This window comes from Aotus nancymaae, unplaced genomic scaffold (genome assembly GCF_030222135.1).
Source record: "Aotus nancymaae isolate 86718 unplaced genomic scaffold, 86718_ANA_hifiasm-v0.15.2.pri h1tg000076l, whole genome shotgun sequence".
In the NCBI taxonomy this organism is placed as follows: Eukaryota; Metazoa; Chordata; class Mammalia; order Primates; family Aotidae; genus Aotus; species Aotus nancymaae.
The window spans coordinates 17,833,311-18,098,115 of NW_026988491.1; the positions used below are offsets into that span (position 1 = coordinate 17,833,311).

General features: G+C 53.2%; 5 protein-coding genes, 1 long non-coding RNA gene and 2 other non-coding genes across 15 annotated transcripts; 2 read left to right on the forward strand and 6 right to left on the reverse strand.

The window, feature by feature from the left end:
• Positions 1–5,962: 5,962 nt before the first annotated feature.
• Positions 5,963–6,103, reverse strand: LOC135271346 (U4 spliceosomal RNA). The gene has a single exon (XR_010339449.1). It is a non-coding gene; the product is annotated as a U4 spliceosomal RNA (small nuclear RNA).
• Positions 6,104–23,574: 17,471 nt separating this feature from the next.
• On the reverse strand, positions 23,575–41,694 carry LOC135271274 (uncharacterized). Of its 2 annotated transcripts, none has more exons than XR_010339400.1 (3): positions 41,191–41,694; positions 29,220–29,292; positions 23,575–25,420 (listed from the first exon to the last, which is right to left on the reverse strand). It is a non-coding gene; the product is annotated as an uncharacterized LOC135271274 (long non-coding RNA). The 2 variants fall into 2 exon arrangements; XR_010339399.1 differs by having other exon boundaries at positions 23,580–24,795; positions 25,382–29,292; positions 41,191–41,687.
• A 275-nt stretch (positions 41,695–41,969) lies between these two features.
• LOC135271272 (NADH dehydrogenase [ubiquinone] 1 alpha subcomplex subunit 6) lies at positions 41,970–48,251 on the forward strand. The gene is made up of 3 exons (XM_064368181.1): positions 41,970–42,171; positions 46,336–46,451; positions 47,149–48,251. Exons 1-3 carry the CDS (start codon positions 42,033–42,035, stop codon positions 47,278–47,280), a joined length of 387 nt encoding a protein of 128 aa, XP_064224251.1. The 5' UTR covers positions 41,970–42,032; the 3' UTR covers positions 47,281–48,251.
• Positions 48,252–50,576: 2,325 nt separating this feature from the next.
• On the reverse strand, positions 50,577–54,321 carry LOC135271273 (essential MCU regulator, mitochondrial). The gene is made up of 3 exons (XM_064368182.1): positions 54,119–54,321; positions 51,932–52,072; positions 50,577–50,827 (listed from the first exon to the last, which is right to left on the reverse strand). Exons 1-2 carry the CDS (start codon positions 54,302–54,304, stop codon positions 51,935–51,937), a joined length of 324 nt encoding a protein of 107 aa, XP_064224252.1. The 5' UTR covers positions 54,305–54,321; the 3' UTR covers positions 50,577–50,827; positions 51,932–51,934.
• Positions 54,322–54,634: 313 nt separating this feature from the next.
• LOC105715224 (PH domain containing endocytic trafficking adaptor 2) lies at positions 54,635–67,072 on the reverse strand. Of its 3 annotated transcripts, none has more exons than XM_064368186.1 (3): positions 66,989–67,072; positions 58,811–58,892; positions 54,635–57,188 (listed from the first exon to the last, which is right to left on the reverse strand). In XM_064368186.1, the coding sequence occupies exons 1-3, from the start codon at positions 66,989–66,991 to the stop codon at positions 56,395–56,397; spliced, it is 879 nt and encodes a 292-aa protein (XP_064224256.1). In that variant the 5' UTR covers positions 66,992–67,072; the 3' UTR covers positions 54,635–56,394. The 3 variants fall into 3 exon arrangements, with proteins under 3 accessions (XP_064224256.1, XP_064224257.1, XP_021524331.1); XM_064368187.1 differs by lacking the exon at positions 66,989–67,072 and adding an exon at positions 62,197–62,337; XM_021668656.2 differs by lacking the exon at positions 66,989–67,072 and adding an exon at positions 60,414–60,491.
• Positions 58,301–58,404, forward strand: LOC135271333 (small nucleolar RNA U13). Its single transcript, XR_010339438.1, has one exon. It is a non-coding gene; the product is annotated as a small nucleolar RNA U13 (small nucleolar RNA).
• Positions 67,073–67,144: 72 nt separating the features above from the next.
• TTLL12 (tubulin tyrosine ligase like 12) lies at positions 67,145–87,321 on the reverse strand. 4 transcript variants are annotated; one of them, XM_064368185.1, is made up of 15 exons: positions 87,145–87,321; positions 83,410–83,579; positions 80,931–81,129; positions 80,045–80,204; positions 79,822–79,955; positions 76,788–76,864; positions 75,033–75,149; positions 74,729–74,923; positions 74,263–74,374; positions 72,947–73,098; positions 72,385–72,466; positions 70,105–70,173; positions 69,376–69,514; positions 68,742–68,808; positions 67,145–67,233 (listed from the first exon to the last, which is right to left on the reverse strand). In XM_064368185.1, the coding sequence occupies exons 1-15, from the start codon at positions 87,319–87,321 to the stop codon at positions 67,200–67,202; spliced, it is 1,884 nt and encodes a 627-aa protein (XP_064224255.1). In that variant the 3' UTR covers positions 67,145–67,199. The 4 variants fall into 4 exon arrangements, 3 of the variants coding, with proteins under 3 accessions (XP_064224255.1, XP_064224253.1, XP_064224254.1); XM_064368183.1 differs by lacking the exon at positions 67,145–67,233 and adding an exon at positions 67,271–68,186; XM_064368184.1 differs by lacking the exon at positions 67,145–67,233 and having other exon boundaries at positions 68,392–68,808.
• Positions 87,322–97,057: 9,736 nt separating this feature from the next.
• SCUBE1 (signal peptide, CUB domain and EGF like domain containing 1) lies at positions 97,058–240,073 on the reverse strand. 2 transcript variants are annotated; one of them, XM_021668663.2, is made up of 23 exons: positions 239,986–240,073; positions 236,360–236,491; positions 216,891–217,019; positions 189,097–189,231; positions 161,066–161,191; positions 156,610–156,726; positions 153,917–154,006; positions 138,054–138,170; positions 132,146–132,268; positions 129,085–129,201; positions 127,443–127,565; positions 122,424–122,543; positions 121,970–122,074; positions 120,188–120,304; positions 119,457–119,594; positions 117,257–117,460; positions 113,021–113,182; positions 111,919–112,086; positions 110,451–110,612; positions 109,575–109,772; positions 107,688–107,840; positions 106,846–106,925; positions 97,058–103,053 (listed from the first exon to the last, which is right to left on the reverse strand). In XM_021668663.2, the coding sequence occupies exons 1-23, from the start codon at positions 240,071–240,073 to the stop codon at positions 102,901–102,903; spliced, it is 3,057 nt and encodes a 1,018-aa protein (XP_021524338.2). In that variant the 3' UTR covers positions 97,058–102,900. The 2 variants fall into 2 exon arrangements, with proteins under 2 accessions (XP_021524338.2, XP_021524339.2); XM_021668664.2 differs by lacking the exon at positions 153,917–154,006.
• Positions 240,074–264,805: the final 24,732 nt, after the last annotated feature.

Sequence of the window (264,805 nt, forward strand, 5' to 3'; positions counted from 1 at the left end):
GCACTTTGGGAGGCTGAGGCAGGTGGATCACAAGGTGAGGAGTTCAAGACCAGCCTGGCCAAGATGGTGAAACCCCGTCTCTACTAAAAATACAAAAATTAGCCAGGCGTGGTGGCACACGCCTGCAATCCCAACTACTTGGGAGGCTGAGGGAGAGAATCACTTGAACTCGGGAGGCAGAGGTTTCAGTGAGCCGAGATAGCACCTTTGCACTCTAGCCTGGGCAACAAAGTGAGACTCTGTCTCAAAAAAACAAATACAACAAACAAAAAAAACCCCACAAAAATTAGCTGGGCACAGTGGTGGGCACCTGTGACCAGCTACTAGGGAGGTTGAGGCAGGAGAATTACTTGAACCCAGGAGGTGGAGGTTGCAGTGCTTGAACCCAGGAGGCAGAGGTTTCAGTGAGCCGAGACCACGCCATTGCACTCCAGCCTGGGCAGCAAGAATGAAACTCTGTCTCAAAAAAAAAAAAAATATATATATATATATAAAAGGAGGAGACTTTCAGGTTAAGACGCATAGAGAGAGTACTGCCTCTGGAAGCCCATAAATCCACAACAAAGAGACATTTATAGATATAAATCCACAAGGACAGGAAGAACCGGAAAGCGGACCCCCAGCAGCAGAATCTCTGGAAGCTGGAAAGCAGATAGGCTGGTATTACCTGATTGAGCTGATCTCAGACCGCTAAATCTCTCCCAGGACTGGGGAAGGCTGTGAGCCAATCCTTATACATACAACAGAATCCTGAAAAACAAGAACTGGCAGCAGCAGCTGCTGCTTCTAGATCTAAGGGTGAAAGGAGGCTAAAACAAAGAGGATTATTTGGAGGTGCCTTTGAAAAACAGATCTTTAGGTCCCTCCTGCTCCCTAGCCACTAGGTGATGTCCCTTCCCAGCTTTGGGACCCATCTGGGGTTTCACTGGAAAGGGACAAAGGATCTCTGGACTGGGCGTGGTGGCATGTGCCTGTAATCCCAGCTACTCTGGAGGCTGAGGCAGGAGAATCACTTGAACCCAGGAGGCAGAGGTTGCAGTGAGCTGAGATCATGCCATTGCACTCCAGCCTGGGCAACAAGAGTGAAACCCTCTTTAAAAAAAAAAAAAAAAAAAATATTGGCTGGGCTCAGGGGCTCACGCCTGTAATCCCAGCACTTTGGGAGGCTGAGGCAGGTGGATCACAAGGTCAGGTGTTCAAGACCAGCCCGGCCAAATTGTTGAAAACCCATCTTTACTAAAAATACAAAATATTAGCTGGGCATGGTGGCATGTGCCTGTAATCCCAGCTACTTGGGAGGCTGAGGCAGAGAATCGCTTGAACTCAGGAGGCAGAGGCTGTAGTGAGCTGAGATTGTGCCACTGCAGTCCAGCCTGGTGACAAAGTGAGATCCCGTCTCAAAAAAAAAAAAAGAAAGAAAGAAAATTATTGGCCACAGTGGCTCATACCTGTAATCCCAGGGATTTGGGAGGCCGACACAGGAGGAACACTTGAGGCCAGGAGGTCAAGAGCAGCCAGGGCAACATAGTCAGACTGTTTCCTTTTTTCTTCACCAAAAGCAGATGCTTGAAGGACCATGTTTCTACAAAAGGAAAAAAATATATAGCTGGGTATTGTGGCTCGTGCCTGTAGTTCCATTTACGTGGGAGGCTATGTCGAGAGAATTGCTTGAGCCATGACTGAATTACTGCACTCCAGCCTGGGTGACAGAGGGAGAACTTGTCTAAAAAAAAAAAAAAAAAAAAAAAAAGTCGCCAAGAAAAGGAAGCTACATACATGGATGTAGCTAGAGGCCCTTATCCTAAGCAAATTAATGCAGAAACAAAAAATCAAACGCCACATGTTCTCACTTATCAGTGAGAGCTAAACATCGATAGGCATGGACATAAAGATGAGAACAATGGGTCGGGCGTGGTGGCTCACGCCCGTAATCCCAGCTACTTGGAAGGCTGAGGCAGGAGAATTGCTTGAACCCAGGAGGTGGAGGTTGCGGTGAGCCCAGATGGAGCCACTGCACTCCAGCTTGGGCAACAAGAGCAAAACTACATCTCAAAAAAAAAAAAAAAAAAAAAAAAAAGATGAGAACAATGGACACTGGGAACTACCAGAGGTGGGAGGGAGGGAGTAAGGCAAGGGCTGAAAAACTGCCATTACTGCTATGCTCACTCTCTGGGTGACAGAATCAATTGTGTCCCAAACCTCAGCATCACACAGTATACCCATGTAACAAACCTGCACATGTACCCCCTGAATCTAAAATAAAAGGTGATAATGGAAAAAAAAAAAAAAGACAGCCAGGCACAGTGACTCACACCTGTAATCCCAGCACTTTGGGAGGCCAAGGTGGGCAGATCACTTGAGGTCAGGAGTTCAAGACCAGCCTGACCAACATGGAGAAACCCTGTCTCTACTAAAATTACAAAAATTAGCCAGGCGTGGTGGTGGGTGCCTGTAATCCCAGCTATTCAGGAGGCTGAGGCAGAAGAATTGCTTGAACCTGGGAGGCAGAGGTTGTAGTGAGCTGAGATCACGCCACTGCACTCCAGCCTGGGCAACAGAGCAAGATTCCTTCTCAAAAAAAAAAAAAAAAAAAAATGGCTGTACACGGTGGTTTACACCTGTAATCCCAGCACTTTGAGAGGCCCAGGTGAGAAGATCATGAGGTCAGGAGTTCAAGACCAGCCTGGCCAAGATGGTGGAACCGTCTCTATTAAAAATACAAAAATTAGCCAGATGTGGTGGCACACACCTGTAGTCCCAGCTACTTGGGAGGCTGAGGCAGAAGAATCGTTTGAACTGGGGAGACAGAGGTTGTAGTGAGCCGAGGTCGCACTACTGCACACTCCAGCCTGGGTGACAGACTGAGACTCCATCTCAAAAAAAAAAAAAAGAGAGAAAAAGAAAAGAAAAGTAAAGGAAGTTAGAAAACCAGCCCTAGAGGCCCTCCATTCTGAGTAATAGGAGTTCCAGAAAGAGAAGTGATTGTTGCATAACACAAATTTGGAAAGAAAGAGAAGTGAGAAAATAGAGGGAAGGAAATCAAAGAAATAATCCAACTTCTGAAAAGTAAAGAATGAGCTTTCAGAGAGAAAGGGTCTTCTTTTTTTTTTTTTTTTTTGAGATGGAGCTTCACTCTTGTTGCCCAGGCTGGAGTGCAATGGCACCACAATCTTGGCTCAGTGCAACCTCTGCCTCCAAGGTTCAACCGATTCTCTTGCCTCAGCCTCCCGAGTAGCTGGGATTATAGGCATGCGCCACCACACCCGTCTAATTTGCCAGAAAGGGCCTCTTGAGCGCTGGCGCTCTGGAGGAAGTCAGGCTCACATAATCAGCTGGGTGTGTTGGCGCTCACCCGTAATCCCAGCTACTCGGGAGGCTGAGGCAGAAGAATTGCTCGAGCCTGGGAGGCAAAGGTTGCAGTCAGTCAGGATCATACCACTGCACTCCCACCTGGGTTACAGAGTGAGACTCTGTCTCAAGAAAGAGAAATTAGGCCCACATAGAGGAATATCAGTGTGAAATTTCAGAACTCTGGTGCCCAAAATCTTAAAAATCTTCCAGGAAGAACAAAACTGATTACATATAAAGGATACACAGTGTGGCCGAAGCAGGAGGATTGCTTGAGCCCAGGAGTTGAAACAGGTCTGAGCAACACAGCGCCACCCCGTGTCTACAAAAAAAATAAAATATAAGTATAAACACAGGCCGGGCACGGTGGCTCACACCTGTAATCCCAGCACTTTGGGAGGCTGAGGTGGGTGAATCACGAGGTTAAGAGTTCAAGATCAAGGCCGGGCGCGGTGGCTCACGCCTGTAATCCCAGCACTTTGGGAGGCCGAGGCGGGTGGATCACGAGGTCAAGAGATCGAGACCATCCTGGTCAACATGGTGAAACTGCGTCTCTACGAGAAATACAAAAAATTAGCTGGACATGGTGGCGTGTGCCTGTAATCCCAGCTACTCAGGAGGCTGAGGCAGGAGAATTGCCTGAACCCAGGAGGCGGAGGTTGCGGTGAGCCGAGATCGCGCCATTGCACTCCAGCCTGGGTAACAAGAGCAAAACTCCGTCTCAAAAAAAAAAAAAAAAGAGTTCAAGATCAGCCTGACCAACGTGGTGAAACCCCATCTTTATTTAAAAAAATACAAAAATTAGCCAGGCATGGTAGTGCACGCCTGTAATCCCAGCTATTCAGGAGGCTGAGGCAGGAGAATTGCTTAAACCCGGCAGGCAGAGGTTGCAGTGAGCAGACATTGCACCACTGCATTCCAGTCTGGGTGACAGAGCAAGACTCCATCTCAAAAAAAAAAAAATTAGGCCATGGCTGCACATGCCTATAGTCCCAGCTACTAGGGGGCTGAGGTAGGAGAATTGCTTGAACTCAGGCTGCAGTGAGCCGTGATTGTGTCACTATACTACAACCTGGGAGACAGAATGAAACCCTGTCTCAAAAAAAAAAAAAAAAAAAAAAAAAAAAGCCTGGACATGGTGGCTCATGCCTGTAATCCCAGCACTTCAGGAGGCCAAGACGGGCAGATCATCTGAGGTCAGGAGTTCAAGACCAGCTTGGCCAACATGGTGAAACCCTGTCTCTACTAAAAGTACAAAAGTTAGCCAGGAGTGGTGGCGCATGCCTGTAGTCCCAGCTACTTGGGAGGCTGAGGCAGGAGAACTGCTTGAACCTGGGAGGCAGAGGTTGCAGTGAGCTGAGATCAAGCCACTGCACTCCAGCCTGGGTGACAGTGCAAGACTCCATCTCAAAAACTTAAAAAAAGAAAAAAAAAAGGCCAGGCGTGGTGGCTCACGCCTGTAATCCAAGCACTTTGGAGGCCAAGGCGAGCGGATCACCTGAGGTCGGGAGTTCAAGACCAGCCTGACCAACATGGTGAAACCCCGTCTTTAAAAAAAAAAAAAGAAAAGAAAAAAAAAGGGACAGAGGTAGGACTGGGAACAGTCAGCTTGACTTCAGCTTGGCGGGGCCTCTAGTGTCAGGCTAAATCTTCGATTGGATTTCAAGGCCATGGGAGCCACAGCGTGTCCTGAGCAGAGGAGAGGTGTGGAGCAGCAGGAAGGGACAAGACGGGAACTGGGGGCCAGCTGGAGGCCAGCTGGGGACCAACTAGGGGCTGTGGGTGCTGCCCAGGGAAAAGACAAAGCCCCAGGCTCAGATGGGGTCCATAGGGATGGAGAAATAATGGAGAGGCTGCCAGTACAGCAGGACAGGGCGCCTTTACCCGGATCCAGGCCTGCAGCATGAATCCCTGTGGGGGAGGGGGGTACCTCCCTCTGACCTGCAGTGTTCTCATCTGTGAATGGGGAGTGAACTTCATCGGGGCAGAGGCCTTGTGTGTTTCTCTCAGCTCCTCCCTTTGGCCTTGGAATGCAGCTGGTATTTGGGGACAGAAAACCCTGCCCCCCAGGGTTCCCCCATGGGCCTGGAGTCCTGTGGGCAGGAGGAGCAAGGCTGGGAGGAAGCCACTTGGCCTGCTCCCCAGGGGGCTTCTAGGGAAGGAGAGTTTGCTGCTCCAGCCACACCTGTGGCAGCTCCTTACCGGAAGCCAGGAGGGCTGGCTGCTTTCACCTCCCAGGGGGAGGCGTGGCCAGGCCCTCCTTTGGGAGCAGCAGGTGCAGTGTGTAGGGCCATAATCATCTAGGGCACATGAAATGTTTTCATTTCTTTTAAATCAGAGGAAATTAAACATATGGGAAAAGGCATAAGAAAATTTTTAAATGTTATGAAATTTAATAAAAAATGAGAAGCACACACACACAAAAAAAGGAATTTTTGTTTTCTGAGACAGAGTCTCGCTCTTGTTGCCCTGGAGTGCAGTGGCATGATCTCAGTCCTCTGCAACCGCTGCCTCCCGGATTCAAGTGATTCTCCTGCCTTAGTCTCCCTAGTAGCTGGGATTACAGGTGCCCACCACCATGCCTAGCTGATTTTTGTATTTTTTTAAAATTCGGTCTCCGTAGAGACTGTTGAAAATTGCCAATGCCGACTATATTTCAAGTCATCAAGGCGGGGTGTTGGGAAAAGTTTACAATTAGCAATAATTGCGCCTTGGATAAACCTCATTGGCTACAATACTGCCACTGCGCAAAGCTGATTTTTGTATTTTTAGTAGAGACGGAGTTTCACCAATTTGACCAGGCTGGTCTCGAACTCCTGACCTCAGGTGATCCACCCACCTCAGCCTCCCAAAGTGCTGGGATTGCAGGCGTGAGCCACTGCACCCTGCTAAAAAGGAATTTTAAAAAAGAAAAAAAAAAAACAGAAAACAAAAAAAAGAAAGATAAAAAGAAACCCAGAAGAAAAAGATTAATAGAACTGAGCCTGGGTTATCCTTGTCTTTAGGCCAACACATTGAAAAATAGAATGTATATGTTTGTTTTTTAATGGAGGAAGAGGCCCACAAAGGCAAAAACGCCAGGTCCTGGGAAAGCCATACTGCAGCCTGGTGTTCACCAAGGAGGCTCCTGGCCTCTGGGGAGAAGTAGCCTCATTTCTCCCTGGCCCCTGCATGATCAGTTTGGGCCAATGTGGCTGGTGCAGGCTGAGGGGTGCTGCCAGGGCGAGTTGGCCAGAGCGGGCAGGGACAGCCTTGAGCTGCAGCAAGACAGCCACAGTGCTAAGGGTCTGCGACTGGAAATGCCCTGCATGGGAGCAGACCTGGGCAGTCGGAGGCTACCTCTGGGCTGTGATGATGGCAGCCTCCCCTCACTGAGCACCGAGCATCTGAGGGGTGTCCTGCCTTCATCACCGCGTTGCAGCCTCATCAGTGCCACGACTTTGTGCCCATTTTACAGATGAGGAGATGGAGGCCCAGAGAGCCAGCCAGAAAGTGGCCGGGCCAGGACTAAGACTGCAGCGCGCTGCCTCCCGTGTCCTGGGTCAACACCTCTAAGAACTGGGGTGCTCCGGAAATGGGGCCAGGGCTGCTGGGCAGGAGAACGCTCAGGGTCTTGCCCTCAGGAGAGTTAATTGCTCACTCGGAGATAGGTCTTGTTGCCGCATCTTAGAGATGGGAAAAGTGAGGCTAGAAGAGATGAGAAGCAACCTGCTGGCGGACACACAGCAACGTTTTAGGTGCTGGCTCTGGCCCGGGCGGCGGTCCCCGGTCACCGTGGGGACCAGAAGGAGCCGAGAGACTCGCTCGCGGCCCGGGGGAGGCAGAAGCGCGTCCCACGGGAGAAGTGGCTTTCAGTGAGCTCCCGGTCCCGCGGGGAAACAAGTGTGCTCAGGGCCCCGCTGCCAGGCGGGGCGGGGCGGGGCGGAGGCCTGGCGGCGAAGCGGGGCCTGATGGGCAGTGGCTGTGAGGGGCGGAGCCTTGAGGCTCTGGAAGGTGGGGCCTGGCGGCTGGGGGCGGGGCCTGACGGCTGGGGGGCGTTCCTGGCGGCTGTGAGGGGCGGGACCTGGAGGCTGGGGGGCGGGCCTGGCGGCTGGTAGGGGAGGGCCTGGTGGCGGGGAGGGCCTGGTGGCGGGGAGGGGCGGGGCGGGGCGGGGCGGAGTGGAGTGGGGCGGGCCCCGGGACAGCGGCCTGGCTAACTTCTGCCCGGCAGTGCCCTTCCCGGAGCGTGCCCTCATCTGGGGTATGGGTGGAGGATAGGATTACAAATGTGTCATGCCAGGTTAAATCATATGCCTGAGTAAGGTAGCGGAATTCTTTGGTGTAAGCAGTAGGATTGGTGGAGAAAGATCCTAGGCGTTTCTCAATGGCTGACAGATCAGAGAGGGAGACGGGAACGTGCACTCGGACAATACCCTCTGCTCCGGCCACCTCGCGAAGGGGGCAAAGGAGGGAGGCTTTGTCGCTAGGAGCGCTGCGTGAGCGGATGTGTGCACTAACGGGAGAGGCTAGGTTGGAATTAGGAGATGGAGGACGGGGGGGATTGTTGCACCTTCATTATCACCCTTATCATTACTACTGTCATTACTGCAACCTTTATCATCACTACCTTCAGCATTATCACCATTACCATAACCTTCATTATGATCACTACTACTTTCACCATCATCACTATCGCCTCCATCATCACCTATGACATACTACCGCTACCTTCATCAGCATTACTACTTTCATTACTACCACCGTTATTAACAGTCATCTTTATCTCGAGGGGCTGAGTCAGTTAGTTAAGGTGGCCTTATTCGGTAGGTCCATTGGGGAGGCGACGTGCCTCGAGGGTGGCTGAATCTGTAACTACTGCATAGGCCGCTTTTTGTCGTCCCTCAGCTGTCACTATTGAACTCCCATTTACAAAAAGGCAAGGTCTGGGCTAGAGAGAGAAAGGTTAGAGGCCCTCCTGAGGTGTAACAAATGCATCCATTAGCTTAGGACAGGAATGGGCGGGGGAGGGGGAATGGGATGGAAGAGGAAACAAAGTAGCCAAGTTGAGTAGAGAAGTGAGAGGAAAGCTGACTGAAGGATTTTTAAAGAGAAAGTAAGACTCAAGAGTGTAGAGGAATGGTAAAGAAGGCATTTTTTTTCTTTTCTTTATGGAAAGCCCTAGTTTGGGTAGGTCTTGGGCTAGGCATCTTAATGATGACTTGGGGTCTAAGCGGGACTTCCGGTTCCCCATAGTTGGCTTTTGTGGGGCAGTCGAAGGTGAGGAAGGGATAGGAACAGTACTACACCCAACACGGGCAGAAGAGTTCCTTTCCCGGAGGAGGTGGCTGAGAAAACCTACAGGCTATAATGATTATAACAAGGAAGAAAATAAAAAGAGACAGGGCTAGGGCTATCTGCCACATGGCAAAATTAGAGGTTACAATAAAGACAGTACCACATACAAGACTGACAGACAAAGAGTGGGTGCCCCCCAAACGGGAGACCAGTCTGATGCCTTCCCGGCCACGTTCCCGTGGAACGGCGGGTTGAGGCCCACACAAGCCCCGTAGCTGTCAGGCCATGGGACTACACATAAACTCACTCACTCACTCACTCACTCACTCGCACCGGAATTAGGAAGAAAGGGAGAAAAATAGAGTTAAAGTAGAAAGCGGGAGAAAGTAGTTAAAAATAGAAAGCTGCCGCCATCTTAAGGGTGCGGTCCAGCCGCAATCTTAGGTGGAAGAGAAAGCTAAGAGTGTGAAGCGGCCGCCATCTTAAGGGCGTGGTACGGCCACCATTTTGAGAGGGAGAAAGAGAGAAAGCTAAGAGAGAGACAGAAAAAGAAAGAAGCCGAAAATACAGTTTTTTTTTTTTTTTTAAATAAACGGGAGCCTTTTATGCCAAGTGGGCTAATTTAAAACAACAAATTTAGTATGAGCCGGGGGTAATGGGGCTTCTGAATACCCACACCTTAATTGCTGCTGCGGGGGTGGTCGGCAGAGCGGCTAAGCGTCCCAGGCCATGCTTAACGAGCACTGACAACGAGAGGGTTCAGGAAAGTGGGGATGTCTCCCTCCAAATCCTGACCCTGACCTTGAGCTCCCCAGTCCAGCGTTGAGTGGAGGAATCAGTTTCCCCCAGGAGGGGTCTTACAACTCCTCCCGGGTATCGGCACCACTTGTAAGCTTTGTTCTTGGGTTCTTGCCACGTTTGAAATAAAGAAACTGAGGCCAGCCCGAAGATAATCCAATGCGAAGGAATTTATTCAGGCTCCCGGGTGAGGTTCTGTGGTCCAGACAGGAGGGGCCGGAGAAGTCACACGGACTCCTCTCAGGCACGGGGTTTTATAGGGAGTGGAGGTGTTTGATTGGCTGTGCCCAAGGTGAGTGGGAAAAAATGGAGGGGAGTGGGACCCGGATGGAACAAAATGGAGGGGAGTGGGGCCCAGATAGGACAAAATAGTAGGCAGGGAGAGGGGCCCAGAGAGGACAAAGTAGTAGGCAGGAAGACAAAATGGCAGGCACAGGGTGGGGCCTGCAGAAGACAAAATGACAGGCACAGAATGGGGCCTGCAGAAGACAAAATGGTAGGTAGGGAGTGGGGCCTGGATGGGACAAAATGGTATCAGGTAGGTTCTGATGGGGCTTTTTTCCCAGACTCCCGGAGAGGGGGAGGGGGCGTTTCTGAGCCCCCGGAGAGGGGGAGGGGGTGTGTCCGAGCTCCCGGAGAGGGGAAGGGGTGTGTCTGAGCCCCCGGAGAGGCAACCGGCCCTGCTCTGTCACCAGCCCCATTGAGATGTCATAAGAGCCCAGCTGCCCAGTGCCCCACCCGGACACAGACTAGTGGGTGACTCAGGACTACCCTCTCCATTTCTGACCATTGTATTGGTCTGTGCACAACTTTCCTAACATGGGAAATGTACTAAGTGTATTTTGTTCCTGGGTACGCCGCAGGCTCCAGCAGCAGTGGCAACTGCAAGGGTCACCTCCAGTCCACACAAACTCTTCAGCCGGCCAGGTTCACCCCGCAGTTCCTGCACGTCTGCCTGCCCCACCATGGTCACCTAATGTCCACGAAGACTCTTCAACTCACCAGGTTCACCCCGCAGTTCCTGCGCGTGCGCCTGCCCCGGGAGGGCTAAACTCTCATCGCTTCACCTTGTCCCCCGAGCCGGGTCTTCGACTTTGCATAGTAGTCAGCTGCAAGATCTTGAGCTCCAGCAACCAACAGTGGGACCCTCCTCCCCGGGTCTGGAGGCCCCCATTGAGAAAGAAACCTGTGCTGCCTCCACACAACTTTGCAGGCAGCAGAAACACCGTGGGGAAAGCGCCGGGCCAGACCCCAAAGGCGGAGGTGGGGGCGGCGGAAGAAGAGCTGGAAGCGATGGAAGTGGATGATGAGGTAGAGACGCAGGGGCAGGAGGAGGAGAAAGGGGGCCCCTGTAGCAGTGGGGGAGCAGCATCTATCTCGAGGCCCCTGGAGACTCAGGGAAACCTCGCTTCCGTCGACTGCAGTCCCAGGGCCTTAAAGGGAAATGTCCATAGCAGGAGCCTGACAGAAATGAACAGGGCTGACAAGGCCCAGGTGCCTGTGAGTTTCCACTCCAAGGGCCATGGAGTGCCCAGCGCACACAGCCCTGCAGGAGGCGTCCTTCCCTTTGGGAAGCCTGACCCAGTGTGGGGATCACTCCAGTGTAGAGACCCCTAAGTGTCTCCGCCATCATGGAGTTTGAGCCCAGACACGTTTTTCCCCCCTGGAAGCAGTTGAGCTGAGGGAAAGAAGGAACTGAAAGGAGTTTGATATTGCAAAAGTCTATTTCTGGTTCACTGACCTAATATTATGGCTGGGTGAAGGCTGTGTGGTTTTATTAGACATTGTGTTTCTTGAAGTTTTTGTACTGGGCTAGTTTTATCACTTTGTTTGCCAAGTATTCACTGAAGCCTGTGATTATTCTCGTGCCATTTGAAATTGTTGTCCTCAAGATTTATCGCTTGCTTTGACAGTTGTAAAATGTTATCTTATTCCTGTAAGTAGAAAAGGTCATCTGTTTGTTTTATGATGTTTTGGATCAATCTTTATGTACTAGGTGCTGAGGAAAGACCACCTCCGCAGTTCCTCGGATTCCCCCATGGAATGGGAGGACACCCAGCCCAAGGATGCTGCAGCCCTTGCAGTAAGCAGCTGTTCCCTACCCACAGCTGGCAGCCAAAGTCTCCGACTGGTCCCTCCCCAGGAATGGAGGTGGGGGAGAGCTGAGGGGCCCCTACCCGCTAAACGTCCCCGCCGATCCCCGGAAGGATTCGGAGTCACCACAGGCAGACGTACAAGACCAACATCCAGGAGACTCAAAAAGCGGCATGGGAGAATAAAGATGTGATCAACTGCAGTGCCAGCCAGCCTGCCCCGATCTCTCCCCACCCTGCCCCAATGACTCCCCACCCTGCCCCAATGTCTCCCCACCCTGCCCCACACCACCTAATCACCCTGACCTCAAAAAGCGGTGGGATTCCAGGCATGAGTCAGCATGCCAGGCTAATTCATGTGTAATCTCACATGCATTCAACACAAGCACTGTAATTTGAGGTGCCAATCACCAGAGAAATTTGATTGGAAATGTGTATGGCTACAACTTTGATTTGGACATTTCTCTCCAACTAGTGTGAATAAAAATGTGCTTTTGATTGCATTGATTCCTCTGATTAGAGTACTACAAATTATGCCAAACTCATCCTAAATTTCTTGTTCAGTTTCCTTTACACGGTGAGGTCTGGATTACCCTGATTTCCTTAATTTACAAATTCAACTTGTATTTCAACTAGCTAGCATGGATGCCTTGCCCTCCTCCTATGCAACGGATATATTCTGGAATCAACATTAAACTGCATAGCAAGTTCGCATTCTCTGAGTTTTCTTTCTTTTTTTTTTTTTTTTGGTGTTTTGAGATGGAGTTTCACTCTGTCTAGAGTTTTCCTTTACATAGTGTTTTTACTTGACTAAACACAAAAATAAAATTTGTTTCCATAGTTCAAAATCCAGTGCATAAGATTAATTAATATGTAGAAATTGGACAGAAAAATTTGAAAGATATGACCCTTTTTTTCTGTTTTCAACTTGAGCAAGGTTTCTAAAGGATAGGGTCTAATTTATTAACAGTGTAAGTGAATAAAATTGGTTGAATAGTTTTATTGGAATTAAAAGGATAATAGGAGAGTCTTTCACCTCTAACTACTTGGCTGATAGATCTCTTATTTACGGTGCAGATAGTTAAAACCAGGGGCAATCGACATGCTTTGCATGCACGGTTTAGTAAAGGAATATTTAGTAGCTTCCCTTTATCATTCTTTTCCCACATCTGTAGAGTTTATGGATCCTGGACCACTGCAGGCTTTAGCCTTCTGCAGGGAATTGATCTGATAAGATTCAGCGCTGCTAATGTCTGAATTCTTACACAGAAAGAAAAAAACTCAAATCCCTTTTTATTTTTCAGGATACCTCTTTTATTTTCTCTGTAGAATCAAAATAATATTCGTTTCTCCAGGGAGAGAGAGTGACAGAAAATTGATAACATATTCTGTAAATAGCTGAAAAAGGAGCGGGGCGAGCCCCGGGACAGCGGCCTGGCTAACTTCTGCCCGGCAGTGCCCTTCCCAGAGCGTGCCCTCGCCGCCGGTGAGTGAGGACGGGACCCAGAGTGGGCAGCGGGAAGTGGGGCCCGCACGGGTGCGACTCCGACAGCGCCGCGGGACAGAGGGAAACTGAGGCCGGAGCCGTGGACCGGATATACGAGGGGGCGGCCCGGGGCAGCACTTGGGACTCGGTTACCGGGTCAGGGGCGGGAGCGGCGGGCAGCCGAGTCCGGGCCGCAGCCGGGGTTCCCGCGCCGGCGGCCTCCAGTCCGGGGCTCGGGAGGGGAAACTTGGACAACCCCGCCCCGTCCCGCTCCTGGCAGCGCGGCTTCTCCTGCAGGAAGCGCGGTCCCAGGACTGGCAGATGCTCCCTTTCCCGCCCATTCCGCACATAGGCAATGCCACGCGGAGCTCCCTTGAGGGTCTCAGAATGTCTGGGAGACCTCGGGCTCCTGATTCCCCGAGACATCCCGTTTCATAGAGGAGGAGAATAGCTCAGATCGGGGAAGTTTTTGTTTGCCCACGGCCGGTTAGATGGCCCCTGTCCCTGGATTCCCAGTGCGGGGCCGAGGTGCGCTGCAGCTTGGACTGAGCTTCCTGTGAGCCGAGCAGCCTCTAGGACCTGTCTGTTCCCCTTGGCCCTTGCAAAGAAACGGGAGCCCAGGTGGGAGAAGCGGGCACTTCCTGATGTGAACACGCTGCTCGTGGGGGCAGCTTCCAGAGGCCATGGCCTGGCGTGGGCTTGGAGCCCCTCTGGCCAACCTGCCATGGCCTGGCCATACCCGATACCAGCCATGTGCCCTGGGCTGGATGGCAGGAGAGACAGGACTTGAGGCTGTCCCAGCATGAGCTCAGGCAGGGCGAGGACATCAAGGGTGGTGGTGTACAGGAAGCAACCGCTCAGCTCGCCTGGCACACAGCAGGCCCTGCCCCTAAAGGCCTGCTGCCAGAACATGGGCGAGGCCCGGCGTTTGTGGAGTCAATGGGGCCTGGGACAGGGCAGCGTGAGGCAGGTTTCCACTGGCGGTGAAAGGGGCCGTGTAACAAGGGCAGGAGAGCCAGTCTCAGCCCAGCAGGGGCAGGCGGCCCCTGAGTCTCCACCTGACTGCTGGCAGCCCCACGGGGAGGCTCTTCGGGAATCCTGGGCCCCCAGGGGAGTGCTGGAAACTGGGGGAAACTGAGGTTTACAAAAGCAAAGGCCATACATGCAGGGGCCAGCACAGGCAGACGACACGGAGGCTGCCACACAGGGCTCACCCATGCAGCCAGGTCTTCTGCAAGCACCAAGGACTTTTTGTGGGAGAGGCTTCCAGTCCCCGCACACAGGAACCCTGCAGCACAGCTCCCACGGGAAGCATGCTGGGGCTGTGGCACAGGGTGAGCTGTCCCTACCCTCCAGGACACGGGGCTGACCATAATCCTCCCAGAGCCCTGCTGGATCAGGAGGCACTGAACACACAACCCACAGGTGCCTGATGGGCAAAGCAGACCCCAGCTCTGTTCCCCTTTTAAAGTGAAAGGGACGGCCAATGTTCCAGTTCTCAGGCTGGGAGCAAGTTCAGGAGTATTTATCTTATTGTGCTTGTATTAGGTTTGTTGGTTGGCCCATCCTAAGTAAGTGGATGAGCATGTGATGCAGGGCAGAGCCAGGCCTTCGGGGTGACCCTGGGCAAGTGAAGCAAGGCGTGCTGCACACAGATAGGGATGGGGTGAGGACGGAGAGCTTGTTGGGGCCTGGCAATTGTGGAGATTCAGGGGGACGAGGGCCTGGAAGCAGAAAGGCTCAGAAGCAGGTGGGGCTGAAATGAACACTCAGTCTCCAAATCCAAGACCCTGGATCCCTGGCCCCCACTAAACATGGCTGGCAGTGGGGTATGTGGCTGTAGGCCCCACAGAGACCGGGAGCTCCCAAGGCAGCCACTGCATCTAACGCACCTGCTCCTGGGCCTGAGTGTCACAGAACTCACTTCACTGAACTTGAAGGGGAAGGTGAACCTGAGCACGCACGGGTGGAGGTGCTGGGCTGCCCATACTCGGGGCGGCTTGCTACTGCCCACTCACAGCTGGAGGAGGACGCGGGAGACGCTCTGCAGAAGAGACCAGACCCCTGCCCAAAGAGCTGTGCATGGACACAGGGGCCCAGCAAGTTTCTCGAAGGTTCCACAAAACCTTTGGCAGAGGGGCCTGCAGGCCTGTCCTAGGGATAGCCACTCTTGGTCCCTGGGGGCAGGAAGCCTGGGGTAAAGTCTCAGCTCTGCCCTAACTACCCTGTGGCCTCGGCAGGGCCAGGCCTGCTCCGAGTCTCGGGTCCTCAGGTGTTCTGGGGCCCATCCTAGATTCCAATTCAGCAGGACCAGGGAAGGGCTGTGACCAGGGAGGAGGAAGGCTGACCTGTACCCTTAACCTGGAGGGTAACCTTGAGGAAAACTGGAACTCCTCATCCCCTGTAGTAGGCCCACTGTGGCAATGAGGCGGCTGGGAGGTGCTCCCAGGCCGCAGTCCACCCAGACTCCACAGCAAAGCCCTGTGTTGCCATGGACACTACTCTGAAGCCCTGATGGACACACTGCTGGCCACATGTGCTCACCACAAAGCTGTCCTGAGGAAGATGTCCAGTAGTGGTGAAGGGCCCAGGAGCGTCTGCAGTTACTGCGTCTCCCACCTTTCACCAAGTGAAGGTCGTGGTGACATCCCTGGCCAGGCTCCTACCTGTTGGGGTCAGCCGCCTGGAGCCCGCTCTCCCTGGTCACGATGACCTTGTAGCACAGCTCGCTCCCGGGGTTGGGCTGCCTCCTCTTCCTCCTCTTCCGCTTCCTCCACTTGCATGATCCCAAACACTTCCCTAGCATCGAAAACCTGGGGGCCAGAGCTCGGGTCAGCAGGGCTGCGGGCAGGAGACCCCACCCCTAATGCCTTCACCACTGGCTGGGACTTCTGCTCCAGAAAGCCACCCAACGTGCCACACCCAGGCCTCAAGGACAAACATGTCTCCTTCAGAAGAGTGGGACCTGTTTAATGCAACTGCACAGTCTTACGGGAGGGGAGATTGATGCTCCTAGAGAAGTCAGGGTCAGAACAGGGACCTGATGTACCCACCATCGCCTGAGCTGTCATCCAGAGCCCTTTGTCCCACGGGACACTGTGCATGGAGATGGGACTATGAGGACTCACTGGAGGTATCTCTAGTCCATCCCCCTCGAATTACAGGGAAAGAGAGGCCCCAAAGATAAGAGAGGGTGGCTCCAGTCACACTGGAGGTCAATGGGAGTCAGGATCTTGGTGACCAGGGGGGACACCCTATTTTCCCCCTCCCCACAAGAACCCTTCAACACTAGGATAGCTGAGGCAACTCACAGAGAAGCCTCCTCCAACCCGGCCCCACCAAATCAAGGCCAACAGGAAGCGAAGGTCCAGGTCAAGGCAGGACAGGGAGATAAGGGTCTTGGTCCTGCCTGTGTGGCTAGTCAGGCAGGCAAATGACCTCTTCTGGTGTGTGTGGACCACAGGGGTCCCTGGCCCAGCCACGCTTTCGTACTGTCTGCCACGAGCCGGCACGGGGGGCTTCTGGGCAGCTTCTGGAGCCAGGCCGTGTGGGTTCAAATCTTGGTTTCACCACTTCCTAGACAAGTGACCTTGAAAAAGTTATTAACTATCCCTTGCGTGTTTCCTAATCCACACAATGGGAATAACAGAACCTCCCTCTGAGGGTTCCTGGGAGAATTAGATGACTCATACCCAGAGCTCAGAGTGGGGCTCGGCCACAACAAATGCTCTGTAAGCACGTGGTGCCGTTGTTACGCTTCTGAGACTCAGTTTCTTCAGGACAGATGGAATGAAATCAACAGCGTGCATGAAGTCCTGGCACACAGCAGAGGCTCAACAGAGACCAGTTTCTCCCTAAGACCTAGTTCCCACTGGATTAAAAACAGCAGTTGAAAAGGCTGGGTGTGGTGGCTCACGCCTGTAATCCCAGCACTTTGGGAGGCTGAGGCAGGAGGATCATGAGGTCAGGAGTTTGAGGCCAGTCTGATCAACATGGTGAAACCCCGTCTCTACTAAAAATACAAAAATTAGCTGGGCGTGGTGGCGGGCGCCTGTAATCCCAGCTACTCAGGAGGCTGAGGCAGGAGAATAGCTTGAACATGGGAGGTGGAGTTTGCATTGAGCCGAGATCATGCCACTGCACTCAAAAACAAAAACGGCAGTTGGAAACTAACTCCTCAGGCACAGGCGGCTCTTGTGCACTGGGCAGGACCTGCCCTGTGGTGGCATGAGGATGACACTCGTGGTCTTGCCCAGGGAGCTGAGTAAGGTCTAGGCCACCTGAAGAGTATCAGGTAAATTGCTCTGGGGCCTGGAGGGCCTGGGAAGACTTCATGGATGAGGAACCATCATCAGAGGCCAACTTCGAAGGGGAAGATTTAAACATGAGGCTGTGTGGTGAGGATGGAAAGGAACTCCAGGCAGAGGGAGGAGCGAGAGCGAAGGCTGGAGGCAGATAGCCCAGGGTGGAGCAAACCAGGGGTCACATGCACCCGTGACAAGGGGCATGCGGTTCTCCTTTGTCCTCAAGGTGGGTCTGGGGAGGCTATTGCTTTCTGCAGTTTAGGACTGGGGAGAGGCTAAGACCTTAGGCTTCCACTCCAGTACTCCAAATCCCCAGGGGACAGTGTGAGGCTGAGGACAGAGAGCCTGCCTGAAGCCTGGCTTGGCTTCACCCCAGCTGTGAAGTCCCTGAGTTATTTCCCTTAACCTATCGTAATTGACTACCTTTTGGGCTGCGCTTTGCATGCCCGCCAGGAGGCACTGTAGCATCTGGTCTCGGCGGCGGCAGCCATCCCAACCGTCCTGATAATCCCAGTTAGGGTCGGCCTCGGGGACTGCTGCCGCGCCTACTGGCATCTGGTTGTTAGTCAGATGTACCTGATTAGTGTGTTCCCGGGCTGCTGTAAAAATCCGGTCACGCTCATCTGGGGTATGGGTGGAGGATAGGATTACAAATGTGTCATGCCAGGTTAAATCATATGCCTGAGTAAGGTAGCGGAATTCTTTGGTGTAAGCAGTAGGATTGGTGGAGAAAGATCCTAGGCGTTTCTCAATGGCTGACAGATCAGAGAGGGAGAAGGGAACGTGCACTCGGACAATACCCTCTGCTCCGGCCACCTCGCGAAGGGGGCAAAGGAGGGAGGCTTTTTCGCTAGGAGCGCTGCGTGAGCGGATGTGTGCACTAACGGGAGAGGCTAGGTTGGAATTAGGAGATGGAGGACAGGGGGGGATTGTTGCACCTTCATTATCACCCTTATCATTACTACTGTCATTACTGCAACCTTTATCATCACTACCTTCAGCATTATCACCATTACCATAACCTTCATTATGATCACTACTACTTTCACCATCATCACTATCGCCTCCATCATCACCTACGACATACTACCGCTACCTTCATCATCATTACTACTTTCATTACTACCACCGTTATTAACAGTCATCTTTATCTCGAGGGCCTGAGTCGGTTAGTTAAGGTGGCCTTATTCGGTAGGTCCATTGGGGAGGCGACGTGCCTCGAGGGTGGCTGAATCTGTAACTACTGCATAGGCCGCTTTTTGTCGTCCCTCAGCTGTCACTATTGAACTCCCATTTACAAAAAGGCAAGGTCTGGGCTAGAGAGAGAAAGGTTAGAGGCCCTCCTGAGGTGTAACAAATGCATCCATTAGCTTAGGACAGGAATGGGCGGGGGAGGGGGAATGGGATGGAAGAGGAAACAAAGTAGCCAAGTTGAGTAGAGAAGTGAGAGGAAAGCTGACTGAAGGATTTTTAAAGAGAAAGTAAGACTCAAGAGTGTAGAGGAATGGTAAAGAAGGCATTTTTTTTCTTTTCTTTATGGAAAGCCCTAGTTTGGGTAGGTCTTGGGCTAGGCATCTTAATGATGACTTGGGGTCTAAGCGGGACTTCCGGTTCCCCATAGTTGGCTTTTGTGGGGCAGTCGAAGGTGAGGAAGGGATAGGAACAGTACTACACCCAACACGGGCAGAAGAGTTCCTTTCCCGGAGGAGGTGGCTGAGAAAACCTACAGGCTATAATGATTATAACAAGGAAGAAAATAAAAAGAGACAGGGCTAGGGCTATCTGCCACATGGCAAAATTAGAGGTTACAATAAAGACAGTACCACATACAAGACTGACAGACAAAGAGTGGGTGCCCCCCAAACGGGAGACCAGTCTGATGCCTTCCCGGCCACGTTCCCGTGGAACGGCGGGTTGAGGCCCACACAAGCCCCGTAGCTGTCAGGCCATGGGACTACACATAAACTCACTCACTCACTCACTCACTCACTCGCACCGGAATTAGGAAGAAAGGGAGAAAAATAGAGTTAAAGTAGAAAGCGGGAGAAAGTAGTTAAAAATAGAAAGCTGCCGCCATCTTAAGGGTGCGGTCCAGCCGCAATCTTAGGTGGAAGAGAAAGCTAAGAGTGTGAAGCGGCCGCCATCTTAAGGGCGTGGTACGGCCACCATTTTGAGAGGGAGAAAGAGAGAAAGCTAAGAGAGAGACAGAAAAAGAAAGAAGCCGAAAATACAGTTTTTTTTTTTTTTTAAATAAACGGGAGCCTTTTATGCCAAGTGGGCTAATTTAAAACAACAAATTTAGTATGAGCCGGGGGTAATGGGGCTTCTGAATACCCACACCTTAATTGCTGCTGCGGGGGTGGTCGGCAGAGCGGCTAAGCGTCCCAGGCCATGCTTAACGAGCACTGACAACGAGAGGGTTCAGGAAAGTGGGGATGTCTCCCTCCAAATCCTGACCCTGACCTTGAGCTCCCCGGTCCAGCGTTGAGTGGAGGAATCAGTTTCCCCCAGGAGGGGTCTTACAACTCCTCCCGGGTATCGGCACCACTTGTAAGCTTTGTTCTTGGGTTCTTGCCACGTTTGAAATAAAGAAACTGAGGCCAGCCCGAAGATAATCCAATGCGAAGGAATTTATTCAGGCTCCCGGGTGAGGTTCTGTGGTCCAGACAGGAGGGGCCGGAGAAGTCACACAGACTCCTCTCAGGCACGGGGTTTTATAGGGAGTGGAGGTGTTTGATTGGCTGTGCCCAAGGTGAGTGGGAAAAAATGGAGGGGAGTGGGACCCGGATGGAACAAAATGGAGGGGAGTGGGGCCCAGATAGGACAAAATAGTAGGCAGGGAGAGGGGCCCAGAGAGGACAAAGTAGTAGGCAGGAAGACAAAATGGCAGGCACAGGGTGGGGCCTGCAGAAGACAAAATGACAGGCACAGAGTGGGGCCTGCAGAAGACAAAATGGTAGGTAGGGAGTGGGGCCTGGATGGGACAAAATGGTATCAGGTAGGTTCTGATGGGGCTTTTTTCCCAGACTCCCGGAGAGGGGGAGGGGGCGTTTCTGAGCCCCCGGAGAGGGGGAGGGGGTGTGTCCGAGCTCCCGGAGAGGGGAAGGGGTGTGTCTGAGCCCCCGGAGAGGCAACCGGCCCTGCTCTGTCACCAGCCCCATTGAGATGTCATAAGAGCCCAGCTGCCCAGTGCCCCACCCGGACACAGACTAGTGGGTGACTCAGGACTACCCTCTCCATTTCTGACCATTGTATTGGTCTGTGCACAACTTTCCTAACATGGGAAATGTACTAAGTGTATTTTGTTCCTGGGTACGCCGCAGGCTCCAGCAGCAGTGGCAACTGCAAGGGTCACCTCCAGTCCACACAAACTCTTCAGCCGGCCAGGTTCACCCCGCAGTTCCTGCACGTCTGCCTGCCCCACCATGGTCACCTAATGTCCACGAAGACTCTTCAACTCACCAGGTTCACCCCGCAGTTCCTGCGCGTGCGCCTGCCCCGGGAGGGCTAAACTCTCATCGCTTCACCTTGTCCCCCGAGCCGGGTCTTCGACTTTGCATAGTAGTCAGCTGCAAGATCTTGAGCTCCAGCAACCAACAGTGGGATCCTCCTCCCCGGGTCTGGAGGCCCCCATTGAGAAAGAAACCTGTGCTGCCTCCACACAACTTTGCAGGCAGCAGAAACACCGTGGGGAAAGCGCCGGGCCAGACCCCAAAGGCGGAGGTGGGGGTGGCGGAAGAAGAGCTGGAAGCGATGGAAGTGGATGATGAGGTAGAGACGCAGGGGCAGGAGGAGGAGAAAGGGGGCCCCTGTAGCAGTGGGGGAGCAGCATCTATCTCGAGGCCCCTGGAGACTCAGGGAAACCTCGCTTCCGTCGACTGCAGTCCCAGGGCCTTAAAGGGAAATGTCCATAGCAGGAGCCTGACAGAAATGAACAGGGCTGACAAGGCCCAGGTGCCTGTGAGTTTCCACTCCAAGGGCCATGGAGTGCCCAGCGCACACAGCCCTGCAGGAGGCGTCCTTCCCTTTGGGAAGCCTGACCCAGTGTGGGGATCACTCCAGTGTAGAGACCCCTAAGTGTCTCCGCCATCATGGAGTTTGAGCCCAGACACGTTTTTCCCCCCTGGAAGCAGTTGAGCTGAGGGAAAGAAGGAACTGAAAGGAGTTTGATATTGCAAAAGTCTATTTCTGGTTCACTGACCTAATATTATGGCTGGGTGAAGGCTGTGTGGTTTTATTAGACATTGTGTTTCTTGAAGTTTTTGTACTGGGCTAGTTTTATCACTTTGTTTGCCAAGTATTCACTGAAGCCTGTGATTATTCTCGTGCCATTTGAAATTGTTGTCCTCAAGATTTATCGCTTGCTTTGACAGTTGTAAAATGTTATCTTATTCCTGTAAGTAGAAAAGGTCATCTGTTTGTTTTATGATGTTTTGGATCAATCTTTATGTACTAGGTGCTGGGGAAAGACCACCTCCGCAGTTCCTCGGATTCCCCCATGGAATGGGAGGACACCCAGCCCAAGGATGCTGCAGCCCTTGCAGTAAGCAGCTGTTCCCTACCCACAGCTGGCAGCCAAAGTCTCCGACTGGTCCCTCCCCAGGAATGGAGGTGGGGGAGAGCTGAGGGGCCCCTACCCGCTAAACGTCCCCGCCGATCCCCGGAAGGATTCGGAGTCACCACAGGCAGACGTACAAGACCAACATCCAGGAGACTCAAAAAGCGGCATGGGAGAATAAAGATGTGATCAACTGCAGTGCCAGCCAGCCTGCCCCGATCTCTCCCCACCCTGCCCCAATGACTCCCCACCCTGCCCCAATGTCTCCCCACCCTGCCCCACACCACCTAATCACCCTGACCTCAAAAAGCGGTGGGATTCCAGGCATGAGTCAGCATGCCAGGCTAATTCATGTGTAATCTCACATGCATTCAACACAAGCACTGTAATTTGAGGTGCCAATCACCAGAGAAATTTGATTGGAAATGTGTATGGCTACAACTTTGATTTGGACATTTCTCTCCAACTAGTGTGAATAAAAATGTGCTTTTGATTGCATTGATTCCTCTGATTAGAGTACTACAAATTATGCCAAACTCATCCTAAATTTCTTGTTCAGTTTCCTTTACACGGTGAGGTCTGGATTACCCTGATTTCCTTAATTTACAAATTCAACTTGTATTTCAACTAGCTAGCATGGATGCCTTGCCCTCCTCCTATGCAACGGATATATTCTGGAATCAACATTAAACTGCATAGCAAGTTCGCATTCTCTGAGTTTTCTTTCTTTCTTTTTTTTTTTTTGGTGTTTTGAGATGGAGTTTCACTCTGTCTAGAGTTTTCCTTTACATAGTGTTTTTACTTGACTAAACACAAAAATAAAATTTGTTTCCATAGTTCAAAATCCAGTGCATAAGAGATTAATTAATATGTAGAAATTGGAGAGAAAAATTTGAAAGATATGACCCTTTTTTTCTGTTTTCAACTTGAGCAAGGTTTCTAAAGGATAGGGTCTAATTTATTAACAGTGTAAGTGAATAAAATTGGTTGAATAGTTTTATTGGAATTAAAAGGATAATAGGAGAGTCTTTCACCTCTAACTACTTGGCTGATAGATCTCTTATTTACGGTGCAGATAGTTAAAACCAGGGGCAATCGACATGCTTTGCATGCACGGTTTAGTAAAGGAATATTTAGTAGCTTCCCTTTATCATTCTTTTCCCACATCTGTAGAGTTTACGGATCCTGGACCACTGCAGGCTTTAGCCTTCTGCAGGGAATTGATCTGATAAGATTCAGCGCTGCTAATGTCTGAATTCTTACACAGAAAGAAAAAAACTCAAATCCCTTTTTATTTTTCAGGATACCTCTTTTATTTTCTCTGTAGAATCAAAATAATATTCGTTTCTCCAGGGAGAGAGAGTGACAGAAAATTGATAACATATTCTGTGAATAGCTGAAAAAGGAGCGGGGCGAGCCCCGGGACAGCGGCCTGGCTAACTTCTGCCCGGCAGTGCCCTTCCCAGAGCGTGCCCTCGCCGCCGGTGAGTGAGGACGGGACCCAGAGTGGGCAGCGGGAAGTGGGGCCCGCACGGGTGCGACTCCGACAGCGCCGCAGGACAGAGGGAAACTGAGGCCGGAGCCGTGGACCGGATATACGAGGGGGCGGCCCGGGGCAGCACTTGGGACTCGGTTACCGGGTCAGGGGCGGGAGCGGCGGGCAGCCGAGTCCAGGCCGCAGCCGGGGTTCCCGCGCCGGCGGCCTCCAGTCGGGGGCTCGGGAGGGGAAACTTGGACAACCCCGCCCCGTCCCGCTCCTGGCAGCGCGGCTTCTCCTGCAGGAAGCGCGGTCCCAGGACTGGCAGATGCTCCCTTTCCCGCCCATTCTGCACATAGGCAATCCCACGCGGAGCTCCCTTGAGGGTCTCAGAATGTCTGGGAGACCTCGGGCTCCTGATTCCCCGAGACATCCCGTTTCATAGAGGAGGAGAATAGCTCAGATCGGGGAAGTTTTTGTTTGCCCACGGCCGGTTAGATGCCCCCTGTCCCTGGATTCCCAGTGCGGGGCCGAGGTGCGCTGCAGCTTGGACTGAGCTTCCTGTGAGCCGAGCAGCCTCTAGGACCTGTCTGTTCCCCTTGGCCCTTGCAAAGAAACGGGAGCCCAGGTGGGAGAAGCGGGCACTTCCTGATGTGAACACGCTGCTCGTGGGGGCAGCTTCCAGAGGCCATGGCCTGGCGTGGGCTTGGAGCCCCTCTGGCCAACCTGCCATGGCCTGGCCATACCCGATACCAGCCATGTGCCCTGGGCTGGATGGCAGGAGAGACAGGACTTGAGGCTGTCCCAGCATGAGCTCAGGCAGGGCGAGGACATCAAGGGTGGTGGTGTACAGGAAGCAACCGCTCAGCTCGCCTGGCACACAGCAGGCCCTGCCCCTAAAGGCCTGCTGCCAGAACATGGGCGAGGCCCGGCGTTTGTGGAGTCAATGGGGCCTGGGACAGGGCAGCGTGAGGCAGGTTTCCACTGGCGGTGAAAGGGGCCGTGTAACAAGGGCAGGAGAGCCAGTCTCAGCCCAGCAGGGGCAGGCGGCCCCTGAGTCTCCACCTGACTGCTGGCAGCCCCACGGGGAGGCTCTTCGGGCATTCAGAGTTGGAAGAGCTCTTTTCCCTGTATCCCTCTCCAAAGCCCTTCTTACTCTGTAGTGATAGGTCCCACAACCCAGATTAAAGATAATATTCTGGCCAGGTGCGGTGGCACATGCCTGTAATCCCAGCACTTTGGGAGGCCAAGGCAGACCTCGAGATCACGAAGTCAAGAGAGCCAGACCATCCTGGCCACCGTGGTAAAACCCCATCTCTACTAAAACTAAAAAAAATAGCTGGGCGTGGTGGTGCACAGCTGTAGTCTCAGGTATTTGGGAGGCTGAGGCAGGAGAATCGCTTGAACCCAAGAGACGCATGTTGTAGTGAGCTGAGATCACGCCACTGCACTCCAGCCTGGTGACAGAGCAAGACTCCATCTCAAAAAAAAAAAGAAAAAAAAAGACAATATCCCGTGACCCTTTCTCCTCTTCTGGGGCACCTCCCTTGGGACAAACAGGGCATCTTGGCACTGCCATGATAGTGGCTTCCTGTCTGTACACATGCACATGTACACACACACACATATACACACACACATGCATACACATACACACACAGACACAGACGTGCACATGCACACATAGACACACAGGCACAGGAAGGCATACGCACACACACACAGATGCAAACACACACATGCACACACCCAGACATGCACATGTACAGAGACACACACGTACAGAGACACAATACACACAGACATATACACATGCACACACACGCAGACATGCACACACACAGGCCCTCTGCCAGAACAGGCCCTCCCCCTTGAACTCCTGCTGCCCCAACACTTGCTCTTTCATCCTGACCCCAAGCCAGGGAGACACTACACCAGTCAGGAAAGGGGTAGAGAGCCCTATTCTCCCTTCCTCTTAGGCCCAAGTGGAGGTCCCCCTCCTTGTCATTCAGGGCATGGTAACAGGCCCCACAGAAACTTTACCTCGCTTTCTGGCAGCATAGACCAAATGCCATTTTCAGTCTAGGAAGAAAAAATGGACAACAGTCAATGCATCCTTGCTCTGTGACTGGCAGGGATGGCAACAGGCCCAAGGCCGTTGGGGCAATGGCAAGAACCGCCATCCCCAGAGCATGGCCTGCTGGTGACAGCAGGAGGAGCTTGGTGACACAAGGAGCTTGGAAAATGCTCAGGAACTTCTCCCAAGACCATTGTGCCCCCAAACAAATGCTGGTTTCAATGTCCTCAGAGCTGGAGAAGTAAGTCCCAGTGAAACAAGATGAAAAAAAGGGGTGAGACAGGATTCAGGAAAAAGGCATCACTTTATTGATCATTTGGTGAAAATGTCCACAGGTTTAGGTGGCTAATTATTACAGTGAATAATAATGGTTAAAAACTACCAACACTTTGTTTTCTGGTTTAGGCAGCATTTAAAAAATAACTCTGGGGAACTGGGGGAGACTTTCTAGCCTCCTCAAAATACCTTCTCTGCCTGAAACTCCACCATGAGTGTCAAAATCCCACCAAGACTAACATCCATTGTAAAGTCCAGGTCTCTCATGTGAGAGGGGCCCCTGCTTGCAGCCTGGCAGTCTCTGTTTCCCATTCTCCACAGGAACCATTTTAAATTCTCTTTTTTTTTTGAGAGAGGGTCTCACTCTGTCATGCAGGCTGGAGTGCAATGGCCTGATCTCAGTTCACTGAAACCTCTGCCTCCTAGATTCAAGTGATTCTCGTGCCTCAGCTTCCCAAGTACCTGGGACTACAGGCATGCACACCACCACACCCAGCCAGTTTTTGTATTTTCAGTAGAGACAGGGTTTCACTATGTTGGCCAGGCTGAACTTGAACTCCTGACCTCAGGTGATCCACCCGCTTCGGCCTCCCAAAGTGCTGGGATTACAGGCGTGAGCCACCATGCCCAGGACTATTTTTTTTTTTTTTTTTTTTTTTTTTTGAGATAGGGTCTTGCTATGTCACTCAGGCTAGAGTGGAGTGGTGTGATCACTGCTCACTGCAGCCTCAACATCCCACACTCAAGTGATCTTCCTACCTCAGTTTCCTGAATAGCTGGGACCACAGGCACACACCACCATGCCCAGCTAGTTTTTTATTTTTATTTTTTTAGAGACAGAGTCTCACTATGTTGCCCAGGCTGGTCTTGAACTCCTGGGCTCTACCGATCTTCCTGCGTTGGCTTCCTGAAGCGTTGGGATTAAAGGAGTGGGACACAGTGCCCAGCTCTTAGATTCTCTCTTTAACCTCTAACTCCACCTCTGTCTTCCTCATTTTCAGCAGAGAACACAGGCACCATCAGATGGGCATTTCGACTTTATGCCACCAAACCCATCCATTCACTGGCTTCTCCTAGGCCTATGACAGGAAGCCACGGGCCAGGGCGTGCCTTGGCCAGGGAAGGAGGGGAGGAGGGGAGGAGGCTGCCCTCGCCTCTTTGAGGCTAGCCCTGCTCCTGTACCCGATTTCATCTGGTCTTCTCACCTGGACATTTGGGGATCTCCTGTCTCACCTCAATATTCTGCTTTTCTTCTGGCTCCTTCCATCAGCATCTAAACACATTGCTGATCTCTTCCATTGAAAAGAAAAAAGCCAGCTGGGTGCAGTGGCTCACATCTGTAATCCCAGCACTTTGGGAGGACAACGCGGGCAGATCACCTGAGGTCAGGAGTTCAAGACCAGCCTGACCAACATGGAGAAACCCTGTCTCTACTAAAAATACAAAAGTATCCGGGCGTGGTGGTGCATGCCTGTAATCCCAGCTACTCAGGAGGCTGAGGGAGGAGAATCGCTTGAACCTGGGAGGTGGAGTTTGCAGTGAGCCGAGATCACGCCACTGCACTCCAAGGGCAATAAGAGCAAAACTTCATCTCAAAAAAAAAAGAAAAAAGAAAAAAGCCTTGCTCCCTTGAAGCCGTATTCTTTCTCCAGTTACTGTCCTAACTGACCCCTACACTTAACACCAGTCTCCTCGAGAGTGGCGTCAGCAGGGGGTGTGTTTCCTGCTTTCTACCTCTCCCGCACTCCACAACCCACTGCAACCTGTTTCTGTCCCCATAAGCCTCTGAAACCCCTCTCACTGAGGTCACCAATCCACTCCTAGTCACCAAACCCAGCTGACCTTTTCTTTAACAACCTCACCTTCCCTCCTGGCTGCTTGACCTCTCATGCTCTGGTTTACCTACTACCTCCCACTCCTCTCTTTCTCTTTCATGCTCTGGTTTTCCTCCTACCTGTCCCTGTCTTCTGTCTGTCTGCTTCTCTCCCCCTCTCATTCTCTGTCTCCCTCTACCTAAATCTCAATGTCAGTGTTGCTCCATGTCCTGCTGCTGACAACAGAGACTGAACTTTCACCTCAGATGCTCTCACTTCTAGGCCTTTGCACATGCTGTTCTCTACCTAGAATGTGCTTCTCCATGGCTTTCAGGAAGGCTTCCCCGACTACCTGAGTTCACGTGAGGTAGCCCTCTTCAGTGCTCTTAGGGTACTGTACCGTCTCCTGACTGAGAGACCACTTTAGGCCCACCCACTGTCAAACCCCCAGTAGCTGCCCTCATGCATGGGACACAGCAAGAGCTCAGTAACCAAATGAATGAATGATTACATGACTGTGGCTCATCCTAGCACTTCAAGACCTGATCAGAGTTGAAAAGTTGCTGTACCTGACTCAGAACCCTGCTAGCAATATATTTAATAGTAAGCTTTGTTAGTTATCTATAACTCGGTGTGAGTGAAGTTATCAGGTTTTTTTCTGGGAGGAGGTTTAGAGGAGGAAAGGAGAGGAATGAGTCCTAAAGGAGAGGAGAGAAGCAGAAGGGCATGCCAAATAGGAAAGGATGCAGAAAAGGTAGGCTTGGGGTAAAAAAATATTCATCTGCTTGGGTGGTTTACTGAGTGCAGCCTTTTAGGCCTGCTTACCAAAGAGGCCAACCTTGATGAAGCTAGTGATTTGCAGATAATCCTTTTACCATATCAGTGTCAGGTAGCTTATCCACCTCCTCTTGGGCTCTAGGACCAAACCCGAGAAGAGCACTGGAGCCCAGCTAAGTCTGGGAGTCCAGTGCACAGGCCCCCCCACTTTGCAGGGAGAATGGTGTCTATGTGTGACATCATGTCTTAGGGGGCTTTATGATGGGACAACCTCTTCAACCTTGGCCAGAACAGCTTGTCAAATGCCTCAGGGTGGCTTTAAATCCCCAGTAGTGAGAGGCAGCCCCTTTGTACATATCTGGTTGGTTCAATGCAGCACAAACAGTGCTAACTGAGCAGCCACAATGTGCCAAGCTCTGTGTGAAGTCCCATAGAGACACAAAGACACAAAGGTGTGTAAGACTCAGTCTTTTTTTTTTTTTTTTGAGACAGAGTCTTGATCTGTTGCGCAGGCTGGAGTACAGTGGCACTCCAGGCAACGTCTGCCTCACAGGTTCAAGAGATTCTCGTGCCTCAGCCTCCCGAGTAGCTGGGGTTATAAGTACGTATTACCATGCCTAATTTTTTGTATTTTCAGTAGAGACAGGGTCTCATCATGTTGGCCAGGCTGGTCTTAAACTCCTAGCCTCAAGTGATCCACCCACCTCGGCCTCCCAGAGTATTGAGATTACAGGAGTAAGCCACTGCACCCAGCCAAAACTCAATCTTATTGCGTAACACAGTAAGCATATTTTCTAAATCAAAAACCAGAACACAGCCTAACAACTGAATGTCATCCATTCATTCATTCACTCGTTCAACCAGTGTCTGCTGAGCTTCCATTTTAGACCAAGCATTATGCTGAGAGGATCAAAGGTTAACAAAACATAGAGCTTACCCTTGAGGAGCTTGAAGACTTCAAACAGACATCTTATGGTTCAAGACAGTAACTTCTACCTTCCTCCAAATTTCTGTAAATGTAACAATAATAATTACAAATCTATGGGTGGTTGAAACTGAGGGATGGATGCCTCAGTCTCACATACACATAAAACATTCGCCAAGATAGGCCAGATTCTGGACCACAAAACAAATCTCAATAGATTTTAAATTTATTTCAAGTATGTCCTTCAACTACTGTGGCATTAAAAATTAGAAATCATAGTTGGGTGTGGTGGCACGTGCCTGTAATCCCAGCTACTCAGGAGGCCGAGGCAGGAGAATTGCTTGAACCCAGGAGGCGGAGGTTGCAGTGAGCCGAGATCGCGCCACTGCACTCCAGCCTGGGCAACAAGAGCAAAACTCCATCTTTTAAATAAATAAATAAATAAATAAATAAATAAATAAATAAATAAAAGAAAAAAAATTAGAAATCAGTAACAGAAAGATTCCTGGAAAGGAGTCTGAACTCAGACTTGCCTAACCCTGCCCCCACCTGATGGTATTTCTCTACCGGTCCTGGTAACTGATCCAAAAGCCATAAACTCTTGGGAGCTTTATGGTCATCACCTGAGAAACCTGAATACTTATCCTGGCCAACTCAGGGCAAGCTTATATCCCCCTTCTCGGATTGCAGCTGGTGCTCTCTTGAAAGCACCACCTCGGCTGGGCATGGTGGCCCACGCCTGTAATCCAAGCACTTTGGAGGCCAAGGCGGGCGGATCACCTGAGGTCAGGAGTTCAAGACCAGCCTGACCAACATGGTGAAACCCCGTCTTCATAAAAAAAAGAAAGCACCACCTCCTGGCTGGAGGTCAACCAAGTCAGGGAATTATAGCAACTCACTACAGAATAACCCTGCTCCAAGGAAGAAGAATACAACAGCTAATTCCACTGCCTGCAACACCCTGGCTAACCAGCGGTCCTGAGTCTGTCCACGTGACAACTTCACTGCTAGCACAACCAGCATTTGAGAAAGCCAGCACACTAAACAAAACTACAAGCAAGGACCCTCACACTCACAGTCTACTTTACTCCCCTCCCAACTCCACCAGAGCAGGTGAAGATGGATCACATCACAGGACTCTTTGCAGACATTCCCCAGCACCAGCCTGGAACCTGGTAGCCCCACTGAGTGGCTGGACCCAGAAGAGCAATGGCAATCACTGCAGTCTGGCTCCCCGGAAGTTCCATTCCTAGGGGAAGGGGGAGCCCATCACATGAAGGAATCACTCTGTGGGACAAAAGAATCTGAACAGCAGCCCTTGAGTTCCAGATTTTTCCCCTGAAATAGTCTACACAAATGAGAAGAAATAAGAAAAGTAATTTGTAATATGATAAAACAAGGTTCTATAACACCCCCAAAAGACCATACTAGCTCCCAGCAATAAATCCAAATCAAGAAGAAATCTCTGAATTGCCAGATAAAAAATTCAGAAGGTAGATTATTAAACTACTCAAGGAGATACCAGAGAAAGGTGAAAACTAACATAAAGAAATTTAAAAATTAATACAGGCTTTGGATTTGTCAGGCGAGGTGGCTCACACCTGTAAACCCAGCACTTTGGAAGTCTGAGGTGGGAAGATCACTTAAGGTCAAGAGTTTGAGACCAGCATGGTCAACAAAGTGAAACCCCATCTCTACTAAAAATACAAAAATTAGCCAGGCACGGTGGTATGCGCCTGTAATCCCAGCTACTCGGGAGGCTGAGGCAGGAGGACTGCTTGAACCCAGGAAGCAGAAATTGCAGTGAGCTGAGATTGCACCACTGCACTCTAGTCTGGGCGACAAAGTGAGACCCTGTCTCAAAAAAACCAAAAAACAAAAAGCTAGAAACAACAACAAAAAATACAGGCTATGGATGAAAAATTATCCAGAGAAATAGATATTATAAAGAAAAAACAATCAATTTCTGGAAATGGAAGACACACTTAGAGAAATACAAAATGCACTGGAAAGTGTCAACAATTGACTACAACAAGTAGAAGAAAGAACTTCAGAGCCTGAAGACAAAGCATTTAAAGTAACTCAACCAGACAAAGACAAATTAAAAAAATGAACAAAGCCTCCAAGAAATTTGGGGTTATGTTAAACAGCCAAACCTAAAAACAACTGGTGTTCCTGAGGAAGAAGACAAACCTAAACGTTTTGAAAGCTTATTTGAGGAAATAATCAAGGCAAAGTTCCTTGGCCTTGCCAGAGATTTAGACATCCAAATACATGAAGCTCAAAGAACACCTAAAAAATTCATTGCAAAAAGATCACAAGTCAGGCACACAAAGGCACACAGTCATCAGGTTATCTAAAGTCAAGATGAAGCGAAGGATCTTAAGAGGGATGAAGCAAAAGCATCAGGGAACCTATAAAGGAAAACCTATCAGATTAACAGCAGATTTCCCAGCAGAAATCCTATAAGCCAGAAGGGATTGGGGTCCAATCTTTAGCCTCCTCAAACAAAATGATTGCCAACCAAGAATTTTGTATCCAGCAAAAAAAAGCTTCATAAATGAAGGAGAGATAAAGTCTTTTTCAGACAAACAAATGCTGAGAGAATCTGTCACTACCAAGCCAGAACTACAAGGAATGCCAAAAAGAGTTCTAAATCTTGAAACAAAAATAGAATCTCCTTTAAGTATATATCTCACAAGGCCTATAAAACAATAACACAATTTTTAAAAAGCCAAGGTATTCAGGCAACAACTATCACCATGAATAAAACAGTATCTCACATCTCAATACTAACATTGAATGTAAATGGCCTAAATGCTCCACTTAAAAGATACAGAATGGCAGAATGGACAAAATTCACCAACCAAGTATCTGCTGTCTTCAAGAGACTCGCCAAATGCATAACAACTCATATAAACTTAAGGTAAAGGGGTAGAAAAAGATATTCCATGCAAATAGAAACCAAAGTGAGCAAGAGTAGCTATTCTTATGTCACCCAAACAGACTTTAAAGCAATAACAGTTAAAAAAGAAAAAAAGGGCCAGGCACGGTGGCTCATGCCTGTAATCCCAGCACTTTGGGAGGCTGAGGCGGGCAGATCATGAGATCAAGAGATCAAGACCATCCTGGCCAACATGGTGAAACCGCATCTCTCCTAAAACACAAAAAAATTAGCAGGGTGTGGTGGTGCACACCTGCAGTCTCAGCTATTCAGAAGGCTAAGGCAGGAGAATTGCTTGAACCCAGGAGGTGGAGATTGCAGTAAGCTGAGATTGCGCCACTGCGCTACAGCCTGGGCGACAGTGCCAGACTCCGTCTAAAAAATAATAATAATAATACAAAAAGGGACATTATATAATGATAAAAAAAATTAGTCCAACAGGAAAATATCACAATTCCAAATACATATGCACCTTAACACTGAAGTTCTCAGTATATAAAACAATTATTACCAGACGTAAGAAATGAGATAGATGGACCTCATAAACACAGATCCAAGTATTAACAAAATCTTATCACATTGAAAATAATATGTAAATATATACAACATTATCAATGGCATTTACTTCGAGGAATGCAAGGTTGGTTCAAATTTAAAAACCAATAAATGAAATTTACCACGTTAACAGACTGAAGAAAAACTACATGATTATCTCAACAAATGCATAAAATATATTTCACAAAATCAACATCTGTTCCTGAAAGGAAAAAAAATTTCCAGCAAACTAGGAGTTCATGGAAACATTTTCAGTCTGCTAAAGGCATCTACAAAAAACCTATAGCTAGCAACGTATACTCAATAGTAAAATATTAAATGCTTTGCTCCTAAGTTCAGGAATGTCTTAAATTTATTTATTTATTATTACTATTATTTTTGAGACAGAGTTGCACTCTTGTCACTCAGGCTGGAGTACAATGGTGCAATCTCAGCTCACTGCAACCTCCGCCTCACAGGTTCAAGACATTCTCCTACCTACGTCCTAAGTAGCTAAGATTACAGGTGTCCGCCACCATACCTGGCTAATTTTTATATTTTTAGTAGAGACTGGGTTTCACCATGTTGGCCAGGCTGGTCTCAAAGTCCTGACCTCAGGTGATCTGCCCACCTTGGCCTCCCAAAGTGTTGGCATTACAGGTGTGAGCCACCACACCAAGCCAGAAATGTCTTAAGGCAAAAAATGTCTGCCCTCAATCACTTATTTTTTATTTTTATCCTTTGAGATGGAGTCTTTTTTTTTTTTTTTTTTTTTTGGAAGCAGAAAGAAAGGGAAAGAAGGAGGGAGGGAGGGCAGAAGGGAAGGAGGGAAGGAAAGATGGACAGATGGACAAAACAGTAAATACAGCCTCAGGGACCTGTGACACTATTAATAAAAGATCAGAGTGGGGTGTGATAGCTCATGCCTGTAATCCCAGCATTTTGGGAGGCAGAAGGAGGAGGATTTCTCGAGCCCAGGAGTTTGAGACCAGCCTGGACAACATAGTGAGATGCCATCTCTACAAAAAAATACAAAAATTAACTGAGTGTGGTGATGCACAGCTGTGGTCCCAGCTACTCTGGGAGCTGAGGTGAGAGTGACACTTGAGCCCAGAAGGTCTAGGTTGCAGTGGGCCATGATTGTGCCACTCTATTCCAGCCTGGGTAACAGAGCAAGACCCTGTCTCAAATAAACAAACAAACAAATGAACAAATCATCAAAGAAAACTTTCCTATTTGGCAAAATGTATAAAACAATAGATTCTGGCCGGGTGCGGTGGCTAATGCTTGTAATCCCAGCACTTCAGGAGGCCGAGGCGGGCAGATCATGAAGTCAAGAGATTGAGACCATCCTGGCCAACATGGTGAAACCTGTCTCTACTAAAAACACAAAAATTAGCTGGGCGTGGTGGTGCATGCCTGTAGTCCCAGCTACTTGGGAGGCTGAGACAGGAGAATCGCTTAAACCTGGGAGACAGAGGTTGCAGTGAGCCGATATCCTGCCACTGTGCTCCAGCCTGGGTGACAGAGTAAGAGTCTGTCTCAAAAAAATAAAATAAATAAAAATAAAGAGGCTTAGAGAATTCCAATCAGGTCAAACCTGAAGTTCATACCAAGACACATTATAGTCAGACTTATGAAAACAAAAAGTTTTTTTGAAAACAGCCAGAAGAAAACAATGTTACTTACATAGAAAAAAAAAAATGTGAATGACAGCTGATTTCTCATCAGAGACAATAGAAGCCAGAAAGAAGTGACACAACATTTTTCAAGTGTTTAAAAGAACTATGAACCCAGAATCCCATATCCAATGAAAATGTCCTTCAAGAATGCTGGGGGAAATTGGAAAATTCTCAAAGGAAGGAAAACTAAGAGAATCTGTCATCAACTAATATGCCCTTTTTTTTTTTTTTTTTTTAATAAAGGTGCTGATGCATTCAATGGAGGGAAAATGGCTTTTTAACAAATGGTTCTGGAGTAATCAGATATTCATAAGCAAGAAAATGAACCTTGAACTAACTCTCACATTATACACAAAAATTATGAGCCAGTGCGGTGGCTCATGCCTATAATTCCAGCACTTTGAGAGGTTATGGCGGGCAAATCACTTGAGGTCAGGAGTTCCAGACTGGCCTGGCCAACATGGTGAAACCCCGTCTCCAACAAAAATACAAAAATTAGCTGGGTGTGATGGTGTGCACCTATAATTTTGGCTACTTGGGAGGATGAGGCACTAGAATTGCTTGAACTTGGGAGGCAGAGGTTGTAGTGAGTCAAGATTACACCACTGCACTCCAGCCTGGGTGAGGGAGTGAGACTCTGTCTCCCCACCCCGCCAAAAAAAAAAAAAGACCATGAACTTAAATGTAAATTATCAACCATGAAGGAGAAAATCGTCTAGACTGAGAGCTACACAAAGCATTGTTAGTCTTGACACCAAAAGCACAATCCATGACAGGAAAAATTTTAAAAAATGGATTTCATCAAAACTAAGCACTTTTGCTCTGTGAAAAGACCCTGTCCAGAGGATGAAAAGGCATAGAGTGGGAGAAAATATTTGCAAACTACTTATCTAACAAAGGATCTAGAATATATAAGGAACTCCCAAAACTCAAAAGTAAACAATCTAAATAAACAATGTGCAAAAGACATAAAAAAGCACTTCACTAAAGAGAATACACAGATTGGAAATAAACTTATGAAAGAATGTTCAATATAACTAGCCATTAAGGAAATGCAAACTCAAACTCCAATGGGAGATCCCTCTACATTACCCAAATGGCTAAAGGTAAAAAGTTGTTACACCAAATGCAGAAGAGGATGTGGAGAAACCGGATCACTCATAAACTGCCAATGAGAATGTAAAATGATACAGTTATTCTGAAAAACAATTTGGCAGTTCCTTTTTTTCTTCCCCCCTCACCTGCCCCCAAGATGGAGTCTTGCTCTGTCACCCCAGGCTGGAGTGCAGTGGTAGGATCTCAGCGCACTGCAACCTCCGCCTCCTGGGTTCAAGCAATTCTCCTGCCTCAGCTTCCCAAATAACCAGGATTACAGGCACACGCCAGCATGCCTGGCTAATTTTTGTATTTTTAGTACAGACAAGGTTTCACCATGTTGGCCAGGCTGGTCTTGAACTCCTGACCTCATGATCTGCCCACCTTGGACTCTCAAAATGATAGAATTATAGGCGGGAGCCACTGCACCCGGCCTAATTTGGCAGTATCTTAAATAACTAAATATACAATAACCATATGACCCATTGCACTCTTGGGGAATTATACAGAGAAATGAAGACTTTATGTTGACACAAAAGCCATACACAAATGTTTACAGTAGTTTGATATGTAATAGCCAAAAACCAAAACAACCCATGTGTTCTTCAAGGGGTGAATGGTTCAACAACCTGTAATGCATCCATACCATGGACTACTACTCAGATATAAAAAGGAATAAGTATTTATACATGTAACAAGCTTGATGAATCTCAAGAAACTGATATTGAGGGGAAAAAAAAAAAGCCTAGCCAAAAGGTCATATGGTGTATGATTTCATTTATATCATATTCTTGAAATGTTAAAATTATAGAAATGGCAGAGCAAGGTGGCTCACGCCTGTAATCTCAACACTTTGGGAGGCCGAGGTGGGAGGATTGGTTAATTTACCCAGGAGTTCAAGACCTGCCTAGGCAACATGGTGAGACCCAGTCTCTACAAAATAATACAAAAAAAATTAGCTGGACATGGTGGTCCCTATAGTCCCAGCTACTTGGGAGTCCCTATAGCCTTTAGTCCCAGCTACTTGGGAGGCTGAGGTGGAAGGATCTCAAGGGGAGGCTGCTGTGAGCCAAGATCGTGTCACTGCACTCCAGCCTGGGCCACAGAACAAGACGCCTCCCAAATGGCTTTACTGTGATATAATTTACATGCCGTAAAATATGTCATTCACCCATTTTAAGTGTACAACTCAATGAATTTTCGTATATTTTAAAAGTTGTATGCTATCACCACAAACTAATTTTTAAAAATTCCCATCAGCCTTAAAAGAAACATTGAGGCCGGGCACGTGGCTCACACTTGTAATCCCAGCACTTTAGGAGGCTGAGACAGTCGAATCACCTGAGGTCAGGAGTTTGAAACCATTCCGGCCAACATAGCGAAACCCTGTCTCTACTAAAAATACAAAAATTAGCCAGGCATGATGGTGCATGCCTGTAATCCCAGCTACTTGGGAGGCTGAGGCATGAGAATCACTTGAACCCAGGAGGCAGAGGTTGCAGTGAGCCAAGATTGCACGACTGCACTCTAGCCTGGGCGACAGAGTGAGACTCCTTTGTCTCCACCATCCCCCCAAAAAAGGAAACCTTGTGCCTTTCACATTCACTCCCCATTTTCACTCTCGGCATCTGATAACCATTCATCTACCTCTGTCACTACAGATTTTTCTTTTCTGGAATCCTTTACAAAAACAGAATACTACAATATGTGCTATCTGTGTTTAGCTTTTTTCATTTAGTGTTTTTCAGGGTTCATCATTGATGAAGAGTATCCATTATATGGAGACACCACATGTATTAGGCCCTTCTTGCACTGCTATAAATACCTGAGGCTGGGTGATTCACAAAGAAAAGAGGTTTAGGCAGGGTGCGGTGGCTCATGCCTGTAATCCTAGCACTTTGGGAGGCTGAGGTGGGTGGATCACTGGAGGTCAGGTGTTCGAGATCAGCCTGACCAACATGGTGAAACCCCATCTCTACTAAAAATACAAAAATTAGCCAGGTGTAGTGGTGGGCGCCTGTAATCCCAGCTACTCGGGAGGCTGAGACAGGAGAATCACTTAAACCCGGGAGGTGGAGGTTGTAGTGAGCCAAGATCATGCCATTGCACTCCAGCCTGGGCAATAGAGCAAGACTTAAAAAAATAAAAATAAAAAATAAAAAAAGAGGTTTAATTGGCTCAGAGTTCGGCAGGCTGTGCAAGCATGGCTCCAGCATCCGCTCCTGGTGAGGTCCTCAGGAAGCTTCCAATCACAGCAGAAGAAAAGGGGGAGCAGGGATGTCACATGGTGACAGCAGGAGCGAGAAAGTAAGGGGGTAGATGCCACACACCTTTGAACAACCAGACTGCACATGAACTCACTCATCACCAAGGGGGTGGTGCTAAGCCATTCATGAGGGATCTGCCTCCATGACCCAATCACCTCCCACCAGGCTTCAACTCTAACACCAGGGATGAAATTTCGACATGAGATTGTGGAGGGGACAAATATCCAAACTGTATCACCATATTTTGTTGTGTTTTATTTTTATTTTTTGTCACGCAGATTGGAGTACAGTGCTAGGATCATAGTTTATGGCAGCCCTGAACTGCTGGCTTCAAGCAATCCTCCTACTTCAGCCTCCTGAGTAGCTGGAACTACACGGACACATATCATCATGCTCAGCTATTTTAAACAAATTGTTGTAGAGATGCGGCCTATGTTGCTCAGGCTGTTCTCAAACTCCTGGCCTCAAGCAATCCTGAGATTACAGGAATGAGCCAGCATGCCTGGCTGATAGACCACATTCTGTTTATCTACTTATCAACTGATAGCCATTTGGGTGTTTTTAGTTTTTGGCTATTGTAAATAATGCTGCTATGAACATCTGCATACAAGTCTTTGTGTGGACAAAAATTTCTTTGGGGTAGATACCTAGGAGTGGAATTGTTGGATCATATAGTAAGTCTACCTTTAATTTTTTTTTTAATAGAGTCTCACTATTTTGCCCAGTCTGGTCTCAAACTCCTAACCTCAAGCACTGCTTCTGCCTCAGCCTCCTACAGGTGTGTACCACCACTCCTGGCTACATTTAACTGTTTAAGAAATTGCCAGACACCATTTTACATTCCCACCAGCAAAGCATGAAAGTTCTAATTTCTCTACATCCTTGCCAACACTAACTTGTGTCTATTTTTTTTTTGAAATGGAGTCTCACTCTGTCGCCCAGACTGGAGTGCAGTGGCGTGATCTCAACTCATGGCAACCTCTGCCTCCCAAGTCAAGCAATCCTCCTGCCTCAGCCTCCCCAGTAACTGGGCATGTACCACCATGCCCAGGTGTGAGCCACCATGCCTGGCTGTGTGTGTCTTTCTTATTCTAGCCATTCTTCTGGGTGAAAAATGGTATCTCATTATGGCTTTGATTTGTATTTCCCTAATGACTCATGATGCTGAATGTCTTTTCATGTACTTATCAGTCATTTGTGTATCCTCTTTGGAAAAATTCAAATACTTAGCCCATTAAAATAAAAATTTCATCTTTAAGAGCAGTTTTGGGTTCACAGCAAAACTCAACAGAAAATACAAAGTTCCCCTATCCCACACACACTCATAGCCTCCCCCATCGTCAACATCAGGCACCAGAAGTTACATTTGTTACAAGCAATGAAGCTACATCACACACCATTATACCCCATAGCCCACAGTTTACATTAGGTTTTACTCCTGGTGCCATACATCCTGCTGGATTTGACAAATGTGTAATAACATGTATCCACCACTCATCCAGTGTAATTTCACTACCTGAAAAATTCTCTGTGCATTTCTCCCCACTCCCAGCCCCTGACAACCAAAGATATTTTTACTGTCTCCATAGTTTTGCCTTTTCCAGAATGTAATATAGTTGGAATCAGACAGTATGTAGCTTTTTCAGATTGGCTTCTTTCACTTAGTAATGCATTTAAAGTTTCTCCACGCCTTTTCATGGCTTAACAGCACATTTCTTTCTAGTGCTGAATACAGTGCATGTCTGGATATGCCAGTTTATCCATTCACCTGCTGTAGGACATCTTGGTTGCTTTCAAGCTTTGGCAATTACAAATAAAGCTGCTATAAACATCCATGTGCAGGTTTCTGTGTGGACATAAGTTTTCAGCTCATTTGGGTAAACACTAAGGCATGCAATGGCTGGATCTTATCATAGGAGTATGTTTAGTTTTGTAAGAAAGCCAAATTGTCTTCCAAAGTTGCTGTACCATTTTGCATTCCCACCAGTGAAAAGAGTTCCCATTGCTTCACATCCTCACCAGCATTTGGTGTTGTCACCCTTGCCCATTTTTTAATTTGGCTATTTGTCTTTTTATTATTGAGCTGTAAGAGTTTTATATCTCCTAGATACAAGTCTCGTATGGAATATGTGATTTGCAAAAATTGTCTCCCAGTTTGTGAGTTTAGAGGTCTTTTCTACTATTTCCTTTTTCTTTTTTTTTTGAGACAGGGTCTCACTCTGTCGCCCAGACTGGAGTGCAGTGGTGCAGTTTCAGCTCACTGCAACCTCCACCTCCCAGGCTCAAGTGATTCTCCCGCCTCAGCCTCCCAAGTAGGTGGGATTACAGGTGCCTGCCACCACGCCAATTTTTGTATCTTTAGTAGAGATGAGGTTTCACCATGTTGGCCACACTGGACTGGAACTCCTGAGCTCAGGTGATCCACCCGCCTTGGCCTCCCAAAATGCTGGGATTACAGGTGTGAACCACTGCATCCCATTTTTTTTTCCCCAGTGAAAAAGAATGTTAAACAGAATTAATTTATTAGGATAGTGGGTACTTCTGAAGGAGGCAGGCGCATAGAGGGGTTAGAATCACACAGATAGATATCATGGTATAGGTGGTGTGAGAGTCAGAAAACCGACTTTTAGTCTTTTTGTGCCTCAGTTTTCTCATCTATAAAATGGGTATATCGGCTGGGGGCAGTGGCTCACGCCTGTAATCCCAGCCCTTTGGTAGGCTGAGGCGGGCATATCACTTGAGGTCACCCTTTTCTACTAAAATACAAACTACCTCTACTAGAGGTCACCTGTCTTTACTAAAATACAAAAATTAGCGGGGCATGGTGGTGCGCACCTGTAATCCCAGCGATTCGGGAGGCTGAGGCAGGAAAATCGCTTGAACCTGGGAGGCGGAGGTTGCAGTGAGCCGAGATGGCGCCATTGCGCTCCAGCCTGGGCAACAGAGCAAGACTGTCTCAAAAAAAAAAAAGGATCAACACTTATCTCACTGGTTGTTGGGAGGCTTAGACAAGTTAATGTACCTAAAGAACTAGAGAACACTGGCTACTAAGGACACTTTATGTAAACCTTTACTGTTACAGCTTCTTAAGTTGGTACTGAGGTTCCATTTTACCATTATGCTTTTAAATTTACATGTTACGTGCTTTCTTTTGTATAGCTCACTTGAATATACATACATTTTAGAAGATAATAAGGAACTAAAAAGTACATCTGGTTTTTTAACCCTTCAAAATGGGAAAGTTTGGACTAGATGCAGGGTAAGCTCAGCCCTGGCCCCTGGCCCCTTCCCCAATACTCACAGGCTCCTGTCAATTGCACCTTCAGAAAAAAACCGAGACTCTTAGGCAGGAGTCGGGGTGGGGGGGTTGGGGTTGCAGTTGGGGGGATCTGTCCAGTGACCTGGACTCTGGGCCACCTCAGTTTCCTCACTTGTCAAACGGGGACGCTGACGGTACCTACCTGACCTATGAGAGCGGAGAACACGAAGGTATCTTGCCCACGGTCTGCCCTGTGGTTAGCTGTCCTTTTTTCCTTTACACTTCTAGGCTCCTCTTGATGTTTACATAACGTCAGCGGGAAAACGCCAGCGAAGAAAACCCAGAACCGACACTCTAAGGTTCATTCCAGCTTCCGAACTCTGGACTGGTTTTCAGCGATCCAGGGCTCGGGATGCGAATGTCCCTGCCTACGATGGGGCTGCCGTTACAGCCTTCCTCCCGGGGCTCTGGAGACGCGCCAGAGCTTTGACGCCTCTTCTGCGCTAAGGAAGAGTTGGTTTACAAAAAAGTAAGTATATCCTGGCCCTGGAGAAAGCCTCCAGGCGACAGGGCCAGCGCCACCGCAGCCCAGGCGCCATTATCTGCCTCAGCCGCCACCTCAGGTGCCCGCCTCGAGGAGGTTCTTCGAGGCCTGGGCGCCCACGGACGCTACCAGGACGCGCTGTGGGAAGCTGGACACCCGGACGCCGAGAGAAGCCCCGCAGCCGCTCCGCTCACCCAGCGCCAGCGCCAGCGCCAGCGGCACACCCAGCAACCACCTTGCGGCGGCGCCGGCACGTCAGAGCAACAGGTGGGCGGCCCAACGGCCAAGCGGCGCTTCAGTAGATGCGCATGCGCAGCCCCACCACTCGCCCACCTAAGAGAGAGGCTTCCTAGCCAATCGGAGAGCCTTAGAGTCATCCTCCCGCCCACCCAGCATAGAGGCGGGGCGTCTCTCCTTAGCCAAAGAGAAGAGACTTTCGCCCCCGGGCCGCACGCGCTGCTCGCGAAGGGGTGGAGTTGTGGAGTGGATGTTTTGGCAAGATGGCGGGGATCGGCATCCGCCGAGCTGCGACTACCGCCAGCACCTCTGTGAAGCCCATTTTCAGTCGGGACGTGAACGAGGCCAAGCGAAGAGTGCGCGAGCTCTACCGCGCCTGGTATCGGGAGGTGCCACACACTGGTGAGAGGTAGCGGCGCACGTGGGGATCCGGAGGCCGCCGCTCAAGGTCGTAGCCACCCGGGCCAGGATTTCTCACGGGCCGAACTGAGGAGAAGCGACTGCGGGTGCTTTAGGGGAAGAGGGTCACCCGAGCCTACCTTGGGACGGACCTAGCATCCGTACGGCGCCTTCGGAGCTTTGGTTTCTTTTGTCCCCCGTAGATGTTACCGAGCCGCTGGGCGGGAGGACGAGGACTGTTACTGACAGTTATTTTGTAGGTGAGGCAGCGGAGGCACGGAGAGGCGAAGTGGTGTGCCCTGGGCCCAGACCGAGCCACTGGTGTACCTGGAACCCAAAGTCTAGAGTTGCAGAGTATGATTACAGATGCCCGTTAGATTTTTTTGTTTTTGGAAGTGAGTCTCACTCTGTCGCCGAGGCTGGAGCGCAGTGGCACGATCTCGGCTCACTGCAGCCTCCACCTCCTGAGTTCAAGAGATTATCCTGCCTCAACCTCTCGAGTATCTGGGACTACAGGCGTGCGCCAGCACACCGGGCTGATTTTTGTATTTTTAGTAGAGAAGGGGTTTCATCGTGTTGGCCAGGCTGGTCTCGAACTCCTGACCTCAGGTGATCTGCCCGCCTTGGCCTCCGAAAGTGCTGGGATTACAGACCTGAGCCACCTTACCCGTCACCGTTAGGTTTTATAAGCAAAGTGGCCATAGGATCTCAGCGGTCATCCATTTCCCACTCCCCTCACAGAAAAATGAACTGAACACAGAAGGGAGGTGACTTTCGCAAGAGTCCCTTTTCCAGTCCTTCCAGCCGAAATGGCCTCACTTCCCTCCAGTTTCCCAAACCTTGCTCCCAAACTCTACCTGCCTCTAGTATTCCTTGAATTCTTCCTCCTCCCTCCTGCTGGCCTGCTCCCTGCTAACCCCTCCCTCAGGTGGCAGAACCAGCCTGTTAGTCTGAAGCATTTGTGTATAGGCTCCCAGAGTGCAAAGGGTGTTTTCCTACCTCGGTATCCTTCTCAGTGCTGCCCACTGTACTGGATGAAAGAAGGGTTGGGGAAAATTCCGTCTGAACTGTCAAGGGCAGTACAAATGTCAAGGACTGTCAGTATTTTGTTATTTTCTTTATTTGATTTGATGATTGTTGTTGTTGTTGTTGTTGTTCGTTTGTTTTTGGAGACCAAGTCTTGCTCTTGTCCAGACTGGAGTGCAGTGGCATGATCTTGGCTCACTGCAACCTCCGCCTTCCGGGTTCATGCAATTCTCCTGCCTCAGACTCCCGAGTAGCTTGAGACTACAGGCGCTCGCCACAACGGCCAGCTAATTTTTTTTTTTTTTTAAGATGGGGTTTCACCATGATGGCCAGGCTGGTCTTGAACTCCTGACCTCAGGTGATCCACCCACCTCGGCCTCCTAAAGTGCTAGGATTACAGACGTGAGCCACCGCGCCCGGCCCTAATTTTTTTTTTTCTTTTTTTTGTAGAGACGGAGTTTCGCCATGTTGGCCAGGATGGTCTCAATCTCTAGACCTTGTGATCCGCCCGCCTCTGCCTCCCAAAATGCTGGGATTACTGGCGTGAGCCACCGTGCCCAGCCGACTTGATGTGTTTTATTTATTTTGAGTCTTGCTCTGCTGCCCAGGCTGGAGTCTAGTGGCCCGATTTCTGCTCACTGCAACGTCCGCCTCCTGGGTTCAAGCAGCTCTCCTGCCAAAGCCTCTGTAGGTGAGACTACAGGTGTGCACCACCATGTCCAGCTAATTTTTGTATTTTTAGTAGAGACAGGGTTTCACCGTGTTGGGCCCCAGGCATGAGCCACTGCACCCGGCCTGACTTGGTGTGTTTTCACATGGCTTGTCATGCTAGTCTGAGAAAGAGGTGTTTTGGAGTGAGCTGGAGCATGGTGGCACTCCTCAGAGCCATCAAGTCCCTGTGTGTGTGTGTGAAAAGCCGTAGAATGTGGTGGTTAGGAGCATGGATTTTTCTCCAGGTGCTGCCCTCAAAAACCAGATGTGTGACCATGGGTCGGTTATTTAATCTGTTCCTCAGTTTCCTCATCTTTAAAATGGGAATAATAGTGCCCTCTTCAGAAAGTTACTGTATTAAGTTAAAATATCTAGAGTGCTGGCCGGCATGGTGGCTCACATCTGTAATCCCAGCGCTTTGGGAGGCCAAGGCGGGCAGATCACAAGGTCAGGAGTTCAAGACTAGCCTGACCAACATGGTGAAACCTGCCTCTACTAAAAATACAAAAAATTAGCTGGGCGTGGTGGCATGCGCCTGTAATCCCAGCTACTCAGGAGGTTGAGGCAGGAGAATCGCTTGAACCTGGGAGACAGAGGTTGCAGAGCTGAGTCTGTGCCACTGCATGCCAGCCTGGGCAAAGAGTGAGACTCAGTCTCAAAAAAAAAAAAAAAAAATATATATATATATATATATATTTATATAGCGAGAGCACGCTTAGAACAGGGCTTGGTGCATATTTAACTCTCATTAAATGTTAGCTGCGGCCATTGTTTTTGTTGTTATTTTTGTTATTTATAGGGATTACAGATGTGCACCAACACTCCCGGCTAATTTTGGTATTTTCAGTAGAGACAGGGTTTCACCACGTTCGCCAGGCTAGTCTTGAACTCCTAACCTCAGGTAATCCACTCACCTCGGCCTCCCAAAGTGCTAGGATTACAGGTGTGAGCCACCTCACCCAGCCTAAAACCTAATTTTCAAAAGACATCCTTACGCCTCATCCGAAGTTCCAGGTCACTGCGTCTTTGCCATTATTTTAGCAGCTTAATCAGGGGTTGTTGAATATTATGATTTTATGGTTATTGTCCTAGCTGGCTGTCTCTCCAGTCAGAATGTAACACCTAGACAAGTGGAGCTACATCATAAACTTTGCTTCCACCAAGTAACCTACGATGGTATTAACTGCTTGTTGGATTGAAGCCTCCCTGACCTGTGTAACCCCCTAGCAGTTCTCCCTCAACGCAAAGTTTGTATAGTAATTAATAGCCTAGGCCACATCATTTTGCATTATCAATTTCAATCCTGTTTTCTTTTGTTCCATATAAAAATAATGCTACTACAAAAATTAGCTGGGTGTGGTGGCGCGCACCTATAGTCCCAGCTACTCGGGAGGCTGAGGCAGGAGAATCGCTTGAACCTGGGAGGCAGAGATTGCCGTGAGCAGGGATGGAGCCACTGCACTCCAGCCTGATGACAGAGCAAGACTCCGTCTCACTAAAAGAAACCTAATGTCTATTGAGAGCTTATGCCATGTTAGGCACTATTGTGAGCATTTTGCATTATCTTATGAAATCTCCATCAGAGTTCTATGTGCTGTTATTGTCTTCATTTCATTGATAAATACACTCAGCCAAGCACAGTGGCTCACGCATGTAATCCTAGCAACTTGCTGGGGGGCTGAGAGACAGGAGCATCACGGGAGCCCAGGAGTTCAAGGCTGAAGGGAGCTCTGATCATACCACTGCATTCCAGCCTTGGCAACAGAGCAAGACCCTGTCTCTAAAAAAAAATTAAAAAAAAAAATACACTCAGGCACAAGAAAGTTAACTTACAGAGGATCATACAGCTAACAGAGTTGGGATTTGAACCCAGGTTGTTCAAACTCTTGAACAATGCTTTACTGCCTCTTCAAATTCAGTGGTCTTTTTCCCCAAACAAAATAGAAAGTTCCTTGAGAGCAAATGCCATGAATCACAAGTCACCTAGCCTAGGGTCAGGCTAATTTTTAGTGAAGGAATGGTGGGTGACCTGTATGTGTTCAATGAATATCCTTTGACTCTAGGCTTTTTTTTTTTTTTTTGAGACGGAGTTTCACTCTTATTACCCAGGCTGGAGTGCAATGGCACGATCTCGGCTCACCGCAACCTCCGCCTCTCGGGTTCAGGCAATTCTCCTGCCTCAGCCTCCTGAGTAGCTGGGATTACAGGCACGCACCACCATGCCCAGCTAATTTTTTGTATTTTTAGTAGAGATGGGGTTTCACCATGTTGACCAGGATGGTCTCGATCTCTTGACCTCGTGATCCGCCCACCTCGGCCTCCCAAAGTGCTGGGATTACAGGTGTGAGCCACCGCGCCTGGCCGACTCTAGGTTTTAAAAACATGTTTTAACCGTACAATTTCTACCCTGAATCATGTTTTTCTCTCTAGTGCACCAATTCCAGCTGGACATCACTGTGAAACAGGGACGAGATAAAGTCAGAGAAATGTTTATGAAGAATGCCCACGTCACAGACCCCAGAGTGGTTGATCTTCTGGTCATTAAGGTAACTGACCCTCCCTGACCAATTTAAAAGATCAGCCAGCTTGTCCGCAAAACTAGTCTTTCCAAATGAACTCGTCTCCAAGTTTAGAAAGCAGTTACTGGTTCAGCAGTGATTATTGCTGTGTTTCAGAGAAATAGTTGAATTTGGAGATTATCACCTGGTTAAATAGATAAGATTGATCAAGGGAACATCCACTGGGGCTTGCATTTTATAACCAAAAAAAGACATAGGGAGGAAAGTTTGAACTCTTCTTGAACCTTATCCCTGGAAGTTACCACTTCCTCTGGATGCCAGCTTACAGCTAGAGGAGGTAGTTGGCTGGTTATACGTCCTGTATAAATTGGGTCAAATCCTGGGGCTGATTCTGTCTCCCTGGCCAGTCACATTAGCATCAATGGGAGCTTCAGCATGAACCAGTCGGTAACAGAAGAAATGATAAGCAGAAGCATAAGTTAAGCCAGTCAGGTTAGGTAGTCATGGGATTCTCCTCTTGGTACCAGTTAACCACAGAGTTAAAGAATCTTTGAAAGGTCTCAGAAAGAATTTAGCCTAACCACCTCATTGTCCAGACAGAGTAGTTACTTGCCCAAGGTCACTCAGCAAGTCCGTGCTGAACAGAGAATAGAATCCTGGCCTTCAGTGTCATATGCCTTCAACTTGACGACTTTGACTGATGACCTCTTTCCTCACTCTTCAGGGAAAGATGGAACTGGAAGAAACGATTAACGTATGGAAGCAGCGGACACATATCATGCGGTTCTTCCATGAAACAGAAGAGCCAAGGCCAAAGGATTTCTTATCCAAGTTCTATGTTGGCCATGACCCATGAAGTCACGTAGTGGAAAGGTGCATGTTCATATTATTTTAGAGAACAAATAAACTCACTATACGATGGTCACTTCGTGATAGACTGCCATTGATGAGCCAATTTTCTTTTTTTTTTTTTTTTTTTTTGAGACGGAGTTTCGCTCTTGTTACCCAGGCTGGAGTGCAATGGCGCGATCTCGGCTCACCGCAACCTCCGCCTCCTGGGTTCAGGCAATTCTCCTGCCTCAGCCTCCTGAGTAGCTGGGATTACAGGCACGCGCCACCATGCCCAGCTAATTTTTGTATTTTTAGTAGAGACGGGGTTTCACCATGTTGACCAGGATGGTCTTGATCTCTTGACCTCGTGATCCACCCGCCTCGGCCTCCAAAAGTGCTGGGATTACAGGCTTGAGCCACCGCGCCCGGCCTGATGAGCCAATTTTCTGCAGCCTCTTGTTGCCTGAACAAGTGGGGCCTTGGTATACACACCACCTGTTCTTTCCCTTTTCTTGAAATGTGGTGTTTGCTGTAAATTGGATTGAATTCTTTTTCTCAGAGCATTGCATGTCAGTAAACAGGAAGGAAGGAGGCCATCTGTTCAAAAACTGTCACACTGGGTGTAAGGCTGGATGACTTGTTAATGTAGTTGTTTCTACAGCCCCTGTGATTAGATACCTTAGTGTCAGGCCACAGATGATCCCAAATTAGCCAGCTCTTGCTGTCAGAGAGGGATGAGAGCAGCACTAACAGGTGCAAAACTAGAGCTGACAAGATGGGCTAGTTTTCCCTGGGTTCTGAAGAAAATGGATGTGCAAAGGCCTGGCTCCACTACTTGTAACAAGCTCCAGCCGTCAAAATGAACTTAACTTCCCACTCAGGCACCCTGCTAGGTGCACAACTGTTCAATATACATAGAGAACAGAAATATTCCTACTGTCTTTATAAACTCTGGGGTACCTCTTAGTGGCAGGAGAATAAACAACATCAACCCTGGTTCAAGAACTGAACTCTGTTTGTTTGGATGATGGTCTTCTCTCGTCCTTCCCAGGGCAATCCAGATGATGGAGAAGGGGGTTTGGTATCTATAGGTGTGATCACTGAGGATTCCCATACTTTTTTTTTTTTTTTGGTAGAGATGGGGTCTTTCCATTGCCCAGGCATTTTTTTTTTTTTTTAGACCCAAAAACTTTACATACATATATATATTTTTTCTTTTTTTTTAAAGAGATGAGTTTCTCCACGTTAGCCAGGCTGGTCTCGAACTCCTGACCTCAGGTGATCTGCCCACCTCGGCCTCCCAAAGTGCTGGGATTACAGATGTGAGCCACCGCACCCGGCCTTTTTTCTTTTTTTTGAGACAGAGGTTCACTCTTGTTGCCCAGACTGGAGTACAGTGGTGCAATCTTGGCTCACTGTACCCTCCACCTCCCAGTTCAAGCAATTCTCCCTGCCTCAGCCTCCCAAGTAGCTGGAATTACAGGAGTGTACAACCATGTCCAGCTAGTTTTATATTTTTACTAAAGTTGGGGGGTTTCACTGTGTTGGCCAGGCTAGTCTTGATCTCTTGACCTTAAGTGATCCACCTGCCTTGGACTCCCAAAGTGCTGGCATGAGCCACCGTACTCACACTGGTCTTGAACTCCTAGACCTCAAGTGATCCTCCTGCCTCAGCCTCCCAAAGTGTTGAGATTACAGGCATCGGCCATTGTACATGGTTCCAAAACTTATGGCATTAGGGATCCCTTTATAATCTTTTTACCTAAGCAACCTGAGGGGAAAAAAAAAAGTGTTTTTGTGTTCTCTCACTGAACAACAATAATCATAAGACTCCTGTGATTAGGCCAGGGCAGCGGCTCACACCTGAAATCCCAGCACTTTGAGAGGCTGAGGCAGGCAGATCACCTGAGGTCAGGAGTTCAAGACCAGCCTGACCAACACAGAGAAACCCTGTCTCTACTAAAAATACAAAATTAGTTGGGTGTGGAGGTGCACGCCTGTAATCCCAGCTATTTGGGAGGCAGAGGTTTCGGTGAGCCGAGATTGCACCGTTGCACTCCAGCCTGGGCAACAAAAGTGAAATGCTATCTCAAAAAAAAAAAAAAAAAGACTTCTGTGGTCAAACATGAGGGTTTCTCCCCACACTAAGCAAGTAGTTGTCCAGCAGACACCAGCTGGCTGTCCTCCAATTCACTTCCAACACTATCTACCTAGAGATAGCATCAGATCCCACAGGTTGGGGGCTCAGCCCCACAAGACTGCTTCCCCTTTCTTTAGACAACATTCTCAAGTCCAAGCCTTCAGAACTTCTGACCAGCTTCAAGTTGAGGTTCCCATGACCCCCTTTTTAATTTGCTAGAGCAGCTCGTAGAACTCAGGGAAACACTTAGGTAAGTTTATTGGTTTATTATAAAGGATATCACAAAAGATACAGACGAAGAGACGCATAGGGTGAAGTATGGAGGAAGGAGCATGGAGCTTCCACGTCCTCTCCAGGCATGCCACTGATAAATCAAGTGTTCTGCTCTCCAGAAGCTCTCTGAACCTATCTTTTCGGACCTTTTATAGAGACCTCATTGGATAGGCATGATGGAAGCATAAACAACGGCAGAGAAGTGGGATTGGCAAAAGAGGCATGATCTAATACAGAGCAGGGAAGTCCAACAAGGCCTGTCCACATTTCTTCCTCCCAGGTGTGGGGCAGAATCCCTTCTGAAATGGGGGTCTCATGACCTAAACTCAGACAGGGTAGGTCAGAGAATTCTTTTTATGGCCAACTAGAAGACAGAAAGGCAAAGGAAGTTTATATAAACTAAAAGTTATACTTTTAGTTTCTAGGCCTGCCTTGGGGAGAAAAAGCAGCAGGTGAAGGGAGGTCAGAAGGTCCAAGAAAGAACTGCTGTTTTCTGAGGCCTGAAGTGCCCAACGTTGTAACAAAAGCCTATAACAAGGGCTTTGGGAGATGGTTATAAGCCAGGAAACAGATGAAAACCTACATATATCCTAATATCACAGAACCCAAGTTTTGAATCATTCTAGTCATATAAGTAAGTAGTTGTATGATAACAAGCAAAGCTCTCATGACTGGCACTGAACACAGAATGGCTTGAGGCTTTAGTAGCCCATTAGCTTTCTTAAGGGAAAACGGAGTTTCTACTGGGCTTTTGTAAACAATGAAAATAGTTCCTGGGCCTCCAGAATAGTTCACCAGGCTTCACTGAAACCTGGATAACCTAGGCCTATGTTTCTCTCATAAATAAACGACAGCAGAGAGAACCGCACCAACTAGAGCCTACACATATTGAGAAACTGCAGCCATCATTCAGTCACACACAGCTGGCATTTATTATGTTTATTCATAATGTGATTGCTTGTTAGTCCAGTGCTTAGTGGACAGCACATCTCAGGGAGCCTTCCAGAGCCTGGGGATCTGGGATACAGTCATGGACTACAGAGGCAGCTTCACCAGACTGGGAGGTTGAGGGCTTTCCCTGAGTCCTGCTGATAGGGAAGGCAGAGAGGCTGAAAGCATCACCATTTCTTCAGTTAGTGCTTTCTGCTTTCTGTAATTCCTGGAAGAAAGGAAAGCAGCAATGAACTGGGCAACAGAGCAGTCTTACATCCACACACTGAAAGAATTCCACAAAGTGCTTCTATCAAACATGGCAGGAGAAGGGGAGCTTTGAGCACATTTGATTATTTATGCATATGTTAAATGGGCATTCACCACGGGCCAGGCACTGGGGGCCCAAAAGTATAAAACACATCCCCTGCCAGCAGAAAGCTCAGAGTGGAGTAAAATTTTGGTTTGTGTGTGTTTAGACACACAATACTGAGTGTTTGAAGAGGTACTGGTTGCTCAGAGGAAGGAGCAGTCACTTTCAAATGAAAGGAAGACTTCAAAGACACTGAAGGATGGGTAGAATTAAGACCCAAAGAGCCTCTGGGAAAGAGCTTTCCATGTGGGAGGTACAATGAGCCAATATTTGGGGTTGGGTATGAGTGTGCAAACTCAAGAAATGGTGAATACTGGGGATCGGTGAGTGGCTGGAAATATGGAAGATGAGACTGGAATAAGAGGCATGACCAAATCATGGCAAGCCTTGAATGCCAGGTAAGGAGTCAGGAGTGTCCTCATCTCTGACAGTGATGCCATGCAGCACATATTAGAGCACAGGAAGTCAACACAGGAAGCTGAATGGGAAGGACTGGGACTGCTAGGGGAGGAGTCTGTGAGCAACGCATGAACCAGGCTGTGGTGCCCACGGACAGGATATAGCAGTGAGAGCTTGGTAACGAAAGCTGATGGGGAAGGACTTGCAGTTTCTACATTTCCATATGGAGCTGCTGAAATGATGCTGCTGGTGGTATATGTGTAAGGCATATTAAATTGTCGAGAAAATGGGTGGGTTGATTGAATGAGGATACATCAAGGGCAACTGAAAAGGCTGGCTGGGATCCCAACCTAGTTGGAAGAGACCCCAGTGAATGCGTAAGTCAGTAAGTTACCCTCATCCAATAAAGGGAAAAAGCAAAATAAAAACATTAGCCACCAAGTGAGTCAATTCATTAAAGCTTCTGCCCCCAATGTCCAAATGCTGCTACCAGGCCAAACTGCATCACAGACAGATGCTCCACCCAGCTTCCTGGTCCATCTAGAGTAAAGCAAGTCTTACTTGTTAGTCGTCATCATCATCATCCTCTGGAACAAAAATGTCATGTTCCTCAAGTAGAGCAGCAAAGTTCTTGCTAATTAGCGTCCCGATATAGAGAAAGGGGATCACGATGGAAAACACACGGAGAAGGCCGAAGGACATCTGCAGAGGGTCAGAGTGGCAGCTGTGAGCTCCAGAGCCGCCTCTGGCAAGACCAAAGAAGACCTGGCCCTCTCATGGGCATTCCCTCCTGTGGAACTAGACCCATCATAAGCAACTTGATTTTAAAATCTTTGGAAAAATTCAGGGCAAGAAAAGGAATTAGAAAAGGAGAGGGTCAGGCGAGGTGTCTCAGGCCTGTAATCCTAGCACTTTGGGAGGCCGAAGTGGGTGGATCACCTAAGGTCAGGAGCTTGAGAACAGCCTGGACAATATGGAGAAACCCCATCTCTACTAAAAATACAAAAAGATTAGCTCAGCGTGGTGGCGCATGCCTGTAATCCCAGCTATTTGGGAGGCTGAGGCAGGAGAATTGCTTGAACCTGGGAGGCAGAGGTTGCAGTGAGGCAAGATTGTACCATTGCACTCCAGCCTAAGCAACAGAGTGAGACTCTGTCTAAAGAAAAAGAAAAAAAAAAAGGAGATAAGGTGACTGTCATGGCCATCAAAGTGGATGAAAAGTCCACTGGAAAGAAAAGTCTAAGGCACCCTAGACATCTAAAGGTAGGATAGAACCTGCTAATAATTACTTTAAATCTCTACAGGCAGACAGGTGCGCCAGTACTAGGTGGGCTAGCCTATGGTGAGCTCTACTTGAAGACATGAAATACACAAAAACCTATGACAGAAAGATGTACATTTTAGGAAGGCTGGGCACGGGGGCTCACGCCTGTAATCCCAGCACTTTGGGAGGCCAGGGGGCGGGGGGCAGATCACCTGAGGTCAGGAGTTCAAGACCAGCCTGACATGAAGAAACCCCAAATACAAAATTAGCTGGGCGTGGTGGCGTATGCCTGTAAACCCAGCTACTCGGGAGGCTGAGGCAGGAGAATTGCTTGAATCTGGGAGGCAGAGGTTGCGGTTAGCCGAGATTGCACCATCGCACTATAGTCTGGGTAACCAGAGTGAAACTCTGTTTTTTTTTGTTTTTTTTTTTTTAAAAGATGTATAGTGAAGGGATATTCTATACAGTTCATTAAGTAACAGGTTCCCTGATGCCTGAGAAATTTGATTTAAGCACATTAAATTTTAGAAACTAATGTGTGTGAAAGGGGGCATGTATTTACACTAAAAGACTATTTAGATAGATTGGGAGAGTGTCAGTAAAATCTGAGCAACATTTCCTCTTGTATTCCTGGAGTTTAAAAAAATGTCACTGTGCCTTCTGATAAGGCAGCTCTTTCCCAACGTGGACCTTGCAGTCAATTGTGTGAGTTAGCATAGGTTAGACTAGCTATAAGAGAATTTGTTTTTTAACTCCCATACCACACAGCCCTGCAGTCATAAAACAAACTTTTGTTTGCTATAAGGGACTGTTTCCGTTTTCCCTAGAAAAACTCAAGGGCATGTGATAGCGTTCAGTGGTGGAAAAAGATAGGACCTGGCCGGGACAGTATCAGCAAGAAACCAGGACGCTGCGGCCTCAGGGCAAGCCTTAGATATTGGCTTCACAGCTCCAGCCTGATTCTTCATTTGGAAAAACCGTGATTATAATAATTCCCTGCACATCTATCAGGACTGTACATCACATGAATTAAACACTAGGTGACAACTCATAAAAAGATAAGGGCCGTCCCACGTACCCCTTGTTTACAGAGTCCTTTCACAATTCATATTTCATCCCATAAACTAGGAGACAGGCAAGGCAGAGATTACAGGACTAAACTAGATTACAGGGAGGGCAGAGATTACAGGATTTAGATTACAGTCTAAGCTAGATGCACAGGGCCGAGTCTTCTGACTCCAGAGGAGCAGCGCGCCGTACCTCTCAGGATAAGCTAATGTAAAAGGTCATCTTCCTCAGCGTTTGCCCCCATCTTCTGTCTACCTACCATTTTCTACCCACCTGTCAAAATAAGCAACTCATTAGCGCATTTCTTTTTGGATCGTTATGATTGGCCTTGGCTCCAGTCAATCAGCGCCGCCTGCACGCATTCCCCACAATGATTGGCCTCAGCCCCTTCGCCCCGTCTCCAGGAAGACACTCACTTTGACTGGTTTGGGCAAAATGGCGCCGCTGCGGGTAACGATGACTGACCTCGACGGTACCAGGCTCCGGCTTGGGTCGCTCCGTGCCGCGGCGACATCGCCACCTTTCCTCAAGCTAGGCCCGCTCCGGAAAACCCCAGACCTGACGGCTGCCAAAGCTAGCCAGCGAGCCGCTCCAGACGCCATCCCGCAGCTCCGCCCCTCGCCCGGGCACCCGGACCCCACCCCCCGGCCCCGGTGCCGCCCTCGGAAAGAATGCCGCTCGAAGCCTCGCGAGACTTTGAGGAGCACACGAGAAGCCCACTCAACCCGCGTAGTGCCGGCGCCTCCTGGGGCGGCCAGAGGGAGGTGTTTGTCACCGGCCTACGTGGTGACGTTACGAGCGCGGCGCGGCCGCCCCAGCTGCGTCTGTTCGCGTCCTGCTGGGCGGGGCCGCAGTCCAGGTTCCCGCACCTGGGACCGCCCGGCCGCCAGAGCAGGCCTCAGCGGCTGTGGAAAGAAACCTAGGGAGCCGAATGAGTAATAATGAAAAAGCTTTACTAGTGTTTTAACTGCGTACCAAGCACTGTAGCAATAAGAAAGAAAGGCCCGTGCTATCTGTGTATAAAACAAAGTGCAGTGGCTGCGGGGCTCCCAGGCAGGGCTGGGGAACAGGCCGGGCGCCCACCCTGGGTGCATCTCAGGCTCCTGGGGGTAAGAGGCTGTGAGCCTCCGCCTAAGGCCTAGTTGGGTGCCGGTCGGTCCTGCCCAAGGCCCCATTGAGGGTAGCGGAGGCTAGGAAGGGCAGGTTTTGTGTGTGGGGGAGGGGGTGTCTCCTCTGGGGCTCTGCGTCTTGCGCCCAGCCTCTGCCATCGCACCCCTAAGGCATCAGTCTGGTCAGGCTCTGGTGACCTAGCGCTTTGCTTCCCAGAACAATAGAAAAAACACTTTTGGGCCAGTGCGGTGGCTTATGCCTATAATCCTAGCACTTTGGAAAGCCGAAATGGGTGGATCACCTGAGGTCAGGAGTTCGAGACTAGCCTGGCCAACAAGGCGAAATCCCCGTCCCTACTAAAAATACAAAAATCAGCCAGGCGTGGTGGTGGGTGCTTGTAATCCCAGCTACTCGGGAGGCTGAGACAGGAGAATCGCTTGAACCCGGGAGGCGGAGGTTGCGTTGAACCGAGATCGTCCCCACTGCACTCCAACCTGGGCGGCAGAACGAAACTGTCTCCAAAAAAAAGAAAAAGCAAAAACAGGCTGGATGCTGGGAATAGTAGCAAGGAGGGGTCCTGGCAAGTACACACTAGGTGACAAACAGGTCTATCAGAGTTCCCAGGTGGTTTCTTGAGCAGCTTCACTTGCAAGAACACTTTTACCGGAGCCCAGCCAGGAGAGAGATTTTAGCACAGGAAACTGGGAATCCCGTGTCCAAGCTCCTGGAATGGCCAGGACTGAGAGCCGGAGCAACCAACTTTCCCCAGGAACCACACTGCCTCCCCATCTCTTCTTTAACCCCTCACTTGGCAGCTCCAGGAGTTGGCTGCTGAGGACCGAGTAGGGCCACTGAGGACAGAGTACAGGAGGGCATTTTGCTAACACAAAAAGCTACTAGCCCTTCCTGGGGCAAGGTCCAGCACCATCTGTTAACAGAGCAGCCAGAGAGGAAGGATGGGGCCCCAAATTCTTAGCAGAACAAATCTCTCTTCACTGGCCAAAGACTCGCTGCCTCAAAGGGCCCTACCCAAATTGCTGAGTGAGGATTCCATCCCCAATCTTCCCACCCTTCTCAGGAAGAGCCGAGTCCCAGAAACTCCTATGACATGGTAAATCCACTTTCTCTGACAATGTCAGAGTCTCAAGCCAATACTGCAGCCAACCTTGGATTTAAATGCACAAGAGACTCCCCAGGTTGGAATTTACGGCTCTAGAGTCTGGCGTGTAGGTCAAAGGTAGGGCAAGCCTGTGACACTCTCAGGTGACATTGCCCACTTCCTCCATTTCATTAATATCCCCTGGGAGGGGGCAGTCAGGCCAGTGCAGTCAGGAGTTTGGGCCGGGCACAGTGGCAGCTGATCAAGCCCCTTTCCTCTCTGGGCCTCAGAAAATAAAAAGGATGGAAGGAATGGTCCCTCAGTCCCTTCCAGACACATGGGTGGATCTGGAACCTGGAGAATGCCTAAATACCAGGAAAGAGAGAACCCATGTCACCTCCCAAAATGCAACCTTGGAAATGGGTAAACATTTAACTCCTGAAAAAGAACTGGCCCTGGTTTCCTGAATCACAGTGCCCAGGCTTAGGGCTTATCCTGTTCCTCGCATTCTGGCTGGCTCCCCTGGGCCCTCTGCCGCCAACGCTGCTGCAGCTTCATGATCTCCTGGCCATACCAGTCATGCAGGGTAGAGAAATCGGAGGTCTCAGGGGACACGGGACTCTGCCCCCTGCCTAGGAGGAGGCTGGCAGGGCTCTGTAGCTCCCGCTCAGCCAACCCCAGTCCTGCAGACCTGCTGCCCGCTTCTTCAACCAAGCCCACAGGGCTGCAGTCCTTGGAGAGGGGGTGGCCATTCTCCAGGACCACAGACCGGTTGTTACGAGCCTGGGGCTTACAGCGGCTGGCAGCGGGCTTCCAGGATGAGTGGTGTTGCAAAGCCAGGCTCTGTCGTGCATCCTGCAACTGGCTCTCCAACTCTCGTACCACCAGGCGCATGTAGCCAAAGCTTGCCCGGGACAGTGCCTTCACCCAGGCCTCCTGGGCCACCGGCCCTTCTGCAGCAAGCAGGTGTGGGTGCACTCCGGGGGCATCAAAGCAGATGGCAAAGGCAAACTCCTCAGGCACGGGAGCCTCAGCCAGTTCTACTGTGCAGCCTTCCAACACCACCAGGCTCAGCGGGGCCCGGCCCTTGCGACTCTCAAAGGAAAACAGCAGGTTGCCCTTGAGGACAAACCAGCATCTTCGGCCAGTGCCACTGGGGGTTGGTGGGGTCCCTGGGCTCCCCCAGGTGCGCAGGAAGCCCATGTGGTCTGCTGGGGAGTCGCTGAGTGCATAGTGAGCCACACTCCTCTCGTTCAGCTTCATGGCTCCCACGGGAACTGTGGGGTGAGAGAAGTGGCAGTGGATCAGAGAGGAAGGTGGCTCTGTGCCACCCTGGGGAAAAGCACTGGCTCTGGAGGTGACCTGGGCCCCAGCCCTGGGGCTCCTACTCACTTGCTGTGTCCCTAAGACCCCTAATGTATCCTGAGAAGTAGGCTCATCTTTACTTCCTTTTCTCTCAAAGGGTTGTTGTGAGGATCATGCAAAAAAAATCTCAATAGCAGACTTGGAGAAAATAATAAGACTGGATCAGACAGGAGTCATGGCAGGACCTGGGCAAGCCTTTCTAAAATCCAGAGAAACAGGCCCCAGCTGAGCTGAAATGGATCACAGACCCATGGAAACCATTGTGCTTAAACTATTCCCTAATCTGGGGTCCTCTCCAACTCTGAGGCCAAACCTCCAGGGTTTCCATGACCCTCCTGGGCCTGTATTGGCCTCTTATTTGCATATAGCAGTTGAATCTTATTGGCCTAAAAGCAGAAGCTGAGGCACAAAATGTAACTTTCAAGAGTTTACTTGAGCCAAAGTGAGGACAACTGCCCAGAACAAACATAAGTTGCTGTGGGGTGTGCTGCGTTGGGCCTTTCTTACAAGCAGCTTCTTATAGGCAGAGGGAGGCAAGGATGACAGAGTTATTTGGCAGGAATTCTCCTTGGTTTACAGAAATAACATTGATTGACTGGGTGTGGTGGCTCACACCTGTAATCCCAGTACTTTGAGTGGCTGAGGCAGGTGGATCACCTGAGCTCAGGAGTTCAAGACCAGCCAGGCCAACATGGTGAAACCCCATCTCTACTAAAAATACAAAAACTAGCTGGGCGTGGTGGTGGGCACCTAGCTACTCGGGAGGCTGAGGCAGGAGAATCGCTTGTTCCCAGGAGGTGGAGGTTGCAGTGAGTCAAGATTGCGCCATTGCACTCCAGCCTGGGTGACAAGAGCAAAACTATGTCTAAAAATAAGAAGAAGAAAGAAAAAGAAATAACATTGATCAGTGATTGGCTATACATTGTTGAACTATAGGGTGTCCAGTGTACGGCATTTTATGGCTACTTGGTATCTTGGTATCACTCTAGAGCCATATAGCAAGTGGCTTCAAGAGGTAATTCTTGACCTTTTGTAGTTCATGAGCGTGATGATTGGGTGTTCATGTGCATGTGTGAGATGTGCTGCCTTCGAACCTTGTTACCATGTGGGCACATTACTGGTCGGACATTAAAAAAAAAAAAGAAAAGAAAAAATGAAAAGAGATGATTCTTTAGCTCTAGGGAGGACTAAGACTTGACAGCCGTTTCATTTCAATATGTCTGGGCCCGATTATTTAAAGGGGCTCTAATTCCACAGATAAAACATTATTTTTCTCTCCCAATCTGCAGTCTTCAGGGACAGATGGGAACCTATTCTGTAAACAAGAGTGTGGCACAAACCCAGGGTACAGCTGAGAAGAGCTAACCACAACCACTGAGTGTGGGTGCCCCCAGGATCAATGAAGGGCACTTAGTCCAACTGTCCGTACTCATGGAAAACCAAAGTCCAGCAGTGAGGGGATCTTGCCCAAGATTACATGGCCAATGGGACACAGAGCTTGGTCTCCCAAATCCCTCACACTGTACTCACTTACCAGCAGGGCTCCGTGGGGGAGGGCAGAGACCTCTTGTCTGGCCACAGAGCTCAGCCCTTGGAACACCTGGTTCGCAGGGAGCCTGCAAAACAATTTTCAAGCCCAGTCAGCTCATCCCAAAGAACGAGAACACCTACTCCGCCTTCGAGGCCTAATGAAACCAAGGCCTCCACCAGGAAGCCTTCCCTGAGCCCTGAGAATCCCCTACCCATCCACCCAGCCGGGAACCCCTAAGCAACTTAAAGGGCTGGGTCCCTTTTGTCTTGTCCTTTACTCTTCAGACCTCAGCTCCTCGCCCGAGTCCAGGTCAGAGCTCCATGTGCCCTCATGGTTCCTAGCTTTTCCCTTCTAGTACTTGCCACTCAATTTCTTTGTGGCTTTAACTGAAGTCACCTAATCTGGGAGGCCTCCCATGATCACCATATCTAAGGTGGCCCTGACCACCAAGGTGGCTTGACCTAAGGTCACCCCCTCCATTTCTGGTTTGTTTCCTTCATCCCACAATGATGTCATTTGTGTTAAAGCACTGCTCCCAGCCGCAGAATGCGTAGGGTGGGGCTCGGCTAAGTTCCCAGGAGAACCCCAATATCCAGCACTGTACAGGGCTCAGAGTGGCCCTTGGGAGGGATCTGTTGAATTAATGGGAAGACATCAGCAGACAAAACAAAGTCTCCCGCCCTCCTGAAGCCTACATTCCCACGGAGGAAACACTGTAGGCACACAAAATTAATACTAATAAATTAATGAGACAATGGCCGGGCATGGTGGTTCACGCCTGTAATCTCGGCACTTTGGGAGGCTGAGGCAGGCGGATCAAGAGGTCAGGAGATCGAGACCATTCTGGCTAAGACGGTAAAACCCCGTCTTTACTAAAAATACAAACAATTAGCCGGGCATGGTGGTGTGTGCCTGTAATCTCAGCTACTCTGGAGGCTGAAGCAGGAGAATCGCTTGAAACCCAGAGGCGGAGGTTGCAGTGAGCCGAGATTACGCTACTGCACTCCAGCCTGGAAGACAGAGCAAGACTCTATCTCAAAAAGAAAAAAATTAATGAAATAATAATCAGTGAAATAAGAGACAGCATAAGGACTGGTAATGCTAAGGGTTATGGAGGAAAACCAGCCAGGCTCCGGGATGGGGAGACAGGCCACTCCAGTAGGGGTGGCCCAGGAAGTGGGAGGAGGAGGAGGTCACAGATGTTTGCCAGAGGAGTGGCCTCACTGGTGGTCCTGGGCCCAGCACTGGGGCACATGGAGCGGGTGGGCAGCCCGTGGGGCCATGCCCCTTCTGCTCCCCGCGCCTGGGTAAGGGCGCTCCCTCCTCTCCACCAGTAGGGGGGCCAGACCCGCCCGCACACCCGGCCTCCCGCCCGCCTCTGCGTCTTCCTGGATTCTTTAGTTGGAGGAGAGGCGGGATGGGGACGCGGGACCGCCGGGCCAGTGGCCACTGCGGGGAGCCCCGACCCGACTGTCACCCTGAAACAGGGGTCACCTCAGTCAGGATCTCCCCGGCTGCGCCTCGGTTTCCGTGTCCTTGCGTCGGGGCCGTTCCCGCCACATCCCCGGGACCACCTCCTCCCGGAGCCCGCCGGGCCCACTCTCACCTCCCACTGCCGATTGCACCGAAGCCCAGGAGAGCGATTCTGGCTTCAGACCCCCGCGCCTCCGCCTGGGTCGCAAACGTGGCCGCGGAATCTGGGAGTTCCCGCCCTTCCCCGCCCAGTAATCACCAGGCCCAGGATCTGCGAGGTCGCCTAGGGATTCGCGAGGGCGGGAAACTGAGGCCCGAGAGGGTCACAGAGCTGGGTGGTGCGAGCGGCCTCGAACCCGGAGGACCCCCTCAGACGGTCCGCCGGCCTCGGATCCAGCCCACCGTCCGGAAAACTCAGTCTTCCCCTCTGGTCCCCCTCTTCCCCCTCTCCCTGGCCAGCCCACTTCCCCGGCAGATCCAAACTGGGATGGTCTCGCTCTGGGCACGTCCTAAGGGCGGGCTTCTACACAGCCCTTGAGGCGCGGAAAAGCTTTCCTGGCCACCCACCGGGCCACTGGGTCGGCTGATTTCTGCCTCTGGGAATTACCCATTTCTACTTCCCTAGCCTGAAACCCGCCGGCAGCCCCCAGGCTCTGCCCTAGTGGGTCCAGGAGGAGGCCTGCGGTGAAGGTCACAGGAATACACAACCAAACCCAAGGGACTGGAACTTCTGGAAGTCCCTGGAAGCCTGAGGTGTGCTCAAACATCTGCCCATGAACTTGGCTCCCACCTCAGAGCCTTTGCCCTTGCAGTTCCTGAAGCCTAGAATGCTCTCCCTTCCCACCCCGAGCTGCAGCTCCGCTCCTCAGGACCCCTTCCCGTCAGGCATTTGAGTCTCAGCTCAGAGGTCCCCTTCGGGACCATTGTAAAGCAGCCTGGCCTGCAGTCTTTCCCATCCGTGGGATGTTGTTTTTATCAGAGCACTCACCGCTGGACTAAACGTTCCTACGCTCATGCTTTTATTTTCCTGTTCATTGTCTGTCTCCCCTACTAAATTTTATTTAATAAATATTATAAATCATAATAAATGTATTAGAAGGTAATAAAGTGGCATGGAAACAGAGCAGGGTAAGGGAGACGGGAAATTGTGGGAATTGGGAGGTTGCAATTACAGATGGAGTGGTCAGGGTAGTAGGCCTCACTGAGAGAGCAACACTGGACACATGCTTGAAGGAAATGAGGGAGCCAGCCATGCCAATACGGGGGGATCATTCCAGGCAGAGGAAACAGCACGGTGGCCCTGAGGCCTGTTGTGTTTGAGGACCTGCAAGAAGGTCAGTGAGGCTCGGAGGGTGGGAGGGGGTGGGCAGTAGGAGGTGGGGTGGAAGGGGTGGGTGGTAAGGTCTCACCGCCATGAATGGCAGGGTCATCTCTGTGGCTGCACATACACCCCAGATGAGTTCCCAGAAGAAATGATCAACCCCTGCGGCACCTAACTAACCTGAGACCTTCTATTGTTTCTTATTCCGGCCTCAGTTGACAAGGCCTTGGATTTTGTAACTGACCTTGGCCAACCTGGTGACTCCACACCCTGCGACCCTCTCCCAGCTTGCAAACCTACAACCCACTCCCAGCTTGCAAAAAAACGCCCTAAACTTACTTCTGCAACTTTCCATTGTTTACCCCAAACCTATAAAACCAACTTCTATACCTCTGCTCTTTGCTGACGCCCTTATCTGCCTCAGCCCACCTGCACCCAGGTGAATTAACAGCCATGTTGCTCACACAAAGCCTGTTTGGGGGTCTCTTCATTTAGAGCTCCCGTTTTAACATTTGGTGCTGAAAACCCGGGACAGGGGTACTCCTGTGGGGAGACCAACCCCCTGTCCCCGCTCTCCCTCTGTGAAGAGACCCACCTGAGACCTCAACACATCGGACCAGCCCAGCCCAGCCCAGCGGCTTGCGCCTTGCGTGCGGAACAGCTCTCTCGCCACCTTCAGATCAGGTAAGCAGTCTCTCTCTCCCCCTCTTTCTCTCTCTTTTCCTTTAAATCTTTCTCCTTCTAGTAGAGACAGAGACACTCTTTAGCCAGGTGCGGTGGCTCACGCCTGTAATCCCAGCACTTTGGGAGGCCAAGGCGGGTGGATCACGAGGTCAAGAGATCGAGACCATCCTGGTCAACATGGTGAAACCTCGCCTCTACTAAAAATACAAAAAATTAGCTGGGCATGATGGTGCATGCCTGTAATCCCAGCTACTCAGGAGGCTGAGGCAGGAGAATTGCCTGAACCCAGGAGGCAGAGGTTGCGGTGAGCCGAGATCGCGCCATTGCACTCCAGCCTGGGTAACAAGAGTGAAACTTCCGTGTAGAGCCGGAGGAGACAAGTCTCTCCCTCTTGCTCAAAAACTCCCATGCTGGTCACGGACTTGGGAAGAGAAGACTCTTCCCTTGGTGTCTGGTCAGTTGCGGGTCTGCCTTCCTTGATCACTCACCCACGTTACAGCCCAGGAATCAGTCAGGGATGCCTACTGAAAACACTAGTAGCTGCTCACTCCTTCTAATGTCTACTCTCCTCCTTTCATTAAAACTTACCTCCTTCACTGTGAACAGCTCTCAGCCCTCTATTCCTCAATCCTCACCTCTAGCCTGCATCCTAAAACACCTAAAACTTCTTCAATTGTTGCCCAATCTGAAACCTAAACATCTCTGTAGCATGGCCTGGCCTCAATCCAAATGACCAGAAAAAGGCACTTTTGATTTTTCTATTCTGTGAGATATGGACCGTTTTTTTTTTTTAAGGCTAGTCAAGTGAAGCAGTGGGAGTAGAGAAGGAACACAGAAATCTGGAACTGGTTGTAATCAATTATTAGAAACTGGACAATTTTTGTCAACAAATGGGCAAATGCTCTAAGATGTCAGACATCCAGGCATTTTTTTTACACTCTAATTCCTCCCAAATCTCTACTCCTTCTCTCCCTCCCGTCGGCCCCGCCTGCCTCTGCCAGTGACCCAGAATCCTCCTTGTCCATCAACCCTTCCTACCTTTCTTCTCCCCGCCTGTCTGAACCAAACCCCAATCCAGGCCCAACCCTACCCCCAGCCTTCCTCCTCTTCCTCTGCCCACAACCCACCTCCTTATCCCCCTCCTGTCACCTCCCCACCTCACATGGGGCCCAGCTTACAGTTTAGTCCTGTGGCTACCTCCTCCGCCCCTGCCCAACAATTACCCGTTCAAGAGGTGGCTGGAGCTGAAGGCACTTTCCTTTCTTTTTATCCAACCTTTCCCAAATCAGTCAACATCAGATCCTCCAATACTTAACCCAGTCCTGTAATCTCACCTGGAGTGACTTGAAATGTCATCCTTACTTCCACTCTCACCCCTGAAGAATGCTTAATATGCATTTTATCACCCAATAAGCCCCTGACATTAAAAAAGCTACAGAAATTAAAATCTGGCCCTCAAACCCCACAACAGGAATTAATCAATCTCACCTTCAAGGCGTTCAATAACAGGGAAGGGGCTGCCCGGAGGCAGCGCATCTCGGAACTTAATCACGTTGGGGCCACCCACCCCACCCTGCCTTCTTTGCAAGGACCTGTCTTCTTGGCCCCCATGGCTGTTGTGCGAACTGATGGCAAGGCCTCCAGGCCTCTCAAAACTCCCCGAGCCTGCTCAGTTAGGCCAGCACTCCTTTCCCCATTCTTTCCTAATCATCCCCACTTGTCCAGTTCCCCTGTTAGGCTGAGACATCCCAGCAAAATTGTCTGCCTCCTTAACTATTCCTGGGCTACAGCCACACCTCATTGCCACCCTCCTCCCTGAACCCATACCTCCCTCAATAGCTCCCCTTATGTCCCCCTACCTTAATCTTAGGGTGTGGGACACCACCTCCCCATCCAGTGCTACAAGTCACTCGCCCTCACCACCCACTTAAAACCTAACCACCCTTAGCCCACCCAGCGCCAGTACCCCATCCCACAACAGGCTTTAAAAGGCCTAAAGCCTGTTATAACCTGTCTATTGCAACATGGCCTTTAATTCCTACAAACTCTCCTTACAATTCTCCTATCCTAGCTGTCCAAAAACCAGACAAATTCTACAGACTAGTCCAAGACCACCGCCTCATTAATCAGACTGTACTTCCCATCCACCTGGTTGTACCAACCCCTATACCCTCCTATCTTCCATACCCGCTTCCACAACTCACTGTTCTGTTCTTGACCTCAAAAATGCTTTTTTTCTAAACACCAAATTTCTTCCCTGTCTCTTATAATCCTTCACCAGTATACACATGCTCTCCCTGCCAACCGTATCCAGTTAATTTCCCAAACCCCAACCCCATCCACTGAACAACAGCTTCCCTCCTTCCTAGGCGTTGGAGGATACTTTTGCCTCTGGACACCAGGTTTTGCCCCTCTAACCAAAGCACTTTATTAACTTACAAAAGGAAACCTATCTGACCCCACAGACCAAAAATCCTTCCCCCATTCTTCCTTCCATTCTTTAAAAAATGCCTTACTCCCCAACTCCTCTCAACCATTCTCTCTACGCAGCAGAAATAAAATGCTGTGCCGTCAGGATTCTTACCCAGGAGCCAGGCCCATGGCCCGCAGCTTTTTTATCCAAACAACTTAACGTCACAGTCCTGGGCTGGCCCTCATTCCTTTTTTTTTTTTTAGACGGAGTTTCGCTCTTGTTACCCAGGCTGGAGTGCAATGGCGCGATCTTGGCTCACCGCAACCTCCGCCTCCTGGGTTCAGGCAACTCTCCTGCCTCAGCCTCCTGAGTACCTGGGATTACAGGCACGCGCCACCATGCCCAGCTAATTTTTTTGTATTTTTAGTAGAGACGGGTTTCACCATGTTGACCAGGATGGTCTCGATCTCTTGACCTCATGATCCACCCGCCTCGGCCTCCCAAAGTGCTGGGATTACAGGTGTGAGCCACTGCGCCCGGCCCATATTCCTTTTATTAACTTACTTCTGAGGTTCTCCAAAATGCTCAGAGTTGAATTCCTCCAAGCTATGTGCAGACATCACTGCAAGCCGTGGATGACAGAGAGGTCCTTGTTATTAAGAAATTTACAGGCCAGGCTGTCTCCTGTGCCAGCATGCTGGTGAGCGTGCACCATCCCCGCAGGGCACAGGGGTGTCCTTCGAAGTGGCAAGGGACACCTGAGTATGTGCCAGACACTTAGGGATCAAAGAAAGTGCAACCTAGCCCCAGACTTCTGGGGTCTTTCCAGTGAGGCATGCATGTGACTGTTTCTCATCTCCACAACTTGTGGGGTTATTCATCTGTAGCAAATGTCCCACATAGCTCCTGCTGGCCACAAAACATGTACTGCCACAAAAACGCCCTGGAAAAACGGGCGAGGAGAACTCATTTAGCATTTCGTCTGCCGGCTTCCTGTTAACAGCCTGGCGATGTTTCCCCTGCTCGTAACAGCATTTCCACACCACACACTTTTTTTTTTTTTTTTTGAGATGGAGCCTTGGTCTCTTGCCCAGCCTGGAGTGCAGTGGCACAATCTTGGCTCACTGCAATCTCTGCCTCCCGGGTTCAAGCAATTCCCCTACCTCAGCCTCCGAAGTAGCTGGGACTATAGGTGCCTGCCACTGTGCCTGACTAATTTTCGTATAGAAGAGACTGGGTTTCATCGTATTTTCATCACATTGGCCAGGCTGGTCTCAAACTCCTGACCTTGTGATCTGCCAGCCTTGTCTTCACAAAGTGCTGGGATTACAGGTGTAAGCCACCCTGCCCAGCCTATTTCCCTCTTTTCTAAGATGCTATCGTCCAGTAGGGACTTAAGGCTTTGATGTTTCTGCATGGGTTTATTACTTTTTGAGACAGAGTCTAGCTCTGTTGCCCAGGCTGGGGTGCAATGGCACGCTCAGCTCACTGTAACCTCTGCCTCCTGGGTTCAAGTGATTCTCCTGCCTCAGCCCCCCGAGTAGCTGGGATTACAGGCATGCAATACCTTGCCTGGCTAATTTTTGCATTTTTAATAATGGGATTTCAACATGTTGGCCAGCCTGGTCTAGAACTCCTGACCTCAAGTGATACAACCGCCTCAGCCTCCCATAGTGCTGGGATTATAGGCATGAGCCACTGTGCCTGGTCAATTCTGGCTTTGGATGGATTCCTAACGCAGTGACTAGGGTGCGGATGAGTACCAGGAAGAAGCATTTAGTGGGATACACATCTCCACAGCAACTGCCTCAGCATGTGGAACTGGCTGCTATCCTGGCTCTTGGAGTCCCTGGCTGTCGGCCTTCCTTGGGGGTGTCCATTTGCAGTGAGCAGAGGTACAAGGACATGTGGGGACAGAGAACAGGCATCTGCAATCATGGAAAGCCTGGACCATGTGGTCCTGATTCTGGGGGCTGTCCCAGTGCCTCCCTGGGCTGGCCTATCTCCTGGGCAGCGGGTTTTAAGTGAGCTGGGAACCAGTGAGAGCACCGGCCACTGCGCTTCAAGACAAGAGTCTATGTGGGCATCAGTCCTGAGGCCTCCCCTCAAAGGGAGGCTCCGGGGAGAAGCAGTGCGGTCCATGCAGCCTGCCTCGGGGCCACTCTGCCTTCTGCATCTTAATCTCCCCGGTCACCATGTGGTGCTGCTGCCACCCCCGATGGCATCCATGCGTCTGCCCAGCAGTGGCCCACAGAGCCCTCCAGACGCCCCAGCAGCCAGGGTTTCTTACCATCCTCCTACAGGATGAGGAGGCAGGTGCGGGAAGGCTGTTATCTTCAGGGCCGCCAGGGCTCCGGGGCCACACGGGGATCCAGGCTCCCAGCCAGCTCGGAACTGGAACCAGCGTAGGGAATCACACTGGGGTGGAGGCCTGCTGTCTAAGGGCCATCTTCTTTCTTCTCCCACTTTCTCAAGGTGACTTCTTGGTCTTTTGGGGCTTTTCAGTGACAATAGGGGTGACAGGCCATGCTGAGCCTGTGGCTCCAGGATCCAAAGAGCAAGGAGGGCAGGAGAGAGAGAAGATGGCCTTTATTGCAGCACAAACCAAGTGAGGGGACAGCATGTCAGCAGCTCTCCAGGAGCCACCAAGGGCAATGGGCCCACCCTGCCCCTGCAACAGGCCCCCCAGGGGCTAGAGCGTGGCTCCCCCCAGGAAGGGCAAGGCATGCTTGTAAACAGGGGCCCAGACAACATGGGGAGGGCACCATCATCAGGTGCATCTTTGCTACAAGAAAGGTTGTTCTTAATTTCAAAGAGGAGACACCGCCATGCCTAGCCCCACCCTCCTGTGTACTGGAAGGTTCTGGAAGCAGCTCCCATCTGCCTGGGGAGTTAGGCCCACCCACTGCCCGTGAGCTGGGCCCAGGCACACTGTAGCCAAAAAAAAAATGTTGGCAGCTGACTCCAACTTTCAGAAACACAATTAGAAAAGAACTGGAATTTTACATTTTTCTCCCATAGATTAAAAAATAAGAAAAAGCCAATATTTTGACTGTAGATCCTGGTAGGTGGCATCTGGTAGGTGCATCTGACTTAAACCCGAAGGTCTCCTTGGAATCCTTTTCAGCCGCACGCTCTGCCGTCCGCCATCAGCCCCAGCCCCAGGCCCCCATTGCCGGAGGATCCTGGCCCATCTCAGACGAGGGCGGGACCCTGAGGAGTGGCCCAGCGAGCAGGGCAATCCTTGGGAAAACAGGGACTGACTTCCCCATCGGGGTCTGTGACCCTCAGCAAATGGGAAAGGAAACGGTAGCAGAAGATGGCGACTCCTGCTGGGACCTCAGCGGGAAGTTTGCTGGTGAAGGTTCTGGGTGAGCTGGATGGGGACAAGGCGGGCCTGCCGGGCGGTGGTCTCAGGCTGTTCCTGGGCACTTGTCACATAGAGCCCTGTGGGTGCAGTGTGGGGCCCACACCGTCCCAGGAGCATCCTGATGCATAAGAGCAGAGACCCTGGAAGTGAAATTCGCCTGCCCTATGTGACACAGGGCTCCCAAATGCTTCCCTGTGGAACCCTGCTCCCAAGGACACCTTGTCTCGCTCCACGGAACCCTTCCCCCAGCACCCCCGGAAACGCAGCTGGGAACAAACTCTCCATGCCAGGAACGAAGGCCTTGGCTAAGCCAGAGACTCATTACTGCACGGATGGTGCTGAGGGGTGATGACAGGGCCTGGGGCAGTGCTCAGCCCTGGGGACACCATCCTGTCCTGCTTTGACCCACAGGTGGGAGGAGGACGCTGTGCTCCCAGACTCTGAGGCCGGGAGCGGGGCTCAGGAGGACAGAGGCCTGGGGCTGAGGCTGTGCCCAGGGCCGGTGTGGGGAGGGGCGTGGGGGCCTTTGCAGAAGCAGCTCCGAGAACTGAGGTTGGAATCCTGCCCCAAGCACAGGACAGCGAGTGTCTAGACAAGGCAGGTGACGTGGCAGCCACCGGGCTGGTCCAGAAACAAGGTGCTGAAGACGTCGTTGAAGAAGGTGGGGTGGTACCTGCAGGCTCGTTCGCAGTCAGGGTTGAAGTTCACCTCCAGGATCTGCGGCTGCATCACCCGCTTTCCTGACAACAAAGAGCGCGGCAGAGTGTGAAGGCTCGTCGGCCTCCGCTCCTGCAAGGGCAGGGGCCTGGGGACCCAGCAAAGGCTGGGGAGGCCGAGGACCTGAGCTCTGATTCCCAGGGGATGGGCAGGGCAGAGCTGGGCCCGGAACTGGGGAACTGGGGTCTTTAGGAGACGTCTGCTTCTCTAGGAAAGGCCGGGGCTGCCTCCAGCCCTAAGATGAGAGTCTGTCCCTTTAAGCTTGGATATTCAGTTTAGGAAAAAAAAAAAAAGAGCGGGGACAGCCAGGGGTCTGTGGGTTGGGATGATCAGGGTGCCTTTCCCGAGGGTCCCCTGTCCCGTGAGCTCACCCTGACACAGAGGCCCAACCCGCGGCCCTTCCCCTCTGCACTCTGCAGCAGGTACTTCCCTTCCCTGTGGGCCGAGCCACAGCTTTCCCCAACCCTGATTTCTGGCCTGTTCAAGCCAGAAGACAGCCTGGGGCCGGCCCCTGCCTTCTCCAGGTACACGGCTGGCTGGCGGAGGGGGTGCCTGGCGGTTTGGATCAGGAGATGGGGAGCCCCTCTTACCATCTGGATGGCTGTCCCACTTCAGCATGAGGTCGACGGCATACATGGCCCGGGATGAGGGGTAGTCGCAGAGGCCCAGGGGCGGTGGCTTGGCACAGGCCACCTGGAACAGCTCCGTGAAGGCCCGAAAGATCTCAGCCTGGGGATGGAGGAGGCTGAGTTATGAGGCCTGCTCAGAGCAGCCTCTCAACAGAGGGGGTTTGCTGCCCCTGCCTGAGGCCCAGACCCCACATGGCCCAAGTCGCCCCTTCCCATAGCTTCCTGTCTGTAGACCTCATCAAGGCCACCTCCACCCAACACCTGCACTCTCACTTCTGGCACCCACCTTCCGAAAATCTGCCCGTCTCCTGCCTCAGACCCCCGTTGCTCCCCACTACCCCAAGGAGCTCAACACAGCACCCAGAATGCCGCTGTCGGAAGTGCGGGCCCAGCCCACACCCCAAACACCTGGGATTCGGGGGCAGGCAGTGCTACCACCCTCTGGCTGTCCCAGGGGTGCCCCACATGCCCCTCCAGGTCACTCTCTCCCTCTCAGGAGCACCCACAAAGACCCAGGGTAGACAGGAAGGGAACCCACGCTGTCTCACCAGCCTCTGGAGAAGGATCAACTGTAGGGGACAAAGGCCCCTCCCAGCCCATGCCAGCTGAGAAGGAGGGAGGCAGCTCCTGCAGACCCCCAGCCTGGGACCCACCCGACCGGCCTGAGGTGGTGTGCAGGACAGGACTTACCTGGACGTCTGTCCAGGGAAATTCTGGGTATTGCTTCTCAAACTCGGGGATGAAGTCTTCACAGTGCACCTGCAACAGACACAGGGCCTATCACGCTCTGCCCAGGCCTCCACTGGGCCCGGAGCGGGAAGGCTGCCACTGCCAGGACCAGGAACTTCTGACACTGGGTGGGGGTTCCAGGAGCAAGCAGCCAGCCCCAGTCCCTCAGCATACTAACAGGAGGCAGGAGATGGAGTCTAGCTCTGGGTCTTACTGTGTGACTCTGGACAAATGGATTAACTTCTCTGAGCCTGTTTCCTCCTCTGTGAAATGGAAAAATGTGCCCTGCCTAGTAAACTGACTTTGCCAGGCTGCTTCGAGGCTCACACAAGACACAGAATGTCCAGGGCTCCAGAAACTGCAGGCCCTGGGGTGGTACCCACCCTCACACTCAGCTTGGTATGGCACAGAGGAGGCAGAGCTCAGACCCCGACACAGGCAGGGCCCACCTGTTCCCTGGCTCAGCGCCGGCTCAGAGTGCTCGAGGGATGCATGATTTTACCCAAAACACACCCGAGGAAGGTGGCATTGGCTCAGGTTTCTCCCAGAAAAGGACAAGCCAGGACAGGTCCCTAAGGAAGCCTGCCATCCACGCTGTGCTGGACACATGTCCCCAGGCACAGGGCTCCAGGAGAGGACTCTCGGGATGACCCCCACAGTACGGCTGGCTCTAAGTCACCCTCGAGACCCTGAGGGTGACTTCCAACCACGTCTCAGGGCCCTGCTGGGGGCTCTGGGTCCTAGTGAGAAGGCTTCAACACAGGTAAGGACAAGGGGGACAGAAGCAACAGGACCACCCGGCCCCTGTGAGGAGTGTGCGCTGGTGCTACAGCCACCACGGCACGGCAGGGCCCTTTCTCCAAGTCCTCTTAGAGGACTCCTCGGACACGGGCACGGCCCGGCGGTGCCTCCACGCGTGTTCCTGCGTCATGGTTTATCGTTAGCGAAGACCTCGGATCACAGACTGCAGCCATGCTCAGCAACAACCCTGAAACTCAAAACACGCCACTCAGCCAACAAAGCAAGCTGCAGAAGGATCTGTTCCAAAAGATGATATTTATATAAAAACCCAAGTAGGGCTGGGCCCGTGGTTCACGCCTGTAATCCCAGCACTTTGGGAGGCAGAGGCAGGCAGATTACTTGCATCCAGGAGTTTGAGATAAGCCTGCGTAACATGGCGAAACCTTGTCTCTACAAAAATACAAAAAAATTAGCTAGGCGTGGAGGTGTGTGGCTGTAGTTCCAGCCACTCAGGGGCCTGAGGCAGGAGGATCGCTTGAGCCCAGGAGACTGAGATGGTAGTGAACTGAGATCACACCTCTGCATTCCAGCCTGGGTGACAGAGTGAGATCCTGCCTCTCAAAACAAAACGAGACACAAAACCTAAATAAGCAAAACAGCAGCTTGAATGGTCAGGGACATACTCATGCTGAAAAGAATCAACACGGGGCTGGGAATGACAGCCTTCAGGAGCAGGGGAAGGCTGGTGCTGGGTGCAGGAGGAGTCCACGCGCCTGCGGGCTGGTGACAGGCAGGGTGGGGTAGGTGTTTTATGTATCTGAAACACTCATAACCTGCCAGCTCAGAGAGGACTTCCAGGACTTCCTTCCTTCCTTCCTGTACCCAGAGCTGGCCTCTCGCTTCTGTGCAGGCTGTGTCTACCTGGCCCAGGTGCTCTGGCTGGCCAGCTCTAGTTTCTCGAAGGGCCTTTGTCCAGATGCCCCTGAGCTCCAGGCGCTCAGATGTTGCAGCTGCCATTCACTGAGTGCTGGCCGCACGGGGCAGTGCTCAGCACTGTGCATCAGGGAAGACAGGAGGCCCTGGACCCAGGCAGGGTCACGGGCCAGCAGGTAGCCAGACCAGGTGGGACCTCCCGGCATGAATCTCTGCTTTTCCGCCTGCCCTGGCTGCTTTTCCGGTTGAAGCAGCGGTAAGGAGTAAGCCCAGCTGGGAACCCATTGTCTCAGCCTGCTGCTGGACCCACCAGCACCTGCATCCGTGTCATCGCAAACACAGCGAGTGCCCCTCTGCGCCGTGGGGAGGCCTACCTGAGACAACACAGAACCCAGCCTGGCTCATCATGGCAGTGCTAACAATCGCCTTCCATAGCAGGAACTCAGGAGGCAGCTCCTGGGACAGGGCCAGGAGGCCAGTCCTCCCAGGAGGCAGTGTAGGCGTGGCAGGGTCTGGGTCTGCACTGGCCTCCACGTGCATCTGCTCTACGGCTTCCTCAGGCCCTACCTGCTTCAGCACCACATCCGGGTTGTAGTTCATGACCGTGAAGTGCTTCTCGTAGTCATCCAGGTCGTTGAGTGCAAAGGCCCTGGAAGACAAGCACGCGGACACATGTATGGGTTCTTGAGCTGGCCTCGTCCTTGCGAGGGAGGCACTGTCCACTCAGCCTTCCCAGCTAGGGGCTCAGGGCTTGGGGCAGGAGCCTCTTCCCTCGTCTGTGGAGGTCGGGGAGGCCCCTGGCCCCACCGAGCTGGGGTGGAGGTGAGTGAGATGCTGTGAAGTCTCTGCAGGTCCATAAAAACGGCACCTGGTTCTCACACTGGTGCCCATTTCACGAAGAATGTTCACATCCACCATTGCGGGCAATGCCAGGACTCTGAGGGGGGTAGGGCAAGTCACCACCAACGACCACCAAGGCAGACGGGTTCCGAGGGCCACTCACTGGGTAAGTGACGGAGGACGAGTGTCATCAACACCTTCTGATTCAAAAAAGGGCCCATCGCCCACCCACTACCTCCACCCAGTCCCTCAGCTCCCCGACCCTGGCCCCGGCCAGCCCTCCACTCACCGGTTGGAGAACCGCAGCCAGAACACATCATACACGAACAGCCGCAGGGGCCTCACCGAGCGCAGCAGCACAATGTAGCGGATGTCGAACTTGACCTTTCCCACGTCTTCTCGAAGGAACAACACGGGACTTTCGATGTACTTGGACACAACCTGGAGGACACAGGTGCAAGCTCAGCCCTCGCCTCCCCTCCCCTGGGCCAGGACAGAGCCCCTTGGGGCTCCCGAGCACACAAAGCCATGAGGGGCACAGACGTGGCTGCACGTTACTCCTCCTTTTGCCTTTTCAAACCTGCCTAGGTTGCCGCAAAGTCTGTTTTTTTGTTTTGTTTTGTTTTGTTTTGTTTTTGAGACAGAGTTTGGCTCTGTTGTCCAGGCTGGAGTGCAGCGGCACGATCTCTGCTCACTGCAAACTCCATCTCTTGGGTTCAAGCGATTCTCTTGCCTCAGGCTCCTGAGTAGCTGGGATTATGGGAGCCCACCACCCCCACCCAGCTAATTTCTGTATTTTTAGTAGAGACAGGGTTTCTCCATGTTGGCCAGGCTGGTTTCAAACTCCTGATCTCAGCTGATCTGCCTGCCTCAGCCTCCCAAAGTGTTGGGATTACAGGTGTGAGCTGCCGTACCTGCAGCAAAGTCTTTACATTCATTTTTAATGGAAATGGAATATAAATTCTCACCCATCCACCCTCATCCCATGGCCTGAACTCTGCATGACAATTGTCCTTGTGATGCAGTTCCCACAGCCTCTGACCATGTACACCCCAAGTGGATCTTGTGTCTTGCAGCCCCAATACTGCCTCTGGATGTCCCCTCACTACGACTCTTTACCACGGCTTGAGAGGCTCCCTGTCCAGGCTTGGCTACCTCACCCTGCTGGGCAGCCATACCCGGCACACTAGGTGCTAGGGTCTCTGAGATCAGAAGCACCCAGGACAGTTCTTTTTTTAAAGACAAGGTCTTGCTCTGTTGCCCAGGGTGGAGTGCAGGGGCACGATCATAGCTCACCGTAGCCTCAACTTACTGGGCTCAAGTGATCTTCCTGTCTTAGCCTCCCGAATAGCTGGGACTACAGGTGCGTGCCAACATGCCTGGCTCATTCAGTTTTATTTCCTTGTAGAAACAAGGCCTCCGTGTGTTGCCCAGGTTGGTTTCAAACCTCTGGACTCAAGTGATCCTCCTCAGCTCCCCAAAGTGCTGAGATTACAAGTGTGAGCCACCCTGCCTAGCCTGGACCTATCTGTGAGGACCATGGCACTTGGCCCCCTTCGTCCCATCTCTCACTGTCCAGCCAGGGCCCTGGGCTGCGGGACCCACCTTGGGAGTGCTCTCTCGGTGCCGGATGATGCTGTGCAGGTTCTTGGTGACGTGGGTGTCCAGGCTGCGTGCCAGGTTCCAGGGCTTGCAGATCCAGTGGTTGTCCTCACCCCTGGGGAGCAGAAGGACTGTCTGGGTGGTGCCTGGGGCCTGTGTTCAGAGATGGTGCCTCCCCAGGACCCAGTGGCAGAAGAGGGCAGCCCACATCTCTTCGGGAGCTGAGGGCATGCCAGAGAGGAGCTGTCAGAGGCCAGGGCTTGGGAAATGAGGAGAGGTTTGCCAGAGCCCAGGGGGCTGTGCTGCAGTGGAGAGCTCCTGCAGTCCACGAGGCTGGCTGTGACGTTCGGTGCCCACGGCTTGGCTCCTGCACCACAGTTTCCACAGTGGGTGCTCATGGAGGAGCAGGCAGACACGTGGGCCGGGGGAAAGGGCCATGGAGCGCGCCCACGCCGTGTTTGAGGCTTACCCCCTTTCCCGCTGCTGGAAGTAGCTGACAAACTGGGGCAGCTCCGTGCGCAGGTTGAAGGTCCGGGGCAGCCAGGGTGGGCCCTCGGGGCCGCCCGCCCGGCGCGCGATGGAGGCCAGGCAGTCCTTGACGGTCAGCAGGTTCTCACAGGGGAACTGGTTCAGCAGCACGCCCGGCCTCTCCTGGCTGAGTTTCCTGCAGGGCGGAGGGAGGTGCACCAGCTTAAGGGGAGGCCGAGACTCGGAGGCCGGCAATGCCTACAGGCCCTGACTGGGAGAGCCCCTGCGGGCGAGAGTGCCCTCACCTGTAGTCCTTGAAGTGTGAGAAGTTGAAGAGGATGTCGGCGTCTGCCTCGCTCGGGGTGACGGTGAAGCGCGGGTGGGTGAGGCTGCTGACCACCTGTTGCATGTCCGTGTAGACCCTGCGGGGAGAGCCTGAGCTGGGTGACCGCGGCCCTCACGCGTCTAAGCGGGACTGGATGGAGCACCAGCCCTGGCTCGGGGACTCCCCTCCCTGTTCTGAAGCTAATGAGACTGAGGTGAGTCCTGGGCTCGAGTCACGATGTTGGACAGCCGGGTTCAGACCCTACTCCCTCCAGCGTGCCGAGGGAGGGGGGCAGTCCGTACCCTTTCGACACCTGGCTCCCCATCTGCAGGGCTGGACCACGCAGGCTACCTCACATTTGTCGTTAAAATTAAATGGCATAATTTGGGTGTTTATTATGTGCTAGTTCTTTCACCTCACGTGGAAAAAAAAGAGGATGAGGCTGGGGCCACCAATCTCACACGGACACACCAAGGGCCTTGGTGAGGCCTCTGCCCCGGAGTAGGTGGAGGGACTCAGGCCCGTCAGGTCCCCACCAGATTCACGTCTCAGCAAGAGTCCCTGGGCTGCCCGGCTGGGGCAGAGGCCAGCAGGGAGGAAAGCCCCTGGGCCTGGTAGAGAGGGCAGAGTGAACAGCCTGCCTGTTTCCATCTGGGTCAGATTTGGGCAGCCAAGGGAAGTGTCTGGGAGCTTCGGGGAGGGGCTCCTGGGAAGGCTGGGGCGGAACCTGCTCTGTATCTCTGCGTCCTCACCTGACTGCTTCCGCGAGGGGTCCAGCCTGAACCTGGGGGCCTGGCCTTCCTTAACTCAGCAGCCACACCTGCAGACTCCTGGGAGGGGCCCTCCTGGCAGCCCAGATGCCTGTTCTAGGTGCCCAGCATGTTCACGGCCAGCAAAGGCTCCCTCCTGGCATGCATGGGTCTGGCTGTGTGTCAGTTTCCAGGAATGAATGAGCACAACCGGGTAACTGGAGCAGCCCCATGACATGCAGAGTTGGTAACGTGACCCCATGGTACCCAGAGGACAAGGGTGGGATGGGACCAGCGGTGGCCAATGCTCCTACCCAGGGGGCCTTTCACCCACTGCCAGCATTTTCTATTTTTAACTTTCAAGGGTGATTTTTTAAAAAGGAGTCTCGCTCTGTCGCCCAGGCTGGAGTGCAGTGGCCTGATCTCCCCTCACTGCATTCTCTGCCTCCCAGATTTCAAGCGATTCTTCCGCCTCAGCCTCCTGAGTAGCTGGGATTACAGGCGCCCACCACTATAATCTTTTTGTATTTTTAGTAGAGATAGGGTTTCATCGTGTTGGCCAAGCTGATGTTGACCTCTGACCTCAAGTGATCCATCCACCTTGGTCTCCTAAAGTGCTGGGATTATGGGCATGAGGCACTGCGCTTGGCCTCATGGGTGAGGCAGGAGAATGGCTTGAAAGCCGGGAGGCAGAGGTTGCAGTGAGCCAAGAACATGCCACTGCACTCCAGCCTGGGTGACAGAGGGAGACTCCATCTCAAAAAAAAAAAAAAAAAAAAAATCTCCAGGAAGCCCTGATCACTCCTGCACTTCCTGCAGCATTTCCTCTGGATCCTAAGAGCTCCACTCCCTGCACTCATCCCTGCTGTACCCAGACAGGACGCAGCTGACTTACTGGGTGCCCATGTTCTGGGGCTGTGGGAACCACGAAGCCTGGGAGGCAGTGACTGAGGACAAGTCCCAGCCAAGCAAAGGGGGCTACGTACTTGAAGACGTGGTCATCGGGGTACACCACTTGGCTGATGGCAAGTGGTAGCTTCTCCTTGTTTTCCTTCAGAATGGCCTAGAAGGAAACACACCAGAGGCAGAGATGAGCTTAAGGAAGGGAGGGACAGGCCAGCGCCGTGGCTCATGCCTGTAATACCAGTACTTTGGGAGGGTAAGGCAGGTGGATTACATGATATCAGGAGTTTAAGACCAGCCTGGCCAACATGGTGAAACCCTGTCTCTACTAAGAATACAAAATTTAGCCAGGTGTGGTGGCATATGCCCATAATCCCAGCTACTTGGGAGGCTGAGGCAGGAAAATCGCTTGAACCCGGGATGCAGAGGTTGCAGTGAGCTGAGATCACACCACTGTACCCTAACCTGGGTGACAGAGTGAGACTCCATCTCCAAGAAAAAAGGAAGAGAGGGAGGGGACACAAGTCTCCCTGCCCAGTGCCAAGTTCTATGGCCTCACAGGCCATCGAATGGCTGCTCCTCACTCCCAATACCCCAAAACCTCTAACCACCCCTTCACCCCGGGATTCTGGGGCTCCAGAGCCCTGAGGTGCTGAACAGTCCTAGTTTGGTGTCAAAAGAACAAGGTAAACATTGCTGCACATCTTCTCAATGCTACCTGGAAATCACTGGGGGTGAGAGGGTGCCAAAACCCTCCTGGGAGGAGCCACTTGGTTCTAGGAGCCCTGAGACCTGTCCTGAGCTTCAGCAGTGTGATAATTTAACACATGCCCATGTGTCTGCACATGGTGGCTGAAGCCAGTAATCCCTGCACTTTGGGAAGCTGAGGTGGAGGACTGCCTGAGCCAAGGAATGTAGGACCAGCCTGGGCAACATAGTGAGATCCCCTACAGAAAAATTAAATAATTAGCAGGGCTTGGTGGCGGTTGCCTAGAATCCCAGCTAATCAGGAGGCTGAGGCAGGATTGCCTGAGCCCAGGAATTAGAGGCAGCAGTTAGCTATGATCGTGCCACTGCACTCTAGCTTGGGATAAAGCAAGACCACATCTCTTTAAAACAATTTAAAAGAAAATGATTAAGACATGCCCTCAAACTTTGACACTCTCTTCCAAAGGCAGAGCGGCATCCATCTCTGAGGGTGGGATGGACCTAAGGAATTGCTTCTAATTAGCAGGAAAAAGGTGGAAGAAACAGGGTTGCTTCTGTGAGGAGGCCATGAAGCCTGAGGCTTTCTCTTTGCTCTTTCCCTGGGATCAGCTGCTCTGAGAGAAATCAGGTACCACGTCCTGGGGACACCTGAGCACCCCTATGGAGAGGCCCACAAGGCAGGGAGCCCAGGCCTCCAACCAACAGCCAGCACCCACACAGCAGGCACGCACGCATGCCATGTGGAAGCAGGTCTGCAGCCTGACAGGCAGCCTGTGTGTCTCGAGGGAAACTTGAGGCCAGAGGAACCCCGCTGAGCCAGTCCTGAACTCCTGCCCCACAGAAATCATGTGAGATAATAAATGTTTGCTGTTTTAACGTGCTAAGTTTTGGAGTTACTTGTTACCCAGCCACAGCTAATGGACATAGGCAACCCCGGGCCCAGACCACAGACCCGACTGTGAAGGGTCAAATGGGAAAAAACAGGGATGCCTGGTCTTTTATCTCCTCTTTCTGGTCAACATAGAAGTTCCCAAGGAAAAACATGAACTCCAGTTCATGTCCCATTAACAAAGAACCCCAAGACCAGGAAGTCTTTCTCCCTCCAGCTGCGTTCACAAAGGCATTTGCTTTGTCAGGTAAATGTGTACTAAGCATCTTCCTGGTGCAGGGGCTCCAGGAGGCTCATAAAGAGCCTTTGAACCAATAAGACTGACCTCCTTGTTTTTGGCAAGGTTGGTTCAATCACCACTGACTTAGACTGAAAGTGCCAGGAGGCCCCCCAACAGCCCACCCCTGCAGTTGGCAGTGCCCACACAAACACACCACACTCTGCACACCCACTCTCATGTGAGTCAACTCGTCTAACCCTTCCCGCAATGCTCTGAGGCACTTTGCGCCTGGTGTGCAAGAAAGGCAACTTCAGTCCCTGTGGGACAAGCCTGCAGCCTCAGCCCACAAGCTACCAGGTACCCCTGGTTCTGGACTCCAGCTCTTCCACCCTTGGCAAGTGACTTAACCTCTCTGTGTCTCAATTTCCTCATCCTCAGTAAAATGAAGATAAAAACAGAACTGTAAACTTGTAAGGAACAGTAGTACACGCCCATGAAGTACCAAGCACAGGCTCCCTTGCGGGCTGGTCCAAGCCTATGGAAGCAGCAGCAGATCAGAGGACAGGGGAAGGAGGAGACAGGGGTCAGAGGTCAGGAACCCCCTACCCAACCCTGCCTGGTTCTGGAGGTGGCTATATTCCTCTTCCTCCCCCAGCACTGGGGGCTTGCCAACCCTGGCTCCCTAACCTGCCAGCCTCCTCGTACGGGGCCCGGATGAGCTCCAACCTCCAGCCAGGCACTTCTGAGTGGGCCAGATGAGTCCCACGGGGCCCTGACCGAGACTAAAAGCACCTTTGTTATCAATAACAGTGACCAAGACAGTAACTTGCAGGCCTGCTGAGAAAGGCATGTGATGTATGAACACTGGGTGTTCCTGTGCCTTTGTGAGATACGGACAGGGGGCCGAGCAGGGTTCACAGCCAAGACCAACTGCACAGCCCCCCTCCTTCCTGAGGGAGCAGCATGGACCCTCTGAGGACAGAGGCTTGTAAGCACTCTTTGGGCCAATAAGACTGACCTCCTTGTTTTGGGCATAGTTGGTTCAATCACCACCGACTTAGACCAGCACCATCCTCACCAGGCATCTTGTGATCTGGAGCCCCAGCTGTGCAGCCACGGGCAGCTTGTGTTCACTCTCTGAGCCCTTCGTCTCTCAGAGGCTCCCAAAACTCTCTACGCCTCCCACAGTAACTGGCTCAGGGCCTAGCACCTGGCTGGTGTTTGATAACATTTGGTGTCTGGACAGAGAACATTCTGGAAGCTACCAGGCAGACACACTGGGGGTGGAGGAGGGCTGCACCTGGTAGTGCTCGGCGGGCGGCTCTGGCGTGCAGGAGCTGAGGTCCAGCATGTCGGCGGGGGCCCAGGGCAGCAGCATGCACTTCCGCATCAGGGGATCTGTCTCTCCGTAGGCAAAGTCCCGGGTCACCTCCTCTGTGCCAAGACACGTGTGCCCATCAGAGTGGGATGACAGGACACCGGGCCGAGGCCTGTCCTCCAGGGCGGGAGGGCGTTGGACTTACCGCCAGTGTCTAGGTCCCTCAGGGGCCACAGCAGTGTGTAGGCCACCTGCTGGGGCATGTAGAAGAAGGGGGCCGTGGCAAAGCTGGGCACGTCCGCGTGCTGGATCCTCGAGCCGAACTCGTCCATGATGTACCACACCGGCATCTTCTCCTCGGCTGTCTGCAGACAGAGCACACATGGCACCCCTCGCCCACCTGCCCACCATGGGAACTCCCTTCTGGAACCCAGACGTCGACTACCCATCAGCCCACAGCCATCTCTCTGATCTTCAGAAAGGCCCTCTCACATGTACCCCAGGCCCTTTAGCTAAGCTAGGGGCTCTGGGACAGCAGCCCTGCCTTTGCAGACCAGACCCAGGCCTGGATAATGTAGGGTGACAACTCATGGTAAAAGGGCATTTGGAAACAAGGCACGCAGCTCAGTACCCGTAGGGGTGTGTCTGGGTTTGTGGGCATGGAGGGAGGGGGCGTACTCTTTGAGCTCAGGGAAGGCTCCCTGGAGGAGGTGACAAAATCATGAGAAACAAGTATCTTTTCCCAAACTAAGAGTGGTAAGGGGCTGGAGCATGGGGTGAGTCCGGAGAGGCCAGCAGCGGTGGGTGAGGAACAGTCGAGGGCTTTTAGGAGAGTGACGGGATCAGAGCAGCCAGGACAGAGGTGGCTGAGTCATCTGGGCCCTTTTAGTTTAGGAGTCAGAGGGCCGTGTCCTGTGAGCTCGGAGGTCAGCTGGACCCGAGTCCCCAGCACAGTGTGCTCCCTAGGAAGCCACAGGAGAAAGTGAGTGGCTTGTTCTGGCCGGCCCTCCACCCACCCTGATGGCGCAGGGCAGCAGAGGTCTGTGTCCATGCCCGTCCTCCCTGTGCCTGGGGCCCAGCTACTCACTCACCCCATGGGCCAGCTGGTAGGTCTGGTTGAACTTCCACATCTCCTCAAGCACCAGGCCCACAGCCTCCGCGCTGGGCAGCTCGCCGTGGAACTCGACGCCCATCAGGTTGGCCATGCGGTGCAGCAGCCCAGGCACCTGCAGCAGCTGCTGGTGTGCGTGCTCCACACGACACGTCCAGGCGTGGTCGATGAGGAAGATGCTGCGGGCACAGGCCACCCGTGAGGCTGCCGGGCGTACACAGTGCAAAGGGAGGCGGGGAGAGGAAGAGGCCCAGGGCTGTGCTGGCACCAGGACTGGAGCATCCTGAGATTTGGTCTACCAGGTGCTGTAGTTATGCCCAGTTTTAGACTCCAGGGGGCCTGGGTCAGGGGCTGGCGCTGCTGCTCACTCCCTGTGTGATCCTGAGCAAGCACCTCCGCCTCTTCAAGTTTCTCAAGCAGGGTAGCACGGGTCTCTACTGCCTGTCACCAGGCTGTCACAGCAGCAGATGAGACCAAATATGTGGTACACCTACCGTCCACTAAGCACTCGTAATAAACACGCCAGTGGTCACTAGTGTGAAGTCCTCAACTGGACCCTGGACCACTGTGGACCAGGCCTATGCTGCCCATCTTTTTTTTTTTTTTTTTTTTTAAAGACAGTCTCACTCTGTCGCCTAGGCTGGAGTGCAATGATGCGATCTTGGCTCACAGCAACCTACGCCTTCCAGGTTCAAGTGATTCTCCCACTTTAGCCTCCCGAGTAGCTGGGATTACAGGCACCCACCACCACGCCTGGCTTATTTTGTATTTCAGTAGAGATGGGGTTTCTTCAGGTTGGCCAGGCTGGTCTTGAACTCCTGACCTCAGGTGATCCACCCGCCTTGGCCTCCCAAAGTGCTGGGATTACTGGCATGAGCCACCACGCCTGACTATGCTGCCCATCCTGCTGCCTGCAGGCCTGGCACAGTGCAGCTGCTCAACAAAAGCAAAGGCCATACATGCAGGGGCCAGCACAGGCAGACGACACGGAGGCTGCCACACAGGGCTCACCCATGCAGCCAGGTCTTCTGCAAGCACCAAGGACGTTTTGTGGGAGAGGCTTCCAGTCCCCGCACACAGGAACCCTGCAGCACAGCTCCCACGGGAAGCATGCTGGGGCTGTGGCACAGGGTGAGCTGTCCCTACCCTCCAGGACACGGGGCTGACCATAATCCTCCCAGAGCCCTGCTGGATCAGGAGGCACTGAACACACAACCCACAGGTGCCTGATGGGCAAAGCAGACCCCAGCTCTGTTCCCCTTTTAAAGTGAAAGGGACGGCCAATGTTCCAGTTCTCAGGCTGGGAGCAAGTTCAGGAGTATTTATCTTATTGTGCTTGTATTAGGTTTGTTGGTTGGCCCATCCTAAGTGGATGAGCATGTGATGCAGGGCAGAGCCAGGCCTTCGGGGTGACCCTGGGCAAGTGAAGCAAGGCGTGCTGCACACAGATAGGGATGGGGTGAGGACGGAGAGCTTGTTGGGGCCTGGCAATTGTGGAGATTCAGAGGGACGAGGGCCTGGAAGCAGAAAGGCTCAGAAGCAGGTGGGGCTGAAATGAACACTCAGCCTCCAAATCCAAGACCCTGGATCCCTGGCCCCCACTAAACATGGCTGGCAGTGGGGTATGTGGCTGCAGGCCCCACAGAGACTGGGAGCTCCCAGGGCAGCCACTGCATCTAACGCACCTGCTCCTGGGCCTGAGTGTCACAGAACTCACTTCACTGAACTTGAAGGGGAAGGTGAACCTGAGCACACACGGGTGGAGGTGCTGGGCTGCCCATATTCGGGGCGGCTTGCTACTGCCCACTCACAGCTGGAGGAGGACGCGGGAGAAGCTCTGCAGAAGAGACCAGACCCCTGCCCAAAGAGCTGTGCATGGACACAGGGGCCCAGCAAGTTTCTCGAAGGTTCCACAAAACCTTTGGCAGAGGGGCCTGCAGGCCTGTCCTAGGGATAGCCACTCTTGGTCCCTAGGGGCAGAAAGCCTGAGGTACAGTCTCAGCTCTGCCCTAACTACCCTGTGGCCTCGGCAAGGCCAGGCCTGCTCCGAGTCTCAGGTCCTCAGGTGTTCTGGGGCCCATCCTAGATTCCAATTCAGCAGGACCAGGGAAAGGCCGTGACCGGAGAGGAGGAAAGCTGACCTGTACCCTTAACCTGGAGGGTAACCTCGAGGAAAACTGGAACTCCTCATCCCCTGTAGTAGGACCACTGTGGCAATGAGGCGGCTGGGAGGTGCTCCCAGGCCGCAGTCCACCCAGACTCCACAGCAAAGCCCTGTGTTGCCATGGACACTACTCTGAAGCCCTGATGGACACACTGCTGGCCACATGTGCTCACCACAAAGCTGTCCTGAGGAAGATGTCCAGTGGTGGTGAAGGGCCCAGGAGCGTCTGCAGTTACTGCGTCTCCCACCTTTCACCAAGTGAAGGTCGTGGTGACATCCCTGGCCAGGCTCCTACCTGTTGGGGTCAGCCGCCTGGAGCCCGCTCTCCCTGGTCACGATGACCTTGTAGCACAGCTCGCTCCCGGGGTTGGGCTGCCTCCTCCGCACCTCCTGGGCTGCCTCCTCTTCCTCCTCTTCCGCTTCCTCCACTTGCATGATCCCAAACACTTCCCCAGCATCGAAAACCTGGGGGCCAGAGCTCGGGTCAGCAGGGCTGCGGGCAGGAGACCCCACCCCTAATGCCTTCACCACTGGCTGGGACTTCTGCTCCAGAAAGCCACCCAACGTGCCACACCCAGGCCTCAAGGACAAACATGTCTCCTTCAGAAGAGTGGGACCTGTTTAATGCAACTGCACAGTCTTACGGGAGGGGAGATTGATGCTCCTAGAGAAGTCAGGGTCAGAACAGGGACCTGATGTACCCACCATCGCCTGAGCTGTCATCCAGAGCCCTTTGTCCCACGGGACACTGTGCATGGAGATGGGACCGTGAGGACTCACTGGAGGTATCTCTAGTCCATCCCCCTCGAATTACAGGGAAAGAGAGGCCCCAAAGATAAGAGAGGGTGGCTCCAGTCACACTGGAGGTCAATGGGAGTCAGGATCTTGGTGACCAGGGGGGACACCCTATTTTCCCCCTCCCCACAAGAACCCTTCAACACTAGGATAGCTGAGGCAACTCACAGAGAAGCCTCCTCCAACCTGGCCCCACCAAATCAAGGTCAACAGGAAGCGAAGGCCCAGGTGAAGGCAGGACAGGGAGATAAGGGCCTTGGTCCTGCCTGTGTGGCTAGTCAGGCAGTCAAATGACCTCTTCTGGTGTGTGTGGACCACAGGGGTCCCTGGCCCAGCCACACTTTCGTACTGTCTGCCACGAGCCGGCACGGGGGGCTTCTGGGCAGCTTCTGGAGCCAGGCCGTGTGGGTTCAAATCTTGGTTTCACCACTTCCTAGACAAGTGACCTTGAAAAAGTTATTAACTATCCCTTTCGTGTTTCCTAATCCACACAATGGGAATAACAGAACCTCCCTCTGAGGGTTCCTGGGAGAATTAGATGACTCATACCCAGAGCTCAGAGTGGGGCTCGGCCACAACAAATGCTCTGTAAGCACGTGGTGCCGTTGTTACGCTTCTGAGACTCAGTTTCTTCACTTGCAAGAGGGGGTGTCATCCACCCTTCAGGACAGATGGAATGAAATCAACAGCATGCATGAAGTCCTGGCACACAGCGGAGGCTCAAGAGATACCAGTTTCTCCCTAAAACCTAGTTCCCACTGGATTAAAAACAGCAGTTGAAAAGGCTGGGTGTGGTGGCTCACACCTGTAATCCCAGCACTTTGGGAGGCTGAGGCAGGAGGATCATGAGGTCAGGAGTCTGAGGCCAGTCTGATCAACATGGTGAAACCCCGTCTCTACTAAAAATACAAAAATTAGCTGGGCGTGGTGGCGGGCGCCTGTAATCCCAGCTACTCAGGAGGCTGAGGCAGGAGAATAGCTTGAACATGGGAGGTGGAGTTTGCATTAAGCCGAGATCATGCCACTGCACTCAAAAACAAAAACGGCAGTTGGAAACTAACTCCTCAGGCACAGGCGGCTTTTGTGCACTGGGCAGGACCTGCCCTGTGGTGGCATGAGGATGACACTCGTGGTCTTGCCCAGGGAGCTGACGGCTGAGTAAGGTCTAGGCCACCTGAAGAGTATCAGGTAAATTGCTCTGGGGCCTGGAGGGCCTGGGAAGACTTCATGGATGAGGAACCATCATCAGAGGCCAACTTCGAAGGGGAAGATTTAAACATGAGGCTGTGTGGTGAGGATGGAAAGGAACTCCAGGCAGAGGGAGGAGCAAGAGCGAAGGCTGGAGGCAGATAGCCCAGGGTGGAGCAAACCAGGGGTCACATGGAAAACAAGGCACCCGTGACAAGGGGCATCCGGTTCTCCTTTGTCCTCAAGGTGGGTCTGGGGAGGCTATTGCTTTCTGCAGTTTAGGACTGGGGAGAGGCTAAGACCTTAGGCTTCCACTCCAGTACTCCAAATCCCCAGGGGACAGTGTGAGGCTGAGGACAGAGAGCCTGCCTGAAGCCTGGCTTGGCTTCACCCCCGCTGTGAAATGGGGGTAACCACAACCCCTTCATGGCAGGACTGGAAGAGCTCCCCAGGAGATAAGGGGAGTGGTTTTGCAACTGGGAAGCTTGTGCAGACAGAAGAATAGACACTTTAAAAACACCTCTTTTAGTTTCCACATCCTTTCCAGGGCAGCCGACCTAAGGCGAGGCAGGAGGGCTAATGGCGAGGGGTGGAAGGGCCCATGGCGCTGGCAGGTGGTCCTGCTGCTGCTCGGTCTCCCCCACACCTGGGCCAACAACAGCAGGTGGCTTCACTCAGGAAGAGCTCCAAGTTTGTGTCTGGTAAAGCAGTGACTCAGCTCTGCCCTTAATGGCTAGGGAGGGTCACGGAAAAACACTGGCTGCCCCTTAGTAGGGCAACAGCAGGCAGGGTGGCCTGGGCAGGGGGACGTGACGAGGTGGCGACCACCCTGTGTGCCAGGCGTATTTCTCATGCCACCTCCCATCCCTCCAATACTGTGGGAGTCAGGTGCTGTCTCACCGTCCCCTTCCTGGAGAATAGGACTCTCAGATGGGCAAGACTGGGCAAAGGAGGGTGTGCTGCCATGGAGGCTGGCTGGGCAGGAGCTGGTCATTCTCACTGTGCTCCTTCCACGCAGCACATGGGAACCCTTTTGCCCTCATGAACAAACTAGGGTCCCTTCCACCCAGCGCAGGCTTGGGACCAGAGCGGTCCTCAGAAAGCATGGCAGAAGTGAAGGGCAGAGGAAACTGTCACACTGTAGTGTGAGGAGGTGACACTGCACGTTTCCAGTAGGAAGGTTCCTGGTCCAACTAGGGTTACACAGAGAGAAACTGGCTCAGAGACCGAGGGGTCTGCCCAGGAGCCAGGCTCACGGACTTCTAGTTCCCGGCCCGGGTCCGTTTTTGGCTCTGGGGTTCCACTTCATCACCTGTGCCACTTGGCTCATCTCAGTCAGGGAGGTGGCACCTGGAGGAGATGCCTGGTCCCAGCTAAAGACGCCCCCCGCCAGCCAGCCCGGGAAGGTGCTGTGGCTTCAGCCCCTGGGCACGCAATCAAAATCCAGGGCTCACCCCCAGCCAGGACAGTAAGAAACGCTTTGGAGTGGAGCAGGCAGGTGAGCAGGATGGGCCATCCTCACAAAAAAGGAGAGAACCTAGATGCTCCTAAACCTTTTCCATTTTTCTTTAGAGTTTTCCACCTCCCACAGTCTGTTTTCTTTAATCTGCAAGATGAGGGGAACCCGAGGCTCGAATCAAATTCACAGGGTTCCCGGCGCCCCTTTGAGGCAGCGGCTGAAAGAATCCCTCTGAAGGGACTCTGGGAGCCGCAGTGTTCTCATCTGTAAAGTGGGGGTGATGAATCTGACTCCCAGCAGGGCTTTGTAAGGCTCGGGTGTGTGGAGGAGCTCAGGTTTCCACCGCAGCCTTGGGCCGGCCTCGGGCCCGGGCAGGTCAGGGCCGCAGGTATCCCAGTCTCCTGCTGTCACTCCTCGGCCCCCAACTCCACGCCGCTCCAGAACTGTCCAGGACGCGGTCGGGGTGGTTCAGCGAGGCTCCCGCCGCCCGGGAGCGCCCTTTCTTGCCCCGCGCCGCGGGCTCCCGCCGCGCTCCCACCCCGGCCGCCGCACGTGCCCGCCGCCCTTCCCCGCCGCCCTTCCCCGCACCTCGTGCTCCAGCTTGTGCAGGAGAGGGCCCCAGTAACGCTCGGGGACCCCCGAAGCGCGCAGCGCTGCGCCGTGCAGCGCCGCGAACTCGGCCAGGGACCGCGCACCCTCCTCCGGCGTCGGGCCCGGGCTGCTGCGCTCCGCAGGCGGGCGTTCGGGGCCCCGCTCGGCCTCCATGGCGCTTGCACCCGCGCCGACACCAGTGTAGCCGCCCGCCGCCGGCCCTGCCCTCACGCCTCGGCCCGCCCGCCAGCGCCGGCGCCCCGCCCTCCTCCTGGCCTTCGCCCGCCACGAGCCGGTTCCTTGCGGCCCCAGAGCAGGCACTGCGCGTCCGCGGGGCGAGTGCGTGAGCGCGCGGGTTTGAGGGGCGGGGCGCGCGCCTACGGCCGCGCCCGTGGTTTCGAGCTGCCACCTTGTACGCACGCGCGCGTGATGGGAGCGGAACTTTCCTCTCTCAGCCCGCGGCCACCCCGGGGAATGCCGGGAGGGCGGGGCACCTGTGTCCGGCTCTGTCAGGACCGGAAAGAGGCCCTACTGACGGCCCGGAAGGGGCCCTGGGGCCGGAACCCGGTGGGGCGGTGCTGCAGTGCCTGCATGGGGCACACATTGACGCTCGCAGGCCCCCCGCCCGGGGGGAGGAAGGAACTCTTGATTCCTGTGAGTGCTTCACCAGATTTGGATGCTGCAGAATCGTGGCCCTTCTCAATTCCTTATTTTTGGATTTGGAATGTGCGCCACCATGCCTAGCTAATTTTTGTATTTTTAGTGGAGATGGGGTTTCACCATGTTGATCAGGCTGGTCTTGAACTCCTGATCTCAGCTGATCCACCCTCTTTGGCCTCCCAGAGTGCTGGGATTACAGGAGTGAGGCACTGCACTGGCCTATTTTTTGAGATGGAGCCTCGTCTCGCTCTGTGGCTCAGACTGGAAGACAGTGGCACAATCTCAGTTTACAGCAACCTCCCCCTCCAGGGTTCAAGTGATCCTCCTGCTTCAGCTTCCCATCCCAAGTAGCTGAGATTACAGGCATGCATCGGCATACCCGGCTAATTTTTGGATTTTTAGTAGAGACAGAATTGCCCCATGTTGTCCAGGCTCGAACTCCTGGGCTCAAGTGATCCGCCCACCTCAGTCTCCCAAAGTGCTGGGATTACAGGCGTGAGCCACCTCGCCCAGCCAGAAAAACGTGTTATTAATACTGTCACACTGAAGTACTTTTCTGAAGAAAAAGTAATTTGATCTAAGTAAGTGAAGAGTCATGATTCACAGGGTGATATGTAAATCCACTTCTGCAGATCCACATTTTGATTTCAGGTGTAGTCTTAAAATAATTACTAAGTTTTGATAGATGTGATGCTTCTGAATCACATCTATCTTGTGTCATCTTGTTTGAGGTTGGTGATTTATCTTCGACCTCCATGATGGAAGGTAAAGGTTGCCATTTTATGGAAGTTTCCCGTTCATAATCAACTTAGAGAAATTGAAATCCAGAACTTAATTTATAATTAAATATGGGTTTCTGGGATGTTTTTGTTTTAGTTTATTGCTCCTGAAAAGGTTTATTGCACAGTAGGAATAAAATACTAAATATTAATATGTAAACTAGACTTATACCACATAGAAGGGGACAAAACCACTCCAGCAAAAGTGTTCAGCCTTCTTCACACAATGTAGAGCAGAACCACTGCCTCCATTTCCCACACTTCGTTTACACCTGACCTGTAATTTCCCTAAGGTTACATGTATCTTGCAGGACAAAGAACTCAGGTCGTAGGTGGGCAGGGGCAGCAGGATCTCACTGTGAATATTCAGTAAATAACAGTATTATATTGCAATTAGGTAAGAAATATCTTCTTCATAGACTGGATCATTGCAAAAATCCCTGGATCATGGTGAGATGTATAGTGAAAGTTGATCCTAAGAATTGGGTCATTCGGCCAGGCTCCATGGCTCATGTCTGTAATCCCAGTTCTTTGGGAGGCCGAGGTGGGTGGGTCACAAGAGCAGGAGTTTGAGACCAGCCTGACCAACATGGTGAATCCTTGTCTCTACTAAAAATATATATATTGAATCAGAGTTTTCCTCTGTAACCCAGGCTAGAGTTCAGTGGTGCAATCATAGCTCACTGCAGCCTTGAATGCCTAGGTTCAAGTGATCCTCCTGCCTCAGGCTCTCAAGAAGCTGGGAGGTGCACTAGGTGTGTACCACTACACCCAGCTAATTAAAAATTTCTTTTTGTGGAGTTGGGGTCTTGCTTTGTTGCCCAGACTGGTCTCAAACTCAAGTGATCCTCCTGTCTCAGCCTCCGAAAGTGCTGGAATTATAGGTGTGAGTCAGTGTGCCCCATGCCCAGCATTGTGATGCTATTTTACTTTATTTATTTATCTATTTATTTATTGGGATGGAATCTTGCCCTGTTGACCAGGTTGGAGTGCAGTGGTGTGATCTTGCCTCACTTCAGCCTTCACATCCCGGGCTCAAGCGATTCTCCTGCCTCAGCCTCCCAAGTAGCTATGACTACAGGTGTGCACCATCACACCTGGCTAATTTTTGTATTTTTAGTAGAGACAGATTTTCACCATGTTGACCAGGCTGGTCTTGAACTCCTGACCTCAAGCAATCCATCTGCCTCGGCCTCCCATATACCCCGGCCTGGCTATATTATTTCTCATGCATTATAGTCATGACTATATAGATAATATATGTCAGAATTATTTTATTATGAGCAACCATACAAAGTGAAACCTATTGTCTTTGACCCTTGATGAAAGAGCTAATTCTGTAAAATATTTAAAGAGGTTTATTCTGGGCCAAGACGAGTGACCATGGCCCGGAGTACAGTCTCAAGAGGCCCTGAGGGCCGGGCGTGGCGGCTCATGCCTGTAATCCAAACACTTTGGAGGCCAAGCTGTGCAGATCACCTGAGGTCGGGAGTTCAAGACCAGTCTGACCAACACGGTGAAACCCTGTCTTTAAAAATAAATAAATAAATAAATAAATAATAAAAAATAAAAAGAGGCCCTGAGAAAGTGTGCCTGAAGTGGTCGGGTTATCGTTTGGTTTTATACATTTTAGGGAGACAGGTGTCACGAGCAAAGATATAAGTCAATACCTGGAAGGTGTATGTTGCTTCAGTCTAAAAAGGTGGGATATCTTGGGGAGGGGCTTCAGGTCACAGGTGGATTCAGAGATTTCTTTTTTTTTTTTTTTTTAATAAGATGGGGGTTTCACCATGATGGCCAGGCTGGTCTTGAACTCCTGACCTCAGGTGATCCACCCACCTTGGCCTCCCAAAGTGCTAGGAGTACAGGCATGAGCCACTGCGCCCGGCCGGATTCAGAGATTTCTTGATTGGCAATTGGCTGACAGAGTTAAACTCTGTCTAAACACTTAAGTCGTCAGTAGAAAGAATGCTTAAGATAAAAGGGTTGTGGAAGCCAAGGTTGTTGTTATGTAGATGAAATTTCTTAGTTGGCAGCCCTCAGAGAGCATGCGATGTGATACTAGAGTCAGGTTGAAATTTGGTGTCTTATTGCCACAAGGAGTCTGTTTTGTCAGTCTTAATGGAGCAGGAAAAGCTGAGAAACAAACCTTTTGAACACTGAACTGGGAAGGAAGGGGTGATTTGTTCGGCCAGGAGCAAGGAGGCGTAGCTGCCCAATAGCCAGACTTGAGCTCACAGAGAAAGTCCCTGCCCTTTAAAGGCTTACAACTCTAGAATTTACATGTGAAAGGGTCTTGGGCCATGGAGTGGGCATGGGGTACAGTGACTTAGGTGGGGTTTTTTTTTTTGAAATGAAGTTTCATTCTTGTTGCCCAGGCTGGAGTGCAATGGCACCATGTCGGCTCACCGCAATCTCTGCCTCCCGGGTTCAAGCAGTTCTACTGCCTCAGCCTCCAGAGTAGCTGGGATTACAGGCATGTGCCACCATGCCCGGCTAATTTTGTATTTTTAGTAGAGATGGGTTTCTCCGTGTTGGTCAGGCTGCTCCCGATTTCAGGTGATCTGCCTACTCTGCCCTCCCAAAGTGCTAGGATTACAGGTGTGAGCCACTGCACCTGGCCTAGTTTATTCTTTAAACAAGACCATGGTTATAAAATACACTCCCAATTTTTTTTTTTTTTTTTTTAAATAAAAACGGGGTTTCACCATGATGCTCAGGCTGGTCTTGAACTCCCGACCTCAGGTGATCCGCCCGCCTTGGCCTCCAAAGTGCTTGGATTACAGGAGTGAGCCACCACACCCGGCCAACACTCCCAATAAAGTATGCATTTCTCATTGGTATCTTGAGGCTAAAAAACAAGTCCATTCAGGACTCAAAGATTGCCTTCCTACAAAACACTGTGTCAAAGCTAGCTGAAATTTTTCCTCTCTGGAGCCTCCCCACTCCTCACAATTCCTCCTCTTTATCCTCTAAATGGCTATTCTGGAATACTGACTGTTTAAGTTAAAAACACTTGAAAACCAGCAGATACAAAATGAAAATCATTATGAACTTCATGCTGTTTCTTAAAAGCAAAAGATGAAATTCCCTTGGAAAGACTTCCTCCCTCTACTAAAAGAAATGGCAACATTCTTTTCTTCAAAGACAAAAAATTGAGTCCAAGAGAATACTGTACAGACTGGTTAGACTCACTCATCTGTTTTGGGCTGCCTCACATAACGCAGTCATGTTTTCACAACTAACTATTCCTTTTTTTTTTTTTTTTTTGAGATGGAGTTTCACTGTTGTTACCCAAACTGGAGTGCAATGGCACGACCTCGGCTCACCGCAACCTCCGCCTCCTAGGTTCAAGCAATTCTCCTGCCTCAGCCTCCCGAGTACCTGAGACTACAGGTGCCACACCACCATGCCTGTAAGGTCTGTTCTCGCCGAGAGTAAGATGAAGAAACTGAGGCCAGCACGAAAATAATCCAATGCAAAAGGTTTTATTCAGGCTCCCCTGTGATGTTCTGCGATCCTACAGGATGGGCCAGAGAAGTCGCGCGAACTCCTCTCAGACGTGGGGTTTTACAGGGAGTGGAGGCGTTTGATTGGTTGTGCCCAAGGTGAGTGGGACAAAATGGCGGGGAGTGGGGCCCGAATGGAACAAAATGGCAGGGAGTGGGGCCCAGATAGGACAAAATGGTAGGTAGGGAGTGGGGCCCAGATAGGACAAAATGGTAGGCAGGGAGTGGGGCCCAGATAGGACAAAATGGTAGGTAGGAAGACAAAATGGCAGGCAGGGAGTGGGGCCTGGATTGGACAAAATGCTATCAGGTAGGTTCTGGCGGGGAGCGGGGTGGGTGGGTGTGTGCGAGCTCCCGGCAAGGGAAGGAGGTGTGTCCGAGCTCTCCGTGAGGGAGGGGGGAGCGTCTGAGCTCCCGGAGAGGGAAGGGGGTGTGTCCGAGGTCTCCGCAACGCAACCAGCCTTACAATGCCCAGCTAATTTTTGTATTTTTAGTAGAGACAGGGTTTCACCTTGTTGACCAGGATGGTCTCAATCTCTTGACCTCGTGATCCACCCGCCTCCCAAAGTGCTGGGATTATAGGTGTGAGCCACCGCACCCGGCCTCACAACTAACTATTCTTTATCCAACCCAGTATATTGGTAACTGATTTAAACTGTGTTATCCAAAAGTTGGTTCACAACCTTTATAAGGTTGCCTATTTTAAAAATTCTTAAAGTTTAATCTTGTTCCATTTTGTCAGAAAAATAATTTGGATCAACCGTTTTTTATAAACTGGTAAATATATATATATATATATATATTTTGAGATGGTGTCTTGCTGTGTTGGCCAGGCTGGAGTGCAGTGGTGCAATCTTGACTCACTGCAACCTCTGCCACCCAGCTTCAAGCAGTTATCCTGCCTCAGCCTCCCAGGTAGCTGGGACTATAGGTGTGTGCCACCATCTCTGGCTATTTTTTGTAGTTTTAGTAAAGACGGGGTTTTGCCATGTTGGGAAGGCTGGTCATGAACTCCTGGCCTCAAGTGATCCACCAGTGTCAATCTCCCAAAGTGCTGGGATTATAGGCGTGAGCCACTGCGCCTGGCCCGTGGCTAAGTTTTTAAGTTTTATTTTTATTTTATTTTTTTTGAGTTGGAGTTTCGTTCTTGTTGCCCAGGCTGGAGTGCAATGGCGTGATCTCAGCTCACTGAAACCTCTGCCTCCCGGGTTCAAGCAATTCTGCCTCAGCCTCCCGAGTAGCTGGGATTACAGGTGTGCACCGCCACACCCAGCTAATTTTGTGTTTTTAGTAGAGATGGGGTTTCTCCATGTTGGTCAGGCTGGTCCCGAACTTCTGACCTCAGGTAATCTGCCCACCTTGGCCTCCCAAAGTGCTGGGATTACACACATAAACTACTGTGCCTGGCCTTTAAGTTTTATTTTTAATAGAGATAAGGTCTCCTTATGTTGTCCCAGCTGGTCTCAAATTATTGACCTCAAGTGGTCCTCCTGCCTTTGTCTCCCACAATATTAGGATTACAAGCATGAGTGTTGGCCCTGGCCAAGGGTTCTAGTTTCTTGCTAGCATATGTTATTCTCTGACTGTTTAATTATAATTCTCCTAGTGGTTGTGAAGTGGTGTCTTATGGTTTTCATTTGCATTTCCCTAATGATTAATCATGTTGATCATCTTTTCATGTGCTTTTGGCCAGTTCCATATCTTTTTAGGAGATATGTTTATTCGTATTCTTTGTCCTTTTTTATCAAGATGGAATCTTGCTTTATCACCCAGGCTGGAGTGCAGTGGCATGATCTCAGCTCAATACAACCTCTGCCTCCAGGGTTCAAAGGATTCCCCTGCCCCAGCCTCCCCAGTAGCTGGGATTACAGGTGCCTGCCACCATACCTGGCTAATTTTTGTATTTTTAGTAGAGATAGGGTTTCACTACGTTGGCCAGGCTGGTCTTGAACTCCTGACCTCAAGTGATCTGCTGGCCTTGGCCTCCCAGAGTGCTGGGATTACAGATGTGAGCCACCGTGCCTGGCCCCTTTGTCCATTCTTTGTTGTTGATGTAAAGACAGGGTCTTGCTTTGTTGCCCAGGCTGGTCTTGAACTCCTGGCATCAAGTGATCCTCTTACCTTGGCCTCCCGAAGTGCTGGGATTACAGGCATGAACCTCTGTGCCTGGCCTTCTTTGTTCATTTTTTTGGTTTTTTTTGAGACAGAGTTTTGCTTTTATCACCCAGGTTGGAGTGCAATGGTGGGAGCTCGCCTCACTGCAACTTCCTCCTCCTGGGTTCAAGCAATTCTTCTGCCTCAGCCTCCCTGGTTGGTAGCTGGGTTTACAGGTGTGCGACACCACAGCTGGGTAATTTTTTTTTGTATTTTTAATAGATATGGGGGTTTTATCATGTTGTCCAGGCTGGTCTGAAACTCCTTACCTCAGGTGATCCACTTGCCTTGGCCCCACAAAGTGCTGGGATTACAGGTGTGAGCCACGGTGCCTGGCCTGTTCATTTTAAAATTAGGTTATTTGTCTTATTGTTGAATTGTAAGAGTTTTTAATATATTCTGGATACTGGAGTCTTATCAGATGTAAGATTTGTAAAGGTTTTTTTTTTTCTCCTTCCCGTTCTGTGAGTTATCTTTTCACTTTCTTCACAGTGTCCTTTGAAGTACAAGTTTTCAATTTTGGTGAAGTTCAATTTATGTATTTTTTTCTTTGGCGGCTTATAATTTGTATGTTACATTTAAGAAGCCATTGCCTAATTCAAGATCACAAGGATTTATTTACCTGTCTTTTTCTAAGCGTTTAATAGTTTTAGCTGTTACATTTTGGCCCTTGATCACTTTGAGTTGATTTTTCTGTATATGAGGTTGGGGTCCAACTTTCTTCTTTCGCATGCAAATATCCAGTTGTTCTAGTACCATTTGTTGAAAAGACTGTTTTCCCCTCCATTGAATGGTATCAGCACTCTTGTTGAAAACCAACTGATGGATGATAAATTTAAGGGTTCATTTCTGGACTCTGAATTCTATTTCACTGATCTATATGTCTATCCTTAGGCCTGTACTGCACAATCTTGATTAATGTAAGCTTGTAGTTTTAAAAATGAGAAGTCGAATCCTCCCAACTTTGTTCTTTTTCAAGGCTGTTTGGCTACTATGGGTCCCCTGCATTTCTCTGTGAATTTTAGGACTCACATGTCAGCTAGTGCATGAAGTCAGCCAGGATTTTGATAGGGATCATGTTGAATCTGTAGATCAATTTGGGGAATATTGTCATCTTAACAATATTGTTTTCCAACCCACAAATACAGATCTTCTTTAATTTCTTTTGTTTTTTTGAGACGAGGTCTTACTCTGTCACTCAGGCTGGAGTGCAGTGGCTGGATCTTGGCTCATTGCAATCTCTGCCTCCTAGGCTCAAGCCATCCTCCCAACTCAGCCTCGAGAGTAGCTGGACCACAGGTGTGCGCCACCATGCTTGGCTAATTTTTTGTATTTTCGGTAGAGACAAGGTTTTACCCTATTGCCCTGGCTGGTCTTCAACTCCTGAGCTCAGGCTCTCCACCCACCTTGGCCTCCCAAAGTGCTGGGATTACAGGCGTGAGCCACTGTGCCCAGCCTACAACTGACTTTTATATAGTGATCTTATGTCCTGTAACCTTGTGAATTTCATTGGCTCTAACAGTTATTTATGGATTCCTTAAGTATTTTCCATATACAAGATCAGGACATGTGCAAACGGATAATTTTGTTTCCTTTCCAATCTGGATGCCCTTTATATTTTTTCCTGCCTAGTTGTCCTGACTAGACCTCCAGTAGAGTGGTGTGAGCGCACATCTTCGTCTTGTTCCTGCACATTATGTTTTTAAGATAGATCCCTTTTGTAGCAGGATGTGAATTAATTTTCATAGCTATGTAGTATTTAACTATGTGACTATGATTCAGTCTTCCAGTAAGAGACTTAGGTTATCTTAAGCTTTTTGCTCTAATAAATATGAGGCTATGAATATTTTTGTATATTTCCTGGTACACACACACACACACAAACACACACATAAGAGATTCCCCATTTGTGTATAGTAAGTTGATCTATATCCTCTCTGATTCTGATTTTATCACATTTTTGTTTTGCCAACCTAGCGCTACCATGGTATATTTTTGTTGTCTTTTGCATGTGTGAAAGCAAGTTTATTAGAGTAAAGAAACAGAAACAAAAGCCTGGCTATTCCTGGGCAGAGCAGCCTGTATTTCCATGATTATTAATGAGGTTGAGCACCTTTTCAAATGGTAATTGGCCATCCTGTTTCTTCTTCTGCGAAATGCATGTATATGTCTTTTGCTCAGTTCTTATTTTTCATTTCTCATTTTTTGTAGAGATCGGGTCTCACCATGTTGCCCAGGCTAGTCTCGAACTCCTGGACGCCTGCAGTCCTCCTGCCTTGGCCTCCCAAAGTGCTGGGATTATAGGTGTGAGCCACTGCACCTGGACCTAGATTTCTTTTAGAACCTGAGGAAAGCTGTGAGCCATATTCCCAGAGAAATAGAAATACGTACCTGTACATGTGTGTGTGCGTGCACACACACACACACACACACACACAGCACTGCATGGCTAATTTCGAGAAGTCATAGATTCCCTGAGGCTCACTGTGACCATGACTTTCAGATTAAAGCCCCAGTGTAAAAGAACAACTCTGGTTTCGGCATGTGTAATGTGGGGAAATGGGATTTGAAATATGGGCATTTTGCTTTCTGCCAGTCAGGAACATGCCTGTTTCCTAAATATGGGCGCCCCCCTGCCTCTGCGTGCAGATCTCAGGCTCGCTGCTTTGCTTTCCAGAGGGTTCTCAGCTCCTTTCTTTCAGCCCTCCATAGCGTCGTGAAATTTCTTCCATTATTTTTCTTTTCTGGATTCCAGTTAGCATTTCCCCCCAACTCATGACTTCTACTGAATAAGAGAAAAGAGCAATATTTAGGTTCATTTCCTGTTTATTATTAAAGTGATTTTCACAAATGTTTCATTACATGCATACGGAGGACATGATGGATAAAACTGAATAGTTGCGGCAACTAAATGGAAGATGTGGTTATGCTGGCATTTGTCATTCTTGCAGGCAGAGTCACTGCCAAGGGCCTGGACAGTACAGCGCCCCCACAGGAGCCAGAAGTGAAGGCTGCGGGTCTCCAGTCCAGCGCCCTGGTGTCCTGTTCCCCGAGCAACGTGGCCTGGGTCTGCTCGGCCTGTTGGAGGTTCTGACCTCAGCGGAACAAGACACCCAGCATCGGTCAGCTCCCCCTTCCTCCCTCTGCTTCCTGCCACCTGTCTGCTGAGGGGAGGGCACCGGACATTCTCTCACTTGCATCTCTGCAGGCTGTGCCGGGGCCTCCCTGAGAGCAGCAGGACACTTGGCAAGGGCACTTGAACCCCTGGCTGTGTCTGCTCACGCTGGCACGGTGAGTGTCCCGTCTGCCTGGTAGGGAAGGCAGAAGCTGTCCTTTATCCGAACGATTTTTCATGCTTAAGGAGGGAGGGAATGTCACTGAAGTCACCCTGGCCCTGAATCCTCGCTGTTCTCTCTCCTGCCTGCAGCCTTATCTCTGTCTCTGGACTCCACCACCCTGGCTGACCTGGCCCGGTTTCCAGTGTGTAAACATCAGACTGATCAACGTTTTAGAGACCTTTCCCACCCTGGGAGTAGATGGACTTGCACTTGATTCTCAAATCCAGGAACTAAGAACTCTTTGCCTTGGGCATGTCCTGCGGTCTCCTGGAGCCTTCATTTCCACATCTAAAGAATGAGCTTAACCCCACTGTCCACACAGGCTGGGAGAATGAGATGTGTGGATATCAGAGTGTTGAGCCCAGAGCCTGGCACACAGTGGGCATTGAGTGAGCGTCAGCTTTCCCTCCTTTCCCTTCTTCCTGTTGGGGCTTAGGGCATGCAGACAATTCCAGGGGGCTCACCCAGGGGCTCTGAGTGGTGTGGTGCAGCAGGGGCTGGGGCGGCCTTGAGGCCATCGCAGCAGGTGCTGGGAAGGCACATGGGCCAGGCCTGTGCTGTCTGGGCTCCAAGGATGCTTTGCCCACACCTGATGTCCTTTCCAAGAGCAAGGCAGGTGGGATCAGGCCAACTCCAGCTCTGCCTGCCCAGGACTTTCTCCTGGAAGGGCCAGGGATATGTGGGTGCCACGTGGCAGAGATAGCCATGGGAGAATAGGAGCTCCCTACTCTCTCTCCACGTCCTCCCTCCATCTCCCATCACATCCTCTGTGCTTGGCTTGAATGACATCGGCTCGGTACGGACACCTGTGCATCTTTGGTGAAGAAAAGGGACCTCAATGTCAGGTGCAGTTTGCCAGGGCGACCAGATTTCCTGAGTATGGACCAGGGAAGGTGACAATGGCTGGACTCCCTGGGTGAGAAGGAGGGCTTCTCCCTGCAGGGCATGCATTGTGCCAGGTGAGTTGAGCAGGCTGTCTGGGGCAGTGTGTCTGCTGTCCGGAACAGTTTGTCGTCTGTGCAGGGCACTGGCTCCCTGTCTTTCTAGGAGCCTGGCACACAGGAGGTGCTCGCTAAATGACTCAACTTATTTCAGTGTCTTATTTTACTGCTGTGGGTGGTGGAGGCACTGGAATAAGATTCAACTCCAAAAATGTAAACTAAGCATTGCTATGGCTTGGACAGGCCAGGGGCCTCCTGCTGTGGACAAGCCCAGGGGAGGGGCTTCACCGAGAGGCTGCCTGCGGACCGTGCGTCTCTTGAGCATGCATGAAAGGGAGGCCATTCAGACAGAAAAGCACGCTAGCCAGAGGCAGGGAAAAGGCTTCTCTCCCAGGGCTTTTGAATGTGGCCTCTTGTGCCCTCCTTGTCTGGGGATGTCTTGGACCATGTTTCCGCTCTACTTTATCTGTGTATCTGTCCCAAGCCAATGGGTAGCCGGAGAGAAAGCTGCCTGAGGCCTCCACCGTGGGCCCTGCTGCCTGGGCCACCATGGACGTGGAGGAGGAGTGGGCCACACTGTCGCCTTGGGGAGTGAGCATTTGGGAAACTGGTCACCGCTTGGCCAGGATGACCTGTGTGGGGCAGGGGCACCAAGGCTGGGGAGCGTAGGCTGATTCTGCTGCCCGACAGGCCGGTGGAGAGCCAGAGCGAAGGAAGGAGGTTGGCGCGGTGGTGAGACTGTGGCAAGGGGAAGGACTGGGAAAGGGCAGTCTCATTCTGGGCAGCGGGTGAGGCCGCCTGGCTGCGGGCTGCCCTCAGCGGCTATGGGAGCCCTCACTCACAGAGCGCCTGGCCGGCCTCGAAACCCTGCAGCAGGCTACTTCCGTTTCAGTGGTTTCTGGAAAGTAGAAACAAACTTGGGGGGATGCCAGGAATGTGGGACAGAAAGATCCTCTCACGCCCGGGTCCCACCTGACTCCTGGGAGCTGTGCGGGAGACACCCCGTTTTCCATGCCCGTCTTCACAGAGGTCTCCGGTTCCCTGGGGTGCAATGTTTTACTAGGAGCTGACCCAAGCTCAGAGAAGCCTGGAGACTGGGCCGCTGCCTCCGTCCTGGCCAGATGGCGGAGCGGGGACTCCCAGCAGCCTGCCCCTTGCTCCTCTCCCTGGAGCACAGCATGCAGCACTGGGGACCGCGTCAGCTGCTCAGGCCACAGTTGAGGAGGGGCGGTGCCGGCTTCCCCCCAGAGAGCCCGGGGCCTCCTGCACGCTCCGCCCTCAGCTTGAGTCTTTTCTTGGGCCTTGTGACGGATCCTACCTGGATCCGTCCTACCTGGCCCCGTCCTTGTTCCCCACTTCCCTTTTCTCTATGCCTCCGCCTTGGACCAGGTGGAGCGGCCACCTCATGTCAGTCAAGCTGCCGTTGGCTTCGACGGAACGCCAATGGGAAGAAATGTGTTTTGCTGTCCATGGAGCTCTCCTTGGGACCATCCTGCTCTGTCGGCTCTAGTTGAACGGGGGGACCCCCACGTTCCGCAGCGTGAGGCCAATGTGGAGGCTCAAGACAGTGTCCAGCCCTGGATTTCAAGTCACCCAGATGGTGTGGGAGGCCCAGAGGGGCTGCTGGCGCCCTCACGCTCCTCATGGGCTCTCATGGCTGGGAGCTACAGAACAGCTTGCGAGGGAGAGCAGGACGAAGACTGGGCCGCATCTGCATCTGCCCATCTAACTCTGCCCCGGGCATACTGGGCAGGGTCTGACCATGGTGGCGAGTCGTGGAACATGAGGGGAGGGGTGGTGGGCATGGATCTGTGGGTATGTGGGTGGCAACTTTCAGAAACCACCCAAAGGAACTGCAGAAAGAGCTCAGAGAGGTGAAGAGTTCTTTCTGTTTTTGGAAAGGATTTAAAAACCCTTAAGTGTGATGGTTGATTTCACGGTGGTCTTGGCTGGGTGAAGGGAGACCTAGCTAGCTGGGAAAACATGAGGGCATTTCCAGAAGAGGTTAGCATCTGAGTGAAGACATCCACTCCATCCAATCTGTTGAGGGCCTAGATAGGACAGAAGGTGGAGGAAGGGAGAATCCTCTCTCTTGGAGTTGGGACAGCCATCGTCCTAGTTCTTGGGGCGCTGGATGCTGGGACTCACAGGGTGGCCCCTGGCTTCTCAGGCTTTGAACTCAGACTGAGTTAGGGTGTGGCTTCTCCTGGGCTCCAGCTGGCAGATGGCAGATGGTGGAACTTCTTGGCCTCTAGAAATCCGTGAGCCAGTTCCTGTAATGCAGCCCCTCACATATCTACCTGTGTCTTCTGGGTTCTGTTTCTTTGGAGAACACTCATGAAGAGGTGACACCCCTCCTGGCATCCCCTCAGGAGCTGTTGCTCAGGCTCATTCAGAAGGACGCTCCTCTCTCATCTTGGGGATGACTGATCTCTTGACAAAGGGAGGGAGGGAGGCCTCCTTCCAGAAACCAGGGCTGGCCTGCGAGGACTGTGACCAGAGGAGGGGCAGTGTGGCCCCCGGCATGGCTTGTTAATGGACACTGACTTACCCACCAAGTGCAGAGGCTCCACTCTCTCCAGCTTGAGTTGGACTTCAGCAGAGAAGGCGGCTGATGGCAGCAGCAGCCAGGCTGGGGACCACGCTGCTGCGGGTACACGTGAGTAATTCCTGAGCTGCGAGCCCTCTTTCGGGCTGTAGAACATGTGATGACCTGCCTCCCTCGTCACCAAGCCTAGAGGGACCTCACTTGCCGCCTCCATCTGTGCAGTGCTGTGTGCCACAGCCTCTCAAACTGCGTTTGGTTCTCGGCAGCCAGGCTGGGCCTGGGGGCAACCAGGAGGAACCCGAGAGGCAACTTTGAGCTGAAGACTGGAGTTCGTTTTAAGATTCTCCCATGCTACTTGGGATTGTCAGTATTTCTTAACTTGAAAAATACAGACCATTTCTCATGCAGGTCCACAGCCCGTAGGCAGATGACGAGCAGGCGAGGCTTCCTGGACCTCAGAGTTCTGCTGGCTCCATCCCAGGTGCTGGCCTCCCGGCCGGGCAGGACACAAGCACTCGGTCACAGCCCAGACTTCCCTTTCTCCCGGCATTCCCCTGCTTGCACTGCTCTCTCCTGCCGCCTTGTGAAGAGGTTCTTGCTTCCCCTTCATCCTCTGCCGTGATTGCAAGTTTCCTGAGGCCTCCCCAGCCATGTGGAACTGGAAGTCAATTAAGCCTCTTTCCTTGACACAAAAGGAAAGAGGTTTCCCTCTGAGCAGGGACAGCATGGTGTAGCGAGAGGAGGCTGTGCTGGGAGCCAGGCCTCTGACTCTGACAGTCAGCTCCGCTCTCTCCCTTCCCTCACTGGCTGCTCTGAGGCCCCTTGTGGTAGCACAGCCTGTGCTCCTGTGAGCAAGGCCTTGCTTCCTGGTGATGCGTGGGCACAGCACGGACCCCAAGGTCACTGCCACAGGGTCAGAGCCAAGGCCCCTTCTGCGGTTTATTGCTGGGCCCCTGCACCTTCTGGGAATGGGTCCAAGGGGAAAGTGTCTTCCACTGAGTCTCGTCCGAGGGCAGTGATGTTGCTGGCAAGGGGACTGGGGCTGGGCCGATACTCCAGCAGAGCCTCCAAGCCCAGTTCTCGAAGAATTCCCATTCTGAAGCAAGTCCAAGGCAAGCTGTGCTCCCCCAGCCCTGGGGGTTCCCTGCCTCACAGAGACAGAAGGGCAAAGGCTGGGAGGAGTTGTTTAATCATCCAGGGAGGCTTAGAGCTGCTGGGACTCACTGGGCTCATGCGGGAAGGCATAGGGTCACGATTCATATTTACAGTGACCAAAGAGCATTTTCCTAAAGTACCCACAAATAGAAGTATATATATATATTTTATATTCATATTTATACATATAGAGTACTTCATTAAACGTTCTGTCGAAGGGAAGCAGAAACCTACAGTCTCCTCCCCTAGCAGCTCTGTTCCGCCCCATCACAGAATCCTGGGAGCCCAACAGCCTGGAGTGGTGGCCTTGCCTGTGGCTGGAGGAGTTGGCAGAGTGTGGGGCCCGAGGATGCTGGCACAGGCTCATCCACCTCCCCCGATGGCGCCTTGGCCCCCTCCTCCCTCCGCCTGGCCTCGGATGACCATGCCTTCCGGATCCTGAAACGCCAGGCAGAGGGAGGGAGGGAGGCTTCCTGAAGCAGGGTGCTCCCACTGGGGTGGCGGGTCCGAAGGGTGCCTGGGCTTGGTCTCCACGGGCTGGTCGGCTTCCCTGAAGGGGAGTGCCATGGGGTTCCCAAGGCGATGTGGAGGCCTGTGCAGCTCCTGCTGTGGAGGGCAGGTGCGTCCTCCATGGACCAGGCCAGCCCCAGGCAGGGCCACTCCCCCTGGTTATTTGTAGGGCCGCAGGAACCGAGACACTTTGGAGCGCAGCAGTTTGATGAAGGACCGTGGGAACATCTCCTTGGACTCCTGGGCTGTGTACTTGAAGTAGTTCTGGGGATGGGCCAGCACATCAAACAGGGCCTTGATCAACTTCTTGTCCTGCAAGATAGAGTGGGCAGGAGAGGTGGGGGAGGCTTGCGCCTGTAGGGTCTGCGGGACGTTGCCAGGCTGGGTGAGTTGGGCTGGCTGGTAGAGGGCTCTAGACCACAGAGCTCTAAAACCACAGAGCTTCTTTTGGTTTTAATAGTGTAACTGGTTTTTATTTATTTATTTATTTTTTGAGGCAGAATCTTGCTCTGTCACCCAGGCTGGAGTGCAGTGGGCTAGAGTGTATCTCAGCTCACTACACTCCGCCTCCTGAGTTCAAGCAATTCTGCCTCAGCCTTCCGAGTAGCTAGGACTACAGACACATGCCACCATGCCTGGCTAAGTTTTATCTTTTCAGTAGAGATGAGGTTTCACCATGTTGGCTAGGTTGGTCTTGGACTCCTGACCTCAGGTGATCCACCTGCCTCGGCCTCCCAAAGTGCTGGGATTACAGACAGGCGTGAGTCACTGCGCCTGGCCATAACTGGTTGTTATTATTATTATTTTGAGACTGAGTCTCACTCTGTCGCCCAGGCTGGAGTACAGTGATCTTGGCTCACTGCAAACTCTGCCTCCTGGGTTCAAGTGATTCTCACAACTCAGCCTCCCAAGTAGCTGGGATTACAGGTGTGAGCTACCACACCCAGCCCAACTGGTTTTTAAATAGACCATTGACATTAACTCTTGGGATTCCAGTAAGATTTTATTAAAGGTCAGGCGCAGTGGCTCATGCCTGTAATCCCAGCATTTTGGGAGCCTAGGTGGGCAGATCACCTGATGTCAGGAGTTTGAGACCAGCCTGACCAACGTGGTGAAACCCTATCTCCACTAAAAATACAAAAATTAGCCAGGTGTGGTGGCATGTGCCTTGTAATCCAAGCTACTTGGGAGGCTGAGGTAGGAGAATCGCTTGAAACCGGGAGGCGGAGGTTGCAGTGAGCTGAGAGTATGCTACTGCATTCCAGCCTGGGCGACAGAGTGAGACTCTTTCTCAAAAAAAAAAAAAAAAAAGATTTTATTAACAAAGGGTTCCAAAACAACACAACCAACATTTGCAAACAGAACAGTCCGCCAAGAGCACAGGCTTCGCAGCCGGCAGATCCCAAATCATCACTTCAGGCCTGCTTGCTGGCCCCTGAACCTCGGGGACACCGCTCTGCTGCTCTGAATTTCATTCTTCCCTGCGCAGAGAGGTCATGATGCCTCTTTCCAGGGCTGCGAGGAAAATGATCTGTACTGGCGTAAGCAGAGAGCCTGTCCTCAGCGGTACAGATTTGCTGCGGGGATCTAGGCAGCAAATGGGGGACTGTTTTCCCGCAGCGGCCTCTGGAGAGCAGACGCAGTCCCCGCCCTCTCTGAGCCCCAGTGTCTCATCTCTCTAGTGGGGCACTGGCTGCCACGCTGGGCAGAAACCACAGAGCAGAGGTAAGGTCTGGTGGAGGTATGGTTCCTGACGGAGTCCCCAGAGCCTGGCCCAGGGAAGCTGCTCAGCAAATGGCGACTACCAGCGCTGGGGCATGAGGGCTCCTTGTCCTGGTAACTGTGGCCACATCTGCTGTCTCTGGGGCGGGCCTGTCCTGGCACACACACCTCTCTCTGCGTACACACCCACCACACCCCACACACATCTAGCACACCTCTACATACCCCCCATATACACGCCTTACCCACTCACCACACACTCACCCCTACACACACCACACCACACCCCCACTCACAACACACACCCCTACACACACCATACACCCACTCACCACTACACACACCACATCCACCACACCCCCACTCACCACACACACCCCTACACACACCATACACCTACTCACCCCTACACATACCACACCCACCCCACCCCCACTCACCACACCCCTACACACACCATACACCCCACTCACTACACACACCACACACACCACACCCCCACTCACCACACACCCCTACACACACCATACACCCACTCACCACTACACACACCACACACACCACACCCCCACTCACCACACACCCCTACACACACCATACACCCACTCACCACTACACACACCACACACACCACACCCCCACTCACCACACACACCCCTACATACACCATACACCCACTCACCCCTACACACACCACACCCACCACACCCCCTCACCACACACCCCATATACACTACACCCACTCATCACACACCCCTACACACACCACATACACCATACACCCTTCACCACACCCACTCACCACACACCCCTACACACACCACACCCACCACACCCCCTCACCACACACCCCATATACACAACATACACCCACTCACCACACACCCCTACACACACCATACCCACACCCCCTCACCACACCCACTCACTGCACACTCACCCCTACACACACCACATACCCCCACACATCACACACCACACCCACACACCACACACCCCACACCCACTCAAAATGCACACTAAACACCCCCACACACCCCTACATGCGTATCCCTATATACACACTACATACCCTTACATAGACACCACACAGCAGACACACACCTCCAAACTTATCACACCCCCCCCACAAATACACCACAGTCAACACACTCCCCCACACTCACCACACACACGTGTGCCCTAAGCCCATGCCCTGGAGACAGACACTCCTGCCCTCCTCTGTGCTGGGCATGGTGCCAGTCCTGGAGGCAGAGTTGACCATGAACCCCGGCAGCTCCTCCCCGCCAAGCAGGGCAGGGACTAAATATTCACACAACAAACCTAAAGTGGGTACTGGTGGGTGCCAGGAAGGAGGGGCACTGGGACCCAAGGGTCTGCGAAGGATGTGCCCAGGTCAGGGAGATCCGGGCAGACCCCACAGAGGACGACAGGATGTCCCAGCTGAAGGGAGAAGGATAGGGGGTACATTCGCTGGGGAAAGAGTTGGGGAAGAATGTTCCCAAGAGGCCCTGGTGAGCGTGAGGAGCTGAGAGCTGCTGCGGAGGAGGGCGGCCCCTCCGGCTAAGCTTTGTGTCCCCAGAGCAGCCTCAGACACTGCTCTGTTTGGGAGCGCTGCTCCCAGGGTGGAGCTGGGGGAACAGGGATTGGGAGGAGGGGGCGAGTCCAGGATGCGTCCCTGGTTTCTGCCTGCGCAGCCTGAGGAGGAAACAGGGAGCCGAGTGCGGCAGCACGTCACCGGCCGACTATGGGGGGCTCCAGTGAACCCTCAGAGCCTGCACACCACCCCCAGCCCTGCCCTTGTCCTCCACACCCAGGGCTCCTGGGCTGACAGTGCTGCTGCCCAGGGCTGAGCTGGGTGGGTCTCTGGGCCTCTGGCCAGTGCCCACCATGTGACATACCAGGTGGCCCTGCCTCTCCAAGCCAGAAGCAGGAAGAGGAGGGAACCCAGTCCCAGCAGCACGGGGGCTCCAAGTGACAGTGGCACTGGGTAGATCCCACTGGTTCTGAGACAGTACCCCCCGGAATACCCTCCCTCTACAGATGAGGAGAGTGAGGCTGAGAGCTGGCGAAGAGCCTGCCCAAGGTCACATCACTGGGTCCTGGTCCGCATATCCCCACCAAACAGCTTCCCTCAGGCCTCCTGGTCTGGAGGGACAGACATGCAGGACTCAGTCCCTGCTCTTAGGGCTCTGGGACCCCCAGGCCTCCTGTTCCTCCCCTATCACCATCCATCCTCCCTTGCTTCTCCAGGGGCCAGGGGCCAGGGGCCAGGGGCCAGGGGCCAGGGGCCAGAGGCCAGGGCTGAGGCAGGGGCGGCCCTGGCTCATCACGGGCCCCATCCCAAGGTTACGACGATTCCCTTCCAATAAACTCACTTACTTTCAAAATCTCCTGGTGGTTCTCTGAGGCGTACAGGCGCCCATCGCGCACGATGTCCTCTATGAGTTGCTGGTAGTCCTCTGGGCAGCAGGTCAGCCGGGGGAGAGGAAGACGAGGGGCTTGAGACCCCACCGGCTCCCCTTTCACCTCCAGCCTCTGCCCTCCTCCCGTTCCAGCCACAGGCTCCCAGCTACGGCGGGACGCAGCTCTGCCTCTGTGCCTTTCAGCGGGGGCTCCCTCTAACTGTATTGTCCTCCTTGGAGTTTTGCTAAGAATTCCCCAATTTTGTTTTTCGAGACAGAGTCTCACTCTGTTGCCCAGGCTGGAGTGCAGTGGCATGATCTCAGCTCACTGCTACTTTTGTGTCCCGGGCTCAAGAGATTCTCCTGCCTCAGCCTCCTGAGTAGCTGGGATTACAGGCGCCCATTACCACGCCTGGCTAATTTTTGTATTTTTAGTAGAGACAGGGTTTCACAGTGATGGCCAGGCTGGTCTTGAACTCCTGACCTCAGGTGATCCATCTACCTTGGCCTCCTAAGTGCTGGAATTACATGTGTGAGCCACTGTGCCCAGACAAGAACCCCCAATTTAGCCTTCAAAACCCTGCTTGGGCGGCACCTCACCTGAAGCCTGCAGATGCCACTAGCCTCTGCCTTGCCTGTACCACCCGGTACCACCCTCAGCCTGTCTGGCTCTGGCCCCTGAGAGTGTTTGTTCTGCTTCTGGGTCTGTGCCTGCCGGGTCACAGCTCCCTGAGGGCAGGAACGTGCGACTCATCTGTGTCTCCCTGGCCCCTTTTCTGAGCTATGCACAGTGGGCCGTGAAGACAGTTGGGGCCTTACCATCGTAGGTGACGTAGGGCACTTGGAAGCCTTTGCCGCTGTTGCCTTCATTGGATTTGAACTGGATCCAGAGCTTCCGGGAGCGGGAGGTGAAGGCGATGGGCCTCTCGTAGGTCTGGCAGGTCTCGTAGGTGGTGACGGATGTGGGCGAGGCTGTGGGCGAAGCACCATTGTTGAGCTGCCGCGGTGTACAGCTCCTCCTGCCCTGGGCTTCTCGCCTCCCACCCAGTCTGCCACCCAGCACCTGCACCGAACGCCTGGTCCCCCAAACACAACAGCTTAGTCTTCATGCTTGTTCCCTCTGCCTCCGAGGCCCTTCCCTGCCCTCAACCCTGGTTCCTACTTGTCCTTCTGAGACCCATCTCTCTGCCCCCCTTATGCCTCCCTGACTGCTCCCTTCCTCCCCTCACAAGATCTTGCTCTGCTCTGGGGAACCCCTTATCACAGGCCCCTTTATCGGGGGTCTCTGTCTCCCTCTAGCTAACTGCTCCTCTGTGACAGGGCTCAGGCCTGCACTCGGCGCATGGAGTGGAAGCTGGGAGACGGCGTGGGAGATGAACCGGCACAGACTTGGGAAGTCCCTTCTCCCTGAGAGCAAATGCGTCAGTGCAGCCCCCGAAGCCCTGATCTCCTGAGGAGGAAATCAGGAGCCAAGGGCAGCAGTGTGGGCATAGCACATGATTGGTAAGTGAATCTTCCCAAACTGCAAACGGGAGCCCCCAGCCCTGCCCAGCCTCTCCCGGCTCAGAGGCTCTTCAGGAAGGACTCACAGCTCCTTGGGGACCTTCCCAAGGAGCCCCTCATTGAGGAGAGGCTGGGCTTCACTTGAGCTCAGCCTTGTGGTGGGGGACAGAGGGAGGGGGATGCTGGAGGCAGGGGAGTGGGTAAGAGGAACGGTTGGGGAAGGTGGTCCCGGGCTGGTCCCTTAGCCATCTGCACACTGCAGCTTTCGGCTAGTCAGCTGCATCAGCCATGCTGACATCTGCTCGTCAGTATGCTGAGTAACTCCTGCGCAGGATACCGCAGCTCCAGCCGGGCAGCCCCGAGCAGACCTTAGGCCCCTCCCCTCCCCCCGCTCTGGCTGGTCTCCGTGGTTGCCGTGTACCCAGAGATGTTCTAGGCATCTGGGTTCCTGCTCTTCCTCCCCTAACACTCCAGCACCGAGCTTGCTCCCATGGGCACACACAGCCTGACAGCAGCGAGGCCCCTGGCCAGGTATGCTTCCGGGATTTGCCTGGCGTTAGGGGGCACTCAGGGGCCTCCCAGGCAATTCCCGCTGCTGTGGCCATCTGGGCACACACTCGGTCCCACCCACTGCTGAGTCCAGTCCTCTCTCATGCTGTTCCAGCTTTGCTCCCTGATGTCTCAAAAGAGGCCCTGATGGGGGCTGATGAGCCAGGAGTCTGGGGCTCACAGAGGGGTGGGGATGGGCACTCTGAGCTGGTACCTTGTGTGGTGCATAGGATGGCCCTGTGGTCCCCCAAACCTCAGCGGGCAGGAGGAGGCCTGTGGAGCTGGAGCCTGAGGTCTTGCCTTGAGAGGTGTAACAGAAAGCGGTGGGAAGGGGCCCTGTGGTTGGTCCCGCCACTGGGATGAGGGCCTGGCTTGCGGCCGGAGTTGAGACCAGCCCTGACCACGTCCCCACATCTACTCTCAGGGGATACCCTAAACTCTCCGGATCTTTCCACAGAACTCTGTAAAGTCAGCTGTTAAACCCAAGTGGGTTTCAACCCTGCCTCCCAGGTGGACTCTGAGGGTCTGGTCCCCTCTGAGCCCTGGGGCCCTCCTCTCTGTCCCATGAAGGCAATGATCCCGCCTGGTGGAGCCGCACCGAGACGGGGCTGCAGGAATGGCTGAGGCTGCCTCTGGTCCCTCTGCCCCACATACCGTTCTTCCTCATGACCAGAACATCGCCACACTCATCCTCGATGGGCAGGAAGATCTCGGGGACCACGATGAGGATCCTGCGCTTTGGGGGCGGCGCGATGTGCCAGACGCATTCCGCGTTGGCCGGGTAGTCGCCAGGGTAGTTGGGGGACTCGATGTAGCCCGTGTAGTCACCAAGCTCGCCACCACAGTGCTGGTCTGTGGGCACAGCGGCCCGCGGGCCTCATCAGGCTCTGCTAGGCAGGTGCCCTGGCCAGCCAGGTCTCTAACAGCCAGGGAGGCCCAGGGCGGGCTGGCAGGTGCTCTTGTTCCCTGCTCCACCAGCCCTCGGGCCCTGAGCCCATCCTCCTTGGGGACCCTGCCTGGGCTTCCCCCAGAGTAGGAGGGCAGGCCACTATTCACGCCTGTGGTTCCCCGAGGCCCAGCCCGGGGGCTCCTTCTTACCGGGCTGCCTTGCTGCAGGGCCACCTGATTTCTCTGTGTCTGGGCCTTGTCAGGGGCACTGAGAGAGCTCGGAGCCCTGACCTCTCTACCTGCCCCATCAGTGCCCCTCTAAGCTGTCAGCTCCCCCAGCAGACCCAGAAACTAGAGCAGGGCCTGGCCCAGGGCAGAGGCTCGGGCTGTGTTGGGTGGAGTGGGAACTGATGAATGAGGGGCACCACTGTGTGGCTCCGCAGACAGGGCCAAGCCAGGGCTGTCCCTTTGGTGCTACAGGCCTCCAGACCCACGCAGGATGCCCGGGAGCAGACGTGACGGAGCAGGAGGAGTCAACAGTGTCCTCGTGGACCTCGCATGGGATCAGGTCTCCTCCCGCCCCCCAACCTGCCCGGCCCCTCCCGCGTTCCCGGCTTCCCGCTGCGGAGCAGCAGCACCCACTTTTGCAGTGTGTGACATTGGTGGAGCCATCGAAGTCCGTGCTGGTGTTGCCTGGACAGGTGATGCAGTGGTTCTGGCCAAACTCTGGCTGGTAGCTGCCGACCGGGCAGCGGACGCAGCGGTGGGTGGTGGTGTTGTAGTGGTGGCCGGGGGAGCAGTGCACTGCCAGGGGACACAGGAGGGGTGCGGGGAAAGGCCAGCACTGGGGAGCTCTGTCCCCGGGACCTCCCATGCCCTTGAGGTCTGTCTTGGCACACAGTTTAAGGCTCTTCCCACCGCCACATGACCTCCCACCACCCTTGCTCCACCACAGCCAGGAAGAGCCCATGGTGAGGGGGTCACACGGCAGATTGATGTGATGCTGGCTCCAGCCACACAGGGACCACACGGGCCACCTTGATGGGAGCAGTTTTCAGGGAAAGCAGGGGCGATGACGTGGCCAGAGTTGCTCAGGTGAGGCAGGGATGAGGGGAAGCGGGCCGGCCAGGCCGAACCCTCTTTCTACAAGGTTGCTAGGGAAGGACAGAGAGGCAGCCAGAGTCTGAAGGGTGGCAGGGTAGGGGGCTAGGGGTGGGCATTTTTTTTTTTTTTTGAGATAGAGCCTTTCTCTGTCACCCAGGCTGGACTGCAGTGGTGTCATCTCAGCTCACTGCAACTTCCACCTCCCGGGTTCATGTGATTCTCCTGCCTCAGCCTCCTGAGTAGCTGGGATTACAGGTGCACACCACCGTGCCTGAGCATTCTGTATTTTTTTGTATATTTTTTAGAAGAGATGGGGTTTTGCCATGTTGGCCAGGCTGGCCGCGAATTCCTGACCTCAGGTATCTACCCACTTCGGCCTCCCAAAGTGCTGGGATTATAGGCATGAGCCACCATGCCTGGCTTCAATTCTTTTCTTAAACGGGCAAATTTGGAGCGGTTTGTTTGTGCCCAGGGAGTATCTGGTGATGTGACTCCAGGGGTCTGAGGGCCAGGCTACCCAGACAGACGAACAGATGCTGAGAGGGAGCGTGGTGGGGAAGCAGGGTCAGCAGCTGAGAGTGAGGAGGACTTGGGGGAGTTGGTGAGTGAGGAAAGTGGGGACGCAGACCTGGGTGGGACCAGGTGCCCTGAACGGACAGCAGTTGAGGTGGCGCCCTGATCCCGCTCCTGCCCCCACACTCCTGCCCCTCTTCACCCTCGAAACCTCCCTTCTAGACCTTGCCCAAGGCCTCCTGTCCCTAGAGCCCTCCCCAGTGCCCCAGGGAGCTGCTGCTTCCCCCCTGGAGCTCAGAAAGCTCTCAGCTATAAGGCATCCCTGTCCTAATGCAGGGCACAGTAGGTCACCCACGCCCACGCCTGACAGCTCCAGGCTCCTCCTCTGAGTTGGGTGGTTTGCCACGTGCAAGAGATGAGAGGGGTTTGGGGAAGCCTCCTGAGCAGCACAGCCCTGCCCCTCGGGGTGGGCAGGCGGCGGGGGCATGCTCACCTTTAGCCTCGCAGTCCTGGAAGGAGGTAGTGCCTTCGTGCTTGGTGAGCAAATCCCCTCCGCAGGGGAAGCAGCCAGTGCGCCCGGGCTCGGGCTGGTACGTGCCCATGGGGCAGGCCTGGCAGGGCTTGAAGCCGTCAGCCGAGAAGAACCCTGGAGGGCACTGGCCTGGAAGTCAGAGGTCACGGCTCAGGTGGGCGGGAGGGTGACTCAGGGCTGAGGCTGTGGGTGATCTTGGGCCCTGCTCCTGGCCTTGCCTGGCCCTAGAAAAGGCACTGAGCACCCAAGGCCTAGGGTGGGGATGGGGTGAGGAGAACGCAGCAGCCTGGGTGCAGGAGGCAGGGCTCCTGGTCTGGATGCTGCCAGCGGTTCCTGTGCCGCCTTGATCAAGCCTGGCTTTCCTTCTCCTGGCAGCAAGAAGGCCTGGGGGTCGACCAGCAAGAGGCCTTGCTGGGGAGTTGGGAAGGGGATCCCCGGGTGGAGGGGGAGGTCACATGTTTCAAAGGGGCTCTCCCAGGGGGCAGAGTTAAGAGGGGAGAGGGAAGGAAACAGAAAAACTCTTTGCAAGCCTGATTATGTTTGGTAAATTGAAAAAGGGCCTTCTAAACCATCGATGGGGCACATCATAAAGTTCTCTGTGTAGAGCAAAGATCTTGCCCAAGTATAAGACACACTCTGCAAAGCGCTGCGGTCATAATGGAATGTGCCGTCAACTGTAAGCTGTCTGGTCCACCGGAGGCACTTCTGTACCTCCCTTAGAAAGCGTGCGTTGATTTGTAAATGCTGAAGAGCCTGCACGCTGTGAAGTCCCTTCCAAAGTGCATGATGCAATTCTGCAGGTACATGGAGTGCAGTGTAGGGCTGGGTACTGTAGGGCATTCCGAGATGCTCCGACGCTTTAGGATCTGCAACGCACTTTGTAAGTGGTGACTGCATGGACATCGTGAAAGGCTTTGGAAAGGACAAAGCACTTTGGAAAAGACCATGCTCTCTGGTCACAGCAGGCATTCAGGCCTTTGCTTTAGGAGCCTCATCAGAGACAGGAGGAGCCCCAGTCCACTCCCCACCCCCACCCCTCATTCTAGGGTAGGGCCACACTTGCCTCCACATTCCGCCACATTGCGGGCACCAGCCAGACTAAGCCCGTCGCTGCTGGGGCACGGTGTGCAACTGAGCTGGCCTTCTCTGTCCTGGTATGTCCCTGGCAAACATGGCACACACTGGCCGAGCTCACCGCTGAAGTGGGTGCCAGGCCCGCAGGCAACTGCAGAGGAAAGTGGAGAGGCTGCTGGAGGCAGAGGCGGGAGGCCGGGTGGTCTCCTGTGTGCTCAAGCCTAGGCTTTCCTTATAGGCACAGTCCTTGTTCCCTGGGGCTCCAAGGACACAGAGGGGCCCCTGACACATCCCAGAAGAGCCTGGGGCAGGACCCATCGGGCAGCCATCTGTGAGGGCCATGAAGCCTGGCCCCCTGGCTGCTGCATCTCAGAGTCCTCTGCAGACGCCCCCCTCATCTCCACCCCCTTGTAAAAGCCTGTGGGCCTCACTCCCCCCACCCCTGTCCTCTCTCTGCTCCAAACCCTGCCCTCTGGCTTTAGCAAACTGCCTCCTGGATGTTGCCACTTGGACATTCTACAGTCATTTCATACCAAAGCAAGCTCCCTTGTCCTGGAGTGGAGGAGTTGGCCCCTGAAGACGTGGGGCAGTGCGGAGGGACTGGGGCTGAGACAGGCGTGGGCCGGTGGGGGAGGTGCGAAGGGGCACAGTGAGGAGAGGATGGGCTGAAGACAGCGCAGTGTGGTTGGCTGCACTGAACAAATATGTCCACTGATGAGTTAGTCAGGAAACTGAGTAAATATGTGAATTAAGGAGAAAGGGAGCCACGTTGCTCAGTGCTGGGGAAGATGCTTACAAACGTGGAGATGGCAGTGGGGCGGGCTGGTTAGAAGGGAGCCTGAGGTGTGGAACGGGAGGCATCGGCATGAACTCATGGTTTTAGAACACCCCTATAGATTCCCACGCCTACCTGTGCACGTGCATACACACCTGTACTTTCCAGTTCTGTCTGATGAGAGGGTCTAGAGGCAGTGGTGCTCCGGGAGCAATGAATAGCCCAGATTTTGGTTCCTACCCATCATCCTCCTCTCAAAGGAACCTGGGTCCTTGGGGGTCTGGCTGATGCCAGGGGATGGACAGTGTGAACTGGATCTGAAGTAGGGGAGGCTCACAGTGTGTGTGTGTCGGGGGGTGGCAGGTCAGAAAGACCCAAGAGCTAGCTTGGTGGAGTACCTCTGGCTACCCTAGGGACAGAGTGAGCGCCAAACTAAATAACATCAGGAACGATCACAACGCAATGCATGAGGGGAATCAGAGTCTGCAGGGATACAGACCCAGAGGTAATGGCCATGGCCGCCCGGTTTCCTTCAGGAGAACGTGACTCGTGAACGTGGAAGGAATGGTAGAGGTGCTGACATGGTGGGAGTTGTGCAGAAGTTTGATGAGGAGGAGAATACTGGTCTAACCTCAGAATCTGTCCCCAGAAAACACTCATCAGCCACAGAGGGAAAACGGCAAGTAAAAGTGAAGTCAGCGGTGGGCTGGGGTGGGCTGGGGTATCCCGCAGTGGGCTGGGGAATCCTGTGGTGGAATGGGATGCCCAGGATCAGGCCTTGAAGCTGAGGTTCCTGCAGGACCCTGGGCCCTGAGTCAGGTCCCCAGGAAAACCAGAGGGATCTCTGAGCATGTCTAGAAGACGTGAGGTCAGGACAAGGACAGGAGAGGCAGGGAAAGGGGAGAAGCAGCTCCAGACTGAAGGAGCCTGAAGACACAGTGGAGGGTGACATGTCTTTCTGGATGGGAGCTGGGACCAGAAAGACAAAAGAGAAATGCATCACACTCATGCATGCACACACACACACACGCATACAGACATCACACGCACACATGCACTCACACACATGCACACACACATCACACTCATGCATGCACACATGCACACACATCACCCACGCATGCATGTATGCACACACATGCATACACACATCACACTCATGCACGCACACATGCACACACATGCATACACATCACTCATGCATGCATGCACACACATGCATACACACATCACACTCATGCATGCACACATGCATACACATCACTCATGCATGCATGCACACACACATGCATACACACATCACACTCATGCCTGCATGCATGCACACATGCATACAGACATCACACACATGCACACACGCATGCACACACGCATCACACTCATGCATGCACACATGCACACACATGCATACACATCACTGACGCATGCGTGCATGCACGCACACATGCATACACACATCACACTCATGCACGCACACATGCACACACATGCATACACATCACTCATGCATGCATGCACACACATGCATACACACAGCACACATGCATGCACACATGCATACACATCACTCACACATGCATGCATACACATGCATACACACATCACACTCATGCCTGCATGCATGCACACATGCATATGCACACATGCATACAGACATCATACGCACATGTACATACATGCATACATGCATCACACTCACACATGCATGCACACATGGGAGAGAGAGGGAGAAGATGGGGTCAAACGTGCACAGCTGGGGAATTTGAGTGAAGAAAATATGAAAGTTTTCTATTCTGCTCAACAATGTTTCTGAAAGTTTGAAATAATTTCAAAATAAGTTATTTTTTTTGAGATGGAGTTTCGCTCTGTTGCCCAGGCTGGAGTGCAGTGGCACAATCTCAGCTCACTGCAACCTCCACCTCCCAGGGTTCAAGTGATTCTCCTGTCTCAGCCTCCCCAGTAGGTGGGATTGCAGGCACCCACCACCATGCTTGGCTAATTTTTGTATTTTTAGTAGCGACGGGGTTTCACTGTGTTGGCCAGGCTGGTCTCGAACTCCTGACATCAGGTGATCCACCCATCTTGGCTTCCCAAACTGCTGGGATTACAGGCGTGAGCAACCACGCCCAGCCCAAAATAAGTTACTGTAAGTAGAAGAATGACATCGCCAAGCCCCTCTTTGTCCCTCCTTGTTAGGACAGCTGTACTCTCTCCACTATCTGAGCCAGAGTCCCAGCTTCACCCATCTGGCCCTTCCCCTGCCAACTGTCCCCCTCTTCTCCAACAGCTTCCCCTCCCCGCCCTTGCCCAGTGTCCCCTCTTTACCAGTGGCTTCCCCTGCCCCTCACCACAAGTGTCACCTCTTTACCAGTGGCTTCCCCTGCCCCTCACCACAAAAGCGTCACCTCTTCTCCAACGACTTCCCAGTTTACACCCCTGGCCAACCCTATTCTTTGAGGTTACACCTGTGGCTCCAGCTGCCCATCCCACATCTCCACGTGGATGCCGTGTGAGCGCCTCAAACTGAACATGTGCAGCCTGCACACTCTGTCCCCCAGCCCATTCTTCCTCAAGTTTCCCCAGATCAGAAAGTGATGCCACCTCTGCTCATGTAGCCAAACCCTTGGAGTCATCCTTGAAGTCTGTCTTTCCCTCACCTCCCTCTCCAAAGTGCCGCCCTGGTTCTAGGACCCGCCCTTCGTCTCATGCTAGGCCTCCCCCTCCGTGGCCCACCCCACTCTACTCAGGTTTCCCATAACAGAGTGCTCGAGCCTGTGATCTTGCTTTAAGCACTCCTGCAGTTTCCCGCTGAACTGAGAGTGGCATCTGCTGCCTGCCAGGCCCCCATCGCCTCTGGCCTCACTGTGCCCATGGGCATGTTCACTGGCTTACCGTCCATCTTCCCTACGGGAATGTGAACTCCCCAAGAGCTAGGACTGTCTGGCTAGCTAGCTAGTGCTGCTTCTGCCTGTCCTGCCTCCAGGCTCTCCCACTTGCTTCCCTGCAGCACAGGGCTGCCCTCCTGATCGGCCCTAGGCCTCACGACATCACTGCTCTGTCCTCCAACCCTGACTCAGCCTCCCCAGCTCCTGGAGCCCTGAGGTCTCAGCTCACGTGACTTCTCCTCCTCCGGGAAGCTTCCTTGAACCACATCCCAGACTGGAGAGAGCCTGTTCTGGTCCTCGCGCCCCTCGCGCCCCTGGACCGTGGCCTTGCTGTCCTGTCTGCTCCTCGTCCCTCGTCTTCAGGACTGATCACATGCCTGAGGTCCAGCAAAGAGCTTTGAATGACAGCGATGATGGTGAGGGCTGCAGTCCTTTCCCTGGCAGCCTCTGCCTCTCAGCCCCTCTCCATGTGTCTGTCTCCTCTGCGTGCCCACTGCTGTTTACCCCAGCTCATGTGCAAGGAAGGACAGAGTCAGCATCTGAGTGGCCATGGGTGAGGACTCACCGCATTTGCTGTCCTGTAGCACCTGGCCTGCGCTGCACGTCCCCTGCCCCTCCAGGGCCTTGGCTGGCCTCTGGGCTACCTCGTACTCAGTGCCTGAGACCTGGACATAGAAGTGCTGCCGGCCAATGGTCTTCCGCAGGGTCTTGATGGCAGCCTGCAAGCTCTGTTCTGCTCGCTTCCGCAAGCAGTCCGCTTCACATGTGTCTGTAGGGGCAGGAGAGACAGAACAGGAATCACTGGCAGCCCTGCTAGCAGCTGCCTTCTTAGCCGAGGGCTTCCCTGCACCAGGCCCTGTATTGGGCTCGGACCACCGCAGCACATTCTCATGACAGCCCTGGGGTGAGGGGCCACCATCATGACCATCTGACAGATGAGGAGGCTGCGGATCTGGGAGGCATGGCCTACCCAAGGCCACACGGCAGATCTGAATGCAATCCAGGCATCTGCCAGTGCAACACATCACCCCCCAGGGTACAACCCACAGGGCAGGAACTCCTTTCTTGAGGAGAACAAAGACCCTTGAGGACTGCCACTGTCTGCAGGATAGTGTCCAGCTCGCTGGCTGTGAATCCAAGGCCCTTCGAGGTCCAGCCCCATGCAGCCTTGCCAGCCTCATCCCCCTAAACTCTGACACTCCCTGTGAATTCCAATGTCTAGCCACTCCGCCCTACTCACTGTTGGCCATATTCTCCTCTCTCTGACCTCTGTGCCTTTGCCTATTCTATTCCCTCTGCCTGAATGCCATTCCTTGCCACCTCTTCCACCCAGTGAGCTTTGATTCCAAGCTCTCATTCAAATGGCGCCTCTTCTGGGAAGGCTTCCTGATATGGTTTCGATATTTGTCCCTTTCAAAACTCATGTTGAAATCTGATCCCCGATCATGGAGGTAGGGCCTGGTGGGAGTGTCTGGCTCATGGGGTAGGTCCCTCGTGAATGGCCTGGTGCTGTCCTTGTGGTAGTGAGTTCTCATTGGCTCTACTAGTCCCCATGAGATGTGATTGTTGAAAAGAGGCAGGCACCCCCTCCCCTCTCTCTTGCTCCTTTCCTCTTGCCATGTGACTCTGGCTGCTCTTCACCTTCCTCCAGGAGCAGAAGCAACTTAGGCCCTCACCAGATGCAGACACTGCTGCCGTGTTTCCCGACAGCCTGCAGAGCCACGAGCCAATCAACTCTCTTCCTGATAAATCATCCAGCCTCAGGTGTTCCTTTTAACAACGCAAATAGACTAAGACATTTCCTTCTTTCTTTTTTTTTGGAGATGGAGTCTTGCTCTGTCACCCAGGCTGGAGTGCAGTGGCACAAACTCAGCTCACTGCAACTTCTGCCTCCTGGGTTCAAGCAATTCTCCAGCCTCAGTCTCCTGAGTAGCTGGGATTACAGGTTCCTGGCACCACGCCCCACTAATTTTTGTACTTTCAGTAGAGATGGGGTTTCACCATGTTAGCCAGGCTGGTCTCGAACTCCTGACCTCAATGATCCACCCATCTCAGCCTCTCAGAGTGCTGGGATTATGGGCGTGAGCCACCGAGTTTGGCAAGACTAAGCCATTTCCTGAGCCTTCCCGTGGGGAGAGACCTGGGCTCTATGCATTCATTGCTCTTGTGCCCCCACCACTGAGAGTATCACCTGGCAATGGGTGGTTTGCATGTGCGTCTGCCTCTCTGGCTCAGAGTGTTACCTGGGTGGGGACTTTTCTTTCTGCTGTGCCCAAGCCCACAGCCAGGCCCACACCACACACATCTGCTGACAGATCCCAACTCTTCGCCATGGACGATTCACAGGTTGACGCTCATGTATAGCCAAGAGCAAAGCGCTGCTCTACCACCCAGGCCAGCATGAGAATCCCCCTCTGGAGCTGGGACAGTCCTCGGCTCAGCCATTCTGGGGAGGCTGCACCTATTTGTCCTCCCAGGCCCCAGCAGGAGTGTGGAGTGGCAGAGAGGGGTCATATGACTTCTGTGGTCACCCAGCCCTTCCCTCTCATTGCCTTGGGCTGCCTCTTCTACCCTGGGCTGCAGGTGCTGACCCCTGCCAGCTCCCTTTGCTCGTGGGCTCAGCGCTCTCTCCAGAAGCTGGGCTCCCACCCGAACCACAGCTGTGCTCTGGTGGGAGCTGCTCATGCCTGGCAGGCCCCACCAGCACCCCCAGCCTGTCGTCCTCCTTCGGGCCTGCAGAAGCCCTGAGAGAACCCCTTACCTACCTGAGGCCTCTTCCATCCTGGTCTCGATCTCAAACTCTGCTGTGATGTGGGACAGCTCCTTGGATGGGGACTTGCGGCCACGGCGCTTCTTCTTGGAGGAGTCACACTTGAGGGTCACGAAAGTCACGTGGCAGTGTTCTGGACAAGGAAAGGACCACCGTGGCAAAGGCAGTATGGGGCAGGGAGCAAGGTCCTACCAAGCTCTGCACACAGAGTGCCATGGGCCAGGACCCCCTGTGCCTAACAGTCTGTGGTGTAGATGGAGAAACTGAGGCTGGAGAAGGCCAGGGCCGGCTCAGGGTCTCAGGAGGGGCTGGTGGCTGAGCCAGGTCTCATGCCCGGTCCATCATGCTGCTGCAGGTGGAGGCGCCTCATACATATTCATGAAGGAGGTTGTGCCCCCAGCTCCGGGCCTGCTGAGGGTTTGGCCAGGGCAGACTTGGCCCCGGGCAGAGCCTGTTGCGTGCAGAGAGCTCTGTTTGGTTTGAGCAGGAATATTCATGGGGACAGAGGTAGTGCCTTCCTCTGGGGCCCCTTGGACCAAGTTTGCCCTCTGCTATTCCCCAGGCCTGGAATGTCCTTGGAAACCTCATTCAGTAAAGAGCTGCCAGGTGAGAGAGGCCTCCATCCTTGGCAAGCAGACTTGCTGGACCCTGGGCCCGCGGCTCCCGGGCATCAGGACTTTCCCACAGCCCCCTTGGTGTGGGTTAGCAGCAGGGCGGCCCACTCACCCAGCAGCGGCTGCCTGGTTGTCTCCTTTGCTCGTGCCTGCCTGTGGGGCTGGAGGTGGCACTTGGCATCTCGGATCTTGAAGCGGGCCTTCTGTTTGATGGGGGTGGTGGGGGCATCTGGGGAAAGCCAAAATTCCCCCAGGTGGTGGCCTCTCCTGCAGGCAAGGAGGTGGTAGGGGACGGGGGCTGCCAGGGGACAAGTCCACCTGGAGCTGGGGGTGGGGCCTGGTCTGAGTTCCTGTGCCCCAAAAACTCTCCTGGGGTGGGGAACCCTCTCCTGTCCCATTTATTTCCATGCAAGGCCTAAAACAGGGGAACAGAACACATGGACGTTGGGGTCAAGCTCAAGCCCAGGGGCTGTCCGCCAGAGGTCTTCTGTGGAGGAAAAGGATCCTCCTTCCTCCTCCCCATCACCAAGCCGTGACTGTGCTTTAGAAAAGAGCGTTGAACAGAAGAGAGAGGGGAGCAAGGAAGGGAAGGGGCTTTGAAATACTATAGATTCCCGGACTGCCGATTCCTCGCAAGAGCAAATCATAGCCCTTGGACTAAAGATCCTACCACCACAGGTGCTTAGAATCAAGTCATGTATACACTAAATATGCAGAAATGGGCCGGGCGCGGTGGTTCATGCCTGTAATCCCAACACTTTGGGAGGCCTAGGTAGGTGGATCACTTGAGGTCAGGAGTTCAAGACCAGTCTGACTAAAATGGTGAAACCCTGTCTCTATTAAAAATATGAAAATTAGCCAGGTGTGGTGGTGGATGCCTGTAATCCTAGCTACTCAGGAGGCTGAGGCAGGAGAATTGCTTTAACCCGGGAGGTGGAGTTTGCAGTGAGCTGAGATCACATCACTGAACTCCAGCCTGGGTGACAGAGCGAGACTCTGTTTCAAAATAATAATAATAATGATAATAATAATAATAATGATAATAATAAAGAAACAGCCAGGTGCAGTGGCTCATGCCTGTAATCCCAGAGCTTTGGGAGGCTAAGACAGGTGGATTGCCTGAGGTTAGGAGTTTGAGACCAGTCTGGCCAACAATGGTGAAACCCGGTCACTACAAAAAATACAAAAAAATTATCTGGATGTGGTGGCATGTGCCTGTAATCCCAGCTACTTGGGAGGCTGAGGCAGAGGAACTGCTTGAACCAGGGAGGTGGAGGTTGTAGTGAGCTGAGATCAAGCCACTGCACTCCAGCCTGGGTGACAGAGCAAGATTCCATCTCAAAAAAAAAGAAGCATATAGAAATGTACCTATCAACCAAATGCAACATCTGAATAAGAAAAGCTGCTGAGGACACAGGCCCCAGCTCCTTAGCTGGCAGGAGATGAGGCTGGCTGTGCCATGCTGACCATGCCTGGCGGGTCATCCCACAGGGCTGGGGCTGTGCTGGGCCTCGGGGATTCCTGGCATGCTCTGCCAGGGCAGCTCCGACCCAGGAGAACCTAATGGCCATAGCAGATGTGGCTCGCTCCACCCAAACATTCTGAGATCTGTGCACTCCCAGCATGTTAGGGTCCCTGAACCACTATGGTTGTGACCTCAGAGCCAGAAGGGCCCTCCCACAGTCCCCTGACCCTGGGCTGGGGCTCGGCCTGCAGCCTGCTGGCTTCTAGGTCCTGGGCCTGCCTCACTGCCAGTACCCCAGACCACACTGGGAAGGGCCAAGGGCAAGAAGGTCTTCCCTGAGTGGTGCCCCTTCCTCCCCGACCAGCATGATGCTAGATGCAAAGTCAAGGTCACCCAGTTGCATACAGCATGGACAGACCAAGGGGCTACCTGAGCAGCTGGGCCCGAGGCCAGAGCTGGTGCCGTTGTGTTTCTGCAGCGCCTTGCTCTGCAGCCCTGGAACGCCGCAGCTCAGGACGTAGTTGTTTTCCGAGTCTGCAGAGAGGCCAGGGATGAGATGGGCCTGGGTGTACCTCCCTCCCATGGCCCTCAGATTCTCGGGGCCTCAGAGGGATTGTGGAGTGAGATGAAGATCAGGACAGACTCTTCTGCCAGTTTTTGCTACTCGACCACAGGTAAGTGGCCAGGAGGAAGGAGCCCACTGGATTTACTGAGGACAGTGAGGGCCCAGAAATCCAGACAGCTGCCTTAGGGTCACTCAGTTATCAGAGACCCTCATTCCTAGATCGGGCTCTTTCCTGGAGGACAGCTGGGGGCAATGGTGGGACCCCAGGGAAGAAGACCCCCTGCCACAGCATCCCATCCCAGGGACAGCCTGTGTTACCTGGCACGAAGAGCGTGTGGGCCGGGCAGGAAAGGGAGCAGCTCTCCACACCACCCACTTTGCTGCAGGACAGCTGGGCCCGGGGGGAGGTCTTGGCCCGAGAAAGACACCTGCCTGTCTCTGTGAAGGAAAGACACCTGCCTGTCACGAGAGAGGGGTGAGAGAGGCCAGGGTGGAAGCTTCCTGGAGCCGGGAGGGCCCCTGGGCATGGACCAACGGGGAGTCCCCCGACTCCTCCCTTCCATGTCCAGGCTGGCTCGGTGGGAAGGGGCCTGGAGATGGCAGGTCCAGATCCCCGTGGTTGTGTGGGAATGCTGGACCTAGAGAGCTGGCTTAGTCCCTCCCCCACCTCAGGCTCTAGTCCTGGCTGTGAGAAGGTTCATGTCTCATTCCCACACCAGGAACTCCCTGAGCTCTCCACGGCAGGCGTACATTCCTGCTGGGGAAAGGAACAGCGGTAAATGAACACGGGCTTCCTGGGAGCGACCTGTTTTTGAGGAGCAGCTCATTTTTGTGTTTTGGTGCTTTAGAAGTGTTCATATGCAGAACAGATCTTTTGGGCAATCCATAACAAATCCTGAGTTGGTACTGTTTATTGATGCGACTTATCTTAAAAATGAACAGATCCTATAATTCACATGGAAATTCAAGGAAGTTCAAGAATAGTCAAATCAATCTTGTACATGAAATACAAAGTGGAGGACTCACACTTTCCATTTAAAAAATTGACTAGGGAGCTTCAGTGATCAAGATAGTGGAGTATTAGCATAAGGACACACACAAAGATCAATGGAATAGAACCGAGCGTTCTATTTATAGAAATAAGCCCACACTTCTTCAGTCAACTGACTTTGACGAGGATGTCAAGACAATTCAATGGAAAAAAATGATCTTTTCAGCAAATGATGCTATGACAACTGGATGGCCACATGCAAAAGAATAAAGTTGGGCTCACATTTCACACCGTATTCAGATTACCTCAAAATGGATCCGAGAGCTAATGTAAAAGCTAAAACTATAAAACTCTTAGAAGAAGACATAAGTGTACATCTTTGGGACCTCTGACTAGGCAATGATTTCTTAGAAATGATACCAAAACACAACCAACCAAGAAAAAGAATAGATAAATTGGACTTCATGAAAATTAAAGACTTTTTGTGATTCAAAGGACGCTGTAAAGAAAGCGAAAGATGCTCAGAGCAGAGGCATGAGCTGACAGTCCCAGTGACTCGGGAGGCTGAGGTGGGAGGATCTCTTGAGCCCAGGAGTTCTGGGCTGTAGTGCACTATGCAGATCAGGTGTCCGCACCAAGTTCGGCATCAATAAGGTGACCTCCTGGGAGCGGGGGACCACCAGGTTGCCTAAGGAGGGGTGAACCGGCCCAGATCGGAAATGGAGCAGGTCAAAACTCCCGTGCTGATCAGTAGTGGGATCGCACCTGTGAATAGCCACTGCACTCCAGCCTGGGCAACATAGCGAGACCCCGTCTCTTAAAAAAAATAATAATTGGCTGGGCGCATGGCTCACGCCTGTAATCTCAGCACTTTGGGAGGCCGAGGCGGGTGGACCACGAGGTCAAGAGATCGAGACTATCCTGGCCAACATGGTGAAACCCTGTCTCTACTAAAAATACAAAAAATTAGCTGGGCAGACACGCGCCTATAGTCCCAGATACTTGGGAGGCTGAGGCAGGAGAATTGCTTGAACCTGGGAGGTGGAGGATGCAGTGAGCTGAGGTCACACCACTGCACTCCAGCCTGGTGCCTGGTGACAGAGTGAGACTCTGTGTCAAAAAAAACCAAAACATCATAATAATAATAATTAAAAAAGATTTTTAAAGTGAAGTAAACTTTATATATTAAAAAAAAAATGTCTATGATAGGCAACTCCATAGAGTTGGATTAGGGGACTAGTGGGTGCCAGGGGCTGAAGGGCTTGAGGGACAATGGGCAGTGGCTGCTGTGGACACAGGATTTCTTTCTGGAGAAATGAAAATCCTCTAAAATGTATGTGGCTGCACAACTTCATGAAAAAACTCACTGAAATGGACACTTTTAAGCTGTTTTGCCCAAGACCTTGGAATAAATTCTCTTAGATGTTTGCAACTGGCAATTTCCATACCCTCTCCTTTGTGTATTGTATTCTTTATTCTTCTGGTCACGTTTTCTCACCTTAGGGATTTCAGGTTATACACTTCTGACTTAACCTATCATCTCTTACAAATAACTCCCCTAGATCTAGGTTTTACGAGGGATAACCACTATTCTAATTCCCTCCATCAGCTCTCCCAAGCTATTGCTAGTGTAGATAAGTTGAAAAATGGTCCAAAGCATGTTACCTGAGCCTTACTCATTACGATATTCTTGGCCGGGTGCAGTGGCTCTCGCCTGTAATCACAGCACTTTGAGAGGCCGAGGCTTGTGGATCACCTGAGGTCAGGAGTTCGAGACCAGCCTGGCCAAAGTGGTAAAACCCCGTCTCTACTAAAAATATAAAAATTACTTTGGGAGGCCGAGGCGGGTGGATCACGAGGTCAAGAGATCGAGACCATCCTGGTCAACATGGTGAAACCCTGTCTCTACTAAAAATACAAAAATTAGCTGGGCATGGTAGCGCGTGCCTGTAATCCCAGCTACTCAGGAGGCTGAGGCAGGAGAATTGCCTGAACCCAGGAGGCGGAGGTTGCGGTGAGCCGAGATCGCGCCATTGCACTCCAGCCTGGGTAACAAGAGCGAAACTCCGTCTCAAAAAAATAAAAAATAAAAATAAAATAAAAATTAGCCAGGTGTGGTGGTGGGCGCCTGTAATCCCAGCTACTCGGGAGGCTGAGGCAGGAGGATCACTTGAACCTGGGAGGTGGAGTTTGTAGTAAGCCAAGATGGCGCCATTGCACTCCAGCCTGGGTGACAGAGCATGACTCTAACTCAAGAAAAAAAAATTATAATAGTCTTTTTAGAAAATGCATAAAAAAGGAAAAGGCCCTTGTACTGGGAGAGATGGATTCAGCTATTCTTGCAATGTATCTTTTTATCACACCATCAGCCATGTAATATACCTACAGCTCTACTAAGGTTGATCACACCTCTCTTTTTTTATTTGAGACAGGGTCTCTCTGTCACCCAGGCTGGAGTGCAGTGGTGTGATTTCAGCTTACTATAACCTCCGCCTCCTGGGTTCAAGTGATTCCCCTGCCTCAGTCTCCAGAGTAGCTGGGTCTACAGGCATGTGCCACCATGTCCGGCTAATTTCTGTATTTTTTAGTAGAGATGGGGTTTCGCCACGTTGCCCAGGCTGGTCTCAAACTCCTGAACTCAGATGATCTGCCCACCTCAGCCTCCCAAAGTGCTGGGATTATAGGTGTGAGCCACCGTGCCTGGCCGAATGTTTCTTTCTGAGAAGCCCAATATGTCAGCCTCTTTCTTCTACCACTGAGTTTCCCTGGCCTTTGGAGGCAGGTCTGCATAAAGCTGCTCACCATGGAGCCGTGATTCTAACATCCTCAGTGAGCAACGCTTTCCTGCAGAGATCTGAAGGTACCATATCCTTCCTATGCTTCTAAGACGGACATCCCCTAATGCCGCCTCTGCCACCAGAACAACCCCAAACAAGCTCTTTCCCCAAACTCAATGTGAGAGCGGCAGGTGACTTTGTTCAGTGAGACTCTGCAGCACAGCACAGCAATTCCTTCCATAAGCATGTGATAAACTCGGCATTTTGATTTCAGATATTAAGTGATGGCCTGTATTTGTCAATCTGTTCATTCATCCAACAAATGTTTACTGCGTGTCTATGACTGTCAGGGTCTGTTCCAGGTGCTGGGGCTCCAGCAGTGAATGGGACAGGCCATGAAGACCTGTTCAACCGTGTAAAGCTTACATTCTCGTGAGGACAGACAGAGAGACGGGCAGACAGATAGACAAACCAGCAGGAACCTGGAAAGTGCACGTTACTTCTGGTGGCAGGGAGTGTGATGGCAGGGAAGAAAGCTGGAAGCAAAGCGGGCCTGGATGGGTGCGGAAGTGGCCGAGGCTGCGGCTCTGGGTGGGCAACAGGGCAGGCATCACCCTCGGACCCCCACAGCAAGGGAGGAGTGAGGAGTGCTGTGGGAGAGCTCTCCAGGCCAAGAGGAGGGCATAGCCTCAGGCCGAGGGCAGCTGGAGGCCTGTGAGGTCATTGAGGCTGGCGTGAAGTGAGCCGGGGGACAGTATAGGGCAATCCCGCCAGGTGGCAGCAGCCTGTGGGCCATTCCAAGCACTGTGGCCTTGATTCAGAGTCAAAGGAGGAATTGGGGAGGGGGGTGGTTTCTGAGCTGAGAGGGATGTTCTAACTTAAATGTAAAAGGCTCACTTGGCTGCCCTGGGGATGTTGGAGTGTGGCAGGGCAAGGACCTGGAGCGGAGGTTCCAGGAGGGCAGATCCATAGCCCCAGCACCCAGACAGGGCCCCGTGTGCAGGGAACCAGGGAACGCAGGGGCCCCTCCAGAACTCAGCCTCGGGGTACCCACTGCTGGGGGCTCACCTGCAGAGGGTGGACAGACCTTGGGCTTTCTAGGAGGCAGTGCCACATCCCCACAGCTGTGCCCCACTGAGGCTACTGCACCCCGATAACCACTCCTTCTCCCCCTCAGCTTCCTCAGCAGGACAAGGGGAAGCTTTGAGAGGAGAGGTCTCCACACCCACTCCCTCTAAGCTTCCAGCCTCACGGAGACATCCACAGGGTGCCTCACCCCACGGCTGGGGCTGCACGTGGACCCCCAGATCTCTGTACCCTCCTCCGCACTGCAGGCCCCTGTTGCTGTGTCTCTGGCTGACACTCGCATGCTCTGCCACCTGGGACCCTCCTCTCCTGCAAGTCCTCATTCCCATCAGCCATAGCCCAGCAGCAGAGAACCTCTGCCTGGGAACGCAGGGCCTAGAGGAAAGGGAGGGGCTGCCCGCTCACCCCCACCTCGGAAAAGCTGCTGCCCCTCCCATCCAAGCCCGGGTGCAGGGGAGGAGCCAGCGCAGGGAGGCCACCTACCCATGCAGTCCTTCCGGTTCCAGTGCAGCCGCCTCCCCGGGGGACAGAAGCACTCGTAGCTGCCCTTGGTATTGACACAGCCCTGGCCACAGCTCCCGTTGTCCATGCTGCACTCGTCCACATCTGGAAGCACAGTGGGCGTAAGGGCAGGGGGGCGGCTGGCAGGGGAAGGGACCACCTGGGGCAAGAGGGTCGAGAATCTCCTGACCCCACTGAGTCGGACAGCTTCGCGGGATGCAGAGGAGCAGGGCACACAGCACATGTGCACACACGTGTGGGTGTATAACGCTCCTCACTGACCCCAGCGTCCCTTCCCCCAGGAACCACGGTTGTTTTCTGAGCTCAAGCAGCTGCACTGAGGCTGGGAGGCAGAGACGGTGGCACACAGTCAAAGTGCCAACCCAGTCAGGTTTTGTGGCTCAGGGAAGGCGCACTGCTCCAGGGACCGTGAGACTGATTTTACCATGGGACTCGGGACAGCCCTTTTCTAGTCCCAGGTCCCTCCAGTACAGCAGACACCAGGGTGAACTAAGTCACCGCTAAGGCTCTTCCGACCCTGACCAAAAGCTGGGAGGAAGCTGGGAAAGCGGGGCTGGCCACATTCTGTTAGTTCTTGAGCTGCCTGCACTCGGCAGGCCCAGGGGAGGGTGCGTCTTTCCAGAAGAATCTGTAGCCCACTCCAGAAGCCCAAGCAGCAGCCGTGTCCTCATCACACTCCTGCCTGGCGTCGGGACTGTGGCTACCCCCAGTCACAGAACAGGAAGAGACGCGGGGACCATCCTTGGCTTCCCAATCTTCACCCACCATGCCCATATAACACCAAGTCCCAGCAGCCTGCCTCTGGCTCCTAAATACATCTAGAACGCTCCTCTTCGTTCCGTCTGCCCACCCCGCCGCAGCTACAGCAGCGCGCGCTCCCATGCCTGGAGCTGTCTTCCCACGGGTACCCTGGATTCCACTCTCCTGTCCATGTGGCCACTGGGGCATCTAGTTCCATGAACTTGACCATATCACACCCCTGCTTAAACCCTCCATGGGCTTCTTGTCTGACTGGGAATAAACCCGCAAGTCCCCTGTGGGCTCACGGAGCCTGCATCGTGGGGTGGCGCACCCCCACCGCCGTCTGCTTCTTCCTCGGAGCTCCCTCCTCCTGTGGGCTCCAGCCCTGCGGCTGCCTCTAGGTCCTTCTGCCCATTGTCTTCTCATGCAGACCCCTCTGGAGTGCCTCCCCACCTCCTCCAAAAACTTCCCCTTGAGGATCCTGAATGGCCCCTGTACTCTGCCCTTCTCTGCTGTGAGCCTCTCCCCTGGAACGAGCTGTCTGCAGGATTTCCACGTATTGGCCGCCCCCGCTCCTGGCCCAGGTTCTCTAGTAAATGTGGTTTCCAAGCCTGTACCCATCTGGCCAAGGCCTAGCACCAGCAGAGACCTGCCACCCATCTCTGACCGTCCCCTGCTCCCCCGACCCCCACCCCTGCCCCACTTGCCCTTGGCTGAGCCCCTCTGCCCAGCAGTCCCCATCCTTAGGCCCCGGGCCCCCCAGGGTTGAAGGCAGGGTTGGGATGTGGGGTGCAGTGTAGGTGGCCATGCGGCCGGGCGCGTGCCTCGGGGGGGAGGTGGCCCTGGCGGGCAGGCTGCAGACCTCCGCAGTGGGTCGTCCCGTAGAGGATGTAGCCGCGGTGACACAGGCACTGGAAGCTGCCCGGGGAGTTGGTGCAGACGTGGTCACAGGTCCGCTCGAAGGAGCACTCATCGATATCTGCGTGGCCACAGGGAGACAAAGTTGGGGGAGGAGTTTGAGGGAGAGGTGGGTGGGCACGGCCTGTCACTCTCAGCCACTCAAGGCACATCCGTGGACACAGTCCCGGGGCCGAGGCGCAGCACAGCACCAGCCCACGGGACGGGAGGCTCCCTGCTGCTGCTCTGACTTCCAACTGGCCTCCACTAGCCTCCGGTTTCTGGGTTAGTAGCCACCTCACATCTTTTCTGGAGGTGAGCAGGGCAGAAACATTGTGAATGGAAGGGATGATGATCAGTCTCTGCCATTTCACTATCTCACAGTCAACTCTGATCAGTAGAAGGAGAGAGTCATTTAATCCATACCTGCAGGAAACTGACTGCAGTTGGCCCCAGGGCCCCGAGGAGGCAGCTGACCTGGGACATAAACCTAGGCCTCTTGGATGCTGACCAAAGCATGTTTCCCCATCACCCCACGAAGTTTCTTGAGAAAATAAGGGAAACAGTACAAGTCAAAAAAGGAGAAGAGGAGATATGCTACCCATAAAGGTTAAAAAGGGAGCTGCGACAGTAAATGAAAGGTGATGATGAGCTTCCTGGCAGCCAAGTTAAAAAGGGAAAGAGGGAAGGTCACGGGGTGTTTGTTCCTGGAAAGGAAAAAATGACCCACCATGTTGACTGGAGACAAAGCTGTCCTGACCATAAATTCTGAGAAAAATGGCTTTAATGGGAGAGTTGATGGGTACCCCTGAAGGCAAAACAGACACCAACCTGCCCCTCCTTGGGCATAGCAGTTAAGAGTTCAGTCTTTGAAAATGTTAGCTCATGTAATTTCACACAGATTTGTAATATATGCATGTTTATAAAAACACTAACAGCTGGGTGCGGTGGCTCACGCCTGTAATCCCAGCACTTTGGGAGGCCGAGGCAGGTGGATCACAAGGTCAGGAGATCGAGACCATCCTGGCCAACATGGTGAAACTTCATCTCTACTAAAAATACAAAAATTAGCAAGGCGTGGTAGTTCGTGCCCATATTCCCAGCTACATGGGAGGCTGAGGCAGGAGACTCGCTTGAACCCAGGAGGGGGAGGTTACAGTGAGCTGAGATGGTGCCACTGCACTCCAGCCTGGCTCTCTTGCCTCTCTCTGGCAAGAGAGCCAGGCTGGAGTGCAGTGTTTTTTCTGAGACTCCGCCTCAGGAAAACAAGACAACAAAAAACACCCAAAAACACTAAACAAGGAAGAAATTGTGCGTGGGTGCTCAAAGGCGAGTGTGCTTCCTCCCAGAGAGGAACTGGGACCTCCCAGTGCTCGTGGCACCTGGGCTAGAATCTGAAGGATGGGACCAGCCTGGAATGAGTGAATGAGTAGGAAGGGTACTCCAGTGAATGGAGGAAGGGTACTCCAGGCAGCAGCTAGGAGGTGGGAGCATGGGGCACCCAGGACGCACCTGTTCCCTTGGGCCCAGCCCCATCTGAACTCCCCTCCTCTCCTAGGAGCCTGCAGAAGCCCAGGAGGGGAAGGGGCACTGACTCCAATGGGCCCGAGGGCTGCCCAGGCATGGCAGGGGCTCACCCTGACAGGTCTGCTTGTGTGGAGCCCAAGGGGGACTGGCGAGGTGTCTGGGGTCCCCTGAGTGCCAAGCAAAGGAGCATGGACCCCTCCCTGCTAGACCTGTGGAGCCCAGAGCCCAAGGCCTCAGAGAGATGAGCCTGGAAGGGGGTGGGAAAAGGAAGGTGGGGTGGGACAGGTGAGGACAGGGCCTCACAGCGATCTCATCTCCTCCTCGACAGCCCCTGCCTCCCTCAGCGGCAGCTGGGGTGCAAAGTCAAGGGCTCTCCTCAGCCCTCTACAGAACTTGGCAAGGCCAACAGAGAAACAAAGTCAAAGTCAGAGGAACCCTGACGGGGCCTGGACAGACACTGTGCTCCTAACCAGCTCTCAGGCCCCAAGGAGAAGACAGGGCCAGGGTGCCCGGCCAGGGACGAAGAGGCCAAGCCTGGGGAGGGAGCGGCTGGCCCCAGGCACGCGGTGATTCTGAGGCTGGCCGGCCCTGGCCTCACTCCTGCCAGCTCCTGCTCTCACTTTCCTCAGGGGCCCTTCGGGACCACAGCCTTCGCTCCTCAGGGCCCCATGCTGCCCCGTGGCAGCCCCTGAGTGGCACTGACAGGCAGAAGCACAGCCTGGTGTCCAGATGAGGCCACATGCCGCCCGCTACTGCCGGTACCCCGCAGGCACAGAACAACCCGATCGCAGCTGGGCAATCGTCGGGGAAAGAGCCCCTGCCTTGCCACGTGGGCGCCCCCCACTCGAGCTTTCTCCCAATGTGGGTCTCACAGGGCATCCGTCTCCTTCCTTATGGCCTCATCTGGCCCCACCAAGTTCCCTGTGTTCCCCGAAACCTCCTCAGGCCACAGTGCCATCTCCTGGGTGGCTTTAGCTCCCTCCCTCCTCCTGGAAAATTCCTATTCAGCCCTCAAGCATCTCACCAACACACTCTCCCCCGTAACCTTCCCTGACCCCACTCTGCATTGCCCAGCCTCTGGGGTCCTGCTGCATCCTGGATCCCACTAGACTTGTCCTGGGCCGGGATTCTTGGCTTCCGCCAGACCCTTCTTTATCATCCTTGCTCCCAGCAGGTGCCCAGACCCTGACGATTATTCCAGAGCGCCTGCCTGCAATGTGCAGCGCCTTCCAACAGATGGCAGCATCCCACCTCTGAAGCCAGAGGGGTTCGTCATAGGGAGGCCCGTGGGCCACCTGGGAGGGGAGGGGCGGGGTGAGCTGATGATCTCGGCCACCCACCTGTGCTGAAACCTTCCCAGGCCTCAGTTTCCCATCAACAAAAGGAACAGATTGGACTGATGGCCCCTAGAGTCATAAAGGACCCCATTCCCTCAGGCCAAGACCCATCAGCACTCCCCATCCCTCCTAGGAGCCCAGGAGGGTGCGGCAGGGGCTCACCCTGGCAGGTGCGCTCGTCTGTGAGCAGCTTGTAGCCCTTCCGGCAGCTGCACTCGAAGCTGCCCACGGTGTTGCGGCAGAAGTGGTCGCAGCCCCCGTTGTTGACCAGGCACTCGTTGACGTCTGTGGGAGCCAAGCGGGAGGGAGGGGTGAGCCAGGAGAATGAGCTTGTGTGACCAGCAGGGGGACGACACTGCCCTGACTTGCCCAGTGCCCACTGCCCACTGCCCAGGCTGGCTGCTGGCTCCCCAGCTGGACAGAGGAGTGGGGGCCCTATCTCGCAGGGGCTGGGGCGGGGGCTGGGTTTTACTGTGAAGGTCCAGCTCCCCAAGCTTCTCTGCTTCCCCTGAGACCTGGCGAGCCTGGCACGCGTGACATGGAGTAGAGAGGAACTGATGGCTGCTGTGCCCAGCAAGAAAGTAGGATGATAACTCTCCCACGTCCTCTCATCTGTGCGTTCAGGGAGGCCGCCTGGCCATCAGGGAGGCTGGAGCAGGCAGGCACCACCTCTGGTGACCTCAGCAACCCCTGAACCCCTGAGTCTTGGCCTCCTGTCCACAGAGCAAGGACAGGAAGTGCACCTACTCTGAAGGACATCACGAGGACGAGGTGAAACAACATTCCCGCGGTGACGGTGCTTGGTCAGCGCTCAAGATGCTTTTTGCAAAAAGCCTGTGTTTTTGCCTCTGTTTGAGGAGTAACTGAGGCCTAGAGAGGGAGAGTACCTGCTTCAAGAGGCTTCAGAAGGTAAGTGGGGAGCTGGGCTGTGCGGCGGGGCGGCGCTCCCCCTTTCCCAGCCTGGTTCCCCGCCTGTTTGTTGGAGCTGCTGCTTTGCTTAGCAGCGAATGAGCTGTAGTTTGCTCTGAAGGTCACCCGGCCCAATCCATGTAGGGGCCTCTTCTCCAAGGGACACAGTCTCAGCTGCTCCCAAATTCCTCTTGGCTCGCCACCTCCAGCCCCCACCCCTTCTAGACCCTCTCTAGCAGAGTAACAGAAATAAGGGGTTTTGTTTCTATACTCCAGGGTGGCTCACAAAAATCCTCAGGGCCGGCTTTCAGGACGGTGGTCTCACCCTGACTTGGAGGAGCAAAAAGGAAGCCGTGGAAGAGGCCCGTCCAGGGAGGACAAGGGGAGGAGCAGCTCCCTGTGGGTCACTGCCCCCCACTCAGCAGACCTGCCAGATGCACGTTCCAGTATCTGCAGAGCCTGTCCTGGGCGTGGTTGCTGGGCCTGTGCCCGAGGGCCCCGTCCTGTGTAGCTGGCACTGCCTCGTGTGAAAGGTAAGCCTGCCCCCACTTTCCAGACGAGACACGGAGCCCTGTAGAGGCAACGTGTTCCTGGCACTGCGACTCTGACCTCAGGCCAGCCCATGTTGCTCTCACTTTTTTTCCCTCAATCCAAACAGGCGGGACTCGATACCTGTCCAAAGTCCTCAATCAGTGTTCCCAGGGAATGTTCCCCGCCGATGACAACACAAGGACATTAGAGGTCAAGTCTCTGGTCAAGGACATTAGAGGAGTGTGGGGATGAGATGCCCACGTGGCTCTCAGAGCCTTGGGGAGGGACATGCCAGGCACTTTCTGGTAACATATCACGTGACCTTCAAAACAACCCAGAGAGCAGGGCTCCCATTTTACAGATGAGGTCACATGCAGGAGCTGGGTCTCAGCCAGCACCATCTGAACCCAAAGACGGGCCTTCTGCAGCCACCAGAGTAAGAGATGCTAAGCTCAGCTGCGCCTGGTCCGGGGCAGACACTTGGACACCTCTCTCATTCCCTTCCCCTCCAATCCCGGGATTACAGGCAGGTGGGGGAACTGCTAGCTAGAAGCCTCAGGTAGGAGAACAGAGGCCCACCTTGGCTCTGCCTCAGTTGGCTGTGTGATGTCGGGCAGGGAAAGGCACTTCTCTGAGCCTCGGGGTTCCATCTGCTAACCAGGCTGCTAAATGGTGCCTCTCCTAGCATTGCCTCTCCCAGCATCCTTAGCGAACTGAAGTGAGCTAAGGCTGCCGAGTAGACAGGGACGGCACATGATCATTCTCGCCACTCCTGCCTCCTCAGTAGAGCCTCGGGCCTTCCAGAACCCCCAGCCCCATCCCCTGCCCCATCTGGGCCTGTCTGCTAAGAGGCTGTCATAGCAACCAGACAGGCAGAGGGAGGCATGTTTGCCTGAGGCCCAGGCTGGTGTAGCTGGCTGCCTGGGGGTCAGGGTGGAGGGAAGCCTCCTCCTCACACTACCTCAGGATGTAGTGAAGGGGGTGCTGGGCTCACGGGGCCCCTGGAGCTCTGTTTAGATGAGTCCCGGGGGTGCAGCTTCTGTGCCTCTTTCCATAAGGGGGTGCTGGGCTCATGGGGCCCCTGGGCCTCCGTTATGATGAGCCCCTGGGGTGCCGCTCCTCCGCCTCTCTCCCCTTCCACTCCTGCCTGGGTTCCCACCCCACTGCCCCAGCAGGCAGCCAGCACCACCTTCCACACACACATCTGGCTGAGTCCCTGCTTGCCGGCCAGCATCTGAGGCCCCTGAGTCTGCTAAGATGTGGGCCCTGGCTCTGCAGAGGCTCCCAGCGCGTCCCTTCCAGCCCAGCCAGACTGCCTTGCCTCTTCTCTCCTGCCTGCTCGGCTCCTGCCCTGGCAGCCTGGACTCCAGTGACCGCATGCAGTACAGCCGCAGTCCCCTCTCACCTGCTGACCTCAGCCTGGGAAAAATGGCCTTTCCAGAAAGCCTTTCCCAGTGTTCTTTCCAGAGCCAGCAGCTCCCTCTTCATGGGACCTGCCTCTGGGGGCATGAGAGGGCCCTGGGACACAGACTTGGGGTTTCTGCTCCTGTTTGTCGCCCCAGCGCCCAGCATGAGTGAGTGTCTGGGAACACTTACTGAAAGAATGAATGGGTCAGGGTGGCCCCAGACAATGGAGGGGTCTGAGGGCTGAGGGAGGGGAGGGGCCTTGGGCCACCGAGTGGACTATTTGGGTGCAGCACCCAGGGTTGGAGCTTGAGTGTGTATGCACGGGGCAGGGCGATGGGGTGAGCTACAGGGACGCGTGGGACCCTGGTTCTGGCTTCCTCCTGCCCATCTCATGTGGGGGCCACGTAGGGGAGGGCTCTGGGGTGGAAGCACAGGGAGAGCACAGGGTCATGTGGTGGCACCATCCTGGAGTACCCAGAAGGGAGGGCCAGCTGCTGGCCGGGGCTGGCCAGGTGGTGGGCACTCGAGGGCACCACTTGGGTAAAAGCCCTGGCCATGGCCTGCCTGGCCCAGGGCACTGCTGAGGGAGGACAGGAAACAGGTGGTAGGTGGGGGTTCTCCCAGACGTTCTGGAAGATGTTAGGAAGAGGGGCTGGTGTTCCCGAGGGAAGTGCAGGCTCCAGCTGCACTTTCGGGCTCCCTGAGGTGGTCCTGGGGGCAGCTCTGGGCCAGTCCCTGGGCACTTAAATGTGGGCATCTATGGACATGTCTAGTCTCTGCCTTCTCCATGTCTGCTGCCAGTCCTGCCTTGGCACTGCCACCTTGAGCCTGAGTGACAGGAGCTGTGCCTGGCCGCTCTTCCAGACTTGACCATGACCCCGCCGTGGCCAGTGATCAGTTCAAAATGCAAACCTGGCACCAGTCTCCCCTGCCTGGTGCTGACTGGGACCTGGCCAGGCTTTTAGGGTGGCCCCCGGCCTAGCGTCATCTGGCCCGCTTCCTTTGCATCCTTCCCAATCCCAGGTCCTTGAACCCACGGGCCTCTGGTAACAGTCACAGTGCTGGAAATGCTTCCCTGCCCCCACCATCACTTGATAAACGCCCTTTCCCCTCAGCCCTCCCTGCCCCCACGCCCCCACCTCCTGCCACACTGAACTTCTCTATCCCACACCAAGCCATCTGTAATATTCAATGATCTTAGTGATTTTACAAATGAAAACCTGTCTTCTGCGCTCAGTAGAGGACCCCTACAGGCGGAAACCGTCTCTTTTATTCATCCGGTCTCACCGGAACCAGAAAACACACCTGTCCCGTGAGTGAGTGAGATGACCTCTGACCTCGGCCAGCGGGAGACAAGGCCCTAGGGCTCTGAGTGCGGCCACAGGCCCAGGGCCGGGCATCCATAGAGGGGGTTTGGCCAAAGGGCCGAGTGGGGTAGTCCTGATGAAAGGGCCCCGACTGTTTCAAGAGCAAAGGAAAGGTCGTGGGGGTGGGGTTCGGGGTGGCCTTGGGGCTATGGACAGCACTCCTTAGCACCACCCTACCTCAGAGCCACAATCAGAGTGACAGGAAACTAGTGTCCCTTGGGCCACCGAGGGATGGGCAGGGCAGCGGTGGCAGTCCCGTGCCAATAGCTCTCTCTTGAGCCACATGCCCGCCCAGGCCCCGCTCTGGCCCAGACAGGGTGGCTCCTGGCCTCCAGACCCCATTCCAGCAGCCCTGGCCTTGCCCAAGGAATTAAGGTCTGCCTGGCCCTCTGGCCCTCTGAAGGCAAATGCTGGCAGGCTGTGCCACCGCCAGGCTGTGAAGATGGCCAGATCTGCACAGACCTGGGGCTTCCTCGGCCAGTCACTCCTGGCACTGAGTCATGTGGCAAGGACCCAGACGCCACCCACCTGCCCACTTGCCTGCCAGGAACGCACCAAGGCTATTAACAGGCCGCGCGGCGGCCACAGGAGGGCTTTATTTTCAAATAAACAGGCGGAAGCACTGTTATTTCTGTCAATAGTTCACTGGGTTCTTCTCAGCAAGTTGGCAGGAAGAAGTCTTACACTGTACAAAAATACATTTATTTTTATGGGCTTTAAAAAAGCCTGCCTGGGGCTGTTTTAGGTCACCCTAACCTCCACTTTCAACACTTTCCCCGACTGGACCTTGGAAGTGCCAGTTCCTCTCCCCTCCACGCCCTGCTCTCTAGGCTCTCCCTTCCTGGCAAAGAGCTGGGGGGCAGCCCAGAGCTGGGGGGATTTGGAGGGTGGTCTGGAGCCATGCCGGGAGCAGGGAGTGGTTGCCGCTCACCCTTCTGCACAGGGGGCTCTGGCACTGAGGTCCGACAGCCTGCCCCAGTCCCACAGCTTCTCAGGGCTCTGTCCGACCTTTGGGGTAGCTGGACCTCCTGGGCTGCAGGGCTGGTCTGTTCCTTCCTTCCCCAGTGCCTATCTCGAGAGTGCAGCCAGCTCTCCTCTCCCAGTTCCCCAGCTTGCCTGTTTCCCGAGAGGCCGCTCAACCCAGGAGGCACTCAGGAAGTCTTTGTGCGGTGACTCAGGACGAGTGGGAAGACACACCTCTGCCTCCCTCCCTGCCAGCTGCCGGCAGCCCAGCCCTGTCCCTCCTTCTTTCAGCTGCATCCCTCCCAGGTCCTCCCGACTCCTTTTCTAATGGCAGGCAGAAGTCCCGAGTCCTTACTTTTTCAGATGGGATCCCCCCAGCCTCGCTCCTCTAGTAGTGACACACGGTGTCCTTATTTTTCCTGGCCTGAGTAGACCTGCATGTCCCAAATGGCCCTGCACCAGACCGTCCCCACCAACTCTGCCAGACCCACTGCAATCAAAAGTCAAGGGGTTCAGAAACGCGCCACATTCCACCCGCCTCGGGAAGCCACACTATCACTGAGGGCCCAGGACGCCCCACAGGAGAGACGCTGGCTTAACTGTTCAACCCAGTGTGCAGCCACATTCTCTGACATCAGTGTCTTTTTGGCCCAGGAACTGCAGATGTGCCATGGGACCCCTGTTCTCTCGAACTTTGCTGGGGACCCCGCTGATGGCCGGCCCTCCCTCTTCCTGGCCTCTCCAACAGCAATGAAAATGATTTCTGCACGTCCTTTCCCACAGCCACACATGGCCTCCATCCAGCCCAGCCCTGGGCCCAGCTGTGCAAGCACACGGAAGCCCTTGGCCAGGCCAGTACAGGCAGGGGCGCCCACACGGCTCCACATGCTGACCTTTGCACGTCTTCCCGTCCGGCTGCAGCGTGAATCCAACGGGGCAGCTACATCGCACGCCAGTGGCCGTGTCCTTGCAAGTCCGGTCGCAGCCTCCGTTATTGACCGCACACGTCTCTGTGGAGGGAAAGAGACAGAGACCTCAGTCTCCTTGGGCAGAAGCCACCGCCTTTCTCTTCTTCTATGAGACAGGAGACCTAGGTTCAAGCTCTGGCTCTGATATACCCTCTGGCTGTGGGGCTCTAGGGAAGCTGCGTGGCCTCTCTGAGGCTCAAGCTCCCCATCTGTGAAATGGGTGAATGACACCATTCCTGTGGGTCATGTGATGAGGATGGGTACACTGTCTGCAAACCGCAGAGGCTATGCTAATGTAGCGGCTGCTGCTAACAGGGTCAAAATTACTATCTGGGTCCAGACTGGGCTGGCTGTATTTAACTGCCCAGGGCCAGACTCCTAAAACTTTGACCTTCCTGGACTCAGACTCCAAGTCCAGGGTAGAGGTTACTTGGAGGCAACAGTGGCCCCCAAATGCATCTCAGTACGGAGTGGCTTGTGGCCCGGGCCAGGGAGCCGAGGTGGAGGTTCTCGGGGCCCGCACGCCATCCATCACTGTGATGAGGCTTTCAGCCCAACATCTGTTCTCAGTGAATGATATGACAAAGGCATCTGGTTTTTGTCCACTTGAAGCTTGCCTAGTGCTTTTTTTTTTTTTTTTTTTGCAAAATTCAAAGGGGCTAGAGTGGCTCGGGGCATAACAGAGGTCACCGAAGCCGTTGTGCCGTGAGAGTGATCCTCCCCAGGCCTGGAGAAGGGGCTGCCAGAGCTGGCGCACCAGGGTGCCGGGGGCTCGTCTAGGCCTCTGATCTCTGCCACCTGGGTTTCTTTCCGAGCATCTGGCAGGCTTTTAACTTGTGGAAACTGTGGCTGTGTGGGCTTCCCTCTCCGCTTCGCTGCTAGGAGGCGGAGAACCAGTGGGCGCCCATCTCTCAGAATCTGGATTCCCCTGCCTGCCTTCGCCAGCGTCACCTGGACTCCTGGCCCTGGTGTGTTTTCTCCCTGAAGGGTGTCCCTAATGGGTTTCCTCTGTTCCTGTGCTGTGGGGTCTGCGTTTCTGCAGGCTGGGGGGAATAAATGAACATATACCCTCAGCTGTCAGGACTCCCTGTGGCTAATTAAATCAAATGCATGGTGCCTTTCCTTTGAACTTCACCTTGTGTGCAGGGGGAGAAGGAAACCTCACGTTCCCTGTGTGCGTGCATGTGAGTGAGTGTGCATCTGAGATTCTGCAGGGCTGCAGTGGTGAGCGTCCCCCTCATGCTCACGGCTGAGCCATCGCCATCGCAGGGTGAGCTGTGGCTCCCAGTGGAAGGAGCTGAGGCTCCTGTGTGTCTCCTCAAATCCTGGACCTCAGCTGGGCATGGGCGGTTTTTGTGAACCAGTCTTTTGCCCTCCCACCTCCTGCCACGGCAGTGTGCTGGTTCCAAGGCTCGGATGACTCCTTCCTGTTCATCCTTCAAGGCCTGGTTTGGAGCCCAGCTCCAAAGGAGCCCCTGAAGCTCCAGACAGGCAGTGAAGGTGGCAGGCCAGTGACAGAGTCCTGGCTCTGTCACTCACAGAGCGACCCAGGCAGCCACCGCTTGTGGCTGTACCTCAGCACCCACACCTGGAAGTGACGAGCCTTCTCCTCCAAGGCAGAGGTGAGGGTCAAATCAACCGGCTTACAAGCGCCTGGCTTGGGTCCTGGCACACAGGAGTTGCCCGATAGATGTTAGTTTCCTCCCTGGGCTGACAACCAGAGAGGGAACTCCTGCCTCCCACCCCCGAATCAAGGAGCCAACGGGCTCCCCCTCCTGCTTTCTCAGCTTTTCCTGTGGGAGAGCCTCTCTGGAAAGGCGGGCAGAGAAGATGTCTGTTTTCCAGGTGGAGGTAATTAAGGCTCAGGCCTTGGAGAAATGGGGGAACATAGTGGGTGAGAGGGTCGGGGGAGACAGGTGCTGAAAACTCGGGGCTGGGGCACTGGGTCTCTGCAGAGGTGGAGGTGGAGGTGGAGGTGAGGTGTGGTGCAGGTGCTGGGGGCTGTGACTCTGAGAAACAGATTCGGCCAAACAGACTCCAAGAATCCCAGAGGTCCTTCTCTTCCCTAAAGCCCCTAATGGGACATGGAAGCTCCACCTCAAAGGTCACCCGATCTCTAGACCAGGCAGCTTGAGTCTTCCTGAGCTGCCTCCGTCCATGGAGGCAAACACTAGGCTTTGAACACAGGCTCTTAGACCCTTAGGGGCTATTCTTGGGTGCTGACTATCCTGCTCCACAGCATGGGCCACATGGTCACCAGGGGCCAGGCCCTGCTCCGCCTCCCACGCTCCTGCTCCCCCAGCCCCCACTGCGGCTCCTGTGCCATCCACTTCCCCGAAGAGGACATGGTACAGAACATCAGGAACCGGAGGGAGCCTGCTTCTTCTGAGTCTAACCCCCTGGGCTCCTTGCGGGCAGGGACCCACCTGGCAGCTCAGGGCCCAACACCAAGCACGTGCCATTGGACTTTTCATCGTCCTCCCCTAGCAGCTCCTCCTCCAGTGCTCTCTGTGGGCAGGAATGCTACCCCTATCTGCCCCAAGCTGAAGACGAGGAGCCCCCTACCCCGGGGACCCAGGGCCTGGGCCTGTTGCTTCCCCAGCACTTCCCAACTCTAGCCCCTGCTCTTATTGTAGCCAGGCTGCTGCTGTCCTCCTGTCTGTCACCGCCTCCCACGGTCCCTCCTCCAGACCACTGCCTTACCCTGGGCAGCCAGAGAACTGTGCCCACGTCGGGCTCATGTAAGAGTGCTGGGAGCCAGCAGTCCCCGGGATGTTCTCTGCCAGGGGAGGTGGGTGGAGGCGGGGAGGGTGGAGTGGAGGAGTGGAGGGAGCAGTCTGGCCCTGGGCCCACCCTCAGCTCTTCCCACTGTAGGGCCTGGGGCAGGCTGCAGCCTCTTGCCCGAGCCTCCATCCCTCCTCTACAACACAGTGATGGCTGCTTCTGTGGTGCCCACTTCAGCCATGTTGTGAGGTTTTGAGATGTTCACTGTAAATGCAAGCCGGGTACAGGGAGCAGCCATGAAGCTGACCTAGGTGCTCTGGGTTGAAGTGGAGGCTGGGACCCAAGTCCACAGCGACAGGACGCACGGGCCTGGTGGGGCCGAGTACCTCGTCCCTGGTTTCCAAGCAGAGGCTCTGGTGCAGCTGCCGAGGAGGCTCCTGCTTCCATGGCAACCAGCCAGGGCATCACCCTAGTCCACCATCTCTGAGAGCCTCAAAAAACAGCCTCACCTCTCCTGTTCCCCAGGATCAGAGGCCACCCAGACCTGGTACTAGACCGCTGCTGTCGCAGAGACAGTAAGGAAGCAGGCCGCTGTCACCACGGCGCGACCACCCTAAATACAAGTGGCAAACAGGGCCCGGAGGCTGCAGCAGTGGCCACTCTGCCCAGTGGGGAGGTTCGGGTGGGCTCTGCATCTTCCTCCCCTTCACCCAGGGGCCTTCTCTGGGTCCCACCCCGGCCTCTGTCCCTTCCCAGGGGCTGACATTATGGCCCCATGAGGAATCTCTCCCACCCAGAAACACACTTGTGGAGGGCGACTCAGGCGCCTGGGACCGGGAAGGGGAGGAGGGCACAGCGCAGCGTCCAAGAGCTCCGTCCGGGGACCTGAAGACAGAATTTCCTTGTGGACCCTGGGAGCCCTCCAGTCTCTCTGTCCCTAGCCTCTAGATGAGAGCTACAGAGTTCTTTCTAAAGGCCTCTCCCCACCTGCAGAGATCATGGAACAAAACAGCCCTTCGTAGTGGACAAGGAACCTGTCATCCACCAGCCTTAGCAGGCCTCACAGCAGCCCCACGCCCCAGTGCAGAAGCAGACAGGCCCCTGAGGCATGGAGAAGTGACACCGCCTGTCCAGGCAGGAATCACATCATCTGTGGAACCCAGTACCAAATACAAATGAAATGTTCTTGCTCAAAAATTCCTGAGAATTTCAAGACAGAGGTGGGACATGAAACCCATCGTGGGCCCTTCTAAGGCTGGGGGCCTGGGCTACACACATGTTGCACACCTTAGAAGCTGGCCGTGCTCAGGTCACACAGCTATGGGGAGGAGCCGGTATTTGAACCCAGGGCTGCAGAACCCCAGGCTGATGAGTGAGTCGGACAAGGCCAGAGAGCCTGGGCTTTGGCAGGGGATCCTGGCGGTGAGATCTGCACCCCCTGGTGCCCTGGCTTCCTCCGGTTGGTGGGGATTGCTCTCACCCCGAAGGGCGGGGGTGGCCAAGGAGGAGGAAGGTCAGGTGCAGGGCTGGCTGGGGCTGGAGAGTGTGGGGGAAACCTCAGACAGGTTAAAAGGTCCCACCTTTGGTCTCTCCCAGGGGAGCTCCTGCTTTGGGCCAGGCCCTGCAGGGTAGGCCGGATGCTCCACTGGAGCCCCCACGCAGCCTGGCCAGCGCTCTGACAGAGGGAAGCAGGGGCCCAGGACAGAAGGACGCCTAGGAACAGCCGCAGTCGCTGCTGCCCTTTGTGTTGGCACTGCCTGCTTGCGCTGCCCCAGGTCTGGGGCAAGTCCTTAAAGGACAGTCTGAGTCACTGTGTGGTGGACAGAAAAGACATGCGCTATGGAGTCAGAGCGACAAGTTTCCACAGGCCGGCTGTGTGACCTTGGGCAAGTCCCTTTGCTTCTGGATGTGTAACATGGAGATGACTGTATTTACCACATGGTTCCTGCAAGACCCAGGCAGAACGGTGGGTGTGACAGCGCTCTGTAAGCCGCTCTGTGATTGGGTCACTCTCACTTTCGGTGCCATTCTTGGAAGCTCTGCCTATGGAGGCTCAGCACCCACAGGCAGTTGCTAATTCATTCAGTGATTATTATCTGAACTTCTCTGCCCTGCACAGATGTGCCTTGAACACAGCCCCTGGTCTCACGGGTGGGTCAATTTCACAGTGCTGGGTGGCTGGGAGAGGGGAGATACGGAGATGAATGTGACATGTCCCAGGAGTCAACAGCTTATGGGGTGGCAGGGGGCAGCAAAGAAGGCCCAGACCTCGCCTTTCTCTCCTGGGTCTGTGCCTGCCTCTCACACTGCCCACCTCCCAGCCCATGCCCCGCCACACCCAAGCATGGCTCCTCAGGGTTCTACAGGGCACCCCCCTTGGCCTTGAGGAACCAATTCCTCAGGACTCAGCAGGCCTCACCTGCCTCCCGGAAGCTGTCCTGAGCCTTGCCCTGGGATTCTGCCCGCAGGGCGGCGCTGTCTGTGAGTGCCGAGGCCTCTCCCACAGACCACACGCTCTCCAGGCAGGGCAGTCAAGGTGGCCAGCACGGTAGAGGTGCCTGATGAGTTGTGCTCAACAACTAATGAGCAGGGACTCTGGAGGCCCCGTTAGGAACAGAACCAAGCCAGGGGACCAGGTCGCTGCCCTCCGTTGGGCCTGGGAGGGAGAGTGAGCTGGGAGGTGAGGTAGAAAGAAGGGAAGGGCCCATGGGCCCCTGGTGGAGGAGGCAGTGAGGTGCCGTGCTGAGCAGGGCATGAGGGCGCTCTGTGGTGCACAATGGGAGGTGGGCGAGGGTGCCAAACTCAGTGCCAGCACACAGGGGGGCCATGGGAAAGGGACTCTCCCCTCCCTAGGCCCTGGGTTTCCCGCCTGTGCTCGGCCTAAACATGGCTGAGGAGCTTTTCACCAGGGCAGAGACTCTGATCCGGTGGGCTGGCGTGTGGGCCCAGTGTCCCACAGAGCCCCTGCCTTCCCTTCTTCCTCCCTGTCCCTCAGTGGCCTACCCCGATGGTGGGGGCAGCTCAGGGTCCTGGCCAGAACCTGCTGAGGCCTCAGTCAGGGCTGGCCCACCTGCCCTTCTGTCTCTAGAATCAACTGAAGCTGCGGTGAAGAGGGGTTGGCCGACCCTTCCGGCAGATCTGGGGACCTCTGACCTCTGACCCTCTTCCCCCAGCTGGCTGTTGAGCCCTCCGTGGCTCCCATTACTTTGGGATAGAAGCCACGCCACGCCCCTGGCAAGGCCCTGACGAAGTGGCCCTGGTCTCCCTGGCTGGCCTGTCTCCTGAGGGGCCCTCTGAACTCCAGGGAGGCCCTGTGGTCCATCACTAGTGTTGTGCAGCAGGCTTATGGCCAGTGCTGTGCTGGGCACCACAAATGTGGCCTCCTGCGCCTCCGACAGTCAGCAAGGGGTGGTGGAGGGGGCTTGACCCCGTCGGCAGAGGGCCACACCTGGTCCTGACCACACCTCCCCGCCTGCCTCTACCTCCACTGGGCAAATGGTCAATCCTGAGAGCTGTCTGCTGAGGGAGTGCCTGCTGGGTCTGCCCCAGGGCTGCCCGGGGACACGCTGGTGACAGCACAGGCAGGTGATGGCAGGGGTAGGGAGGGGCTCCGTGTGGCTGGATGCAGGGATACTGACAAGGAAGCGGCTCCCAAGGAGAACACGGGCAGGAGGCCCCAGCAGCTCCCCCAGAGCCAGCGCTGCTCACCTCTAAGGCTGCGGGGCCCCAACGCCCGTGATTGCCAAGGGGCCACCCAGGCCTCTGAGGCAGTCCGGGGTCTCCTGGACTCTGCCTTGACTCCGAGGCCCATTTCAGCCCTCTGCCGACCCGAGCCCGGCCCTGCCAAAATAAAAGGCCCACAGGCCTGCGCCATCCTCAGGGCCTCCGTCTACCTGAGCATTGTGCTGCTTGGGAAATTTTGTGCCAGGCAAATTTTTGTCAGTGGCACTGTCTTCCAAGGCAGCAGGCGGGGTGCCGATTCCAGGATGCACTAGAGTGTGGCAAGCCATCCTCTCCCGTGACTGGTGGTGTGTGTTCCTGCACCTGCTCAGAAAACAGCGGCTACCGGGACAGCGGAATAGCACCCTGCAGGGCTGCAGCGAGGGGGCTGCAGGGAGGCTGAGGGGTGGTTGCACCAGGGGCATAGAAGATGCCCATCCAGGAGCAAGACAAGCTGGCCTCAGGAGAGGTCTCCTAACTTGGTTTGAGGGGTCCTGAGTGCCCCTCGGAGGCCAGGAAGGTTTCATATTAAAGCAGGGGGCAGGAGCAGGGCCTCCAGTGGCCAGCCTCCCTGGCCCGACTCCTTCACTTCTTGCCTCTAGACCCTGGCTCCTCAGTGGAAGGTGCTTAGGGCAGACAAGGGGGCTCCCCTGCAGCGTCCCACTGGGGCCCACCCACAGGAGGCATCACAGCTGTGCCCCGGAGGCATGGGGCACTGAGGTGTGGCAATGGGAAGGAGCAGGTGAGGGCGTGCCACTGGGGAGCAGTGGGCTGGTGCTCTTCCTGGGCACTGGGAGGCCCTTCCAGTTGGGGGTGCCCAGGGAGGCCTGGGGATCTGAGCAACAGCAGCTCATGCTCACTGAGCACACACTCATGCCAGGCCCTGTGCGAAGCATGGGGAGGCGGAGCTGTCACCTGCCTGCCCTGGAGGGGGAGGGGTGTCGCGTAGAGGGAACTGGACAAGCTCCTTTCACTTCTCTGAGCTTCGGTTTCCTCATCTGTAACACTAAATCCTACAGGTTGCTGGGAACATTGAACATGTCTGGGTGTACAGAGAGCCCAGCCTAGAGGCTGCTCCACAGAGGGAAGCCTTGTTCCAGGTTTCTGCTGGCTGCCCTGGAGACCTAGCTGAGGACAGATTCAACAACCACCTGGGAGAAAGGGAGGCAGGGCCCGGCGTCTGAGCACAAACCTCTGTGTTTCCAGGTGGGCCTCTGGCGTGGTGAGCTCCCCACCTCTGCCCTCTTGTCACGTGACTTTGTGGGGATGGGGGTGGGGCAGGGAGTAGCCGGCACCTGCAGCCTGTGTCTGTGTTCTCTCCCCCTCCCTCTCCAGAGCTCCAGCCTGGGAGCTGTGCATGCCTGTTGGAGGGGTCCAGGTTACGGGCACCTGGCCAGCAGGATTGACAGTCTGAAAGGCGCTGTTAATCCTGCTGGGTCTCCAGGGCTCTGGTCAGCCCACCGCTAGGACCTGACCAAGGCCAGGCAGACTCCAGGCTTGTTGCCTCACTTCTGGGACCTGCCATCGAGGTTCTGTTCCTCCCTGGCGTTCGAGAGTACCCTAATGGGATGCTCATGGCCGGCAATGGCGAATAAGGAAAGGATGGAAAGTGACTGAGCACCCGCTACGGGCCGCACACACAGCCACACACTGCCTGTCTAGTGCCTCAGCTAAGCTTCTCCAGACACTAGAAGCCATTTTTGTAAATGAGAAACTGAAGCTCAGATGCGAGCCGGCCCTGGGGTGCTGGTGGAGCTACTGACGGGGGAAGCCAGGACTAAACCAGGGTCTGACTCTAGAATCTGGCTCAGGGTAACCAGCAAGAGCAGTCACCATGTGCTTGACTGCAGCGAAGCTCCAACCACGGATTTCTCTGCTCTAAGAACAAATGCAATGCCACAGCCTGGATGAGCAACCGGAGAGCACCCACCTTCCTTGGGTTAGACCAGGAATCTCGCCTCAGGAAGCTGGGGGCTCCTGGGGCTGCCTGGTACTCCTCAGTGTCCGGGCTAACCTTGGCCTGCAGCCACCACCTGGCCCGCCCTTAGCTGGGTCCAGCTAGAGCGAGGCAAGTGTCCTGGATGGGGAGGGCCAGCAGGAGGCGCAGGCTGTCGCCCCCAGGTAGGTGGGGTGAGAGGGAGCCAGCAGGCAGGGTGGCAGAGGGACCTGTTTGGGTGTGCCTGTTTTTACATGCGCTCCTCCTGAGAATACCTTCCATTGGCAGCTCCAGTGGACGTGGGTATTCCATGTCAGGGCACGCAGGGCCAGGGGGCCAGGGCTGGATTTGCAAAAATATCAGGAGATCACAGAGGGCATTGAGGTTGCATCTGGAAGGGCTTTGGGGCCCACTTAGAGCAATGGCCGGAGAACCTAAGGCAGGGCTGGAGCCCGTTCAAATTTGTGCCAAAGAAAGAGGGCTCTGGCCGTGGCCTCACCGCTGGTGGGGCTGGGAGACAGGGAGGCTGGCCCAGAGCCCAGGAGAGAGAAAGCAAGGCAGGCAGCGAGATGCGGTCTTGGGGATTTCAACATGAGATGAGAGCTGAGGACCAAAAGGAGGCTAAGGGGGTCACATGTGCCACCTCCACTGGGATGGGATACAGTGTGAGCAAGGCTGGCGGGCGGGGGGGGCGAGTGCCAGGGCCCAATGCACAAGGTGGCCTTGGGTGGGCCACGTCCCTTCTAAGCCTCAGCCGCCTGTCTGGCTCAGCCAGCCAATGCCTTGAGCCCTCATCTTTTCTCTAAGCCCTGCCTGGCACTGCGACTCCACCCACACTCCAGCCCTTGGCACAGCTGAATCGCCATCACCTACTCCTCCTACCAGTCTCAGCTGTGTGTGCGAGACAGGGAGGGACCCAGCCTAACTGAGGGCCCAGCTGACCAGACACCAGCCACACTGGGAGGCAGTCCAGTGACTAAGGTGCAGCCTGACCCCCTGATCCTTCTCTAACAGGAGCTCAGGCCCCTGGAGCTCAGTGGGCAGGGGGGCCATGGCTTGAGAGGGCATTGTCCCCACTTTCCTTGAGCCAGGCCACCTGCTGAGCACTGGCTGGGAGAGCTGCTGTGTTGTTACCTCCCTCACCAGCACTCAGACCTGCCTGCCAGAGCCCCTTCCTGCTGCAAGCAGGTCCAGCCTCCAGGGACCCACCCTCTCTCTGAGCTAGATACCTGCCTGCCTGGGCACTGAGGCCTCATCTATCCCCAGCACCTCCTCCAAGCCTTCATTCATGTGCTGAACCAACCAACCTCACCCATGCTCCTGCTCTGGGCAAGGCCCTATGCTAGGCCCTGAAGGGGCACCAAGCTGGCAAAGACCTAGCTTCTGCCCCCAGTCAGGGGGTGCTGGTGGAGGAAGGGTGAGTGGAGGGATGGGGGAGGGAAGGAAGGTCCAGTGAGGTCTGGACAAGCAAGGCAGCCTTTGCCAGGTAGAACCACCCAAGATGGCACCTGGGTAGAGAGGTGAGGGTGTGACCATGGAGGCAGTGAACCCAGGAGAGGCTGAGCATGCCAGGTCAGAGGAACAGGCAGAGGGTGGCTTCCAGGAGTGGGTGAATGTGTGGGGTGGGGATTGGGACACAGAGCGGTGAAATCAGGGACGCTCAGGGCCCCGGAGATGGCAGCTGCAGAAGAGGAGGTGTAGACGGGGTGGAGGGGAGCTGGGGGAGAAGCAGGAGTGCATATGTCTAGATGAGAAGTGACACTGGCCAGGCCGCTTAGGGCAGCTATGTAGTTAAATGAGGCTGGGGACAGTGTGGGACAGTGTGTGCCCCTGAGCGTCAGCCACCATTTCCACCATGGCCTCTCACTTTTCCAGCCTCTCCGCCTGCTTTCCTCAGGATGAGCAGCCTCTTGACCAAGCTCTGACCTGTGTGCTGGGCCCTTCCATCCTTCCTCTCACTTCCAGCTCCTGCGAGCCGGGCAGGGTGAAGCACGTCATGGCCATTTGGTAGACGGGAAACCCAGGGCTTAGAGGGACCAGGCTGCAGCCCCGTCAGCTGCAGTGGGAAAGCTCCTCCCTTCTCCCCCTGCCAGCAGGATAGTGGGCCCTGAGTGCAGCCATGTGGCACAGAGAGCTTGGCGGGGGGCAGGCAGGACAGAGATGCCGGGATGGCCAGGGAGACAGGTCTAGGGAAAGACCAGCAGGGAAAAGCCAGGGGAGGCCTGAGACTCCACCCGGCCCGCTGCTCGCCTGCAAATCAGTCCCTGGCGGCTTCCCTTTCTGTGCTTTGCACCTCAGTGCCCCAACTATGTCACACAGCTGACGCACAGCGAATGCTTCCTATGTGCCTGGTGCCGCACTAAGCACTTGCTACTTAGATGCTCATTTCATCCTCAACTCGATAGGACGTACACACTGTCACGATCCCCACTTTACAGCTGAGGGAAGCTAAAAACTCGCCTGAGCAAGCCTAGCTTCCAAGAAGTGTCCGGAATGGGCACCCAGGCCTCGTGGCTCCAAGGCCAAAGCTATTCCCTCTCCTCTGGCCTCCTGTAGGTCTGGGCCCTGTCTCCCCGGAGATGCCCAGACAGTGTCTGCTGATGAAGGGAATCACGGATGCTGGGGCTGGCCCTGGCCTCCATCTGGCACCCTCCTGGGGAACACTTATGAAGACGGCTCTTACAGTACAGAGGGACAGGGAAGGCTCAAGGGGCCTGTCCCTGCTGGAACCCAAGGTCCTCTCAGGCCAGGCACTGCTTCTTAGGCACTGTTGCTCTTTGCTCCAACCTCCATAAGCGTCGTCAAGCACCCGCTCCCAGCCAGATCCGGAGAGGAGGCAGAGGTTGGGCCTATACTGGACGAGGTGGAGCGGCTCAAGGAGCCAGCAGGAGCCGCCGCAGGCATGCGGGGAGAGGGGTTCCCAGCTGCCTTTCTTTGCCCCCATTTCCTCATCTCTAAAGCACTTGCATTGCTCTCAGGGTGGCTGTAAGGCTGAAGTCAACAGGGGGCAGCGTACAAGGCCCAGAGATAGCTCGGGCTGAGGGTCAACTCGGATTGGGGTCCCTGGCCTGCAGCTCAGGCCCCGCTGCTGCCCTGGGCGTGGTGGGACCCCTGGAATGGGCTAGCTGTGCGTTCTGCTGATTCAGTGCCCACAGGAGGAAGATCACAACTGGAATGGCTGCTGGGCCTGCACAGCCACGTCCCTCAGGCCTGTTCTGCTCCTAACTTGGGGCCCTGGACTTGGGAGTCCACAGGGCTGGGACCTTGGCCCAGGCTTTGCTCACTGGCCATGTGGCCTCCCTTCTCAGGGGCTCAGGGTCTTCCTCTGTGCAGTGGGGACACTCCCTGGAGAGCTCCCTGGAAAGTCCCTTGCCAACTGTAGCAGACTGAACAGTACTGGTGAGGCGGAAGAGCCAGGGCAGAGGGAATGGGCTGAAGACACACCACCAAGGCTGCCTGCGGAAGAGTGGGTGCCCACAGCTGGGGCAGCCAGTGGAGCCTCCAGGAAGGGGGTGCATCCCACACCCCCAGGACTAGTTTCAGAGGAGGCTTATGGTCCTGGGGCTCAGCCAGTGAAGAGGGCATGTGTGGGCTCTGCCCTAACAGAGGTCCCTTCAGCCCAAGTGGAACCATCTGTCTTAGCAGAATGATCCGTTAAAATGCCCACCTCCTAATCCCCAGAAACCATGACTCTACCTGGCAGAAGAGACTCTGCACATGTGATGAAGGATCATGAGACTGGAAATTATCCTGGATTATCTGGAGGGGCCCAGTGTGATCATCACAGGGGTCCTTTAGAATAACCGAGGGGGGTGGCAGAGGTGGGTCAGAAACAGAGCTGTGAGAACTGGGGCAGGTCGGGGACACCAGGCTGCTGGCTCTGAAGGTGAAGGAGGGGCCGAGGGACAAGGAACATGGGCAGCGCTAGAAACTGGAAAGGCGAGGAACGGGATTGGCCCCTGGGGCCCCCAGAAGGGAACAGCCCTGCCCACCTCCTGAATTTAGCCCAGTGAGCCCCAGGTCAAATTTCTGACCTAGAAGATAATAAGCCTGTGTTGTCTTAAGCGAAGGGAACTGCGGGATTGCGCGGATCTGTTAGCAGCAGCGAGACAAGCGGAAGGCTCCACCTAGCCTAAGTGTGCTCCGGGGAGAGGGACTTGATGGAAGACCTGGAGCTGACCCGAGTGGCGCCTTGCACCCTATCAACCTTGCAACAAGCAGGGTCCCGGGAGCCTGAGGCAAGCGCCCGTGCTGCACCCTTCACTGGGTACTCAGCTGTTTCACTCAAGTCTGCCAGATAATTGAAAGGTATCACTTTAACCTGCAGATCCAAACATTTTAACTGATTGTAAAGCAAGTCTACAACGGTTACAGGTTTTGGGGCTTCTTTAAAGTGAACATAACTGACTCTGTTCTTCACCTGTGCTCAGGGACTGGGGTGATTATTACAAAAAGTGAGAACCCAAGGCTGGGGCAGGGCTGGCCCAGGCCGCTGTGCTGGAGGTCTTCTCTCTCTCCGGCCACCCTCTAGACTTAGAACTGCGACTTCTGCCGGGAGCACCCCACTCCCTCACCGGAGCCAGAATCCCAGCTCTGTCCTGCCCAGCTGCATGGCTGGAGCCCTTAGCCCCTCCGAGCCGCAGCGTCCGCCCCTCCCTGGTTTCTAAGAGATGGCCGCGTTGGCTTGCCGGTGCTGCCGGCGGCTGGGGGTCTGAGCATCCGAGCCGCTGTCGTGGGGAGCTGGCCAGTGCCGCAGTCAAGGGCACGGACTCTGGAGCCAGGTGGGCCAGGGTCTAACCTTGCTGTGAAACTCCTCGGTGTCTCACTTTTCTCATCTGCTGCTGGCTCCTGCCTATGCCTGCCCTACCCTTCTCCCCTCCCAGAACCTCAAACGGGGCTCAGGCTGCCCACAGGCCGAGGACCTACTGGGATGCACTCTCTCCCACAGCCCAAGAATCCCGCAGCATGAACAGATGAGGATGACTCAGGTCTGAGCCCTCACCAGCTAGGTTGCTCTCCCCACCTAGGGCCTGGCTCTGAGTGTGATGCCCCGGTGCGCCTGACCAGCATGGTGCAGGAGGGGAATGTCACCTCCCTTACTCTCCGTACCTTGCCTCTGTTAATACAGCATGGGAACGGCCACACCTCATCGGGAGCTACCAGTTAGGGCCTGAAGTCCAGAAGGATCCTGTATCTTCACCCCACAGGCTGTTCTTAGAGGAGACAGTGCTAAGAAGGACGAGCTGTGAGAGAGGGCCTCACCTGTGCTCTAGACTCGAGGCCCCTGGACTGAGCCTTCTCGGAAGCCCAAGTCCGGTTCCTCGTTCAGGTGTGAGGCCTTGGCTATTTGCTCTTCCTTTGGTTAATGTTGGAGGGAGACTGGAGGAGGAGAAGGCTCTTCTGTCTGGGGCAGGACAAGCTCTAAGGGGTGGTATGGGGGGATTGTGATAATCACAGAGGTGGGGGTACAGGGGAGGGTCCCCACCCTGATCTGTCCCTTCAGGCTGCCCCCAAACCCAGGCTGGGGCTTCCTGCATCCTCAGGGCCTCCCTCACCTCCCCCTGCTCCAGGTACTGGCTCTGGGCCTTTATCCATTGACTCTCATTATTGAATGCAAGCATAGAGGCCTTCTCCCCACCCCTGCACCACCCATTTATGTGATGCCAACTCAGTGTGGCCCTCTTTCCCCACCCATCCTCTTCCTGGGAAGGTCGCGGGGTACCTGAGGGACCGCCAAGCTCCTGGTCCTGCCTGGCTTCGGAGCTCTGGCCTGAGACGATGGTGCCCACTTCTCCTAGTGAGTGAGGCCGAGGGCCCTGGGCCCTCTGAGACCTGAGAGTGCCCTCAGAACACTGACAACTCTGGGGCTCCTCCACCTGCTTCCAGCCACCTTTCCAGAAAGTCTACAGCACTGACTCATGCCTGCCTGGAGGGCAGTGGTCATACTTGCTGGCTAGGGGTGAGGCTGGAGGCTCAAAGCCAACCCAACCTGCCATCGCCAGCTCTTCCCAAGTCAACAAAACAGACCTGCCCAGAGAATCTGCAGAACTAGCTCCCAGCCTGAGCTTGCCCTGTCCGCCTGTGTGACCAGAAGTGAAAGCTCTGACCTCTCTGGCCCTTACTCTTCTCATCTGAAAGGAGGGCCGCTCCTATCCTATCTAGCATGGACTTAGGGCTCACAGAGTACCATCAGCCAGACCCACAAGCTCCTGGAAGCCCCTAACGAGTGCGTGGGCCTGAAGCCTTCACAGCAGCACACAAGGCCATATTCCCTGTGGCCTCGGACCCCCTCCTGCTTCCTCTCTAGATGCTTGGTCCCCCTGAGGTCCACATGAGGGCCAGGAAACAAAGCTCCCTCTCTAGGACCTTCAGGCTCTGACCTCCACTTGGCCCTGCAGCCTTGATGCTTGAAACAGCTCACATGGTCAGGACCTTTGGGTAGAGCTTAGCCCTGCAGGGTGACGTGTGACCTTGGGCAAGCCAGGGCACTCCAGTGAGCCTCAGTCTCTCCCTCAGAAAAATGGAGACCGCACCACCTGACCCCATGGCTGCAAAAGAGTGTGAGCTGAGAGCCATAAAGAAGGTCGTGAGAACCCCAGGTGACCACAGCTATGCTCAGGAGGTCCTGGGCAGCTGGTACAACCCAGAGGCCAGCAGAGCAGTGAACTGACTGATGGAGAGAGAAGAACGAATGAATGAGGAAGTCTGCTGTCCACTGTGCACACTGAGCTCTGTCCAAAAGCAGTGATTTCTCCTCTTTCTTTTTCTCCTCACACAGGTCCCTGATCAGCCCTGCCAGCAGGTCTCCCAAGACATCCTCCCTAAGCAGCATCTGAGAAGCAGGTGGCTTTTTCCCTGAGAGGTCCTGGAGGTTCTGGCTGGTGGCTTCCCTCCCAGGAGAGGAGATGCATAATGACTCTACTGCCCAGACCCTTGTCTACTCAAATGCCCTCTTTTGCGGCTGAGTCTGATCCTGCTGCTTTGCTGATCCTGGGGATCCTAACTGCGAACGTGGGTGTTTACTGCAAGTGGGGGAGCTTTTCAATGTGAAAAGACCTTTTCATTACGGCACTCGTCTCCTTACATGCACAGGCCAGAGGATAATAGCCCTGGGTGCTTTGCTACAAACACATAAACAAACAGAACAAACGTGTTTGATGGAGGGTAAAAACTTTAAAAAGGAAAAAGTGAGTTCACATCTGGAGTGGAGCCCCCCACACTCACACAGCACACAGGACTGCACACACGTGGGCACACCCCACAACAGACATATGCCCCCACACGCACACGCCACACCCACACACAGCACACACACGCCCATATCCACATGCCAGCGCACACCCGAGACACACACGTGCACGCACGCACACACAAGTGCAAGACAAAGGAAGTGGAAGAAAAGTGTTACCCATGAGTAGCCGCCGTTTCACCCGCTTGTCCACATCAGCTACTGACGTGGCATTGAACTGAGAGCGCTCAATTGCAGCCTCATCCTTCTCTAAAACACAAGTAAGGGACAAACACGGAGCCAGTGGTTAATGACAGCCCACTTCCCGCGGCCCAAGACAGTCAGTCTCTCGGCGTGTGCACGCAAAGCCAACACAGCACGCCGGCCAGCTCGGCATCCTCGCCAAGGGGCTAATCCCAGGAACCTCCAAGGTGGGGGTGTTCAGGGCAAAGCAGAGAGGCGGCGGGGGTGGTGGGACGTGCAGGAAAGGAGGAATGATCACAAAGTGACCTGGGACATAGAGGGGACTCAGGGCCCACAGGCAAGCAAACAGAGGAGGAGGCTGAGGTTAGGGCAGACAGGACTTGTCTGCAGAGCCACAGAAGCAGAAAGCACACCGTGGTGCTTCGTGGAGACACAAGCGATTATGGACCCCCGTGGCTCAGGCTGGAGAAGCAGGCATAGGACAAGGCACAGGACAAGGGGACAGGGCCACAAGGTCCGGTGATGGATGTACCTGAGACAGTAGAGGCTCTGTCACAGGGACATGAAGCTGTGTCAACAGTCATGCAAAATTAAGAACAAAATAGACACACATACACACACATACACACAATGAATCCAATAGAATAGACACTGAAAAACCACGGGATCGATTTGGGCAGCGCTGGTTGCCTGCTTGTCTATAGAGGACTAGGGCTAAACATTCAAGTGCTCAACAAGGGGACGCAAAGAGGGAACACTGATTTTAGGAGCGTGCGGGGGAGAAGTGGCCTGGGGCGGGCCGGGTAGCATCTTGGCTATGCCATGAGGCTTCCGGTGGAGGAGCAGGTGAGGTTAGCTGGGCTGACTTTCTTTGCTCAGAGGGAAACGTGTGGAGACACTGGTTCCCAAGCGGGGACATGGATGAACAGCGGGCAAAGTCAGGTGAAAGGCAGCTCTTCCCGAACAGGAGTGGAAGCAGCAGCAGGGGCTGGGTAAGGAAGTTGATTTCTGCTGAGACGGGAGGGAAAGTGGGGCTGGGGAAGTTACTTTAGAAAGGAGATCCAAGCAGGGGCCTTCACATGCAGTAGACATTGAAAAATAAAAAAGCAAGAAAGGATGATTCAGGTGGACAAGACAAGATGTGTTAGACGAAGGCTGGGTGTATCTGGCCCAGCAGCCGTTTGCACCTGCTCCAGCGGAGATGGCAAACCGTGCAGGAGACCTCTAGCAGACAAGACAGGAGGGAGGCTGGGGGGCCTGGGAGAGCCCCAGGCTGGACAGTGGAGGAAGAGAGGCCGGAGGAGAGGAGGTTCTAGATGGGATCAGGCTGCAATAGAGACACTGGTCTGAGAGCGGGTTTGGCTTTTAATTTTGGTTTTAATTGGTTGGGTGGTTTGGTTTGGCTTTTGGCTCTGAAAATAATTAATGGACATCAGTTATCAGACAAGACAGGCAATCAGGGACCATCACCAGAAAAGCAGGAGCAATGAGATAAAAATGAAATAAAAACTGGTTGTCTGAAAGAAGAGACCACACAGAGGAAGGGAGAGCCACCGCAGGCAGCAGAACCCGTGATGACAGCCCTGGACTACAGAGGTGACAGCCTGGCGCCCGCCCGGGCCCCGCTCCCTGAGACTAGTGGGAGCAGTGTCCCAGGAGACAGGGCAGGGGCACGCCCTGGCCTCATGGGCTTCTGTTTGCTGACCAACCTTTTCCTGTCCCCTGAGACTCCCTTGAGAAGTATCTTCCAGACTGACAGCAAGAAATCGGGCTTAAAAAAAAAATAACGAACTTGTGTTGGGTTTCTAAAGCGTGCCAACACAGGAAGGGTGGAACTCTGGGCGCCAGCTCTGAATCCTACTATTTCTCAGTTAAAAAATGTGCCGTTATTTTTAAGTGGGAGAAAAAAACCTACTAGTGATTATGGCATGAAATAATCACAAATATTCAATCTTCCCCTTGGAAAGAGGGACCAGGAGGAAGGAGGTGGCAGAGACTCAGATCAAGACTCTATGTGACAGGTGAGGAGATGGCCGGGCAGCGCTGAGAAGAGCGGACTTCGGGTGGGGGAGGAAGGCCAGCAGGGGCCCGGCAGCTCGAGAGATCAGCAGTTAAAACACCATACCCACGAGGGCCCGCACGGCTCGTCTCCCCTGGAGTTTAGACAATGACCACTCAAAGTGAAGTTCTGAGGAAACCTCTTGGTTTTCCAGCCGTGGGCGGCTCCCATGACTACCATGGCTGTGTGCAGTTACCTGAATCTGGCTGTTTTCCGTATTAGGGGAGGAAATCCCTGTGCTTCTGGAGCAGAAGCTCTTACAGGTGTGTACACCTTCCTTCTCCCCAAAACCCCCTGCCCGGGGCCACCCCTCACTTCCAGGACGAGGTCATGCAGGATCCCTGCTGCTAGGGAGCCTGCATCAGGCATCGCCAGGGAACATGAAGCAGAGGGGCCTGGTCCTGGGGGGCCGCAGGCCCCAGAGAAGCCTCCACAGAAAGCTTCCCCAGGGGCGCCGGCCATCCCCCCCCCATTGCCACGGGCTTGCCTTTCCTTGTTTCCCTGAAGCTTCCTTTCTGGGGATCCCGGACGTGGCAGGGTGCTGGCCCCGCTGGTGCATGCAGGGTGGGTAGGGGGCGCAAGGGCGGTGTGTGGCTGAGTGCCTACTTACCGATGCACGTGCGACCGTCTGAGTGGAGGGCGTACTTCTGGTGGCAACCACACATGGGGCCCGTGTCTGTGTCCTCACAGCTGTGCTGGCAGCCTCCGTTTCCATAGTTACAGGTTACTAGTTAGGCCCAAAGTGTACACACGTGTGTATAAACAGAACAACAAAAATGATTAGTTGTAGGTGTTGGCTGTTTCCTTCAGGGTATGGGGAAACTGAGGCCTAAGGCCATCAGTAGGTAGGGTCATGAGGCTTGCGGGGCAACAGATGCGCATCTTCCTGCACTTCGGCCCCTCCAGAATCTTCTATGGAATCACTCACTCCCTGGAGCTGAACTGGGGTGGGACAGAGAATGGTCTGGGCTCTGATCAGGGCCGGCACAAAGCTGATGTGCTCAGGCGGTGGTAGATGAAGACAGCTTCATCCTTCCCAGGCTGCAGGACATTTTACGGCCGCCTGTCTCTATGGGGCAAATGTCTGTCAATGCTGGGACATACTTGTCAAGCTGTCGGGGGGAGGGAGATGGCTGCCTGTGGTTCCAGGTGACCCTCATTTCCTTAGTTCCTGCAGGGCTTTCTTTCCTCTGCCTGTTTTGGGGTGTGTGGATGTCTCCTTGGACGTCCGCCCTCTCAGAGCCCCAGGGGGCCACCTCAAACTCTCTCCCTGGAAAGCCCTAATCCTCCTGGAGCTCAACAATGTTGGAACTGACAGACTCATGCCAATTAATGTCATCTGGGGTACAGTTTTGAAAATCGGCTAAATAATAACAATATTACATTGCTTTCAGTGCCTGTGGCCAAGACGGTTCCCAGCATCAGCAAGCTGGGTTGGCTGAAAAGGGGGCAGAACAAAAAGGAGTCTGAAGTCGGACAAGTTACCAATTCAAGTTTATTTAAACATGCGGTCCATTTCCAGGGTGAGAGAGATCGCTAGAGGGGAGCAGCGACTCCAGTGCTCCCCAGGGGGTGTAGGGCCCCCCCGCCTTGTGATGCTGGCGAGACAGCTGCAAGGCCATCACCCGAATGCAAATGTGCACCAGGATCTCAGCACGGGGCGTGTTCCTAGATACTTTAACCATCCATCTAAGCTCCACTCTTTAATTTATTTGGTAAAACCCCAATGACCAAATATGCAAAAATAAACCTCAGACCAACTATGGTTAGAGGGGACAAAAATCCCAAATTCTGAGAGTTTGAATGAATTATGTTCTGTCAGGTTGACCCACGAGCACAGCTGGTGCCAAAGGGAAGTCATTTGGTGGCGACTCCCAGAGAAGGATCTCAGACGTTTCAGAACTGACTTCTGCAGCTGTGCTTCTCCACACTCCTCCTTTCACAGAGAACGATGCAGAGCCTTCCCTGTCCTGTGATGGTGGCGCCTCAGCCTTGGACACATGCTACCTTCACAGCAAGTCAGGAGGATGTCCAGAAAATGGCTTGATGGGGACAGGTGTCAGTGCCTCAGATGCTGTGCTCTGCAGCCAGGGGCTCTAAGGGGCTGCTCCCTGTTCCACAGGGAGCTGAGGATCATCCAGAGGAGGGAGCGGACTTCTAGGGTGAAATTTCAGGGACCTGAAAAATGCTTCCAGAAACACAACTGGGTTTCAAGCACAAAGTCTTCCAGCCCCTTCTCCTCAGGAGTGACTCTTCTCCAGGGTGGAGGTGGCACCCTGGATGGGAGCTCGGCTTTCATCTCTCAATAGCTCGTCTCAGTGGCCAGGAGGGAACCCAGGGAAGCCAGGGGTTCCAGGAATCTGCAGCTCTGCACAGATCTCAGTCAATGGGAAGAGACCCAGGTGGAACCTCACTTTGGGCTGGACGTCGTGTGCCTTTCTAGGACCCAGGAGATTCCTGTTTCAGAGTGGGCAGGGGTGCAGCTGAGGAGAAGGCAGTCCTTCTTGAGCTCCAGGCTCCTGGAGACAGGCTGTGCCCTAAAAGTGACTCTAATGAAGACAGAGGCCTGTCTGAGGCAACTCAAGGGAGGTCCAGGCTCAGGGGCCCTGGTTCCCTACACATAGGCATTTGTGCGTCTCACAGACCCCCAAGGGTCGAGACTTCGAGTACCGGAGAACCTACGGCTTTTATGCAGAAACGTCTGAGCTCAAGCTCTGGTGAGATGGACAGAGGGCGGAGAAAATCTCCTCTGGCCTGGCCCTGAAGTAGGTCCTGGGCTCTGGATGGATGACAGCTTGGTTCAGAGCACTGCAGTCCTCTTGAGCTACAGAGGCTGGCTGGGTAAGCCAGGCCTTAGCCCCCAACCCAGCTTGAGATCTGGAATTTCCTGGAATGCAAGTGACTTCAAGGACTAGAGTGAAAGCCTCTGAGCTAACTTCACACCAGCCTTGCCTTATTAACCTCACAGAAGCAGCCAAAGCTGGGCTGGCCAGGCAGCTGCCTGTGTAGGCCCTTCATGGGAGGCCTCAGGCCCCAGAAATCACATCAGGCTCTCCATACCTCGGTGACGTTCAGCCACCCATGGAGAGGGTGGGACTGCAGTTTCTTAAGCCAGCACATATTCCAGGCAAGGGGGGAGCCCTTCCCTGGCAGGGGCAGCTGGGGTGAGGGTTGTGGGGGGTGTCCCAGCTGCTCACAGGGCCCTGCCTAGTTCCTGACCTTTCGCACCAGGCCGGCGCCCAGAAGATGCTCTCTGAGCAAACTCCTCCTGGTAGTGCTTGTCTCAGATGTACTATGGGATCAGGGAGTGAGCTGGCCCCAGCCAGGCCACCTGCAGCCTCTCCTGCCTGGCACTGGGCTCGGAGCCTGGTTCGAGCAGGTGCTCAGCCTGTCTTCTGACTGAGGGAAGGCACTGTCCTTCTGGCCAGGGCTATCCACAAGCCTGCTGACGCCATGCGTTCTTGACCTTGGCCTTTCTTGTAGGAAACTCAGATCACACAACAGCAGGGACTGGGAAAGCTGGAGTCAGCATCTTCTGTTCTGATGCAGCTGGGGCCAGAAGGTTTCTCTGCAGATAAAGGAATACATCTGGTGTGGAGAGGGGCCCTGGCTGGAGCCCTGGGGCTGGAGGCTGGCACTTCCAGTGGAGACTGCCCCTGTTTCGTCCTGCCCTGGGTGACAGTATACAGGATTATCTTGGCTACTCCACAGGAAAGAGCCACAAACACAGAGAATGGTGGTCCGCCTCTCGGACCATACCTGGGGCAGAAGGAGGCACCTCCACTTTGGAGAACGGACGAATCACATCTGGTGCATGTGGGTCCCCGGGGCCTTGGTGACTGTTCTAGGAGGGCATGAATCAGGAAAGGTGTGGCCAGGCAGCCGAAGGGGAGCTGATGACAACGGAGAGGATAAGGGACTGCGGGTGATGGACCAGCAAGGCCAGCTGTCCTCTCCACAGAATGATGGTGGAAGGCCATTTTCGTTATGATGGCAGGCAGTCCAGTCTCTCATTTCCACAGCTGGGGAGGGGACCCCCTTCTCTACTGGGAGTTGGAACTGGACTTTGCCATAACATTTTTCTGTGTTAGAAAGTGGGCTTGAGATGAAGTACTTGTCTCCAGCCAGAGGTGGAAAGTGCTTCCAGCAGTCTCGTTTGGCTCTTTGTAAAAACAGGGCACATGTGACATCACTTTGGGTATCCATGGTGCCCTCATTTCCCACAAGGAGAGGCCCATCCCGCCGTCTCCCCGTGTAGCTGTGGGCAGGATGCGCTGGCTCCCAAGCTTCTGAGTTCAGCTGCTGTTCTACCTGGTTTCCTGGCTCCTACTCCTACTGGGGAATGGGTGACCCCATGAAGAGGCTGGACTACGCGTGCGCCCTGCAGGCAGACCACCAAGCAGATCCTGAAATGGCATCTTCGGCCAGAGGCCTCCTTCAGCTCCGATCTCCTCTCCCAGGGTATCACCATTGGCAGCTGGCCTTGCAGGGGTCGCACTGTGAGTTCTGATCTTTAAATTTTATTTTAGAGATGAGGTCTTGCTATGTAGTCCAAGCTGGACTCAAAGTTGGGCTGGAGTGATCCTCTGGCTTCTGCCTCCCAACCAGCTGGCACTATAGGTGTGCAGAGTTCTGCTCTTTGGTCCCGGAAATATGGTCAGCACAGCCCAGAACCGGACCCTGCAGAATCATCCTCTTTTCCTTCTTTCTACTGCTCATTACCAGGGGCTTCCCAGGCCCATCGAGAAACCTGTCTTGTAGACCTCGGTGCCACGGCCCCACCATTCCCGCTGGAGAGCTTAGGCTCAGGGGCTGACGCAGACCCAGCCCAGCTCCTGGGGCTACACTGGCGGTGTCATGCTTGCTGAGGAAAGCCCCGAGCCTGAGGCTCACAACCCTTGTCCCTCATGCCCCTATCACGCCCCTTCAGCAGGCCGTGCCCTTCTCTCCACCCCATGGGGCTGGGGGCCCTCCCTGGCCAATGTCCAGCAGGCTGGACAGACCCTCCAGAAAGCAATGGCAGGAGGCGCATGGGACGTCTGACCCATTTGACTCCATCTACCTACGTGTGCAGTCCTTCTGGTTTTGGGCAAGGTCAAAGCCGGGCCTGCAGTCGCAGGCCACCCCACCTTTGGGCGTCTCCCGGCAGATGTGGGCACAGCCATGGTCTTTGTTCATGCAGTTCATACCCTCTGGGAAGAGAGACAGACAAGAGACGGGTTGGGGACCAGGCAGAGAGGGAGAGAGAAAATTTCAGGTGAAAGGAGATAGCCAATGGGATGTAACAAGCAAATGGGCTGTCACTGCACGTATCATGCACACACGTGCATGTGCGCACACACACACACGCACGTGTGGAGCAGCCAGTCACATGGATGTCCCTTAGGGAGGAAGCAAGGGCAAGCTGCCCGGGTCCAGATTCAGGCAGCACCGCAAATGGTACCTCGTGGCCACAGACACAAGCCTCTCCTCTAGGTCAGATTGCGGGGTGTGGTCTGGAGGACTGCTTCTGTGTCAGGGTGGTTTGGTCCCCTCTCCTGAGCCACCCATGGTTCTAGGGTTCCTCCCACCCACCCAGCAGACTGGATCTCCCCTCTCCGTCTGCCTGGAGTAGCTCATACCCCCTTCTGTTGACCTCAGTTGATGTTTATCTTCCTGGTGATTTGTGAGGCGTTTCCAGAATTTATGAGGTCAGGGGTCAAGTGAGAGGTTGTAGGTCACAAGTCCATCAAGAAGCCAAGGCAGATGAAAGGGAAGAGCCTCTGTCTGCCAAGCCACTGGCTTTGTGACCTGCCTTCCACCTCCACCCGCAAGAAGCTCAGGCAGGAGTGAAGCTGGCAGTGAAGGCTGCAGACGGCGAATGCGAACGGGCAACCTCCTACCCCCGGGACACACCAGCCTCTCGTTCCAGGGGAGGCCTGGCTCAATCCTGACCCCGTCCACTTTAAATATGGGTATGCAGCAACTCAGAATATATTTAAAAACACTTACACCCTGCTAGTTGTAATAAAGATAAAAACATCTAATGTTAAAAATCTAACACACACATGGAATTGATGAAGCCTGCATTTTGCCCAGCACCATAACTCCTGGTTTCACCTGATTCTGTGACCCCTATTTCCTCACCTCGATTTTCTCACTAATCAATCAAATTGTTGGAATGACGCAGAGTCTAACCAAGCAACAAGTGAACACGGAAAGCGCTTTCATGCTGCAGCCCCTCATAGAAGCTGCAAGTTCACACCGAGAGGCCCTTTCTGCTGGCTCGACTCCAAGAGAGCATCGGCGCCCGAATCGCACAGACAGTGGTGTACGGTCAACGCTTAACAACCGGTGGGGGGTGGAGGCTGTTTTGCAGTATTTACCAATTTCTGTGGGATAAATACGCCCGCCATGGCTAATTTCAAGGTACCAGGGAGATGTGGCCGAGGGTGGAGCTGGGGATAAATGTGCACAATTGGCTCTCATGAGCCAAGACAAGCCAGCCATAGCGTGTCACTTTCTTAGAAAGGTGGCTGTAAAGGCAGGCAGATAGAGGTGTGAATCTGGCCTCCTTACTGGCTGTGGCCTCGGAGACAGCTGCTTCACTTTTCTGAGCCTCATCTTAGAATGGGCACGAACACTCTATCTCATGGAGGAGGTGTGCAAATTAAATACAGCTACAGACAGGAAATGGCAGGCAATAGGAGACTAGGTCTGTGTGTGGGGGCGCCAGCTTCCGAGGCTGGTGCTTCTCCTGCAGGTCTGGAGACAGTGTGGCTCCTCCCTGCAGCCTGGCTGGACCAGGCGGCCCCTCCTGAGAGGCGGCTCTCAGTAGAGGAAGCTTCTCAGCCTGTGGAGACATATCCTGTCCTCACTGGGCCATCTGGGAGCCTCCTGCCCTGGCAAGGGTTTGGCCAGTGGCTGGTGGTCACCAAGCCATCTCCCTGAGTGTTACTGATGGCTGTTGTCAACGGTGGACTGAGCCCAGGGTCGCCCCACTCACTCCCTGCTCATTTGGCTTCCACGGCTTCCTGCGGTTTCAGCTTCTCCCAGTCGCACATCCTCCATGGTTTGCCATCCCACAATGCCCGCAGAGCAGCCCCCAAGGGTGCCCCATCTCACCTTGCTGCTCCTTCTTCCTGGCTAGACACCCTTTCCTATCTTCCATAAAGGAAATCCTAGGCCTGCCTCAAACTCCTTCAATTCCACAAAGCCTCCTGACTCCTGCCTTACACTCCCTGCCTCCCCCCATGCCGCCACCCATGTTAACTTCCCAGGCTGTCCTATGGCTGGCACCGGAGACAATGCTGTAAGCTGATCTGTGCTTTCTTCCTAAGCTGGGAAGAGCCCAAGGGCCCTTGCTTGGCTCAGGCTTATTATATATGATGAAGAAAGGGAGATTGAATTTCTATTCCCAGCCAAAGAATCACAATTTACAAGAAGCCTGGTAATCATCACCAACCATAAATTTGTCACTGGGGAGCTGATGGATACCTGAACCCTGGGTAACGGAATATGAAGCTTTAGGGGCCATTCAGTCTTCTCCCTCATCGTGGACTTGCCATCAAGTGATCTTTCTTTTTGAGACTCTAGACTTTACCACTGAGCTGTTGTTTTCTTGGCAAAGAATACTCTGGGGATGTAATCTAGCATGACTATGGACTGCAGTAATCCACAGTCCATAAGACGCTGAGCACGAGAATCGCAGAGCTGAAAGGTGAGCCCCAGGCCCTGTCTGTAGTCAGCTGGTCTCAAAGGCCTTTACTTTACCTCTCAACAACTTGGGGAAGAGGTAGAGCCCTCCATCTCCCACCTAAAGACCCTGAGGGAGAGCTAAGGTCCTGATTAGCCACCCTCACTCAATACCCCACTGCAGGCCCGATGCACACTGCCCCTCACCCGGCATCCCCAGCACCGGAGCCCCCACTGGCTCTGCGACGAAGAGCAAGGGACGGGCCAGTGATTATTAGTGGAACTGACTTCAGGACCTCTATATATTCCTGACAATTATAAAGGAGCCCAAATAGCTATGGTGGACACGCTTATGTGTTACAGCTATCGAGATTGGCCAGGCTAGGTATTACAGAGAGAAATTTACATTTACTTTTTTTTTTTTTTTTGAAGGAATTGAGAAGCATTTATATAAAAACAAGATAAAAAACTTATTACATGTGGGCTGGGCGTGGAGGCTCACTCCTGTAATCCCAGAACTTTGGCATGGCAAGGCGGGAAGATCACTTGAGGTCAGGAGTTCGAGACTAGCCTGGCCAGCGTGGTGAAACCCTGTCTCTACTAAAAATACAAAAATTAGCCAGGTGTAGTGGCACATGCCTGTAATCCCAGCTACTTGGGAGGCTGAGGCAGGAGAATTGTTTGAACACAGGAGGCGGAGGCTGCAGTGAGCTGAGATCGAGCCATTGCACTCCAGCCTGGGTGGCAGAGTGAGACTCAGTCTTAAAAAAAAAAAAAAAAAAAGGAAAAAAAAAACCCCTTATTACATGTTAGCACAACTCATCTATTTTTGTTAAAAACTCAATTTTCCAGAACAGGAAGGGTTGCTGGAGATGGGCCCTTTCAGTTCTCCCAGCAGCCAGGCCCGCAAGAGCCAGGCTTACCAGCTGCATGGTGAGGCTGCGGTCAGGCTGGAGTCTGCTCAGTCTGAGTGCTGCTGGGATGCCTCCTCCCTGAGAAAGGTGGTCATGGGAGAATCACCATCACGTTTCAAAATGACCCTAGTAACCACTCCAAGGATGGCTGCTACTGCCTGGCCTGGGGGCTTCCTATGCTCTAATCAGCTCCTCTGTCAGCTGCATCGAGTTCACCTCCCCTCAGGGACAACACTGGCTTCTGGAGGCCATAAGCAGATAGGCTCTGTGGCTGGCGGAACCACAGAAGGTCAGGGTTGGACCCCTCCCTGCGACCCATCTTGTTTATGTATCTTACAGGGACGGAAAGTCCCTGAGATGGGCAGTGAATGTCCTAGAACATACAGCAGAGCTGGAACCTGGGCCACTGGGCTCCCAGCCGAGGCTCTCCTGCCTTGGGGTCACTGGGCTATACCTGTGGGACCCAGATGGCTGATAGGGAGCAAACATTTCCTAGGGGAACAGAATCAGGAACCTGGCAGAGTGAGTGACCACCCAGTGCCTGTTACTGGCCACTGTTTCCAGACTTACAAGCCCAGCAAAATCCAAGGGCAATTCAGATGCTGCTTCCCCTGGGAAGCTCTCGGAGCAGCCCCTCCACAAAGCACATAACCTGGCTCCTCGTTTGACCTTCTATGGCTGTTGCTGACAGGCCCTGAGTGTGAGGACAGCGTCAGCCACCCTGCAGCACAGGATGTCCGTTTTCTCAGCTGTTAAATGGGTATGTAATAATCTCTGCCCCACGGTTGCTGGGAAGCTCAAACCACATCAAGGGAGGCACAGGGAGGGTCTCAGTAAAGCACGGCTGCCGAGACAGCAGTCCGACTCCGCCCTTGCTTCATTCTGCTTTGTAGTAAATCGGAATCGTTGCTTCCGCCACACTCTTCCCTGCCAGCCGTGGGTAACCGGATGAGGAGACCTGAGCTTTATTCTTTTCAGTATCACGAGGACCCAGCACAGGGCCTGGCCCAGGCTTCGGGATCTGCAAACAGTGGCTGAAAGAAGGAAGAAGAATGAGTGGGGAAAGAGAGGGAAGAATGGAAAGGGAGAGAAGAGGGAGTGAGGAAGGAAGGACAGAGAAACGAAGCCCCCTATTTCAGAACAGATCAAGCCCGCTGTCTGTTATTTTAGGAGGCAAGGCTACCATTTTGGAAATGCTCTTGTGGCATTCCTAGTTTTTTGTGCTATGAAACACAGCACTGTGGGACAGTCCCTTCCCCATCATCTAACACAGCGTCCTGGACAGGAAGAGACCCCAGGACTGGCAGGGTCTAAGGATGGCCCATTCTAGCTTCCCTGACAGACAAAGCAACAGTGACACAGGGACCAGGGTGGCAGGCTGGGGCAGGGAGAGGGCACCGGCCCCACCCACTGGAGCAGCTGTGGTATCCTCTGTGCCTCCAAACCTCAGGGGCAGAGCAGGTGGCATGCCCTCCCTGCCCTCTCCCAGAGGGGCCGTCTGAGGGCAGTGAGCTAATGGGAAAGAATACCAACTCATCCGCTCCTGCAGGTGGTATTTCTGGATGTTGGCCACCAAGGGCCATAAGGGTCAAGTCAAGATGTGAAGGGGAAAGGTGAACCCTGGGGCATGTGAGGTGCTTGGTTCCAAGCCCTTCTGCTCTAGGAGAATGGTCCTGGGCTTCAGTGAGAAAGGACTGTGTGGGTCTGTGATTCTACCCCCTCTGCCATGACCTTGGAAGGAGCCTGCAGCCCTCCTCCAGCTCCCCTGAGCCAGCCAGGCCCATGCAGCCAGTGGTAGCTGCAGGCCATGTCCACTGATGCCAGCCTGTGAACTCTGCCAGAGCAGGGGCCAAGCCCACTCAGGCCCAACCCCAAGCCCAGAGGCCCTCCCCGGGTCTAGGACCAGAGCAGGCTTCTGTGAGCTTGAGGAACAGAATGGCCCTGGCTCAAAGTCAATCCTTCTGTGGCCCCCTGATTTGTGTCACGTCTGCTCTTGGGAGCCACAGGACAGCTCCCTTGACCTAGCCATGGAGAGGCAAGTTCAGCAGAGGGCCCTGCTGGTCTCCCTTCTTGATGGGAAGTGATACAGAATTTCAGAGTCATTCCCAGAAATGCTGGTCTTCGGAGGCCTGATGCCCGTCAGGCCAGGCGGCCCGCCAGGTCGAATCTAATCTGATCCAACCATCTGAATCCAATTATATTCTGCAAACTCAGACCAAGTGTCTCCTTGGTGCCCAAGATGGGCCAGGGAGCAAGGAGCAGACAGATGCTCTGGTGCCACGATGCCAAGTCCACATTCAGGCGGCCACTTGCTGTGTGACCCTGGGCAAGCCCTTCGCCCTGAACCTCAGTTTCCACTTGTGTAGAGCTGGATAGTAGTAGCGCCTGCCTCCCAGCCTATGCTACATGTGCAGCTCCGGTCTCTGGGTGAGAAAGGCGCTGGCTAACGGTGCCGACAGGCTGTTCTGTTCCTGGCCAGAAGGAAGCCACAGGAGAGCTGTCAGCAGGGAAGCAACACACTAGTGTGTCAGGAAGGTCTCTGGAGGCTGCATGGAAGACGCCCTGGAGGGTCAGGACTGCAGGCCGGGAAAGTGGAGAGGCTGTTGCTATCACTCTGAAAGGGACAAAGCCTGGTAGAGGGGCAGTGGTTGTGGGGACTGGGAGGGGACTGAATTGGACACATTTAAGAGCTGCTTCTGAGTTTTCTGGAAGACAGGATGTCTGAATTTGGGCCCTGACTATACTTTCATTCACTCAGACCCTCATAACAAGCCTGAGGATCGGGCATCACCGTGTCCACCTTCCAGACAAGCAGATGGAGGTGGGGACAGTGTGGGGGGAAGACATGTCCTGGGCCGTGTCTTCCTCTCCAAGTGCCAGTGCTTCCTCCCGATGGGCCCTCCCCAAGGTCCCCATCACCTCTGGACCCTGACAGGCCCCGCAGCCCTTCCCCACTGGGGCCTATCTTCCCCCAAGGCCTTCGATCATATCGTTCTTGGGTGCTCCACTGGAGTGTTCACAGAGAGGAACGATGGCACAGTCTGCCTGGCTCCCAGCCAGCTCGCACATGGTGTCCTCTGCAATGCAAAGCTCACGGATGCATCTCAAGCGGGGCAGGGCGGCCCAGTGTGTTTGTACTTAGGAGTGAGCCTTTCTTGCTGCTGCGGCTGCATAACAAAGCTGGAATGTGTGCCTCCTGAGGGTCGTTGCTATGGCGACTTCATTAATAACATCATTTTCTACATCCATGTCCCTTAAATACATGGGAAGGGATGGCAAGCTGGGAACGGCAGAGCAGGGAGAAAAGAACAATTACCTTGCTCCGCCCTTCCCCCTCAACTTGGGAGGAAGGGATTTTCTTCCCTTCACCTCATCAATAGAAAATTATGGAGCCAAGAAAGAGGCTGGAGCCTTGGGGGCGGTGGGGGGAGGAGAGGGCTGCCTGCCCCAACCCAGACTCCGCAAGCTGTCTGAGCCACACAGGGAAAAACAAACATGAGCTCCCATCGACCTCCAAGGGGGGCTGAAGGAAACATCAGGAAGGTGGTGCCAGGGCGGGGGACGGGGGGGTGGGGGATGGCACAGAACAGCTGTAGAGCTGGGGCTGGTGGGAGGGATGACCTCCCGCGTTCATTGGAACTGCATATGCGCCAGGCCCACCATGCACTGGAGACTCCTCACCTCCCAGATTCCCTGACAAGCCCGGGAGGCGGTGCGCTATGGTACAGGCTGAGCATCGGTCATCCGAAAATCTGAAATCTGAAATGCTCTAAAACCCAAAGCTTTTTCAGCACACTGACATCATGCCACAAGTGGAGAATTCTACATATAACTACTTCAAACAAACTTTGTTTTATGCACAAAATTATTGAAACGTTGTAGGAAATTGCCTTCAGGCTATGTGTACAACGAATGTATAAAACAAATGCGTCCCATGTTTAGACTTGGGTCCATCCACAAGATATGTGATTATGTATCTGCAGAGTTCCCAGATGGAAAAAAATCCAACACTGGAAATACTTTTGATCCCAAGCACTTCGGATAAAGGCTGCTCAACTTGTATTATGTCCACCGAACAGATGAGGGCACTGAGCGCAGACGCTCATGACGGAGGTAAGGTGACTGGGCTGAGCGCAGCCGGCAGAGCTGGAGCCACAATACGCTCTGGCCAAGGCCATCTCCAACGAGAGCTTCTCCAGGGCGCTGATTCTGATGCTGCCCTGCCAGTTCCCTCAGAGCCACGGAGAGCCACCCCCCAAGGGCCGGGAGCATATCCTGCAAAGCCAGGGCCTGGCAGAGACAGAGAAGCCTTTACAACATTGCCCTATAAGGCGCGTCACCCCATATAACAGAAGCTCTTCAGAGAGGTGAAGCAATTTGCCTGTGGTCACTGAGTAGGACACGGGAGACACAATAGGGTCGAAACTGAAACCCGGCTCTGTGTGACTGGAAGCCCTGTCCTTCTCCAGCTGCAGAGCGAACTTTCTAGAGCATAAATCTGACTGTGTCTTCCTACTGTAAACAAACAAAACCTCTTCAATGCACCTGCACCCAGTGCCCAAAGGAGCAGGCTGAGAGCCCTCAGTATGGCACTGAAGGTCCTCCCTGACCCCGCCACCTGCCTCTCCAGTTTGCCCGTCCTTCCACCCTTGCCCCTGGGTGAGGGCACCCTAGTGGCTGCCTTGCACCACCTGCCCTCCCTTCCCACACTGGGGCTTCTGAGAAGGTGCTTTCCTCTGCCTGGACACACTCTCGCCCTGCTCTGAATGGCGACTTCTGGCTAGTTACTTGAGGTTCTGTTTGCGTGTCACCTCTTCAGGAAGCCCTCCGTGTTTCCACCCTCTCCACAAGTGCCTAGGCTGGATTGGGCCATGCCTGGGGCTCCTCAGCCCCCTGCCCGCTCCTTGCTCAGAGCACCCACCACACTCATTGTAGCGGTTACACATCGTCTCCCTCCCTCTAGATGGGGGCTTCTCAAAAAGACAGGGCTCACACCTGAGTGGCCTCTTTGCTCTCATCCCCTGCACAATGCTTAGCACCCAGTGAATGGGCAGGAACCGCTGGATGAACCCAAGCTCACAGGCGAGCAGCCTGGGCTCAGCTGGTCTGTGTCAGAACAGGGGCCAGCTCTCAGACAACAGCGCTCTGTTTGTCGCAGGCCCATGCCTGGCTGCCGGTCTGGCTCCTCCTTGATCCCCTAATTACCTGCTAATAGCACCCACCCCGGTGTGGCACACTGAGCGGCCTCAGCTGCAGCAGAAACGCAAGGCTCTGCCTCCCACCCTCTATCCTCCAGATCACCTTCTCTGGGGCAAATCTATGCTGCTGGTCACCAACAGCTGTCTGCACCAGACTAGACGTCCAGCTGACCCTGAGCCTAGCCACTCCCAGGCAGTGTCCCTATGGGCAGTCCCAGCTGGGAGACGGGAGTGGCCACACCTGTGGGCTTCTACTTACCCAGAGCTCCCCTACCTCAGGCCCCACAACGGGCTCTTTGCAAACCTCCCTCATTGAACATCTCAATAACCAAGTGCCAGGTACAACCAGCACTAACCTGACAGGTGAGGATGCTGAGGCTTGGAGAGAGAAAGAGACTGGCCCCGAGTCCTCCAACTTGTGTGAGGGGGTAGGGACCTGACGCCCTGGTGGCCACTCCATTGGCAGCCCCAAAAAGGGTTCTAGCCCCTCCATTAAGTGCTCACCTCACAACCCATCAGGCCTCGTCCCACTTGGCAGTGTGGTGGCCCTCGGGGAACTCGGCTCCTCTTGTCCTCCTTCTCACTGCCCCCTCTGCTTTGGCCAATGCGCCATATTGGATGTAGGGGAAAGAGCTTATCCCCTAGAGCCTCGTGGGGTCCTGGGTCCTAGCTGGGTGTGTGACTGGCAAGGAGGCTGGCCTGCTCTGCCCGGTCCCCTTCCCACCCACTCCACACACTCGCAGCACCGTCCCTTCTACTCTGACACCAACTCTGGGCCTTCCTTCAGGGTTCAAAGGCCCATGCCAGGGCCCAGAAGACTAGTTGTTCTGCATGGGCACATGCCTTGGCTCAGCACTCACCACCCAGTTGGTGCAGCCACAAGAGCCACACCTTGTATTATTTGGTTCCCAACGCCGTCCATATTCATCTGCCCATGTGCTTATGTGCCCATTCATTCCGCAAATATTTAGGGAGTGCCTCCTTGGTTTCCAGCCCCAGGATTCCAGGCAGGCGCAGGCCTTTCTACCAACCAGCCGGCTCCTTGTCTGTGCTGCCTCCTGCTCTGCTCTCCTAGTGGCCGGGCCACAGTTAAGACCGAACAGGTGCCCAATGAACACCTGCAGGGCGGGTGGTTGAGCTCACCGGCATGGACATGGGCACAGCTCCGAGAGAAATCGTCCTGCTTTGGTTTTTACCAAAAGTAAAGAAGCTTAATGAACTCCAAACAGGACAAACTCAGGGGCAAGCACTAAAAAAAAAATTATAGTGAAGCATAACATAAAGAAAAAAAGGAATAACATAAAATGGTCAATTAAAATCAGAGAAGGTTTTTGCAAGCAAAAACCAGAATGGACTGGTTTTCTGGAAAGCGATAACTAGAAGGGGCGCAGGAGAGCATCTAGGTAAAGCCTCTCCATTCCCACTGAGGAGGCGGAAGCCCACAAGACAGTGACCGTCCCGGGTCACACGGCAGTGACCTGCCCCGGGCCACGCAGCTGTCGGTGCAGAGTCTGCATGCAGCCTCTCACTTTCAGTCAAGCTCACCCTCTTTCTGGCACATCAAGAGGTGGCTCACAAGGACCGCTGCCCTAATTTGGGGACCTTCCATTGACTGTTCAGCTCATGCATTTCTTCACTCCCTCAGTTGACAAACCTTTGCTAAGCACCACCTATGTGCAGGCCCTGGGCTGAGACTGAGGATGAAGGGTGTCCAACCCCACAGGTGCATTCTCAGTTTGAGACCAAGTCACTGCCATGTGGCTCACTGGCAGGCATGTCCTGTGTACACATGACAGACAGAGCTGGGACTGTGATTGGCCTGGGGTGCTTCTCAGAAAGCAAGATGGATGCCAGCCTCCCTTCAGCACCCCCTTCCCACCCCAGGGCCTTGACTAGTGCTGGCACTGGGAACCCCTAGAAGGCTGCCTCTGTGAAATGGGAGGCAGTTCTGTCTCTGACAGTGGGGAGGACCACAAAACCTTTGCAGAGCCATGAAAAGCTCCATGGGTCAGGCACCACGGAGGCGGGGCAGGTTGATTTCAACAGCTCTGGTTGGCGCCCCCATCCCAGCCCTTTCTAAGGCGTGCGGTTTTAGAACTTGTAGCCTAATCAAATCCTCTTATTTTTTGCTTTTTTGAGACAGGATCTCACTCTGCCGCCCCCGCTGGAGGGCAGTGGTGCAGTCGCAGCTCACTGCAGCCTTGAACTCCAGGGCTCAAGCAATTCTCCTGCCTCAGCCTCTGGAATAGCCGTGACTACAGATGTGTGCTACCACACCTGACTAATTTTTGTATTTTTTGTCGAGATGAAGTTTCACCATATTGCCCAGTCTCGAATTCCTGGGCTCAAGTGATCCTTCCACCTCGGACCCCGAAGTGCTGGGCTTATAGGTGTGAGCCACTAAGCCCAGTTTAAAACTGTCTTTTGTAAGACTGTACAAGGATAGTAACAGAGATGATGGGCTCCAGCTCAGATCCCTCAAGCTGCAGGGGTGCTCTGTAAGGCTGGCCCGCTCCCCCGCTCCTGCACCCTGGCTCCTCACCTGGAGCCCCCACCCTGCCTCGTTTCTTCCCCATTCCTCTCCCTTGATTCCTGAAATTTCCCAGGCTGGTCACTAGGTGTCACCACAATCAAGTTCTTCTGCCCTCACAGACCTGGGTCTTGCCCCAGAGACAGCTGGGTCAAGAGACTCACTCACCTCTTGAACTTCTACTCCTACAAGGCCTGGGAGGCTGGAGGTGTCCTTCTTCCCTCCCTCGGGTTGCCAGGTTTAGCAAATAAAAACACAGGATACCCCAATTCAGATGAACAACTAATACTTTCTGAGTATAAGTATGTTCCAAAGTTGCATGGGACATAAAAAAATTACTTGTCTATCTGAAATCCCAGTTTAAATGAGCACTCTGTATTTTCTCTGTCAACCCTACCCTGCCCTCCACAGGGAACCTAAAGGAAGCCACAGCGGAGGGACAGGCCGTCTAGTGTCACCCTTGGCTGTACAGCTCCTACTGCCAAAGTGCTCAGGCAGGGGCCCAGGCCATGACCTGTCAGGAACAGGGAACAGGTCTGTCTTTCCTTCCCAGCAGGTGATGAGATGGAGGGAGCCCAGGCATGGGGGCTAAGGTGGCTAAGGTGGCAGCAGCCAGAAACTGTTCCCACAGCAGCCCTGGGGACCCGGAAGGAGAAGCTGGAAAAGCACTGTGGCCGCACTAGCAGGAGAATCTTTAAAGATGCAAGCAGGGCCCCCGAGCCCCAGCCAGTGACTCTCCACCACTGCCCACCCACATGCTGTGGAAAGGAGCAGGGGCTGCGGAGCCACAGCCCAGGGCTGGAGTCCGGTTGCGTCACAAGCAGTGGTGCTCACTTCCCCCCCTCAGCAGTGCACGAGGGGCGGAAGCGGGTACTTCCCATGGCCCTTCCAAGACGAAAGATGCCCACGGGCTCGGGGCACAGAAGGTACGTTTGGATCATCAGCAGGTGCAGCCACTTCGGGAACGGAAGCCAATTCCTGCCATTGACTCAAACTTAAACAGGCTGCTGACCTGTCACTGCACTCAACAGACAAACGTGTGGGCGCTCTGTGATGTGCCCTGTGGCACAGGAGTCGAGGTGGGCAGCAGGAGGGACAGGTGTTCCAGAGCAGGAACCGGCTCATGCAGAGGCCTGGGGAGTGAGGCTGGGGGTCTCTGTGCTTCTGACAGACAAACTGGGGCTGTCCTCCTGGAAAGGCCTCATGGAGAGAAGCCCACAGACCTGCAAGCTGACCGGCTGCAGAAGGGAGACCAGGCGGGACAGCAGTGCAGCACCCAGCAAACCATGACATACTGGGCAGTCCTCTCCTGGGCGGCGGCGGGGCATACCGCTCTGCACCAGGGATGCGAAGGCACTTTGTGAAACTGACGACACACACACTTCAGGCATGAGTCCCTCATGAGACAGTCTCGTCCCCCGTGCACTCCTATGCACCATGTTTTCTCTGCACCCTGTCCTGAGTGAGGCGTCAGAAAGACAAGGATGACCTAAACACATCCCTGCTCTTCTCCGTAGCTCAGGGACTGGTCCTGAACCACTTCAAACACACGAGCACAAGTCAAGCGGAAGAAGCGCCTGCCTAAGAGTCAGAGACAGCTTCAGAGAGGAGGTGAAAGTGAGCTGGGTTTTGATGGATGACTAAGAGTTCTCCAGGAAGGGAGGGGAATGGGAAATGGCAGTAAAGGCAGAGGAATGACACACACCAAGGTTGTAACCAGTGAAGGGCACGTGTCCCGTAACAGGGAGAACAGCAGGCAGGCTGGGAGGGGCCGGGAGAGGGGAAGATGGAGCTGGACTGTAGGAGGCTTTGGGAGGCAGGAAGGCAGCAGTGCCTGGCAAAGGAGGAACTCGAGAGAAAGCATCCCAGCTGCATGATGCAGGAGGGAAGGAGGACAAGGCAGAGGTAGGGACGCCAAGTAGCAACAACAGCCTTCAGAGAAGGCAGGGAAGGGAAGCTGGGGTGAGGAAGCTGGCTGGGTTTGGGAGGTGAGCAGGGCTCGAATGGGGATCTGGCCATGCTGGGATGTGGGAGCCACGCAGGGGGAGGGTCTAGGCAGCGCCCCAGTGCTGGTGCTCCACTGATGGGAGACACGCTTGGGAAGCACAGGTCTGGTGGGGATGTGTTTGGTTTTGAGTAGGTAGGAATGCTGTAACTGGGGTCCCCGTCTAGGGGACAGTTGGCACTGGGGTCAGAGCTGGAGAAGTGGCCATGGTGGTCAGCAAGGAGACTCAAGAAGCTTGGGGGAGAGTTGGGAGAGGGCTGAGGCTATGGAGGAGCCAGGGTCAGGGCAGAGGAGGAAGGGAAGAAGCCCCACGGGACATACATGCTGAGAGAGTCCTGTAAGACAATCCAACAGCCACCAGGCTGGGGGACAAAAACCCATCTGGCTGGCCTCAGCCTGGTGATGTGCCCTGGGGTGCTGTGGCCAGGGGTGGCTGGGCAGATGTCCCACCAGGAGATCGGCCTGAGGCCACAGGCCACAGTCACAACCCAATTTCCCTAATGAGGCTAGGGAGGGCTCACAGCCCTCCCTCACGACCCAGGATGACCTTGGCTGCTTCTCCACTCTGCCAATTAGGCACCTGCCCAGTGGTTTCTGAACCCACACTCCAGATCTGCATGGCTTTCCATGCACGGCGCCTGTGCCCACAAACCCCAGGTTGGAAGCCAGGCTGTGGGCTTCTGTGTAGGGGGTGGGTTCTTGTCTGGAGCCTAGGGGCCTGGGACAAGACCCAGCTCTGCCACCAACATACTAGGTGACCTCCAACAGGACATATGATGCTTCCAGGGCCTCTGCCACTTCACTCTAGAACAGGTGTGCAGGCCAGCTTCCCTCCAGGCCAGCGTGCTTTCGGTTCTCATGCACGTCAGCTCTATGACGTCGCCTCAGCTTTTCCTGACTGCCCGCTCCCTACAGACCCCAGGCTGGACACTGGGGGCCAGGGGGTCCTTGTGTCCAAGGGCATATCCTCACTTGGGGGAGAAAGGCCTGGGAGCAGAGACATGAGAGACAGTGCAGGGAGGCTGAGGGCGGGGCGTCAATGAGACAGAGGCAGGGATGGACGCATAGGTTCCACCTGGGGAATCAGGAGGCATGCGGGGACAAGGTGCAGAGTGTTCTCAGTAACTGACGGGCAGTCAGGATGAGCGGGAGTTCCAGACAGAGGGAGCTGTGTGAGTGGAGACCGGGACGGGAAGTTCACTCTGGCTGGTTCACGACATGCCAAGCAAGGAGAGGCTGCAGAGAACCAACTTCCTCTCGGGAGCTGTGGGAAGGTCTTGAGTGGGGAGTGACACAGCCAGAGGGTTGGGTGGAGCAGTGGCTCTGGCTGCTACTAGAAAGCTCGACAGGACAGGGAGACCTGTGAGGCAGCTGTTGTCCTAACTCAGGCCAAAGACGGCAGCGCAGCCCTAGGCAGAAGGCAGCATGGCGAGGCAGGGGCTCCCCGTGTCAGGGGGCATCTGGGCTGCACAGCACCCCTGCCCCAGCCTCGCGTCCGTTTGCTCACTGAGTGTCTTTGATCTTAGGAGGCAGCTGCCTTTGCTACCTTTTCACTATGTACAAGTCTCTTCACTTTTCAGCCTCCATTTGCTCACCTGCAAAATGGGGTAGCTACATGAGACAGACTGTTCTCAGGATCTGATGACGTGTGTCAGTCTGGGCACTAGGCTCAGCTATGACGCATATGACAGCTGTGCACAGTTCTAGGGACCCCAGGACCAGGCGCTACACTAGGTGATGTCTTGTATGTAAGATCTTGTTTTAATTCTCATCAACAATTCTATAATAAAATACATTCATGTTTGCCTCAGGACTTGTGGCAGAGAAGGGGCCAGGGCTGGGCAAGCTACCTCTTGGCCTAGTGCCCTCTGGGCTGCAGCTCTCTCTGCCCTGCACCCCCACCTCTGGGAGACTTGAAAGTTCTGCAGCTCAGGGGAAATTTACACCACTGATATGAAGTCAGTACTGGGGGTGCCCCTGGCGCCGGCTCGAGGCCAGGCCAGGAGAGGGGTGTGAAGCTGGGCTTACCAGCCAAAAGAATTGTTTATGGAGTGGGAGGCTCATAAAAAATAATGGGCTGGATTTATTGTCCCCGCCTCAAGGGCCATTCCGGACTGCACAGGGCCAGGACAGGCCTCCTCCGGTAGCACCATAAATCTCCCCACTAAGCGAGAGAGCTGTTTATTCTCCCATCCACCTGGTCTGCAGCAGGCAGGGGAGGGAGGAGAACCTGCAACCCCATACGTCCTGCCTGGCGCCCTCGCCTGGCTGATCTTCTCCAAGGAGCGGCTGAAGAAGGCAGCTGCTGAGGTTGGGATAGGATTCAGGGGCATGGCCACGCCATCTGCCTGCTCTTTACACAGAAAGTTCCTAGCCATGCTGCCCTGGTGCTCACAGTTGGTAATGGAAGGCCCCGGAACAGGGCAGGGAGTGTCTCTGGCCCTGCAGAAGCCATGCTAGGGATCCTCAGGTCAAGGCCTGGCCCGCATCCCATGATGTAGGAATCACGTCCCGGGAGTCAACAGGAACCTGACAGCCAGGCGCACTGATAGCATCCTAAGCCAATACGGGGCTAAAGTGGCTTGGGAGGGCCCGTGGGGCTCGGTCCATTAGCTTGATTCTCTGAGTCTGGGAGTGGACGGTGCAGACTGAAAAGAACTGGCTTTGGCCTCAGAATCCAGCCCCGATCCTGAACCATCTGCCCAGTGGTTTCTGAACCCACACTCCAGATCTGCATGTCTTTCCACGCATGGCGCCTGTGCCCACAAACCCCAGGTTGGAAGCCAGGCTGTGGGCTACTGTGCAGGGGGTGGGCTCTGGTCTGGGGCCTAGGGGCCTGGGCTAAGTCCCAGCTCTGCCACCAACATGCTAGGTGACCTCCGACAGGACACATGATGTTTCCAGGGCCCCTCAACTTCACTCCAGAACAGACGTGCAGGCCAGCTTCCCTCCAGGCCAGCGTGTTTTCCGTTCTCACGCATGTCCTGTCCCACAATGTAGCTCAGGGAAGCTCAGCTTTCCCTCCCATCATGGGGACTGTAGTACTCATCCAAAGCATGGCACAGGGTCACTGTGAGCATCAGGCGACCCTGTGTGGAAGCCACAGCAAAGCTGTGGGATGGTGGAGCTGGGCCTGCCGAGGACACCCGCGGGCTGCCAGGATTAGGAAAAGGATGGTGTCTGGTCAGCCTGCAGGCCACAGACCAGCCAGAGCAGGAGAAGACAGAGTCGAGAGGATGCTGGAGGACCAGCCTGGTGGAGGGTGGTACGAGGGTCTAGGACTACAGTCTAGGGTGGGAAAGAGGGCTCAGGACGAGGGTTTCAGATACAGGCTGCCCCAGACGCTGCTGGGGAGAATCACTAGCTCTCTGCCCTGGCTCAACCCCAGGAAACCTGCACCCAAACACTCTCAAGTAACCTTTGTCAAGGAGCCCCCAGTCCTGAGATGGCTGTGGACTTGAACCAGGGGGCTGAGGCCCCAGAGGCAGGCTGGGCTTGGTCTCCAGCAGTGCTTCTGACGGTGGTGGACTCGGGTGGGTATGCTGTGCAGGGCTTCACCTCTAGCCACTTAGGAGTCAGTGCCAGCAGGAAAGAGACCTTTATTTTTAAGCTCACCACACAGTAAGCATGTGCTATGGTCTGAATGATTGTGTCCCCTCCAAAATGACGTGGAAACCGAATCCCCATTTCAGCGTGCTCACTAGATGGTGAATCTGCCAGAGTCTTGATCTTGCACTTCCCAGTGCCCAGAACTGTGAAAAGCAAATTTCTATCTTCATAAAGTACCCAGTCTCAGCTCTTTTGTTATAGAAGCAGGAATGAACTAGATGCAGTCTTTTTTGCTGACTGCTGGAGTGGGCAAGGGAGCGCTCTCCTGGGCTCCCATAGCCTGGTCGGGCTTCTGCCACAGCCCTGCATGCCCTGTCTGGTGGGTACCTGCCTCAGGTCGGACCCTCCTACAGCCTGTGGGTTCCATAAAGACCTGCCCTGGCACAGGAACGGGGCTTCCAAGTACCAGCCATGGGGGTGGGATGGCGGGGCCTGGGCATGTCATCCCTAAAGTGCAGCACAGATGGCAGAAGAGTCCTGCTGTCCCCAGTCCCCGAGGGAGACCTGAAACTCCATGAGTGTCCCAGGTCCCTAACCTCCAATGAAGCCTTTGAGCTTTTCCTCACTCAAGCCAGTCAAGTCCCTGCGACTGATTCAAGCCCCAGGCTGGGTCAGGCCCGAGCCAGCCAGTCAGGAGGAGGAAGATGGGCCCTCTGCACAAGGCTTTCCCCGACCCCATGAATCTGACGCTGAGCCAGGTGCGGGGCAGGGTTTGGTGCTGCCCACCTCTTCCAGAGTAGAGACCGGTGGACCCTGCCTTGAGCCCCAGGCCTCCCAGACCTTCAGGGTTCCGTGCTATGAAAAGAACAAGGCTCCAGCTTATCCGGAGCCACTGAAACTAAAATATTCCACACCTATGTGACACGGGTAACAGGCCTCCCTGAAGTGTAAACCCGGGGCAGACACAGGGCTCTGCTGAGAGTCCGCTTGCCAAGTCTCTCACTGTCCCCTCACTCATCCTGCTGTCCCTTCCCCTCACCCATCCTGGCATCACATTCCCCTCACCCAAACTCCGGTCCCTTCCCCTCGCCCATCCTCCTGTCCCTTCCCCTCACTCATCCTTCCCCTCCGCCACTCTCCTGTCACCTCCCCCTCAGCCACCCTGTTGTCACATTCCCCTCAGCCACCCTCCTGTCACCTCCTCCTCACACTCCTGTCACCTCCCCCGTCACCCTGTCACCTCAGACATCCTCCTGTCACCTTCCCCCAGCCACCCTCCTGTCACCTCCCCGTCACCCTCCTGTCACCTCCCTCAGCCACCCTCCTGTCACCTCCCTCCGCCACCTTCCTGTCACCTCCTCAGCCATCCTCCTGTCAACTCCCCCAGCCACCCTCCTGTCACCTCCCTCAACCACCTTCCTGTCACTTCCCCCAGACACCCTCCTGTCACCTCCCCACCCCCTCAGTCACCCTCCTGTCACCTCCTCAGCCACCTTCCTGTCACCTCCCTCAGCCACCTTCCTGTCACCTCCCTCAGCCACCCTCCTGTCACCTCCCTCAGTCACCTTCCTGTCATTTCCCCCTCAGACACCCTCCTGTCACCTCCTCAGCCACCCTCCTGTTACCTCCTCAGCCACCCTCCTGTCACCTCCCTCAGCTACCTTCCTGTCACCTCCCTCAGCCACCCTCCTGTCACCTCCTCCTTAGCCACCCTGTCACCTCCTTAGCCACCCTCCTGTCACCTCCCTCAGCCACCTTCTTGTCACTTCCCCCTCAGACACCCTCCTGTCACCTCCTCCTCAGCCACCCTCCTGTCACCTCCTCAGCCACCCTCCTGTCACCTCCCCTCCCCCTCAGCCATCCTGCCCTCTCCCCTTGCTGTTCCTGCATGGGTTCTGACACTGAGGGCTTCCAGTGATCTCTCTGGCCTGCTCCCTGCTTCATCTGTACCACTGAGGTAACTGTGGTCTTTCTAAAATGGGATCACACTCCTTCTCCTTACGGCTCGCAGGGCACTCCTTCCCTGTCACAGCACAGTCCAAATTCCTGCTAGACAGGGTCCTGTCCCTCTGAGTTCTGCCAGCTTCGGGTCTGGTTTCAGGCTCCTGGCCCGCTCTCTCCTGTGGGTAATCATGGCTGCTAGGAGAATAACTCCTCTGGCCAACCAGAACAAGCTGGAATCTTAGGCATCAGAGGACCCCTGGCCATGATGCGAGGACAGGCTGGCCCAAAAGAGGGACCCAGGCAGCAGGAGCAGCTGGACAGTCAACAGGGCGAAGGGAGTTGAGAAGGGAGTTGAGAGGCAGTGGCCCTGGGGTCTCAGCTAGGTTGGAAGAGAATCCAAAGCACCCACACAGGAGAAGTGTCAGGCACAGGGCAGGGGCTGAAGCACCCTCTAGTGAGGCCCAGACAGAAACAGACAGACACCAGGATGGACACAGGCACCCATCCCAGCAGGCACCGTGGACCTGGGGCAGCCACGGAACTGCCCGGAGTCAGATGGCACAGGCTGGTGGATGGCGTCTAAGGAGTCTCTCTGTTCCAGACACCATTCCAGGAAAGTGACAAGGCAGGCCTGCACCTCCTCCCAGGGTTTCTGACTCCCTGTCTTCAGAGCTCTACTTGAAGTTGTTTTACAAGGTCAGCTGCCTCCAATCCACTGCTTTCCACCAAGGTCTGGAGCCAGATGACCCTGCCAGCCCCTTGCCCTTTATTTCTACCACAACCCCCTGCTGCTACCCAATCTCCCCTCCACCCTTCCAACAGCATTCTGCCTTTGTCACTCTGGCCCCTCTGTCTGCTGACCACCTACCTAGAGGCCACCTGTTCTTGCAGGCTTCTCTTTTTTCCTTGTTTTTGAGATGAAGTCCTACTCTGTCACCCAGGCTAGAGTGCAGTGGCATGATCTCAGCTCACTGCAACCTCCGCTTCCCTGGTTCAAGTAATTCTCCTGCCTCAGCCTCCCAAGTAGCTATGACTACAGGAGTACCACTATGCCTGGCTAATTTTTGTATTTTTTGTAGAGATGGGGTTTCTCCATGTTGGTCAGGCTGGTCTCAAACTCCTGACCTCAAGTGATCCACCAACCTCAGCCTCCCAAAGTTCGGGGATTACAGGTGTGAGCCACCGCACCTGGCCTCTTGTGGGCTTTTCCAGCCCCTTTCCACACCCCACTGGCTCCAGCCCTGAGCTCAGCTTCCTCTCCCTTGAGCAGTCTGCTGGCCAAGCCCCCAGGCCTGTTCCTTATCCAGCACGCCCTGCCCAGGCACATGCAGATTTGGGCACCACAGGCTGACCAGCATATTAGGCAGGAAGGTCCCTCTTCTCCTTAGAACCCAATTTCCACACTTGAAAAAAGAAGGGGGAAACCATAGGGGCACTTGCGATTCCTTTAAACCCTGAGAGGCAGTCATGGGAGAGGGTTGTGATTTGAACCCACACCACCTGGGTTCCAGTCCCGCCACTATCGGATACACTATTTGCCTCTCTGAGCTTCTGACTCACATCTGTAACACGGGAGCAGCCAGTACGCAGTTCACAGGGTTCGAGGAATTACAATTGATAATATTAGTACCCACATGAGCGTTCAAGGGATCAAATGAAGTAATATTAGGGTGACCCGACGTGACAGTCCCAGTTGGTACCCACAGCCCCGGCATAATTAATCATAGTATCTCCTTTCATTCTCACAAGCGTACTGGTTTGGATCTTATTCAATGATAATAAAATGGGAATTCTTGACTGCGGTGGTGGTGATGTGGAACTGCATGTCACAAATGGCACGTCACACTCACGCACTGTACCAACGTCCAGCTACTGGTTGATATTAAACTCTAGTGTGTAAGATGCCACCATTGGGGGAAACTGGGTGAAGGACACCTGAGACCACTCTTTGCTATTTTTCAGCTTCTTATGAATCTACAATTGTTTCAAAATAAAAAGTTCTAAAAAAAACCCTATTGTTTTGACTCTAGTTACAGTTAGGTATTTGCCCTTGCAAGGTTACAGATAAAATGAACAGATCCCCAAAATACTTCATGCATGGGTTTTATAAGCAAAATAATTTAACCAGAGGTCATAAAGCAAGTACTCAGAAATGAGTGGAAATGGCTCCCATGAGGCACATGGCTGCTCTAAAGCTCACGCACTTTATCTGCAAGCCTGGGCCCTCAGCCTCTCACGTGGTCTGTGTAAGGAAAACACGCTGTGATCTCAGAGCAAGCCCCACTACGACACAGGGTACTTAACACTTCATAACAGCTCTGTCAAAAGAAAAGAGTTTACTTTTAGGTCAGAGGTCTGGGGACATTCAGTGTGTGGATAAACATCAACAACCATTTTCTGTCTCCATAACTGAGCTCATCACCAGAATCCTAACCTGTAGGAAAGAATAGAGGCCAAGCCCATTCAGGCTGTTCCCGTGGTGGGAGAAAAGTGCGTGCCACCCTGCAGAAAACCCCTCCCGCAAGATGGCTTTTGAACTCTTGGTACTTAAAGAGGCGTACTCGGTGCCTGGAGCTGCAGGTGGTGCCAGCTGAGAAGGCATCTCTGCTGAACCTCAGGTCCTGCCCATGTCTCACCACACCTGGGCCTATGACTGAGGGGGGTCTCAGAACCTTCCCCGTTGCTCCTCTCTTTACTATCAGGCAGTAAGGAGCCCGGGCTCTGGGGCCAGATTGGCAGACCCCCCGGTCTCCTGAAGCCACAGGCAACCTTGTGCACGTTTCCTAACCTCTCAGTGCCTCAGTTTCTTAATCTGGAAAATGGGGCACTGCAAGAATGCAGTGAATGGCAATTCGTGGAAAGAGCCTGGTGGGGGGTCCTGGCACACGTGAGCATGCATTGGTGGGGCTCTTGCTATCATATCATCACATTTCACACAAGGGACTGACCCCAGATACTAAGCTTTCCGACTGCTGGCCCCACCTCTGACTCTGGCTGGGGCCAACATCATTCTTGATGCCAAGTCTTGAGCTTTGTGAACAGTGGGTCTGGGTCCCACGAGGAATACCTGTGGGGGGAGGGCAATGCGGTTTCCTACACGTATTTATACATGTGTTTAAACAAACTCCCAACTTTAACCGGAAGGCGAAACGCACTTGGGTAAACTCATGGAGTCCGTGCGGGGAGAGCCTCAGCCTGCCCCATGGCCTGTTCCAGTGCAGAAAACCCCAGCCGAGCAGCTGCACAGCAGGCTTTCTGTGCATGTGGCCTGATTTCTCCCAAATGGGGACCCTCATCGATAGAGGACCCCTATTACCCGGCCCCCTGCTCGGCCCAACCACACGGTCTACCAGCCCACACTGACCAATATCTAACAGCGCGACCTGAGTGCGCTGTGAGCTGAGTGCTGTTTCGACGCTCAACATCCACACTGAGCTGTTCACCACCTTGCCTTGTTCCCAGTCCCGTCCCGGCTCCACCCATGCCCACCTTCCTTTCCTCCTTCCTTCTCTGTCCTTTCTAAAGGCCCAAGTTGGCAGCAGGACTCAGAGACGTGGGGAACACAGTCCCTGCCCTTAGGGAGCTCCCAAGCTGCAGGGACACAGGCACTATGAGGCAGAAAGCCACTTTCTGGAGCTTGCCACCAGCGACAATAGGGGCAGGGGACAGAGGGGGCCACTGGTGCACAGAAGAGGCAGAGCCCAACAATTTTCCCTGGGGGCTCAGCTCAGAATAGGCTGTCCATGGGTGGGCTGCTGTCACTGAGGACTAAGTGTGGGAGCCGCCAGTAGACAGGGTGGGGGAGGAGCAGGGCCCTGGTGCTCCCTCTCTGTCGTGACTCCTGATTCCCTGTGCCCAGCACTCAAACCTCTGCAGGAAGGACGGGTGGCTGGGCAATCTGGAGGGCTGCCCTGAGGCTGGATAGGTGCGAGCGCTCAGCCGATGGATGAGGGACAATGCCTTCTCGTTGGGCCCTGGATGTTGGCATGTACTGCCCTATTCACAGATGAACCCAGGTGCAAGGACCATCAGTCGCTAGTTCCTTGAGGACAAAGCCAGCCTCTTGCTCCTCTCCCTCCTCCTCTGCCGAATGCGCAGGCTCCAGAACAGCACCTAGCACTCGTCAGCAGAGCCTCGCTCCAAGAGCTCCCGGGTCCTGACTCTGCTGTTGGCTTGCTGTGGGGCCCTGGGCCAGGCCCTGCCTTCTTGGGGCCTCAGTTTCCTCATCTGTCACAAATACCATTAATAAGAGCCCATGTTTACTGAAACTGTCTTTTCAACACCTTTTAAACTCTATGAAGCAGGTATTATGACTGTCTCCATTTTACAGGTAAGGCACGGAGAAGCTGAGTTACTTGCTCAAGGTCACGAGCTAGTCCATGGTAGAGCTGGGGTTCTAGCCTAGGCCGCTGGGCCTGAAGCCCCCTTGTGAGTCTGTGTTGCTTCCTACAATGATGGGGACAATGTGACATTTTCTCTCACTCTGGTGCCTTCCACCAAGGCTGAGGCCAGCCCACAGGGGGCGTCTGGTGAGGCTTCAGAGCAGAGCCCTGCACAACAGCCTCCTGCACGGAGGGCCAGGGGCACTGCAAACCCAAGGCTGCTGGCAGCCAGTGCGGCCCAGTGCCAGTGCTGGGCCCTCGGAGTAGCCATACTTCACCAGGTGGAGGAGGAGACTGCATCGTGAGCATCTCTGCTGCTCAGATGAGAAAACCAATGCCACAGAATCCCCAGAGCGTTTCCCCTAAGCTCATGACTGTACAGCATCCCTCAGCACCCCTGCATAGCACTTGATCCCCTTTCCAGACTGAAAGCTGCACAGGGGACCATGCCTCGGATACTAGGGACTAGCAGAGCACCTGGCACACGAATGAATGAATGAATGAGCAAGCAGATAAATACAAGTGACCTGCAATCACGTGGCTAGTAAGACTGAGGCCTTCCAGAGCCCTTTCTTCTCCTGGATGGATTCTGGTCAGACTGAAAGAAAGAATTCTTCATTGAGAGAAAAGGAGAAAGTTCCTCCAGGAGGCCACATCTTCCTATGGCATTAATCCGTCAGAAGCTACAGATGAGAAGAGCAGCATGGGAGAGGGAGAGCCTGAAGGTGCTACCTTCTGGGCATACCAGGCGCAAGGCTGTGATGGGGGCAGCAGGCAGGCCCCTGGGGCTATGGCCAGAGGTGGGATTGTAGGCACTTATCAGGCTGGGCTGAGTGGGAGGTAGGCGGGGCTATCACGGGGCTAGAACCAGTGCTGGGAAGTGCTGAGCAGAGGGAAACTGGCCAGATCCCAACGTCTTTGCTTCCCTCCCGCCCAGTGTGGGCACAGAGGAGCAGCCTGTGTGAGTCCCGCAAATCAAGCCTGTGTTCTAAAGACCTGAAGAAGCTCCTGCATCAGTCACCACTCCTAGGACAGGTGCTGCCCTTGATAGCGACAGAGCATTTACCCGCTAATGGTGAAAATTTGACAGCTAGGCCCATTTTACAGCTGAAAACACCCGAAGAGGCCAGAGTGACTGGCAGAGCGCGTGGAGAACTGGAGCTGAGAGCCTAATCCTCCCAAGCCCAGCCTGGGTCACAGCCACACCCTGGGCCGGGTGTGCACTGGCGCCTAGGAAGCGGGGCCCTCAGAAGGGCCGAGCCCTGTGTTTCTCAGCCAGGAGCCTGGACTGATCTGGGCCAACCCCTCTCACGCATCTGGTTCCATCTAATCAAAACCAGCCTGTGTGCTTTTCTCCCTGTTCAGGGGTAGGCTCCAAAGAACTGGACAGGCATTAGGCAGAGTCAGGTGATAGGAGGAATCTAATTTGCCAAATGGCTCGCGATCCATCAGCCCTCCCAGGAGCTACGGGAATCAAAGGTCACTTGTGTGCAAAACAAGCTCAGTCTTAGCTCCTCTGACATGCTCTCGCTGAGAGCTGTAACAATCATTATTGCAGTTGAACTAATGGTGGGCAATTGTTGCAACGGACTGAGGCTCAGAGAGGCAGACAACCCGCCTAGTCCCCAGGTCCCTGTCTCCCCATGGGCATTCAGGGGCAGCTGGCCCGTGTGCTGTGTGCGTGCTCTGCCCTCTTCGGGTCTTCCACACAGCCGTGGAACCCCTGGGAATGCTGCAGTTTGTCCTTCGAGAGTGATCCAATAAGTTATCTGTTGTTTTTTAGATAGCAGAGGCCACACAAAGACCCTAAGGAGAGAAGGCGCTTCTCTAGCCAACACGCTGGTCAATGCAGACTGGGACTGAAGACCTCAAATCCATATTCTGGTTAAACCGGGATTCCTGGCTTCCTTAAAAATCAGGATCTGGCCACCTGGGGCATCTGGGTGGAGTGAGCCATGTGTCCCCAGGGTCCCACCCAACATCAGCCACTGCACAATTTATGTGATACCAGCCCGTGGACATGTCGGCGCTCCCCCAGATGCCCTCCCCCTTCCCTAAGCATCACTTCCGCCTCTGCTTAACCAGCTTTCCCACAGCTGAAATCCAAACTCCTGCTGCAGCCTACCAGGCCCCACGTTGTCCTGTCCCAACCCCCTCACCCTGGGCTCCTCCTGCTTCACGTGCTCTGCTTCTTCATCCTGCCCTTTGTTCTGCTCTTCATGTGCCCATTCCCACCCCTGGCCTGGCACACTCCCCACTGTAAGGCTGGTCACCTCGCCGGAAGCTCGGACGCATACCACCCCCCCTTTTTCCCGAGAGCTCGGACACGTCCACCCCCTTGCACAGCCTAGCCTTCCCTTAAAAACCCCACCAGTATGCAAATGAAGTCTTGTAACTCTAGCCAATAGCAGTCAAGTCTTGTATGCAAACAAAGTCTTGTAACTCTACCTAACAGCAGTCTTGCCTTACCCACACCCTGCTCTCCCACAACCAATCAAACACCTCCACTCCCTATAAAACCCCACGTCTGAGAGGAGTCCATGTGACTTCTCCGGCCCTCCTCCCTCCCGTCGGACCCCAGAACCTTGCCCGGGAACCGAATAAATTCTTCACATTGGATCTTCTCGTGCTGGCCTCGGTTTCTTCATTTTAAACTCGGCGAGAACTTAACAAACCTTATACCCACAAGCTTCCCACTTGACTTTCTCATTAGCTCTAGCACTGTCTGCTCCACCACCCATTTCTTTCCTCATGCACCTCATCACCTCTCGAGGAGCGAGCCCCGCAGCTAGTGTTCCTGGCTCGGATCCCGGCTCTGCCTCTTCCCTAACTTGACTGGCTTTGGCTTCCTCAGTGTCGCAATCCAGCCTTGCCGAGCAGTGGCGAGGGTGGAGTGAGCTGGTCTTCGGGCAGTGCTCAGGGCCATGTCCGGCTCAGGGTAAGTGTGTGGTTCCAGCAGCAGCTGCTGTCGCTGCTCCCACATCATCCCCTCCCAAACCCTCGTCCTCAGCATAGCAGATGCTTACAGGCCAAACCTGTAACAAATAGGCTGTAGCTGCGGGTGTGACCTTCCCACCGCACACCCTCCTTTCAGCCAGGGGCCCTGCTGGGGAGAAAGCTGCGCGTCAAAGGAACAGAGCACACACACCCTGGCCTGGGACTTCACGGCCTGCTCCGAGCAGTCACTCTGTGAAATCCCCTCCCTTGATGAAAGCAGGGGCCCCTCCTCGCACTTGCTCACTCTGTCCCCAGAAGTCTGCTTCTTATACAACCTGTTGGGCTCAGAGTCCTGGTTTACAGGGTTTGCTTCCATCGTGGGCAGCTTGGCCCCATGGCCCACCAGTGGGGAGGTCTTAGAAGACACAAAATAAACTCCTGATGCCAGGGAGAGTCACCTGGGTGGAGTGTGGACAACGTGACAGCAGCAGGTGCCAGGAGCCACGGAGCTCGGACGTTCTGTCCTTCCAGGGACACCACAGAGCCGTGATGAGCAGGCCCGTCCTGTCTTCGAGGCAACAAACACTAAGCATTCTAGGGAGCCTGTTTGAGCATTTCCGCTTTATTATCCTGAGGACTTTTTAAATGTTTTGCTTTCACTTTCTCAGAAACTGTTTTCTAATGAAACTCATGCCTGCGCTGGCAGAGTTGCACCTCACAGCCTCCTGCCTGCTCACCGGAGGCTGGTACCTCATCCCAGGGTCCTGCTCCATCTCTGAACACCTGCCAGGTAACACCTCATCCCCATTTTGCGGGCAAGGAAGCTGGGGAGCAGTCAGTGGAGCCACCCAAGGGAGGGCTTCCAGCGTGGGAGGGGAGGAGCTGGATTCACACAGGGTCCAGCTGGCCTGGAATGCAGTGCATGTCCTTTGGCTCCCCACCTCTCAGTGTAGACCCTCTCTGAGCCTTCTGCGGGGACTGTGTACTAGAGAGGTTCGACCTTTCCAGGAACACCGACAAGCCTCCAGCGCCTCCTCCTTGTCAAGGGTCAGCAATGCGGGTGTGCTCGAGCTGGGGCAGTCCAGGCCTTCTTCCTTACATCTATTCCCTTGACAGCTCACGACAGCTGCCTCTGCCCTCACAGCCCACTCTGCTGCAGCACTCAGCCCTGCCTCAAGATGCCTAACCTTGCAAGAGATGCCTGCGCCCTTCCAAATGCTGTTCTTTGCCTGGAAGCCTCTCTCCACCAAGCACATGTGTCTTGGCTTTCTGGCCAGCTCTGCCACCACCTCACAGGCCCTGCTGCCCTTAGCCCAAACTCCAGGATCTGACCACTGAGGCCCTAACACCATGTGCCTTCGCCTGCTGGGCTTGGCTGGCAGCCAGGCTCCACTTCAGCCTGGGTCTGCCATCTAGTGCTCCAGCTGGTGAGGTGTCTTCCTGGGGCCCTCTGCACCTTCCCAGGCTGACCTGCCATCCCGCCTGGCCTCCAAAAAACAGGCTCCTGACCACAAGGACCCTCTCCGGGCAGGAAACCCAATGAACATTCTGCAGGCGGGCGCTGATACTGACAGGCTCACGGAGACAGAGAAGCTGGCACATAGCCTAGGTAGCCTCAAGCCCCCTTTAGAGAAGGAGCCTGCAGAGCATGGTGCCTCACTCTTCCCAGCCACAGTCAGCCCCAACCCAGAAAGGAAAACAGCTCCTCTGGTCACACGTACCACTTGCGGCCCCACACATAAACACAAGAAACACCCGCAGCCCTAGCGTGGCCAACAGAGGGAAGGAGCTGGAAGAAGGCCCACACAGAACCAATACCAGACGTGCAAAACAGCCATTCAGACTACCACCCACATCCCCTGCCTTGACCTTGAGGGCCCTGGAATCGAGATGTGGTGAACGGGACTCTGGGGCTGCCCATCTTGAGGGGAGGGGCACGCCTGCTCAGCACAGGCCGGACTCACCATTGGAGCGGTGGATGCAGGTATGCTGGTTGTCACTAAGGAAGAAGCCACCGTGGCACCGACACTCGTAGCTGCCCATGGTGTTGATGCAGATCTGCTGGCAGCCACCGTTATTGTCCTGACACTCGTCCACATCTGTGAGAAGAGGAACACAAGGGGACCTGAGTTGGAAGCAGTGGATGATGGGCTGGCGGGACAGGGAGGCAGTGAATTTCCTCACATGGCCCTGAAGGGAGGGACTCCGGAGAGGGCCTCCCTGGTGCTGTATTATGGTGACACTGGAGTAGCCTTCACAGCCCTGCACCACGGTGGTACCCTACAGTGGGCCCCATGGCAATGCAATATGGTGGTAGTCTACAGTGGGCCTCCACGGTGATGCACCACGGTGGTACTCTACAGTGAGCTGCCATTGTGCTGTGCTATGGGTACAGTAGACTCTGCGGCGCTGGGCTACAGTGGCAGGGTGGGACTCCGCGGCGCTGGGCTACAGTGGCAGGGTGGGACTCCGCGGCACTGGGCTACAGTGGCAGGGTGGGACTCCGCAGCGCTGGGCTACAGTGGCAGGGTGGGACTCCGCGGCGCTGGGCTACAGTGGCAGGGTGGGACTCCGCGGCGCTGGGCTGAAGTGGCAGGGTGGGACTCCGCGGCACTGGGCTACAGTGGCAGGGTGGGACTCCGTGGCGCTGGGCTACAGTGGCAGGGTGGGACTCTATGGTGATGCTGCACAGTGGTACTCCTGGAAGTTACTCATGGAAATAGTTCAATGGCTATGATGCTAGCTCACTCTGAACTGAACAGTACTGTCTGTGTGCCCAGCACTGTTCTAAGCATCTTACCTGTATTAATTCCTTTAATTCTCACAGCAACCCTGTAAATCAGATCCAGGTGCCAGTGCATTTTATAGATGAGGAAACTTAGGTGTGGAGAGGCAGAGTCATTTGTCCAAAGTGCTACACATGGTAAGTGGCAGAGGCAGGATTCAAACCTGGTGATCTGACCCTGAAACCTCGGCTCTCACTGACATCGCCAGACCCCGCCTCTCTAGGAAGACAGAGCAGCCTACAGCAGCTGTCCCAACACAGGGAGCTTTGCCAGCTCCACCCCACAAGCCCCTCTTTCTTGACCCAGCTTAGGGTTACCAGCAGCAGCATAACATGACGGTGGGCTGGAGCACAGGGCTGTGCCTGAGGCTCTGTGCCCTGCAACTGATTTCAAAAGCCCCGAGAATGAGGAGGTTTTTATTAAGAAAAGGCCCTGACCTCTGGCTGCCGAGACGGCTGCAGAAGGCTGCCAAGCGGTCTTTCCCAGTCTCGGGGAGAGGCCGATCTCAGGGCCGACACTCATTTTTGACCAGAGGCCGCTGGCACAAAGGGTGCTATTGGTTGAAAAGAGTCTTTATGGAGTTCTGGTCTTGAACAGAGCAGCATGTTTCAATTACCAGAGTCATAACCCCCTACTCTGTCAGTTTGTTTAATGAAAGAAGGGCTTCTTAAACCTTAATGTTCCATGTCTGTATTGTCATTTTAATAGGCAAATATATAAAACCACAAAGGCAGCGTGAGCTACTGACTGCTTCTAGCCAGTTCCCGGCCCCCAACGCGCACACACACATACACACTCTCTCTCTCTCTCTCTCTCTCTCTCTTTGGTGTTGAGCTTTTGATACACTTCTTTTGAACACAGACATATTCTACTGTTGGAACCAAAAGGACGTGAAAAGGTAGAGAGTTGGTGACCTGCACTGAACCAGGAGAGGACTCAGCTGTGGAGTGATGTGAGCTGGGTCCTATTTAGACTCATGGGCAACAGACCACTTTACCACCTAAGAGACTGTGCGGCTGCCTTTGAGGCCAACAGCAAGGCCATTATTCTTTGGCAAGCTCAAATGTCAGCCGTGTGGGCAGCCAGAGGAGGCAGGCAGAGCTCTGAACTCTAAAAGCCACCTGCAGTTACAGCTAACCTGGTAGTGGTGGCCCTTGCTGAGGAGCCATGTGATCACACCATGACCCGACCTGACAGTGTGACTGGGGGAAGCCTGGGGAGGAGGGAGAGGGACTATCCTCAGCACCTTTCTCCATTCAACAAAGCCTTGCTTAGGACTCCCTAGGGGCCCAGTGCCAATGCCACCTTTGCTGGGGGCAGCCCCAAGGTGTGGCGAGTGGTCGCCTCCCTCCCCTCCACGCCTCAGCCATGTCTGCCCCTGGGGTCTGTCTCCAGCCTGTCCTGGACCATGAAAAGCACCGAGCCAGGCCCTGTGTCCTACTCATCCTGTTAATAACACAAAGCAAACAGCCCTCGAGTGTGTGTGATGCGTCAGGCACAGGCTCATGTGATGCTCACGGCTCCCTGTGTGATAGGTCACGTTATTGATCCCATTTTACAGATGAGGATGCGCAGGCTCTGGGAGCTGAAGCAGCTGGAGTACAGTGACACAGCACATCAGAGTGAACGCTGGACCCAGCCCTGCTGTCTAGCTGCAGAGCGCGTGCCTTTGGCCCCATGCTAAGCTGGCTGTGTCAGCGAGTGCGCTCAGACTAACGCTGAGAAGAGCTGGCTGCTCCTCACAACAGCTAGAGTCCCATGTCAGCTTGAGCACATGCAGGTCAACCCCAGATGCAGCTTGCCGCGAGGAGCATCAGGAAGGGCCCAGCATTCCTAGGGTTAGTTCCATCTCTGGGCCAATAAGACCCTGTAGAGGCCTGTGCTGGCATACACTTAATAGTGCGACCTGGACATGGGTAGTGTCCCTGGGACTCAGTCCAGACCCCTCTCATGCCACAGTCATCGCCTTTCTTCCCATGGTTCTCAGATTCCTTGCTCTGTGCCTTGGCTTCCCCAGCCCTAGTAAAGGTTCAACTGTAAAGTAAGCAAAACAGATACAGACCCTCAAATGCTGAGTTTCTGGAGTAGAAGTGCTATCTCACCCCGTCACGAGTAAGCTCCCTGGTGCCGCCCATCTGCAGCCGCCTGGCCTGGCTACTCCTCACCTCACTGAGAGCTTGAAGCAAAGGACAGTTGACGTAAGGCATCTACAAACCCTCGGTGACCTGGCAGGGCGGCTGGGCCTTGGGCCAGGGCTGTTTACACTAGCGGGGAACAGTGACTCGCCAGTGCTGATGAATAATGGGGAACAAATGCAGGGCCATGTAAACATGTCTTGTCCCCACTCCCAAGTGATAAAGCCCTGAGATTAAGCAGGCGGGAAGACGGGCTGCCCCTCTGCACCCTTTTCCCACCGTGGGCCAAACAGGCCTCACCCCCGGCCCCTGAGGAGGGGAGGAAATCATGGCTGCCAAATCTCTTGGATGGCCTGAGGCCCCATGCATGCCCCCTGCACCCCTGTCTCCAGCACTCCAAGTGGGCCCCACGCTGAGATCTGAAGAGTGTCCAGCTGTGGTAGCTGGGCCTGTGAGATGCTGCCCATGAGCCCAGGACAGATGGGGCTCACCTGAAGGCCCTAGCCAGGCCTGTCAGGGCACTTCGGGAAACAGTCCTTCTGCCCTCTCCAAGGGGTGCTGTGAGCCCAGCACACACCGCTCCACGGTCCCCAGCACTCAGCACACCCCATTATGAGAGGTTGGAGGCATCCACTCATGGCAAGAGGGGAACCCATACCCGGGAGTCAGGCTCCCTGAGCTCTGCCCCTGTACCGAGACCAGCTCTGCTGTAGGGACCCCCACCCAGGCGGCACTGAAGGTACTGAGAAGCAGACACCCAGACAGAACAGCAAAGTGGGTCTATCCGGGGGCTAATAGCCTTCCGAGCTGAGAGCCTCAGGGGCAACGCATTCCGGGCTGAGGGCCTCGAGCAGGCGCTGAGCCACGTAGCGATTCTCTCTGCACAGGTGATCATTATTAACAAACAGGTGTTCGGTCTCGTCTTATAACACAAAACACGCCCAGTAGGCAGCTGGTGCCCCCTTACTACTGATCACAAACTAAAAAGCATTCTCCACGAGAGAGCCACGGGGGCAGGGTCAGCTGTCTCACAGAACTGCTTTAACCGGCGTGTGACGTTTACACATTGTCCTGCCACTTCAGAATAGCAGTTTTCTACTTGGTGGGGGGAGCTAGGTTTTCCTTGCCATCACTCTTCCTAGCAAACAATATATTGTATCATACACTCAACATTTCTCAATATTCATAAACTTAACATTTCTGAATACCCCTGTCTTGCCCTGTGACCTGTAGGGGATGCCCAGGCCTTATCCCTGGGAAGAGCCCCCAGAGCTTCAGGGTTCAGGCTGTGTCCTCTGGAGGGGCTCCTGGAGTGCCGGTGGTGCGGGCAGCCCTCCTCCGTCTCTGCCCTGTAGAACTGACTGTCAGTGCACGGATGTGTCCTGGGTGGCTGGCCCCATGTGAGAATTCTGCCCCGACCCATGCCCGAACACAGAGGGGAGCACGGAAGCTGGGCGGGGTTAACAGCCTCACCACCGAAAATAACGGCACCTGCTTCCAGTGAGGCCCAGCTCAGGCATGATCTTAATCAATCCACACAACGGCTCCTCGCCGGGGGCATTATTCTTATCATCCCTGATTCTCAGATGAGAAAACTGAGGCCTGGAGAAGGGGATAGACTTCCCCAAAGCTCTAAAAGAGGCAGGAGGAGGACTGGAAGCCCCATGAGCCCAAAGCCCTCACTCCCCTCCTCCAGGGTTCAGCTGTGAGTGAGGCCCCTTCAAGCCGTGATGGTGGTGAGACTAAGGTACCTACATGCCAATGCTCACAAACCCCCCTGGATGCCATATGCCCACCTCTCCAAAACCCAGTGCTTAGCCTCCTCCTCTGTGGAGTCTTTCTGGTGCCCAGCATAATTCACTCCACCCCAGCTTCCAGGCCAGATCTGCCTTCCTTCGCTAATTCCTTCCTCTGCCTTGGACCAGAGGGCTTGGTGGTCCTGTCCCTGCCCTGGGGTGAGGACAGAGCCGAGTCTCCTCCATATCCCTGCTCCGAGCAGTGGAGCAGGCCAAGAGTGAGTGCTCATGTCAGGAGAGTAAACGTGAAGGCACAGTTTATGCTTGCACACGCCAGGGCCGGGGAGCTCACTACCATCATGGGGCCGTCCTGGGGCAGAGTGCTGTCCTGGTTCCTGCTGGGCAGGAGGGGGTTCCTTCAAGGCTCTCACAGCCTGCCCACTTCTCCAGCCACTCTCCAGGAGTCCCGTGCTGCTGCTCTCTGAAGACACCCACCCATTCACCTCTGCCTGTGTGCAGATACCACCCTCCTCCCAGAATAGCCTCCCCTCCTTGTCCAGATTGAAGTTTTTCTTGCCTTTTGAATCCACTTGAAATGTCTCTGTTCATTCATTCACTCCATGAACACCAAGCACCTACTTTGTGCCACAGTACCCTGAGCTGCCAGGGAGCTCCAATGCCCTGGGCCAGAGCATAGAGATAGGAGGCTTCCTGGAAGAGGTGAGGTAAGTTGCATTGAGGACAGCAGAGAGATGTGGCCTGAGCCCAGGGATCCTGGAGGCGGCAGAGGCGTTCTGAAAGCAAAGGTATGTGGAAGGGGCAGGGCAGGGCCCAGGCGGGGAAGAGCCTGCAGCCTCTCCAACAGGAGATTTCTGGCAGCAACCAGGGAAAGGTGGCTGACTGGGTCCTGGATGCTGGGCTAAGATGAGCAGCAGAGCCAGGCCGTGGGCATGGAGAGTGAGCGAGGCTGCTCCGAGGCCTGCACCCTGCCCTGGCGAGACCCCACACAGCGCTCAAAAGCCCCAGCCCTGTCCGGGTCCCCACACCAGTTCAGCTAGGGGGGTGGGGGCGGGCAGTTCCCACAGAAGACATTTGTGCCGCCTGACACGCAGAGTGTCCCAAACCACTGAGGTCTTGGGCCAGGGCTGAGGCTGTGCGGAGTGAGGCCCCTAAGTATGCCTGTTTCCAATCCGGGGTCCAAAATCCCTGGGTGGCTCCAGGAGGGGTAGGGGGAGCATCCCGCCTCCGAATCCTGCTGGCAGCTCATGGGTCCTTCATCTTTATTAATGGCCAGAGCTGAGTGTTCCCAGAGGGCATGGAGCTCCTCGGCATAGCACGGAGACTTAGCTACAAAGCGGAGAGGAGGTCCCCTGGGTTCTGGGTCAGACTCTAGGAGGTTCCCTTCAGGAAATCCTTTCAACTGGTAGGAGAGACAGAGGAGTCAGAGTGGAGAGAGGACCCTCAGTGCTGGCTCTGGGAGGAGCCTTTCATGGCTGCCTGGACTGGCCAGGTCGAGGCTGCAAGGCCCTGGTCCACAGCCTCCTTTCAGGTACAAAACGTCTCTGTGATTGTGCCATCGGAACCGCTGGAGCCCTTCCCTCTTCCGGGCCAAGGGTGAAACGGCAGGCGAGGGAGCTGGGAGGAAGGGAAGGTGGAACCTCGGCCGGCCCTGCCACAGGGGCTTCAGCGGGGCGTGGGGTGGGAGACACCCTCAGAAAAAGATGACTCCAGTGAGGTCTGGGATAAAAGACACGGACCCTGAAGGTCCCTGAAGGCTGCTCCCTGTGAGCAGTGAGCTCTCATTCCTTCGGCCCGCGGAGCTGGGGGAGGGCAGGGGTGGGAGGAAGGGAAGGAGACAGGGGTCAAGGAAGGTCAAGCATTTGGAGCACAAAAGAGGGGCCTCACTGGTCAGGGTCTGGCCCTCACCCCACCCAGCCACCAGACCTGAGGACCCTGTTGCTCTCGAATCCCCTTTTTTCTGCCCATCTCCCAAGGGTCTGACCAAGGCCACTAACTTTTCCTCGCCACCCTGCCCATCTGTCCCTGGCTCCCATGGCACAGCCCTGGCTTGGGCCTCAGCCTCCTCTTTGGGGTAGGCTGCACACTTCTCCTGGGTCTCTCAGCCTTCAGCCCCTCCCTCCCAATCCCTTCTCCATGGGCAGTGGCTGCGGTGATGACTCTGGTTGGAACAGGACATGGCACAGGGTCCCACAGGGTCTCTGAAGTCACGTCCCATCACCTCGCTGTACAGTGCCCGGCATGAGCACAGCTCTGGACGCTGGGTTGGTGGCGGATGGCCCTCAGCTGTGACTCTTGCCCACCTCCACCCACTGCTAGCCAATGAAGGGTCACGGGTGGGAGTGGACCCATGTGCTGTGATTGACGTGGTTTTCCAGCAAGAAGAGTTTCCAGAGCTGACACCAGCAGAACATAGGTTGCCCTGCTTCGAAAGGCCTCTGCAGGCAGCACCAGCTTCCCCGGGAGGTGTGCTTTTCGGCCCAGGACGCTGTTTGTTTTTATTAATAGCTGGCTGTTTGTTCTACTTTGGAGCAAGAGTCCAGGTTGGAAGTTATTTATAACAACTAAAAATTACTTCTGGATCCAGCCCTGGTCGCTTTGTGTTTCCCACAGATGTTTCCCGATTTGACACAGAGACTCTGTGTTCTGCTCAGACCCCACCCATGCTTTCAGGGCCGTCAGGAGCCTACTGTGTGTCAGGCCCTGCACTGTCCGGTGTCCCAGCTCCCATGGAGGGTCTGGAAACAGGCAGAGGTGCCCAGCCCCTCTTAGGAAGTGAACTCGACCTCCAGCACTGAGAGCTCCCACCTGGTCCCCGGGGGCTGAGGCTCCCTGCTCCGCTGGCTCCTTTCAGAAGGGCGGCTTAGGCAGAAAAGCCTCTTGGCTATCTAGCGGCTCTTGCAAAATTGCATTTGATGAGTTCAGTGTAAATAAATGAGAACCAGATGGGTTAGATTTCGGGTAAAATATACATGGGTCTTGGAGCTTAGGGGCCTAAGTTCTGCCAGATCCAGAACACTCCCTGAGCTGTCAGGAGCTGCTGGCACGGGCAGGCAGGAGGGACACCTGGGGTCTCCCAGGACCTGTCTGCCTCCTGGCTGAGGCCTTCCCTGGGGCTCCTGATTCCCCAGCAGGTTGGCTGTGTGCAGAAGACACAGGGTCGACCTCTTGGCCTGGGCCTGAGTCCAAGCTCAGGGTGGGAGACGAGGTGCATGAATGATAAGGTCAGCTTTCCAGAAAAGCAAGCTCACTGCTCATGTCCAAACCCAGCAAGCCAGCCCAGAGGAGGCAGAGATGTGGTGAAACCTGCTGGCTGTTGGGGTCTGCTCACTCTGCCCTCCCCAACCTGAGTCCTGTGCATCTCTAGGGAAGGACAGGAGTCTGCCACCTAGTGCAGACCGCTGGCCAGTCCTCACAGTGGTCTGCACGATGCTGCCCTGTGACCACGGCCCGTGGGACCTGGCTCTTGTTCCACAAGTCACACCAGATGGAGTGCAAGACTCAGGGAGTAACTTGCTCTGTGACCTTGGGCAGGTCATTTCACCATTTGGGGCCTTGGTTTCCTTCTCTATAAAACACCCAGAGCTGTTTTGGGAATCAAAGGAAGTGATGGAGGTAAGGAGCCCTGCACAGACCTGGCACGCACAGACCGCCACCGAACACGTGTGGCACAAAGCGTGGCTCACGCATCGGGGATCCATGGCTAGGAACGTACAGCAGAGGCCATTCCAGATTGCAAAAGCAGCAACAAGCCACATCAGAGGGGAGCACTCCGCTGCGCCTCGGCTTTCCGGTCTCCACGTGAGGCCGCTCCGCTCCTGACACTGCTCCCTCCTGAGTAAGCTTCTGGCACACTCACCACCTCACCACCAGGGTCGCCCTTCTCTGGGGACCCCAGATTATTGGGGAGCTCACAGTTGGCCCAGAAGTGGACAGACCTGGGCACGCAGTCTGCTCGGAGGGTGTGGATGGGCCTTCCGATGCTATGTTTGTGCGACCTCTGCTATTTCTCCAATCCCGTTTTTGGTTGAGATAGATCGCATGGAGCACAAAATTCATCATCTTTAAGCGCATTTCTTAGTGGCTTTTGTGTATTTGCGATGTTGCACAATCATCACTACTAATTCCAGAGTATTTCCATCACTCCAGAAAGAGGCCCCATGCCCATTTTGGTTAGTCCGAATTCCCACCCGCACCCCCAACCCCGGCAACCACGTCTGCCTTCTGTCTGGGTTTGCCAGTTCTGCACGTTTCATATAAAGAGTCCCACAACATTTGTCTTCGTGTGTTTGGCTCCTTTCACTTAGCATGTTTTCAAGCTTCATTCCTTTTTATAACTGAATAATAGTCCACCGCATGGACAGACCACATTTTATTTCTCTCTTCGAGAGTGGACGGACATCTGGGTCGTGTCTGCTCTGTGGTGGTTATGAGTGGTGCTCCTGGAACACCGTGTGGAAGTTTTTGTGTGGGCATACATTTCTAGCTGTCTTGGGTGGTTACCTGGGAGTGGCACCATCATATCATCTGGTAACTCCATGTTTGCCTCTTTGAGGAAATGGCCAACTGCTTCCCACAGGGCGACACCATTTTACATTCCCAACCAGCAGAGTATGAGGTTTCTAATTTCTCCATATCCTCACCAGCACCTGTGACTTTCTGGGCTTTTTCTTTTTTTTTTAATAGCCATCCTAGTGGGTGTGATGTGGTTTCTCATGGTTTTGATTGTCATTTTTCTAACTACTGATGACACTGAACCCCTTTCCACAGGCTTAGCAGCCCTGTGTATGGCCCTGGGATGCAGCGATGCTCAACACAGACGTGATCCCTGTTCTCACAGTCTCCGTGTTTTCTGTGGGGAGACAGAAATGAGCACTAAGATGCTGGGGGGCAGGGTGTCTCCATTGCTTTGGAGACATGTCTATTCGGATCTTTTGCCTGTTTTTAAACTGGGTTGTCTTGAGTCGTAAGAGTTCTTTACAGATCCTGGATACTAGATCCTGATCAGATACATGATTGGCAAAGACTTTTTCCCATTCTGTGGACACCACCTCTTTTAAAGCAGCCTTGGGCGGCACCAGGTACTTAGGAGCTCAGTGCAGGTGAGTGGGGCCTGGTCTCCTCTCGGGCTCTGCCCTTGCCCCCACCCCATGTGCATTCTGTTCCAGGGAGATGTTGCACCGCCCCACAGCTTCCCTGGCTACCTATGTGCCAATGTTTCCCCACACTCCTGGCCTGCCTGCTCCACCACCTTCCCCCTTGGAAATCAAGAGCTGACCTGGTGCCTGCACATGGACATCCCATAGGCGGGACAGACCTCAGGGGGCCCATGCCGAACCCCTAAGTCCCCCTCCCACAAAAGCAGAACAGAATGAGACAAAGTCCTGTCTACCCTCAGCCTTCCCCAGCTCAGCCAGTATTCGTGCAACCCACAGTGGCTTCAGGCAAAACACCTGGTAGTTATCCTAGATGCTGCCTTCTCCTCCCCACATCGAGTCCTTAGCCCGTCGTCCTTCCGACTCTGCCTGTGAAATTAACCGCGAGCACCACACATTCACTCCCTTCCACAGCTGCCATGGCTGGGCCAGCCACACTCATCCCTGGCCTGGATTCTCGCACTCCCTGCTGCCACCCTGTCCCTGTCCCATCCTCCATCCTTCATGGACCTGATGCCATCCCCCTGCCTGAAAGCCCCCAAAGGCCTTATAAACATGAACTCCCTTTCCTGGCCACGAAGCCGACAGGAACTGCTCTGCCCATGTCCCCCCTGGTCGCCTCCTCACCCACCCGCCTCCAGCCAGGCTGCTGTGTCCTGCTCCCATCTCCAGGCCTTGGCATTTGCTCCTCTGCCTGGAATGTTCTTCCCTTGTCTTGGCACGGCTGACTCTTCCTCCTCCTTCAGACCTCAGCTCACGTGCCACTTTCCCAGAGATGCTCTCTCTGACCACCAAACTAAAGTGGCAGACAGGCTACTCTGCAATGTCCCCTCCCCTGCTTCCTTCAGAGCATGTCCCCACCCACCTGGAAATCATCTTTGTGGCTGTTTCTGTCTCCCCACAGATAACACAGAGCCCCTGAGAACAGGGACCGTGTGTGTGTTGAGCATTGCAGTATCCCAGGGTTTTGAACAGTGCAGGGGTGCATTGTGTATGACATACATCATGTGGCCTATGGATGTCCCAGCCAGAAGCACCGTTCCCTGCCCACACTGAGCACTTACAAACATGTGGGTAGGGAACAGCGCTTCTGGCTGGGACATCCATAGGCCCTGGCTAAAGCTGTCCCAGCAGGGATGAGCTGCATGGCCTTCACTGCCGTATGCTGCAAAGTGTGGCTGCAGAGGGGCTGGCATGAGGCCCTGCAGCCCCAGGACCCCCTCAAGGAAGCAGCTCTGGACGAGTGACAGGAGCCTGTGCTGGCTGCCAGTGGGTCCTGGGTGGGTGGGCTGGGGCTGACATCAGGAGGTGCCAGAGAAGGCTCTCAGAGAAGAGCTGTACTCATCTGTCGCCTTAGCCTTGCCTGAGAGTGGGGAGCTTGTGTAGCAATCGCGATGGGGAACCAGATGCCCTCACAGTCATTGCCGGCCTGTGGCTTTGGTGCCTCGGAAGAGGGGTACAGCTCAGGGTGTCCTCCTGCTTTGCTTTACTGACACAAGGACCAAAGTCTCCCACTAAAGAAAAGTTGCTGGAGCTGGGCAGAGGTTTAGGAACCAAGTGGAGAGGGAAGGGGTCTGGAGACACAGTGGAATCCCCTACTGAACTACGTTTCCCTGACTTTGCTAGGCCACCTATGGCGAGGCCAGCTCCTCCTTGAACCTCTACAGCACAGGCAGGGCCCCTGCTCAGGGTCAGGCACTCTCGTTACAGTTATCTTGGTTAACCTCAGCCCAGGGTGGTAGCTGTTTTGTAACTGGGAGCTCCAAGCAGTGTGCAGCCTGCCCACGGTCCCCAGCACGTGAGTGACAGAGCCAGGCTGGGAACGGGATGCTTTCATCCCCTCCCTCAGGCCTCCGACAGTGCAGCTGTGCATGTGATCCTGGCTGGACATCTGTAGGAGGCACTGGAGTTTTTAAACATTTCTTTTGATGGGGTAAGAATGGAGGACTGGAGAGAGGAAAGGAGGAAAACCAAACAAACAAATCATGGAACCAAAGTGAGAAGCTCTAAGAAAAGAAAGGGGGACCGCTCCCATGGGATGCTTAATGAAGAGCCTGCACCTACCCAGGCCCAGCTGCATGTGATTACCTCCAGGCCAGTGGATGTGGTGGCTGCACAAGTCCCACTCCTTGTGAAAAAAACAAAACTCTCCCGAACCAAGGAGGGGCCCCGGAGCTCCTACAACACCCACGTGACACAGGTCCTCTGGCCAGTTCATCCTGCCAGACTCCAGCCAAGTCAACACTGATTGATTCCCAACATCAATTTCTCAGCCTCGGTACTGTCGGAATTCTGAGCCCTGAAGGGCCAATTCTTCCCCATAGAAGTTGGCATTTTCTTCACCCTCCAAAGCTGTGTGAAATTGCCAGGCGGCTATGCGGCTGCTCCTTCTCTTCCTCCTTGCTAGCGCCCTCCGTGTGTACCCCCGTCCCCACCTGAGAGGTCTCCTTGGGCATGAGGGTCCTCGGCACATGCCAGGCCTGTGGCCACAGCCAGGTCCCGGCCGCCTGGCCTCCTGCCCCCTGCCCCGATCGGCTCTCCAACTGGGCCTGCTACGTGTTGGCTTATTCCTTCCTGTGCTCAGCAGTCTCTCCCTGTCAGGCCCTGGGGTGGGCCAGGCAGCAACAACCAGGACTAAGGAATAGTTTAGTCTCATCAGAGTTGACACACCTGAGGAGGAGGCAGACAGCAGGTCACAAAGGGCAGTGGTGGAGGGGCTGAGTGTGGGCACCAGGAAGCTTCACGGAAAACGGAGCCCTTGCTTGGCTGAGGCATTGGAATGCTCGCAGGCCTCCCCACGGCCAACGTGTCTCTGAGTTTGTGGCCATATTCTGTCTATGGTTCTCCTCCTTGGCTCTCTACCACTTTCCAGTAAAATTGTTCTATTATCTAAGATTCTGAGCCAACAGGGAATTTGAGAAATGGTGGAAAAGCTGGATCAACACTACTACACTTGAGACACAACCAGTCAGGAGCATCTATTTTGTGTCTATCTTTTTGCACGAGCTGATTTTCTCTAACTGTGAGGAGTCGATCCGCACATAGCCACTGCAAGCTGAGCTAAAGCACCCTCCGTGCTGTGACTCGGCCCTGCCCACCCTTCTGACTCACTGCTTTGTGCCGTCAGCAAGTGGGCTCCCCTTCCAGGCTCTCGTGCAGTTGTTAATAAACTCCCCTGTGAAGGGCGCGGCTGGGCAGCTACGGCCCTTTTCATCTGAGGGATTATTGCCTTCAGAGACCTCCCCAGAAATGGGATTTCTGGGTCAATGACTGTGAGCTTTTGCTTCTCATGACTCCCTGCAGACCCCTGTTAACCTGCACACAAGTGACTGACTCTCCTGCCCTACATCGTTTGCACATGTGGCCTCATCTGACATCCATCTCCAGTGAACTTCTGGGATCAGTCATATGTATTTGTTCACTCAGTCACCTGTCAGGGGTGCAAGGCACCACACTGGTGCATGGGTAAGCAGGGAAGAAGAGGCCAAGGCTGCCCTCAGGGAGCTGCCATTCCAGGAAAGAGAGAAGTGTGAGGACACTGGGAGACCAGTGTCTGTTACCACTGAGGGGGTCAAAGGTCTGCAGGACAAGAAGACTGTGCTGTGAGAAGCAGGAACAGGCAGGCTGAACCGAGGCAGCGAAGTCTCTCTAAGCCACGTGAGCACCAGTGCAGAGAAAGGTGTGTCTGGTGGTGGGCTGTGCGGTTGGTCGTGTGTGAGTGTGTGTGTGTTATCTCTGGGTCTCACACCCAGCGAGCATGTGGTATACCTGGCTGGTCTGACAGAGACTGCCATTTTACCGCCACCACCACCTGCCCCTGAACCCACTCTGCTCCCTGGCCGAGCCCCTCCCACCCCTCCCACCTCCAGGATTTGCACACGCTGCTCCCACCTCCTGAAATGTCCTCCTGTCACCCATCTTCACCCCCACCAGTGGACCCTCCACTTGTTCCAGGTAGGGCGAGTCATCCACCCACACCATCCCTTTGCACATAACCCTAGTATTAATTACACAAAGAACACCAGACTGGGAGTATTTCTGCACATGGCCTGGGAGCTCCCTCAGTGCAAGAAGCTAACTGATCTCAGAAGCCCCTTGCCTGGCAGATGTGGGCACTGGGGCAGGTCCTGACAGAAGAGCATTGGGGCATTCTTGCTGTTCCAACCAGATAATCACTGTCGCTGGCCCCACTGCCCCAGGCTTTGATTCCACTCCCGCATCGTAGCTACATGATTCTGCATCAACAGTGAAGTGGGTCCCGCTAGAATACTGTGGAGAAGCAGCACACACCTCGATGGGTGACGTCACCACACACAGTTCTGTCTGCACGCAGATGACACTGGACACGGACATCAGGACACAAACGCTTGCTCTGTTGGAGGGGTGAGAAACGTGGGAATGATTCTGTCTTTTCTCTGGATTTCTCTGAGTGTTTCTGTACAATCGTTGTACGTGTGGCCGATGGATAAGTAAACAGACATTTGCAGCTTGGTCTGATTCTGGCCTGAGAGCTGGCAGGGAGGGCGAGGGAGCGGAAAGCAGGGAGCAGGTCCCTCCACTCGGGAGGCCGGGGAAGAGGTGCAGGAGGAAGAGCTGGAGCACCTGGGACAGCGGGGAGGAGGTTCTCCAGCAGGGAATCGTATGTGCAGAGGCCCAGAGGGCATGAGGTGCCTGGGGACAGGCTTAATATTTAGTTTGCTAGGAGCATAAGGAGAGAAGGAAAGGCTGGGGTGTTAGCAGGGCCAGCTGCTAGGCTGAGGAAGCCAGACCCCCGCAGTGGCAACACCGGCCCTGGGAAGGTCCCACTCGGAGCCGCCTCCACCAAATGACTCCGGGTCCCAAATGACTCCGCTGGCATCTGACCCCACGGCGGCCAGCAGATGAGCCAGGGGAGGGCAAGCCTGTGGGAGCCTCTCCCCGTCATTACAGTAGCACCTAGGAGGTTACTAAAGACCCTAGACCAAGCAGCTGTCCCACTTCCCACAAATAAAGAGAGTGCCAGCCAGGCGTGGGGCATCTCTGCCAATGGTCTATTTCTAGCTGTATGTGGTTGGGACGAGGTGGGTGACAGGGAGGGATGCCAGGGCAGCCTGATGCACTGGCCTGGCAAATGGCCACTATAAACAGCTCGAGCCTGTCCTGGTGGTGTGGGGGGAGGGTCACCGCAGCAACAGTCCTGATGCAGCCAGGTCCAGCAAACGTCCAGGGCAACCCCAAACGCCACCCAGGGCCCATGCTGCGCCAAGGTAAGCAAGACTATTGACAGGAAGTAGAGGACCGGGCTGAGATGCCTTCAATTGTTGCTAATGCCCCTTTTTAGGTCTATGGCTCCGTGTCCGGTTTGAAGGCATGTGTTTTGCTGGCAGGTATTTTTAAAGAGCCTTCACAAGACACTTTTTATTTTATTTTTTTCAATTTTTCAGAGTACTGACCAAGCCCTTGGCACAGGGATTGCAAACAGGAACAGATGAAGGCAAGTGTCTGCAGCGAGTGTTTTTCTTTGCTGTTTATGGACTTGGTATTCTCTGCCCTGAGACAGAGTAGGACTTCTTCCTCAAGCCACCAAATTGAGACCTACCAAAGGTGGGGCTGGCACCAGGCACAATGACAATAGATTTCAGTCCAGTGGAAGGAGGACAGGATCACGAACACATATTCCTATCAACGGGAAGGTGGCCTCAGATGGGGACGCGATCCCTGACCTGAATGTACAAGCACAGGAGAGTGGGAAGGGGAGAGGAGGGGAATGGTCCTGACACCCACCATGTGCAGCCTTCCTTCATGTACCCCCTCGCTATGTCCCCAGAGCTCCCTCCTGGGAACATCAGCATGCCCCTTTCCGGGAAAGGAAATGGAGAGCAGAGAGCTAGGAAGGGAGTGGGGGTCAAGGCCAATGTGTCTGATCCCCAAGTCCATGCTCTCCCTGTCTAGAGCAGAGACGAGAAGGAGCCAGGCACGGAGAAGTGCACTGAGGAGTCGCAGGCCAGCGCCGGCTGCGGGAGACGGGGAGCCATCATGCGGGAGACCCCTGCATGATTCTGCTTGGGAAAAAAGATTGCTGCTGCTGTAAACCCCACAGCATCTGAAAACCACAGATCAAATCCCATATTTTTATTTCACATATGACAGGGAAACTGAGGCACAAAGAGGCAGGGCATTTCCCAAGGTCCCCAGCAAGTCAGTGGCCTAAGAAGCCTGACTTCTGCTCTGTGGGCCACTGATTCTGTCCTGATCGCCGGTCCGGGTGGGGGTTGGGAGGAAGATCCATCTGGCCCCTGTAATGAGCACCTCACTGTTCTCCACCCAATCCCAAGCAGGCCGCGGTCATGAGGCTGTCAAAGGCCACTCCACCCTGAAAACACCTGTGGGTCTGAACCAGTCTGCCTCCCTACACCCACTCTAGGCTTTCCCCTTTTGTGTAGCAATTTGGGAAAAGAAGGAAGTGAGTCTATGAAATGCACACCACTGTCCAGGGAGCTTCCTTCTCTCAGGCCAAAGGGTTTCTATCAGATGAACAGCTGTAGAAGGCCGAGAGGAGGAATGGGCCTGGATCTGTCTTGTACCCTGACAGCAAATCCCTCCAACTGAGTATGTTTAGAGCACCTGAAAGTGGGCCAAGAATGGGAAAGGTGGTGGGTGGTAGGTGGGCATAACGAGAGAACAGAAAGAAACCTCTCCAGTTTACTTCAGAAAATACTGGTGTTTATGGAGTAAGTATGTGACCGTCCAAAGCTGTTTAGTTTTACATTAAGATGATCAGCACTTTTTTTTTTCCCAGCAAGAAATGGATTTGAGCTGTTGAAGTATAAAGACAAATAAACAGCAGCAACTCCAGCCTTTGGTAGGGGTTCCAGGGAGCCACACATCGTCTCCAGCTGTCTTCCAGCACAGAGGGGCTCCTTTAAAAGGCCGGGGTGGCGCAGGCCCTTTCATCAGGCAGGGGACCAGCTCAGCCCAGCGGAGGGAGAGCTGCGAGCGCGATGCCTACGCGGAGCATCTGGGGCGCTCGCTCGAGGGTGACTTCCTCCCCAGGTGCAGCTGGGCCCCAGGCCGGATCTGGAGTCTCCTGAGGGCCCCTCCTACTCCTCCCCTTTGCCCTTCCACTTGGCAGCCTCAAGTGGTACTTACACATCCATCTCCTCATCTGATCCTAACAGACAGGGACTGACACCATTTCATAGAGACCAAAACTGCAACTAAGAAATGAGATGATGTGTCCTGATTTACAAAATAAGAAGATAGCAGAGCTGGAATTGAAGTCTCGATGTCACGTGACCCCACAGTCAACAGACAGTAAGTGTAAGCGCCAGCACAAGAGGCTGGGAGAGCATTTGGAGGGTGGGGAGCGGACCATGGGCAGCAGCTCATCTGGCAGGAATGAGGAGCAGGGCCCAGCCAAAGGGCTTCCCACTCGGCCCAGGTCCTGCATCTTCACCAGCTCCAGGATACATCCATTTTCTCCAAACTGTGTTCTGGCTCTGCACACTGAAATAAATGTGAATGAGCTCATTCGTATCTGTTGAGAGCTTGCTCTGTGCTGGGTTCTGTGGTATGTGTGATACAAAGCTCATCCCATTGGCCTCTGCATCATCTCTGTCAAATAAACACTGTTGCCATCCCACCTCATGCAGGAGTGTATAGAGGCCCAGAGGAGCTGAGTTACTTGCTCAAGGTCACATAGTAAGTGATGGATCCAGGGTTCAAAGCCAGGCAGGTGGACTTCCTATGGTCCTTGAGGGCCCAAAATAAGGCTATCTATCTCCTAATTGAGAGCTCCTAGAGAAGGCACAGCATAGGGTGGGTGCTCGTGAAATCTATTTTTTTGTCTCTTTTTTTTTTTAAATTTTTAAACAGATGGATCCTAAGAAACTTGTGAAATCTTTATGAAATATTAAGATATCTGGCTTCCAAAGCCATCTAGAAGCCATCTAGAACCCTCACACTTTCCCCCAGGTTTGACTAGACTTCTAAACTTGTACATTGCTTCCATTTCGATGGCTGCTTATCATTTCAAACCAAACTCAGCCAGACAGACTCTTGAGTCCTTCTACCCCCACGCCCCATCTGTCCTCCCCCAGCTTCCCCATCTCAGCCACAGCAGCGGAGCCCCCAGGAACTCTGGGAAGACCCAACAATCAGTTTTAATTCTGTTTTTCCCCATACCTCTCACATCTTATTCACTGGCAGGTCCCATGGACTGTTTTCAAAATACACTGTGAGTTCAACGACCACTTCTACCACTGTCCCCCTGAACGCAGCCACCAACATCTCTGACCCAGGACACCGCAGTGGTTTCCCTGCTGAAGCCACTCTGCCTTTCTACTCAGCAGCCAGAAGCGTTTTTAAAATTAAAATGTCCACGGGAATATGTCAATCCCTGGTGAAAATATCCCATGGCTTCCCAAGTAACAGAATAAAAGCCAAACCCCTTTCTCCAGCCAATATAACCCTGCATGACCCACCCCCAGCCCACCTCACTGCCTCATCTCTAGTCCATGTCCCTCGCTCCTGACCCTCCAGGCACCCTGGCGCATCCCCAAAGTCACTTAGCTCATTCCCGCCTCCGGGCTACCACACTTGTGCCCCTTCTGCTTGGGCAGAGGATCTTCCCTAGACCTTCACGTGACACTTTCTCCCTCTCACTGAGGCTTCCTCCCCTTACCCCTGGGCAGACCTCTGTTACTCCCCACGTTGGTGGAGGTGACTTCTCAGGCCAGACTGTAAAACTGCCAAGCACGGGATTCTGTATTCCTAGGACCCAGAGCCATGATGTGCGGCAGCTCCCACCAGTCCATGTGGAAGGACCACATAAAGAGGCTGCTCACAGCGTCCTGGCTGACAGCCAACCACCACCACCAGCTGTGAGCAAAGACGCTTCCAGATGATTCCAGCTCTTAGCCATCAAGTCATTCCCAGCCTCCAAGTCTTCTAGCTGAGGCCCCAGACACTGTGAAGCAGAGACTGGCTGATCCTGTCTGAATTCTTGAGCCGCAGAACCCATGAGCAAAATAGCATTGTATGCCATTAAATGTGAGGTAGTCTTTTTAAAATTTAATTTTACTTTTTAAAATGGACATGTAATAATTGTACATATTTGTGGGGTACACAGCAATGCTTCAACATGTATTTTTAAAAACTTCGTTTAGTTTTACTGAGTCAGGATCTCGCTCCATTGCCCAGGAATGCAGCAGTGTAACCATAACTCACTGCAGCCTCCACCTCCTGGGCTCATGCAATCCTCCCAACTCAGCCTCCTGAGTAGCTGGGGACACTGGTTCACACCTCCACGACTGGCTAATTTTTAAAATGTTTATAGAGATGGGATCTTGCTATGTTGCCCAGACTGGTGTCAAACTCCTGAGCTCAGGTGATCCTCCCACCTTAGCCTTCCAAAGTGTTGGGATTATGGGTGTGAGCCACCACACCTGGCCTCAATACGTACTGAGGTGGTTTCTTATGCAGCAATAGCAACTGGAACCCCACGCTACCCAATGCTGTCACCCTCCCCATCACTTTGTATCACATGATTATGTTTCAGCGGCTCTGACCTGGCTGCAATTACTGAGTTATGTGTTTACAGGTTTGCTGTCTTTCTCCTCTATGTAAGTTCACAAGCAGGGGGATGTTGTAGCTTTTGTTCACTGCCAAAGTAAGCACTTAAAACCAAGTCTGGCATGTAGCAGGTGCTCAGAACGTTTTGGAATAAACGAATGGATGAATACTAAGTGGAAGGCTTTAGTATTACTCCTAATGTAGCGCTCTTTTTTTAGGGTGGGGGGCAGAGTCTCACTCTGTCACCCAGGCTGGAGTGCAGTGGCGCGATCTTGGCTCACTGCAACCTCTGCCTCCCAGGTTCAAGTGATTCTCCTGCCTCAGCTTCCCAAATTGCTGGGATTACAGGTGTATGCCACCACACTCAGCTAATTTTTTTGTATTTTTAGTAGACGGACTTTCACCATGCTGGCAAGGCTGGTCTCAAACTCTTAACCTCAAGTGATCCACCCACCTTGGCCTCTCAAAGTGCTGGGATTATAGGCATGAGTGACAGTACCTGGCCCTAATATAGCACTTTCTACCCTTCATTAGAGTTGTGAATGTTTCTGGCACCCCTGCGAGAGATGCCCCATCTAATTCATCTTTACCTCTGCCCTATGTCTAGCACAGAGGTTTGCTGAGTGAGAGGGTTTTTAGATCACAGGGCATTTTTACAAATCCATCCATTCATTCATTCCACAAATATTTACTAAATGCCTACAATATATCTGACACTGCACTAGGTTCTGAGAAGAAAGACAGAAAGGTAAACAAGACAAACTCTGCTTTCAGGGGAAGAAAAGAGGAGCCCCACAGAGCTGCAGTGGAGAGGTACTATGTGGTGTAGGTCAGGGCAGACTTCTAAGCAAGCGGAGGTTTGGTTGGGGCTTGAAGGATGAGCAGGACCTCACCAGGTCCGTGCTGGGGAGGAGCGGCCTATCAACAGCAGATCTGTGTAGGACTCTGTGGGTACAGGGAAGGCTGGACCAGTGGGCAAAGCTGAGCAAGGGTGAGAAAAGGGGGAGAGGCTGGAGGCTGGAAGGCCCTGGCCAGAGGGGCCTGTGGGTGCCACTGTGGAAGCAGTGGGGGCCATGAGAGGCCCTGAGAGGAGGCTGCTGGAGCGGAGGGCTCTGCACAGTCAGATGGGGTAAGACAAGGTCCCGAGAGCGGCTTGAGGTGATGCGAGGTGCCTAATCAGGCTGCAAGCTCTGCCCTTGGCCCAGGGAGGCTGAACAAGCTACGGGGAAAAGGCGTCCTTGGCGTGAGCTCTCTAGAGCAAGTGGTGCCTGCTTCCCCTTAGCACACTCCTGCCTATGCCTGGCCTGGCACATGCTGGGATTTCTGGATGCTCCCAGTGACTCCTGAACTCACACATAGATACAGGGGTGCACATCTAACACCCCACTGGAGCTGGTGCAGTTCTGAGCACTAAGGGGCAGGGGGTGGGCAGCAGGGTAGGCTTACAGGCTTGAACTTGCAAAATCCCAGACATGGGCTCTGATCTCAGCTCTACCACTTACTGGCTGTGTGAGCTTGGGTAGGTCGCTTTCCCTCACTGAGCCTCAGTTTCCTCGTTTGTAAAAAGAAGACACTAATGGTTTTGGATGCTGTGAGCACTAATGAGAGAACTGAGCACAACATCCCGGGCACATCCAGGCACACCGGAGACTCAGCCAAAGCTCCCAAATCTCACTTGAGTCAGACGGTCTACCCAGCACAAGGCTGGGCACAGGGTAGGTGCTCAATAATGTTAATGGCATGGAGAGAGCTGGCTAAGACATCAGTGCTTCTGAACCAGGATGTAGATGGCTTCTCTTCATTGGGAAAAAAGTGCTGAGAGGCAGGTCCAAAATTCAAACTGTGAGCAACTTGAGAAACATATTTTTCAGTAAGTCAAGGTAAAGATCAAGGTCGAAGAAAACATCTGGCTAAGTGAACTAATGGCTTTAGAGAAAGAGGAGCCTTGCTTTGTGGAGACGGGAAGAAATTATCCACGGCTGGTTTTAATTTAAGATGAAAAAAAATCTTATTCTATTAGCCTAAATATTGCTCTGCTGTCCAATTGCATGGAGTTTGGAATAATATTTTTCAAACAGAACTACTGCTATTTCAAGTAATTACACAGCTAAAAGCAGCCATTTGGGGTTGAGCAAGATCTCATCATGGTTTCAATTCCCTCTGGTGTCATTTTCTGTTATATTTGAGAAATTCCTCAATAAAGATGTCAAATAGAGTGAGGGCTTTGCTCCCCAGAGGACAGACTTGGCCACCCTCCAGGATACAGTCACAGGCAGGCCATCTCCACAGGAAAATAACCTTGCATACTCGAAAGAAAAGAAAAGGTTCAACTGTGAAAACTCAGGCAAGAAAATAACTTGTAAGCCGTTAGCCTCATTTCTCCTAATTAGCTCAGAACGCTTTTCAAACTGGTCTGTGTATTTCTAAGGTGATCAGGGTTTTATCCAGCCCCATCCCTAAGGAATTCAGTGGTGGTTCAGAGAGGAATGTTACAACTGGAGAAGACTCTTGACCCGGACTTGAGACAAAACAGCAGGAGGTGCGAATGGGCCTAACTGCTCCTGATGGGCAATGCGCTATGGGGTGAGGTTCAGTGACAGCCCGGAGGCAGTCAAGACTGTACAAGGCAGTGAAGACGGAGAGCCTCCCAACAACTCAGTGGGTCACTCACAGCCACCAAGCGTCCACTGGGAACAAGGCCTTGTGCAGGAAGCTTTGTCAGGCAGCACAAACAATTCCAAACATTTCCAGGCTGCACGATTTCAAGCACATAGTTAAATGACCAAAGCTGGTGGCAAGTAATAGGGAGTGGTGGAGACTGTGGCAAACGAGAGAGAACACACCCCGTCTGAAGCAGGCAGCTGCGGTGTATTTCACTCTAGCTGCTGCCAGCACCACACTGAGATGTGAGCGAGAGTGCTGTTGCCTTGGGCCCTGCACTTTGGGGGTCTCTCCTGTGGCTGCAGCAGCCCTCCACCATGGAGTAAGGAGTTCGCAGTGGGGTCAGGGCACCTGGAAGATATACCTGCCACTCTACATTACATCCTGGGCAGTTAGGACCCTAGAACTCCCCCCAAACGGTCCTAAGCCGATCAGATGACACTCTGGTCTGAGGAAGACTTAGGCAAAAGGTGGCTGCTTTCAGGGTAAACGGCCAAAGCTCACACATTTGTGTTAGGGTGTGCTGAGGTTCATCACCATGTCGATGGAGCCAACGGTGGGAAAGGCAGGGAGGGGAGCAGGCATTGCCCATGCTACCAGTCTCTGGTGCAAAATCCAAGTAGTCTTCTAAATTCTAGTCTAGCCTCCAGGTCATTAGATAGGAACATTTGTCATTCTTGTTTGGGGGCTTCATAATCACTGTAAGATATTTAGCCATGTGGGATAGGGGCCTCCATCTGGATTCCTGTCCCAAGTCCTGCAAACCTCAGGACCTGGGTGACTGTGGCTGAGGAGTGACGCTAGAGATACTGATTTTTATGTGATATCCCCGAATTTTTAAGTGTTGACAAACAGTTTAATAAGAACAAATGATGCCACCATGGGCACAAAGCAAACGTGTTTGTGGGCCAGATGAGGACTGTGGGTTGCCAGCTTGAAGCCTCTGCTGCAAAATGATGACAATATCCAGCACCTGCACCAGAATTTACATCTGTACATAAACTCTGCGAAATCTCCTTTCAGATTTAATCATGACATTGACCCTCTGAGACAGGTACTACTGATCCATTTCATAGTTTGGGGAACTGAAGCCTGACAGGCTAGAGGAACAGGTCCCGAACTATAAAACTCATGAGCAGTGACACCAGAATTTGAGTCTAAATCTTCAAACTCCAAGCCCAGCTGACTCTCACACATGACTCATTTCTGCCAACACAGATCAAGCCCCACCATCCTAGAGTACGAGGCTCTCTACTTCTCACCCTCATGCAGTGTTTCATGCGTGAAGGTGCTGAGACTCCAAGAAGTCAATTCACTAGCCAGAGGTTACATGGTCAGGATGGGCTGGAGCCTGCTGGAACCAAGGTCTGACTTCTCTAGAGCTGGAGTTTCATCTTGAGAAAGAGAAAGGCTGAACAAAAAGAACTCTGTTGGGAAGGGTCTTGCCCTCAGCTGAAAGCAGAGGAGCAACAGAGAGAGCCTTTTCTTGGCTGCTGTACGTGCAAGTCAGAGCTGTGTGAGGTTGCAATCTGTGCTCAGAGGTGGTGGGGGGGGGGAGCCTTACCCAGTCCTTTTAAATTAATCAGTGTAAAAACAATCCATTGTGAAAACAATGTTGTTGAGACAAAGGCCCGCACAGACTCACCGTCAGTCTGTAGGCTGCTGGCATCAGGCTCTGGGGGCACTGGGAGTACTGGCTGTAGCCAAGAACAAGGGTATTTACAAACAGGTGTTTCTGCACAGGTAAGAGTACAGTGGCTGGAAGGAGAGTCCCATGTGTCAGGCACAGCCCTGCGGGTGCACATGGGGGTACTGGTCCCCACGAGGTCTTGGAGGCATCAAGCCAGTCCACATCAACACATTTCATCCAGGAGCCCGTGAGCAGATGAACGCTGGTTACGTGCTGAGTGTTTGATGCCAGATACTGCACTTCACGTTCCACATCCATGATCTTGTTAATCCTCATGACAGCCCGACCAGATAGGGACTATGCCTTCCAGTTTTCAAGAGAGGAAACTGAGGCACAGAGCGGTAAAGTGACTGGCCGAAGGTCACACAGTTGATACAGGAGAGCTAGAATGTAAGCCCCAGATGGGCAGTTCCTAAGGGCTCTCCTCTTGACGGCTGGGCGATACTGCCTGCTTTTACCTGGCTGTCCCACAGCGACTGTCAGCTCTGTCTTCACTGACTAAGCAGTGCCCAAAACATACTCTCTCTATCATTTGAAAATGGAGCAAACAACGACAAAAGCCAAGCACTTACATTTTGGGAGGATTAAGTGAGCTAACACTTGGATGATACTTAACCTGGCATCTGTCACGATTGACGTTGCGTGGTCCCAGTTCTTCACAATCTAGTCAAAGCCCCGCCTACCTCCACAGCCCCACGACCCCTGCTCCTCGCATGCACCCGGAGCTGAGCCTCAGGGGCTGCCTGCAGCTCTACACAGGCTCTGCCCTTGGCCTAGCAAACTTCTCCCCAACCTTGGAGGTCCCACTCAACGCTACTCCTCTTCGAAGACCCCCAGGGAGTTAGCCCTGCTTCCACCCTCACACTCATGCATCCAGGGGTAGCTCTTCCCAGGCCTCTCTGGGCTTCAACCTGCTGTTCAGACCTCCATTTTGGCATTTCTTCGGGGTGTAATTACGTGTTTACGGATGTTTCCCACAACAAGCTCATCTGACATCCATCGTGCACTGGACAGAAATAGGCAGGCAGGTCTAAGGCTAACACTCCCCTAAGAGAGAATGTTCCAGAGCACTCAGGACACCCAGTGTCCTCTACTGCACACCCACAAACCAGCTGGCACAACGGAAACTTTGCTGAGCCCTTTCAGAAAGCCATCAAAAACCAAGTGATCCTGTGACCCGGTGGTTCCACTTTTGTGAAGCATTCCTAAGGAAACAATTGGGAAAACAGGGGACAAAAAGTTTTGTGTCCAGAACCACCTCTGGATTCTGATGGTAAAAACAGAAAAGCAAACAATCTAAACGTCTAACCACAGAGAGGCGGCCGAGTCAGCTGGAGTGGTAATGCCTGTGTTGACTATTTAGCACCTATGAGGGGCTAGTCACTTCACTTCACACTGCCACCTCATCTCACAGTGTCACCTCATCCTCACACACGCTCTCGTGAAGTGGGTGGCGCAGTTATCTCTGCTGTAGGCTGGAGAAGATGGAGGCTCAGACACCACGCGGCTAGTAACAGCTCTCAGCGGTTCAAAGTCCCTCGTGCTGAATCTGTTCTCAGCCATCTGGACACATCTAAGTTACTGCTCATGACAGCCTCCCTCTATCTACCAACAAGGGCCTGAGACCCAGACAAGTCAATAACACATCCAGGGCCACACTCTTGCCATGTCCATGCCCACACCCCCTGGGCTCCAGCTACTGTGCCCTGGTCACCCAGCAGCCAGTGGCAGAAGAGGGTCTGGGGGACGGACACATCTGCTTCAAGAGTCACATGCTTTCCATGACAAGATACTGTTTTCCTGTGACAGACTTTGAATTCCCTCTGTTACAGGTTGAATTATGTCCCCTCAAAAGATGTAGAATTCCTAACTCCCCGTACTGGTGAATGTGACTTTTGTTGGAACAGGTTTTGGCAGATGTCCAGGGTAAGACGAGATGGTTAGGGTGGGCCCTAATGCAACATGACTGGTGCCCTTAAAGAAAAGGAAAATTTGGATACAGATCCAGACACACACAGAGCTAAGACAATGTGGAAGACAGAGGGAGAATGACATCTACAAGCCAGGGAATACCTGACGTTACCAGAAGCTATGAGAAAGGCCTGAACAGATGATCCCTTGCAGCTCTCAGAAGGAACTACCGTGCCTACACCTTGAGTTTGCACTCCGAACCAAGAGAATACATTTCTGCTGTTTAAGCCCTAGTTTATTACTTCGTTGTGGCAGCCCCAGGAAAGGGACACAGGTTATCAGTAATTTATCAGACTATGGGGCAACCAGAAAAATAGTGGTCACAGGGGCTACACAAAAATGCCTGAAGTAACACGGTGGCTCACGCCTGTAATCCCAGCACTTTGGGAGGCTGAGGTGGGCGGATCACCTGAGCCCAGGAGTTCCAGACTGGGCTGGGCAATATAGCCAGACCCCGTCTCTACAAAAAACAAAACAAAACAAAAACCCAAAAGTTAGCCAGGTGGAGTGGCATGTGCCTGTGATCCCAGATATTCTGGAGGCTGCGGTGGGGACATCACCTGAGTTCCAGACGTTAAGGCTGCAGTGAGCCATACTGCACTCCAGCCTGGGTGACAGACTGAGACTCTGTCTCAAAACCAAAATGGCTGAGGTATGCATGGGATTAAAGGCAAAAGCAAGGGACAAAGGCCTGCGGACTCTCTGATCACCACTATGGTAAAAACACACTTGGATGCGGATGGAAGACTGACAGGAAACACACCAGCACAACTAAGACGCCTGCCAATTTTTCTCCCTACTCTTCTACATTTTTCCAATTTGATTCAGTAAATGAGCACTACTTTATATCTTTTTTTTTTTTTGAGATGGAGTTTCATTCTTGTCACCCAGGCTGGAGTACAATGGCATGATTTTGGCTCACTGCAACCTCTGCCTTCTAGGTTCAAGTGATTCTCCTGCCTCAGCCTCTCAAGTAGCTGGGATTACAGGCATGTATCACTACGCCTGACTAATTTTTGTATTTTTAGTAGAGATGGGGTTTCACCATGTTGGTCAGCCTTGTCTTGAACACCTGACCTCAGGTGACCCACCTGCTTTGGCCTCCCAAAGTGCTGGGATTACAGGCACGAGCCACCATGCCCAGTCTCATAAATTTTATGTAATTGGCTTAACAATGTATTTGGACCATGGGAAGATGGAGGTATATAAGATTATGGGCCAAATTGTATCCCTTCAAAATTTCTTTGTTGAAGGAATTCAACCCCCAGGACCTCAAAATTGTGACTGTATTTGGAGAAAGGGCCTTTAGAGAGATAATTAAGTTAAAATGGAGTTTTAGGGTGGGCTCTTATGCCACTATGACTGTGTCCTTACAAGGAGAAGATTAGGGCCGGGTGCAATGGCTGGCCAGGAGAGGTGGCTCATGCCTGTAATCCCAGTACTTTGGGAGGCTGAGGTGGGTGGATCACCTGAGGTCAAGAGTTCAAGATCAGCCTGGCCAACATGGCAAAACCCCATCTCTACTAAAAATACAAAAATTAGCTGGGCGTGGTAGCAGGCACCTGTAATCCCAGATACTTTGGAGGGTGAGGCAGGAGGATCACTTGAACCTGGGAGGTGGAGGTTGCAGTAAGCATTCACCCACTGAATGCTTGGGTGACAGAGCAAGACTCCATCTTGGAAAAAAAAAAAAAGGAAGAAGAAGAGATTAGGACACAGAGAGACACCAGACGCGTGCATGCACAGTGGGAAGACTGTGTGAAGACGGGGGAGAAAGAAGGTAGCCACCTGCCAGCCTGGCAGAGAAGCGGGCCCTCGGAAAAACTAGCCCTGCCCACACCTTGATCTTGGACTTCCAGCCTCCAGGACTGTGAGAAAATATACCTCTGTTGTCTAAGCCACCCAGTCTGTGATGTTTTGTTGTGACAACCCTGGCAAACTAATACATGAAGCCAAAGGAAGGAGAGCCTTCCCACAGGCCCCGACTCTGCAAGCCAGAGCAAAGCAACAGGCAGGATGTGCCCAGAGGGCAGGATGTGGCTGTGTCACTCACCCAGGCAGTTGTGTCCATCGTGTGCCAGCATGAAGCCATCAAAGCAGGTGCACCTGTAGTTCCCGGGGATGTTGATGCACTCGTGGACACAGCCCCCGTTGTAGTAGTCATTCTCACACTCATCAATGTCTGCAAAACGAAGGGCATGAGAGGCGTCAGAACAAGAGCCTGGTGGTCCCCTCTCCCAGCGCTGTGGAAACCACCGGGATATGAGTGATTAGGGGATGATTCAACAAGTATTCACATAAATCCTCCCTGGGAGCTGGGGACTCAAGGATTTTAAAAATTTTAATCATGGCCAGGTGCGGTGGCTGACGCCTGTAATCCCAGTACTTTGGGAGGCCAAGGTGGGTGGATCATGAGGTCAAGAGATTGAGACCATTCTGGCCATCATGGTGAAACCCTATCTCTACTAAAAATACAAAATTAGCTGGGTGTGGTGGTGCACGCCTGTAGTCCCAGTTACTCTGGAGGCTGAGGCAGAATCACTTGAACCTGGGAGGTAAAAGTTGCAGTGAGCTGAGATCGCACCACTGCATTCCAGCCTGGCAACAGAGCTAGATTCCGTGTGAAAAAAAAAAAAAAAAAAGCTCATCACATGTGGGGTACCTTCCAGTTGCTACCACAGTGAACAGGCAAGATGCACACCTAGTTCTACCTCCACTGAAAGCCTCTCCACACTACAAGCATGCGGAGATCCTGTGTACAATTTCTGAAAACTAGCTCTCTTGAAGCAGGGGATATTGAGTAAAATTAACTGAACATCACCAAAAAGTTAATCTCTGGAATGAAACAAAAGTCTACTAGCTCCTCCAAACAGTTTCCTTCCACATCAGTGTCTGATGCCTGCATTTCAACTGCTCCAGCTTCCTCGCTATAACAAAGGCTTCTGTCTCATAAACAATGGCCAATAGCCTTGGTAAAGGTCACCCTTTTTGCTGTTTTAAGGCTTTTTCAACATTTCCCATCAGGGGTCAAAGGGTTATCAGTTCTGGAGTTCTAGAGAGTTTTGAGAGACCCTGGAGAATGATAGGAACATGCCTAGTTAACCTCGTCTGAGCTGCTTCCACGCCCAAGTGCTGCTTGTAAGGCCATGTCATACCTCTTCAATCCCCACACTAACTCAGTGGTATAGGCATCATTCTCACTATTCCAATTTGGCAAGAGCGTGGAAGAAACCGAGGCACAATGAAGCTAAAACCTTGCGGAAGGTCACACACCTAGGAAGTGGTACAAATGGGATTCGAACCCTTGGGCTTCAGAGCCCAAGCAGCCTAACCCCCGTCACACCTGGCCTACTTGGGAGGGCACCAGGCACAGCGAAACTCTGCCAGCCTGGGGCTGCCGGCTCTTCTGCAGGGTCTTCAGCAACCCCTCCGAACCTCTGGCCTCACTCATCTCAACCAACAGCCATCCTGACCTCCACAGGATCTGAGACAGGCCGGGGAGAGAGGAGACCGGAAGTGCTCCCCACAGGGGAACCAGAACTGGAAGTGCAGCACTAGGTGGAACCGGAAGTGTATTAACAAGGCAACCAGCGGGGACGCCACAGTTCCTCCTGTGTGGTGTAGAAGAGAGATTTTTGAGGCTGGGTTCCAGCTATGAAAGTGGGGCTGGGGCCAGCCAGCAGAAGAAGAGAGCCTGGCGAAGGCAGGCCTGGCCTCCCCTCAACCTCCGGAGCTGCCACAGGGATACGGAACTCCTTGCTTTCTCCATACTGGTTGGGAGAGCAGAGCTACTCACAATGTGGGGAAGCCATGGGGCCTATGAATGTACATGGGTAGGAGTGTCGGTCTGCAGGGCAGAAGCTGTTGCAGGAGGTAGTGAGCTCCCTGACTTTGGAGGTGCCTAAGCACCTGCCTGCCAGAGATGCTGCAGAGCAAAGAGGATAACTTTGCTGAAAAACAGCAGAAGAGAACACACCAGAGTATGGGGTCTGGGCTGTGCAGCCACTTGTGGTGTCCACCCAGTCACAATGAGGGACAAAGTAGCCTGGGCTGGGTCTCCAAAGGATCAAGAGACAGGAGTCTTCGCCTAATCTGCCTACAGGGGCACCTGCATCAGTTCTCAATTCTGCAGCTCATTTGAATTGTTTTGTTTTGTTTGTATTTAGAGACAAGACCTCACTGTGTTGCTGAGGGTGGACTCAAACTCTTGGGCTCAAGGGATCCTCCTGCCTCAGCCTCCCTAGTAGCTGGGACTATAGACATATGCCACTGTGCCTGGCTCTGAACTGTTTGTAATTCTGATATTTAATATACTTATAAATTGCAAATAAAATTAAGGGAGAATGTGATATTTTATGTTTACTGAAAAGGCACATCAATTTTTAAAAACTAAGAGATATTGATTACTTCCCAGTCTCTGTTTGCAGCCCTGATCTTTCTCCAGAGCCCCAGATGGACTAATGCAACCACCTCTTCCCCTGGGTAGTCCAAAGATACTCCAAGGCAACAAAGCCTAACTTTAACTCATCGACCTGCACTTACCTGGGGGTTCCTCATACTGTTTTCCTTCCACTGCTCCCTTAACATCAAATCGGCTAGCAAAGTGTGGTTTTTCTACACCTTTAATACAGTTACAGTCTGCCCACTAGTCACTTATTTTCACTATCTGTCAGCATGAGTATCACCTCACATCTGATTTGACCCAGCAGCCCCCAAACTGTTCCCTCCCTCCCTTCCTCCTTCAAGCAGGTGATTCAGGGGGAAGCTGGCCTGGTCCTAACTCTGGGGGTGAAGTCTTATCAATTTTATCCAAACATCACGTGCCACTAGCAATTGCTGTTGGTCCTAAGGTTGGTAGGTGACTTAGGTTGGATCAGTCAGACTGAGGAGGAAAAGGACTTTTATTCCATGCTTGGGTAAAAGAACTTTCTCTCATCTTGTACCTCAGAAGTCGTTATCTACTCCTGAAACATACACCAGCTCCTTTAATTCTTACAACAACCTTCTGGAGTAGTTATTTTAACTCCACTTTATGGTTGAACAAACTAAAGTGCAGAGATGTTAGATAATTGCTCAGGGTCACATAGTAAGTGGTAGGGCAAGGACCAGAACAAAGGTCTTTCAGTCTATGAAGCCCACATCCTTTCTACTAAGTTAGAATGCCTATGACATGCCAGTCATTGACAAAATGCTTTATACATGATACAATATTTCACCCTTGGCACATTTATGCTGTGTACTGAGAGTACTATCCAATCATCCAAATACCCATTTAACTATCTATTCTTCTACTTGTTCTGCATCTGTCTATATACACACACATACACACGTGTGCATGCCTATCTACCCAAATAACCAACCAGCCAGCCATGCATCCATTCATCCAAACACCCATCTACCCTTCCACTATCCATCCATCTACTCACCCTCAACCTATCCAAATATCTACCCAAGCATTCTTCCATTGATCTATTTCTGCTAAAATTTATCCATCTCAATATCCAGTGTGTTGACCACCCTTCCATTTCTCCAATTACCTATTCATCCATCCATTTATCCAGCCAAACATTCACCCATACATCCAACATGCATGCATCCATCTGTCTAAATATTCAACCAGATGCCTATCCTTCCATTCATCTAAGCATTGACCCATCCAAACATCCATCCGTCTAAGTGCTTAGCTACTCATCTGTATATCCATTGATTCAAATACCCACTCTTCTATCCAAACACATGTACACTTATGCACACACACATTCAAACACCTACGTACCCATCCATCAATCCAAACTTCTATTAACTCACTGACTCTTTCAAATATTATCCATCCAAACAGCTTACAAAATACAATATTTTTTCAAACAGAATAAGATATTAGGATGAAGGAAAATAAATGAGGGTTGAAGAATAAGATAAAGCTGGTGAAAATATACAAACACACATTTGATAATTGTAGCACAATAACAGAAGGTGGGCTGTGAGATTCCTGAAAGCCAAGACAAAGAAAGAAACACAATAGGTAATAGAGTTGCCACATCTATAAAATGTAATCAAACTAGTTGTTTTAATGGTGGTCAGGTCTGAGAAGCCTCAGACCTCCTACATAGGGAATGTCTTCCCATGCTTAAAATGTCAGACACTTTAATTCTCTCGGCGTAGCTCCAGTTTATGCCTGTTGTTGGGGCATAATTATTAACAGCAATTATCATCCTTTTCATTATTAAAATGATAAAATATCTGATCACTATACCCACAAGGCATTGTAAAGATATCATTGAATAGTCAATAAAACAACTCTAGCCATTTCCTTCCTTTGACCCCCCCCATAGGGTAAGGCCACAATAATTGCCACGGGGCTGGAGAGTGCAGAGATATTTACTGGTTGCATCTCTTTCCTTAATCCATCCCCAGTGAGTTCTTCCAGACTGAGCATCTCTCAGAATGCCCAGTTCCTCGCCAATCCCCAGGCCTGCTGTGCTCCCCAGGCTTCCGTGGGAGCCAGCTTTACCTCCCACTGCCCTGGATGGAGGACATCTGCTCATAAGCCAAACCTTTCCTGATTTTCCAAATTTGTACCTTGAATTTTTGTTCTAAAATCATGTAAAGCCTCCTCCTTTAATACACAAGAGATAAACACACAAATCAGCTAAAAAAAATTTGCCAAAGCAAGTGGATTTATGATTATAAAAACATTCCCAGGAGTCACTTCCCCTGGAAGAGGCACCACAGACCTCCAAGACACTCATCAGGCTCAGACCACTTTTTAAGGACTGAAAGCTAGAGAATGAGGAACAGGCAGGTGGAGGGGGAGGTGGTAGAGGAATGGAGGGGACAGAGCACAGCTCTGTGGATGTTTATTCTTAAAGGGCTGGTGTGGAATAAATTGTGTCCCCGCAGAAAGATATATTGAGGTCTTAACCCCCAGGACCAGAGAATGTGATCTGACTTGGAAGTAGAGTCTTTGCAGACATAATCAAGTTCAGATGAGGTCATACTAGATTAGGGTGAGCCTTAATACAATGCCGGTGTCCTAAGAAGAGGGAAATTGGACACAGACATAAGGAGAGAAAAATACCATGTGAAGACAGACAGACACACAGAAAGAAGGCAGCCGTGTGATGATGAAGGCAGAGATTGGAGTGAGGCAGCTGCATGTGAAACCAGGGCAAGAGCTGCTCTCACACAGAAGAGGCTGAGGCTCAGCATTGCTGAGGACCTCATCTTCAGGCTCCCAGCCAGTGGTTGTGTTCAAGTGCAGGCTCTATTCCTGCATTTGGAGCCACATCCTTGGGGTGTGTGAGATGAATACTTTAAAAAAGTGCTTCATGCTCCTAGCCAGACGTGGTGGTGCATGCCTGCAATCCCAGCTACTTGGGAGACTGAGGCAGGAGAATCACTGGAACCCAGGAGGCAGAGGTTGAAGTGAGCAGAGATCACGCCATCGCACTCCAGCCTGGGCAACAAGAGTGAAACTCCATCTCAAAAAATAAAAATGCTGCATGCTTCAAAAAGTCATTAACAAGAAAAGTGGGCAAGAGTTGTCGTGGGTATTATTATTTTTATTTCTAAGGTCTGTACCTACCCTTGAGGTTGAGGAGGGGTGGTGACAGGGATGGTTCACATGAATGGGTAAAGGGGGCAGGACAAAAGATCCCACCAGCTTTCTGAACCCTGAGCGCTGGAGATGAGAAGTCCAGCAAGTCACTCCAGGCATCCCTGGGCCTTCCCCTGCTTGGGTTTTGTTTTTTAAATGAAAACTCAATTCCCAATAGAAGACAGCTCCCGGCAGCTAATAAAGCAGAGAAAAGCAGCCCAGAGAACTGCTCATTATGGAATTTTTGAAAGGTCACCCGGTTCCACTTTTCGTGTATTGAAAGGCGGTGCACACACACAACCCCACAGCTGTGCTTCCGTGCCAACAGTGCTGGTTTGGAACCCGCATAGGATGAAGTTTGTTTTTTTTCATTTAATTCAAAATTGATTCTTGCTGCCCCATAAAATATACATTTATTCTGTGGTGTCTAGGTTCTAAAAGATTCTATTGCAGTGAATCAGAGCACCTTCCCATCTTATTGTAATACGATTTTAGGGCATTTTCCTCAAAATCAGGACTAGAAACCTTCTCAAAATAAGGATTTTTAAAGCATCCCACTCTATTCTCAGAGATCATTACTGAAAATGTCTTCTCATTTCCCCCTGAAATTGGTATTTTTCTAGACATTCCTCAAGAACAGTGGAGGCCAAGCACTCTAACAAAGACCCCCTTCCTGGCTAGGCGCTAGCACGTCCTCCCCTTTGTCTGGGGGCTTTAGGGAAACCGTGCCCTCCTTAGATCAGACAACCATTCCGGGAGAGAGGTATGGCTTAGGAAGTCGAGTCCTTATTGATGAATAAATCTTAATCCGGTTTGTTGGCTAATTATGCTCCAGGGAAGGTAGTTTCTTGGGCTGCCTAGCAGGAAGGATTAAGCCCCTGTCTCCGGTGGCTCGGGGTTAAGCTCTGGGTTTGTAATGACTGAGTAATGAGACCCGCTCTCTGAGGACCCCTGGCATCCATCGATCAGGTTTCCCTTCTGCAGAGACAATGCCAGAAGTGGGCCCAGCAGTTAATTACGGGAAAGGTCAAAGGGCATGTAAAACTAACACAAATCTATACACTTTTTCATTCCTAACTGCACACAATGACCATGGCTCAGCCAGAGGGTGGGAAGGTTCCCTCCCCCTTCCCACTCTCTTATTCAAGATAACCGTGGGGTTTGAGCTGCTCCGTGAACTCTCCCGGTCCCTTATGTGGCTTCAGGCCTCCACGCTCTGCCTCATGCTGTTCCCTCTGCCTGGAGCTCCTTCCCCTCCACAAACATCTCCTCACCTCCGCATCCTAAGCCTCAGCATCACCTCCTCCCTGAAGATTCTGCTCAGCTTCGAGCAGAGATAGTCCCTCCCCGGCCCAAACGGCACTAGCATTATTCTTGCTTGCTTGTGTCTGTGTCCTTTGATGCTGCAAATACATGAGAACAAGAACCGTGTCCCGTGCAGCTTGAGCCTCAGAACCGAGCAGAACCTGGGCATGTTCAAAGGAATCTGCTGGGCACTGCACGGATGAACGGTCATGACTGTGGCCTTGCTGACCGACCCTCACGCCATGTCAGGCAGTCTGCAGGCCCCACACACATGACTGCCCTGAGAGCTGGGTACCACCATCTCTGTCTCACAGCAAGGGCAAACCAAGGCTCAGAGACATTGCCTGCCCTGCCTCAGATCACACAGCAAACGTAAGGGGAGCCAGGAAGGGAGCCAGGCTGCTGGACTTCGGAGTTAGTGATGTCTCTGTCACAAGACACCATATAGTCGATGATTCTATTTACATCAGGTTTCTAGAAAAACCAAATCTACTGAAACAAAAAGCAGATGAGAAGTTTCCTAGTGCCGGGGGGGCTAAAGACTGGGCGGGGGTGGTAGAAGATGGTCAAGGAGCATGGGGTTTCTTCTGGAGTAATGAAAAGATTTTAACACTGGGCCAGGTTAGAACATGGCTCACGCCTGTAATCCCAGCACTTTGAAAGGCCAACATGGGTGGATCACTTGAGCTCAGGAGTTCGAGACCATCCTGGCCAACGTGATGAAACCCCTTCTTTACTAAAAATACAAAAAATTAGCTGGGCGTGATGGTGCACGTCTGTACTCCCAGCTATTTGGGAGGTGGAGGCAGGAGAATTGCTTGAACCCCAGAGGCAGAGGTCGCAGTGAGCTGAGATCACGCCACTGCACTCCAGCCTGGGTGACAGAGTGAGACTCCGTCTCAAAAAATAAAAAAGGATTCTAACATTGATTGTGGTAATGGATGGACGTTCAATTGTATACTTTTAATGAGTGAATTGTATGGTATGTGAATGGTATCTCAATAAAGGTGTTTAAAAATAAAAGTCAAACAAGTTCATGCTGTCGGCACTTTACTCCACTGGGCTGGCTGCATCTCCAGGGGTCTCTGCCTGGGTGAAGGGAAACCACAAGGAGGTTGGCTCTGAACTGACCTCACGTGCCACCTGCCCAGCTTGGGGTCACGGTGGAGTGTGTTGCTCCCAAGAACCAGGGGAGACTTCCCACCAAACCGATAAGATGAAGACCAGTTAGCTATTTCCTTTCTCCCTCCCAAAGTGCCCCGAACCCTGCTGGGGGCTGCTCCTGGGCTCTGACAGTCTGATGAAGGGAAAACTGAGTCCTTGGCGTATGTGAGATGAAAGCCAGGAGAGACCGCAGGGAACCTGGCAGGCTTGAGTGTGGTTCTGCGAGCTCTCAGTCAAGGCCCCTATGACACCCTCCTGCCAATGACAGGCAGTCATTCCCCCGTTCCCTTAGGGAAGGGCCAGGGAGATGCCCAAGACCCAAAAACTGCAGGCTCTGTGGGGCCGCTCCACAGGCCCAGCCGCCTCCGATGTCAGTAGGATGATCAGAAACAGGAAGGTGACTGAAAACCTGGGCCGTCCCTTAGCATTGGTGAGCTGGATCCTAGTGCACCCTGGATGTTATAAAGGGGTAACTGAGGCCCAAAGAGGGGAGCTGAAAGACAAACCTTAGCAGATCCGGGGCTGACAGCAACGAACTCGGGGCTCTCAGCTTGGGCTTCTTTCTCTAGTCTCGGGACCCGGCAGCGGGCAGAGCCTAAGCTGGCCTGGTGCAATTCAATTTCATTCCCTTTCTCTCCAAAGGAAGTCCGCAGGTGGACTTCCTCTCCAACAGTCATAAAAATAACAGCAGTGGCAACTCCACACCAGGCACTATCTTGATGGTAACTGGCTTAATCCTTCCTACGGCTGGGCAGAAAGGTTTTCACTTTCCACATCTCATAGAAAAAGAAATTGAGGCTCAGAAGACTTAAGTGCCTTTCCCAAGATCACCCAGTCAGAAGGTGGTGAAGGCAACATTTGAACCCCCGCAGGCTGGTGTCAGACGCTACCTTCCTGACTGAGACACAATTGTCCAGAGAAGACAGCATCTCTGTGACCCAGGAATCTAGGGCCCATGGTTCTTGTGAAGGATCAGGTCACCTCCCTGCCTTCTTCTGTCCCATGCCAATGCTGTCCTGGGCCCTGACCACAAGGGGCTGCCAGCCTGGATCGGGGAATGACCCAGACACAGACACACACAAACTCACGTGGGGAGAGGCTCTCCTGCCCATGGACTGACCGGGTCCAGGTCTGCCCGCAGGGCTGGCAGTGGGAAGGGACAGTTGGCTAAACCCCATTGAAGCCCACCCCCCCACGCCGATGGACTGAGGCCAGCATTGGGCGCCATGGAAATGAGGAGCACCCTGAGGAAGGAGCTGCCCACAGGGAGGGTCCAAGGGCCCTGAGATCTCCTGGCCCAGCTGAACTCTGATGTCAGGACGCAAAGGCCGGAGAGGCCCACAGACTTGCCCCAGGCCACGCAGGGCTGGAACCCAGTCTCCATGGACACACTCACAGCTCCATTCCCCTCTGTATGAGAGGCCGGAAGTCTAGACAGAATATATGGGGGCTCCTGGAGAGAGGGGTGCACCCTGGAGACCCTGGAGGGAGTGGGGAGTAATCGACGCCAGCAGCTTCTGTTAACCCAGGCCGGCATCCAAGCAGCTGGCTGGGGTTTTATACTCTTTCTAGCCAGGGGCCGCAGCCCTGGCCCATCTGGAAGCCCGCCTCAGAGCACCCTCTGAGACCCCCTGACCTTGCCCGTTCACACAAGGCCCCGAGCACTCTTTGTCTTAAGGCCTTTGGGGAAGGCCGTCATCCATTTCAGTAGCATTCAAAGGCACACAAGTCCACAGTTTATTTTCTTAGAAATAATGGTTTTTTTCTGGTTAGCATTCCTCTGATGGAAAAACAAATACAGCCACTGTAATAAGAAGCGGCTAAGAGGAGGCGAGAGGGCCCAGAGGAAGGGGGCAGAGAGGGGCTGCTGCCTGGGGAGCGGGAGGACATGGAGGGTGGGAGGTGGGAGCAGAGACCCCTAACCGTGGGAGAAATGGGGACTTAGAGAAAAAAAAAGAACCCAACATGCAGGCGCTGCGCAGGCTTCCACACATTCTCACAGACAGCGAGGCCCCTTCCCCCTCAAATCGCAACCCAAATGCACATCCGTAAGGCAGGTGTTGTGGCTTCCATGTGATGGATGAGGAACCAGGGCTCAGAACGGTCAAGTCACCGCCTGCCTGACTGAGTGAGCAAGGACCAAAATGCAGGCCTCTAAATCCTTGCTACAAACGCTTCCACTGACCATCACAGCTGGAAGGAGCATCAGAGACCTGCTTCTGCTATGCTTTCCCAACTTAGCCTGGATGATACCTCCTCTAAGAAGCCCTCCTGAATTTCTTCCCCTCCTTGGGCAGAGATATGCAATACACTTTCTCTGTCTTGGTTGTATTTTCATTGCAGCACTTTTCATATCCTGTTATGATCATATCTTTTCCAGTCTGTGTCTCCCACAAGACAGGGAGGTCTTTATAGGCAGGAAACACGTTTCGGCCCCAGCCCCAAGCGTGGCACAGAGTAGGTATTCAATGAACATTCTTGATTCTTAACTGAATCCAGTCCAGTGTGCACACATTTTACAGATGGGCAAACTGAGGCTCAGAGGTGAACTTGCCTCCAGTGTTTAAATGCAGTAGCATGAGCTTTTTATTTTTCCTCTTAAAAATGGACATTGGCTCCAATAATTCTGCAAGAGGCCTGAACGCTGCAGCAGAGCTGGCAAGCAACATTGCCTAATTGCTGGCTGACAACAACTTGGAATTTTAAGTCACATCCCATTTCTTCCTGCCTGCTGGTCTGCTGGACTGGAGCACTTTCATCTGGGGCAGAGCACAGGTTAGCATGCATAATTGCATGTTTTAAGACTTGAAGGAGAAGAATTTCCCCTTCTCTCTCCCAACCCTCCCACCTCCTACCGCCTTTCCTGGCCTCCCAAAAAGAGCAGAGTTTTATCTGTAGTTTCAATAAAGTGTGTAATAATGAGGATGAAAATGATTTAATAAGGGTCATGGACATTACTTCCTAAGAAGGCCAATTGGTTTTAAGACTTTTTTTTTCTGATGTTAAACTAAATGGATCACTGAGTATATTATTAGGAATTTTGTTAAAACACTTTAATAACATGCTCTGTAATCTACCTAACTTCAGAGATTGACAAGTAGACCCTGGGGATATAAAATTCAGGAAGTGACTATTTACATTCATTACATACATGCTAATTTTGTGATCTCTGTCAGCCATAAGGTTGTCATTTTTTTCCTTTTCACACAAAAAGAGGAAAATAGTAATATATTTGATATACTGTGGCCCAAACAAAAAGTTATTTCCCCCAAGAGTTTTAATTACAGCATGTTGGAAAAGGCCCGAGTTGGAATTTGCAAATGGAATAAACCACTTGAATAAATGGTCTAAAAAATTAAGTACACATAGAAGGGGTGATGTGTGCTGTTGGTTCAGACTAAACAGTGATTATCAAGAGGGTCTTAGTTATTTAAACAAGCCATTTGAGGGCAGTTTGCTCCTCGTTTGGGGCCTGGTCCTGATTATAAACGAGAGCTTTTAATTAACATTAGTAGGGCCCAATTCAAGCTATAATTTGGTCCTTTTCCTTAGCAAATGTCTATGAAAACAAGGCAATTAAGGTTAAATGAGTTGAAGCATTTAAAGGGGGCGAAATGTCCGTTCCTCACCCCCAGCCTGCCCCCTCCGCAGAATAAACACAAACAGGCCTGGTTAATACAGACCAGGAGGCCAGCGAAGGACTGGCCTGAGGCTTCCGAGAGGCCTGTACCCCAGGGGCCGGGTGAGCCGGGGATGCACAGGCTTAGTGAAATGGAGAGGGAAGACGAAAAAGAGTGTGCAAAGGTCCAGAGGTAGGAACCAGCTGGCAAGTGTGAGGAATGAAAAAAGACAGTGAGGCTGGGATGAGGTACGGAGGGATGGATACAAAATAATAGCTCACGGCCAGGCGCGGTGGCTCACGCCTATAATCCCAGCGCTTTGGGAGGCTGAGGCAGGCATCCATCACTTGAGGTCAGGAGTTCGACCAGCCTGACCAACATGGTGAAAACCTGTCTCTACTAAGAATACAAAAAATTAGCTGGGCATGGTGGTGCACAGCTGTAGTCCAAGCTACTCGGGAGGCTGAGGCATGAGAATCGCTTGAAACGGGGAAGTGGAGGCTGCAGTGAGCCAAGACTGCACCACTGAACTCCAGCCTGGGTGACCAAGTGAGAATTCGTCTCAAAAACAAACAAACAAATAATAGCTCACAACACAGTGAGGCCCCACCTCTAAAATAAATAAAAATAATAACAATATCACAAATAGTAGCTTCCAGCTGTTCCCACTCCCAGGTCCTGTCTCAGACCAGCCCGCAGCAGCATGGGAGGGAACGTGTCGAAGCAGAGGGACTGCGCAGCCCCCTCGGTCCCTCCATAGTGAAAGAGTCCCCCCTGTTGCTTTCAGGTGGGCTGATGGGGGCCTGGCCTGCTGCTGCTGGGCCCCCTGGGCTGATTGGGGATGGAGCCCAGGCCCTGCTGCCTCTCAGATGGGAGGCCTGGCTAGAGACAGACCTCTCTGGACCCAGTTTCCCCAGGTGAATTCTGCCATCTGTCCACACCAGTTATCCTCAGACTAGCTCTCTCTGTCCACTCCTCTGCTTCCTCATCTGTAGAACCCTCAGCATCTGTGAGGTTCTCGGAGGCCTTGCTGGATCCTCCCAGCACAGACAAGGGTCATTCACTGTCCACCGACACCAGCTCTGGGCCTAGCCCTGAGGGAAGTGGCATGGGTCTTCACAGTCTAGTGTGACAGGAGCATTGAATAAGGATGCTCACAGGTGACAGCTCCCCTCTCTGGGGGACCAGAGATGGCTTCCTGGAGGAGGCGACCCCTTTCATCCAGCAAATGCCTTCTGCATCATGTGCTGGGCCTAGTCACTGGGTTCCAGGGATGGGAGCTGACAGGTCTCAGATCCGGCCTTTGAGGAGCTCACATTCCAGGAGGAGACATGGGCCAAACTAAATGCAGTGTGGCCTGGGCTAAAACACTGGTGTGTGTGGACCTGGGGTGGGCTGCAAAGAGGGATGGCAGCTGTCACTCACAGGGGTGCCTCAATGCCCTTTGAAGTTTCTTCCAACTCTACATAGCCATGAGTTTGCCTCAAGTAACTTGAGATTCAATCAAGAAAACACTGCTTTATCCCCAGCCCTGCTCAGAGCCTTTCCCGGCTGTCTGAGACACTTGCCCATCTGGCTACAGCAAGCCCTCTGCCGGCATTAAGCTGCCACAGGGGGTCCCAGACCACTCCTGGACACAGATGCAACCTGTCTGCACATGTGGAGGCCATGGCATCATAACATATGTCCACTGGCCATGAGGTAAGTTGCCCTTGAAGGTGGGGCAGAAACCATTCCCAGAATGGGGGGCAGGTGGCCTCCAGGGCTGGATTTGCTAACAGGGATTTCACAAGCAGCAAGTTTCAAGGTGACCCAGTGAAGTGGGTAAGGGGCTCGGTCAGACTCACATCGGGCTTCCCACAACCCACGCTTGGGTTGTGAAAATGACAGAGTATGTTTCTGGGACTGATTAGCTGGTGAAGACAGAGCTGATAGCTGCTGTGGGACAGCCAGTTAAAAGCAGGCAGTTTCACCCAGTCATCAACAAGAGAGCCCTTGGGAACTGCTAGTTTGGGGCTTACATTCTAGCTCTCCTCTATCAACTGTGTGACCTTTGGCCAGTCACTTTATTTCTCCATGCCTCAGTTTCCTCGCTTAAAAAATGGAAGGCATAGTCCCTATCTGGTAGGGCTCTTGTGAGGAGTAAATGGATGTGGAGCATGTAAGAATGTTTGGCAGCAAATACTTAACATGTAAGTGAACAGCTGGGGAGACTGTGGCAGCCATGTCCTAGGGGCATGCTCTGCTTATCACAGCAAAGGGCACAGTCGGTGAGATCTGCAGGACAGGGGGCTCACTGCCCCCAAAATTCCAACCCCAGCCTCGGCAGAACCCCACACCAGCTCAGGACCTGCAGATGCAGGAGCCTGGGGAGGGAAAGCAAGTTTCATCTACTGCAGAAATGACTGGAGGGTGCGGTGATTGATTATTAATGTCTGCTGTGGAAGGAGGTGGTGGCATATTTGCCATCCCTGAAGTAGGCATAGTTGAACAAAGGGAAGTCTTCTGTCCTGTGTGTTTTTCGTTGTACATTCTCGACAAGCAGCCATTTGTGAATGGCACACCTGGCTGTCCACCTCTGTGGGAATATAGGTATATGCATATGGTTAATTTGATCAGTCCATGAACCAGAATACCTCATTTTCCAACCATTTTAGGTTCCAGGAATTGTTGGAAAAGACAAAGCTTTAGCGCTTTTACACCTTGAACATTATGACATCAGCATGGTGACGATGATGATCAGATACATCATCATCATCAGCACCATCATCATCAATATCACCATCACCATAACCCTCATCAACAGCACCATCAACATTATCATCACCACCATCAACATTATCATCACCACCATCAACATCACCACCATCAATATTATCATCACCCCCTTCACCATCATCCTTATCATCAATGGCACCATCGTCGTCGTCGTCGTCATCATCATCATCATCATCATCATCACGGTGGGAGCAGCTAGTGCTTATATACAGCATCCTATGTGCCAGGCTATGTTCAAAGGCTTTAAATACATTAACCCATTTTATTCTCACACTATCTCTATGAAATAAGTACTAGCATTATGCCTATTTTATAGATAAACAAACGGAGGTTAAATAACATGCCCAGGTAGGATTTGAACCCAAGCAGTCTGGCCCCAAAGTCAATGCTTTAACCCCTATGCTGACCTTAACAGAGACTGTTCACACTCTCTTCTCAGAACAGAAAGCCACAGATAGGAATAACCACCTGCAAAAACACAGTGTGGAGAAACCTGCCCCTCAGGCCTCTGTTTTCCCATCTGTAAACCAAGGAGGTGAATATCTGGATGGTCTCCCAGCTCCCTTGGGCCACCACGGCACATGGTGCCTCTTCGGATTTCAAAGCCCCTGGATGTCTCTGCATAGTCCTCCCAGGGAAGCCAGCAGGGATCTGATGCTTCTCAGTGTTTATGTGTTGGGGACGGGAGGTATACATGTGAGCACTCCGGCAGGCTCCCTTGATTCAAACTGATGATTGTAGGTGGGTCCCCAGGGATGAGAAAACCAGAGTGCTAGCAGGACAGGGTCCACACACGTCTCCGGGATCCATGCCAGCACTCACTCAATGAGGGTTTAGGGAGCCCATAATCAAACAGTGTCCTCCTCTTGGTTCCTAACAATCGTTCTCAAACTGTTAAGACAGCAACTCAACAGGCACTGATTCATGACCCATACTACCCTAAATCTGTTATCAGGAATTTCCAGCTCATGCAGCCCCACCAGACCACAAGCTCCTGGAGAGTAAGGACTACCTTACGTTGCACCTTAACCATCACCTCCCAGGTATGCAGCACTCAGTGATTTTCAAAGGTCTTCACCATTCATAGTCTCATTTGAGCCTGAAACCACTCTGACAACTAGTGAGAACAGATGATGATGACGATGGTGATGATGATAGTGATGGTGATGCTAATGATTGATGTGATGATGATGATGGTGATGATGGTAATGATGGTGATGATAATGATTGATGTGATGATGATGATGATGATGGTGATGATGATGGTGATGATGATGGTGATGATGATAATGATGGTGATGATAATGATTGATGTGATGATGGTGATGATAATGATTGATATGATGATTATGGTGATGATGATGATGGTGATGATAATGACGGTGATGATAATGACTGATGTGATGATGATGATGGTAGTGATGATGATTGATATGATGGTGATGATGATGGTGATGATGGTAATGATGGTGATGATAATGATTGATGTGATGATGGCGATGATGGTGATGATGATAGTGATGATGATAATGATCGTGATGATAATGATTGATGTGATGATGATGATGGTGATGATGATGATGATGGTGATGACATTGATGATGGTGATGATGATGATGGTGATGATGATGATGATGGTGATAATGATTGATATGATGGTGATGATGATGATAGTGATGATGATAATGATCGTGATGATAATGATTGATGTGGTGATGATGATGATGGTGATGATGATGATGCTGATGATGATGATGGTGATGACATTGATGATGGTGATGATGATGATGGTGGTGGTGATGATGATGATGGTGATGATGATGATGGTGATAATGATTGATGTGATGGTGATGATGATGGTGATGATAATGATTGATATGATGATGATGGTGATGACATTGATGATGGTGATGATAATGATGGTGATGGTGATGATGATGGTGGATGATAATGATGATGGTGATGGTGATGATGGTGATAAAGATGATGGTGATGATAATGATAATGATGATGGGTGATGGTGATGCTGCTGATGACCGATCACGGTGATGACCCTACCATCTGTATATTGAGCACACACTGCGAAGTGAGTGCCTACTGTGTATTGGATGCCAGTTCCCAGTACACTACACTGTGCCTCACTCAATCTTCAGGCTGACCTGTGATGGGAAGTATTTTTGGCTCACACAACCAAAGGAGAAACTGAGGCTCGGTGAGGGCAAATCACCACCCAAATGTTCACATGAGAGGTGGCCTGCAACCCAGTTTCCCCTTGCAGAGCCCATCTTGTCCCTGCTCTTCTCTCTCATTACACAGGGTCAAGAGGACACCAGGGCCAGAACAAGCCCTTCCACAGACCCCACGGTCCATGCTCCCCTCTGTGGATATCTTACAGTTTGCTCATCTAATGTGAAGTCCAGTCTGGGCAAAGGAGAGCCAACTCCGACTAAATGTTTTCTGCACACCCGCGCTAGCACCAGGCCCTGCCCCATGATCTGGGAACATAGGGACAAATGTAAAAGGCCCTCTCTAATTGAGGAGTTCACTGGGAGCTCCTGGGGGCATGGCCTGAGTTTGACAACTTCAGTATGGTGGCCCTAACAGCAAGCTCATGGTGGGCCCTCAATGAATGAGCTCACAATTCAGTGGGGGACGAAGACAAGTAATTATGACTCAGAGTCAGAAGAACTGATGATGGAGGGAAGCCCAGGAGCCTCTGGGAGCAGGGTAGGTACCTAATGCAGCCTAGCATGCATGTGTGTGTATGTGTAAGTGTGTCTATATAAGTGGAGGTATCAGGGAAGGCTTCCTGGAGGAGGCAAATCTAAAGAACGTTTAGCCTTTAAATTTAGACAGTATACAGAAAGAGGGTAAAGAGCTCCAGGCAGGTGGGAAATCTGAGCTGGGGCTCACAAACAGAACAACCTAGTGTGTGTGCATGTGTGTGTGTGTGCACGCATGTGCCAGGACAGAGGTGTTTCAGGATGTGAAGAGTGGGAGCCCAAATTTGGCTGGAGAGATAAGAAGACCCCTGCAGTTCCTGAAGCACATTCACAAGCCTCCTCTTGTCTCATCTTCACACCCGGCAGGAAAAAACAATTTCCTTTTCTAGCAGATGAGAACCTGAAGCCTGCAGAGCCAGTGAGCCGCAGAGCTGGGCTCGGGACAAAAGTCTGACTCCTAACTCAGGGATCAAGCAGAGTGGGGAGTTAAAGCTGAACTCTGAAAAATTTTAGGGAAACAGGTAGAGCCTCCTAGATAGGGGACAGCAGGAGAGGGCCTAAGGAGGAGCTGGGCTTGGGGAGGAAGAGGCCAGGTCAGTGGCTTAAACTAGCAGAGATAGGGGGGTCAACATGGCCCTGCCTTGCCGGAACACTTGGTCTGGGAGGCAGAGTAGCGGGTCAGAAAGTGGTCACACACAGCCTCGTATGTACCACTTGAACCAGCAAGCTAGCGTCTGGCCCTGCCAGCAGCCGGCCAGCCGCCCCACCAGGCTTCTCACTCATGGCCTCCTCTGTGTGCCTCCAGCCTGGCCTCCTTCCAGAGGTCTGTGGGTAGGCGCCAGCTCCTCGCTTTGGGTTCTGGGCCCTGAGCGTGCCAGGAATATGACCCAATCAGGCATGACCCAGGGCGATGTTATTTGCCCAGCACTCAGCCTTAAATAAATGCTCAACAAACATGATGGATAAACACCACCAGCATCCCAAGGAGGCGTGGCTGCTCTCCCACAGAACTCTAGCCCTGTAAACGCCTTTTACATAAAGAACAGGGACCCGTCTTATGCTCACTTGCCACTTTCCTAATACAAATATCAAACTTGGAAAAATTCAGCTGGCAGGGCCCAGGGAGAAGAAAACGAGATGTCAGAGTCATTGAGTGGGAGTCACAAGACCTGGCTCTCAGTCCTTGTCATGTCACGGGTCACTGTGAACGTGAGGACCTTGCAAAAGATGGTTTTCCTCTCTGAGCCTCGGCTCTCATCATTTATACGATGGGTACAGACACGGAATACTGGGGTCAGTGACTTCATCCAGGGATGCACGTTCATCTCAGAGAGAGCTCTCTCCAGCCCCTAGATGCCCGGTCCAGCCCCAGACACATGGGGTGAGGACGGCCATGCAGACTCTCACGGACAAAAGCTCCCAAGGTTCCAATGAGCCTGGAGAGTCCTGGCGCCAAACGCAGCCAGAGCTGCTCTTTTCTCTCTGACTTTCAGCCTGCTAGGGAAGCAGTTTCTAATGCCTGGAGGTCTAACCAGCACCCCAGGTGCAGGGTAGAAAGGCTGGATAGACAGACAGATGGCGCAAATCTACCAGTGTCTGTCCAAGCGCCGGAGCTTGAGACAGGAGATCTACAGGGTGGTTTTGAACTTGGCAGCGGGGCCTGGGGGGCTGGGGGTAAACCTAGGTCTTTGCACTCCACCCCCATATAGCCAGTCAAGGACAGATGCACAAATACATCATTCAATGCTTCATTTCAATCTCTTTTTTCTTTCTTTCTTTTTTTGGAGACAGAGTCTTGCTCTGTCATCCAGGCTGAAGTGTAGTGGCACGATCTCGGCTCACTGCAACCTCCACCTCCTGGGTTCAAGTGATTCCCCTGCCTCAGCTTCCCGAGTAGCTGAGATTACAGGCGCTCACCACCACACCCGGCTGACATTTTTTGTATTGTTAGTAGAGACAGGGTTTCGCCATGTTGGCCAGGCTGGTCTCAAACTCTTGACCTCAGGTGATCCACCCATCTTGGCCTCCCAAAGTGCTGGGATTACAGGTATGAGCCACTGCACCCAGTCAATTTCTTAAAAAGAATGAAAAGTTTCAAGCCCAGTCGAGAATCAGACACCCCATGACCCCAACTGCACCCTTCCAGGGAAGCAGCCAGCATTCCCGAAAAGTTCACTGCCTCCCTCCCGAGGCCGAGAGAAGGCTGTGCTGTCAGCCACCACAATGGTGGTGCTGGAGGCTCAGCCCTGGCTGGTGATGAATGGGGTAGGCATCGGCCACCTACAGCAGCCCTGGCAGCCGCAGGGTCTGGCTGGGAGGGCCGGGCTGGACTCACCTTCACACTGCCTGCCTTCCCCCTTGTAGCCTGGCTTGCAGAGGCATTTGTAGGACTTGGGCGTGTTCTGACAGATGGCATCGATGTGGCAGTCATCCGTGCCCTCCGAGCATTCGTCCACGTCGACTGACCCTGTGGGTAGGGGTGTGGGGGAAACAAGAAGTAAGGTGTGGCCCCGGAGGAGGCGGCCAATGGTGTGGGGCAAGTTGCCTCTGCCTGTCCATTGATCAGTGCGCTCACTGGCAATAACAACTGTCACACAGGACACTCTGATGTGACAAGTGGCAACTGGTAGCATCATTGGCGCAGCTCCTCCGTGGCAGGGACAATGCTACCAATATGCTTGGCCTTTATTTATTGTCGCAACAATCCTGTTGAGCTATTGTTCCACTAAAAAGATGAGAAAACTGAGGCTTAAGGAGACAGTGAGGAAGAACCTCCTCCAATGGTTGAGGTGATGCTCTTCAAACAAGCATCACCCCAACCCTCCTCCACGCTCCTCACTCTAGAATTTCCAGCCAGAAGGGTCCTAGGAGGAATTTAAATCCAGCCCCTTTGGGTTTCACATGGGGACACCGAGGCCATGCCAGGCGGCTCCTGCAGGTCACTTGAACATGGGATCCCACCCTACCCCTAGGCTGTGGAAATATGGGATTCATCATCTGCCTTCCATGGCCCTGCACCAGTGTCCAGTGGCAGAAGTACACCCTCAACTGGGCTAACCCGAGCCCATCCATGGTTCTGACTCCTCCCACCATCCTCCGTCCTCAGAAATTCACAGGTGAATCTGGTTCTCATATCCCAACTTCTAAATGCAAGTTCAGTTTAGGTTTTGAGGGCTCTCAACACTCTCCACCTCCCACCCCCAACACCTTCAGTCTGGTATAGCTATTGGGGCAAAATCATGCAAAATAGATTCTGTGTATCTCTTCCATCTATACACCCGAAACCTCTCTACCTCTCTCTCTCTCTCTCTCATACACACACACACACACACACACACACACACACACACACACACAGAGTTCAGGCAGGGAGGGGACCTTCCTCTTGTCAGGCACAGTTCAGCACAGTCAGAGCTGTAGCTATAATCCAGGTTAATTCCTCAGGTTATAGATAAGGAAACTGAGGCCCAGGTGGGATCTGTCATGGATCAGTAGCTCACTGGGGCAGAGAATGGACTCAGACACAGAATGAGCTTTCCTATGTGCCATGTGACTTCTAGCTAGCAATGCATGAAATGCAGATGGATGACAGACAGACAGAAGGACCCAGGAGTGCAGCACGAGGAACTTTCAGCAGCAGCCATGAGGGCAGCCCCCCCAGGGGTGAGCTCAGAATGTCCCCATCTCTTCATGCCTCTGATCTCACCTTAGATTGTTGGGTCCCCATGAGTGCCTAAATTTCTCCCCTGGATAATATCTGGGTTTGAAATCTGCCAGTGGGGCCTATGAGATCCATGCCCCCTAGGGGTCCTCCTTCTTTGCCCCAGCCCCCAAGTCTCCTTTGCACCCCTGAAGGAAGAGAGGCATCAAACAGATACACAACAGCATGGCCACCCTGCACACACACGGCAGGTGGTATCACTTTTCAGGGGGGCTGCATCTGCTCAGGTGGGCAGCCTGTCCTTGACAACTGCCCAGGGGGAGTGGAAAGGGGACCAGGAGGCAGGGACTGGAGGGGACCCAGCCGGCAACTGGATGGCTGGTCCAGCAGGAACATCCATGAGCACCTTCTGGGAAAGTGTCAACAGAGGGACTCCTGTGCAGGGGTGGCACTGCCTCTAGGGCTGGGAACCAGAGGTCAGAGAGGGCCCATCTCCATGCTTCTGTTCGGGAGGACTGGTGTCACGTCTGAGACAGGACCAGCAGGGGTGGCAGGCCACAGATATGGCTCTTCCCACTTCCCTGGGACCAGTGTATGGGAATGAGGGGTGGGAGCCCCTCGTGCCCCCACCCCCAATCTCCCCCCTAGCCCGGTGTCTTCATTGGGATGGAAATAGATGGACGTGGATGAGGGTGGGTGAAGCTAGCTCCCAATGCACCTTTAAACATTTGGGTGTTCTCGGTGTGGAGAGGGCATGGGAGTTTGAGGAGAGAGGGGGAGGAGCCACTTGTCCCCACTGGTCCTCTGCCAGCTCCGGCTCCTGTCTGGGCTGGAGACTCCCATGCCGGGTGGCCCAGCCCTCCCAGCACCGGAGTCAAAGGGAGCTCCCTTTGACTCTGGTTTGCTTATGCTGGGGACAGGCTGCTGGAGTTTCACAGTCACAGGGCTTCCACTGAGAGGGTGGGGGAGGAGACAGAGGCAGACACAGAGGAGGGACACAGGTGGGGACAGGCACACCCAGGAACAGTCACTCAGAGGTGAGGGACCCCAAAGCTTGAGAGAGGCACCCACAAGGGGGATGGGGCAGCACGGCTGGGCTTCCAGGAGAGGTGTTGCTGTGGAGGAGTCTCACTGGCCCAGCATCCCCACTCTGGGCACGCGCGACCACCAGGAACAGACCTTAGTCACCCAAACCAGACTTCAGGGAGCCGGGAAGAAAGTGCAGAACCCTCCCCCTGCCCCCGCTCCCAGCAGAGCACCGGAGGAAGCGCCTCTGATGACGCAGAGGAGAGAATGTGACTCCAGCTTTTCGGGAAGCCGCTGCAGACAGCCAGAGAGGAGGGGACCGGTGGGACGTAGAGGGAGTCCCCGTGAAAGCCAAGGGGCTGGACCTGTGGCCTCCGGGCCTCCCCTCCCCCTCCTGAGTCTGCTCCACCGACGTCCCGAGTCCGGACTCTCCTCCCCGTGTCTGTCCCTCTGTCTCCTCTGCTTTCCTTCCCTCTGTCTCTCCTCCCCGTCCTGTCAGACGGTCCGTCGTCCACGGTTTTCCAGGCATCTCCGTCCCTCTCTCTTTCCCAGTCTCCCTCCGCTGCCCCTCCTCACTCCGTCTTTCTCTGGCGTCCATCTGTCCCGCGTCTCCTCCTCTCTCCCTTATCGGTGGGACCGTCCCTCGTCCCTCTTGATTCCTCCTGGTCCCTGGGCCGCCTCCTCCCTCCCTCGGGTCCCCTCCTTCCCCGGGCCGCGCGGGCCTCCTCTCCACCCTTCCGCGTCGGTCTTTTCTCCGGGCCTCCTCCTGCGTCCTTTTGTCTCTGCTCCCTCTGCGCCGGTTCTTCTGTCCGTCTGTCCCGCACCTCCTGCCCCGTCCCTGTCCCTCGGTCCGTCCCTTTCCCCGTTCACCTCCCGGCATGTCCCCTCCGCCCGCCCCGCCCCGCCCCGCTCCGCGCCCCCTCTCCCGGGAGGAGCGCCCCCTCTGCGCTCGGGATCCAACCCCGCCCCGGTCCGCACGCCGGGCCCCCGGGAGCCGCCGCCTTTCTTCCTCGCTCTCGCGCTCGTATTTCCCCTCCAGGGGCCCCGACCAACCCGCCCCCGCCCCGCTGGGCTCAGGAGCCCCGGCCGCCCGGGCTGTGGGGAGGGGGCGCCCCGGGCCGGCCCCAGAAGTTACTTTGGAAAGAGGTGGGGGGCTGCGCGGGCCCGCGCGGTGCGAGCTCGGGATGCGCGGGGAAGGAGCCTCCCGGACGGCGCCTCGGCCGCCCGCGCCCCCCCGCGCCCGCCACCTCCCCCCAACCCGGGTCGGGGCTTACCTGGGAGCCCGCTGCCCCCCGCCAGGCGCCCGCGCGCGCCCAGGGCCAGCAGCACGTACAAGTGCCAGCGCACGGCCGCCGCGCCCATGCTCAATGCGGGCCCGGCCGGGCGTGCGGGCGTGCGGGGCGCGGGGACACGACCGACCGGCCGCTCCCGCAGGCGCTGCTCGCAGCTCGCCGCTCCGCCACTGCTCGGGCTCCCGAGCCGCCCAGCCTGCCCGGCTGACGAGCTGACAGCGCGCGCTCATTGGCCAGCGGCGCCGGGGGGCGGGGCGTCGCGCAGGGCCGGCCAATGGGGGCGGCCGCCGGCCCGCGGTGGAGGGAGAGAGGGGGGCGAGGGCGTCCTCGGGGGCCCCTCCCCTGGGGCGGTCGGCAGGTGGGGGGTGAGGGTGGGAGCCCGGCCGGCCGGCCGGCTCGCGGGGCTGCGGGCGAGGGGTCTCGGCCAGGCTGGGGCTGCTCGGAGGCTGCGCCCTCCCCTGCCCCTGGCCCCCCGGCCCTAGCCGTCCAGGGTGGACGCCCCCCGACTGGGGCAGCCCATTCCCTCCCGGCCGCACCCTCTGGGGCGGGGATCCTGGGAGCCGGGGGTCCTGCGAGGTCGCCCGCCACCCGTTTGCAGGGAAATGCGCCCGCGCGCAGAGCAGACTCATCCGCGCCGCGGTTCACTGGACGTTTCCTGAGCACCTACTGGGGGCCGAGCGCGGGCGAGGCAGCAGCGAGCGAACCGAACGGGGAAACGCGTGCAGATCGCTTGAACATTCACCTTCAGAACAAACCAACTTTTTTTTTTTTATTGCATTTTAGGTTTTGGGGTACATGTGAAGAACATGCAAGATTGTTGCATAGTACACACGTGGCAGTGTGATTTGCTGCCTTCCTCCCCTTCACCTATATCTGGCATTTCTCCCCATGCTTTCTCTCCCCAACTCCCCACCCCCGCTTTCCCTCCCCTATTTCCCCCGACAGACCCCAGTGTGTGATGCTCCCCTCCCTGTGTCCATGTGTTCTCATTGTTCAACACCCGCCTGAGTGAGAACATGCAGACAAACCAACTTTTTAGCACTTGCCGAAGGACAGTGGCCGGTCAGTGCGCTCGTCGGGAGGCGGCCGCCGGACCCGCGTCTGGAACGGGGCGCCCAGGGTGGACAATGCCCCTAGGCGGCGGGTCCCGGACGAGGCCCCGCATGGGGCTGACCTCGGCCTGCGAAGTTCGCGGCCGGGAATGCGAGGCCGGGGCCTCCCCAGTGACAGACCCAGAGGGGCCAGGAGGAGGGGCGGGGCGGGCATTGCGGTCGGAAGACCCTGGAAGGGCTCTGGCCTGGCCTGGGGTCTACACCTGACGCCTGGCGAGGTTCGGGCTAGGGTCTGGTCCCACCCCGCCTGGGAGGGAGGCACGGCTGGAAATAAATGGCCCCTCTCAGCTCCGGGCAGGATGCTTTAAGGGAAAAAAGTTCAGCAAACCCCAAGGCCCATCTCCTTGACAACCACCAATAAGAGCTCCTTTTTTCTTCTCCTGCTCTCCAGCCCCGACTCAAAGACAACACTTTTCTCTTTTTTGTCCACTCGACCTGCACCAGTTTCAGACCCTCCACACCAGCTCCCTTTCCTGTCCCCAACACACACACATGCACACACACACACACACACCATCACACATACACACACACATGCAGACACATGCAATCAGACACAGCCTCACACACACCCTCACACCCTCCAGCACGCACACACTCACACATACGTCTTCACACACTCATCCGACCTGCTGTAGATGAACTCCTCAGCCCTGGAAGGTTAGATCTGTGTGCAGCCAGCTCTCACTCCCATCTGACTTCCTGTCAGTTTGTGGCACTGTCCTGGTGACCGAGACAAGGGGTCCCCTACATGGGGATGGGAGGTGTTAGGGGGCCAGAAAGGCCCAAGGAAGAAGGACATGCTGCTTCCTGTCTCCACCGAGCCCCTACCCCATCGCTCGAGATGTTTTGGTCTGCACGGCTGCTGCTGGCTGCTGGTTTAAGTTGGGAGATGCTGTTGACAGGCTTTATTTTGTCTCCTTGTCAATTGTGTGGCTTTGAGTTTCTGCAGGGGGTGGGGAGTTCCCTCAGAACCACATATCGTCTGGTGCTTTGGGGAACAGGGCAAGCAGTGTGAGGTGGTGGGGAGGTTCCTCCAGGGGGCTCTGAGCTACTGGAAACAATGGCCTTGAATGTTCCTGGTCATTAGGGACCCCCAGCCCTGGCCAGGTGCCCCTCAAGCTTGATGGCAGCAGGAGAACCTTCTTCCAGGCTCTGACCCCACAAATCCAGGTGTGAATGGAGGCAGGTTACTCTGTGACCCCACAGCCCAGAGGTAGCTCTCCCTCGTACTATTAGTCCCAGCCTGCCCTCAAGTGATTGCTCAGGTCAAGTTTGCTGGTGAATTAACATCCTCTAAGGTGTGCAGACAGAAAGTGCTTCCTTCCAGGAGCTTGTCTACGTGGAGGAGTCAACAAGCAGAGGAGGAGGGAAATGGAGAGAAGACACACCTGTAAGCCCCTCACAGGTGCAAAAAGGAGGTGGCCTGTGGGGCAGAGACAGAGGAGGGCACTTCTGCTCCTGGGAGCCATCAGGGAGGCCTCTTAGGGTAGGTGACCTGGGCTGGACACAGAGCATAAAGAGATTTGCCTAATGGACAAGAAGGACCAACAGAGAGTCCACCAAGGTCCACGAGAGAAGGTGAGGACTGAACAAGTGAGCCAGAGAATGTTCTGGAAGCATCTGAAAACTGCAGAGCACTGTAGGCACATGACAGTGATGTGCTGGAGGGCTGCCTGTAGAAACAGATGAGCCTGTTTTGAAATGGGATGGGCTGGCAGGTGGGAACCCACAGCCAGGCCTCCAGCAAGGGATGACTTGGAACCTCTCGATACCAAGCTGGGACAGTGGAGGCTGAAGGCTGCTGAATTGCACAGTGACCTTGGCAGGGAGCACACTATGGCTCCTGTCACCTCCAAATGACCTGCGTGTTCTCTGCATGGCAAACAAGGCACCACTTGCCCCTCTGCAGCAGTCCCGGCCTCACCAAACTGCTGCAAAGGGAACCTCACACAAGTCCTATTTTTCACACCCCAGAGCCTGCATCCCTCACCCTACCAGGACCACCTTTGGTTGCCCTTCTCTAAGGCACCCCCACCTCCTCTTCTGCCCACACCCTGCCCCCTGCCCCCAGCTGGGTGTGGGGCCTCCTTTGGGCTCCCACAGTCCCTTGCAGTTGCCTCATCAGAGCCCAGTTCGCCCTGGGTTTTATATCCGTCTCCTCCTAGATGGGGCTCTTGAGGGCAGGGCTCACAACTGATCTATATCTGAGGTCACAGCTCCTAGTTGGGACCGAAGAAATTATTGTTGAATGAACGAATGAATGAACAAAGAAACAAGATGGACATCATTTAACTGGTAATTCTTATCACTCTGGGGAAAAGGAGCAAGAAGCCAGAGGAGAATTTGAGCCAAATATTTGTCTATTTGATGGGACCTTCAGAGTGAATCCAACTGCCTACTCCATCCTGTCCACCACCACCTCTGTTGCGCTGGGGGATGCTGGTCCAGCCAGCAGGATGGCAGTCCTCAGGGGCCCAGAGCGGCCGACCTGGGGCCCTTTGGCTCCCCCTGGTGACACCTCACACAGGTCTAAGTGGAAGAGGAGGCAGAGGAGGTGAGCTCTTCTCTTCCTTCCTTCCAGGCACACTCTCTTGGACCCAACTCCAGTGGCTGACTCCAGTGCTCAGCAATGGGAAAGTCAGAGGCCCTGCACCCAGGAGGTCTGCCTCCAGACCACACCCAGTAACCTTGGCTAAATCTGTTGACACCTCTGTGGGTTCAGGTTCCTCCTCTGTATAGGTGACCCACCTCTTAGAGTTGTCGGGAAGATTCAACACAGCAGAAATGGTGTGGAACCTCTCCAAACCTCAGGTTTCTCATCAGTAACATGAGAGTGATGCTAGCTGGTGTTTTTCACTCACCTGTGGGGAGGATTCGTTGAGATTTTGTACATAAAGCCCTTAGGACCATGATTATGATTGTTATTAGATGATTATTCTCACTACTACTATCACTACTGCTAGTACTGATCCTCTTACTGATAGTAGCAGACAGTAGTAATATACAACCAGTTAAGAACATCTTGGCCGGTGCAGTGGCTCACGCCTGTAATCCCAGCACTTTGGGAAGCTGAGGCGGGTGGATCACCTGAGGTTGGGGGTTCGAGACCAGCCTGACCAACATGGAGAAACCCATCTCTACTAAAAATACAAAATTAGCCGGACATGGGACATGGTGGCACATGCCTGTAATCCCAGCTACTCGGGAGGCTGAGGCAGGAGAATTGCTTGAACTCAGGAGGCAGAGGTTGTGGTGAGCCAAGACTGTGCCATTGCACTCCAGCCCGGGCAACAAGAATGAAACTCTGTCTCAAAAAAAAAAAAAAATCTTACATTTTAAAAACTCCCTATTGAAGAATTCCCTTGCTTAATAACAGTTGTGGAAGTTCTTTCAGAAAACAAAGTTCCCTGCAAGCATAAAATGTTATTACATAGATGGCAAGTCTCCACCTTTATTCCTTCAGATGCTCTTGTCTTCCTTTCTTTCATTTCTTTTTTTTGAGACAGAGTCTGGCTCTGTCACCCAGGGTGGAGTGCAATGGCACAATCTCGGGTGACCTCTGCCTCCTGGTTTCAAGTGATTTTCGTGCCTCAGCCTCCTGAGTAGCTGAGATTACAGGCATGCCCCCACCAGGCTTTTTTTCTGTTTTTTTTTTTTTTTTTTTTTTAAGTAGAGACAGGGTTTCACCATGTTTCCCAGGCTGGTCTTGAACTCCTGAGCTAAGGCAATCTGCCCACTTCGGCCTCCCAAAGTGCTGGGATTATAGGCATAAGCCACTGCTTCCAGGTATCTTTTTAAAAATTAAAAGTGAAATTGCATAATAGCCTCCTGTGGTTGCACACATTTTTAGACCTTCAAGGGTAGACTTTTCTTTTTACCCCTAAATGACCTTTGGCCACACAGGCCCATCTCTTGGCCTGACCTGTCAAAGTGAGGGTCTTAGTTCCAGGAACCCATGTTCCAGATTCTGAACCATCCCACCTGAGTTGCATCACTCAGCATATTCTGATCTGTCACTGCTACTTTCTTCCCGAGGGGTAAGAATAGCTGACATGTGTTGAGCGTTATATGTACCAGGCACTCTGCTGAGATGTCCCAGGCATTATATCTTTTAAGCCTGTGAAGCCATCTCTACTTCACACCTGCAGAGATGGGGACTCAGGCTGCCTGCCCAGTATCCCAGTGCCAGCAAGTGGCAAAGGTGGGGTTTGAACCCAGGTCTGTGTGACCCCCCACGTCACACTCTTTACCATTCTTCTTTAATGAAACAGACTCAGAGACTCAAAGGGCTGAGGGGTGTGGGGTGGTAGGATGCTCCTGGTTGTAATGCTTCAGGTTTTACTTTCTTAGTTGAGATATTGAGAAAAGTGGTTTTCACGTAGTGGCTGATACGGTTTGAATTTGTGTTCCCACCTGCATTAGTCCGTTTTCATGCTGCTGATAAAGACATACCTGAGAATGAGCAATTTACAAAAGCAAGAGGTTTCATTGGACTTACAGTTCCACGTGGCTGGGGAAGCCTCCCAACCATGGTGTAAGGCAAGGAGGAGCAAGTCCTGTCTTACATGGATGGCAGCACGGAAAGAGAGAATGAGAAAGATGCAAAAGCGGAAACCCCTGATAAATCCATCAGATCTCTTGAGACTTATTCACTACCATGAGAACAATATGGGGGGAACCACCCCCATGATTCAATTATCTCCCACCAGGTCCCTCCCACAACATGTGGGAATTATGGGAGTACCATCCAAGATGAGATTTGGGTGGGAGGACAGAGCCCAACCATATTACCACCCAAATCCCATGTCCAGTTGTAATCTCCAGTGTGGGAAGAGGAAGGGCCTGATGGGAGGTGATTGGATCACGGGGGCAGATTTCTCCCTTGCTGTTCTCGTGATAGTGAGTGAGTTCCCACAAGATCCGGTTGTCTAAAAATGTGCTGTAATCCCAGCACTTTGGGAGGCCAAGGCAGGCAGATCACAAGGTAAGGAGATCGAAACCATCCTGGCTAACATGGTGAAACCCCATCTCTACTAAAAATACAAAAAATTAGCTGGCCATAGTGGCACATGCCTGTAGTCTCAGCTACTCGGGAGGCTGAGGCAGGAGAATCACTTGAAACCAGGAGACGGAGGTTGCAGTGAGCCGAGATCGCACCACTGCACTCCAGCCTGAGTGACAGAGAGAGACTCCGTCTCCAAAAAAACAAAAAAGTGTGTAGTACCTGCCCCTTGCACTCTTCCCCCTGCTCCTGCCATGTGAGATGACCCTGCTTCCCATTTGCCTTCCACCATGATTGTAAGTTTCCTGAGGCCTTCCTAGCCATGCTTCCTGTACAGCCTGCAGAACTATGAGTCCTCTTTTCTTTATAAATTACCCAGTCTCAGGTAGTTCTTTCTAGCAATGCAAGAACAGACTAATACTGTGGTCAAATTGGCCCAGTTTATAATTCACAGGGTTGGTTGTAGGGATGACTCAATTTTATGTTCTGTCATCTTTCTAACAGTCCCCGAATCTGTTGGAACCACCCTCCCACATGCGAAGGAGACACAAGAAATGGAACAACACCAAGAAGGACTTCCCGGAGTCTCCTAGCGGGAGCTGGAGGACTAGCCACTCTTCTCTTGCAGCCGCGCTGTGTGGAGCCTTGCAGCGTACCAGGCTCCTCTCTACCCATCACCTCGTGACTGCAAGTTCATGGACACATCGACAGGAAAAGCTGCAGATGAATTTTCGTGATGGTCTAGCCTATGCTCTTCATTTGACAGCTGGGGCAACTGAGGCCCAGCCTCACAGATCCGCTGCCCCTTGGACACATCCATCTGGACCCCTCTCCGGCACCCGAAGTCCACCAAATGGACCTTCAGCTCCTCCTGCCCAAGCATGCTTCTTTCAGGAGTCCCAGCTGGGGTGGGAGAACCTCTCATCTCTCCTCTCCTCTCTCCACTCCCTACCCGCTGTCAGTACTGCGTCCATAACCTCTCCTCTCCATCCCCTTGCCCACTGGCACCGGCTCTCACCCATGGAGGCTCAAATTCATAACACCAGAGTAGCTAGAGGCAGCTCTCAAAGGGCTGGCCTGACCTTGCCAGTCCTTGCCGCCTGTAGGACAAAATCCACTCAAGACCTTTGGAGATGGTGCTCTGTTGGCCTCTCCATCCTCACCCCTGTCTGGTAGATCCCACGCTTCATCTCTACCCCATGCTGCTGCACACCTCTAAGCTATAGCTCAGAGGATCGAGTGGATTTTCCCTCTTCTTGCATGCCCTTCCCCATCCCCTGCCCCTGGCAGGCAGACTCAGGCTCAGCTTGGGTGCCTTGTTTTCGGGCACCAGCCCGTGCTGAGCCCCAACTGTGCCCTGCATGCCCTTCCGCCATGGGCACTGGGAGAGAGTTGAAACCCGGAACCTGTCGGCTAGTCCATGTCTCCTGCTTAGGTCGAAATGCCATGGCATACCCAGTATGCAGGTTAGTTAGACATCCTGGACACCTAGTATCCTTTCCAGATGGCAACCCAAGCCCTTAGAAGTGAACACGTGACTGGCTGAGCCATTCATTGTAATCTACCTCCCAGCCATAGAGACAGGGACACACAATGGGGCCACACCAGGGAGATGCCTTCCCTGGGCTTCTCTAGGTGGAGCTGGTTGGGGGGTGTCTTCATTCCTGTGTGGGCACAAAGCAGTAAGGACAGGTGTCCAGAGCTGCCTGTCACCGTGGTCCTACCATTGTGCGGACAGCTTCCTGGGAGAACAGGTCCACCAGTCAGAGAGAAGCGGAGAGGGGAGTTGGAGAGGGAAAGAGAAGAGAGAGAGAAATTAGAGGAGGGGAAAGGAGGCATGTGACATTGTTTGAGGCCCTGGTTGAGCCATCTCTTCTGCTCTTAAGACACTTATGTTGGTTTCTGTCAGTTGCAGCCAAAATAGTCCTGCTCAATCGTTGTGCAAGGTGGGGTGGGGGTGCCTCTGTGAAATGACACCAATGACAAATAACATACAGGCCAGCCCTTGTCCTAAACACTTTACATATATTACAATCCTATAGGCACTAGATGAGGTAGGTGCTATTATCACCATTTACAGGTGTGGAATGTGGCACAGAGAGGTTAAGTGACTTGCCCAAGGTCACACAGCAGAACCATGCGTCAAACTTAGGTACTAATGGCTCTTAGGTACTGCATACTCTGCCACTCAAACAGATATAACCGTGATAGTCGATTGAGTCAGTCAAAAATGCTCCTACTCTTTCCTTTGTAACAAAAAACCCATGATTTCTTGTTCACATTCTATTTATCCAGCTGTGACAATTCCATGACTATTCCAACAGCAGCAAGAACTGGAGTTCCTTGACTACTTGTGGAATGAATGGTTGAATGAATGAATGGGAAGTGCTGCCCTCAGTCACCCAGTCAATCACCACTGGGGTTGGAAGGAGCTGTGGGCTCCCGATTCCTTGGCCAGGGTTCCTCCATCCTCCTTCCGTCCTGCAGTCTTAGATGCTCCACTCCATCTAAGCACATAAGACTTAGATGAAGAGGTGAAGAGGAAGGGCAGGAACCTGGCAGATCAGAACACACTTACTGTGTGGCCTTGGGCAAACCATGGTGCCTCTCTGTGACTCAATATACTCATCTGTAAAACTGAGCTAAGTGGCAGGGCACGATGGCTCACGCCTGTAATCCCAGCACTTTAGAAGGCCGAGGTGGTTGGATCCCCTAAGGTCAGGAGTTAGACACAAGCTTGACCAATATGGTGAAACCCCGTCTCTACCCAAAATACAAAAACTAGTTGGGCGTGGTAGCGCACACCCGTAGTCCCAGCTACTTGGGAGGTTGAGGCAGGAGAATCGCTTGAACCTGGGAGGCAGAGGTTGTAGTGAGCTGAGATCACGCCACTGAACTCCAGCCTGGGCAACAGAGTGAAATTCTGTCTCAAAAAACAAAAACAAAACAAAACAAAAACTGAGCTAAGAATGTTGACCTTGCAGTGTGAGCATGAAACTCACACTGTCTCTATGGCTGGGAGGTAGATTACAATGAATGGCTCAGCCAGTCACGTGTTCACTTCTAAGGGCTTGGGTTGCCATCTGGAAAGGATACTAGGTGTCCAGGATGTCTAACTAACCTGCATACTGGGTATGCCATGGCATTTCGACCTAAGCAGGAGACATGGACTAGCCGGCAGGTTCCGGGTTTCAACTCTCTCCCAGTGCCCATGGCGGAAGGGCAAGCAGGGCACAGTTGGGGCTCAGCACAGGGGCTGGTGCCCGAAAACAAGGCACCCAAGCTGAGCCTGAGTGATAAGATCACTTTTGTAAAACAGCCTAGGCACTGAACATGAGGCAGCCATTCATTGAAAAGATGCTCTGTACAGACACTCTTTTGACGGTTGGGGATATGGCAGTGAGGGGGCTGCCTTCATGGGGCTTACAGTCCAGCTGGGGACAGCAGACAGATAAACAAGCAAGAAACAAAATGAGAAACAAGACAAGCCTAACTCAGTGACCAACGCTTTGCAGAGAACTGAAGTAGGCTGGTGCCATCCGGCATGGAGGTGTGGTGGAGTGGGGGGCATCATCCGAGGTCACTCCCAGGAGCTGACGCTTGTATCAGACCCGAAAATCAAAATCAAACAGCACCAGCATGCCGAGAGTGGCTGGAAGTCTGCCTCAAGGAGTTACAGACTTGATCTTCAAAATTCTCTTAGAATCTTTTTTTTTTTTTATTGCTAAAAAAAAATTGTACACTGGACCCTACACCAAACTCCCTCTCCCAGGATGATGGTGCTGCCAACATTATTTAAATAGCATGGTGGGGAGCAGAGGAGGGGGTGTGAATGAATGAATGAATGCAGTGTGTTTTGATGCAGGCATAAGTGTGCCCTCGCCTGCTTTCCCCTGCAAATGCTGATCTGTGCAAGAACACCTTGTACACAAAAAGTAAGATTTTTCCAATTTAAAAAAAGCTGTATCTGTTCAATATAGATATGACTCAAGAGCGTGTGTAGTACCAGCTACTCGGGAGGCTGAGGCACGAGAGTCTCTTGAACCTGGGAGGCGGAGATTGCAGTGAGCTGAAATCGTGCCACTGCACTCCAGCCTGGGTGACAGAGCAAGACTCTGTCACACACACAAAAAAAAAGACGAAGAGAGGATGTTAATTAACATTCTGCTATCCGTGAGCATATACATTTTAAAAAATAAAACTAAGACCACATTGCACATACAGCATATTTTTCTGGCCTCTATGTTTATTTATTTTTTATATTATTTAGATTATATTTATAGAGACATACTTTACAGATGGTAAAATGTACCATTTAAGTGCATCGTTTAGGCTGGGCTTGGTGGCTCATGCCTGCAATCCCATCACTTTGGGAGGCCAACGAGGGTGGATCACGAGGTTGAGAGATCACGAATATCCTGGCCAACATAGTGAAACTTTGTCTCTACTAAAAATACAAAAATTAGCTGGGCATGGTGGCATGTGCCTGTAATCCCAGCTACTTGGAAGGCTGAGACAGGAGAATCGCTGGAACCTGGGAGGCAGAGGTTGCAGTGAGCTGAGATCATGCCCTGCACTGCAGCCTGGGTGCAGAGCAAGACTCTGTTTTTTTTTTGTTTTTTTTTTTGTTTTTTTTTTTTTTAAAGTACATAGTTTGATGAATTTAAAACAATTTTTTGCCAGGCCCAGTGGCTCATGCCTATAATGCCAGTGCTTTGGGAGGCTGAGGTGGATAAATCGCCTGAGGCCCGGAGTTCCCGACCAGTCAGGGCAACATAACAAGACCTTCATTTCTACATAAAAATTTAAAAATTAGGTGGGCGTGGTGGTGTGTGCCTGTAGTCCCACGGGAGTCTGAAGTAGGAGGCTCGCTAGAGCCTAGGAGTTTGAGGCTGCAGTGAGCTATGGTGGCACCAGAGCATTCCAGCCTGGGTGACAGAGACCCTGTTTCTGAAAAAAAACAATATCGTGGTAAAAACATATACATATATATATATATATATAAAACATAAAATTTACCATTTTAAGTGTATAGTTCAGTGGTATTAAGTATATTCACACTGTGCAACTATCGCTGTCATCCATCTTCAGAATTTTATTTGATTTTTAATTTTATTTATTTTTGCCAGGCATGGTGGCTCACGCCTGTAATGCCAGTGCTTTGGGAGGCTGAGGTGGGTAAATCGCTTCAGGTCAGGAGTCCCCGACCAGTGAGGGCAACATAACAAGACCCTCATCTCTACAAAAATATTTAAAAGTTCCTGTAATCCCAGCACTCTGGGAGGCCGAGGCAGGCGATCACCTGAGTTCAAGAGTTTGAGACCAGCCTGACCAACACGGTGAAACCCCGTCTCTACTAAACATACAAAAATTAGCCAGGTGTGGTAGCGCACCTGTAATCCCAGCTACCCGGGAGGTTAAGGCAGAAGAATTGCTGGAACCCAGGAGGTGGAGGCTGCAGTGAGCTGAGATCATGCCACCGCACTCCAGCATGGGGGACAAGAGCGAGACTCTGTCTCACACACAAAAAAAGACGTTATCAAGTCCTGTCAACTTTACCTTCAAGTGACTCTCAACTCCATGGAGCCCTCTCCACCTCCTCACTTTCCCCTGCCCTTTGTAGTCACTCCCTAGCACTCTTCCTGGGGCCCTTGCCCAAGGATGCTACCCTCTGGGGTGCAAGCAGCTCTCTAAACCCAAGACCAACACTGTCCTCCTAGGAGGTGACACCCCTGGGAAGCCAGGCAGGGGCTTCGAGGCTGCAGATGGGGGCAGGAGTCTTGATACTAGGCACAGAGAAAACACCTCATGAATTTGGGGGCATCAATAATTTAGGGGGTCACTAGTCTAGTTTCTTCTTTTCTTCTTTTAGTGCCTAGCAAGTGGCCAACAGAGAAGGTACTGAAAATAGGTATTTTCCTGGATTTTTGACTGGATATGGTGGCTCACGCCTGTAATCCCAGCACTTTGGGAGGCTGAGGCAGGAGGAGTGCTTGAGCCCAGGAGTTCAAGACCAGCCTGGGCCACATGGTGAGACTCTACAAAAAAATACAAAATATAAAATAAAAATACAAATAAAAATAAAATAAAATAAATCACTGTGGTAGCATGTGCCTGTAGTCCCAGCTACTTGGGAGGCCAAGGTGGGAGAATCCCATGAACGCAGGAGGACCCTATGGCCTGGATTCCCCTTAAACATGTTTCCTAAGGTTAGTTAGTGGAAGTGATGACACAGAAATAGGAAGCAGTGCTGCTGCTCAGTGACATCCCGGCGGGGGGGTCTCCCAGGATCCAGGAAGAAGTTACGGGCTCTCTCCCAGTGATCCACAGCTTTCCCATCCTCTGGGGCCTTGCCCCGGTTTGCTGTTTTGAATGGAAGATGCTAATCCTTCTCTGGTCCCAGGTTAGGTCTAGTTCAATTCCTTTTTTTTTTTTTTTTTTTTTTTTTTTTTTTTTGGAGATGGAGTCTCACTCTGTCACCCAGGCTGGAGTGCAGCGGCATGATCTCGGCTCACTGTAACCTCCGCCTCCCAGGTTCAAGCAACCCTCCTGCCTCAGCCTCCCGAGTAGCAGGGACCACAAGCACATGCCACCACACCCAATTAATTTTTGTATTTTTAGTAGAGACGGAGTTTACCCATATTGGCCAGGCTGGTTTCGAACTCCTGACTTCATGATCCACCCGCCTTGGCCTCCCAAAGTGCTGGGATTATAGGCGTGAGCCACCACGCCCAGACAGGTCTAGTTCAATTCTAAGTCTGTGCCCAGCATAAGGGGAGGAGGGTGCAAATATCGCCATGATAAAAGTCTCCCCACAGCTGCCCATGCTGGGCTGTAGACAGACGCAGCACCCCACACACAACAAGCCTTGACGGTCTATTGCCTGACAGCCTTATCTCCGAGGAATGCTGGGGAGTCAAGGCCAGCCGGGGCGAGCTTGACCAAAGGGCTTGAGCTCTCTGCCCCCAAGGCCAGCTATGCTCTTTGATAACTAGCTTGGTGCTTGTGATACAGTTGGGAGAGGTCACGGTGACAGTGACAATGGGCTTTGTGCAGGACTTCACGGTTTGCCAGACTCAGTCATATCCATCAGCCTGTTTGATCCTCATAGTCAAAGGCTGATCTTGGGAATCTCATATCCTTCATTTTGCAGACGGAGAAATTGAGGCCAAGAAAAGTTAAGTCCCCCTCGCCCAAGGCTGTGCTGGTCCCACCTGAGTCATTACAGAAAGAAAAAGAGCTATTCAGATGTTGGATTGTACCCAGCAGAGATGGAAAATAATTCATTTCATGTAGAAAGAAACTGACTAAGCAGGAACTCCATTCCAGGTTCTGTGGCAGACACTAGAGGCACAGGAAGAGACCCGGCCCCTGCCCATGATCAACCTGAGGCTGGAGAAGGAGACGCCAGCAAGGAGTTCTGCAGGAGGCAGTCAAGATTCCAGCCGGAGGGGCCTGCTTAAACAGTTGTGTGTCCTCAGGAAAGTCACTTAGCTTCTCTGAGCTTGGGCTTCCTCATATATAAAAATGAGAATAAAAAACTCCCATCACGGCTGGGCTCAGTGGCTCACGCCTGTCATCCCAGCACTTTGGGAGGCAGAGGTGGGTGGATCACCTGAGGTCAGGAGTTCAAGACCAGCCTGACCAACATGGAGAAACTCTGTCTCTGTTAAAAACACAAAAAATTAGCCGGGTGTGGTGGCGCATGCCTGTAATCCCAGCTACTCGGGAGGCTGAGGCAGGAGGATCGCTTGAGCTTGGGAGGTGGAGGTTGCAGTGAGCCGAGATTGTACCATTGCACTCCAGCCTGGGCAATGAGAGTAAAACTCTGTCTCAACCAAACCAAACCAAACCAAAGGAATACAAAACAAAAACTCCCATCACTGGGGCTCATGAAGGAGAGATAACACATGTAAAGTTCCTGGCGTGGTCCTTGGCATACAGCTGGCACTCAACAAATACTGGTATAAACTTAATGGACAGGATAGAATAAGTCCAGAGACACATGTGTAAGGAAGAGTGCCAGCCTGGGTGAAATGAGCCAGCGGCTTAGAGGTCATTGGTTGTGACTCTGGATAACTGAAGCAACACAAAATCTGCTGGAAGGAGGTGGACACCTCACTGATTAAAGGATAGCCTGTTTGGGAGGCCAAGGCGGGCAAATGACTTGAGGTCAGGAGTTCAAGACCAGCCTGACCAACATGGTGAAAGCCCGTCTCTACTAAAAATACAAAAATTAGCTGAGTGTGGTGGCGGGCGCCTGTAATCCCAGCTACTTGGGAGGCTGAGGCAGGAGAATCGCTTGAACCTGGGAAGCAGAGGTTGCAGTGAGCTGAGATCGCGCGACTGCACTCCAGCCTGGGTGACAGAGCGAGACTCCGTCTCAAAATTAAAAAAAAAAAAAAAAGGAAACCTCTTTTGCGAACTTGCTGTGTGCCTCCCAGAGGGCTTCCAGGAGAAGGTGGCATAGGCTCTGGGCCTTGCAGGGAGAATGTCACACCCCCAAGGGTATGGGGAATGGGGGAAGGGATGCCATCATGACCTACCCAGGAAGGACTTGCTGAAGGATGCCACCTAACCAGCACCTAAGGGACATGGCATTTTTGGCAGTGTCTTCTTTGCCAAACTAGTGACCAAGCCTTAATTTCCTCTTTGGGTTTCTGGTCCTGGATAATCAATTCCACAGAACTCAGTGCAAATAAAGTAACTATCATCAAACCTCTGTGCTTTTCTTTGGGTGACATTCTTTTAGAGAAACATTCACTTCGTCATTCAACAAACATTTAACCAAGTACCCACTATATGCCAAGCACTGTTCTGGGCATGGCTTCTGCTCTCCAGGAGCTCAGAGTATATTAGGGGACAGAAATGAGCAGAATGTCACCTCTTGGAGACATAGGGGCTGGATTTGAAGTCCACAACATGTGCAGTTTTGCGACAAAGGAGAGAGGCATCCACTTAGCAGGACAGGCAAGTGTTAGAAGTTTCACCAGAGGGGTAAGTGGGGTTTTGTGGGATGAGTAGGATTTCGACAGGTACCTTAGAGACTAAGAACATTCCAAGGAGAGGAATAGATGTGAAACATCCTGGGAAGCAGAAAGAACGGCAAATAGTGTGTTGGGCCTGGAGGTGAAGCTGTGGGTGGGGATTCCCAGTTTATCCTGGCAGTGGTGGGCTTGGGGCAAGGGCATGACATAGCATATTTGTGTTCTAGGCTCACGCCTGTCATCCTAGCACTTTGGGAGGCACAGTGGCAGTCACCTGTAATCTCAGCTACTTGGGAGGCTGAGGTAAGAGAATCTCTTGAACCCAGGAGGTGGATGTTGCACTGAGCCGAGATTGTGTCACTGCACTCTAGCCTGGGGGACAGAGCAAGACTCTGTCTCAAAAAAAAAGCCTGCTAGGGACTTTTACTGTTTCCTGCGTACTTCATACCGTCATGGAATGGCTTTGCAATTGGCATTCACTGCTTTTGCAATTCAAACAATTTTAAAAAACCATAAAAGTAAAATTAATCTATAGAGCTCCCCAACACATAGTAGGTGCTCACTTAATATTCATTGCAGGCAGGGGTCCCGCTGTCTGCATCTCCCCCCTCACACTATGCCTGAGGGATGTTGCTGGAACGGATGTTAGAGGAGCCCAGAGCTGGCGGCCACATTTTCCCCAGGGGACTGCTCTAAGTCCAGAGCTCTGTTTAGCTGGCCAAAAGTTTTACTTGTGGGGAGATTAAGAAAAAATAAAATAAAAAATTTAAAGCGATCCAGCCCTTCCCGTCCACTGTGGGTGAATGGGGAGGCTTCAGGCAGGCGTGTCTCGGCGCCTGCAGAATCACCGTCCCACAAAACAAACAAATGGATTGTGGATCGGATTTTGGATCGCAGGGACAGAAACAGACATTATGCATGCCTCCACCAGCTCCCAGGCTGTCACTTGCCAGGCTCAGCTTCCCCCACTGGTGCCTTGGGAGACCCTCCCCCACTCCACTCCATCCCAACTACCTCCTCCCTCTCCCACCTCCAACCCCACTAAAAGACTTTTTGAAGTTGATCAATGAAACATGTTTTATTTAAGGGCCCTATTCCTGAGCAGGGACTCTGCGAGGCCTTCATTAGTTCCACATAATGAAAGAATGGGCCGATTCAAGGAGACTGGGGAGAGAAAAGAGGGAAAATTAGAGTTCAGTCTGCTTACTTAAAAAAAAAAAAAAAAAAAAGAGGAGGGGGTGGGGTAGAAATTGTGGATTTGCTAAATAAAGCTCCTGGCTGCATTCAGAGCTTGGGGAAGGGTCCCCCACTCAATCCTCTTAGGCTTGGCAGAGTCGGACCTGGAGACGGTCTGCCCCAGAGAACGCATTCTACGTCGGGATGGAAGGGCAATGGGCTGTTTAAATTGCTACTTAGGTTTCCAGCTGTTTTACCAGTGATTTGCCCAACTTAATAGCTCTTTAAGGCTTTAAAGGAGAAAATAGCTCTTCTCACGACTCAAAGAAGCGGCCCTGGTTAGTTCAGACAGCGCCCATTGTCCAGGGCTTAAATCCTTCTCCGCAGCCGAGTTCCCCTGCCCCCTCTGGTCTGCCCAGACTTTGTCCAGCTACAGAGAGCCTTTATTTATCTTTTTAACATTCTGGTTTTCCAAGCCCGCGTCCAGAGGGCTTCTTCCTAAGATCTTACTTTTGGGGGAATGTCTGCCTGCTGCCTCTGAGTATTCCTTCAACAGATTAACAACAAATAATAATGACGAAGATGATAGCACCTGGGTATTGAGGGCCTACTATGTGCGAGACCTTGGATATGGCACTTTTCTGAACTCATCCTGTTTCCTCCTCACCCGGGTCTACAAAGGAGCTGGATTCTGCCATGATGGCTGTTTTACAGATGGGGAAACCGAGGCACAGAGGAAGGAGCCACTTGGCCAAGTTCACACAGGGTCACACAACAGGGTCACGGAGAGTCTGACTTCCAGAGTCTGGGCTCTTGACCATTACCCTGCTGCCTGGTGGCTGTGAGAGTTTGGGTCACCTAAAACAGGTCAGGGGAGGGGACTCCTGGGACCTGGGGTTCTAGCTTCATTCTTCTGACAAGAGCTAGCTTCATTCTTCTGAGAGCCCACTGCTGGGCCCAGTTTTCAGGGAGGCCGCAGGGTTGTGGGGAGAGGGTAGCAGAGGAAGGGGTCAAGAAACTTAGGAACCTCATCTGGAAGGTGGGAGGAGTCTGACTTTAGCCCCCGTATCCAGAACCTCCTTTCCATTGTACGAAAATAATTCTCCATCCATCACGATTTAACTCTAATATGTTAAAAAGCAAGGCATCTTTCTTACGACAAAAGTTATACACATAAATTACAGAGAACTTGAAGTATATAAAATTAGGGAAAGAGATCATATAAAATGTTTGCTGTTCTCCTTGCATGGTGTGTTTAACATGAGTAAGCTATCATCATCAACATGATCGATGCTTTTTTTTTTTTTGAGTTGGACTTTGGTTCTTGTTGCCCAGGCTGGAGTACAATGGCGCGATCTTGGCTCACTGCAACCTCCGCCTCCTGGGTTCAAGCGATTTTCCTGCCTCGGCCTTCTGAGGAGCTGGGATTACAGGTGTGTGCCACCATGCCGAGCTAATTTTGTATTTTTAGTAGAGATGGGGTTTCACCATGTTGATCTGGCTGGTCTTGAACTCCTGACCTCAAGTGATCCACCTGCCTCGGCCTCCCAAAGTGCTGGGACTACAGGCCTGAGCCACTGTGCCTGCCCTATTAATGTTATTATCCTGAAGATACTCAAGACCCGGGGCATTTTGGTGTATTATATTTCCTTCCAGTCTTTTTCTTCACCCATGTATATCTACCCAAACTTAATTGTAATTAATTATACTTGCCCTTGAACATGCTTGCTTTTTTTTCTCTTAGATTCTCTAAGATTCACAAAGCTTGGATGAAGGTTGATAGATTTCCTTGTTATGACCCTATGGCCTTTGATATCTCATGACACCCTATAGATTATGTACAAGGGCACACACAGTTAATTGGTGGTAGAGGAAGTCACTAGAGATGGGTGGGAGGCCTTGCAAGTGAAAAGGGCCAGGAGGAGGGGGAGCCCCTGGATAAAGTGTGTGTCCAAGGCTTGGTTTGCAGGAGACAGAGACTGGGTGTCTGGCTGGACCATGGAGAGAGGCTGGAGCCAGAATCTGGAGCCTCAAAGCCAGAAGCAATGAAGGGAGGTAGCCTTAATTCCCTAAGCAATGGGGAGCCACAGATGGTTCAGGGCAGGATTGGTGTTTGAATAGCCCACAGCTAAGACACCGGGAAAGGCAGCTCTGGGGTCCAACCTCACTTATGGCAGGAAAGTAACCACCTTTGCAACAGAATTGGCTTCCCAGCCTTCCTCAGTGACAGCTTGGGAATGAGACCCAAGTCCTGAATGCTTGAGCTGGGCCAGGCTGGAGTCCCTGATGTGTGGTTTCTTCTCTGGTGTGTAGGAGGGAAGAGTGGGCAGGGGCGGCCTCCCACCCACCCCAGACACACAGAGGTAAGATCACTTCACTCAGCTTTGCCATTTGGTGAGGAAGTTTGGAAAATGCCAATTTATTTCATTCTCCTGTTTCACAGATGGGAAAACTGAGGCCCAGGGAAGGAAGAAGATAAGCTGAGGAGCTCACGGCAGGTAAGCGGCAAAGGTGAAGAAAGGAAAATGTCTTGCAATTTTCCGGACAATTCCCCTACTCACCTCACCCCACTGCCACTTTAAAAAAAATATACTTAATAGTGGGGCGCCGTGGCTCATGCCTGTAATCCCAGCACTTTGGGAGGCCGAGGAGGGCGGATCACCTGAGGTCAGGAATTTGAGACCAGCCTGGCCAATGTGGTGAAACCCTGTCTTTACTAAAAATACAAAAAAATTAGCCAGGCATGGTGGCGGCATATGCCTGTAATCCCAGCTACCCAGGAGGCTAAGGCAGTAGAATCACTGGAACCCAGGGGGCAGAGGCTGAAGTGAGTCGAGACTGCACCACTGCACTCCAGCCTAGGAGACAGAGCAAAACTCCATCTCAAAACACATACACACTCTCTCTCTCTCTCTCTCTTTCTTACCAGTGAGCCAGGTGCGGTGGCTCATACCTGTAATCCCAGCACTTTGGGAGGCCAAGGTGGGAGGATCATGAGGTCAAGAGATTGAGACTATCCTGGCCAACGTGGTGAAACCCCATCTCAACTAAAAATACAAAAATTAGCTGGGTGTGGTGGTGGGCATATGTAATCCCAACCACTCAGGAGGCTGAGGCAGGAGGCTCGCTTCAACCCAGGAGGCGGAGGTTGCAGTGAGCTGAAATTGTGCCATTGCACTCCAGCCTGCTGATAGAGTGAGACTCTGTCTTAAAAAAAAAATCTATCTGTCTATCCATATACTTAATGAAAACAAAACAATATGAATGCTATAAGTTTTGCTTCTGGAGAAGGTATAGGAATACAGATATTTTCGAATCCAATTGGTCAGAGTGCAAATGACTGTAACCTTACAGGAGGCAGTTTGGAAACGTCTGTCAAAATTTTCACAGCAAAGCATCATTCACTGCGAAATCCCATTGCCAAGAATTTCTACAACTGTATTTACATATGGATGCAGAGATGTGTGATCCTCATCATGGCACCACTTTTCATACTAAACGGGGAGGAGAAAATCCTAAATGTCCATAAATAGGGACTGGTTGAATAAATGTTGCTACATCCACACATGGAGTATTATACAGCCATTAAAAGGAGTGGAATAGACCAATTTATACTTCCACAACCAGTGTTTGAGAATGGCTATTTTTCCATATATTTGGGGTATTTTCAAACTTAAAAATCTTGACCCTTTTGATAGGTTTTTAACCTATCACTAAAGGGCATAGTATTGTTTCTTGATGATGAGTGAGCATGAACGTTTTTCATATGGCTACCATTCATTCGAATTTGTTTTTCTGGGAATTGCCTTTTCATATTCAGGTTTTGTCAATTATCTGTTGGGTTTTATGTCTTTCTTTCTTTTTTTTTTTTTTTGAGATGGAGTTTCGCTCTTGTTACCCAGGCTGGAGTGCAATGGCGTGATCTTGGCTCACCGCAACCTCCGCCTCCTGGGTTCAGGCAATTCTCCTGCCTCAGCCTCCTGAGTAGCTGGGATTACAGGCACGCGCCACCATGCCCAGCTAATTTTTTGTATTTTTAGTAGAGACGGGGTTTCACCATGTTGACCAGGATGGTCTCGATCTCTTGACCTTGTGATCCACCCACCTCGGCCTCCCAAAGTGCTGGGATTACAGGCGTGAGCCACCGCGCCCGGCTGGGTTTTATGTCTTTCTTTCATTTACTTGTATGGACGTGTTCTAAATTAAAGCAATTAATTTGGTGAATGCCAGTCCCTGTTCAGCTTCTGTCTTGATTTGGTATATACTTTTATTCACCTAGAAATGAAAACATGTGATGTAGTCAAAATTGTTGGACTTTGATTTTTTTGATACAAAAGGTCTTTTCTAAATAGTTGAATCAATTCTCCTTTTTCTTTGTGATTCCTCAATCATTTTGAAGCTTGGAAGGTTCTCATCCCTCCAGAGTCCTGTTCAATATTCCTTTATCATTTTGGCCAGCCTTTCTAAGATTTAACTTGCTTTATAAATAATTTATTCTTGAGTATATGTGGAAAATGGACTTAAGTTTCCTTTCGTGATGTCCCAACTTCACCATCTGAACATTCTTCCTACTGTTCATTGTCTGGAGAAGACACCATTATCACGTATTGAACTGGTTTATGGAGGAAAGCCTGTTCCTCCCCATTAATCATGTATTTTAATATCAGAGAGGGCTTATTCCCCATCTTTTTCAAAATATTCTTGGGACTTCTCACCCATTGATTTCCCCAAATGAATTTTATTGTGGCTTCTGGTTCTGTATCCTGCTTAGAAAGATCTTTCCTTTCCAAAGAGTGTTAAGTTCACCTATGTTTTCTTTTAGAATTTTTATGGTTTCATTTTTTGGTTTAAATTTTGGACCCATCTGGAACTGATCTGGGTGTAGGGGGTGAGGTAGGGATTCCGTTTTATTTTTTCCAGATGGCCGACTACCCAGTTATCTCTGCGCCGGGCTTTCAACAATGCACCTTTCCCTCTGATGTGAAACGCCTGCTCTCATTCACGTGCTCAAGTCCCACGTATTTCCATCCATTTCTGCACCCGGGTCTGGATGGGGCTGCCTACTTCTTTTCCAGGACTAAACTTTAAAAATTACTGTGCTTTCCTAGGATGTTTTAACATCTGGTAAAGCCAGTCCTCCTCCACCACTTTTGTTTTTCCTTAGAATTTCCTTGGCTGGTCTCACATGTTTATTTTTCCAGATGAAATTTGGTATCATTTTGTCAAGTTCCAAAAAATAAAAGAAAATACAAACCCTGTTGGTTTAAGGCTTTTCTGACCAGACAGTGTACTGTTTTCACAGATTATTGATATTAACCCTTTGCCATTCATTCGCTTTCAGTCTAGTCCCCCTCAACCCCCATTAGCTTTTTCTATGACATGGGAATTCATATATATATATATATATATATGTATATAGTTGTCAATCACTTCTTCCCCCTTAAAAAAAAAAACAAACTCCCTGATAATTTTAAAGCTCGAAGACTTCCCATTCCTCTCGAGATCCGGTCAATATTCACTTGTATTTTTGACCAGCCCTCCTAGAGTTTGCTTTGCTTGATAAATCATCACTTTTTTCAGCATCTGTGAAAGATAAGAAGGCACCCAAGCTGCCTTTTTAGTGGCTACTCCTTCCATTGTTCTTTACCCACTGAAGACAGTTTGGTCATGTATTAAATTTACATGTACATGAGAATGTTTCTCTGCTCCCTGGCCAGTTCCATTCATGCTGGCTCTGTTGTTTAATCAGGGACTTAATCATCTATTTTAATACCTGAGAGGGCTGATTGCTTGTGTTCCTCAAAATATTCTTTGGATTTCTCACCCTTTTATTTCCCAAAATAGCCCAGCCTGCATGATTCATTTGGCCCTCAAAGGAACCCTGAGAAGTAGGCGAGAAGCATTAATTCCACTAGCTGAATGTGCTGAGGTTCAAAAATTGCTAAGGGACAGATGAGATGACACGGTTATGGTAGCTGTGAGAGGAAGAGGGTGACTCTCAGCATCTGAAACTCCTAGAGGAAGGAGATTGCCTCCATTACTGAGTTTGACAGGAAGAGAAAAAGAGGGGGGGCTCGTATGCAGTGGCATCTAATACTCAGTCTCAGATGATCTGTTGTGGGGACCATCACCTGGGACTCTTATGTAAAAGCTGCTGCCCACAGTGAGTCAGTGTGGGGGACATCAGGGAAAGAGACAGGGAGTCCCATCTGGACTGGGGAGTGGGGGCCAGGGTGGGACTGGAGATGGGGTAAGGGTTCCCTGCCTCCCTGGGGCACCAGCGCTCTGTGGATTTGACTTTATCTCTGTGACCTCAGGTGCTGCAGGTGTCTTTTGGGGACCTCATGTGTCTGTGCCTATGTCATTAGTGTGTGAGGTGACAGGCCTCTGCCACCCCAGCTTCTTTTATGGAGCACGGGTCTTGGATGAGGGGCCGACTGAGCAGCTGCGGGAGGACCCCTCATTTGCAATTGACATCGATAGGTCAATCCCAGCAGCTCCTGAATGAGCAGGAAGATTGGTGCAGATGGGGTCTTCCACAGGCAGGCGATTCCCTGCTGGGATCGTCAACCAATCTGGGGCCATACACACCCTGCTTGGTGTTGGAGGGCCAGAGGGTGTCTCCCAGGTCAAAGACGAAGTCTCCAGGGCAAACACGAAAAGCCATGGCTCCCCCGCCCCCGGGGCCCCACCTGGCAGCCCTGGCTTGCAGGCTCTGTCTAGGATCAGGGAACAGTGTTTATTTCTTCTCTTTATTTTTAGCTTGTATTTTTATCAAACTTATACAGGCAAATAGTTCTACAAGGTTTGTTAAGAAAACAGCAGTTCCCTGTCCCTGTCCTTCACCTGCTCCTGTCCCCTCCCTAGAGGCAACTATTTCACCTCTTTTAACCAATTATTTTGTTTTTACCCCGTGTCATTTGCCTCTGAGACTGCATTTTTTTTTTTTTTTTTTTTTTTGAGACAGTCTTGCTCTGTTGCCCAGGCTGGAGTGCAGTGGGTGATCTCTGCTCACTGCAACCTCTGCCTCCCGGGTTCAAGTGATTCTCCTGCCCGTCTCCTGAGTAGCTGGGATTACAGGCGCCCGCCGCCACACCTGGCTAATTTTTGTATTTTTAGTAGAGGTAGGGTTTTGTCATGTTGCCCAGGCTGGTCTTGAACTCCTGACCTCTTTGTCCGCCTCGGCCTCCCAAAGTGCTGGGATTACAGGTGTGAGCCACTCTGCCTGGCCTCTGAGACTCCATCTTGATTTTTTTTTTTTTTTTTTTAGTTGTCAGTCTCATCGGCTGACCTCTCTTTCTGGAAGGTGAGGCTACCACTGCCTCCTGGCCCCCGTTCACTGTGCGCACCTGCCTCCAACCTCAGACCTGTTCTCAGGTCACCGGCATTGTCAGTGGTGAAGGGCATGGAGTCCTGAACCACTTTCCTGGGTTCTAGTTCTTCTTCTGCTGTGATCCTGGACAAATTCCTCAGCCTCTTGCTTGATTGCCTTCCACCTGGCCTTGCTTTCAATGAGCCAATTCATGTAAAAGGCTTCCAGCAGCAAAGACATGGCTGTCCTCTCTGTTAACCCTTCCTGCACGTTGTACTCCCGACCCCCACCCCAGCAAATCATTTTCTTGGTTTCTCCTTTGCATCGTTCTCTACACAACTGTTGCGAATTCAGTCCTGAACTTCCCCGGCAGGGCATTGAGATGCACTGGGGTCTTTACGCCTATCTGCCCAGGGAAGCCCAAGCCTGGCACTCCAGGTCTGGGGGCTCCTTCCCCCAACAGCCTGGGATACCCCCTTGCCTTTCTCTTTTTCCCGTACCCCGTATTTTCCTCTTTCTTGATTTAGCCCTCATTCTAGTGAAGTATCTTCTCTACTAATCTCCAGAGAAAGCATGTAAGAAAGCAGAGCCTATGGTCATTATTCACACCTGTTCTGGTCTATCAAGTCACCAAAAACGCTGAATTAGCCAATTCTAAGCCATTGCTCCAAGAGGGAAATCCAGGGTTTGCTCCTACAAGTCTGGGGTCATGGTGTTGTCACCAACTGATCAATGCATAACTTTTTAACACATATATGTTTCTGTTTAAAGATTCCTTATTCAGAAAGATTTATAGTCCTTTGGGTATATACCTATTATAAAGACACATGCACACGAATGTTTGTTGCGGTGCTGTTTACAATAGCAAAGACCTGGAACCAACCCAAATGCCCATCAATGACAGACCGAACAAAGAAAATGTGGCATATATACACCATGGAATACTATACAGCTATAAAAAAGATGAGTTCATGTCGTTTGTAGGGACATGGATGAATCTGGAAACGATGATTCTCAGCAAACTGACACAAGAACAGAAAATCAAACACCGCATGTTCTCACTCATAGGTGGGTGTTGAATGAACAAAGAGAACACATGGACACAGAGACGGGAGCATCACACCTGGGATCTGTGGGGCCGGGGCTAAGGGAGGGATAGTGGGAGGGAGGGTGGGGAGGGATAACGTGGGGTGAAATGTCAGATATAGGT

Coding starts and splice junctions, on each gene's coding strand:
- LOC105715224 (XM_064368186.1), bottom strand. Junction 57,189..58,810: donor TCCCCCACGGAGCCCTGCTG/GTAAGTGAGTAC, acceptor CTCACCCCACAG/TTCCCGTGGGAGCCATGAAG.
- LOC135271272 (XM_064368181.1), top strand. CDS start 42,033: ATGGCGGGGATCGGCATCCGCCGAGCTGCGACTACCGCCAGCACCTCT. Junction 42,172..46,335: donor TCGGGAGGTGCCACACACTG/GTGAGAGGTAGC, acceptor TTTTCTCTCTAG/TGCACCAATTCCAGCTGGAC. Junction 46,452..47,148: donor TTGATCTTCTGGTCATTAAG/GTAACTGACCCT, acceptor CTCACTCTTCAG/GGAAAGATGGAACTGGAAGA.
- SCUBE1 (XM_021668663.2), bottom strand. CDS start 240,073: ATGGGCGCGGCGGCCGTGCGCTGGCACTTGTACGTGCTGCTGGCCCTG. Junction 122,544..127,442: donor GAACCGGAAGGACTGCATGG/GTAGGTGGCCTC, acceptor TTTCCTTCACAG/AGACAGGCAGGTGTCTTTCT. Junction 112,087..113,020: donor CAATGTGGCGGAATGTGGAG/GCAAGTGTGGCC, acceptor TCTGACTTCCAG/GCCAGTGCCCTCCAGGGTTC.
- TTLL12 (XM_064368183.1), bottom strand. CDS start 87,321: ATGGAGGCCGAGCGGGGCCCCGAACGCCCGCCTGCGGAGCGCAGCAGC. Junction 75,150..76,787: donor CCCGATGACCACGTCTTCAA/GTACGTAGCCCC, acceptor CTCTCCCCGCAG/GGTCTACACGGACATGCAAC. Junction 74,924..75,032: donor TCACACTTCAAGGACTACAG/GTGAGGGCACTC, acceptor TCCGCCCTGCAG/GAAACTCAGCCAGGAGAGGC.
- LOC135271273 (XM_064368182.1), bottom strand. CDS start 54,304: ATGGCGTCTGGAGCGGCTCGCTGGCTAGCTTTGGCAGCCGTCAGGTCT. Junction 52,073..54,118: donor TTTTGCCCAAACCAGTCAAA/GTGAGTGTCTTC, acceptor GACCCTCTGCAG/ATGTCCTTCGGCCTTCTCCG.